The sequence below is a fragment of the Pleurodeles waltl genome, chromosome 4_2 (assembly GCF_031143425.1).
Source record: "Pleurodeles waltl isolate 20211129_DDA chromosome 4_2, aPleWal1.hap1.20221129, whole genome shotgun sequence".
In the NCBI taxonomy this organism is placed as follows: domain Eukaryota; kingdom Metazoa; phylum Chordata; class Amphibia; order Caudata; family Salamandridae; genus Pleurodeles; species Pleurodeles waltl.
This window is the reverse complement of record NC_090443.1, coordinates 27,276,372-27,564,729: the sequence shown is the minus strand read 5'-3', so window position 1 is coordinate 27,564,729 and position 288,358 is coordinate 27,276,372. Positions and strand designations below refer to the sequence as shown.

Here is a 288,358-nt window from a genome sequence, read left to right as displayed (position 1 = left end):
ACTTTTAAAAATTTGGAAAAAATAGTCAAATTCAAAAATCAGTTTTCTAAAAGAAATTTTGGAATTTAGTTGTGTGCTCAGATATTGGCTGAGTAGTCCAGCAAATGCAAAGTGAGATATAGGGTACACAGAGTCCAGGGGCTCCCCAGAGGCTTAAAAGAGGCTAAAGTAGATACTACTAATGCTCTCTTTTGTGGTAGTGGTCGAGCAGTTAGGCTTATCAGAGAGTAGTGCAAAGCATTTGTTGTACACACCCAGAAAATAGAAGAAGCACACACTCATTGACTTACCTCCAGGCCAATGGTTTTTATATTGTAAAAATATATTTTCTTAATTTATTTTTAGAACCACAAGATTCAAGTTGCAGGTAAGTACCTTAAAAGTTTTGTATTTCACATAGGTATCAACAGTATTTTGTTTGAAATAGGTAAGTAATACAGTTTTTGAATTGTTGGCAATAATCTCTTTTAAAAATGGACACTGCAATTTTCAGAAACAGTTTCTGGGGGAAGAAATTTTAGGTTGTTTTACAGGTAAGTACAATACTTATAGTTTCAGTCACTGAGTTTTAGTAAGTCCAACAGTTGGGGTTCAAGTTAACCCCAAACTCACACCACTAGCAGCAAGGGCTGGCCGGGTGCAGAAGTCAAAGTTGAGCAAATTTAACGTGAGCTCCTATGGAGACAGAGGGTACTTGGAATCAGGCCTGTCTGCAGGTAAGTACCCATGGCTCTGAGGGCAGACCAGGGGGATTAGAAGAGCACTGGAGGGGCCACAAGTAGGCACCAAACACACACCCTCAGCGGCACAGGAGCGGCCGGGTGTAGGGTGCAAATAGGATGTTGGGCTGGTCAATGTGGAGACCCCGGGGCCACTCAGAAGCTGCAGGCGAGGTCCAAGGGGGTGTCTCAGGCACACCACTGGTCAGGCAGGGAGGAGGACCGCCTGCTGAACGATGAGGCACCGGGGGTTGGTTTTTCCAAGGCCTGGAGGCTGTGGGTGCAGTGTGTTCTTGGGCGTCGGATATCTTCTTCCGGAGCTTCGGTGTCAGGGGGGTCCTCTTGATTCCCTCTGCAGGTGTCGTTGTGGGGGGTGGAGAGGTCAACCCATGGTGGACACTTGCTCGCAATCGCCTGGGGACTCTCTCTTGCTGGTTGGACCACTTGCACAAGGGTCGTGGGCGTCAGGTGCACAGGAGTCAAGACTCACGCACCTGGAGCGAGGTGGGAGTCCTTGGTTGTAGGTTTCTTTAGACAGAGCCGCTGTCCTCAGGAGTTCTTGCTCCTTTTGGGTGCAGTGCAGTCCTCTGGATTTGACAGAGGTCATTGGGCCTGCTGACTGCATCGCTGTCCTTTTTGCAGGTTCTTTGAAGCAGGAGACAGGCCGGTAGGGCTGGGGCCAAAGCAGTTGTCGTCTTCCTTCTTCTCTGCTGGGGGTTTCAGCTTAGCAGTCCTTCTTCTTTTTGTAGGTCACCACGAATCTGGTGAGCTGGGTTCAGGGAGGCCCTTAAATACAAGATTTAGGGGCATTTTAGGGGTCAGAGGGCAGTAGCCATTGGCTACTGTTCCTGAGGGTGGCTGCACCCTCCTTGTGCCCACTCCCTTTTGGGAGAGGGACACATTCCTATCCCTATTGGTCCCTGCCCTCCAAACCAAGATGGAGGATTCTGCTGGGAGGGGGTCACCTCCGCTCTGGACACCCTAGGGGTGGTTCTGGCTGAGATGGTCACTTCTCCCTGTTTTCCCTAATTTTCCCGCCGGTCTTGCCGCTAAAAGTGGGGCTTTGTCCGGGGGGGGGGGGGGACATCTCCACTAGCTGGAGTGCCCTGGGGCACTGTAACCCGAGGCTTGAGCCTTTGTGGCTCACCGCCAGGTGTTACAGTTCCTACGGGGGAGGTGTGAAGCACTTCCACTCAGGGCAGGTTTTGTTTCTGACCACAGAGTGCACAAAGCCACTCACCACATGTGGTCAGAAACCTGTCTGAAAGTGGCAGGCTGCCACAGACCGGTCAGTCTTACACTAACAGCTGGGCTAACATACAGATGCCCTCTGTGTGCATTTTCAATAAATCCCACACTAGCATCAGTGTGGGTTTATTGTGCTCAGAAGATTGATACCAAACTTCCCAGTATTCAATGAAGACATTGTGGAGCTGTAGAGCTCGTAATGACAAATTCCCAGACCATATACCCAATATGGCTACACTGCACTCACAAAGTCTAAGAATGGGCTCAGACAATGTAGGGACATATTGCTGATGCAGCTATGCCCTCGCCTGTGGTGTAGTGCCTTAGGGCTGTAGGCCTGCTAGAGGGGTGACTTGCCTATGCCACAGGCAGTTGTTTATGAGCATGGCACTCTGAGAGGGGTTCCATTTCAACTTTGTTTTTTTCTCCCTGCCAGCACTCACAAGCTGCAAGGCAGTGTACATGTGCTTGGTGAGGGGGTCCCCCGGTGGCATAATACATGCTGCAGCCCTTAGAGACCTTCCCTGGCCACAGGGCCCTTGGTACCATGGGTACCTTTTACAAGGGACTTAACAGTGTGTCAGGGCTGTGCCAGTTGTGGAAACAAAGGTACAGTTTTAGGGAAAGAACACTGGTGCTGGGGCCTGGTTAGCAGGGTCCCAGCACACTTTCAATCAAAGTTGGCATCAACAATAGGCAAAAAGTGTTTGTGGGGGGGGCTGGGAGGCAACCGTGCTAACAGTGGCACTTTCCTACACCCTCTATCCTTTCTTTCTATTTGAATGATACTCTCCATACGCTCCATCCTATTCCTGAATTAGTGCCCCTGAGTGTACCCTACTCTGTCACATGCCTGGCTTGCTTATTTTCTATTATACATCTGTAATCTAGCCATACCTAAACTTATAAATCACAAACTATACTTCTGAGTAACCATTACTATATTACCTAACCTTTTCTACCCTATCTAACCATCCCACTCGCATAAAACTCAAATTTTCCTTCTGTATAACCTCTCCTTCTAATCTCACAATACTTGACCTCTTCTACCCTGTTTACTTATCCCATTTTTCTCACTTGCATGAGCCCACTCCACTATTTACACCTAACTCCTATTATATTAATATACAATTAGAAACTAGAGGAATTTATTCAGTTTCACCAGAACACAGGACTAACTCAATAACCAACAAATTTACAAATATAGTTAATAACCACTGGCTTCACCACTAACTGTGGATTACAGAGTAGCCTGCTACCCACCATAAAGCAGTTCAATGCCACTTCATGGTACTACATGCTATATCAATACAATTGTAAAACAATATAATACAATATATAATTACCAACATAGAATAATAAATAGAACATGCACCATGATCTATTATGTGGCAATGTTTTGTTATGATCTCTTAGGTTCTGGTATACTACAATGTGCTGTTATAGTGTTACAGTGGGTTGTGATCAGTTATGTTGCTTTTAGGTTATCATTGGTTTTTGTTATGTTATGTGCATGTATATAGTTAAGTGCATGTTACAGAGATCTGTCTAAACGATGGATCACAATCTCTGCAAGACAGACTGCTGATTTTTTAACTGCATAATAATAATAAGCTCAATCAATTCATGCTTATGTACAGAGAGGGGGTTCATGTATGTGTGTGCATGTGTATACAATGTCATAATCTGATATGGGATCATTTAGGTTATGTTATTATACTACAGGTGGTAAGTGAAGCTTGTCAGCTCAGGGGAATTCAGCAAAGTTATATTTTATGCTCCTGCTGTTTACCGATAAGTCATATTGGTGACCTAAGCACTCGCAGCTAAGATCTGTGTGCCTCTTGCAAATCACATGTTCGAATCTTCTACCATGAATCAGGGACATAGGTGGTCATTCCAACCTCGGCGGTAAAAGGCGCTTACCGCCGTCCAGAAGACCGCCATAACACCGCCGCGGCCGCGGTAAACCGCCACAGTCATTCTGACCCACAACAGGCAAACCGCCAAAATACAGACATCCACAAAAGTCCGCCACACCAAAGGGCAGCGAGAAACTGGCGATGACCAAACCTCCACCGTCACGCCAACAGAAATACGCCCACACTATCACGACACACGAATCCACGCGGCGGTCTTTCAACCGCGGTATTCCATTGGCGGTACACACCGCCGCGCTCAAAATACACACACACTTACAAAATACAACCACATTGGACAATTCAAAATACACACACCTGAGACACATACACACACCACTCCCACACACCCAATTAAATATAAAATACACACCCACATCACCCACAAACCTCCACTCCTAGAGATTCGTGAACACGCACCGAGAAAAGACACCCGAGCACCCAGACGCCCAATTCACTGTCACCCAGCAATATTTGCACGCACTTCACACAACACAACAATACACATCACCACACTTAGCACCACACAATCCACCCTACACATCACCCACACCACCCCATGCCACCGCAAAGACACCCCAGGTTCGCTGATGATGAACTCAGGGTCATGGTGGAGGAAATTGTACGAGTAGAGGCACAGTTGTTCGGGGCACAGGTGCAGCACACCACCATTGCCAGGAAGATGGAGCTATGGAGCAGAATAGTGGACAGGGTCAACGCTGTGGGACAGCACCCAAGAAATCGGGACGACATCAGGAAGAGGTGGAACGACCTACGGGGGAAGGTGCGTTCCATGGTATCCAGGCACAACATCGCGGTGCAGAAGACTGGCGGCGGACCCCCACCTCCTCCCCCAGAATTTACAACATGGGAGGAGCAAGTCTTGAACATCCTGCATCCTGAGGGCCTCGCAGGAGTAGGCGGAGGAATGGACTCTGGTAAGGCAAATCTTAACTACTTCTTCCCCCCACCCCACCTGCATGCCAACTCATACCCCCACCCTCACCCTCACCCCCATCACATCCTACTCCTTGCAACTGTCTCACCATCACAACCCACCCATCCCAACACCTAGCCCTGCATGCGTCCACAAAGCATGGACACCCATCACCTAAGCATGCCCACTGCACATACACATACAACCCCCCCCAACCACCGTCACAACAGCCCCCACAATGGAATGCCAGCACTGGGGTACACGGGCACCCACCCATTGCACGCTATGACACACACAGAAGCAATAACCATACTTTTATACCCCTGCAGGACCCGAATGCCACGTCACCGCGCAGGAGGGTCCACAAATGTCCACTCCACCCCCAGAAGAGGCCCACAGTGAGGACAGCAGCTCTGTCTCCCTGGATCTAGATGACCAGCCCGGTCCATCGGGGACCTCGGGACAGTCGGTTCCCCTCACACAGCAACAGGCCACAGTAGACCTTCCCCCCTTTGGGAACACCAGCACAGCACCCACCCAGCGGGCCCATACCTCTGTCCCCAGGACACGTCAATCAGTGGTGTGTCCACCACTACAGGGAACCCAGGCTAACCCACCACCCCAACAACAACAGGGACCTGGGGGCAGTGGTAGTGGGCACACGGTCCAGGGGACAGAGGCCCAGGGAAACAGGGGAACTGGGAGGGCTGCTGTGCGACAGGGGGGGGACAGGCCCAGGGAACCCACTCTCCACGAGGCCCTCTCCTCCATCATGGGAGCAGACCACCGCTCCCAGGAGACGATGGCGACGGTCCTGGCCAGGTTTCAGGAGATCCAGCTTCTGCAGGAGCAACAGTATATGGGGTTCAGGGAGGAACTAAGAAACATCAGTTCCGCCATGGTACCATCGTAGTGGCCCTGAATGAGGTAGACACGACATTGCGGGACACTGTGGCACCTCAAAGGGCCCCTGACACTAGCATGCACCAAGAACTGCCTACCACCTCCGCCGGCGCTAGTGGACAGGAGGCCCCGACACAAGACCAACAGGCCACCAGAACCCCACCCCCTGCAGAAGGAGAACCACCCCGCAAGCGGGCCCTGAGATCCAGGAAGAAGACAGAGTAAGATGTCAAGACCCCCGCCAGCAAAGGATACCGCCCTGATTGTCATCCCACTGTCCCACATTGTCACCCTGTCCAACCTTAAACTGCCCCTGCTCCACTTCCCACAGGCATTTGGACAATGCACCTGTGAAACTGATAGTCTGGACTCTGCCATGGACAATCCTCCACCATCACCCCTCACCGATTTGCAACCACCCATCCAATTTAGAGCACTTGAATAAAAACACTTATTGCACAAAACAATCTGGAGTCTGGCTGTGATTAAGAACAAATGTATTAGACATGACCGTGCCAAAATATTCATTCACATTGTGATGCTAACAAACCGCTGTCACACAGCTGTAGTCCACGGGGAAACAAAGCAGATGTCACGCAGTGGGGCCCACATCTCTGAAAACGGAAGGGAAAGTCACAACACAGTTACCATACACTGGGGGAAAAAGTCAGACAGTAGAGAGGTAGGAGTCATTAAGTAAATGTAATATGCCGGTGTCTACTCTTACCTGTGTGTCACTGAAAAATACTGCTGTATTACTGTGTTCCTGTTCTCTATGTCGTCCTCTTCGGCTTCCTCCTCTTCACTCTCCACAGGCTCCACAGCTGCTACAACACCACTATCTGGACCATCCTCCTGCAGAAAAGGCACCTGGCGGCGCAAAGCCAGGTTGTGAAGCATACAGCAGGCCACGATGATCTGGCACACCTTCTTTGGTGAGTACATTAGGGATCCACCTGTCATATGGAGGCACCTGAACCTGGCCCTCAGGAGGCCAAAGGTTCGCTCGATCACCCTCCTAGTCCGCCCATGGGCCTCATTGTACCGTTCCTCTGCCCTTGTCCTGGGATTCCTCACTGGGGTCAGTAGCCAGGACAGGTTGGGGTAACCAGAGTCCCCTAATAGCCACACCCGGTGCCTCTGGAGTTGACCCATCACATACAGGATGCTGCTATTCCGCAGGATGTAGGCGTCATGCACTGACCCAGGGAACTTGGCATTAACATGGGAGATGTACTGGTCAGCCAAACACACCATCTGTACATTCATGGAATGATAACTCTTCCGGTTCCTGTACACCTGTTCACTCCTGCTGGGGGGGACCAAAGCAACATGTGTCCCATCAATGGCACCTATGATGTTGGGGATATGTCCAAGGGCATAGAAATCACCCTTCACTGTAGGCAAATCCCCCACCTCAGGGAAAACGATGTAGCTCCGCATGTGTTTCAGCAGGGCAGACAACACTCTGGACAACACCTTGGAAAACATAGGCTGGGACATCCCTGATGATATGGCCACTGTTGTTTGAAATGACCCACTTGCTAAGAAATGGAGTACTGACAGCACCTGCAGTAGAGGGGGGATCCCTGTGGGTTGGCGGATGGGTGACATCAGGTCTGGCTCCAGCTGGGCACACAGTTCCTGTATAGTGGCTCGGTCAAGCCTGTATGTCAGTATGACATGTCGTTCCTCCATTGTCGTCAGGTCCACCAGCGGTCTGTACATGGGAAGATTCCTCCATCTCCTCGCATGTCCCAGCGGACGGTGCCTATGAAGGACAACAGCGAGCACAGAGTCAAGCAACCCACAGGTACGTAACCACAGCTTGCACAGAACACGATTCCCAATGCATTGAATGGCTTGTATGAGTGTTGGTGCATGGCCTAAGTATGTGTGACGCAGTTGGTAATTAGGCCATGTGGGCCCTTGAAATGGCGGCTGCCTGACCTGTGAAGTGCGACAGTGGGATGTGAGGTCAATGCGCTGGCGTGGCACACCGCGGCGGTAGGCGGTCGAAGACCGCGGCGCTAAGCCGCATTGGTTAAACCCTATGGGTTTCAGGAGCCAATGACGATGTGCGCTGGCGTGACCGCCATTTTCTATCTGCTTAATCACTCGATACCTGATCTTCTACAGGAGAGGACCTACACTGCAAGTGCTGCTGTGACCTCGGTCTGGAAGAGACAATGGCTCATACGACTGGGGAAAGGGCCCCTGCCTTCACTGCGGAGGAGTTGGAGAAACTTGTGGATGGGGTCCTCCCCCAGTATGCGCTACTCTACGGTCCTCCAGACCAACAGGTAAGTACACTGGGACAATGCTTAGTGGGCAATGCCTGGGTTGAGTGGGGTGGATGAAAGATGGTGGGGAGGGGAGCGATTGAGGCATGCATCAAACGACAGATGAGAGCATGTGCCACATGGCAAGGGTGGGGATGGGGGGCCACTCACATCGAGCATGCAGAAGGTGATGACAATTTTTCTCTCCCTGTACATGTCACATAGGTCAGCGCCCACCAGAAAGTCGCGATTTGGCGTGCCATCGCCAAGGACGTCCGGACCCTGGGGGTCCACAACAGACGGGGCACCCACTGCCGGAAGAGGTGGGAGGACATCCGACACTGGAGCAGGAAGACGGCGGAGGCTCAGCTGGGGATGGCCTCCCAACGTAGGAGGGGTGCCAGTCGTCATTTGACCCCCCTGATGTCCCGGATCCTGGCGGTGGCCTACCCCGATTTGGATGGGCGCGTGAGGACATCACAGCAGACACAAGGGGGTGAGTACAAATACATTCTGCTGACTTTGCGCGCAGTGGAGGTGTCTGGGTGGGGGAGGAGGGCTGTGGGTATCCCTAGGCCAGGGCGATTTCTGTAGGCTAGGCCCCTCCGTAAGGCATGGCCCTGTGCCCCCGCCCCCCACCTCTGTAGGGTGCCAAGTACAGGTATCCATGGCCCTGTGTCATCTATGTGTGCAGTTGTCGTCCATAGGCTTGTAGGCCATGTCCCACGGATTGCGTAGTGGACCCCAAGTGCGCGGCGTAGTGCAGGGGGCTTCTGTGTCTGCCTTGTCCGCCAACGGTAGCGGTAATCCATGCACTCAACGTGTCTTTATTTCTCCTCCCCCCCTTTTTTGTGGTCTTCCTGTTCATGTGTGCATTAGCATCATCAGGCGGAGGAGAAGTGGCATCGGAGCACGAGGGAGCTGCATCTCACATGGCCATGGCGGGCCATGCAACTGACTCGGATTTCACCAGTGAGACGGAGGGCGAGGGGAGCTCCACAGCGGGGACTCGTGCTGATGTCAGTGACAGCGACTCGTCCTCTGAAGGGAGCTCCCTTGTGGTGGCGGCAACATCTGTGCCCCCCGCAACAACAGGTACAGCCGCCACCCAGCAAACCAGCACCGCCCTCCCAGCAGCCCCTCAGCGTTTGCCCCGTGCCCGCTCACCCAGGAAGGCGGGCATCTCCTTCGCCCCAGGCACCTCAGGTCCTGCCCCTGTCGTCCCTGCTGCCCTCAGTGAGGAGGTCATTGACCTCCTGAGGACCATCATTGTTGGGCAGTCTACCCTTTTGAATGCCATCCAGGGTGTACAAAGGGAGGTGCACCAGAGTAATGCATACCTGGAGGGCATTCATTCGGGTCAGGCTGCCCATCAGCGATCCTTCAACGCTCTGGCCTCAGCACTGACGGCAGCAATTGTCCCTGTCTCTAGCCTCCCCCCTCCAACTCCCTCCACCCAGACCCAATCCCCTGTACCTCTGCCTATCCCAGACACACCATCAGACCAGCCTGCACACACCTTAACACCCAAAGGAAGCTCATCCAGACATAAGCACCACACATCACACAAGCATTCACACAAGCAACATCCACATGCAGACATACCAACAGCCACTGCCTCCACTGTGTCCCCCTCCTCCTCGTCTCCCTCCTCCCTCCCTGTCACGTCTCCACTCACACTTGCATGCACAACATCTTCAGCCACTACGTCCATCACCAGCACACCCACCAGAACACTCCGCACACGTGCAGTCACCACCCCCACTGAACTGGGCCCTTCATCTCAAGCACCGCTGAACAGGGCACCGCCGTCTCAAGCACTGCTGAACTGGGCCCTTCATCTCAAGCACCGCTCCGCTGGGCACCGCCGTCTCAAGAACCGCTGAACTGGGCCCTTCATCTCAAGCACCGCTCCGCTGGGCACCGCCGTCTCAGGAACCGCTGAACTGGGCCCTTCATCTCAAGCACCGCTGAACAGGGCACCGCCGTCTCAGGAACCGCTGAACTGGGCCCTTCATCTCAAGCAGCGCTGAACAGGGCACCGCCGTCTCAAGCACCGCTGAACTGGGCCCTTCATCTCAAGCAGCGCTGAACAGGGCACTGCCGTCTCAAGCACCGCTGAACTTGGCCCTTCATCTCAAACACCGCTGAACAGGGCACCGCCGCCTCAAACACCGCTGAACAGGGCACCGCCGTCTCAAGCACCGCTGAACTGGGCCCTTCATCTCAAGCACCGCTGAACAGGGCACCGCCGTCTCAAGCACCGCTGAACTGGGCCCTTCATCTCAAGCACCGCTCCGCTGGGCACCGCCGTCTCAAGAACCGCTGAACTGGGCCCTTCATCTCAAGCACCGCTCCGCTGGGCACCGCCGTCTCAGGAACCGCTGAACTGGGCCCTTCATCTCAAGCCCCGCTGAACTGGGCACCGTCGTCTCAAGCACCGCTGAACAGGGCCCTTCATCTCAAGCACCGCTCCGCTGGGCCCTTCATCTCAAGCACCGCTCCGCTGGGCACCGCCGTCTCAGGAACCGCTGAACTGGGCCCTTCATCTCAAGCACCGCTGAACTGGGCACCGCCGTCTCAAGCACCGCTGAACAGGGCACCGCCGTCTCAAGCACCGCTGGCCCATTGGCGGAAGGGGCAGGCCTGCATCTGTGTCGGGCAGGGCTGCACGAAGCACTCTGGGCACTAGTCCCCCTCCAGTACCAGTGGAGACTGTTATCCACTTGAGAGACTGTGGCTTTGCACTCCCCAGGATGGCACAGTGGGCAACCCACCCACTGTAGAGACTTGAGATACTGTGGCTTTGCACTCCCCAGGATATGGCAGTGGGCAAGCCACCCACTGTAGAGACTTGTGAGACTGTGGCTTTGCACTCCCCAGGATGGTACAGTGGGCAAGCCACCCAATGTAGAGACTTGAGAGACTGTGGCTTTGCACTCCCCAGGAGGGCACAGTGGGCACCCCACCCACTGTAGAGACTTGAGAGACTGTGGCTTTGCACTCCCCAGGATGGCACAGTGGGCAACCCACCCACTGTAGAGACTTGTGAGACTGTGGCTTTGCACTCCCCAGGATGGCACAGTGGCCATGGAGGCCCCTCGTGGATCTGGCGTTGTGGACTCATCTGGATGAGGTGCCCCCTCTTCCCTTCCCCCTGAGGTGCCTGTAGTTTTCCTATCTGATGCCCCTGCAGTGTTCTCTCCGTTGGAGGCAGGTATCCTGTGTGGGCTTTGCCCATGTGTTTTGGCCCAGTGGCCCACGAACAATGGCTGATAGACATATCGGACTGGACAATTTATGTATATAAAGTTATAGATGTGTGATATATTTTATACTCAGTCTTACAATATAATTCTATATTTATAATCATTTCCTTTTGCCTTTGCATTCTTCCGGGGGGTTTGGGGGTGTAACTGTGATGTGTTGCTATGCATTGATGTGTGTGTTGTAGTGGTTGAGGGTGAGGGTGGGTGTGTCGCATATGTGTGTCCCCGTAATTTTTTGCCTCCCCCTCCCCTGTGTCGTAGGTGCAGTACTCACCGTTGTCTTCTGCGCCGGCTGTAAAGAGTTAATAAAGAGCCATGCGGGCTCTCCATGTGCGCCTGACGTGCTCTGCGTGTCCGGGAGGGGCACGCAGCACGAGGGTATAAATAAAGAGTGAACTGCGGGTGACGCAGTTCCATGCGTGTGCTATCATCAAACACTGTCTGTGAGTGTTTCTTTCACCGACAATGTAGGCACAGTACATTGGCGACGAGCGGGATCGAAATGCGGGACAGTAGAAGAAAGTCCAGTTAAATATCGAGGCCAGGCTGAGAAAACGTACCGGGAGGAGAGCGGAGCAGTGTCGGCTGCCGCGATCGTGGTGCCGGGCCGGTCGCCGAGAAAAAAAAGCCGGGTTCACGAAGGGAACCTCAGGCGCGCGACTGGCGGAGCAGACGACGAAGAAACTGACCGGTTTCCCGATCGGGGAAACCCAAAGACGGTGAGCCGCGCCCCGCGCCCTCCCCCGCACGGAGCACACCACGTGGGGCTCTGACACCCCGCCCAGGGCGTCCCTCGCTGCCCGAGAGCAGCACCACGCGAGGCTCCAAGGCCCCGCCCAAGGCGTCCCTCGCTACCCGGGAGCAGCCGAAGGAGACGCGTGCTTCCCTGGCCGGGCGCGCCGTGCGTCTCCTGCGAGGCCGGAGAGGGGGAAGCCCGAAATAAAAGAAAGACGCGTGGTGCACGCGCGTGTGTGTTTGCACACAAGAGAAAAGACCAGAGGAAAGGCAAGTCAGATGTGTGCCGCCCCGGGAGGGGCTAAAAAAAAAAAAAAAAAAAAAAAAAAAAAAAGAAAAAGAAAAGAAGAGAAAAGAAAAAAAACAGCGGTAAGCAAAAGGAGATGGTCACTGAAAAATAAAAGGAAAAAAAAAGGGAGGCAGAAGTAGAAAACAAAAGAAGTAAGGAAGGCGGAGTCAAAAAAAAACAAAAAAAAAAAACGAAAGGACAGCTTCACCGGGTGTACAGCGCTAGGGTGAGAAGGGGTAAAGATGAGTGCCCCACCACAGGATGATGCCAATCCTCCACCGCCACCAGGGAACCCCCAGCTCCCAGCACAGTTGACCAACAGGGTTCACTCCTCGATCGTTTCGCTACCACCGTTTAGCCAACTAATTGACCCGGCTACTGCTGCACCCAGATGGCGTTTGTGTATAAACAGGCTAGAAAACTACTTTCGTGCAACCAGGGAAACGGACGGGGAAGTGCGGAGGTCAGTAATGCTGTTGATGGGTGGAGATGAACTACAGGAGCTCTTTGACTCGCTTCCTGACACAGGGGACAAGGCTGATTTTGATACAGCAGTAACTGCTCTGAACAGGCACTTCGACCCGCAACTCAACTCGGATTACGAACGTTTTAAACTACGACAGGCCCAGCAGACCGAAATCGAGTCGATGGATATGTTTTATGCCAGGTTGAGAAAGCTAGCGAGCTCGTGCACAGGTCTCAACCAGCAAGAGGAGATCCGTGCGCAAATCATTCAAGGGTGCCGGTCGAATGCTTTGAGGAAGTTGATTTTGAGACAGCAGGGCATGTCCCTCGATGACATTCTAATTCTTGCAAGATCACATGAACTGTCGGCAGTACGAGCGGATGCGATGGCGGCAGTAAGAGGTCAGTCATTAGCGGCTGCGTCATCGTCTCGTGTAGTCCAGGTGAAGGAGGAACAAGTGGCTGCGATCCGAACACGCCCAGCAGCGGAAAACAAGCGCTGCCAGGCCTGGCGACAGGGCCTGTGGAAGCTGCGGGTATGACCACCGGCCGAACATGGGATGCCCGGCTAAAGGACAGTCCTGCAACTGTTGTGGCAAGCCAAATCATTTTGCCAAAGTGTGTAGGTCCAGGAGGAATAAGCCAGGAGAGCAGAAGGGAAGAGATACAAGTGTTGGAGCTGTATCCAAGGACACAGAGGAGGTGAGAGACCAGGCGATGGCGAGTGGCCCGGTCTTCGAGGAAGATGAAGAAGAGGACATATTTGTAATATCGTTCACGGGGGGCAAGGCACGGAAAAGGAGACCGCCGCCCATGAGTGACGTTCATGTCAACGGCATGCTTGTTTCCGTACTCATTGACACAGGGGCGTCGGTCAATGTCATGGATGAAACGCTTTTCCACCAACTAATACCTGCCCCGCCACTGACCCAGACAACTACTAAGATATACAATTATGGAGGGCGAGACCCTCTTCCCCTCAAGGGAACAGTGGAGGTGGCTGTAAGCAGTGGAGATAAATCAACAAAAACCAAATTCTATGTGGTGGCTGGGGATCGTGGCACTCTGCTAGGATGTCGCACGGCAGAAGAGTTGGGACTGGTGTTTTTTGCACGACAGGTGTATGAGACTCAAGTGGAACGCCTTCTCAACGAGTTCCCACAACTATTTGAGGGGTTGGGTCGGTTAAGAGGAAAACGCATCAAATTGCACATAGATCCCAACGTGGCTCCGGTGGCGCTAAGGCATCGTCGTGTACCCTTTCATCTGAGACCTGTCGTTGAGAGAGAGCTGCAGTTGCTGGAGGACCAAGGGGTCATAGAGAAGGTGGATGGGCCTACGCCGTGGGTGTCGCCGCTGGTGATTGCGCCAAAACCCAAGCAGCCAGGAGCGATTCGCCTCTGTGTTGATATGCGACTGCCAAACAAGGCTATTCGAAGGGAAAGACACATAACGCCCACCATGGACGACATCATTGCAGATCTGAATGGGGCACAGTGGTTCTCCAAGTTGGATCTCAATGCGGGGTATCATCAGCTAGAGCTAGACCCGGAAAGCAGGAACATTACCACTTTCTCGACGCATGTGGGGCTGAGAAGATACAAGAGACTGAGCTTTGGAGTGTCCTCCGCGGCGGAGGTGTTTCAAAATGCGATTAGGGAAACCCTGTCGGGGTTACCAGGAGTAATCAACCTGAGTGATGACATTCTAATATACTCCAAGACGAGAGAGGATCATCATTGTCATCTACGTGCGACGTTGAAACGGCTATCTGAAGCGGGACTAACGCTTCATAAAAAAAAGTGTGCCTTTTACCAAAACTCGGTAGAGTTCTTTGGATATGTATTTTCGAAAGAAGGCCTGCAAGTGGACCCACGGAAGGCTGAGGCTATCCGTCAGGCCGCGGTTCCGCAAAGTGCCACGGAGGTTCGTAGCTTCCTAGGGATGGCCACGTACTGCGGGAGGTTTATACCACATCTAGCTACCATGTCTGAACCTCTCCGGCAGCTAACAAAAGGGCAACATCGTTGGGACTGGACTCCAGAAGCACAACAGGCCTTCATGGATATTAAGGAGGCGTTGCTAGACAAGGCAACTATGGCCTATTTCAACCCCAGCAGAAAGACCGAAGTAGTGGTAGATGCGAGCCCCGTCGGGCTTGGAGCTGTCCTCTTGCAAGAACAGAGGTATCAGGAATGGGTCCCGGTCGCATATGCCAGCCGGGCGTTGTCGGCCGTTGAAACCAGGTATGCGCAGATTGAGCGTGAGGCTCTAGCCATCCGGTGGGCGTGCCGCCATTTTCACTTGTATTTGTACGGGCACGAATTTCAAGTGGTGACTGACCACAAACCTTTAGTTCCGTTGTTCGCTGGTTGCCCGCGTCTTGCACCTCCGCGGATTGAGCGATGGACCGTTCTCCTTCAACCTTATAGGTTCACTGTTGTTTACCGGCCAGGGGCAAACAATCCGGCAGATTATCTGTCTCGCCACCCTTGTTCGCAGGTGTCGGATGCGCAACAAGAACAAGATGAGGAGAGTACGGAAGTCTTTGTAAGCATGGTCGTGCAGTCGGCGTGTCCCAACGCCCTTCTTGTACCAGAGATTGTAAGTGCCACGCAGGAAGACGTCATATTGAGCCACGTCAAAGAGGCGTTGAGCCATAAAAGGTGGAAATATTTTCTAGAAAAAACACATGCGTCTCGCCCTGAACAAAGAGTGGCCATGCAAAGTATCTGGAAAGTGCGAGATGAACTGTCTACTGACAATGAAGGATTGGTTTTACGGGGGAGAAGGATTGTACTTCCACAAAGTCTCTGGTCTAGAGTGATTGAGCTGGCACATCAAGGACATCAAGGGGCTGCTAAAACCAAAGCTAGATTACGTGCCAAGGTATGGTTCCCAGGTATGGACAGCCAGGTTGACGAGATGGTAGGACGGTGTCACTCCTGTATCATCACGTCCGTGGAACCTCCGAGTTGTCCAGTGATAACGGAGCCGGCTACTCTGAAACCATGGGCTAAAGTAAGCATGGACTTCGGAAGTTTTCCAGATGGGAGATTAACTGCTGTTCTGATTGACTCTTATACTAAATTCCCGGTGGTTGAGGTGGTACCGTCGACGGCGTTTGAGAACGTGCGACCAGTTCTACAAAAGACATTTGCGTTGTTTGGTTTGCCTGATGAGATTCGAACGGATAATGGTCCCCCATTCCAAGGCCAAGAGTTTCGGTCATACCTTGAGGGTCTGGCAATTCATCATCGGAAGATAACGCCTTACTGGCCTCAGGCAAATGGGGACGTGGAAAGGTTCATGCGAACTTTGAACAGGGCTCTTCGAATTGGAGTAGAGAAAAGGGAAGACAGCGAACAGTGTCTACACCAATTCCTGAGTGCCTATCGTCAAACGCCTCATAGTACTACTGGTTGTGCTCCCTCCTCTTTGATGTTCAAAGTATCTCCACGTGACTGTATTCCATCAGGTCCTAAGTGGAAACCTCCTGTGCTAGATGTTAAAGCCACTCAAAAACGACGGCGAGCTACTAATCAGAGGGCGAGTACCCATCGACGAGCAAGGTACCGAGGGTTCCAAGAAGGAGACCAAGTGGTGGTGAAATGTCGGAGAGGGGGAGGAAAGTTTATAACTCCGTTTGAACCCGAGGTATGGGAGGTTATTGGCGTGAAGGGGTCCATGATCACTGCGGCCAGAGGAAGACAAAGAGTGACACGGAATGTGTCACATTTTAAGAAAGCTGGACGGAGGGAACCAATTGATGATGAAGGAGAGTTTGAGGACATTACCGGCGGGTCACCTGTAGTGACCAACGAGGTAGAGAGTGTCAGGAGGCCGGTGCTGACTGAACAAACCTTACCTGTTTATGCCCCTGGGAATGCAAGTTTGCGCACAAGAAGCCGAAGATATGATCTACGTCCCAATCCTGCACCGAGTAGTCAGTTGAAGGACTTTGTCTGTCATGTAGGCTGCTCATAGTTGGAGTTCCGTTGCCAGGTGGCTATATCAGGATGAAGATGGAAGGTCTGTTGGTTCGTAAGGACCGTGTTTTCATTGAGGTGGACTGTTTACGTGTGTTTTGTAGTACGAACTATTCCTAAGTGATTTTATACCGTTGTGTGTTAAGTTTGGTGTTGGATTTGTTAAGTCCAACCTCCATGTGGAGTAAAACATGGGGGGGATGTAAAGAGTTAATAAAGAGCCATGCGGGCTCTCCATGTGCGCCTGACGTGCTCTGCGTGTCCGGGAGGGGCACGCAGCACGAGGGTATAAATAAAGAGTGAACTGCGGGTGACGCAGTTCCATGCGTGTGCTATCATCAAACACTGTCTGTGAGTGTTTCTTTCACCGACAATGTAGGCACAGTACACCGGCGTTCGTGCTCCTGGTAGAGGAGCAGGAAGACAATGGCTGGTAGGATGTGTAGTTCGGGTTCCATGCTGTCCAGATTCCTCGTGGGGTGTATGGAGGTGAGCGTTTTCCGTTTGAAATGGCTGTTTCCGCCGTGTTTTTATCGGCGGGGCTACCGCCCCGGAAGAGGTGGCGGATTGGTGGGTTGTGATAGGGTGGGCGGTACATTGTCTCCCGCCTGTCTGTTGGAGGTGACCGCTGCGCTGTTTGTTTGTCCCGCCGTGGCGGGCGGTGTGTTAAAGTGGCGGTCTCTGTTGACGGTTTCCGCCAGGGTCGGAATTGCATTTTTTTTACCGCCAGCCTGTTGGCGGTTTGACCGCCGCTTTAACACCGACCGCCAGGGTTGGAATGACCCCCATAATGAACAAAGCCATGGGCTGAAAACTCAAAAATCTACTCCAGATGCCCCTACAGCGCTGTCTAACTGAGCGGCTAGGGAACTGGTTTGGTTCTTTTTCAAGTGTCTTTCTCAGACTCCCTCCTTAGTGTGAAGTGATGCTTCTAACATAGGTTGGCACAGGGGTTAGGGGCAAGCAGGGATACCCACATAATGGGCACAATGAAGTGTGAGATCTCTGTACCTTGCTGTCATTAACCGATCTGAAGCAGCAGTTAGGGACAGACAAAGGACAGGCCCGGTTTAGACATTCCTTCACCTTGAACAACAGAAGCAGTCATCTCAGTTCTTGCCCCTTCCATGTACCAAACAGCTGTCCTCAAGAATCAGTATTTACTTGCTAACAAGGCTCATGGAATTGATTAAAGTAGTCCGGTCTCCATCATCCTCACTTCATTGTACGGGTATCCACCCTCCAGCCACAGGAATGTAGGAATTACCCTTCCATAGTCTGAGGGTGCTCTACTCTCCCTATCTTGTGCCATGCCTCAACCAGGGACATCCAAAATGGATCCCCTTTCATTTTTGCAATTAATTTTCAGAGCACAAATTTAAGGGTGAACACCAGAAGACATCCACTCTAGCATTTGCAGAGTCTCCTATGCAGTGTTTTATTTACCCTGTATGCTCTATTATGTTGCTGTGATCATGGGATTACTGCTGCATTTAAGCCTAAAGCTCTTCCTATTTCCTTATACATAGGTCCAGACTTTCTTTTACGCTTGCAGCCCTTGTACTGGTCAGATATTCTTGCTGAAGTGGTGGCTTTGTTGTAGCATTTCAGGAGATAGACTTTGTCTGCTGCTAGCGCTTATCAGAAGTACCTAATATAGCAATATCTCATATGCAAATAACATTGTTTCTTTCTACATTTTTGCATCCTCCCATTGCACGCAATCTCAAAAAACCTCCTCTCTATTCCTATAAAAAATTGTTTGACATAAAACTTTAAATTGTTGCCTCTCCTTTTCGTTCAAATGAATCACTTATTACCTTCCATCTTCTTCATGCCTTGTCTCTCTGATCATAGCCTGCTCCAAACCACATGCATTTGCCATAATGCTTATTATCTTGTTTCTTTATAGTGACCCACACCTTATTTCAAACATCACAATCTATCTCATAAGTCATACGCCTGCAATCTAGCTATAACTAATGTCCAGTAGCTCATTTATTAATACCGCCAACTATTTGCATGAAGTTAAACCCCCTCTCCCATGGCAGATCACATCTAACTCCTTTCAATTAGTTTTTTTGTCAATGAAGCTGGAGTATATGAATGGAATGGTTTCCTTAAGAGAACAAGACTAATCACAAAAAACAACCACTGACAGAACCATTAGCCATGGATTTCAGAGCAGCGTGCTGCCCAGTGTAAAGCATTTCAACGCCTCATCAAGTGTGGAAACCAGTAGATAAATGCAGTCACAGTACCTTCATGGCCCACATTCCTACTGACACCATAACACTATGTGGTAAGTCAGTTGATTGTAGGTCATACAGGCTGCATAATAATTTCCATATACTGCTTGACGTTCTTATACTCACATACAACAAAACAACTATGGGTCACGTTCGTCACCCACTAATGTACCAGTCCAGAACAATAAACCAGCCACTACCAACTAAACAGGCATGGTATAACTGAAGAAATCTGCCCTGTGCTGCTGGCCAAATGAGGACTTTAAATTAGTCCACTACTGGCGGTCCCAACTAGGTACATACCATGACCGCTTCTCGACATCTCACAATAACAATGCTATATAGAATGATATTAACAAAGTCAATTCCTGTAGATATCATACCACCTTTCCCTCCTCCCTATGCCTGCTGAAGACCATGAACTTTAAACACAGTATCTCAGACAACCGAGTGAAGTAACATGCTAAATGGACTATGATCATAAGTAATAGCGTAAATGAATGTGCAGAGCTGCCCAAAGCTTCCAGCTTTCTGTAAACCATAAACTGTGCGCTTTTCTCTCACACTTTTTCATCACTCATACTGCTAAGTGCTTGTTCCCATCACACAGTAACTACACCTTATTTTTGTCACACACAACACAGAAGCACTTGCCACATAGGATCAAAAGAAACACAATTTTCTTTCAACCACACACCCTACGCTGTGTCGCATGCTACTCACATAGGCAAACACTTCTGCATCTCACCTAGGGTAGTAAGCACTATATAAATGTTGCAAGACAGTACAATAGATAAGGCTTGACTTCAGGGGTTGTTTTCTGTGCGAACCAATTCCAAGTCTCATCAGCAGGCTCCACCAAGTCCCTGCCTGTCTTACCAAGGGTCTGCTGGTCCCAGACTGACTGGATGTTTGACGCCTTGGGATGTTCTTGCTATTTTTCTGAGTGCAGGCAAATCCCGACACCTGAACTGTCACTTTGGGCACTAAACGACCCCCTTCCCAGACCTGCCAAGTTTCCCAGGATGTGCTGCTCCATTAAGGTTTTTTTTCCTTGGGTTCTGGTATGTGTAGTCTCATTTATTGCATTATAAAACAGGACTACACGTCCCACAATTCAAAGAAACTTGAACTGGAGCAGCACATCATGCATGGACATGGGAAACTTGGCAGCTATGCCCTCCCGCCATCTTGCCTATTTCACTGCTGGAGAAGGATCTCCCGTCTTTGTTTTCACAATTGCGAAGGTTTGTTTAAACCTGCCAGCAAGCCCACCGCCTCTCCTCCCTCTTCACCTTTGCCAACCGTTTTCTCTTCAAGGTATGCTGTACATGCACTTACCTTTTAATATTTTTTCCTTTGATATTATGTTCTCGATATTCTTGTACCATAATATTCTGGGGGGTTGAAATTCAGTAGTACCATCTAAAAGTTTATATTCTTGTACACTTTTGAATCTAAAAAATTTGTAGTGTTCCACCTTCATAGATAACCGCACAAATAGTTACATTATAATCGAGTTAGAGGTAGGAAACAAATGTATCTCAAGAGAATGATGTGTTCAGTGTTGTCATTTTGAAACCATTCCCCTGGTTATCCCTGAAAGTGAATATGTATTGGCTTTGATCCTCGTAAGATCATAACCTATCCTCTGTTATGGGTGAGTATAGTCATAAGTTAGTGCTATGTAGTTATCTTGATGCCAAGTACTTGTAATTTACGTTTTTGTTAGTCACTTTCATGGAGGAAAATATTATTATTAAATCATTGTATTCATTAACTTTTTCATGTTTTGGTAATCAATAGGTACAAGTAGTTGTGTTTTACTTTTGGTGGACCTTGCTTCTCTTTTTCTTGTTAGTAGAAGGCAGTAAGTTTGACTTTTTTCTCAATTGTTACTGCTGGTTACATGCATTTCATTGTAAGTCTGACGTTGTTCTCAGTTATTTTTGCTGGTTACAGGCCTGTCATTGTATGTTGTTTTGTAGCAATTGTACCACACTTTCCAACCCCTGAGCAAGGTGGTGCTTTTTGATGGTAGAGCAGCTACTCCACTTATTAGTGTTATTTTGTCAGAGTGGTGCATGCAGTATTTTTGTGTGTTGCATGAGGCTCTGAGGTGTGCTCCAAACCTGTTGAGGTGAACTTATACCTACGCTTATGAAGCAGAGAGATGTGTGAGAGAAAGAGTTGCATTTACACATTCCTAGCATAGTTACCTTGCCAAATGTATGTTCATCTGGCAGCTGGCTAATGTAGGAACAGGACTGCATCCATCCAGAATCAGTGATGGCAGCAGACAATGCTTGTATTTTAGGCTAAGGGTCTGATTATGAGTGGTCCAGTAAATTATCGGTCCCTGCCCAAAGACCAATAATGTAGCGTCGCCCCCACCCCCGCCAACAGCAACCGCTGCAAATCCTTTAACAATGAAAGGTTAATAAACTAAGTTTATTATCCTTCTGTTGTTAAAGGAGCAGGGCAGTGGGGTGATGGGGACAAGGGGAGTGCACTGTGCACTCCCCTCAGTGTGCATGTGTGTTTGGCTGGCTGTCTCGGTCCGGTCAAACACACATGCGCACTGTGCTCTCTCCAGCCCGGCACTGTTTTGCTGGGCTGGAGAGAGCAGGCACAGGCTCCCAGTCTGCCTGAGAGCACCCTGGCTTTCATGAAGCATTAGGATTGTCCGCAGGGCAGGCTGGGAGCCTGTACCTGCCTGCAGTGACCAGGAAAGATGACTGGCACAGCGCACAGTGAAGCAGGTAAGTTTTTTTTGGGGGGGGTAAAGTTAAATGTTGAGCCTATGCTGCCTGCTGAGGAGATGGGGATCAGTGGCGCGGTGCACAGGTAATTCTTTTTTTTTCTTTAAATTTTATTATTATTACTATAACTCCTCCTCTCTCCTCCCCCACGCGTGCCACCCCACCCCTGGTAACCCCTACGATCTGCTACTGCTATAAGGGTTGGAATTATTATTTTGTCACAGTTTACCGACCCCTGGAGTTAAGTTTTGGCAAGTCGAACGTGCTCACATCAGACAATGAATGCCCACCTATCTAATGTGGCATGTTTTATCAGTGGTTTTCATATCTTACAATGGGAAGCATCCAAGAATACTAGTGTCCACTGGTTGTTCAGTATCCTACTTATTGGTTCGTAGTTTGTGTGAGTTTATATCACTTATGTCGATAATTATGCACTCCCTTTGTTAAACTGTCAAACCTATATTAAAATTTCATCTGGTGAGCTATAAATGTTTATACTGGGGTCTGACAACCACATAGTTAAAATAGGAGGGCTGTGCAACGGGCCATACTTATCTTTGACTTCACCATGTTTTGGTACTTAAATATTGCCCCTTTGGGTTCTGCGTCTTCCCCAAGAATATAGTATCTCATATCAAATATTGTGAAACAATCCCTGCTTCATGGAGCATGACTTCACCAGCCTTAAGACAAGGGAGGGACGATGGGGCAAGCCTGGCAACCAGCTATGGCCAAGATTGTCAGTATGTAGCATGTTTCCCAGGCCAAGTCACTGTTATCACAGCCTGCACTATGAAACAGACCATGTCTATGCTGCCAAGCCACACTCTCAACTGGCTGTGTATGGGCAGCAGAGTGAATAGGTCTTGAGACCAAGCACTATACACCCAACACTAAAACATTTCATAACTTGTTGAAAGCACCTTTAGGGCAGTAGTAGGCAGTGACAGTTGGGTCTCATAATTCTCTGCAACCCCATCTGTGTTGCATCTTCTCTGGAAAAGTAGTCCTGTGGAGGCCTAAGGAAACAATTCTAGGCTCAGCATGGACCTTCTGTCTTTCTGAAAATGTTGGTGACTACCATTTTATTTGTAGTTGAGGTGCAAACATTTACATAAAAATTTATATTTTGGATTGTTTCACCTTAGCACCTTAGATTGTACCACTAGTCTGAGCGGCCTTTATTAAAATTAGTGAATCACACCTTTTTTGATGTGACACTTTTATTATTGACTCAAGAGAAAAGTCAGTTGTCTCGTTTCTTCCTACATAAGACTTTTATTTTTACAGATGGTGCAACATTATGGCTAATTAAACCATTCAGAAGTGAAGTTGTTGTACAGTGTGCATCCTGAACAAATTCAATGTGCTCCCAAATATGGTGATCATAGAAAAAAAAGAGGTACAGTGGGCTAAAGTAATTGCCTAGGATTACACTGTTTGGTCAAGCTTGGACGTTGGGGATGAAACCAAGTTTCCTGATTTGACAAAGTGCAATTTCGATCCTGGGTGGATATCACATTGTTTCCCCCTTCGGCCCTGATGAAATGTTATTAGTGGCCGAAGGAGTAAGTCAATTGTCATGCTTTCTACACAAGGCATTTACTGTTGTCACAAATGGGGCAACATTATGGTCTATTAAACCATACACAAGAGAGGCTTTTCTACAGTGCACATCCTGAAGTAAATTATTTCAAGTTGCTCTCAAATGTGATGAGCACTGAAAAGGAAACACAGGGAAGAAAAGTGCCCTGGCTCACACAGTTTGGTCAAGATGGGAAGCTGTGATTGCAGCCAGGGTCTCTAGTTCAGGGTCCACAACTAATTTTGCCCTGGATCCTATAAAGGCTTTAGACTGGCCTGGGAATGGGCTACAAGGGAATTCAAATTATCCTTTTTTGTATAACATGCGGCAAAAGCAGTGGAAACACCCCTCTTCGTCCAACAGTTACACCTTGGGCAGAAACACTGCAAGCATCCCTACTTCAGAGGACAGGTACAACTAAGGTAACATCAGCACACGTAGGTTCCAATTGGGAAACAGCAGTGAAGCTTTAGTTCCTCACAGAATAGGGCGGCATGGCATTGGCGAAGCAAGCTTCTCTGTCTCACAGAAGGTAGTAAGTGCAGTGTTTCATTTCCCACACAACAGATCCAGCAGGGTAGAATAATACAAGATTTCATCACCCAGGACATGAAGGGTTAAGGCATGAGTGACATGTAGGTTAAAGACAGATGTCTGGAACACGTGCTAAATTCAGTGAGAGGTATGTATAGGTGGATGAGTGGGTGGATATGCGATTTTGGGCACCATTCCCACTTAGATGATATGCCACATCAGCATCCTGAAAATCCTGCTGACGTCACTCTGAGAACTCCTATTTGTGATGTATTGAGCAATTGCAGTCACCTAGTAACCCAACATTGTTTGGAACAGACTTGCTGCAATCTAATTAACTATGCTATAGACATGCACACAAGTAGCAACTTCTTTGAAAAGGTTTCGAGGCGGTGGACAACAGGCTGTGTGAAATCTCATCCTTGGTGCTGCACCTGTGAAAGTGTTCAGTGCCGCTGGAAACAGACTTGCTGTGGCATTCGCCCATTTCTAGGAGTAATATGGGCGCTGCGGTGGAAGGGTGTTAACCTGCCTTGCTACAGAAGCACAGAGTCAGTCAGCGGGACTCAGATGTAGGGAGAGGCACTTAGCTGCAAAGTTTTATATTGCTTATGTATGACATTATCAGGATTTATGTGCGCTTATGGGTGACATTCCGTGGTTTGTGTGACACTATGTGTGAAACGTAATTGCAATTAAAACCACGTAGAAAAGTCCCTGCAAAGATATGTAGCAGAAATGACCCTACTTGGTGCCATCTGAAGAGCTACAAGTGCTTCTTTTTTCTTCAAATGCACTTGCACTGAGGGACTGCTGCTCACATTTAGCCATAACAGCTGCTAATCTTTCCTTCTTTTTTTTTAGTCTGTTTTATTAGTTTCAAAACATACCAACTGCAACAACTACAGAAACGGATATGTTATACACTACAGCAGTGGTTCCCAACCTGTGGTCCGGGGACTCCTGGGGGTCCGCGAAGCCTTCTCAGGGGGTCCACGAAAGCCGAGAAAATTAGAAAATATTAACAAATATTGACAAATTAGGTCCCCAGCTTCAAGTAATGACTCAGGCGGGGTCCCCGAATTCTAATGATGGTTCAGTGGGGGTCCCTGGGTTCCATTAATGTTAAAGTGGTTGTCCACAGAAATTAAAAGGTTGGGAACCACTGCACTACAGCACAATAGCATTGTCCAAAGATATTTGTATATGACATATGACATTATTACCATATACTGCGCTGCCATAGTAACGCCCACAATACTGTTAGCTATTGACACCGATATCATTTGCAGGATGACTCCCCAGAAATAACATTTATATAGGCATTAACATCTGTCATTACAAACTTTCGTTGCTCATAAGTGGACGGGTTGAACATCGCGCCTCCGGGGCTCCTTCCCGGCCCAGACTTGGCAAGCCAATCTGTCTAACTCACTTGTCCGGTTAGTGTCAATATAAAGCAATATTTCCAACAGTGAACACTTAAAGGTTTCACCGGGTCCTGTTACAGGAGTGTGATTAGTCTGATTGTGAACAGATCTGCCTGGAAAAGTAAGGGATAGATATATGTAGTTTGCTAGTCAAGCAGGCCATTGTACTCTTCAAGGTGGGCGGTTGTCAATTTTTGCTTCAAGTTTTGTCACTAGTTCGTCCCATGTGTCATAGCCTGTGCTCAGCTGGCCCCTGTCGCGGAGGGATCGAAGTGTGAGTAAATCTGTATGTGCCCATTCTAGTGTCAGGTGGCGCCAGCTAGAGACCTCTGGGGACATGAGTGCTTTCCATCTCATAGTAATCTTTTGTACATAATGAATGCCAGGTCAGCAAACCTGTGGATATGTTTGTGCTTTTTGGATCTAGGGCGAATTCCCAGAAGGAAGGACTCTGGGGTGGAGGTGAATATGTGGTCCGTAATGTCAGAAATATCTGCCGGTATTACCTGCCGATACTTCAGCAGTGAGGTGCATTCCCATACCATATGGTAAAATCCAGCTGCAGTGAACCCACCCCGAGAGCAGCCACAGTTCGAGGCATGGTAGATGCGTTGAATATGGTGTGGGGATAAATATGTCTGGTGGACAAAAATGAATTGTGTGTAATGAAATCTAGGGTTATGGGATACCCTCTTTACCTGTTGGAGAGCTTCCGCCCACATTTTGAGTGTCAAGGGCTGTGGGAGATTTCCATTCCATCTCTTAAGTGCCACCTCTGGCTGCATGACATCGCTTCCGAATATTGCTCTATACAGAGTAGTTATTACCTTTTTTGAACCAATGCCTGACAATCACTTATGAAGGGCAAGAGAGCGCAGAGGTCCCCTGTCCCCTTTCCACCATGATGCTCTGATTAAACGGAAAATAGCATGATAAGTTATGAAGTGTCCAGGACCCAGGGAGGTAAGCTCCATTATAGCTTCAAATTACATGAATGCGCCATCCTCGAAGTAGTCTCCTACCGTTTCCATGCCCGCCTCTATCCAGGAAGTAATGGAATGAGACTTGGGCAATTGTCTACCACTCGGCAATTGTCCAATTGGGATTAGGGGTGAGCATGGGAGGGAAGGCATTCTACCCTGTATGTATCGTCGCCAGCATATATGAGCTGCTTTCAGCAGAATGTTGTCCTCCGTTCACATTTGTGTACATTCCGATAGTCATGTGTGTAGGGGGGTATCTCCCAGGCATGTCCGCACCCATGTCTCTTCCACACTCGCAGGGGCACCCAACCAACGCAAAGGCCACTGTAATTGAGATGCACCATAGTAAAGTTCAAAATTTGGTGCACCTAAACCCCCATCCTGAAGTGGGCGCTGCAGGGTTGTAAGTGCCACTCGGTGTCTATCCTGGCTCCATGTGAGTCCTAGTAGTAAACTATTCAATTCCTGAAAGAACCTCTTAGGAACAATTGTGGGCAGTGCAGCAAAGAAGTATAGTAACCTTGGTAGGATCAACATGTTGGCCATCGCCACTCTGCCCAGGGGCGAAAGCAGTAACGAACTCCAAAAGTGGAGTGATCCTCTCATTGAGCGAAGCACGCAACCCAAGTTACTGTCTCTCAGGGCATCCATCTTGTGATAGGTATTTAAAGGAGTCCAAGCACCAAGCTAGTTGATAGGTAGGAAGTGCATCCCTAAGGGGAGCTGGCAACTTGATTAGGGGGAAAAGGCACGATTTGGACCAATTGACCGGGAGGCCTGATACTGTTCCAAAGGTATCCAGCAATTATATCACGTCAGGCAGTGTAACCCTGCCGTTCTCTAGGTAGATCAATGCATCATCCACATAAAGAAATATGATATGATGGATTCCCATCCTCCGGATCCCCCATCACGATGCTCGCAGGTGAAGATGAACAGCAAGAGGTTCCATCGCAAGCGCGAACACTAGGGGTGACAACGGGCAGCCCTGTCTGGTGCCCCTGCTGATTGGAAAGCTCTCGGATATCAGTCCCTCTGTCTTCACCCTGGCAAGTGGTTTGGAGTATAAGGTCCGACCCATCTCACAAATCCCTGTCCGAAACCCATATGTTTTAGCATAGCAAATAAGAATTCCCAGCTTAGGTTGTCAAATGCCTTTTTTATATCTAGCGATATGGCTACACTGTTGTATGCTTTGGTTGGGGTGTCATGGAGAATGCATAATAGTCTCCTTATATTAAGGAATGTGTTACGGCCCAGTAGGAAAACAGTTTGGTCTTTGTAAAACAAGTTATGGACTAAGGGGGCGAGTCTGTTTGCAAGGACCTTGCCTAATATCTTACAGTCAAGGTTAAGGAGAGATAATGGTCTGTAAGATCTCACATCTGTGGGGTCACGGGCAGGTTTGGGTAGCACTACTATCAGCAACTCTTGTTGCGAGCCTGGGAGTTCCCCTCGAGTCCGCGCCTCCTCAAGCACTGACAGCAAGGATTGGGTGATATGTGCAGAGTATGTGGTAGGCCGTCCATGCCAGGTGTTTTATTGCGGGCTACCAATTTAATTTCATCCAATTGCAGGGGCTCCTCAAGGGCCTCCCTATTAAGCAGAGAGAGCTTTGCGAGTGGTGCCACAGCTAAGAACAGCTCCAGTTGTTGGGGGTCCTGCTCCAAGTGTGCCTGCTATAGCGTAGCGTAATAACCTCTGAAGGCGTCATAAATGGCAGCCTGGGAGGAAACCATTCTGCCATTAGCAAACCTGATCGCTCCTATCGGGGTATGCTGTTGTTCTTAACGGACTAGCCATGGCAAACGTTTGCCAGAGCAGCCACATTCAGCATAAAGTCAAGTTAGGTAGTATTGATAACCATGGTGACGTAGACACAAGTCCGCTTCGTCGTATAATTTTCGTGTATTACAAAGGCGCTCAGGTGGCACTCTATGATGCACAATATCTATTTCCAAAGCCTGCATGTCCCTTTCCAGTGGGATGACTTTCCTGGGCAATGCACAGCGTACTCCTCATGTGGCCGAAAGGCAGTGGCCCCTTACTACTACTTTGTGAGCATCCCATTCCGTGTCCCGCAAGGCAGTGGAGCTATTATTTAGCCTCAAGTAGTGTGTAATACAGCTGGCCAGTTCCTCTCTAAATGGGACGTCTGGTAGTGCCTCATTTTGCAGTCACAACGTGGGTATAGTGGAGCGCAATTTACCCCACTGTATAGTGAGCAACAGCGGGGAGTGGTCAGAAATCGTTTGTGCGAGATATTCTAAGTGTACTATTGTGTGGCCCAGTGAGGTGGTTCTCCAAATTAAATCTAGCCTGGTGTGAAGGTCGTGTATTGGAGAGTAGAAGGAGTATTCCCTTTGTGTCAGGTGGCCAATACACCACATGTCATGTAGCCCGTTATCCTTAGCCCAGGATTCCAAGTAATTAGAGGTTCTCCTGCTTAGCGCACTGTCTGGGGGGGATGAGCGGTCTAATTCCACATTAGGTAGACAACTGAAGTCACTTCCTCAAAGGCAAGGAACCAACGGATCACCAAGGAGGGCAGTAGTGAGAGTCTTGAAGAATTAACTTTGACCATAGTTGGGAGCATAGACATTCACGATCGACAATGGTCTACCATCCAGTAGACCCTCCAGTACAATATATCTACCACCCATGTCCACCCTCTGAGCACGCTGAACATATAGCGCCCCTGGTGCTATCCATATAATAACCCCCCTGGCATATGCTGAAGAGGAGGTGCTGTGTATTTGTCCTCAACAGCACTTCCTCCGTTTCTGCAGTTCACTGTCCAATAAATGTGTTTCCTGTAATATAGCAAAGTGTACATTGTGACGTTTGAGGAATGAGTGAATTCGGGGTCTCTTGGCTGGTGTGGCCATGGTGCGCATGTTTCATGATAAAACATTATAGAGCTATGTGTTATTTGCCGTGTGGGTATGTAGGAAGTTGGCTCTGTATATACTATTACAAAGTAAGAGATAGGCCCTCATTCTGACCTTGGCGGTCGGCGGAGAGGCGGCGGTCGGACCGCGAACAGACCGGCGGTATTAAAAATGGCATTCTGACCGCGGCGGTCACCGCCGCGACCGACCGCCACTTCCCCACTCCGACAGCCACGGCGGTCATGACCGACGGGCTGGAGTCTGCGCACTCCGGTCCGGCGGTCGACCCAAGACCGCCAACGGTATCATGACCCTGCTTACCGCCGCGGTTTCTGGCGTTCGGGAACCGCCATGCGAACCATGGCGGTAGGCACTATCGGGGCCAGGGAATTCCTTCCCTGGCACTGATAGGGGTCTCCCCCACCCCCCACTGCCCCCCCGAGTCCTCCCCCCACACCCTCCACCCCCCTGCCACCCCCCAGAGGTGGTACGAACCCCCTCCCCACCCCCACCCCGACATGCACATACACGCACCCCGACATGCACACACCCCCAACATGCACATATACACACCCCCTACACACACACATACACAACGGGGACACATACCCGCACACATACATGCCGACATGCGCACCCGCCGAACTACACACATTGCCCATAGGCACAGCAGCACTCCCCGCCCGCATGCACGCACTCACACACCCCCTCTACACACTCACACGCACACCCCCATGCACGCACACATCACACAACACCCCCCCACCCCCTCCCCTCACGGACGATCAACTTACCTTGTACGTTGGTCCTCCGGGAGGCGACGGGAGCCATAGGGACGTGACCGCCAACAGAAGACCGCCAACAGAAGACCGCCACACAGAAATGTGGGTCGTAATTCTGGGGGCGGTGTTCTGCTGGCGTGGCGGTGGAGGTTGACCAGTCTCCACTTTCCCGCCGACCGCCAGTGTGGCTGCTGGCGGTATTCCGGCGGAACGCTCCCAGCGGTCGGAATACGCGCAGCGGCATACCGCCGCGGTCGGCGGTCTTTACCGCGGCGGTAACTCGGCGGTCTTGCGAAAAGACCGCCAAGGTCAGAATGAGGGCCATAGTGTGCACAGAGTCCAAGGGTTCCCCTTAGAGGTAAGATAGTGGCAAAATTAGATAATTCTAATACTGTATTTTGTGGTAGTGTGGTCGAAAAGTGGGCTTATCAGAGGGTAGTGTTAAGCATTTGTTGTACACACACAGGCAATAAATGAGGAACACACACTCAAAGACGTACTCCAGCCCAATAGGTTTTTATATTGAAAAAAATATATTTTCTTAGTTTATTTTAAGAACCACAGGTTCAAGATTTGCAGTAAACACATTAAATGCAAGGTACTTTAGGAACTTTGAATAAAAGCAATATCATATACAGTCTTTGTAAAAATGGCAATAAGCTATTTTCAAAGTGGACACTGCAAAAATCAACAGTTCCTGGGGGAGGTAAGTAAAGGTTAGATTAGGAGGTAAGTAAAACACTTACAAGTCTCAGTTCTGGGGCATACGCAGCCCACCATTGGGGGTTCAAGGAAACCCCAAAGTTACCACACCAGCAGCTCAGGGCCAGTCAGGTGCAGAGGTCAAAGAGGTGCCCAAAACACATAGGCGCCTATGGAGAACAGGGGTGCTCCGGTTCCAGTCTGCCAGCAGGTAAGTACCTGCGTCCTCTGGGGCAGACCAGGGGGGTTTTGTAGAGCACTGGGGGGGACACAAGTATGCACACAAAACACACCCTCAGCGGCACAGGGGCGGCCGGGTGCAGTGTGCAAAGCAGGTGTCGGGTTTCAGGTAGAAAACAATGGAGGGACCCTGGGGTCACTCTAGCGGTACAGGCAGGCACAGGGGGGGCTTCTCGGGACAGCCACCACCAGGGCTAGGCAGAGGGTCGCCTGGGGGTCACTCCTGCACTGAGGTTTGGTACCTTCTGGTCCTGGGGGCTACGGGTGCAGTGCTGGTTCCAGGCATCGGGTCCCTTGTTACAGTCAGTCGCGGTCAGGGGGAGCCTCTGGATTCTCTCTGCAGGCGTCGCTGTGGGGGCTCAGGGGGGTCGTCTCTGGCTACTCATGGGCTTGCAGTCACCGAGGAGTACTCCCTGTTGTGTTTGTTCTCTGGATCTCGAGCCGGGGGCGTCGGGTGCAGAGTGTGAAGTCTCACGCTTCCGGTGGGAAACGTGCAGTCTTTGAAAGTTGCTTCTTTGTTGTAAAGGAGTTGCTGGTTTTGAGCAGGGCTGCTGCTCACGGGAGTTTCTTGGCCCTTTAGTCCAGGGCAGTCCTCTGAGGCTTCAGAGGTCGCTGATCCCTGTCGGCTGCGTCACTGGTTGCAGGTTTTCGAAGTTGGAGACAGGCCGATAGGGCTGGGGCCAAAGCAGTTGTCGTCTTCCCCCTTCTCGGCAGGCTTGTAGGTCAGCAGTCCTTCTTGTTTCTTCAGGTTGCAGGAATCTAGTTTCCTAGGTTCTGGGGTGCCCCTAAATACTGAATTTAGGGGTGTGTTTAGGTCTGGGAGGGCAGTAGCCAATGGCTACTGTCCTTGAGGGTGGCTACACCCTCCTTGTGCCTCCTCCCTGTGGGGAGGGGGGCACATCCCTAATCATATTGGGGGAATCCTCCAAACTCAAGATGGAGGATTTCTCAAGGCAGGGGTCACCTCAGCTCAGAACAACTTAGGGGCTGTCCTGACTGGTGGGTGACTCCTCCTTGTTTTTCTCATTATCTCCTCCAGCCTTGCCGCCAAAACTGGGGGCAGTGGCCGGAGGGGTAGGCATCTCCACTAGCTGGGATGCCCTGGGGCGCAGTAACAAAAGGGGTGAGCCTTTGATGCTCACCACCAGGTGTTACAGTTCCTGCAGGGGGAGGTATGAAGCACCTCCACCCAGTACAGGCTTTGTTCCCGGCCACAGAGTGACAAAGGCACTCTCCCCATGTGGCCAGCAACATGTCTGGTGTGTGGCAGGCTGGCGGGTACTGGTCAGCCTACACTAGAAGTCGGATTGGTATTCAGGAGTCATCTCTAAGATGCCCTCTGAGTGCATGTTACAATAAATTGCACACTGGCATCAGTGTGCATTTATTGTGCTGAGAAGTTTGATACCAAACTTCCCAGTTTTCAGTGTGGCCATTATGGAACTGTGGAGTTCGTGTTTGACAAACTCCCAGACCATATACTCGTATGGCTACCCTGCACTTACAATGTCTAAGGTTTTGCTTAGAAACTGTAGGGGCATAGTGCTCATGCACATATGCCCTCACCTGTGGTATAGTGCACCCTGCCTAAGGGCTGTAAAGGCTGCTAGAGGGGTGACTTACCTGTGCCACAGGCAGTGTGAGGTTGGCATGGCACTCTGAGGGGAGTGCTGTGTCGACTTAGTAATTTTCTCCCCACCAGCACACACAAGCTGTGAAGCAGTGTGTATGTGCTGAGTGAGGGGTCCCCAGGGTGGCATAAGACATGCTGCAGCCCTTAAAGACCTTCCCTGGCATCAGGGCCCTTGGTACCAGGGGTACCAGTTACAAGGGACTTACCTAAGTTCCAGGGTTGTGCCAATTGTGGAGACAAAGGTACAGTTTAGGGAAAGAACACTGGTGCTGGGGCCTGGTTAGCAGGGTCCCAGCACACTTTCAATCAAAACTTAGCATCAGCAAAGGCAAAATGTTAGGGGGTAACCATGCCAAGGAGGCATTTCCTTACACCCCCCCCCCCCACACAAATGAAAGAGGATGAGACTAACCTTTCCCAAGAGAGTCTTCATTTTCTAAGTGGAAGAACCTGGAAAGGCCATCAGCATTGGCATGGGCAGTCCCAGGTCTGTGTTCCACTATAAAGCCCATTCCCTGTAGGGATATGGACCACCTCAACAGTTTAGGGTTTTCTCCTTTCATTTGCATTAGCCATCTCAGAGGTCTGTGGTCAGTTTGAACTATGAAGTGAGTACCAAAAAGGTATGGTCTCAACTTCTTCAGGGGCCATGCCACAGCAAAGGCCTCCCTCTCAATGGCACTCCAACGCTGCTCCCTAGGGAGTTACCTCTGCTAATAAAAGCAACAGGCTGGTCAAGGCCATCATCATTTGTCTGGGACAAGACTGCCCCTACCCCATGTTCAGAGGCATCTGTCTGCATAATGAACTGCTTAGAGTAATCTGGAGCTTTCAAAACTGGTGCTGTACACATTGCTTGCTTCAGGGTGTCAAAGGCCTTTTGACAGTTCACGGTCCAGTTAACTTTCTTGGGCATTTTCTTGGAGGTAAGTTCTGTGAGGGGTGTCACTACTGATCCATATCCCTTCACAAACTTCCTATAGTACCCAGTCAAGCCAAGAAATGCCCTGACTTGAGTCTGAGTTTTTGGAGCTACCCAGTCCAGAATAGTCTGGATCTTGGGTTGGAGTGGCTGAACTTGGCCTCCACCTACAAGGTGTCCCAAGTAAACCACAGTACCCTGCCCTATCTGACATTTAGATGCCTTGATAGAGAGGCCTGCTGCTTGCAGAGCCTGCAAAACCTTCTTCAGGTGGATCAGGTGATCCTGCCAGCTGGAGCTAAAGACAGCACTATCATCAAGATAAGCTACACTAAAGGACTCCAAGCCAGCAAGGACTTGGTTCACCAACCTTTGGAAGGTGGCAGGGGCATTCTTTAAGCCAAAGGGCATCAAAGTAAACTGGTAGTGCCCATCAGGTGTAGAGAATGCTGCTTTCTCTTTTGCTCCTGGTGCCATTCTTATTTGCCAGTACCCTGCTGTCAAGTCAAAGGTACTCAAGTATTTGGCACATCCAATTTGTCAGTCAGCTCATCTGCCCTTGGAATGGGGTGAGCATCTGTCTTGGTGACAGAATTAAGCCCTCTGTAGTCCACACACAACCTCATCACTCTCTTGCCATCTTTGGTGTGAGGTTTGGGGACCAAGACCACTGGGATAGCCCAGGGACTGTCACTCCCAACTCCAGCATCTTGTGGACTTCCACTTTGATGCTTTCCTTAACTTGATCAGACTGTTTGCATATTTTGTTTTTGACAGGCATGCTGTCTCCTGTGTCCACATCATGGGTACTACAGGTGTGTCTGACTATGGGTTAGGGAAAAGAGCTCAGCAAACTGCTGGAGGACTTGCCTGCAGTCAGCTTGCTGTTGGTCAGAGAGGGTGTCTGAATAGATCACTCCATCTACTGTGCCATCTTTAGGGTCAGTGGAGAGGAGATCAGGGAGAGGTTCACTCTCTGCTTCCTGGTCCTCATCTGTAACCATCAACATGTTTACATCTGCCCAATCATGGAAGAGTTTTAGGCGGTTAACATGGAAAACCCTCTTGGGGGTCCTGCTAGTGGCTAGGTCTAGCAGGTAGGTGACCTGACTCTTCTTTTCTAGCACTGGGTAAGGGCCACTCCATTTGTCCTGAAATGTCCTGGGAGCCACAGGCTCCAGAACCCAGACTTTCTGCCCTGGCTGAAACTCAACCATAGCAGCCTTTTGGTCATACCACATCTTCTGGAGTTGTTGGCTGGCCTCAAGGTTTTTACTTGCCTTTTCCATGTACTCTGCCATCCTTAAACGTAGGCCTAGTACATAGTCCACTATATCTTGTTTAGGCTCATGGAGAGGTCTCTCCCAGCCTTCTTTTACAAGAGCTAGTTGTCCCCTAACAGGAAGGCCAAACAGAAGTTCAAAGGGGGGAAAACCCTACTCCCTTCTGAGGCACCTCTCTGTAGGTGAAAAGCAGGCATGGCAAGAGGACATCCCATCTCCTTTTAAGTTTTTCAGGGATCCCCATGATCATGCCCTTCAATGTCTTGTTAAACTCTCAAAAAGACCATTGGTTTGTGGATGGTATGGTGTCGCGAATTTGTAAGTCACCCCACACTTATTCCACATATGTTTTAGGTAAGCTGACATGAAGTTGGTACCTCTGTCAGAAACCACCTCCTTAGGAAATCCCACTCTGGTAAAGATACCAATGAGTGTTTTGGCTACTGAAGGGGCAGTAGTGGACCTAAGGGGAATTGCCTCAGGGTACCTAGTAGCATGATCCACTACTAATAGGATATACTGATTCCCTGATGCTGTGGGAGGTTCAAGTGGACCCACTATATCCACTCCCACTCTTTCAAAGGGGACCCCCAACACTGGAAGTAGAATGAGGGGGGTTTTTGGATGGCCACCTGTCTTACCACTGGCTTGACAGGTGGCACAGGAGGCACAAAACACCTTTACCTTCTGGGACATATTGGGCCAATAGAAATGGTTGACTAACCTCTCCCATGTCTTGGTTTGTCCCAAATGCCCAGCAAGGGGAAAGTCATGGGCTAAGGTCAGAATGAACTCCCTAAACTCCTGAGGCACTACCACTCTCCTAGTGGCACCAGGCTTGGGATCTCTTGCCTCTATGTAAAGGAGTCTATCTTCCCAATAGACCCTTTGTGTTCCTCTAACAAATCCTTTTTCTTGTTTAGCTGCTTGCTGTCTTATGCCTTCAAGAGAGGGACATGTTTCTTGCCCCTTGCACAGCTGTTCCCTTGAGGGTCCCCATGGGCCCAAGAGCTCAATCTGATAAGGTTCTAACTCCATGGACTCAGTTCCCTCAGTGGATAGAACATCTTCCTGAGAAGAGAGGTTCTGTTTCTTTTTCTGTGCTGAAGCTGGTTCCCCAGTCTTCTTTCCTTTTCTCTTGGAAGGTTGGGCCATTATTCCAGACTCCAACAGTTCTTTTTCACCCTGAGCCCTGCACTGTGCCCTTGTCTTGACACACACCAGTTCAGGGATACCCGGCACGACTGCATGGTTTTTTAGTTCTACCTCAGCCTATGCTGAGGACTCCAGATCATTTCCAAGCAGACATTCTACCGGTATAGCAGAAGAGACTATCACCTGTTTCGGGCCAGTGACCTCTCCCCATTCTAAAGTTACCATAGCCATGGGATGTACTTTAGTCTGATTGTCAGCATTGGTGACTGGATAAGTTTGTTCAGTCAGGTATTGTCCTGGGGAAACCAGTTTGTCTGTCACCATAGTGACACTGGCACCTCCTGTATACCTCAGGGCTTCTACCCTAGTCCCATTAATTAAGAGCTGCTGCTTGTATTTTTGCATGTTATGCGGCCAGGAGCAAGTGTGGCTAGGTCCACCTCACCCTCTGAGACTAATGTAGCTTCAGTGTGAACCCTGACTTGCTCTGGTCACACTGTTGATCCCGCCCGGAGACTGGCTATTCCAGTGCTAACTGGAGTAGTAGTTGAAGTGGAACTTTTCTTGGGACAGGCCTTGTCTCCAGTTTGGTGTCCATGCTGACTACAGTTGCGACACCAGGCCTTTTTGGGATAAAAGTTTTTACTCTTGTACCCAAATGAGGATTGTGAAGAGGCTTTGGACCCGCCCTCCTGTGCAGGTTTTTGGAGCCCTTTAGAAGACTCTTTACTTTTTCCTTTGGATGTCTTAGCACTCTTCCCCTGGGGAGGCTTTGTGACCCCTTTCTGTTGGTCACCCCTGTGGAAGTCTTGACCACCCTTGTCTTGACCCAGTGGTCTGCCTTCTTTCCCAATTCTTGGGGAGAAATTGGACCTAGGTCTACCAAATGCTGATGCAGTTTATCATTGAAACAATTACTTAAAAGGTGCTCCTTCATAAACATGTTATACAGCCCTTCATAATCATTTACACCACTGCCATTAATCCAACCATCTAGCGTTTTGACTGAGAAGTCAACAAAATCAACCCAGGTCTGGCTCGAGGATTTTTGAGCCCCCATGAACCTAATCCTGTACTCCTCAGTTGAGAATCCAAAGCCCTCAATCAGGGTAGCCTTCATGAGGTCATAGGATTCTGCATCTTTACCAGAGAATGTGAGGAGTCTATCCCTACACTTTCCAGTGAACATTTCCCAAAGGAGAGCACCCCAGTGGGATCTGTTTACTTTTCTGGTTGCACAAGCCCTCTCAAAGGCTGTGACCCATTTGGTGATGTCATCACCATCTTCATATTTTGTGACAATCCCTTTGGGGATTTTTAGCATGTCAGTACTTTCTCTGACCCTATTTATGTTGCTGCCACCATTGATGATGATCTTGTGTTTCCCTCTCTATGGCTAGGAGCTGTCTCTCCAAAGCCAATCTTTTCGCCATCCTGGCTAACAGGAGGTCATCTTCATTGAGGTTGCCCTCAATGCTTCCAGAGTTACTGGTCTCCCCTGTGGAAGAACCATTATCTCTGACTATCACTTGTGGAGTCAGGGTTGGAGGGGCCCTGGCCTCCCTAACTAGGAGGGAATTATCCTCCTGGTCACTAGTTTCCTCCTCTGTAGGGTTATCTTCAGAGGGGTGGTCTTTTGCAAACTGTGCCAAAAGCTCCTGGAGCTTCACTTTGGTAAGGTTTGACCCAGTCTTTATATTTTTTAGTTTACAGAGAGTCCTTAACTCTGACATCCATAGATGCAGGTAAGGGGTGAGGTTGAGTTCCACCACCATCTCTTCTGTGCTAGACTTTATTTTTCTAAAAGTTTGGATACTTTTTTAAGAATCTAAAACTATTTCTAGAACTCAGTCCAAACTTTTACAAAACTTTTAAACTCAAAAAGAAATGCTAACAAGGACTTACACAAGGCCCTAGCAGGACTTTTTAAAATTTTGACAAATAGCTCAAATTGCAAAAATCAGTTTCTAATGAAATTTTTTGAATTTAGTCGTGTAATCAGGTATTGGCTGAGTAGTCCAGCAAATGCAAAGTCTTAGACCCCACTGCTGATCCACCTATGTAGGAAGTTGGCTCTGTATATACTATCTCAAAGTAAGAGATAGTGTGCACAGAGTCCAAGGTTTCCCCTTAGAGACCTTCCCTGGCATCAGGGCCCTTGGTACCAGGGGTACCAGTTACAAGGGACTTACCTCAGTGCCAGGGTTGTGCCAATTGTGGAGACAAAGGTACAGTTTAGGGAAAGAACACTGGTGCTGGGGCCTAGTTAGCAAGGTCCAGCACACTTTCAATAAAAACTTAGCATCAGCAAAGGCAAAAGGTTAGGGGGTAACCATGCCAAGGAGGCATTTCCTTACAGGGTACCCATGATTTAAAAGGGTTTTTGGCATTACGTAACTTGGTGTATTCCCACCAATGAACTATGGGCCTCATTCCTACTCCGGCGGACGACGGTCGCCGCCCGCCAGGCGGGAACCGCCATATGGCCGCTCCGCGGTCGAAAGACCGCTGGGGCCATTCCGACCTTCCCGCTGGGCCGGCGGACGCTAACATTGTTAGCGCCCGCCGGCCCAGCGGGAAGGCGGCCTGCAACACTGAAGCCGGCTCCGAATGGAGCCGGCGGTGTTGCAGGTGTGCGACGGGTGCAGTTGCACCCATTGCGCTTTTCACTGTCTGCTAAGCAGACAGTGAAAAGCATGCTGGGGCCCTGTTAGGGGGCCCCTGCACTGCCCATGCCAGTGGCATGGGCAGTGCAGGGGCCCCCAGGGGCCCCAGGACACCCGTTTCTGCCATCCTCTTCCTGGCGGTGAAAACCGCTGGGAACAGGCTGGCGGGAAGGGGGTCGGAATAAGCAGCGCCGCCATGGAGGATTAGCCCAGCCGGGGGAAATCCGGCGGGAAACCGCCGGACCCGGTTTTCCGACCGCGGCTTTACCGCCGCGGTCGGAATGGGCTTTGAAGCACCGCCAGCCTGTTGGCGGTGCTTCAGTCATCCGCGATGACCGCCAGGGTCAGAATGACCCCCTATGTGTCTTCATAACTGCTTGACGTACATGTATAATCGTTACAATTGTCTGTAGTGCAACCCGTTTAGGCATACTCTGTGTAACCCCCCCCACCCTCCCAACATTAACATTGAACCCCAGAACTGGTGGCATACGGGCACAACTTTAAGTACCCCCAATACTGACAGGAGAAAAAACATACAACAGTCACGGGTGAGAGGTGTTTGTGCGGAAACCATCCAGGGAGACGTGGCAACTTCTATAGTGGGCCTCAGCCTCTGCCCTGTAATAGAAGAGATGTTAGACAAGACAAAGCCAACCCCAGCCCCTTCTGTTCATTAGGACACTACAGTCCGGGCACAGATGTCCTTCTATTACCAGCATGAGTGCCTCATCCTGCTGCCAGTTCAGAGTGTGGGAGGCCGCTGCTGTTCCGATGCCGACCCCCATCGCCCAGCATCCACCCAGTTAAGAGCCCTGAACATGTGTCCCCACTGGTGGTGGGCTCACCTTCATGTATGAAATTTAATTTGGATAGTTTAGGTACCGTCCTTAGAGGATGTCCGCCGTTCGGGGGGTGATGTCTGGGCCTTTAATCATATCTAGTAGCGGTGATCTTGAGCTTCCCGTGTCTGAACCTGGATACATCTGTGGACTATCTTGCAGTGGCGTGAAAGTGCTTTCAGTGTGAAGAGCTGTTTCTCGCAACACCTTAGTGCGTTCCACTGCTGTTTGTGTTTTAGTAGGTTTAGCTTGAGATCTTTTCTGGGGTCATCGACGGGTGGTAGGTATCAGCCATTTCCCTTCTTCCTCTTCCCCCGTTGGGGATTGGGCAAAGCCTTTGGCGTGCATCCATGTCCAGGCATTCAAAGACGTGGGGAGGATGTGGGTTCCATCAAAATCAGTCACTCGAAGTTTGGCAGGGAACATCAGGCATTGTTTGATTTTTCCATAGGAACTTCAATGACATTGTACCTAAAATCTGGGTAGGCCGTGATCGGAGCCCCCTCATAACATTAATGGGCTCGGTTCCGGAAGCATTGCAGTATCATGTCTCTATCTCTATTGTTGAGAAAAAGTGCTATGAGCAGGCGAGGAGGCACCCATGGGGGCGGCGGTCTTCCGGGGATCCTATGGGCCCGTTCTATGAAGAAGAATTTTGGTACCGTCCCTTTGAGTACTGTGTTTGTGAGCCAATGTTCTAGGAAAAGTTCTGCACTCTGACCTTCCACCTTCTCCAGGAATCCTATGAAGCACACATTATTTTGGCGAGATAGTCCTTAAGTATCCTCTACTCTCTGGTGTGAGGTTTTCCTTTCTGAGTCTAGACGCTTCATGTGTTCCTGCAGTTCCTAAATAGTGGGGTCCATGGTGTTTATGGTCGACTCCACCTCTGTTACCCTATCTGATAATTAGCGGTGGTTGGCTCTGAGTAAATTAACATCTTGGGAGACAGAGTCTATTCTATTCTCTAGGGACAGTTTGGTGTCCAGTATGGCTTGCAGTATTTTTTCGAATTGTCCTGAGCGCGATTGTAGGGTGGCCTCCAGATGTTGTAGAGTCAGTGTGGCCATGGTCACGATGACATCATGGAGAGTCCCTCCTGACCACTCTGTGACGATGATCTGGTGGCCTTAGTCTTCCCAATCATGCCTTCATATCAACTCCCACTCCCGGTTTGGGCACAGCAAATCCCCGCCTATGGGACAGGATCTCCTCGGCGTCCCCAAGATAGCAGCGAGGAAACCCCTCCAGAGAGCCCCACAGGTTAGGACTCAGCAGCAGTGGCGCTCCTTACATACTGTCCTTTGCCACACAGATAGTTGTGTCAGACTATGTGGCCTCTGCAATCCCCGACTACAGAGTGTTCCTTGTCTGCCAGCGAATCACCTTCTGACATGGCAGAAAGACTGTGGCGTTGCAAGGAATATGCCTCTAATGTGGAGTGTGGCCCTTATAGGGTTATGACTTTCAGTAGCCACTTGCGGCGATCACCACACAGAAATTGGGGGAGGCCTCATGCACTGTCTCGAGTTAATGTGATGGGGAGGTGGTATCCCCTATGATAACTCAGCGTGTCCAGGCATAGAAGCCCTTGATTGGAACTCCTTCCTCGCAGTCAGCGTTAAACTCTGCTCCCCCTCTTAAATGTGAATAGGGGCCATTATTATGGATCCGATCTCCTTGCGCTCCCAGCCTCGCCACATGGCCTCCTTACCCCCCCAGTGACGGTCCTCATGTCAGACTTCCACGTGCAATCTCAGCACGTAATGGCCGCCAAGACGGCCTCGGGACAGTAACAGGATCTCCAATGAGGTCGCCGGCCTGATCCGTGGTCAGCTGCATAGCTCTGCCACAGGCAGTGTCACAGCACAGGCAGGAGCCGGGCCAGCACTGCCACAGCCCGATCAGTCTCTCGCTCTCGGCTGAGGCCCAGGTCGCATTTTTTGGTCCTCAGCGTGATGTCCGCACCCACTGTCAGCTCTAGTGACCCCTGTGCTGGGATTGGTGCCCATGGTTCCGGACCGCTTCTGCTTTCTTCTGCTACTGTGTGGATGTTTGTGGCTGGCGGATGGACAATGTCTGGCAGGATTTTTCTCTGGCCTGAGGCGGAGCTGTTCTTTAAGCGTCCATCTCGGCTTCCATCTTGGCCACTCCTCCCTGCTAATCTTTCCTTGACCCCTGAACATCTGCCCTGACTGCAGACATTAGTAGCAGCTAAATGCCGAGTTTGCGTCTTTCTCGGCAAGTGCCAAAAGAAGGACCGCTACTGGGCACAGGGCAACTCTACAAAGTGCCTAACAAAATAATCCAGTTTTGTAATGCTGGATAGACTTATGATTTCCGTTAGTGAGTCTGACCCATGGTGTTTGGCACTTAGCAGGGGTGGACGTGGCATGGAGAGATCAACACCAAGCACAAGCTACACATCCATAAAACCATTTTTAGGGCGGACGTGCATGGCAAACATATCACGAAGGATAATCCACTTTCAGTGAACAAGAAGTGTGCTGCCAGCACAGAAACACATTTTTTTTGATCAATGATAATTATATATAAGGAATATAATGTTGACAGGTGAAGTTTCAGATACTTGCTTTGGTAACAAAAAATCAACACAATGAGCTTTGTTAACTGGAAGTTTATTTATTTATTGGACGAATAATAAAAATTATTGCAATCAGCAAAAGAGGTTGAAAAGGACATTCGCATCTAAAATACAATAAAACATCTAAGAGACCAAATTCCACAATATGTAGTAAAAGCAAAAAATATGCAACACCAGTGATGCCGTAATGGCAACTCAGTGCAAGTTCTGCAATGTGTATGATCATGGGGCAGAGAGCAGAAAAGAAGTGACCCACTGGCTCTGTACAAACAATTAAGGTCCTGTGTCAAACAACGTATTGTTTTGTTGTACCTACTTGAGAGTCTAGACCAGTGGTTCCCAACCTTTTGACATCTGCGGACCCCCACTTTATCTATACTGGAACTCGGGGACCCCCACTGAATCATTAATGGAATTCAGGGCCCCCCACTGAGTCATTACTGAAAGCTTGGGGACCTAATTTTTTTTAATTGTTAAGTTTTCTAAGCAGTTGGGAACTCCCTGAGGAAGCTTTCTGGACCCCCAGGGGTCCCTGGACCACAGTCTAGACCTCAAGAATAAGTCAGTTACACAATAAACTCCTGTGTCTGTTGCTCATATTGAGAGGTACTTGAGCAGCAGTATAAGTGAAAACACAAAATGAGCGTAGTTAGACTGATGAGCTTGGTCGTCCTTCTTGGTTGTTTGTCGCATGCTTAACGAGGCAATCAACTTTTTAAATGAATTTAGCGAAGCATGCCAAATGTTGTGATGTCAACCCTTTAAGACAAAACAGAATTGCGTGATGGCATGAGCTAATGCCATTGGCATTAAAGATGTTTTTGAGGTATATTTCTTTCTAAGAAAGCAGCGCAGCACATATACAAAGAATATGTCTGAAGTCCTCCTGGGGGTATGCACAGAGCCCATATCTCACGCTGTTTGAAGGTTTAAGCCATTTTGCAGCTGCATCCAGCGAAGGAAGTAGGCCAAGTCTAGTATGGAGCACCTTTATTTTTAAGGACTTTTTTAATAATGCAGCCATAGATGGCTCTCAGCCGGTGCCTTATTAGTGCTAATAGTCATCCGTGATTGAGACCGTAAGCTAAACTTATCTTTATCCTTACTTCATGAAAGATGCTTAATTTGTTTATTCAGTAATCGCTTGAATAGTTTGTGCGATAAGATTGTTTGCCAAAGATTTTCTGCCTGCAAATGCTTTACTGCCATTGCAATTCTCTTGGACCATGATAATGAATTTTATGTAGCCTGTCTTAGTAGGGAAGCATATTTGAGGAGCTCCCCATCTTGTACCAGTGCTTGCTCTTGTAAACCAAATTCCAATCGGATTTGGGCTGGAGAGGGGCTGCATGGCAAAGAAAAAAGGAGGCGAAAGATTTTGCTCTGTATGGATTCCATGAAGCTGTCAAACTTGCCAAGGAAGACTTTCCAGACCATATGCCAGAGTGGCCAGAAACTTTGCCTTAATCACCATAGGTAGTGGAATCCAGGTTGGCCCTTGCTAGCTCATAGACGGATGCGAGTTGAGACGCCATCCTTGCTTTCAAGGTGTTTAAATGAAGGTGCTTCTACAGCCAAATGGCGAGGTATTTTCAACTACCGCTTCTGCTCATCGGTTGATCACCGCAGAGCCATTGCTTTTTCTTGATTACACTCTTGCCAAAGATGACTACCTTGGTTTTCTCCAGATTCACAGACAGCTCATTTGTCTTACAATACTAATAGAAAGTATTTAGCACCTCTTGGAGAGCAGTGCCTGAAAGATTCAATAGGACAATGCCATCTGCATATAATAATGAAGTTATTAATTGTTGACCAAATTTGGGAGAATGGGAACTGGAAGTATTCAATTGTGTGCACAGATCTGCCAGGCATAAGTTAAATAGCATTGAGGCTAGCACACTGTCTTGATTAAAACCTCTGTCTATCTGGATTTTAGCAGTGGCTCTGAGCTGTATTCCTTTTAGTAGCTGTGGCAGAATAAGTTCTCTAACTTTCTCCACAGCCTGTGCTGGTCGACTGAATCAAAAGCTTTGGATAAGTCCACAAAGCAGGTATACAAGGCCAGTTTCATTTTTGTGTACTTTTCAGCTAACATTGCTAGAGCTAGCAGATTGTCTGAGGTGCTCGACGAGGGGCAGAAGCCAGTTTGATTTAAGGGTATTACATTTAAATTAGTAGTCCAGTCTTTCAGTTCCTCTAACAGGAGACTGCAAAATATTTTTGTGTCCACATCAAGAGGCTCAATCATACAGTAACTGTCTGGGTTCCCATCTTATAAATTGGATGGAAAGTTGCCCCTTTCCAAAAATTTGGAGTCTTGTTTTCTGTGACACAGGCATTGAATATTTTGCAAAGCTGGCTACTCCAGAATTCAGGATCGAGTTTAAATACACCAGCAGAGAAGTCATTTGAACCAGGGGCCCCACTAGCTCTGCAGATTCAAAGTTGTTCCTCAATATTTTGTTCTTCAAAGGTTAGGGGGGCAGGCTCGCTGCATGAGTTTGAATGTAATTCTGCCACCTTCTGACTGTCCTTTAATTTAGAGATGTGGTTGATCCACTTCTTCTCTGGCACCATATTACTTTGGATTCTTGCGGACCCTCGCTGCAGTTGATTAACTATGGACCACAGGGGCCTGCTGTTCTTTTATTTACAAGCCTTCACAATTTTGATACATTCCAGGTCCATGTGGGCCTGCTTTGCATCCCATAACGCATTCTTATATTTCTTTCTTAGGTCTTGAAAGGAGCAGAGGTGGTCACTATCCGAGTGTGGCCTCTTTAGGAGTCTGGCTGCTTTATTAAGTTGCCTTTGTTGCTTTAGGGCCCGCATGAACCATTGTTTTTTTTTCCCAGAGCCAGCATGACCTTCGGCCATTGGTAGGGACCTAGCTGATTCCTTAGAGATGTAAGCATTGCCTCCCAGTTGGTTATTGTGTCTACCCGTGTCTCTTGAGCAGTTTGTACGCTAGCTTTCACCTCTAATATTTTTCCATGCACATATTAGACCATCTTATTCGATACAAATGGCTGCCAGAGTCTTCTTCTCCAACCTTTTCCAAATTTGTGGCATAGTGATTGTTGTTCGCTACTTTTCATTATTTGCGGATCATGGTCACTTTCACATCTCACCTTTATGCAAAAACCCTGGCAGTGCTTAAAGATAGCCTTTGAGGCAATGAGCCAAAAAGTTTGCTCGGAATTTTGACAGAACTGCCAGGAATAAAATGAAAAGGCTTAGAGTGAGAAAGCGGAAAGAAATCCTGGTGAAGTGAATCAGTAGCCCCAGTGCCACCACCTTACTCGATCCAGATGTGGGTTCCAAGTCAGGAAATACCCAGCAATCACCAATCAAGCCTCAGGTCCGTTCACCAGAACGCTCTTCCTGGAACTAATGCGTGCAGTTAAGATTGAGATCGAAAAGAAAAAAAGCATTCTAGGCATTGAAGGCAAGGCATGCAACGTATGCAGGATGCTCCAATGAGCAAGCCTATTTTGACAATTTAGCATAGTCGCAAGCAAAGTTCATGACGCATCGTTTTTGTATTGTTAGAAATTAATCACAACCTGAAATAACTGAAGCAGACATCCACTTTTACATTAACATCAACACTTAGGAGTGTTTCTCTAATTCTAATTCTGTGTCAGGACCGGAGGCGAGGATTATGCATATCTTTCTTCACTTTTATTAAATAGCAGAGTTCAAAGTTCAACAGATTAGAAAAAGTAAACTACAACACCCATAAGACAACGTCTCCATGGTAACCAATGTCCAATCACTGTTATCTCCGACGGTCTGTATATAAATCTTGTGGTGCCGTCGTCCATCCTCTTTCTTCACTGCTCATCGTCAGTTAAGTCTCTTGGCCTATACTGTCTCTGAGATTGTTGGGGGAGAGTGTTTTATACTGTTTGTGCCTAGCTTTGTGCCGGCATATTGTTTATAACTTGCTGTGTGTTTAATACTGTAAGCGCAGTAGGCTTTCTTTGCCCGAGCGCAGATTCGTTTTTTGATTCGTGTCGGGTCCACCAGAGGGCGCTCTTTCGCGCGCGCTGGCGTCCCGAAGCGCTTTCCTCAGTGATCCGAGATGCGGTGAGCGCTCGATCGCTTTAGAATAGCGCAGTAGGGTTTTTTCTTGAGCGTGAAGCTCAGATTAACCCTCCAACCCCCGCAGAACACCGCATCAGCGGTAAGGACGGCTCCCGTTCGAGGAGCGCAGCACAGCAATTGAAGAACACGCGCTGAGGCCGTTTGGGCTCACTTCATTGACAGGAGTGCGAGGGGGCTTCCCTCATTATTATTATTATAAGGGAGATTCTCCTGTATATCTCACCTACTGTGTCCCTCTATGCAGTCCACTCAGGACCATGATTTCTACCCCAGCCTGTCCCCAGGGGAGGGCACCTCGCAGCGTGCGCTACCTCCTGAGGTGGATGTCCTCCTTACCCAAGCCATAACCAGGGCCTTGGCTCCCCTTAAGTATAGTGTAGCTAAGCTATCAGACCAGGTTTTTAAGGGGACAGGCATTTTTGGGGGGATGGGTGCTGACCCTAAAATAACGGCGGCTCCCAAGAAACTACGCAAGCGTGACGCGGGGAACCTGGAAGGCTTCGATATCCTCACCGAGGTCTTCCATAAGAGTGCGCGCACGCTTAAGCGACCACCCTTCCGGGAGGGATCTTACCTCGGAGAGACTGGTGAAGAGGTTACCTGATGTAGGGTCACCCAAGCGGGTCGAGGGGGACACAGAGGGGGATTCTTCCTCTGATGAGGAGCAGAACTCCTTTCGTCCTTGGTGTCCGGCACCTGCCATATCAGACCCGCAGGAGGCTGAGGACTCCGATTCAGAAATGTTCGAACCAGAGGGCATACATCACCCTAGATCCTCGGAATGGGGACTGGAGAGGAGAGTAGCGGACTAATTCGGCAACATCTGGATAAGGAGGTTAGGGCCCGGCTGAGGTCCGAGTGTCCTCGCCCTACTCTGCCAGGCAAAGTAGCGGCAACCCCAGATATTGACCTGAAGAAGTGCACATTCTTCGCAAAATATATCAAAGACCCCAAAAAGGGCATAGACCGATCCTGGAGAGGATGCCAGGGCAAATTGTTGAATGTCCTAGGACCCCTAACACAGATAATACAACTTGCCGAGCACGCAAAGCACACTAATACTCCCCTGCCTATGGATATCATGGTGGGATAGGCCCAAAGAGCAGTCTGTCTCTTGGGTAATGCCAATTGCGCTCTCTCCGCGGAGAGGGGACGCTCTTTACTAATTACAATCGACCCCCAATTGGGAGAACTCTCCAACTCAGAGGCAGGGGCTATCGCCCAAGGGAACTTGTTTGGCGACCCTTTCGTGAAAGAACTGGGCAAGTTCGTAGCCACCTTCTCGGCGCTTGATAAAGCACAGTCCTCCATAAAAAAGATCTTTCCGGGGAATGTTTTTGGGGGGCCAGAAGAGGCAGGGGTCGCTCCTCCGGCCGCGTGTACCATCAAGGCCCCAATTCCTATCCCACCAGAAACAATGGATGGCGAGACGGCCGACAAGGCGCTTTTTTCCCCAATCGGGGTAGAGGAAAGAACAGAAGAGGCGCCCGTGGTGGAGCAAACGCTCCTGGAGGCACCAATGGTAAGACTTACCCTTTTTTCCCCTCAAATTCTCGGAGGGATGCTACGCTTTTTCACGCACAAGTGGGCACAGATAACATCAGATGCCTGGGTTTTACAGACTGTGACGGGCTTCCACATAGAGTTTTGGGGAACTTCGGTTCAAGAAGGTACGCCGCGACCTTTGGTCTTTACGGAGATGGACTCCGCTCTGATAGACTTGGAAGTCCAAGACCTCCTGCGCAAGGAGGCCATTCGCATATCAGTCCGTCACCCCAGGGGTTTCGTGAGCAACCTCTTCCTAGTAGAGAAAAAAGACAAAGGCTTCCGACCAGTAATCAACCTCAAAGCCTTCAACAAGTGGGTTGTGTACAGACACTTAAATGTGGAAGGCATTCACATGCTCAGGGATCTTCTTCTGCAAGGGGATTGGCTGGTTCGTCTGGACCTCAAGGATGCCTATCTGACGGTACCGATTTTTCCCCCCTTATCGCAGATTCCTGCAATTCCTTTGGAGGGATCGGGTGTTCGAATTCACGTCCCTGCCCTTCGGCCTATCGTCGGCACCGTGGTGCTTCATGAAACTGCTCAAGCCAGTGGTGGAGTACCTACAGTCCCGGGGGATCCGCCTGATCATTTATCTCGAGACATCCTCCTGATGGACCAATCCCATGCGCAACTGCTGTCCAATGCGACCACAACTATTCGACTCCTCCAGGATTTGGGGTTCGTGATAAATCCTCAGAAATCAGACCTCCTTCCCTTGCAGTCAATGACCTTCCTGGGGTTTCTCATCGACTCCAATGCAGCCTCCCTCAGTCTCCCGATCTCGAAGATATACAAGATCACGATGGAGCGGACGAAGGTCATGAGACGCGACAGAATCTCTCTCCGGCAATTGGCCAGAGTGGTGGGACTTCTCTCATCCTCGATTCAGGACATTTTTCCAGGCCCGCTGCACTACAGGGCTCTTCAACGCCTGAAGGCTCACCACCTTCAGCGGGACTAACCTATTCCGAGTTGATAACTGTTCCCCAGGAGGCACAGACGGAACTTCAGTGGTGGCTGGACCACATGGAAGCGTGGAACGGCAGAGCGATCTTTGGATCCTCGCCGGACCTCGTGATAGAATCGGATGCCAGCTGTTACGGCTGGGGAGCCTGATTTGGGGACGTCTCGTTCGGAGGACGTTGGACCCCACGGGAACTCAACCTACACATCAATTGCCTAGAGCTCCTGGCGGGATCCTTTGCGATCAGGTCCCTGACGCGGGACAAAGTCTCTTGCTGTATTCTCTAGAGAATGGACAATGTATCTGCGGTGCAGTACATAAATCGATTAGGGGGCACTCGCTCGAGAGCCCTAGGATAAATGGCAAAAGATTTATGCTACTTCTGCCTCCAACTGCAAATATCGGTGACGGCGGAGTACCTCCCGGGCTCCCAGAACACCCTCGTGGACTGGAACTCCAGATTTCTGGAAGATCCCAGCGACTGGCAACTGGACAGAGCTGTGTTCCCCGCACTCATGAAGTGCTGGGGTCCCTGTTCAGTGGATCTCTTTGCGTCCAGATGGAATGCCCACCTACCAAGCTACTTCAGCTGGCGTCCAGATCCCGGGGCAACGGCGGTGGATGCATTCCTACAGAATTGGGGGCGGGATCAGAGTTACACGTTCCCCCCTTTCCTTCTAATTCCGAGAGTGACAGCCCAAGTGCGTCGCCAAGAAACTACGGTGCTCCTGATAACCCCTCTTTGGAGGTCGCAAGTGTGGTTTCCATCCCTACTGGAACTCTCCTGCAACTTTCCGATTCAACTCCCGGATTTCCCAACAATTCTCTTGAACCCAGCGGGACATCAGCTCCCGCTGGTCTTTCAGGGCCACCTCTCTCTGGTGGCTTGGAAGATTTCCAGTCTTGCTGGAAAGACAGCCGACTTTCACAGAATGCTGAAAAATTCATCAGATAAGCCTGGGCTCCGAGCACATGTAAAAGGTACAGATCAGCCTGGAACCGCTGGGTCCGTTGGTGTGTGGAAAGGCACATCGATCCCATGGGGGCCCAGGTTACAGATGTCATAAATTTTCTAGTGGATCTAGCGGAGACCGGTCAGTCTTACTTCTCGATTCATTTGTTTTGGTCTGCGATAACGGCGGGACACCCCCCTATTAACAACTGCCCGGTGGGGGAGCACCCATGGGTGTGCAAGCTGCTGAAAGGCATCAGGATGACCAGACCTCCTGAACCCATGTACTCAGAGCTATGGGACGTTAACCAGGTTCTGCGTCTTTTAACCTCTTGGCAGGACAACCAATATCTTTCCCGGAAGGAATTGTTAGCAAAACTAGCTATTTTGCTATGCCTCATCTCGTGCAAACGAGCATCGGACGTGAGAGCTCTGGATATATCCGCTAGGGTTTTCTCTCCAGCGGGAGTGACCTTCACGATATCCAGACGAACAAAGTGTAATACCAGGTCAGTAACTTATCCAGCTTTTGAACATACGCCTAAATTGTGTGTGGTAAGGTGTCTGAAGACATATGAGGAAGTGACGGCTGAACACCGGCCACCTGGGGAAAGACAATTGTTGATTTCAATAAAGAAACCCTTTAAGGCAGTTTCCTCCCCCTCCATCGCTAGGTGGATCAAATGGGTTTTGATGGAAGCTGGCATTAATGTACAGGTTTTTGGTGCACACTCCACTCGGGGTGCCATGGCTCCCAAAGCCGTTCAGGTAGGTGGAAGACGGGAAGACATCACAAACGCTGCTGACTAGTCGTCAGAGTCTACGTTAAAAAAAAACTATTTTAAACCTATTCACGAAGCAGCCTCATTGGTAGTAAGTAAGCTTTAAACATGCATAATCCTCGCCTCCGGTCCTGACATAGAATGAGAAATTTCCTAGCTATCGAGAAGGAAAGTTTCAATTCTATTAATGACACGGAGGCGAGGATTATCCTGCCCGACATTAGAGAAATGTCGCCCACCCGGGAGCTGACACAACAACACTGGAGGTGGTATTCACTTTTTCAATTATCAATGATACAATCTAATATTGAAATTGTTCAAGCCTAATAATGGAATTTTCATGCATTATCGATGCTTATGATGAGGGGGGAAGGATTCTCCGAATTGTTTAACTATTTCAACTGTTTAGACCTTCGACAAACACACGTCCAAATCTCTCATTGTACTACATTGCTTCCTAGGAACGGAAACCACAACAACTTAAAGACACCTTAACTTCCTATCGCAGTGAAGTCGGGACGGACGACGGCACCACAGGATTTATATACAGACCGTCGGAGATAACAGTGATTGGACAGTGGTTACCATGGAGATGTTGTCTCATGGGTGTTGTAGTTCACTTTTTCTAATCTGTTGAACTTTGAACTCTGCTATTTAATAAAAGTGAAGAAAGATATGCATAATCTTCACCTCCGTGTCTTTAATAGAATTGAAACTTTCCTTCTGGATAGCTAGGAAATTTCTCATTCTGCATCAAACTCATGGAACCTGTTTACTGCAATTACACCATTTGATGGCTTCTCTCCTTAAATTATCTTTATATCAGCTGTGGTTCAAAGTCAGCCTCTTTGCTTTCATTCCATTATCTCATTGCGTCTTTGGGTGCCGATGTGTGGTCAGTCATGATTATCTCTGACTCGCAGAGTGCTGAATCCGCCAGCAAAATAGGCACTAATAATCCACTGCTTTGTAATCGTCTGCCATCTAGCTACGACTTGTGCCCGCTTGCCTTTGACGTCAACCACGCATTTACAGTTTATTGCTGCATAATGGAACCAAGATGGATTTTAGAGGCTGCTACAAAGCTAATACGCTCTAAAGCACGGGTCGTGTAAAACCTGCGGCTGTTGAAACTCTATGTCAAAGATAAGACGAATTCACTTGATGTGCCGTTGTCTACTAAATTGCAGAAATATGTTGGAGGGTGGGCATGTTTACGTGCTTACGAGGGATAAGACCTACGCCAGTGAATGAACTGTCCACTTTCAGACCCGGGGGCTGACCGCTAGATAACTGTGGTGAGAGACTGGAGCTCTTTAGGGCCACAGTTCCCGGGACCGACTCCACCAGGGCCCTGCTCACTGCAGCCACACAAGCTCCTCAGTCCTGTCCCGGACGGAGCCGCCCCAGGCCCTCTTTGAGCACTACTTTCGGCCGCTGCACTGCTGTAATGCAGTGAGAACGCCATGGTCACTACCTGCTTAGATCAGCAGGCTCGGCCCGCAGGTAGTCAAGGCGCTAAATAGGCATGATAATGCATTTGAATGTAGTGATGTGGACCGCCACGTTAAAATGCGTCAGTCTCACGCCTGATGCGTGGTACTTGGCAGGGCTGGAGACAGGTCTAGGCGCACACACGCTAGGGGCCCCGCCTCCGCATCTTCCAGTACATGCGCCACCCTGTAAACTACTCGCTGTGTAGGAGGGTGCCGGTGTATGAGAGAGAAGAATAACTTGTACTTGTGTGTAGCTAGAGGGAGTGGAACTCAAACAGTTCATTATCATGTTTGTGTGTTAGTAACACAATTCAGGGTGACGACAGCTGCAAAAGAGGATATACAATTGTGGATGCTTTTTTAGACCAGGTTTGCAACGTTGCTTTTTGCTTGTAGAACGGTACGTAAGATGTAACCAATGATTATTAGAAGTACTTCTGAGGTCACCAGGGTAAGGTGTGTGTTTGTTTCCTTGTGTGCGTTTGCCTGTGGGAGGTGTACATGTTATTACTCATTATTGAAAACCCAGCTGGGATCAGTGACTAGTGACCCCACCCGCCCTGATTACTGGTCCTATTTACATAGAACTCAAAATGTAGTGACACCTGTCATTTGCAGCGCTTAGAAGCATTGGAACTGAGCTATTAAGTGCCATCTAAACATATTTTTTATGTAAGAGCTTCTTGGCCTAGTCAGTACGCTTTGGAGACCCAGAGGGCACGAGGTCTCCGGTTTAACCCTGCTATTGCAGCTAGGGTGACCACCCGTCCGTAAATTTCACGGACTGTCCGTAATTTCGCCCTGCTGTCCGTTGTCCGTGATGAAAGCTTTAACGGACGGCATTTGTCCGTAATTTTAGCCTTTCACCTAAAGGACAACGGAGGCAGGGCGAAATTACGGCAGGGGAGTTTCCCCAGCTGGGCTGGAGGCAGGGGGTCTCCTGTGCTCTGACGGAGGGAGGGGCAGACAGATAAGAAAAGGCCTTCTTGCCAGGGGGTCTCCTTCCCTAAAGACATGCAAATGTGGGCAACTGGTAAATCTGCAAATACAAAGGGGCTTGAAAACCTGCATTGACTTTACTAAAAGGAGTCACTTGAAGTTTTCTGGTGGCAAAGATATTTCTTTCAGAGAGGTATTGTAATGGTGTTCCAAGGTGAGCTGTGGAGTGTGTGGTTTTAATGGAGTGTTATAATTTTTTTTATCCTAGGTATAAAATGTATATTATTCAAATCTGTATTTGAGAAGCACTTTTTTTTTATTTAACCGAAATGTATTTGTGCATTTTGTAGAAGCCTTTATTATGATGTAATTGTATTTTCACAGTTCTTTCAGGTACCTCGGTACCTCATAGTACTAACAAACATTGGCAAAGCCAATAGGTCTCATCTACGAAAGAGTTATTGGCTTTGCTAATGTGTTTTAGCCATTAGCCCTGTTATACACCAGAGTAGCTGCTGTTCAGCATGGCTTAAAGCTAGTGGCATAGTGGTGTGGAGTGGAGTAGAGTAGCATAGGAGCAGTGGCGTAGGGCCCAGTGGTGCAAAGTACAGTGCAGTGGGGTACAGTGCAGTTGTTTAGAGTGCGTTAGCGTAGAGTGAAGTGGTTTAGAGTGCAGTGGCATGGGACAGAGTAGAGTGGCATAGAGTGCAGTGAAGTAGAGTGGAATACAATAGAGTAGCAGAGAGAGCAGTAGTGTAGAGTGGTGCAGTGGCATAGATTGCAGAGTAGACTCACATTGCAGGGAGTGTAGTGTAGAGTGGTGCAGAGTGGGGCAAAGTGCTGTACAGTGGCATAGAGTGCAGTGACATAGAATGCAGTGTGCGCGTTGGCAGCCATTGCCCGCCATTCGCAGCAAACGATAGGACGCCGGCAGTGAGAGAGGGGGAGTTAGAGGTCGTCGTTGGAACAGCGTCAGATCGCTGCCTTTAGCTAGAGAACTACTTTGCCCCGTAATCGGTAAGCCTCTCAGCTGTGCTGCGTTTTTGTACCTAGAATGGAAGAAAGGCGGGCTGGGACCGTGACGTATAGCAGCAGGCCTGCTTATTTTAAAGTGGGCCTGGCTTCCGTGCAGTCTTATTTATAATACATGGTCATTGCGCAGCGGCCTGAACGAGACCTGCTTTTGCAGAGTGTGGGGCATCTGCTCGTGGGGGTTACAGGAGTTTTGTGGTATAGTCCTTTGGGGGTAGTAATGACATGAAGTCTAAGTAGATCGTTCTTTGGTAGATGAAGCCACCCATAGCCTACTGATGCTGTGGAGCGCCAATGGCGTTAACTGCCCACAATTTTTCTTCCTCTCCGTTTGGTCGCCCATGTTATGTCTGCATTTGACCATCAACAGATTTCCGCTTCCTTTTGGTTAGTTTCGCCTTATACTTTCATTAAACACGTGGGTACAAGCAGTGTACCAGCAGGCCTGTATTTGAACTCTTTATACTTAACTGTCTACTCCCAAGGCAGATGACGCCCCCAGGCATTTGAGTATTGAATAAACGGTACCGTGTACCCAGATACATTTCATGGGAAGCATACAGCTGCGAGATTGGGGGGGGGGGAGAGGGTGAAAGTGAACCTGTTAGAACTACCTCTCTTGATGTTTGGCCCACGGGATTCGGGGGGATTAGATTTGCTTTTATTATTGTAGGGGTGTAATAATTGCGCAGTGTCCCTATTGTTTGGGCCAGGCCTCATGCATCGTGATGTGGGATTCCTTCTGTGAGAAGGATCTCTTTGGCGCATGCTTATTAGGCACGCATGGCCCACTGCACAGGCCTTCAGAGCGCATCACAGTTGCATTCTATTATGTGTATTACAGTGGTTTCATGTATTGGAATAGTCGTCGGTAACACCCGCCTGTCTGCGTGCACATCTGTGCGTCGGGTTGTGTGCTCTCGCCCAAAAACATGTGGCAGACCTGTTGTAGTTTTAATTTAAATACTATTTTAGTGCAGTTTTACGTTTTGTTCCTGTGTATGTTTCCTCAATGTAATGTTTGCCTCTAAAGTTAAAATGTATTTCATATAATGCTTTAGCAAAACGTTCAATTTACCCTTGCGGGTATTACGATAAGCATAAGTGTACACTTTGATATATACACACACAGTACTTTACTTTCACTCACTTTAGTTGCTAGTGAACGTTAGGTGGCATAAAGCCCAGTCATGAAGGGTCCCATTCCAATAACATTTGTTCAACCTGCATGCCCCTCATTTAAACAAACTTTCAGTCGAAGTATTTCTTACTTGTATAGGTAAATAAGACTATTTCAGTTTTGAGGCTCTTTCGGTAAAACAAGTATTGTTGTGGGTCGTGTCTTTGGGTAGCGTGCCCTTCTTTAGAAAGCTGTTGGATGGTCAGGACTGTGGTCACTGGGCATACCGTCTTCAGGTAGTCATACTCTGTCTCAGGCCTTGTGTGTAATAAATGTATTCCTATATCCACAGGGAGCCTGTTGAGTATTTTATATTTTCATGCGTATATAGTTTATACACGCCCTTTCCCCTCTTTCGGAGCATTTGTAGTCATATTGACTTAAGTTTCGTTGGGTGGTCTGCTTAGTAAATGTTTCAATAATCACTCTGCCCTAACTAGGGCTTTTTGCTCTACTCGGTCATCTATTTTTAAATTTCGTGTAACAAACATTACTCGCAATCCCTGACAATTATGCCAGCATAACTTTAAATTTTGGCCAGGCATGTATGTAGATATGGTAAGATGTGTCCCTCTCTTGGCAGGCAGATTTCCAGATGTCATGGGTTATCCAACCGCTACTCAAGCCATACGTTTGTGCTTCATGTCCCATCCTCTCACTCTTGCGAGACTGGCAGCTAGGCAGACGCCATCCCTCCTTTACACATCGTAGCCCGTGTAGCACTCCCTTCCCTGTTTGTAAAGGATTTTGAACTAGAACAAAGTAGGGTGGTTTGAATCCGTGTTGAGCACAATTTTTAGCTGTGGATCCACTGTCAGACTGTGAAACTGGGTCAGGTGGATCTTTCTAGTGTTCCCAAGCTGTTGTCTATATACAACTATTGTGAGGAGTGATGCTTCTCATAGCAAGTAATGCTGTCTGCAGTATAGAGCACCCACAACAGAGGAACAACGTTTTTTGAGGTTTCTGCATTTGTCTGGCTGCCCAACTCAAGGAGTAATCATGGGCAGGTACAAGGGTCTGCATCCCTTGAAACGGCCTCATCTCTCTCTAAACAGCCTGCAAACCCACCCATCACCAAATGCCAGTGGTCCGAAGACTGAGCAGTTACTTTCTAACAACCTCAAGGCATTTCAGAAGGTATCCCTCTTACTCCTCACTTCGTCTCTCTCCACTCTCTAGCTGCTGGAATACAGGCAAAGCATGGATCCCTGTAGCCTCCAGTACTTGGGACACATTATATGTTCTGGTGTTACCCAAACAACAGATATGCACGCTAGGGATGTCATTGCACAGTACCGGGTCGATACTATAATATCAAGGCATTACTTGGGTGGACCATTAAATATTTTACGTTTTCAAAACTCAGCTGTCTCACATCATGCTTGTCACAGAGCTGAAGAAACCATATGTAGCTGGCAGCTGGCGGTATGAACCTCGATTTGTTTTCTCATGGAACTTTGAGATCCAAACGGAAATTGATCAAAGTTTGTGTTCATACTTTATTAGGAATAGCACGGTATCCTTGATAGGCGATATTGGATGTACCTCATAGCCCGTATTACATATAAGATGCACTGTCCTAGTTTGTGGTACGGTGCACCTTAAAGGAGGCGCACCAGGCGCAAACTGCGGCGATCTATTACAGTGGAGGGCAGTGTAGTCAGTGTGACAGCGTCAAAGCTGCTCAATGTTTCTATATGCCAGTAAGCAACCCGCCTTCCTTTTAAAGAGGAGTTAGTTACTCAATGCTCCCGTCTGCAGGTAACTATCAGCCTGCGGGGGATATCCAGGGTGGGGGGAGGCTGGGGGGCGTTCATAGGTTCCTATCAGCCACCTCTAGAAACTTCAGGGCTCTTTTTTAGGGCCATGCTTGCACACAAGGTGATTCCCTAATTTGCATGGAGCTGCATGCACACGAGGGAACGCCCTCTAATGATGTGATGCATGTTCACCATTGAGCTCAGTATTATAGACGTGGCTGAACTCGTCTGCGGCCCCTTCTCGAATAACAAAGCGCACTGGGCGTGCAGAAAGCGGATACACGCAGACCATGCGCCCCCTGGCTCTGTAATACGTCCCAGAGTGCTCTATGAGGGCTCCTAAGAGAACTTTGCAGACTGAGTGAATACATAATGTATGAGATAAAATTGAAATTTCAGTGATTCGGAAGCTCTCTCGTGATATTTAGGATTTGTGAACATCGGTAGACTGTTTTTAAGATGCAGTGTATGTTTATAATTGTGTACTAAATCGAAGAAGAAATGTATTGCAGCCATCTGTGATTATGGTTGAAGTAAACTATCCTGAATCAGTTGTTTTCGGTCATAAGATATAAATAAGGAGCAATATTTAAACAGGAAGATGTTCACGTGATCTATGCATAAGTTCAATTGTGTGCACAAACATTTTAACTGTAGCCACATGCTTGACTGTTCATATTAGATGTTCTAGGTAAGTGTGACGTTTCTGTGTACACTTTAAGCTTGTATGCCACCTTGTCATACCCCATATTCTGTTGCTTTTGTATATATCTTGCTTTATGAGTGGACAATTTTAGCCTAAATGAGTTTCCGTGTTAATTATTCAAAGAACGTTATTGAGTCTGTGGGTGCTTTTACTTACATATACAGTCTAACGAGTCTAAACGTGTGGGTTACAGCTGGGGCTTGCAACTGCAGGCTATATGGCTGCCTACTTGAAAAGGAAAGACTACCGTCGGCTGCAGAAAGTGGGCACCATTCAGGAGTTTTAGCACTTCAACTTGGTGTGTTTGTATCAATATCTTAAATTGTTCCAGCATTTTAGAATTTCGAGAACTGATAGTCAGTGGTAAAAGCCTTATTAATGTGGATAGAATAATACCAATAGAACATCAGTTGATAACTCAGGAATGGCATTGTCATCTCTTAATGGGAAGCCCTCTAGTATCGGGAAATTCGAGTGGAAAGGAGTGTCCTAACACTTGGAATTGTAGGACCAAATGGTGTGGGCATGCTGGCCAAGGAGTTAGGAGAGTTCGGGTTTGCCTCCTGTCGTGTAATTAAAAGCAAATAATGCAACACAGATAACTTTCTTGTCTTCAGAAAACTACTCAAGAGTTGGCTCTTTCTTTCATAACCACCTTTTTCAAACAACTATAAACTGTATATGCCTATGTGGATAAATATTTTTTTCAGATTATATGTATATTTCTATTTATTTATAGTTTCTTTGGAAAATATGTATTGCTACTATGTCATAACAATAAAACACACACACACTCTTTAAACCTGTCTAAGTATTTTTTACCCATTATTCTAATTATGTATTGTATGTGTATATGTGTGTGTATTCATGTGTGTGTGTGTGTGTATATATATATATATATATGTATGTATGTATGTGTATATGTTGTTTCTGTGCTTGGCATGTTCATGGATCATTGCATGGCTCCTGGTTGGGTTGTTATACTAGATATCTATGAATTCCTGCTCTCATCTTATCACACTTATCTACTCATCACTCTTATGTCATGTCTCTATCAAACTATCCTCCATTCTCACTCTGACTCATCCCAAATCCCTTCTACCACTTTCATCTCCTAAATATCTCTGCCTAAGCTCTTCCCTCCACCTCCACATCTAACTCACCAAACCTCACTCTACCCCTGTGACCTCCCACACAACCCTACTAAATTCTCCTGCATTCATCTCACCCTGCTACTATGCTCTCCCTAACCCTTCCACATACTCTTCCCCCTCCGCCCCCCTTTATTCATCCCAAGCCTTTGGGTTGAGTAAATGAAGGATATACTCCCAATTAACACTTCTGGATTTCTTTCCTCCTCCACCCCTCCATTACTCCAGTCAATCTAACTAACAAACTCTCATATCTGCGGCTCAAATTAACTCATAATAATACTAAAACTGTACTCATTATTTAACGATACTAATCCATCACTAATTCTTGTTGGGTTCCGGAGTAGCGTGCTACTCATCAAAAAGCGCTTCGACGCCTCGTCAGGGGTAGTAAGCGCTATATAAATACGATTACAATACAATACAATACAATAGTACATTGGTGTATAGTACGGTGGTGGAGAGTGCAACACTGCAGAGTAGAGTGTCAGTGCAGTGATGTAGAGTGGAGTAGAGTGGCACAGTGCAGTGGCGTACAGTACAGTGGTACAGAGTAGAGGGCAGTGGTTTAGAGTGCATTGGCGCAGAGTGGAGTGGCATAGAGTGGCATGGGATAGAGTTACATAGAGTGCAGTGGAGTAGAGTGGCATACAATAGAGTAGCAGGGAGTGCAGTAATGCAGAGTGGTGCAGTGTCCTAGAGTGCAGAGTAGACTCATGTGGCATAGAGTGTAGTGGTGTAGAGTGGTGCAGAGTGGAGTATTGTAGAGTGGTGTAGAGTAGAGTATAGTGCCTAGAGTGCAGTGGCATAGAGTAGAGTGGTGTAGAGAGCAGAGTTGCAGAGTAGAGTGTCAGTGCAGTGCTGTAGAGTGGTACAGAGAACAGTGGCATAGAGTACAGTGGTGCAGAGTAAAGGGCAGTGCAGTTGTTTAGAGTGCACTGGTGTAGAGTGCAGTTGCATAGAGTGGCATTGGGTAGAGTAGAGTGGCATAGAATGCAGTGGAATAGAGTATATTGGTGCAAAATGCAGTAGTACAGGGCAGAGTGGTGTAGAGTATAGTGGCGGCCAGAGCAGTGTTGCAGAGTGTCAGGTTGCAGTGGTGTAGAGTGCATTAAACTAGAGTGCAGTGGTCAGAGTGGTATAGAGTACAGTGGCGTAGAATAGATTGTTTCAGAGTAGAGTGCAGTTGCATAGAGTGGAGAGGTGCAGGGTAGAGTGCAGTGGCATAGAATGCAGTGGCACAGAGTGCAGTGGCATAAAGTAGATTATTTCACTGTAGAGTGAGGTGGCTTAGAGTGGAGAAGTGCAGGTTGGAGTGGAGTTTCATAAAGTGGCATAGAGTGTGATGGCATAGAATAAAGTAGTGTAGAGTGCCGTGGCATAGAGTGCAGAGGTGCAGAGTAGATTAGAATGATGTACAGTGTATTGATGTAGAGTGCAGGGGCATAGAGTTGAGTGTTACAGAGTAAAGTGCATTAGCATAGAGTGTATTAGCTTAGAGTGCAGTGGCGTACAGTGCAGGGTTGCAGAGTGGCAGAGAGTGGAGTTGTGTGGATTAGATTGGTGTTGCCTAGACTGGAGTGGTATGGCGTGCAGACGAGCAGAGCGCAGTGGTGTAGAGAGGCGCAAAGTGCGGTGGCTTAGAGTAGAGTAGTACAGAGTAGAGTAGAGAGGCATAGTGTGAAGTAGCATAGAGAGCAGTGCATAATGTGGAGTGGTTCCGAATGGAGAAGAGAACAGTGGCATGGAGTGGCGTAAAGTGGAGTGATACAGAGTAGGGTGCGATTCTGATATATTCTGAAGTCTATTTAAATGTTGTCATGTGATAGAAAAAACTCTTTCCTAACCCCAGTATCCAGCAAGGTTGTTGCATAAATCCTCTCACTTTGAAGTCAGAAAAAGGAAAGTAAACACTAAGTTCCCACCGAAGACAGAGCCTGACATTTGACTTTGTTCTTTGAATGCACAGCAAATATAATAAGATAAGAACAAGATTTACAGGCCTGTTTACAGAAAGGGAGCACTCGGCAGGATACTGTAAATAAGGTTTTGGCAAGGGAAGGGACGAATTCAAGCTGCATAGCCTAAAACAAATAAAGCCAGCAAATTGAAGAAACAAATTGTGAGTTACAAACCACAAGGCCAATGACAAGCAACAGGCAGAATGCATTCACAAGGAAGCACTATGAATTTACTTAAAGTGACAGCTGTGGGATACTTTTTGGGGAAAGTCCAGTATTTTAGTCCATATCTTGCAGAGGTTTGGCTATATCAATCACCCAGGTAGTATGACAAGAAGACCTGGAGTGGTTTCCATGTTGCAGGATAGGTCTGTACACCCATTCTATCAGTTTGCCACCATTTCGTATGGTACAGAGCTTCTGGCACACCTCTTGTAGGGTTATTGCTAGGTAGCAGACATGAAATAGGGCATTTAATGATTATTTAAGGTGGTTGTAAGTAAGGAGTTGACCGGGGTGAAGATGGTAGTCTGCCACAAGGGTTTAGTAGCTCACTGTTCAGAAACAAAGTCCCCAATTTTAAGACACCTGCAACATGCCACTGATGGAGTTGCTCTGAGCACAGCCATCCTGTGCGAGTGGGAAGGCTTAGCAAAGGTAGTGCAGGAGCATAGGGTTTCTTCATGTCAGTGAGTTTACAGGTTCTGGCAAGGCAAGAGAAAGCCATGCATGATAACCCCGGATGGTGATCCATAGAATGGCCAGTAGGAAACGATGAGCAGTGCATTAAGCCTTCCTTAAAAGTCTTTACTGGTAAACCCCATCTCATGCAGGGAGGTGGGCAGAAAGCCAGTGAGCCACCCATTGGACATCTGCAGCTGAATAAAAGCATTCTAAGTCCAGAAGATCTAATCCACTGCAGTCACAGTTAGCTTTAGAGTGGAAAGAGCTCCCGATGGCACCGCAGCGACCAAATCAGATGTGTGGCCTGTCTGAAGAAGGAATGAAGGACGAGCAGGGGAAGGTTTGCAAAATAATACTATCATTGGGGTAGCACACCATCTTCGCTAGTGCCACATGGCCTCTACAGAAAGCAGAAGAGAAGACCAAAAAGCAAACTGGGCTTGGAGGGACCATTCGCTCTGCCGAGATTTTCATCCTGGAAATCAGTGTAAGAATGGTGGATATTAATCACTAGGTATCAAAAGGTGATCTGAGATCTAATTGTGTATGAAGGCGAAAACAGTGCCATATGTTAAAGAAACACTAATTACATTTTAAAATTTGTAAATTTTGTTTGTGCAATTTACATCCCAAATATTTTGAAGATTCTATGTGTACTTGACACTTAGGGATAACCCAGATCTCTAGTTTGGCTTTTGCTCAATTTCAAAACCATATAAAGACATGGACTAAGCGGGCAATTGCCTTGCACAAACTTGCAAGGGGTCTGGCCCCTGCTCACCCTTCACAAGCACTAACAGCGAACCATTGCACCAGAAGAGTTTTCCAAGGTGGATGGGTGTTGATTGTTCAACCACTTGACAGTGCCCCTTCTGTTTCGCTCCTGTGTGCAGACAACTCCCCAGGTACCCAATACCTTCAAATAGTCTTGGTGGACCCATCTTGTCTGATTTTAGGAATTGTCCCACCTTGTTCTTCTCTTCTTTATTTATCCAGTTTGATCTCGATTTCATCCTACTCTTTTATTATCTTTGATTGGTAGTCCGGGCTCCCATTTCTGAGACACATGTAGTCCCAAACATACACTCTAGTGCAGTGAGACTACAGACAAGTTATGGGTACATCACATCCTGTCATTAGGTGTGAGACTGTCACCCACACCATCTGCCCTGCCTCTTAAAAAAAAAATAGGTTGAAAGTCCATGGGCGGTTGGGGTAAGCCAGATGTTTTTGTTCAATTTGTTTAAACTAGCATAAGGTTAATTACCTTAATGTTTCCCAAACTTTGCCAGGGGTTTTGAAATGTTCAGAAACATAATCAAAATGTTGCTGTTACTTTCTCTTCAGGAAAGATCGGGTAGATTTGGGTAGGGGTGATGGCCTTGTCGTGAAGGGCATTAATTTACTACTGAACAAGGACGTAATGTGACACCTGAATGTAGCATACCAGGAGGCAATCACAAAAGGTCCACAGTGAATAAATAGTGCAATGTTAAAAAAAAGAGTACATAAATGCACTGACAACATAGTGAGGCATGGCCTCTCTTGCATGTGTCTGTAAAACTGACATTTGTTCTTGAATTTTGACCCTTTGTCCTGAATTTATGTCCTGAATTTTGACCCTTTGTCCTGAATTTTTTATAGTCCTGTCCAGAATTTGCTTCAATGCCAGGTGGTCACCCTAATTGCAGCAATCCCACGAGGCTAGGCGAATGGCAGGGGGGGGGAAGGGACTCCGGTGGAAGGGAGGAGAATGGAGTGATTCTGTCTGTGGGGGTGGATTCCAGGAGTCTTGCATCGGTCACAGGTGGGATGTGTTTGTTTGCTGCACCGGCAGAACCAGATACTGCTCTGAGACCGAATACAACTGCGCCACAGGCACGAGGGAGGGCACTGACCTGCTCACGCTCACACGAGGTGCCTGCCCAATGGAAGTTGATGCCACGAAATACTGACTCCAAGATAGGCCAACATGACTAAAGTTTGTAGAGGCGCTACGCGTGCTGCCATGTTTCCAAGATAAAATATCGGCCATTTGTTTATATTATAAAATTAGCAAAGGCCGGGACGATACTTGAGAAACTACTCTTTGCCTATGTTTACTTTCACTTTCAGTTACGGGTCAATAGTCAGCTAAAGTGCTTTCCTCTTATCGTTGCTATTTTTAGTGTGGATTGGTTGAAGGAAAAAACTGTTTTGAGTGATTTTCTATTTTTGTAGTGGCTGCGACATCAAAATAGTGGTCATGCCCGACCTGAAGGCAACCCAATTTAGTGCTGAGCTCGATGGCCTTTAACATGGAGAGTAAGTTACCACTGTCTTTTCCGTCACCCGTGTCACACGGACGCCTCTGCAAAACTTTAGCATATGGGCCTTAGTGCCCCCGGTTGATATCTAGAACCAAACCCAGGGCACATACTTAGGCACTAAGCAGGATGCTGGGATCAGCATAGGTCCAGGAAGACAGGAGCCATGTCCGATTTTTAGGCTAGACTGGCCACTGTCTAAGTAAAGGAGTCATTTTAGATTAATTGTATGTCCGTTTATATCATGTGTAACTCTGACATGAATCTAGTCGTCTTGGACATATGTTGGATACAACTGGTTTCAACGAGAGATGTGGCCTAAAGATATGTGGTATTTACCACACCTGGTAATTACTGGGTCTGATAAACCCTGCAACCCAATAATTTTCACGAGGTCTATTTCAGCAGGTTCTACCTGTTGAGCTATAAGAGGGTGAAATGCCTGGAAAGTACCTGGACATGCAGGTTTTGAGTAGAAAGCAGCAATGCATAGATGTTATGCTGCATTTTTAGCACAAATTCACAAGAGGTGCATTATCTCACCCACAAAATTCCGAACCCAGGGGTATTTAATATTAACAGGCGCGATGCGTACAGTAAAGGCCTTATTATTAACACTCATAATTAGGGCCTTAGACAATAAGAGCGAGTACGGATGTAAATTCGGATCACTTCACAGGGATCAGAATTAGGAGAGGAGCGGCTGTCGGAGTTTTACACATCTGCATGTTATGTTTAATTCCCAAGGCAGAAACTGGTAAGAGGTGGTAATTATTTCCCTAAATACCGGGCCCTGTGGTAATAGTGAGGTACATACCTCAGAGTTGAGCCCAGTTCATAATCAGGCCTTAAAACTGATGTACAGTGCTTAATTTAAGCCGGCGTTTTCCAGTGGAGGGCACCGGCACTTATTTTTCTTCCTCAAGCATTTACTGCGAGCAAAAGACACGTGGGAAAGACTGAGGAAGAGAAAAACAAAAAAAAAGAGTCACAACGAGAAAAAGCAGAAAGCTGCAGGAGTAAACTGAAGGGGCAGGGAGTGGCTCAAAAATGATTAAATGGGCCCGAGATGGCTTTGGGAATACGCTGCTTCCGTATTCCTTGCGCGCACATTTAATTTGCAGCAGCAGTGTGTTTCAGAGGAGAGCTTTTGGGCACCGGCACGTTTTTATTTACAAATTAAACATTGCTGGCGTAGTGCTCTTCTGTGCGTTATTTCAGTATACCCGCTTCCACTCAACCTCCCCCTCTCCCTGTGAGGCATGTGCCACCATCTGGTAAAATCTACTACACTTTGCTTGGTGGTTAGAGCTGCGGTTGCACGATGTACGCAAAACAGATTGAGTAATTTGTGAACAGGGTCACGCTTGTCTCATCCTGTGACGCAGACCTGCCCTCCCTCCGTCTCCATTGGTGTGCACCTGTTCTGCACCAGGTGGGTCCGCCTTGGTTTTATGGTGCACTGTGCCAACTTTACCTTTTCGGCGCAAGCCTCGTGTTTTTTTTCGGTAAAAGCATTTGTACGCTTTTTTAACGTGCCTGCCTAGTTTACATTAGTGGGTCGCCGAGTGCTGTTCCCGCAGCGCTGAATCCCGCTCCTCGGCGTCCCGGGCCTGCCCTGGATCCCAGAATGCTGCTGCACTGCAGTCTGAGCTCAGTGCCCCGAGTATTCACCCCCTCTCCCCCGAGAGTACTTGGCCCTTTCCTGGAGCGCGCTCCTAGGAGACCTTGCACCTGGCCTCTTCCTGCTTGTTAACTGTTATTCACAGGTGAGTGCGCTCGGTCGCCATGGAGACAGAGACGCATCAGGTGGCAGGTTTGTCTGTCGTGGGTGTTTTACAAGTTGTGGCGGGCCAATACTCTTGAAGTTTCAAGGGTAAATCTAAACTTGCTTTGCTTCTGGAGTGAGATACAGAGGTAGGCGAGAGGCTCTGCTGGACTGGCTGATAATGTATTCCCTGGTCCGGCTTGCCTCGATGGAGATTGCGGATATCTGGTTTGATGGTCTCCCTAACATACCAGTTTTGGTGTTATTTTCTGTCTTTTCTGGACTGTCTACTTTGTAGGTGATTGCTGACCTCTGTTGCCCCCTAACTGGTTGGTGATTGCTGGGCTCTCTGATTTGTAGGTGGATGCTAGCCTTTCTAATTCTGATTGCCCAGTTATTGCTCATCTCTTTTGGACTTTGAACGGCAATGGCTGTCCTTTCTACTGACGTTTTTATTAGTTTTGGTTTCTGACCTCGTTGGTTCCGTCTGTTTGGGTGATGGTTGCTGACCTCGATCAATTTTGTTGGGTGAATAGTAAATTCTCCAATTCAGTTTCAATGTCAGTTGGTGATACTTGTGAGTCTGTTTCTTTGGTTTGTGATTGTTAAACTCTTGTACTCTAACTGTGATTTTACATCACTTTGCTCTGTCTTGTTAGATGTGTGGTAGAAGATTGCTGACTTCCAATGGTTTGTGTTGCTGATATTTGTTGATCTTTTTGGGTCTTTTGTTCTGATTCAGGATTGATGACCACTCTGCTCATATTTGCAGGGCAATTTCTGACCTCTCGCCTCCTTTTTAATTGATTTTTGATTTATTATAATTCTGGAATTATTAGCACGGCTAGTGTTTGTTTCTGCCTAGATTTTGATCACTAAATTCTCTGGGTTATTTTGGCTTGTGGTGTTTGAAATCTCTTACTATATTTCTGTGACTTCCTTGGTTCAGTTTGGCCGGTTATTAGGGGCCTCTCCACGTCTGTCTGAACTTTATAAATATGCTTGTTTGCTTACTGATAATTCACGACACTGGTGATTGCTGCCTTCTCCCTGCGTCTGTTTTTTGGCTTGTGATTGTTCATGTCCCTGGATCTATTTCTTTAGCTTACAATCAATGTCCCCTTTGAGTCTTTTTTTCATCTGTCCTTTACAAACCTTTGTAGGGAACTTTTTAGTTGCTGTGTCCATTTGTTTGGAGGTGCTAACCTCACTGCTTTTTCGGTTGGTTGTTGCACACTTCTGCTTGTGTGCTTGTCTGGTAATTGCTGACTGCCATAGTTCTTTCCTGTGATTAGCAATTGAGACCTCTTTGGGTCTATTTTGATGGTGTTTGCTGACTTTGTCGTGCCTCTTTGATGAATGTTTCCATCTCTTGATCTTTTTGGTTGGTTCTGCCTGACAGTCCCAGAATTGTTATATGCTCAACAAATGCTGACCTTGCTGTGTCTGTTTGGTTGGAGTGTTCTATTGATAAGTTATTACTGACTTTTGAGTCTTTTTGGCATGCAATTTCAGACCTTGCTGACCACTGTTGGTCTGTTTGGTTGGCGTTTGCTGATGTCTGTTTGGTAGTGATTACTAATATTTTAGGTATGCTTTATGATTGTTGACCTCTGTTTGGCTAGTGGTTGCTGATTTTGTTGTGTCTGTTGAAATTGACTGGTTGTTATAGACATTTCTTTATCTGTTTGTTTATCACATGATTGTTGGTCTCCCTAATTCTGTTTCGTTGGTGATTGCTGACCCATTTGGGCCTGTTTGCTTGGTGGTTGCTGACCCCTCTTATTTTTATGGTTAGAGATTGCTGACCTCTCTGGATCTGTTTGGCTGGTATTTGCTATCTCCTGATCTTTGTGGTCATTGTTTTGTCATGTTTCTGGGTTTGTTTGGTTTGTGATTTTTAAACAACGTATGTGTATTAAGAGTGGTGACCTTCCTGGGTCTAACTGTTGTGTATGTTCATTGTGATCTAATTCTATTTGGTTATCACAGTCCTTTCTGGGTTTGTTTGGGCCAAGGTTGCTGACCCATTGATCTGTTTGTTTGCTGCTGCTGACATCAGTAGATCTGTTTAGCTTGTGAGTACTGGCATTTTCGTGCCTGTTTGACTGGATATTGCTTATCTCCTCAACTATATTTAGATGAGGATTTCTGAACCTAGTGGGGCTGTTTCTTGAGATGGTAATTGTTATCATCTCCATTTGTTAGTTTTCTAATTACTGATATCGCTAATCTTTTTTATTGAGAATTACTGCCTTGTCGGTTGTGCTTGGTTGGTGATAGCTGACATCTCTGGTCTAATTTGTTGATGACTGTACCTTTCTCTGGGTCTGTTTGGCAACTATTGTTAACTTCTCTGGCTGTGACTGTGATTGCTGATCTTTCTGGTCTGTCTGTTCTGTTACTCTTTGCTGGCCTTGCTGGTTAGTGATTTACTGAGGTCTCTTACCAGTCTTTTGGGTTAGTGCCAGCAGGTCTATCTTTCCTGTTAGATTGGCCGTTCTTGGATCTCTCTAGTTCTGTTTGGTTTAAGAACATTGGTTTTTCTTCTCTGCTTTTGGTTGGTAGATGTTCTCTCTAGTATGTGTTTAGCTTATAGTTACTGGCCTATTTAATTTGTGTGATTGGAGTTTGCTGGTCTCTGCATCAATCCCTCTCAACAATTATTACCAATTTCTTGTGCCTGTTCACCTGGTGGTTTCTGATTCTGTCACTCAATATTATACATGTATTGGTCATGCTGTTGAGGCTACAAGAGTGATGGTATTTTTGGTCTTGCAGTAGGTAAAGGCCATGCCAGAGGTGGACATGGAGCGACCCAGGGCACCTCTGTGCAGTGACCCACATGGGGCCCGGTACATGAACTCTCGATGGAGATACCTGGCAGATCTTGGGCTGCAAGAACAAATGGAAAGCCTATGCCAGAGGCTTCTGAACACTCCACGGATACCCTGGAACCCATATCCTGGCTTTGTGCAGCAACTGCGTCAGCAAGCCCAAAGGTGACCCTCTCTGGATTTGGCCTACTCCAGGCAGTGTTCTTCTGAGATATCCCTGTGTCCCTGTTCACCTTCCTAAGGCACTGTCTTCCTGTTACCAATACTCAACTCTCCCTCCAACTTTCTCTTACTCCAATCTGCCTTCAAGTCTTCTCGTTTAACCTTCCTTGAACCCTTCCTCCTGCCCTTGCTTTCCTCTGCAGAATAAAGACCCCCACTGAAAGAAAGCCCTTGTTCTTAGACAAGGAAATTTTGATGGCAGGGACCCAAAGTATAGGGCCCTAGAGGCAAACAGTGTGGTGGTCAGTCTTTTCCAACCCTCTTTTTGCATCTGACTAGTCCCACCTCACCCCATCTCAGTTCTCACAGTAGCTTGGTTGATGTGTTACTGGTCTGATGCCAACCTTGACCAACCCTTTCCACCTCCTCTCTTTGATTCAGGTTGATTGATCTTTTTCTCTTTGCTTTGTCTAGGATTTGTCTTGAAGGGTCTTCTTCCATCTGGGGGCTGGACCGCCATGCTAACATCTCACTGCACCCACAGGTCAAGTGGGATATCGCTGGTGAGTCCAACTACCAATGTCTCTATGGGGTCTGAGGGTTTGGCAGGTGATACCAGTTGCCGCCATATTCAGGTGTCAGGGTAGCAGTGGTGAGTTAAGCTAGACTTTGTTGAGGGTTCAAATGGGATGGAGTAACCTACTGCCATGTGCAGATATTAAAGGTATATCATAGGTAAGTCCAGGCACCATACTCTGGTGTCCAGGGGTATTATGATTAAGTTCAGATTAGGCATCATCATCTTCAGAAGGTACCAGGCATCACACATGTGGAATATTCAACCTCAAAGTCAATTTTCCCTCTTATGTGTGGGTAGTCCTGATTGCCCTAAGCTCGTAGATCTTCAGAACAAAGATCTGATTTATAGTGAAGTAGCTCCTGGTGCACATTTATCAGCTTGCCCCTAGTGCTGGTTTCTTGGGAATTACTTTATACCTCTCTTAAGAAGCTCAGGTCCCCTGTGTGCCCAGTGTGCTGCTTGCAAAAACAACATTGTGATAGATGAAATGCCTGAAATAATCTCAGCCACTGGATATCACTCGGGGCCAAATCGCAGTTCATCTTTTTCTCCCACCACACCACCTCAGTTTGGACCCAGACATATGCAAATCAGTTTCACCTTGCTACAATAGGAACAGTCCATCCCAAACTGCAAGGCCAAATCTTCCCTGAACTGGAACACAAGCAACCCAAGATCGTTTTCATCATTATTAGGGCTCATCAGTAGGCTATAGCTTGGATCCAGTGGCACAGTGAGAATGGAACCCATGTCTGCGCATACCATCACACTTGAGGTGTCAACTGCAACCAGTTGATGGATGGAATGCTTCAATTAATTTCAGCCAGTGGCAATCATTCAGGGCTACACCCGAGTCCATCATTTTTCTCCCACCATGCCACCTCAGTTTGGACCCAGACTTATTCAAACTGTCTTGACCCTGCTTCAACAGGGAAAGGTCAGCCCGAACTGCAGTTTGGCTAGACTGTTCCCATTGGAGCAGGGTCAAGATTCGTTTGCATAAGGCTGGGCCCAATCTGAGGTGGTGTGGTGTGCAAAATAACAATGAACTTGAGTGTGACTTAAGTAATTACCAGTAGCTGAGATGAATGCAAGCATTCCATCCATCACTTTTTGGTATACCTCAGTATGACTCCCCAGGTGAGATGGGTATGCCCAGCCCTGGGTCCTGTGCACAGTATCCCACTGGAACCAAGCAATGCCCCACTTATGAACCATAATAAGGGTGACATCGACCTTGTGTTGCTAGTGTTCCAGTTCAGGGAGGACCTGACCTGACAATTCGGTTTGGACTGTTCCCATTGGAGAAGGGTTAACACTGATTTTCATATGCATGGGTCTAAACTGAGATGGTGTGGTGTGCAAAATAACGATGAACTGGGGTGCGGCCTTAGTAATTACCAGTGGCTGAGATTAATACAAGCATTCCATCCATCAGTTTTTTTGTATTCCTCAGTGTGACACCCTAAATTGGAAGGGTATGCCCAGGCGTGAGTCCTTTGCACACTGTGCCACTAGAACCAGGCTATACCCAACTGAGGAACCCTAATATGGGCAAAACCAGTCTTGGGTTGTTTGTGTTCAAGGAGGATCTGGTGTGGCAGTTCGGGTTGTACTGTTCCCATCGGAGCAAAAGCAAAGCTAATTTGCGTATGTCTGTGTCCGAACTGAGGTGGTGTGGTGCGCAAAATAACGATGGCCTGGGAGGCAGCCTCAAGTAATTACCAGCGGCTGAGATTAATTCAAGCATTCCATCCATCACTTTTTTCTATGGTTCATTGTGTTGCTTTGGCAATATCTGGGTTACTACCAAACATATTCAACTCTACAGGAAAAATTGAATTTTGTGTACATTAACACATTCCATACATTGATAAACAAGCATTGGCAAAGACATTAGGTCTTGCCTTGATGACTTTTTATCTTTACCAATTGTTTTTACTATGTTGTGCTTCATCAAGAAAAACAAAATGCTTTTACTCATTAGTCTGGGGTATTCTTTAATCTTGGGTTTCCCCTCTGTCCTGAGAGATTTTTAGTCTCCCCGGTGTCCCTGGAGGCTGTCACTCTTTTCAGGTTCTGTAGAATAATCAACTGTATGGTATATATGTGACACAGGGTTACGGAGAGGGCATAAATGGATGCTCGGTGACACGCTCCCACCTGTGAGTACCAGTACAAAGCTTCACAGACCCCCTTTTTTTTACCATTAAAAAATAAACTTTGATAGCTTTGCACTTATCAGATCTGGCCAAATTAATAAAAATGTACATTTGGCTTGGCAACTTACTATACTCCTAGTTCTCACAGCCATTTTCAGTGATGGGAAAAAGGAGGTGGCATGCAGATAATCTCCGGGGGGTGAATTCCAAGAGGAAGACTTTGATAGGCTAAAGCACCAGAATCCTGAGTGGAGCACAAGTATTTTCACATTATAGGGCTTCAGATTATAGTTGGGAGTGTAACTTGCTCATGGTTGTGAGTTATGATGTGGCAGCAATATGTGTTATTTAATAAAAACTAGATGTGTAGTTTTAAGAGAGCTCGAGTTTGGCGACAACAGGCACCCTGCATGGAAAATGAGTTGAAGAGGATGTTCAGAAATTATAGTCAGGGTGGCAGTTGTGGTGGTGAGAACGGAGTCCAACTGCAAGGTAGTCTTGAAGAACAACCCATGGCTGACAAGATATCAGGCTGTAATTGGATGGAAGCTTTACGGGGTCTCGAGTCTTCCTTTGCCTTGTGACTTTTGAGGTCTCTCCTCTGTCCTGTGATGTCAGGGACTGGGATCTCTCCTCTGTTTTGTGGAGGTTGGTTCTTGCCTCCTGTCCTTTGAGTCTGACATCTCTCTCTTTCTATTGGGAAGGCTGAGGGTTTTCTTAGGCTAAGATCCCCATTCAAGTGAGATCCCCTGTGATTCAACCCTTCACCTGTGGCTGTGAAGGACTCCTTGTCAGTCTGAGGTCTCACTTCTGTCCGGTGGGGTCTGGAGTCTGTCTTTTGTTCTGTGAGGTCTGAGGTCGCCCTCTGTCCTGTGAAGTTTGCCGCCTGCCTCCTGTCCTGTGAGGGCTAAAGTCTCTGTCCTGCCCTATGATCCTACACTTTATGTAGAGTATGGGACTGACACCATTCTCCTTTACAGGTGTTGGGGGCTCCTTGCAGGTCTGGGGGCTCCCGTCAATCTTGAGCTGCGTCCGCCCTGAGTCATTGGCACCGTATACGTGGCTGGTCCATGATGTGACGTCTCTGCTGCCATCTTTCCAGAAAGCCAGGCCTTACACAGTGAGTATGATCCTGAGCCTGTTCACTGTCCCGTTAGCCCTCCTGTGTCCCCATTGCCTCATCAGCTACAAGGCATTCCACGAATATCCTCCAACATTACCTGCTGGCCTCTACATCCCACTTTCCGACTCCATTGCATGCTAGGCCTTCATCCCACCTTCCCACTCCTCATCATCTTGTTGGCTTCTTTAGATACCTCTTCTTCATGCCTGGTTAGTTGTCTTCATTCCATCTTGTGCTCCATCATGTGTGTGATCTCTCTCTGCCCCTGCTCCTACTTTAGTTTTCATGGCTGTTTCTTGTTTTCACTTCCAAGCCCTTCCTTGCTCTCCACACACAACCCATCCCTAAACTCTGCTTCCAGCCCTCCCACAACCCAGCAAAGCTGCTTCTCGGAGGGTGGGGGGAGGGAATAGGTGAGGAAGGCAAGTTTAAATTGTATTTCTGTGTCCCGAAGGTCCAGGTTCTCCCAGCTCTCACCGGTCCCTGCATCTTCACGGGGACATTGTTCCTCACTCCTCCCTCAGTGGATATCCTGCAGGTATTTGTAATCATTGGTCCAGATGTGGAACGCGCCATCTCCCTGTACAGTCAGTGCGTCTGGGAAGATATCACTCGCATCATCAACCAGCGACGTCACCTCGTCTACAGGTGAGTCACCTGTCTCTGAGAGAACCAGTCTAGAATCTCATCTAGAAGGCCGCTATCGAGCAAGTTGTCTGTAGAAGCATCAATGATGGCTGCATCACCTGGACAACTTGGTGACAAAACCTACGCAGTGTAGCATGCTACCCATGTAGGTAAGTGCATCAGCATCCCACCTAAGAGTAGTAAGAGCTATATATAAATGTTGCAATACAATACAAAATATCACTTACTCTAAGGTGCCAAAAATCAATTTTATCTTTCTTGCTTCCTGAGTGAACATCTAAGCCAAGGGGCCCTTGAAACTCTGATAGGCGGCAGTGCAAGACAACCACAGGTCTGAGGCACTCCAGTGATACTCTGACATGTCAGATCCTTATTCCCCAAGGAAGAGTGTAGTGCTCTCCAACGGATATCTAACTGCCACAGCACATCCAAGAAGCAAGGGAGAAATGGGTTACTGGGCTCCAATAGTGGTTGTGGAGGTTGTTTGCCAAATGTGCTTTAGAACCCTTCCTGCTTTGGCTCTGCAAACTGGACAAAGTACACGCCTTGCACTGTTGACTGTCAGGGTCACAAGGATGAGCAGTCTAAAGCTTCTAATGGAGACAGTGGGTCGAGGAGAGCTCACAACACACACAATAACATATTGTCCAGCCCAGTGCTTATCTTTAGTTACAAATAAAGTATTTTAATCTTACAGCAAAACATTTTACTACCCACTCCAAAGACAGTTCAGTTACAGGATTATAGCCTCACCTACGAATTATCATGAAGTGCTTTTAGCATTTAGTGTCAGGTATATTCAACGGCTTCACGTCATCAACAGTTGTGTCTGCCAAATCAGTGCAGGTGTCACTCCTTTTCAGCAGTTGCAAAATCTTCAGGCTGGTGCAGAAGGTGCTCATCTTCAGTAGTGGTGGCATCTCAGCCAGTACAGACCGGTGCCCATCTTCTGCAGTTAGAGTCTCTAGGACAGTGCAGGCATATCTCTCCGGGGACCTCCTCAGGCATACAGTGGCAACCCCAGACCTTTGTGGTCTTATGTGCACATTCCAGGCAGCACAATGATGTTCTGGTGGAAAGCTTCTTCATAAAGTTCACTAGAAAAGCTGCACTGGCAGAATGGGGGACCCCTCACAATTTGAGTTGATGCTGGCTTTACTCCCTGAATGCAGTCTGCTACCTCTGGGTGTTCAACACACTGGGAACCCAGTGAGCTTCTCTTTTTGGACAGTCTCTCCTTCTGCTAGGCCAGTCAAATTCCTTCCCTCTCTGAGCAGGCAAACAGACAGGCATGCTTCTAGGCTCTAAGTAGAGTCTCAGGTTCTCCAACAATTTGCAGACTTTAAGTGATATCTGCAGGGAGGCTGGCTGCCAGGCAGAAAACAGACTGGGCCATACATTAGTCCATTGAGTGCTCTGTAGAGCACTTTCTTTCCTGATCGAGAAGAACCTGGAACTGGCAGTAAGTGGGTTGTTTTAGATTTCACTTTGTACTCATTTTTCAGACGGAATGTGGATCCACTGTCTAAAGCTTCAGAATTGGCTTGGGTTGGTTCTGTTTGATGTATCATTTTCTGGCTGTTCCTCTGACACAGTCTTTGTCCAAGGTGATGGCCCTCACAGCAGGTAGCAGTGATGCTGGCTGCAAACAGGAGTATTGAAAATAAGGGCGCAATTGAGTGTGAGATCTCTGCACCAACTGTCATAAGCCTTCCCATAGCAGTAATCAGTGATAGACAAAAGGGCAGGCACTGCCTAGAAACGTCCTCACCTTGAACAGCGGAAACTGCAGAAGCTCCCTTCACTCCTAACATCTACTAACTAGCAGTATTGAAGAATAATTAATCAGTATTTCTTTGCTAATAGCCTCATTGAATTACTATGGATAGCCCGACCTCTATCATCCCTTGTTTCAGTGTCTAGGTCTCCACCCTCTAGTTAAAGGAATTAAGGTGATACACTGCCACTGACTGGGGAAGCTGTATCAACCCATCAACTTGTCATCTTGCTAAATCAGGAACATCCAAAAATGGATCCTATTGATCCCAGTACTAAGACACTCATCACAAATAGAGTCCTACTACCACACATGCTAGACATCCACTTCACTTACACATGCATGACATTTCTATTTTATTTTGTTTAGAGTTTTATAAAGTGAAAGCATGACCCAAATGTATCAGAGTGTTGTACAGAGCACCCCCAAAATGTGTTACATAACATATGATCCCCTATAACCTTGAGCCATAATAATCACACGTGTGAGTATGTGGTCCAAGATAACCCTTCATGCATAATATCCCCTTCTAGGTGAGCACAATGACCCTGATGTAAGGGTCTTAGAGTTGACTTAGGTTAGAACCTAGATTAGAGCTTTTTGTTATATTAAGAATTTGTCTATTAAATTCCTCTTAAGCTCTCTCTTGAAACCGTTTGTCGATGGGTCCGATGGGACAGAGTTCAGTATTCTCGCGGCAGGTCCAGAGAAAGTGCAGGCATAGGTGTTATTTTTCTAAATCCCTGTGGTTCCAGCAAGTGAGAGTTCATACTGCGTAGGGATTGGATGCCCCTGAGTTCCTGACTATGTTTTTTAGGTACCTCGGTGTGTCTTGGTGCAGGGTTTTATGCATCATGCACATTATTTTCAGCTGGATCCTTGCATCAATTGATGGCCAGTTGCAAGACTTTAAAGTGGGTGTAATATGGTTGAGGCATCTAGTTCCTGCTCTTGGTCTCACTGGTTTTGGTGGCATTCCACTCTACACCTTTCACGCATTTGATAAAGTTAGAAAATGTGCCACTCATGCCAGCTACAACCTGTAGGAGGCTGGACTGGCTTGTAGTGAGTACCAAGGGGTACTTGCACCTTGCACCAGGCCCAGTTATCCCTTATTAGTGTATAGGTTGTCTAGCAGTTTAGGCTGATAGATAATGGTAGCTTAGCAGAGCAGCTAAGGCTGAACTAGGAGACGTGTGAAGCTACTACAGTACCACTTAGTGTCATATGCACAATATCATAAGAAAACACAATACACAGTTATACTAAAAATAAAGGTACTTTATTTTTATGACAATATGCCAAAGTATCTTAGAGTGTACCCTCAGTGAGAGGATAGGAAATATACACAAGATATATATACACAATAGCAAAAATATGCAGTATAGTCTTAGAAAACAGTGCAAACAATGTATAGTTACAATAGGATGCAATGGGGAAACATAGGGATAGGGGTACCACAAACCATATACTCCAAAAGTGGAATGCGAACCACGAATGGACCCCAAACCTATGTGACCTTGTAGAGGGTCGCTGGGACTATTAGAAAATAGTGAGAGTTAGAAAAATAACCCTCCCAAGACCCTGAAAAGTGAGTGCAAAGTGCACTAAAGTTCCCCTAAGGACAAAGAAGTCGTGTTAGAGGAATAATGCAGGAAAGACACAAACCAACAATGCAACAACTGTGGATTTCCAATCTAGGGTACCTGTGGAACAAGGGGACCAAGTCCAAAAGTCACAAGCAAGTCGGAGATGGGCATATGCCCAGGAAATGCCAGCTGTAGATGCAAAGAAGCTTCTACTGGACAGAAGAAGCTGAGGTTTCTGCAGGAACAAAAAGGGCTAGAGGCTTCCCCTTTGGTGGACGGATCCCTCTCGCCGTGGAGAGTCGTGCAGAAGTGTTTTCCCGCCGAAAGAACGCCAACAAGCCTTGCTAGCTGCAAATCGTGCGGTTAGTGTTTTTGGATGCTGCTGTGGCCCAGGAGGGACCAGGAGGTCGCAAATTGGACCAGGAGAGAGAGGGGACATCGAGCAAGACAAGGAGCCCTCTCAGCAGCAGGTAGCACCCGGAGAAGTGCCAGAAACAGGCACTACGAGGATGCGTGAAACGGTGCTCACCCGAAGTCGCACAAAGGAGTCCCACGTCGCCGGAGACCAACTTAGAAAGTCGTGCAATGCAGGTTAGAGTGCCGTGGACCCAGGCTTGGCTGTGCACAAAGGATTTCCGCTGGAAGTGCACAGGGGCCGGAGTAGCTGCAAAAGTCACGGTTCCCAGCAATGCAGCCCAGCGAGGTGAGGCAAGGACTTACCTCCACCAAACTTGGACTGAAGAGTCACTGGACTGTGGGGGTTACTTGGACAGAGTCGCTGGATTCAAGGGACCCAGCTCGTCGTGCTGAGAGGAGACCCAAGGGACCGGTAATGCAGCTTTTTGGTGCCTGCGGTTGCAGGGGGAAGATTCCGTCGACCCACGGGAGATTTCTTCGGAGCTTCTGGTGCAGAGAGGAGGCAGACTACCCCCACAGCATGCACAAGCAGGAAAACAGTCGAGAAGGCGGCAGGATCAGCATTACAGAGTTGCAGTAGTCGTCTTTGCTACTATGTTGCAGGTTTGCAGGCTTCCAGCGCGGTCAGCAGTCGATTCCTTGGCAGAAGGTGAAGAGAGAGATGCAGAGGAACTCGGATGAGCTCTTGCATTCGTTATCTAAAGTTTCCCCAGAGACAGAGACCCTAAATAGCCAGAAAAGAGGGTTTGGCTACCTAGGAGAGAGGATAGGCTACTAACACCTGAAGGAGCCTATCAGAAGGAGTCTCTGACGTCACCTGGTGGCACTGGCCACTCAGAGCAGTCCAGTGTGCCAGCAGCACCTCTGTTTCCAAGATGGCAGAGGTCTGGAGCACACTGGAGGAGCTCTGGACACCTCCCAGGGGAGGTGCAGGTCAGGGGAGTGGTCACTCCCCTTTCCTTTGTCCAGTTTCGCGCCAGAGCAGGGCTAAGGGGTCCCCTGAACCGGTGTAGACTGGCTTATGCAGAATTGGGCACACCTGTGCCCAACAAAGCATTTCCAGAGGCTGGGGGAGGCTACTCCTCCCCTGCCTTCACACCATTTTCCAAAGGGAGAGGGTGTAACACCCTCTCTCAGAGGAAGTTCTTTGTTCTGCCATCCTGGGCCAGGCCTGTCTGGACCCCAGGAGGGCAGATGCCTGTCTGAGGGGTTGGCAGCAGCAGCAGCTGCAGTGAAACCCCAGGAAGGGCAGTTTGGCAGTACCAGGGTCTGTGCTACAGACCACTGGGATCATGGGATTGTGCCAACTATGCCAGGATGGTATAGAGGGGGCAATTCCATGATCATAGACATGTTACATGGCCATATTCGGAGTTACCATTGTGAAGCTACATATAGGTAGTGACCTATATGTAGTGCACGCGTGTAATGGTGTCCCCGCACTCACAAAGTTCAGGGAATTGGCTCTGAACAATGTGGGGGCACCTTGGCTAGTGCCAGGGTGCCCTCACACTAAGTAACTTTGCACCTAACCTTTACCAGGTAAAGGTTAGACATATAGGTGACTTATAAGTTACTTAAGTGCAGTGTAAAATGGCTGTGAAATAACGTGGACGTTATTTCACTCAGGCTGCAGTGGCAGGCCTGTGTAAGAATTGTCAGAGCTCCCTATGGGTGGCAAAAGAAATGCTGCAGCCCATAGGGATCTCCTGGAACCCCAATACCCTGGGTACCTCAGTACCATATACTAGGGAATTATAAGGGTGTTCCAGAAAGCCAATGTAAATTGGTAAAATTGGTCACTAGCCTGTTAGTGACAATTTGAAAGAAATGAGAGAGCATAACCACTGAGGTTCTGATTAGCAGAGCCTCAGTGAGACAGTTAGTCACTACACAGGTAACACATTCAGGCACACTTATGAGCACTGGGGCCCTGGTGAACAGGGTCCCAGTGACACATACAACTAAAACAACATATATACAGTGAAAAATGGGGGTAACATGCCAGGCAAGATGGTACTTTCCTACACAACCCCCCCCAAACGAAGGACAATAAGACTAGCCATGACCTGATGAGTCTTCATTGTCTAAGTGGAAATATCTGGAGAGTCCATCTGCATTGGAGTGGCTACTCCCAGGTCTATGTTCCACTGTATAGTCCATTCCCTGTAGGGATATGGACCACCTCAACAATTTAGGATTTTCACCTTTCATTTGTTTTAGCCAAAGTAGAGGTTTGTGGTCTGTCTGAACAATGAAGTGAGTGCCAAACAGGTATGGCCTCAACTTCTTCAGTGCCCAGACCACAGCAAAGGCCTCCCTCTCAATGGCAGACCAACGCTTTTCTCTAGGGGTCAACCTCCTACTAATAAAAGCAACAGGTTGATCCTGGCCCTCAGAATTAAGTTGTGATAGGACTGCCCCTACTCCTAATTCAGATGCATCAGTCTGGACATAGAATTTTTTAGAGTAACAAGGGCTTTTCAGGACAGGTGCAGAGCACATGGCCTGCTTCAGCTCCTCAAAAGCTTTCTGACAGTTTGCTGTCCATAATACCTTTTTAGGCATTTTCTTGGATGTGAGGTCATTAAGAGGGGCTGCAATGGAGCCATAGTTCTTAATGAACCTCCTGTAATACCCAGTGAGGCCTAGGAAGGCTCTCACCTGAGTCTGAGTGGTAGGGGGAACCCAATCAATAATTGTTTGGATTTTCCCCTGAAGTGGTGCAATCTGTTCCCCACCAACAAGGTGTCCCAGATAAACCACCTTACCCTGCCCTATCTGGCACTTTGAAGCCTTGATAGTGAGGCCTGCCTTTTGCAGAGCCTCCAAAACTTTCCATAGGTGGACCAGGTGATCATCCCAGCTGGAGCTAAAGACAGCTATATCGTCCAAATATGCTGCACTGAAAGCTTCCAGCCCTTGCAGGACTGTGTTCACCAACCTCTGAAAAGTGGCAGGTGCATTTTTCAAACCAAAAGGCATTACAGTAAACTGGTAATGTCCTCCAATGGTTGAAAATGCAGTCTTAGGTTTAGCATCTTCTGACAATTTGATCTGCCAATACCCTGCAGTCAAGTCAAAAGTGCTTAGATACTTGGCAGATGCCAGTGTATCTATGAGCTCATCTGCCCTGGGTATAGGGTGAGCATCAGTTTTGGTTACCAAGTTGAGACCTCTATAGTCTACACAAAACCGCATTTCCTTCTTTCCATCTTTGGAATGGGGTTTTGGTACCAGTACCACAGGAGAAGCCCATGGACTGTCAGAGTGCTCAACCACTCCTAGTTCTAACATTTTCTGGACCTCTTGCTTTATGCAGTCCCTGACATGGTCAGGCTGCCTATAGATCTTACTTTTGACAGGCAAGCTGTCTCCAGTATCTATAGTGTGCTCACACTAAGAAGTGGTACCTGGCACAGTAGAGAAGAGTTCAGAGAATTGATCTAGGAGATTTATGCAATTGTCTTTCTGCTCAGCAGTAAGACAGTCAGCCAAAACTACACCTTCCACAAGAGCATCTTGTTCTGTGGAAGAGAAGAGATCAGGTAGAGGATCACTGTCTTCTTCCTGTCCCTCATCAGTTGCCATGAGCAGGGTGAGATCAGCCCTGTCATAGTAGGGTTTCAGGCGGTTGACATGGAGCACCCTAAGGGGACTCCTGGCAGTGCCTAAGTCAACTAAATAGGTGACTTCTCCCTTCTTTTCAACAATTGTGTGGGGTCCACTCCATTTATCTTGGAGTGCTCTTGGGGCCACAGGCTCCAAGACCCACACTTTCTGCCCTGGTTGGTACTGAACCAAAACAGCCTTCTGATCATGCCATTGCTTCTGGAGCTCTTGGCTGGCCTGAAGGTTTTTACTGGCCTTTTTCATGTACTCAGCCATCCTTGATCTGAGGCCAAGTACATAATCCACAATATCCTGCTTAGGAGCTTTTAAAGGTTATTCCCAACCCTCCTTTACAAGTGTGAGTGGACCCCTAACAGGGTGTCCAAAAAGAAGTTCAAAGGGGCTGAAGCCCACTCCTTTCTGGGGTACCTCCCTGTAGGCAAAAAGGAGGCATGGTAGAAGGATATCCCATCTCCTGCGGAGTTTTTCAGGGAGACCCATAATCATGCCTTTGAGAGTTTTATTAAATCTCTCCACCAGTCCATTTGTTTGTGGATGATAGGGTGTTGTGAACTTGTACGTTACACCACACTCCTTCCACATGGCCTTTAAGTATGCAGACATGAAATTGCTTCCCCTGTCTGATACTACTTCCTTTGGGAAGCCCACCCTGGAAAATATTCCCAGGAGGGCCTTTGCCACTGCAGGTGCTGTAGTGGTCCTTAAAGGAATAGCTTCAGGATATCTTGTGGCATGGTCCACTACCACTAAGATGAATCTATTGCCTGAAGCAGTAGGAGGGTCAAGGGGGCCAACTATGTCAACCCCTACCCTTTCAAAGGGAACCCCAACCACAGGCAGTGGAATAAGGGGTGCCTTTGGGGTGCCACCTGTCTTGCCACTGGCTTGACAGGTTTCACAGGACTTACAAAATTCCTTTGTGTCCTCAGACATTCTAGGCCAATGAAACAGGGGAACAAGCCTGTCCCAAGTTTTCATTTGTCCTAGATGCCCAGCTAGGGGAATGTCATGTGCCAGGGTTAGGAGGAACTTTCTGTACTCCTGAGGAATCACTAATCTCCTGGCAGCTCCAGGTTTAGGATCCCTATGCTCAGTGTACAAGAGGTTGTCCTCCCAGTAAACTCTGTGAGAGTCACTGACATCCCCATTAGCCTGTTTGACAGCTTGCTGTCTGAGACCCTCTAATGTGGGACAGGTTTGCTGTGCCACACTCAGCTCCTCTCTGGCAGGCCCCCCTTCACCCAAAAGCTCAGCAGTGTCTGCTTCCAGCTCCTCTGGTGTAGGTTCTGCACAGGGAGGGAATTCTTCTTCCTCAGAAGTAGAATCCACTGTAGAGGGAGGGATAGTAGGAAGTGGTTTGCTTCTACTAGCCCTAGCTTTAGGGAGCACTTGGTCCATTGTTCCAGAATCCAAGCTTCCCTGTCCTTTTTGCTTTTTGGCCTGAGCCCTTGTCAAAGCAAAAATATGCCCTGGGATGCCCAGCATTGCTGCATGGGCCTCCAACTCCACATCTGACCAAGCTGATGTCTCCAAATCATTCCCTAATAGACAGTCTACAGGTAAATCTGAAGCTACCACAACTTTCTTTGGACCAGTAAACCCCCCCCCCCCAGTTGAGATTTACAACAGCCATGGGGTGGCTAAGTGTGTTGTTGTGAGCATCGGTTACTTGGTACTGGTGACCAAGTAGGTGTTGTTCAGGGTGGACCAGTTTCTCTATGACCATAGTCACACTGGCACCAGTGTCCCTGTAGGCCTGAACCTCAACACCATTTATTAGGGGTAGCTGCTTGTACTTATCCATATTAAGGGGACAAGCAACTAAGGTGGCTAAATCAATAGCCCCCTCAGAGACTAACACAGCCTCTGTGGCCTCCCTAACAAGGCCAACCCCAACTAAGTTACCAATAGTGAGCCCAGCTACTCCCTTGGATTGGCTATTAGTAGGTTTGCTCCCACCACCACTGCTATTAGTAGGGACACTAGGTGTAGCAGTAGGGGTTGTAGTGGTAGGAGGCTTGGTGCCTTTCTTTGGACAACTGGGATCTGTTGTCCAATGGCCTTTTATTTTACATAAATAGCACCATGGTTTCTTTTCCTTGTTTTGATTAGAAGAGGATTTGGGCCCACCACCCCCACCAGAGTGTTTTTGTGGGCCTGATGAAGACTCATTTTTAGATTTGTCCCCACCCTTGTCAGAAGACTTAACATCCTTCTTCTTGTTGCCATCTTTGTCACCCCCTGTATGAACTTTTCTGTTCACCCTTGTTCTGACCCATTTGTCTGCCTTCTTTCCCAATTCTTGGGGAGAGTTCAGTTCAGAGTCCACCAAGTACTGGTGCAACAAATCAGACACACAATTATTAAGAATATGCTCTCTCAGGATCAAGTTATACAGGCTGTCATAATCAGTAACTTTACTGCCATGTAACCACCCCTCAAAGGCCTTCACTGAATGGTCAATGAAATCAACCCAGTCTTGTGAAGACTCCTTTTTGGTCTCTCTGAACTTTATCCTGTATTGTTCAGTGGTTAAGCCATAACCGTCCAGGAGTGCATTCTTAAGAACTTTGTAATCATTAGCTTCATTTTCTTTTACAGTAAGGAGCCTATCCCTACCTTTTCCACTAAATGATAGCCATAGGATAGCAGCCCACTGCCTTTGAGGGACATCCTGTACAGCACAGGCCCTCTCAAGTGCAGCAAACCACTTGTTAATGTCATCCCCCTCCTTATAAGGGGAAACTATCTTGTGCAGATTCCTGGAATCATGCTCTTTTGCAGGATGACTATGGGGAATACTGCTGCTGCCACCATGGGTTTCTAAACCCAGTTTCTGTCTCTCCTTCTCTACTTCTAAAGTTTGTCTATCCAAATCCAGCTGTTGCTTCTTGAGCTTCAGTCTGGTTTGTTCCACTCTCAATCTATTGAGCTCCCTTTCTAACAATCTGTCATCAGGGTGGGTGGGAGGGACATGCCTTGAAACAGAAGTATGGTGAGAATGGACAGAAGGAGACCTGTCCCTTACAGAGGCCACCCTAACAGCTTGGCTAACAGAAACATCACTACCAGTATGGTGAGAATAAATGCTTTTGCTATGATGTGAGACAACACTATTTGTATGGTGAGGCTCTCCATCATTACCAACTATGCTAGACTGTCTAGTAATGGGCAGGCTAGGAAGTTTCTTTCCTGAATCTTTTCCTGGGGGAGTCCCTGGATCAGATTGGGAACCATTAGCTACTTTTTCAACAGATGGGGCACTTCTTGCCTTATCTTGTTCTCTAAGCATGTTAAGTAACAATTCCAAGGAAGGATTCTTCCCTACACTCAAACCTCTCTCTATGCAGAGACTCCTTGCTCCTTTCCAGCTAAGGTGATCATATGCAAGTTTGGACAGATCAACATTTTGGCCTGTGCCAGACATTTTTAGAGAGAGTTAAAGTGATAGAAAAAGATAAAAAGTTTGTCAGAGCTTTTAGAAAGACAGAGAAAAACTAACTTTTTAAACTTTTTGAACTTTTTAGAAAGTTAGAAGTACTTTTCAGCACTTAGAAAAGAGTGAAAAGAGGAAATGCAAAACTTTTTGTCTATGTGTATATACACTGACCTTGTTTTGTATATTTTTCTCTTATGAAAAGTACAATGACAAGAGTGGTAAGTAGTCTCAAAGCACTTATCCCACCACTGCACAACCAATGTAGGAGGCTGGACTGGCTTGTAGTGAGTACCAAGGGGTACTTGCACCTTGCACCAGGCCCAGTTATCCCTTATTAGTGTATAGGGTGTCTAGCAGCTTAGGCTGATAGATAATGGTAGCTTAGCAGAGCAGCTTAGGCTGAACTAGGAGACGTGTGAAGCTACTACAGTACCACTTAGTGTCATATGCACAATATCATAAGAAAACACAATACACAGTTATACTAAAAATAAAGGTACTTTATTTTTATGACAATATGCCAAAGTATCTTAGAGTGTACCCTCAGTGAGAGGATAGGAAATATACACAAGATATATATACACAATAGCAAAAATATGCAGTATAGTCTTAGAAAACAGTGCAAACAATGTATAGTTACAATAGGATGCAATGGGGAAACATAGGGATAGGGGCAACACAAACCATATACTCCAAAAGTGGAATGCGAACCACGAATGGACCCCAAACCTATGTGACCTTGTAGAGGGTCGCTGGGACTATTAGAAAATAGTGAGAGTTAGAAAAATAACCCTCCCCAAGACCCTGAAAAGTGAGTGCAAAGTGCACTAAAGTTCCCCTAAGGACAAAGAAGTCGTGTTAGAGGAATAATGCAGGAAAGACACAAACCAACAATGCAACAACTGTGGATTTCCAATCTAGGGTACCTGTGGAACAAGGGGACCAAGTCCAAAAGTCACAAGGAAGTCGGAGATGGGCATATGCCCAGGAAATGCCAGCTGTGGATGCAAAGAAGCTTCTACTGAACAGAAGAAGCTGAGGTTTCTGCAGGAACAAAAAGGGCTAGAGACTTCCCCTTTGGTGGACGAATCCCTCTCGCCGTGGAGAGTCGTGCAGAAGTGTTTTCCCGCCGAAAGAATGCCAACAAGCCTTGCTAGCTGCAAATCGTGCAGTTAGTGTTTTTGGACGCTGCTGTAGCCCAGGAGGGACCAGGAGGTCGCAAATTGGACCAGGAGAGAGAGGGGACGTCGAGCAAGACAAGGAGCCCTCTCAGCAGCAGGTAGCACCCGGAGAAGTGCCAGAAACAGGCACTACGAGGATGCGTGAAACGGTGCTCACCCGAAGTCGCACAAAGGAGTCCCACGTCGCCGGAGACCAACTTAGAAAGTCGTGCAATGCAGGTTAGAGTGCCGTGGACCCAGGCTTGACTGTGCACAAAGGATTTCCGCCGGAAGTGCACAAGGGCCGGAGTAGCTGCAAAAGTCGCGGTTCCCAGCAATGCAGCCCAGCGAGGTGAGGCAAGGACTTACCTCCACCAAACTTGGACTGAAGAGTCACTGGACTGTGGGGGTCACTTGGACAGAGTCGCTGGATTCGAGGGACCCAGCTCGTCGTGCTGAGAGGAGACCCAAGGGACCGGTAATGCAGCTTTTTGGTGCCTGCGGTTGCAGGGGGAAGATTCCGTCGACCCACAGGAGATTTCTTCGGAGCTTCTGGTGCAGAGAGGAGGCAGACTACCCCCACAGCATGCACAAGCAGGAAAACAGTCGAGAAGGCGGCAGGATCAGCATTACAGAGTTGCAGTAGTCATCTTTGCTACTATGTTGCAGGTTTGCAGGCTTCCAGCGTGGTCAGCAGTCGATTCCTTGGCAGAAGGTGAAGAGAGAGATGCAGAGGAACTCGGATGAGCTCTTGCATTCGTTATCTAAAGTTTCCCCAGAGACAGAGACCCTAAATAGCCAGAAAAGAGGGTTTGGCTACCTAGGAGAGAGGATAGGCTACTAACACCTGAAGGAGCCTATCAGAAGGAGTCTCTGACGTCACCTGGTGGCACTGGCCACTCAGAGCAGTCCAGTGTGCCAGCAGCACCTCTGTCTCCAAGATGGCAGAGGTCTGGAGCACACTGGAGGAGCTCTGGACACCTCCCAGGGGAGGTGCAGGTCAGGGGAGTGGTCACTCCCCTTTCCTTTGTCCAGTTTCACGCCAGAGCAGGGCTAAGGGGTCCCCTGAACCGGTGTAGACTGGCTTATGCAGAATTGGGCACATCTGTGCCCAACAAAGCATTTCCAGAGGCTGGGGGAGGCTGCACCTCCCCTGCCTTCACACCATTTTCCAAAGGGAGAGGGTGTAACACCCTCTCTCAGAGGAAGTTCTTTGTTCTGCCATCCTGGGCCAGGCCTGGCTGGACCCCAGGAGGGCAGATGCCTGTCTGAGGGGTTGGCAGCAGCAGCAGCTGCAGTGAAACCCCAGGAAGGGCAGTTTGGCAGTACCAGGGTCTGTGCTACAGACCACTGGGATCATGGGATTGTGCCAACTATGCCAGGATGGTATAGAGGGGGCAATTCCATGATCATAGACATGTTACATGGCCATATTCGGAGTTACCATTGTGAAGCTACATATAGGTAGTGACCTATATGTAGTGCACGCGTGTAATGGTGTCCCCGCACTCACAATGTTCAGGGAATTGGCTCTGAACAATGTGGGGGCACCTTGGCTAGTGCCAGGGTGCCCTCACACTAAGTAACTTTGCACCTAACCTTTACCAGGTAAAGGTTAGACATATAGCTGACTTATAAGTTACTTAAGTGCAGTGTAAAATGGCTGTGAAATAACGTGGACGTTATTTCACTCAGGCTGCAGTGGCAGGCCTGTGTAAGAATTGTCAGAGCTCCCTATGGGTGGCAAAAGAAATGCTGCAGCCCATAGGGATCTCCTGGAACCCCAATACCCTGGGTACCTCAGTACCATATACTAGGGAATTATAAGGGTGTTCCAGAAAGCCAATGTAAATTGGTAAAATTGGTCACTAGCCTGTTAGTGACAATTTGAAAGAAATGAGAGAGCATAACCACTGAGGTTCTGATTAGCAGAGCCTCAGTGAGACAGTTAGTCACTACACAGGTAACACATTCAGGCACACTTATGAGCACTGGGGCCCTGGTGAACAGGGTCCCAGTGACACATACAACTAAAACAACATATATACAGTGAAAAATGGGGGTAACATGCCAGGCAAGATGGTACTTTCCTACACAACCTCTCTAGGCAAACTATGACATTCTCAAGCTGTCACCAGATTGGTTAGTTATCTGTCAAAGATGTGGACAAATGAATGTGTCTTTCTAAGATGGAGCCCTGATGTGTGCCCCATAGCTCATTCTGCTGTAGGATTCAAGCTGCATCTCGGTGATGAGTTCCAGGAATGCTGACACCGTTCTAAGCTTGCTTGTGTCCCTGTGCAGAGAGGACAAGGCCTGGCAGTTCAAGCTGGACTATACCTAATGGGGCATGACTAAGATGGATTTCCATATGGCTGCTCTCCATCTGAAGTGGCGCAGTGGACAAAAATACGAAGCAGAATGTATACTTTGAAATTGCCAGTGCCTGATCATTTTGCTGTTTTCCTAAAACCATGGTTCAATTCAGCCCTTTACATTCTTGTGCTAAAGATTGTCCTGGCACCTGGCAAACATACCCATCCAAAATCATGGCCCACTGCTCCCTGCTCAAAACCTGCACACTGCGAGTCAAAAACACCTGGCCACCCTAAGGAATCAGTTGTGCATCTAGGTTCATGTCCCTCAAGCAGGTGTGACCTTCTAAAAGACACACTCAAAGAGCTATCTCTTAGCTACTAAGGTTTAAGACTTTCATCAATGCACACATACCTTCAAGTAGAAAATGGCCACTGACTCCCTCTCTCTTTTTCCTGGCCTCACCATCTCCCAGGTTCCCTTCCACTGCCTCTAAATACTGAGTAATACATAATATGTAAGCAGTGCATCATGGCAATGTACATATAGTTTTGTTTTTGTGTAAGCTTATCATCCACTATATTTTCACCCACACAGCTAAATGTAATCCCCCAAGCAATCCATGACCTTATGCAGTTATTTGCAGGTAAAATGTTTCTGGTAGGAAAGCTATAATGGGCATAAAAAGTATGTGCATCTGCTCACTTTCTTTTACAAACTTTTTCTTGCAATCTTCATTTTAATAGGATGTTGTGAAGATTGAACAAGACCAGGGAGTTAAAGCAGAAAAGGACTGGGTTTTTAATTCTTGCCCACATACAGCTTTGGTCTGTTGTCTTTTGATCTCTTGAAGACTGTGTCAAACATTTGCAGTGGGCTTAGAGCCAAACCAGTGCTTACCTTTGGCTGGCTTCTTGTCACTGTAATTGTTTGCTTTTTATTTGATGGCTTTCCTTCCTCTTATTGTGTTTATCCCTCCTCTGAATGATAACTTCTATACAAACCTTTTAATTTGATGACTTGTATCATTCCTCTGCTCACATTCAGGGGATTACTTTTTTCTTGTTCTTTACGCTTTCTCCGAGACTGCATGTCTTTTCTTGTTCTTTCCCTCATGTGCATCTTCCCCCTCCTAATTGCCCCCCCCTTCCAGCTCATCCGTTGTTTTCCCGCATTAAAAACATGTCCTTCCCTATCCTCCCCCCTCAAGCTCCCCTGTTGCTCCTCTAGCGACTTCATGTTGTTCCCACCACCAGTGTTGACTTCTCCCCCACCTGTTTCCACCACTCCATTCTTTTCTTTTTTGCTGATGCTGCGCATCATTGCCAAAAAGCACTGATAAAGCCAATAGATTGTTGTTATCAATGCTTGTTCTTTCATTACATATACATTACACCTTGGCTCTAATGCGAGATATACAATGAAACGGAAATCAGGAAGAATACAGTGATAACCTGAAGAGCGTATATATTTGCAGCAGAGTAGCTTCTAGCAACAGCTGTAGCAGCTCTGTGCTTTGTGGCCTTGGTGTGTGTGAAGCGAGGCCTTTCTCTGTTGAATTCACTATAATGTATTTCCCCCTTAGAATCTGTGTTCCAGTCGACAAAGGAGGCAAGCTGGAGATTTTCACTGAGGTAATTTTTCCATACTCCTCATTGGTTTCATGAACTGACATTTTATTTGGGCTTTTCATTTGGTGTCTGTCTCATTCGTTCCTATCTGCTGCTCTCTCTTGCTGCATCTTTCTGACTCTTTATTTGTCTGATTTTATTGGTATACTCTATCCCTCTCCTACACTTCTCTCTCTTCTCCCCTTCTCTCTCCCTCTCCCCTTCTCTCTCCCTCTCCCTTCCTCCCTCACTCGCTTTCTCTCTCTCTCTTGCAACCTCCATATGCTTGGTGCAGTTAACCTCAGGGGCTGGAGGAACTGACAGAGGCAACACGGAGGGCCCCGGGCTTTCAGGACCTGGCTGCAAGGGCTCCAGCCCACTGGGGAAATGCCCGGTGGAACAAAAGGCCTGTCCAACCCTGCGTGCTGCCTGGTACAAAGCGCTTGTAAACGCTATATAGAGGCAACAAGTAGCACACTAGAACTCAGTTAGATGAGAAACAGGGATCTTAACCGCGAGCCGGGGCTTCTTCTAAACCTAAGGTTGTAAGTGATGGGGCAGTGACAAGGCACAAGCCAATAGCTATCAGTCTTGAGCTGAGAACACTCGTCTTCAGAGGGCACGAGGCGCTGAAGGGTCCCGTGGCTTGGTGAGTGAATAATGAGAATCTCACCAATCCCTGGAATTTAAGCGCGAGCACAGTTTGTGTGTAGAGGAAGGATGCTGAGCATCTCCACAGCCAAGAAGACCATAAACGCGTACAGTATGAGGAATTCCCGAACTAAATTCAGTCAGCCTGCTTCTTGCTGATGAAGATCACCAAGGTCACATCATGTTTAGGATTGCTCGTGTTCACAGTCCAAGGCGACGTGGCTTAACTGGTTGTGTCGGAGTAGATTGAATAGAATTGGTTCCTCTCCGTAGAGGCACTGTGAGCAAAAAAGATGAATTATCAGGGGCTCAGATGAATTAAATTATTCCTCCCTCCACTTTTACATTTCTCTCCATAAATAAGTAAACAACAGACAAACACAAGCCGGGCACTTTGGAGGAAATAGAAGGCAAACAGCCATTGGCAAAAAGGAAATGGGTCGTGCCTTCTGCCTTTACCAATGAAGACCTAGTGGATTTACCATTTTTTTTTGCTGATGCTATTCAGTATTGACAACAAAGATGGTTCTTGCCGATGGGATAAAATAGAGCAATGATGTGTACATGTGCATGCCTCACTACAAAGCAACACATTTTCATCACGATGCTACGGCAACCAAGCATGATGACATATATGAATTTGCCGTAGGCATGAGGTCTGATCAAGACTAGGCAGACTTTGTATTTGCATTCATATGTTTTCAGCATATGTGGCATGACTATCTCCTTAAAGAAGTTAGGTGTGCAGGCACCCTTGTCTCTGATTGCTGCACGCGCACGTGGTCATCAGTCTTTTGTGTTTGTGCCCTTCACGGTTTCGGAGTGTTGCTCAAATGTAGCAATTAACTGTGCTTTCTGTCTTTACCTTGATTCTAAGTGAAGTGTGAATTCCTGTTCAGCATTTTTCTAGCTTGTCCAAGTGGTGGGATTCGTGATGCCTCTAGCGTCTGCCAGAAGTGTGTATTTAAGTTGTTTCTTACAGTGGGCCTCCCTCGGATGTCTCAGGCTCAGCCCTGTCCTTCTCTTCTTGCAGATGGACACCAGGACTCGGGCAGTAGAGTTGCGCAGCTCTGTGCAGAGCGCCGCGCGCTGCCAGAGGCAGGTGAGAGTGGAGTGTCTGTGGAGGATGGACCTGGCTGGCACCGACTTTCTGCAAGGAAGCAAGTGCTATGACCTCACTGTAATACAGACCAGCCCCAGGCTGCGGGGCGAGAGGTGAGTGTGTTATACACCCAGGGTGTGAGGAGAGACGAGAGTGTTACACTGGTCTGTGAGAGAAGGTGTGTTTTGTACATCCGGAGTGTGGGAAGACAGGTGGCGCACTTATGACCCTCTACTAGAGGAGGTGTGTGTTATAGACCCAGTGTTAGGTGGAGATATGAGCAGCAGCGGCCCGTAATATATAAAAGTAGTGGGGTGAGCAAAGTGCCCCACCGCATCGCAAAACACAAACATAACACATGCATGCAAAAGAAAAACAGTTGCATGCATTATATTAATATTAAAAATGAAATAGATGTACTTACCCTGGCTGCGTCCCCTGTGTCCTTCACACTCTGTGGCTCCGACTGGCACGAGTGGAAGAGGAAACTTTCCTAAGCAATCCAGGCGCTGCTCTCATGCTGTTAAACAGCAGGAGAGCAGCACCAGGATTGAATGGAGCGGGCTGGCGAGACACTCTTACAGGCACTTTAGGCCTGTGCTTGGTCTCCACCCAGCTGTCCAAGGCAGACAGGTGGAGAGCTGTAAAGTGCACATGTCATTTTGGCAGGCGCAATTATGCTGGCCAAACTGACATGCGTACTTTACAGTGTCTTGCCAGCACTGCCCTAGGCCTCCATTCAGGAGGGGGCATGCCCCTCATTTCTCCCAGCTCCAGGGCAGGTTGATGGCTGTGGCGTGCCTTGTGAAAAATTAAATGGCAATTAAATCATTTCATTACTATTTTATTGTTCACATTTAGCATGGCTCACAGCGTGTGGGGGGGGCTACACTCCCCCACCCTCATGGAGAAACCACCACTGGATGTGAAGGTATTCTAATGGTTTGCGAGAGGAGATGTGTGATATGCACTTGGGGTTTGAGGAGAGTTAAGATGATTGTTACAGTGATCTGCGAAAGGAGATGTGTGATATACAACTGGTGCATGAGAGGAAAGGTGGTGGCATTACAGCAGTGTGGGAGATAAGCTCTGTGATACGCCTGGGGTTTGAGGAGAGGCAAGGGTGTTACAGCAGTCAGCGAGAGGAGATCTGTGTTACACCCTCAAGATATGAGAAGAGGTGAGGGTTTGTGAAGACAGTTGTTTTTGTTACACGTCTGCTAAATGAGGTGAGGGCCGAGAGGTGAGGGTATTTCAGGGATCTTCTAGAGGAGGTGGGTTTTATACATCCAAGATGTGAAGGAGAAAGGTGAACATGTGAAAGTATTACAGTGGTCTGAGAGAGGAGGTGTGTGATATATCCAAAGTGTGAGCAGGGAGGGGAGGTTGGTACATCAGTTTGCAAGAAGAGCTGTTGATATACTTGGTAGATTGGAGTGGAGTGGGGTAGATTGGAGTGGAGAGGAGTGGAGCTGTGGCTGTTAGGCTACATTTCTTGCACCTAAGTGCATATGAATTAAGGGTGCCTAAAAGCGCTTTCAGTGAAATACGTATGAGAATGAGAGCTTAGGGACGAGTTTTAAGGAGAAATGGAGTTGTTGCTGCGCTGCCTAAAACTGAAGCACTTTAAAAAGCCAACAAACACATGCAGTCCCATGTCCTGCTTTAAGAGTCTGTGGCATTTGTTTGTGACTGCAAAAGGAAGTTCTGAATTCCAAAAGAATTTAAGGCAAAAACAAACCAACCTCCACTTCGTACAAGGAATGGGACCTAAGTTAAAAGCAACCCAAAGGTATTGGTAAAGTGAAGCATCAAACTGTAATACAAAGTCATGAACTGCTTCAAGAGTCCATGGCATTGGTGCAGTAAAACGAATCACTGAATTCCCTAAAAATAAAAGAAATGGATGAAAAAAATGCAGGTCCAAAAAACAATGGAAAAAAGTACCCCAAACCACAACACGAGCAGCGAAAAGGACAGCAAAAGGACACAGATAAAACAAAATCAATTAGCCCTAGGTCCATGCTTCGGAGAAATAAAAGGAAGTGGCATGAGGCATATTGTGACCAATTAGGAGGCAGCTAATAAAGAATGACAATTAAGCCAGCACATGGTAAGTAATGGGCATGTACTCTGTTTTACAAGACCTAAAAAGTATGGGTTCTGTGATCCTGAGTGCAAAGAAGGTGGGTGAGTGTGAGGGGTGGGTCATGGACATGGCTGGACATAGGTAAAAAGAACAACATATTCTGTAACTATTATGTTGACCTTTCACCTTCAGGTAACTTAATATAAACCAATGCAAACACCTTGCATAATAAATAAACGCAAGTTAAATTAATCAGCAAGAAATGTAAGCTCTTGAGTTACATATTTTAAACCTTGGCGAAGCTCATTGGCATTTCATCTTGTGAGTTTGTTAAGATGCCAAATGAACACATTCCGTCTGATGTATGACATAGCGCTATATAAAAAGTCCAGGTGACTCCACTGCTGTGCCTTTTAAATTGAACAGAAAATGGTAAAGAAAACGTATATTTTACAGATGAGCTGATTCTGTACCGCGATTAGCTGTGGGAGTAGGGCAGGAGTGAGGCATCTGAATAATGATGGTTTAAGCTTTGAGTGTCATATTTTAGTAAATACTGGGAACTAGAAGAGGGTCCTGGACATAAGCCTTATTGCAGACTCTAGACCTGAAAGCACACGAAAGGCCTGTCTTCTAACTCTGCTGCTCATTTGAGCAAATCAAGTGTTTCAAGCACACGACGTCGTCTCCCTCTCCTTCACGGGCAAATCACTGCGAGGATTCACGCCCAGTAGTACACATTTAATAAACAAGCAGTGGCCAAGCCAGGCACTTGGGCATACCAAGCGACACAATTATAGGCCTCTGTGCCCTGCTGTATGGTTTGCAATTGGTAAAATTGCTTCCAAATGTCATTTTCACATTTTGTATTTGAAAATATCTGGGGCATATGAAACTGTGCTCGTGCCCAGTAGCACATATTCCTAAGTGTATCACAAATAAGTGCATTTGATGTGATGCACTATGTAAACTCCAAATACAAAGGCTAGCACAATTAGAGCACATACATTATTTAAGCAGTTTGCATTACTTACTTTTTTTTTGCATGGTAGTTATGCCCGAAATTCTATAACGGCATTTTTAGGAAAATGGGTTTACCTCGCTTTTTGACCTCCAGTAATGGGACCTCTGTACTGTGATGAGCTTCAGTAATGGAGTTCCACATACTGCTAGCTCTACATATCTTGGTTTATGGGCTTCAGTTTGTAGCTGTCATCTTTTAAGTAAGGCCAGCTGCCTTTGGACAGCTACGGTCTGCGTCGGCTGGCACCAGTGGAAGAGGAAATTCCCTAAGCAATCCAGGCGCTGCTCTCATGCTGCTAAACAGCATGAGAGCAGCACCAGGATTGGATGGAGTGGGCTAGCTAGATGCTCTTTCAGGCCATTTAGGCCTGTGCTTGGTCTCCACCGAGCTGTCCAAGGCAGCCAGGTGGAGAGTTTTAAAGTGCACATGTCATTTTGGCCAGCACAAGTCTGCCGGCCAAACTGACATGCATACTTTGCAGTGTCTGGCCAGCACTGCCCTACTCCTCCATTCAGCAGGGGACACGCCCCTCATTTCTCCCAGCTCCTGGGCAGGCTGACGATCATTACCATTTTATTGTTCACATTTAGCACGTCTCTCAGCTCCCTCATGCAGTAACCTCCACTGGATGTGAGGGTATTCCAATGGTTTGCGAAAGGAGATGTGTGGTGTACATTTGGGGGTTTGAGGAGAGGTAACAGTGTTACAGTGATCTGCGAGAGGAGGTGTGTGATATACAACTGGTGCATGAGAGGAAAGATGGTGGTGTTACATCAGTGTGGGACATAAGCTGTGTTATACCCCCAGAATATGAGGAGAGGTGAGGGTGTGTGAAGACAGTTGTTGTGTTACAAGTCTGCTAAATGAGGTGTGAGCTGAGAGGTGAGGGTAATTCAGGAATCTTCTAGAGGAAGGTAAGAAAGGAGGCAAGACGAGATTTTGTTATACTTGGTGGATTGGAGTGGAGTGGGGTAGATTGGAGTGGAGAGGAGTGGAGCTGTGGCTGTTAGGCTACATTTCTTGCACCTAAGTGCATATGAATATAGGGTGCCTAAAAGCGCTTTCAGTGAAATACGTATGAGAATGATGGTTTAGGCACGGGTTTTTAGGCGAAATGGAGTCGTTGCTGCGCTGCCTAAAACTGAAGCGCTTTAAACAGATACATACCTTGTATGTGCACAGAAGAGCTAGAATACATATGAAACTGAGGGCACAGGCTTTAAGGAGAAATGTGTTCACTGCAGTGCTAGCCAGAATTGAAGCTTTAATACTCAGCATTTTGGATTACTTTAAAACTATGGGTAGCTAGGCAAAGTGTATAGCTATTTGTCACACAAAAGGGTCCCTCAGGGTAACTGAAATATCATCTCCTCTGCTTCCTGCTATGAAAAGAGGGCTTTTATCTGCCCTCATAGAAACCTCCCGAAGAGCTTCCCGTTGGACCATACAACCTGCACATTTGCTAAGCAGAGCCTAACCCACACTGCTCACTCCAAACTGCAGAACCTTTCCTGACAAGTCCACCTGACTCACGTTCCTCCCCCGCAACTTCAGGCTGAGTCCCTCAAAAAATCAGCCAAAAACCCCCATCGCCTCGAAATGAATACACTTCCTCATACTTAATGTTATGATGATGGATAACCCGTACTCATTCCTCCCTACAAAAACGTCTCATATCCTGGTTACACTGCTTCCGCACCCTGTCAATTGCACCTGGCTTCTCGGCTCCTCTCCAACATCTCTGCAGCAAAAAGGCTGTTCACACAATTGTTGTTCCAGCCCACATGCACTTTATTTTAAGCAAATCATCCTTAACACATTTTGTGAGAGCCAAGCCCTTCAGCTTAACTAACTAGTTCTCCCCAAATGTAAAACATCGGGGAAATGAAAATTGTTCTGCATCTGTTTCAACTTTAGGCAAAAGCTCGACCCAGCGCATTCCACCCTTGCCAAACCATTTTAATTCCACTTTAAAGTCATCGAAGCCCAATTGCTTGCTGTGCTTCCTGGTTCAGCCTGATGTTCGGCCTACTTCACAAAGGAGTGGCCACAAATCCAGACCTTGATGTGTGCTCTCACCGGCCCTGCTGTGCACCCTGTGACAAACAAAAGAATCATTAATCACCATTCTACCATGGCAGACCCTATCTCATGTACCCATTTGTAGCACTCCGGCGACCATCTTTACACCTCTGAATGTCCTGCTCTTGCCAACCATGCATCTCTGCTTCCATTGCCATCCCAATCCTAAAGGAATGAGTGCCATATTCCTCCCCTGGCAACCCAGCAACCCCAGTGCCTTTCTCAACACACCCAAATGTAGAGACTGGGTCACTGTTTCCTGCCGCATGCTGAAAATCTAATCTACTGGAAGCTCCACCCCAACCAAGTCGTGCAAATCTGTTCATCCATATAAAGCCAGAGTGACACACACTTCCACCTACTCTTCTGATCTCTTTTAGATTGCAAAACCTGCACTCTATTCAATGTGACACTATCTTTCTTCTTGGAACCAATCATCTCTTCCATTCAAAATGCCCCAAAAAACAGCCACACCATTAACACTGAAAACAGTCTACTCTCCTGCTGCAAACCTGTGGAAGAACTTCCACCAAGCCTTTCAATGTCTGCAATGTCACATGTGTCTGTATATTCTCCTTTGATCCCCACTCTCTGGCCCAACCCTCCAAAATACTCTTCCTCAACTCACCTGCCGATGGTTCATACCCCAGTACAACATGACAAAAAAGCCAAACCCTAGCAACACAAAAGGATGATGGACGGAGTTCTGAACAATGCAAACACTCACCCCCAGTCACAGATCTGGGTTAATCCATTGTTCTTTTGCTCACCATGCCACCCAAGGTTGGACCCAGCCATATGCAAATCAGTCTTGACGCTGTTCCTCATGGGAACAGTCCAGCCCGAACTGCCAAGCCAGGTCCTCTCTGGACCGGAAACAAGCATCCTTGCTCACTGTGCCATTGGATTTAAGCTAGCCTGGCTGATGAAGGGTGATACCCTGAAACCGTTCGCAGAGTCCACTGATGCATAATGCACCCTACACATATGCTCCAGTATGAAGGCTTTGATCAAACTCCTTTTAGGCCATGAAAGATGCTGAATCAGCCTGCATTCCGCAGGTTCCTTTTTAGGCACAATTACAATTGAGGAGATTATCAAATCCGGCAATGGATATTCACACAACAGGTCCTGCCATCTGACCGTCACCCTCCTCTTTCATCTACTAATGCCACACCAACTCTCAATGCCCCTGGATGGAACGCAGATTCTTATAGCCCAACTTGAAACCATCACAGAAACCATCCAACAATAAAGCAGCAGTCCCTACAGAATCATTCTGGGACAACCAGTATCTGAGCCATCCCAACTTAATTGGTTTAAGAGCCTTTCCCCATAACCTGTCCGCCCCGGCCTCTGCACATGTCACTGTTGGGCTACCGCTGCCCCCATCTTGTCCCTCAAGATCCCCAGTATTCCCTTAGGGACCACATTGAACGACTAGATGCTTCCCAAGGCACTTGGAGCATTTGTGTCGGAAAAGCAATGTTCTCTATTGCACATACCTTTGCTGTAGACCCAGCATGCACCAGAATTAGATGTCTGTCTATGACCCCCTGCACCCACCCCCGATTAGGTGGACCAGCCCTGAAGTAGTTTGTAAATCACTGGCCACTGGCTGTATAGGTTGATGAGGCCGGTCGGGATAGCGTCATTGTCTGCAGGAACAGCTCATTATCCAACTTTCCTCAAACCCTGTCAGCGTCATCTGCTTCCAGAGTCTGAAATCCCTCGTCATACCGCACCCATGCCCAGCCCCAAACGTTATCTGGGTCTTCCTCACTACATCTAAGTATTTAAAGAGTGCCACTCATCTCTCAGGAAACTTCTTGCAATATATGCTAGCGTAAATCAAAAATGGCTACCATCAAATTCTCTATGTTAACCGTCATCTTTGGATGCCTGAACAGCTCATACTAGTCCTTGGACTAATCCTTAGCTCTCACCACCCTGTGTAACAGCTTGAACATATCCATGTACTCCCCATTCCATACACGTTCATTTGTGGCAGCTGTAAGATGTGCCACAAGCTCCTTGGTAATCCCCATGTAATGGAGTTTTTTTATGCCTGACATCCTTACTCTCCTTGACCTCTTCGTCATCTTTCACTAAGTCAATAATATCACCATTGGCCTTCTCAGATTTTTTCCCCATGTTTCCCGATAGCCTCAGCGCCTGTTCCCTGGTCCTGCACATACCTACAGTTCACAAGCTGCCACCAGTGTCTTCTTCTCCACCCTTGGTATCCACCCCCACAGACTGACAAATATTTTTCAGCACACCAGCCTTACCTGGCTTCAAGGTCACAGATTGTTCCAAAGCCTGTTGCCCCAACGCCACAGCTCTATCCGTCTGTACAGACACCTCTATTTTCACCTCTGACTTCTTTTTTGCCTGAAAAACACAAACTCCTTCTTGGCCGTTAGTCTGCTTGTGCCCATAATGAGAATCATGAGGTGCCTTCCACCACACCGATTCCTGAAACTCAGAGTCTCACAGTTATCCTTCCTCGAGGTCCTCTTCCTTCCTCATAGTCCAATTCAATGTCTTCCATGCCACACTCATAAGCACCACCCGCACTTGCACTTGTACCTGCAATCAGGCCATCACCAACATCCCCATCGCCAAACTGTGCATCATACAGATCCTCAAAACAATTCTTATGCACTGGTAGGGGCATGTTATGCCTTCCCCATCCCTTCAAGTCCTTAGCCGCCTCTGAATTGGTCACACCAGCTTGAGCCCTGTGTAGGAATACAACGCCACCTCTCTTGTCACCACCACCTGACTGTCCCATCTGGTCAGCAAACCTATGCGGTAACCTGTCATCCTCACAACCACCTACCCCCTCATCTGAAACCCAGATCGACTTCCAGCCCACACCCCTCCTTGTGAATCAATGGGGGTTTTCTCCCTGTAATGGGCACGTGCCACTATCTCCAGCCCACCAGCTGTCACCTGAGGTGCCCTCAACCCCCGCAGGATGCCATACCGACGTCTCCCCCAAAATTGTGGTGCCTCCATCCTTGAACATCCAAACATTGGCACCATGCTGCCAGGCATTTTCAGCCCCACCCCTCTGCTAGCAGCAACCCTTGTACCCCAAACACCCTCAGCCCCCACACAGGGGCCCTGGCCGAACTTGCAAAACCAGGGGAAAAGCAGGAGGACCCCAGGCAATTCCTGTCCTGCCACAGCTGCCCCAATCAAATTTCTTATCCTTGGCCTGCCTGCTCTTGCCAGCGAGACCAGAGAGATTAAGAGGCGGTCCCGCATCATGCTCAGCCCTGTCCCCCTGCTCAGTGTGCGCCCTCTCCTACCACACGGGCTCACTGTACTCAACTTCACGGTCTCATTTGCATCCCCAGTCCCCCGCGAAGAAAGGGATCTCCACCGACCCCAGTAAGTGTACTACCACAGGCTGCTCACCCAGGGACCACCGCTTTATTGCCTCATATTGGCTCTTGCCCAGATGTCGCTGCAGCCTTGTGCTTGATCTGAAGGAGCACCGCCCGACATGGCCTTTCAGCCCTGGAGGGCTGGGCCACTGGGGGTGCTTCATGGTCCCACACCGCCTCTCCCACAACTGGCCTGACATTTTTTGCCTTTTTCGTGGGTGGTGGGCGGGCAAGCACTGATCCCACCCCCCTCCTCCTCCTGTAAACGTACACTGCAGCCATACCCTCTGCAGGACCCATGTCTGGTCCAGAACTCCAGGCAGCAGCAGACCCGACCTGCCATCAGCCTCGAGCATGAGCATCTTCCTTCTGCCTGCTCTGTTTGGTTGCCATCCCAGTCCCAAAAAGAGAACTACTAACAAAACTTCAAGCCACTTCTGAACTTCTTAGCTCCTGCTGACCGACATGTAGTGAGACCTTTTCCAACACTAATGGTCCCCTCAAACATATGAGCCCTAATTGCTTCAACCCCCCCACCCAGTTAACCTAACCAATCACTGCTGTTCCTTATTCTCGGACCATCCCACCAGTCCGAAATGCCTGGGGGTGTAGGGCTAAATGCTGACCCCCATAAATCCCCATTCTCCCTTTTCACTTCTGTGTACGCTTAGAGGCCGATCTTCTTGTTAACCCAACAGTGTTTTCCCAAACAATGATCTGTAATGTTTCTCCCTCCAGTCAGATGTTGGTTTGTTTGTTTTCCCTCTTGCCCCTGTAGTTTTATTTTTTTCTCCCGTTAAGCTAACCTAGCCAATCACTGTTCTTCCTTATTCACGGACCGTGCCACCTGTCTAAAATGCCTGGGGGTGCACGGCCGCTCAGAGGGTGCACGCAGCGCACGCACCAAAGGCAAGCCTATCCATGACTGGACCGCACCAAGCGCCACGGACCCTGGTTCCCACACCATCGATCAGTACGACACAAGCACCCTGCACACCCTCAACTCCGGAGACTCAACCCCCTGCCATTGCACCTCGCCCAAGGACATTCTCTGCCCGTTCTCCTGCCGCAACTGCACCTTCACCTGTCCACGCACACTAAACCTCCCCTCTGCTTGACTACTTGGATACCTCAGATGTATACTATTCAACACCCACTCCCTCATCAAGCACATTATTGATATTTGGGACCTCCTCGACTCCACTGCCCCCATGATGTCGCTTTCTTCACTGAGACCTGGATCACCATCTCCTCAGCACCGGACATCGCCACTGCCATCCCCGATGGCTACAAAATCACTCCACCTCACAACCAGTGTTGATGTCCAGACACCTGCACTTCCAGATCCAGACAATTCCAAATACCACCCTCCACGGCACCCTTGTACACAGAACCCCCCGGCCCTCGCCCACCCTTCAGCAAAGCCCTGGCAGATTTCATTGTTCCCCGTGCCCTCACCTCAATGGACTACATACTCCTCGGAGACCTCAACTTCCACCTCGACAACCAAAGCTACCCAAACACCTCAGGCCTCTTGGACAACCTTGCCATCCTCTGACTCAATTGTCCAACCTCCCTGCACACTCAGCAGGACACACCCTCAACCCTGTCTTCTCCACTGGAAACCACATCACCTTCTCACACACCTCTTGACTCCACTGAACCGATCAATACTGCGTCCTCTTCGCCTTCACGGAGACAGTGAAACAGCAGCATGCACACCGACCCCCGTGCAGGAACTGGACCAAAGTCACCAAAGCCCAGTTTACCATCGCTCTCAGCCACCAGTGCTTAATTTGTGCTTGTTGTTTCGGGTGCTGAGCACCGGCACTTATTTGTGAGGGCCGGGGCTTATTCTTCTGCCTCAAGCATTTGCTGCGAGCAAAAGAAACATATGTGAAAGACGGGAGAAGGAAAAACTAAAAAGGGTCATAAAGGGAGAAAGTAGAAAGTTGCAGGATGAGCTGAAGGGGCAGGGGTGGCTGTAAATGGATTGAAAAGGCACAATCTGGCTTCAGGATTATGCTGCCTCAGTATTCACTGCTGGCAGATTTAATTACAGCAGCCTCATGTTTAAGAGAAGGGCTTTGAGCACCGGCACCTCTTAATTTACAAATTAAGCACTGTCAGCCACCCTCACCTCCTGACACCACAGACACCAACGCCTTGGCCCACAACCTCTAATAATGGATCACCGAGTGCGGCAACACCCTAACCCCCCTAAGGAAACCTGCCTGCAATCAACACCACAAGAGACCCAACTGGTTCTCCCCTGACCTCCAAGAATCCAAGAGTGCATGCAGGTGACTAGAAAGAAAGTGGAGAAGCAGTAAAAGCCCAACTGACCACTAAACCTTCAAGGACACCGTCACATCTCACCACCGGCTCATCATAGCAGCTAGAAAATCGGCCATGCAGGAGAGAATCAACACTAATGCACACAACAGCACGGAGCTCTTTACTATAGTCAAGGAATTCACAAAACCTGACACAGACACCACCAACATCCCGTCCTCCCAGGACTTCTGCAATAATATCGCTACCTTCTTCACTGTAAAATATAGGATCTCTAAAAGGGATTTGAAAGCAAAAGCCTGCAACCCCACCCACCAGCACCACCCCGGACTCCAGCCACCAACCAATCGTGAACCACTGGACCATCCTCACCCCAGAAGAAACCATGAAGCTCATGAACACCTTCCACTCTGGGGCACCCTCGGACCCATGCCCCCACCACATTTTTAACCGAGTCGGCACCACCATCGCACTAGAACTATGCCACACCATCAGCTGCTCCATTGAGACTGCCACCTTCCCAGACACCTGGAAACACACGGCGATAACCCCCATTCTGAAGAAGTTCTCTGCAGACCCAATGGAACTGAAAAACTACAGGCCGTTCTCACTGCTCCCTTTTCCAGCCAAGGTAATTGAAAAAGCGATCAACACTCAGCTCACCAACTTCATCAAGACAAACCACATCCTCAACCCTTCCCAATCCAGATTCAGGAGCAACCACAGCACCGAAACCGCATTCCTGGCAGCCATGGATTTCATCCGCTGGTTGCTGGACCATGGCGAGACAGCAGCCCTCATCCTCCTCAACCTCTCCGCCACCTTCAACACGGTCTCCCACACCACCTTGTACACCACACTACATGATGCTGGCATCAATGCAAAGCCCTGGAGTGGATCCGCATCTTCCTCACCGGCCAAACCCAGAGAGTCAGACTCCCATCCTTCACCTCGTTTGTGACAAAAGCCAGATGCGAAGTGCCCCAGGGATCCTCCCTGAGCCCCACACTCTTCAGCCTCTCCATGACCCTACTCACCAAGATTGTCAGACATCACAGGCTCAAAATTGTTTCACATGCCTACAACACAGCTCATTCTTTCCCTCACCAACGAACCATCAACAGCCAAAGAGAACTTTCACAACAGAATGAAGGCAGTTGTCGACTGAATGAAAGGCAGCTGCCTCAAGCTCAACTCGGACAAGATGGAGATCCTCATCCTCAGCCCCACCACTACTGCATGGGACTACTCCTGGTGGCCTAGCGCCCTTGTAACTGCCCCCTCTCCTACCAACCATGCACGCAGCCTCTGCATCATCTGCGACGTGTCACTTTCCATGACCCACTATGTCAACACCGTCTCAGCCGAATGCTTCCACACTCTCTGCTTACTCTGGAAGATCTTCAAGTGGATACCCATTGATGCAAGAAGAACAGTCACTCACGCACTTGTCATCAGTAAACTCGACTACGGCAACACACTCTAGGATGGAATCAACAAGAAACTCCAAACTAGACTTCAGAGAATACATAACGCCATGGCCAGACTGATTCTGGACATACCTCGCTCCAGCCACATCTCTGCCCACTTGAGAGACCTACACTGGCTCCCTGTCAACAACTGCATCACTTTCAAGCTCCTGACACAAGCATACAAAGCGCTTCACAACATCGGACCTGCCTACCTCAACCACCGCCCCTCCTTCTACACACCCTCCAGGCAACTCCGCTGTGCTCAACTGGTCATCGCCACCAAGCCCAGGATCAGGAAGAACACGGCTGGAGGAAGGCCTGGAACACAATGACGCTCCACCTCAGGCAGTCCCCATCGCTTTGCTAAGTTCAGGAAGGACCTCAAGACCTGGCTCTTTGACTGACCTTCATCCCCTAGCTAGTGCCTTGAGACACCCCCCCCCCCGGATTGTAAGCCACACTTTATAAATGCTGATTCCCCCCCCCCCCCATATGCCCTCATTCCCCCATTTCACTTCTGTGTATGCTGAGAGGCCGATCTCCTTGTTAATCCTACAGTGTTTTCCCTGACAATGATTTCTAATGTTTCTCTTTCCAGTAGGATGTTTGGTTTGTTTGTTTTCCCTCTTGTCCCTGTGTTTTTTTTTATTTCTCCTGATACACCCTCCTATCGATGAAGAGTTGCTGAATCCTTCCTGTTCCGTCAGGGTGACTGATTGCTGTATTCAGAAGGGACTAGAAGTACCAACCTCCAGGGTTAGGAAGGAGTATTGTTACTCTTGTCCTCTTGACTCTACAGGGTGGTTGATTTGTGTCTTATCCTTGCATATCTCTCTAGAGAGATTGATATCTGTAATATCCCCTCGTTTCCCTGCATGCTTACTGATTCCTGAGTTGCCCCTCCTATCTCTTCACAGTGTTGATTCACTGATTCCTTTATTACCTCCTCCTCTGCCTGCAGGGTACTTAATTCATGTGTTAACCTTTTGTCCCTGCAGAGTGATCGATTTTTTTGTTTTGTTATCTTTCCTGTCCCTAATTGATAATTGATTTCTCTAGGTACCTACACCTTTAATCTGCAGGGTGATTGATTCCTCTGTTACCTTTACATGTCTCTTCTGGGTGATTCCTCTAATGGTTTCACTGGATTTACCCTCCTGTCCCTGCAGGGTGATTGATTTCAGTGTTGCTCTTTCTTTCTTTACAGAGTGATTGATTTCTCTGGATGTCAACTCCAGCATCTCTACTCCAGCCTGTTCCTACAGCGCTCCCATGCCGAGGCATACGTTGGACTGTTCCTGCCACGTGAACTGGTTGAGAACCCTGAGCTACTGCCACCACAAACACCCCAGCCTGGTAATAAGAGTGCAGACCTGAGGAGGGCACGGGATTGAGTAACACTGTGGCTTACTTAGAGTCCCTCTGGCCCCTCTAGTTCTAGGGAGAAAAAGTATTAGGGGTAGTCCTAACTAAGTTTGAAGGTGAGGTAAAGGAAAGAAAGTAAACTAAATGTTTGAGACATGAAACAGACTATGCATCAGGACAAGTTTAGACTTATGCTGACAGGTTTGATGAGACACAGAGAAAGCAATCTAAAATCATTAAACTACTGTCAGAAGATAGTATTTCTATCTCTGACCCTTCAAGTGTAAGTTCTTTGTCCCAAATATAGAAGGCGCAAGCAGTGGGGTTAGAATTTCTTATTTTTAAGGAGCTAAAAATAAAAAGAATAGTTAAAATAGTCTAGAACCGAAAGCACAGGATACAGCACATCAAACCAAACAGGGAAGAAATAGAGGAAAACAAAAACAAATGAGAAGGTCAGAAAAATACAGGAGTCAAACGCTGTCCCCATTAATAGCAGAAAAGTAAATATAGATTTGACTACAAATATATCTATTAGACAACTGACCACAATTGAGAAACAGTTACTCAACACAGACCTTTTGTTTGCTTCTACAAGTTACTTAACATGTTCAAATTAAAAGAACACCACTATAAAAATCTTAAATTGAAAAATAACTTCTCTAACATTGCTAAGAAACATGAGATTATATTTCTAATCTCCATATATCAGATATAATAAATAAAGAATTTAAGGACATTCAACTCTTGATGGGTTTGGAAAATTATGAGGTCCTGGACATAGAAGATCTAAGTAGCACAATGGATATTGACGGTGTGATACTTTCAAACATGTCTGACCAATCAATCTTGTTTTGTGCAACCAGTGGAGAAAGATGTTGTTGGTGTTTCTTTATAACCTGTTTTTCAAAATGTGGACAAAGTGAAGAGAAACTATCATAGAAATAACTTGATGAAAAAGTAAGAGATGCACTTCATAATCTGAGGAATGACAAGGCTATTATAATTCATCACGTGGGTAAGGGGGAAAAGTAGTAATTATGATCTTTGATTTCTGTAATCAAGGAGCTCTCAGGGAATCATAATTTGAGAAAGACTATGAAAAAGTACCACTTACAGCCATATGCAAACTAACAAATGTTATCTGTGTTATTGAACAAATGGTTTGAGTGTGGTATTTTGAATCACGAAGAATCATGTTATATAGATGGGAAGAATCAAGTAGCGCCTGTCATATATTTTCTGACTAAAATACCTAAGAGGGAACGAATCCCCCAAAAAGGCCAATTATTTCAGGCATTTGATCTTGCCCACAAACAATATCAGAATATATTGATCAGTGCCTATCCCCAATGGTGGTAAATTTGCCATTTTACATCAAATTCTTTAAGTATTTGTTGAACAAACTCTATGATATTCATGAAAAAATTTATTGGTTGGTCGGTATGGATGTGAAGAGTCTTTATACAATCATAAAGCATGTGCATGGTATACAGGCCTCATAATACATTTTCTCATACAAATCAGTAATTAATAGACAACATGTTAACATGAGTCTTTAAATGACTACAGTTGATCCTGCAACATAACTTTTTTTATCTGCCAGGATGTTTTGTTTAATCATAAATGTGATATGACAATGGCGGCTAGCTTTATTCCCTCTTATGCCAACTTTCTCAATGGGTTGGTTTGAGGTGGAGCATGCCTCTCAAACCAAATAAGAATTTGCACTAATGCTAACCTCATGTAAATGTTTGGACAAGATATATAGATGATATCTCTATTATTTGGGATGGCACTGAAGACTCTTTGTAAGAATATCACTTGCTTCTGAAAAGTAATAAAACAATGTAGAACTATCATTAGAATATGACAAATTGAGCATTTATTTATTGGATTCAGAACTTTGTTATTAAATAAAACAACCTATGTAGTAAACCATTTAGGAAATCAAAAGCAGCAAACAATATATTACTCTACATTTCTGGACATCTGTGCAACCAGGAAAGTAACATTGCATATTGGGATCTACTGTGACACAAGAGGGATTGCAGTACTAATAAGGATTACTTAGAGGAGGAGAAAAAGTGGTCATTGGGTTTCAGGAGAGAGTTTATCCGACTAACATACTTAAGAAGAGAACTCTTAGATCATGGCAGATGTTCATCACTACATTTTGAGCTAAAAATGAAAAAATATCTAACATTATTTGAAAACATTTGAACGTGTTAAATGAAAATACACATTTAATTACCTTTCTGGCTGATAGCCCTAAAATCACAATGGAGGGAGCTGCAACTCTAAAAACATACTAAGCCAGAGTGGCTCCCAAAGTTATATGATAATTTCAAAAGTGGATACCAGATCAACCTTTAGGTAGTTTCAGATGCAATAGCTGTAACTGTTGCAAACATGTGATTGACAAATCTAAGACAGTTCTCATTTTGACTAGTTCAGAACATTTGAAATATGAAGATTGGTTAACTGTAATACCTCGTTCTGTTTTAACATGGATATGTGCGTATGCCAGAAGCAATATCTAGGGTGGGCCAAACTCCCTCTTAAAAAACAATGGAGGGAACACCTTAATGCAATAAAAAAATGAGATGTTAAATAAATCACCTAAGGCAATGCATTTTGCTGTTATACATGGACAGCTAGTTATAGCAAAAGGCAACTTGCTGGGTATTCAGTAGATTACAATTGGAAATATAGGCATGGATGAAGAGCACAAACTTAAGGCCAGTGAAACCTGAAACATAGAGATCCTCAGAACAGTAGATCATGGATTGAAATTCATCATGAACTGCATACCATGCTTGTGTAATTAGTCACTTGCATGATAACTAAAGGAGTGACATATTTTTCATTACTGTATGTGACAAAGGCTTGGGTTATTGTTGAGTCTGAGCCTTTCAGTGGTTACAAAGGATTAGTTTCACCAAATACTAGTTCTGAGTATCAGAGTATGTGGTATATGCATTTTCTCAGACATTAAGAAATCTGAGAAAAACATAGCTCATACTGTTAAACCACATGGACGAACAGTAGAATAGGGTTTAAGTTGCATGTGTGATTAGTTAATTCTGTTGTTGTGAGTTTGTCATTTTGGTTATTTTATCGATTTGAAAGGTGAATTATAAGTTTACTCTGTGTATAACACTCCCATGGAGCCTGTCTCCTCTTTCTGCCCTTCGATTTCCTGTAATTTTGAGTCCACCTAAGATGAACAGCAATCTTAAACTTTGAGAGAAAAGGAGATTCATATGATAAGTGCTTCTAGCTTGGGCTTCCTTTGGACCACAGTACATCTAAAACAGTTTATTTAAGTAGTAGGCTCTGGTGTCTTTTGATGTGTGACACTCTGTGAGGTGTACTATATTGGAACTACTACTCAGTAATTGTATGCTTCTGCCTGAAAGCAGATCCAGTGCCCTTATGTTTGTTTATATTTGAAGTTTTTAACCATCAAGAAGAATTACATTAGCGCATATCGTTAACCGCAAATCTAGTAATAACAGATAGCGGGAGGGTTAGTTTTATTATTAATGTGACAATGGCTCTATCCAATATCTGTTCCTATGCATTCATGTTAAGGAGATTTCTGAACTGTTTTTTATTCACAAGAGCAAGATAGAGGTCACACAAATTGATAAGCTCAAATGAGTAAAGTCCACGGGTGTAGGGCTCCTAACATATGATTTTATAATAAAAAATGGGCATGTCTGCATATATCTTCTTGAAAGAGATACAATTGATTATGTATTATTGGACTATTTATGTATCCTGAACTTCAAATCAAAGAACTTTATTTATATGGAACCTGATACACCCTACAGTAATAAAACACAGAAGGGTTGATGCATAATGGACTTCCACAATCTATTTTAAATTTGAGAAAATAAGTTATTGTCATCACTGTATAAATTATTTGATAATTTAAAAAAACAGTAACACTATATGATTTAATTATACTTTGCATATATTCCACTGGTGTCTCCCCAAACAAACGTGGTATTTCAGAATCAATGAAATAATTAATGCCAAATGGCTCAAGCAATACTCCTAGGTATAAAAAAAAGCAGCTGGTGTGCAAAATCACAGACACCCCAAACTGTACAATGTTGTGACTCTTGTAGCACCATACAACAAACTGCGAGTAAAATAAGTGAACTGCCAACAAATTTGGTATGCATAAAGATTCTGACAGGACAGAAAAAAAACACTGAGGAAGGTGAACAGAAACATAACGAAGTGAACAAATCATAGAGTTACCAAGACCGTATATTAGAACTGAAACAAAAGAAACAGTGGAGTACTAAGGTCATTAGTTCACAGAGAAACATTTGAAGCCAAAATTGTGAAAGAAACAACAGTGCCAGGATAGACATTGCAGCTAAACAAGGGAAACCAAATACCGCAAGTGAAGACAAAACACTACAACAAACTAAACATGAGCCTGACCATAGAGGAAAACCTTAATGGAATTGTGAGGAAACAGCCTTGGTAGGCTCCTGTGTTGTCTTGCACTCGATCTGTATGCACTCTGTTAATTGGGGCTTTGGATCATGGTTCTTTATGTCAGTGTTACAGGAGTCATGTGTAGCAGTCTTATAGAAGCGACCTTGTGGTTTCCTAGAAGCCTTGTCTTGGTCTTGCATGAGTGTTTCCGGACCCTTAACGACTGGTACAAGGGAACGTAAAACAAGTTCTAAGGAGGTGATCTTCTTACTGTTAGTGATATGTGTGTACAATATAATTAGTTGGAAAGGCATTGGAAAGCCCTAGTACCTATGGTTGTTACCTAAAATTTAGAAAGACGTGAGAGATTAGCAATTAACTCTTTTTGGCGCTACTCGATTGCCATGTTGGAATGGTGTTTCTTCATGTGGTAACTGGGGTACCGGAAGTCTACATATATTCTTATTAAGTTATTTCTATGAATAGTTAATGTGTTCCTAAGGATTTGGAGACAGTTTGGGAGAAGAGGTGGATTTAGTGTTGCACACTTCGCCTTAGCTACATGTACAGCATTAAGGTCACCATCTTAAGATGGTGTTTTGGCTATTTGTTAAAGTTATGTTTTCTGTGTTCTTTCTAGTTAAATTGTCACTTTGATTGGTGTCATGCAACCCTGTAGCGAGTTTGATGTGTTGTTGTGAAAATGCTGCCTTGACTTTAGAGCATATCCTTATGATTCTATGCATTTGTGTTGTCACATAAACACTTTATCTTAAAGTTTGTAATTTAAATATAGGTGTTAGGTGACATTTTAGTTATATTGGTATCATAATACTGATAACCAGATGGTTAGGTGATTGTATATACAAGGTTGGTGTGTACGCATATTGTTTGCACATTTATATACAGATTGCTATGCTTAAATTTATTTCATAAACCACGACCCGATGGGTGATTTAATATACTGAGCCGGTGTGCACTCATATTATTTACAGATTTACATACAGTTTGCCATGGTACATTATCACTGCTACAGAAATAGTTATGAAGCACTGTAGTATGAGATTTTCTATTGTACCTTGTTGTAACCACGAGTAATGACATATTCGACAAGTTCATACATATTGTTACTGATTTTTAATTAAGTAAGTTACATACATCTTCGTATATAATTTATCTTTCCAGGTTACCCTGAGTTTTCAGAGAGTTCCTATGTATGTTTAGGTCCTTGGTCTGTTGTTAGTAGTCGTTAAGAACACGAAAGTTCAAATGATAATTTTCCTAAGTTGCTCGATTTAATTATGTTTATGCCTACGACTACAACCTCATAAACTTGTTTTTGTGGTGTTGTTGTTTTAAGCCTCCAGTATATATAACAGCTCTTGGAATGTATGGTTTATGATTTACAGATATCGAGTTCTCAGTTAGCCGAGTTCTATATTGTATGAAAAAGCCAGTAGCTTATGTTTTAGTCAAGGTTGGTTAGTATAACGAGTAGTGCATCTTTACATCTTTGCTCCAGCCATTCTTCACTCTAACTAGATGTACTATCCATTCACTCTACCATTTCCTGGAGGTTAGCTCATAATTGCCTCCTCTGGTGTTTTTGTAAACCAAGTCCAATGCCAACAATGTGATAGTTTTCTGATGTTTGTGAAATGTGTATGTAGGAAATTATCATGTTTTGCATGGTTTCCCCCATTTTTTTCCTATCTGTTTTGCTGGATTTAGAACTCTCAGCACTTTATCCCTGCGACACAGGAGTAAAGTGTCTGTGATCCCCTTTAAACATGTTGCAATTGGCTTATTTAATTTTCGCATAAGGCCATTGAATATGGTGCAGAAATACACCCATGGCATAGAAGATTATCCATCACTTGTGGACTGCAGCACTGATTGTATCATCCACAGAGTGGCCCTGAAAAATATGGCTTCAGTCCTCCTGCTGTCAAACCTGTGAAAATAGGCCTTTTTAAGAGGAGTAAACCCCATTTTTGAATCTTAATAAGTCACTCCTAAGTACCCCTTGTTGCCCAGAAGGTAGGATGCCTGGTATTCAACAGTGGGACATATTTGAAATTAAAAATGGCACGTTCCTGCATTGACTAGACCAAAAAACTATTTTCACTGGGTTGGCTGTAGCTGCACCCCCATGGGTTGGGTTGTCCCAGGTAACTTTTTCCCCTTTGGTTAGGGAGGGCCAATAGTTCCTCTCACCCCCCACTAGTTGCTGCCAATCATACATGTGGCACCCCTCAGAAATCTTTCTGGACCTGCAGAAGATCAGGAGAGGAGTGGACCCTGCTTGCTGTAACCTGGGAGGAGCCATGATAGACTGAACCTTATTCCTCTGGTATCCAAGACAAAGATGTGGACTCCAAGGGTCAGTGGTTTTACCTCCTGTGTGGCTTCAGTGACACAACAAGGGACACGACAAGCTGCAAAAGGCCTTTTTTCCTGAAGTGACTAGTTGACTACTGCTGACAGGACCGGGGCTGAACCTTGCTGGTGGCATCTGCTGAAGTGAGTCCTGGCCCCTAATTGCTGTCTCTACAGCCTGGGAGCCCAAAAGAGACCCAGACAAACTGCTTCATAAACCCTGAAAAGTTGGGTCTTGGAAAATATTTGGACTTCCAAGACCTCCCGAACCACTGGAGGAACTTAATGCAAAGGTGTCCAATTTCGCTACACCTTCTTCGGATACTGCTTTAGGCTTGCCCAGTCGATGATTTTGAATTCCATAAAAAAATCTAAGGCAGAAGGTAAAATATTTGGGGCGAAGCAGCTTGGTGTATCCAGCCTGTACACAATCTCAGACGGCCTGAAATCACACCTTGGTCCCAGCCTACCACTTCTGTAGACTGTCATTGGCGCATAGTGTTTTTTGTTACTTGAAATTTTAAAGATATTTTCATATCTTTGATTTCCCTTGTTGGATGTTTATCATTTTGATGTTATTTTGTTTATTAAATGTTACTCTATTTTTCTAATTTGGTTTGGAATTTTAATTGTTTGGTGTTTTGACTGTATTACTGGTTTGGTACTGCATAGTTTACACATTGTTCTAAGCTAAGGCTCTCTGCTCTGTGCCATAGCTACTAGGGGGTTGAGCTCAAGTTAATCCTGCAAAGTTAGTGCTATTATTCCTTGAGAAGAGCAAATGTCAACCCTGAAAATAATCCACTTTCTTACAATGTGAAAATGTTCCTGGAAAAGAAGTCTGGCATCTCCTTTATGGATGTTTCAATAGTGCTTTTGAATTGTGGATTGTGAATTGAGAGAGCAAATTATATTTTCCACACAGTTTTGCTGACAAGAGCCAACTACTATGCAGATTACAAAAATGTTGTTGCCGTTTTAAAAAGTTGTTAAAGTGGAATTCTTGTCTATTCTTGTATCTGAAACTATTTTTCTAGTTATCTCCTAGTTTACACACTGAGCAGTTGTGGTTGGCATAGAAACCTTTTGGCTTTGTGAACAGTTCTTTGCAAGTGGATCATTAATTCTGATTTGCAGAGACGGTGGTTTAGGTTTCTGGACTGTCTCTAGCTCGTTCCTGGAGAATCTACGTTTGAATTCTGTATGAATGGGCAACTTTTGATGAGATGTCAGTGTTTCTAATGCTTTTTTGAATGTAGTAATGACATCAGAACACAACCGCACGCCTCGTCCTTGGCCTCCCCCGCCACGAATGAATCTCACCACACCTCAAATCCCTTCACTGGCTCCCCATAGACAATAGAATCACATTCAAGATCCTCATCCATGCACACAAATCCCTCCACAACACTGGCCCTACCTACCTCAACGACAGAGTGAACTTCCACACTCCCACCCGCAACCTCCGATCAGCTGACCTCGCCCTAACCACAGTCCCCCGCATCCAACGCACCACCACAGGAGGCAGGTCCTTCTCCTACCTCGCCCCCAAAACCTGGAACTCCCTCCCCACCAACCTCCGCAAAACTAAAGACCTCCTGCTCTTCAGAAAGAACCTCAAGACATGGTTGTTCGAACAGTGACCCTTCTTGCCCACCCTAGACCTCCCCCCCAAGCGCCTTGAGACCCTCACGGATGAGTAGCGCGCTCTATAAAAAATTTTGATTGATTGATTGATTCAGAAATGTTTTATTGAATCTCAAGGTCATATTTTTCTTTTTTTTTTCTTATGTGAACAGGGAATGTCCTGTTAGTTGTCCTTTGATTTCTCTGGCAGTCTTATAAAAGCTGTTTCTGTCATATGCTAAGTCCTTCAAGTGTCCTTAAGTTCTTCAGCTTATAACTTCACCTTCACTGGAGTTCCTACGTGTCCTTAGCTGTTCTCCTGTTGGAATATTTTTGACAATTGATTTAAAGTGGCAGCTACTGACTTTGCGCTGTGGGTTTCCAGTGTTGTGTGGTGTACACTGTGGAGGGTTGGAATTTAATTAAGGTGTTGTGCTATAGCAGGTGTCCTTCAGCCTGTCCCATGAAGAGACAGGGATACATGAAGCGAATTTGGCTTCCATAGTACTTTTACATCATTGTACGTAAATGTTTATACTGAATGTAAATATATTGTACTGGGGTCAAAATTCTAGTATCTCCAGTATTATTTGGTCAGTACTCCAGTACAGTACTGATCTGGTTTGCCATTGTTTTAGAGCCTCCAATCCATCTTGGTTATTATCAGGGTGTAAAGACTGGTTTCGTCAATAGTTGCCTTGAAGAAATCTTCCTGCCATGTGATGTTCTGTGAGGTTGACAGAATGATGCTTGTGTCTTTTGTATAGGATGAAAAGTCCTTCATGAAAGGTTGTGGTTGACCTAGTCATAGGTAAATTGAGCCTAGTTCTGAGGTTACCCATCATCCAGATGTTGGAACCACCCCCCAACTTTGTGTATTCTGCTTAGCTTAAAAAATTGTGTCATTCCCGCATGTTCAATAAACTTGTACATGCTTTCCTCCAAGCTTAGATTTCCTCCAGTGCATTGCCATTTTTCAGGTGATAGTTATGAGTTAGCTTGGATTTCTTGAATAAGACTGTGCTTGCTTTTTAGATAACATGGTCCACGTGGTACCTAAAAATCAATCACAATCCGAGTACAGAAATAGACTCTGTCCACTCCATTTCTAAATGGGTCTATGCAGCTCCTCTTTCTCTTCTTCTTCCTCCTCTCCTCTTCCAGCAGGTGTCTGTCCCATCCATACCCAGCACAGGCACATCCTGTAGAGAATACACACCCACTTCCCTCCTCCTTTATCTTCACTAGGGGACTCACCCTTTGGGCAGGCATCAATACCAGCAGAAGTCAGCAACTCTATGTCTCAACTTCCCGTTTTTGGGTACAGGGGCTTGAGGTGGAATTGTGGGCCAGAAGAAAGAAGTAACCTGCACATTATGCTTTGCTCTACAGAGGTATCGCCAAGTTTCAGCATAGCACTCAAATAGGGTTTGCCTTAAATGTACTTTTTTGGTAGGAGCTTTGTAAAACAGTATGGGCCACATTTAAAATCCTTTAGCACTGGGTTTGCGTCACTTAACCTGTGCAAAAAAATGTGTGTTGAATTTACTTTCCACCACAAAATTTATGTGCTGGAAAGTTTACCGAAAGTCACACAAACAGTGCAAATCATTGTTTGCATTACTCTGCATCGAGTGGGAGTTTCATTGGTGGCACATGGGAGTTCCCCTGCAACCACCCATGGTTGTTGGTTGAAAATCCCTCCTACTAACAATTGTAAACAGGGTTTTGCACCAAATGTCAATGCCACTTTGAAGCAGGCATTAAAAATGAGAAAAGCTTTTATTTCTCCACACCTTTCCCTGTGTGCTGTATTGTAAAGCACACATCGGTAGTAGGGATGTTTTAAAGTTAGTCTAAGCATAGTATTTTGTACAGGAAGGGTACCCTTCCAGTGCAAAACATATCCGAGACTCAAGCAGGTGTGCGTGGCACTTGGCAGCCTGATGGTGCACTGGGCACAGGGAGAGAGTCTTGCTATGGGTCTTTTTTTGGGAGGACAGTCTATACAGTGTTTCAGTAGCTTAGTCCAACCGTGATTAGAGCCTGCAGTATCTCAATCCAATTATCAGTTTGGAGGAGAAGATGGATTTTCAAAACATGAAAGAAGTAGTTGGAAATGTTTTCTATTGACTTGTGTTCTAATATAAAGAGTGAAGTTGATGTCTGAATCCAAAATGGCCCCGAAGTGTCTGATATACTGGCTTAGCAGGTAGAGGGATCCCGGTAGGGAGACCAGTTGAATGGTAGAAACTTCTACGCCACGGACCCTACAATAAGCATTTCTGTTCTTTGACCCATTCAGAGACAACTTTGCTTCAGAAGTGGATATGGCCTAGAGACTCGCCAACAATCATATGCTTCCCTGCCCTGCTCTAAACAAACATGTATCTGGCAGATGTATATGTTATTTTATCTGATGTTGGACAAGGACTTGGCCAAGGGAAAAATGTATATGTTGAAGAGGAGCTGGGAGAGAGAGAAAACTCCGAATTACACTTTGTGGGAAGGTAAGCCTATTCGTTAGCATGAGCCATCTCATTGTTTAACCAAAGATTAGAACCTCTTTGATCCCAGTGAAGCTACCAAACCTGCTTTAAAACCGGAAGTAACAATAACATCCACATACCACAGTCTCGGCAGTGCCTCTGAAAAACAGTGAGGCGTTGGCATGTCTAACTACTATTTCCCTGCCCTGCTCTGGGAGACGCGTTACCCTTCCAGGCGTGCTGTGTTCCACCCACCGCTGGGGCTAATCTAGCTACTGTAAATTAGTTATTGCTCTAAGAGTGTATCATGAGAAGAACCCTGCTCTCCAGCTTCCCCTGCTTAGTTATTACTCCACCAGCTCAGAAAGACCACAGCGCGGAGGAGGGCACAACAGCTGTCCCTTCTCACAAATACAGCTGCCTAAAACTGCTTCCATCCCTGGCGCGCGCGCACACATAACAAATAGTGCGTCATACCGACAGGCACCACACACCCACACATCGGGGGTTATACAAACACTCAGACATACATACACTGGATTCCTCTATATATGTCTTCTCGCTCTCCCTTTCTTCTACCATTGCCTGTGGAGGAATTATTTACAGATCTCACTTTCTCCCATCTCACCCCTTCGTTTCAGTCCATACGAACCCAGCGACGCTTTAAGGCATTGGCAAAGTGGGCTCTGGCCCAGGGCGTCAGCCTTTCAGGAGGCCACCTGATGGATCCGACTCTGTTCTCCACACAGTCCTGCCCTTCTTAACTTGAATGATTTGTAAACAGAGATTATGTTAAATACTATTTTCCTTGAACTTATTATCAATACACATAATATGCGAGAATCTATTACATTTTGCTGAGAAATGTTGTGTTTGTTTTTCAACACCATGCAGCATCTATTGAAAAGTTCCTTTTAGAGTCAAAGAGGACCTCGGTATGAGAGACAGTGGGTCGCAGAGAAGATGTGAAATAATATTAGTGAGCTGCTGCTGCTATATTGAAATACACATCGCTATCCCTAAATATTAGATGGAAACACATTTAGAATTGGACCAGTCTGCCTGTGCAGTGACCTGAAGAGGGCATGAAAAAGCTGAAATTGGATCATAAATTCAGAACTGTTCTGAACTAGGGCCTGTAAAATAGGTTTGGCCCAGGGCCTGCAAAATCCTTAAGATGTCCCTATACGAACCTCCAGTACATAAGAACTGAGATCCTTCCAGTCACTTTTTACGGCCTACAGCACAGCCTATACGATCTTGCAGCTTAATCACTTAGCCTTTCCAGGTCGGGCCTTCAAGCTCAGCCCCTCCAATTCAGTCTTCAGCTGCTCCAGTTCAATTTTGTTTAATTCGGTGTTGCCTCTTCTTCCATTCTACAGCTCCTCTAATTTAACCCCTCCAGTTCAGCCCTTCCATCTCAGCCCTCTCCCACTCAGCTCTCTCGTTCAGACCGTTGCCCTGGTGTTCCACACACAGGTACTCGAGAGGAGCTGGGCTCTGCATGTGTCCTGAAGGAAAGTACAGACTGGAAGTTATGAACACTGCAGCTGCCAGTAATACAAAGAGGACATCTTTTATTATTCAAAAGGCATTGATGCAAGAATTAAAATCATATAGGTTTGGGTGAGGCAGGCATGTGAGTGCCTAGATCTGTTTATTAGGAACAGCCTGAAAATAGGTAGAGCCTGTGGGTGGGTAGTGGTTGTAAGTGGGCAGAGCCCAAAAGTGAGTTAGACTCACGGCTGACTAGTGCCTGCAGTGACCTAGCCAAGAAAAATCAAGAAAGCCTGCAGATGAACAGTGAAAACGCCCTGCGTGCAAGGGCCGTTGTTTTATTGATTCTTAAGTGGTTTCTTTCTAAAAAATGAAAAAAGGCCAATTATGTCTCACACAACATAGTGGCCCGCTTATCATTAAGTTTTTTTTTTTTCCACAAATAATACCGCAGTACATGGTTATCTAACCTTGGAAGGCCTTGCTCTGCTCACAGTGCCATCAACGGAGTTCTGGTTTCTATTTCCATTGTTGTTTGAAACTTCAGCGACTTTTGTCACTAAAATTAGTTGGTACAGTCATTTTGGATTGGGCTCCTTCCATCTAGTCTACTTGAATAGACATTCTTTCTAAAACTGGATTCGTTTACCTACACAGCATGCTGGCTACATATCCATCACTGATGCTTCTCATCGACTGTGTTTGTCTCCAGTTAAAGACTTCCACGTGTCACTTCCCAAAAACCCTTCGATGTTTTGGAAATGCTGTTGGGGAAGAGAATATCTGCGGTCCAGGCCGCATCCTAAGGAGCAAGGAGACGTCCTTCCTGAAAATACAGCGGCTGATAATTAAGCTCAAAACGGAAGATTGGTCTCACACCATGGACCGGCCTTCTAAAATTCCATACCAAGTAGTATCGAGCAAAAAAAACACTTTCCTCATTAAAGAGTACTCAAATGTAATTGTTCTTCATACCTTTAAGGCCCACAGCAAGAGACCCTTAGTGTGCTTGTTAGAAGCCTAATCAATCATTCAATCAATAAGTGAGCAAAGATGTGTGTGAGTGGTGCTTGTGGGTGATCAGTGTCTTCGAGGGAGTAGAGTAAGTAAAGCCTCCTGGTTAGTAGAGCCCACTAGTGGGCAGTAAAAGCACATGAGTAGAACAATTGTGCAGTTAGGGCCTTCAAGTAACTGAGTGGTGGGTCCAGACTGCTGGTGGATAGTGCCTGTGGCGAGTACACTCGGTGAGTGAGTGAAGCTAGAAGGTTAGCAGCAACTGTGGCATGTACAGTATGCCGGTGAGTAAAGTCTGCTAGTGGACAGTGCCCACAGTTGAGTAGTCCCATGAGTGAGCAGAGCTCTTAGGTGGCTAAAACCTTCAAGGAACTGAGTCTGCCGGTGAATCCAGCCCATAGGTAGGCTGAACCAGTTAGTAGGTAGAGTTCTTCAGTGGGTTAGTAGATACTGAGGGTGACTTAACTACAGGACAAAAGTGGATATAGTGCATCAGTGAGTATAGCAATGCGAAGTAAATTGGAGAGAAGTCCATGAGTCATTAGTGCCTTCAGGTAAGTACAGCTACGGGTGGGTATAAGCTATAGGTGTGTCAGCCACGTATGATTAGTGCCCAGGAACAGATGGGCATTGTGGCTCCTCCACGTGTATTACAGTGGCTGTAGGTGGTTAGAGCCCACCAGTAGCTGTTTCACAGATAATTGTGTCACTGCATAAATCCCTTGAGTGGGCAAGATGGCGTTTTTCCAGGTAGGGTATCCCTCTTCAGCTGGCGGCCTGCTGGTTCTCATGCAGTTCTGCAGCTGCGCTGAATTTGTGGCATTGTGGCTCTAGTTCTGGTTTGAAGACACCCCATTATTGGGCCAGTAGTGTAGCAGGAATGTCAGGGGCACCGATGCAAGCAAGAGAAATAGCCCATTTGACTGCTGTTCGGGTAGAAAAATACATTCGTTTTCGATGGGACCCTAAGGGCTGTGGACCCCGGTACCACTGCACCTGCTGCACCAACAGTAGCTACGATCCTGAATTGGGCTCAAGTCTGTTTCGCTGGTACCTCTGCGGCCGTGTAGTTCCGTATAGCTGCGTGGAGCCCACATATATGGGCGCCGTGGCTGTCCTGCTGGTAGTACTTTGCAGGCTTCGTTCGGTTCATTTTTGACCTTGGAAGTCGCCCTGTACTTCTCGGCGCGCGCCTGGCAGTTACGACAGGTAAACAAGGCCCAGCACACCTGCGGCCCACCTGAGCCCGCCTGGAGATGCAGGTGCGCGCCCCGCGGCCCGGCTCTGTGTCCCAAGGGCGTTCCAGCACCCACGGAGCGACTGCTCGGTCGGCACCGCCTCACCCGGCAGATAAGGCCTCCCCACCAGTCACCCGATAAAGCCCTCTGTCCGATAAGGCTTTATCACTTCTGCGCTGTGAGAGGCTGGGTTAACTACCTGTGGGGCCTCGAAACATGTAGAACTCTCAACGCCCCAAGAAACCAACTCTGACATCTGCCTCTGCCCCAGCCACGGTTTGGCTTGAGTGACAATTAATGAAAATCAGTTGTATAATTATTAGGATTATTTCATTGTATCAAAAAGGACTTGGGCAAACGTTATGCATTTCAATGATTTAGAATGGATTTAGGCAAAAGTTACTCGTTTTAGTCTATTAAAAAGGACTAAGGACAATATTACCAGAGGATAAAGAAGATTTTCCCATTATCGCCCCAAAGATGTTTGACAAAGATATATTCCTCGATCTATCCATAGTCTTTGACACATTCTACCATCACGCCTAGGTCCTCCTTACCAGTGGGATTTAATTCTGATGAGGCCACAGGGCTCGTAATGGGATGAAAAAAAGTGTGGTATCTAAAGGAGCCATGGCTTGTGTAATTAATGGCGTGACGTTCCTGTGGTTCCAGCTGGTATTTTAGGGCCATATGTACCAACACATTTTCCCATAGACACAGAATGGGTAAAACCCTTTGATACACCTGACCCTTAGATCTTCTCCGAGCCTTCTGTTAATGCAGTCAGATATAACACACCAACTTATATATACCTAGAACCAGGCTGGACTAGAGGCTTTGTCAATGGTTTAGCAGTTTAACAAAAATACCAACACTAATTTTATTCTAAAAAATGAATATTGAAAATGTTTAATTCTGGATTGTGAGACTGTGAATTAAAAACTACAGAGGCCTGTGCAAGGGGTAGCAGGCTTCGGGGTGTCTCCAACACCATTATGTTCACTCTATGTCGAACAAGATATTTTCTCTCCACATCTAGTCCATGTATTTCCTCTTTAGCACCTCCTCATGAGTGCACTTCCTCGCATCTCCTTTACTTCACCACCCCCCAAACACACCCCTCACATGTAAGCACTACATTTTCTATTACTTCTGCCTGGTCAATATTTTGACCAGTGTGTACCTCCTTCACTCACACTTGCACAGAGTCATAATTACATGCTCAGAATTACATTTATAACTGATATGTGCCCATTGGTCTGTGCCCTCAGCAGAGAGGCCAAGGAATGGAAATGGATGACTATGTATTCTGACCACTTTTTTTGACCCACTAACAGGCTGCCCACTCTCGAACGCCTCTGTCTGTACCTGGGCACTCACACTCGTGTTCTCTCCTGTCCTCTCTGTCCTCTAAATGAGACTCTTCCCACTGCGTAGAGAAAAGAAACAGTTCTCTTTACCCAGTCCTGCATGTCTAAAAATCACAAATTGCAAGTATTTTAGAATGTTGTTTTGTTTGATGATCCCAGCAGGGATTTAGGGATTTATTGTGACATCGGTCACTCGATAACCCACTTAAGGAACGGGACATGTTCTCTCGTGGCTCAATCTCCCTGCCCTGTTGCAAATGCAGCCTGAATGACCCCCCTCCGCAAAATCACTCTGAACTTCTGTACTTGTGTATATAGAAATGTCTTCTCCGTAGACACAAAATGAAATGGCATTTATAAAGCGCTCTGCCACCCAATCCTGAATGTACTGGCAATGAAAGAGGTCTCTAGAACAAAAAACAGAGGTAAGGATAGATTATGAGCTGACGGGATGGGTTTTGAGCAGTTTCCTAAAAGCTGTTTGAGATTTAGCACAGTGGAGCGTGGGGGGCAGGACATTCCATAATTTAACTGTGCAATATTGGAAAGTGCAGGCATTTCTAGAATGGGTGACTTGGTGAATAACAAGGACATTTGTGGTAGATGGGCACAAAGTTCTTGCTGGAGTGTATATGTAGTAAAGTTTCTGTAAACAGATTTGGCAACTACAACGAATAGCTGTATGACAGACAAAGGGCCTTTCAAGTGGCATCGCTTGGCAACAGGAAGTCAATATAAAGAAGCTAGATGTGGATGATATATCAGAATTTTTTTAAATTGAGAATAACACAGGCTATTGTATTCTGAGCCAGTTGTAGTTGATTAAGAAGAGATTTGGGAAGAGCACAGTAGTCCAGTATCAATAAAATTAAAGGTGAATCACATGTTTTTCTACAATATGCAGGTAAAGGAAGTTCTTTTGCAAAGAGTGAAGACCTAGGAAACAGAATGGCAGCCGATTAAAAAAGTGGTGCTGAATAGTGAGGTTGGACTCAGTGACTGGAGTTAGATTTTTAGCGGAGTTGGAGAAAATCATATGGCCCAATTCAAAAGGCCGCCAGTTGTTTTGTTCCATGTGGAAGACAAGCCAAAGATATGCATCTCTGTTGTTAAGTCAAGCCTACCAGACAAGCTGTGTGGATGTAAAAGACCAATTGTGAGCTTACTAAGATCTTAGAGTAGACCTAAAGCCCAACCATAGCTAACCGTTGGTTGCCTTTAATGTCATGCTCATTTGTTTTCTTCTTACTAAATAACTTACCTTGTCAATCTCATGTGTGACTCTTTCCAGGTACATTAACTCTTTACTTGTGCCCTTCCCAGTGCTTAACTTGTGCTTGTTGTTTCTGGTGCGGAGGACCAGCACTTATTTTTGAGGGACAGCACTTATTATCTGCCTCAAGCATCTACTGCCAGCAAAAGACATACATGAGAAAGACAGAGGAAGAGAAAAAAGAAAAAGCGTCACAAAGGGAAAAGCAGAAAGCTGGGAGTGTCTTTAAATGGATTGAAAAGGCTTGAGGTAGCTTCAGGATTACGCTACCTCAGTGTTCGATGTTCGCACATTTAATTGCAGCAGCCGCATGTTTAAGAGGAGGGCTTTGGGCACCGGCATGTTTTTATTTACAAATTAAGCACTGGTCCTTCCACTGCTCGTTTTTAGTTAACTACTTTTTTCCTTTTGCTTAGCACTCCACAAGAGTGCATATGTTTCCCAGCTGTCTCTCTCATGTACTTTTGTCACTCTTGCTCCATGTTGCTTTTTCTTGTCTGTCTGCTCTTATCGCACCAAGCCTCTCTATCTTGTTACTTTTTACTTAAGCATTCCACAGATGCATGTGTTATCAAGCTGTCTCCTGGTATGCTTCTGTCTCCCCTCTTGTTACTCTCCCTCATCTGTGTTCTCTCTCATCCGTGTGCTTCTCTCCCCCACTCCATGCTCTGTATGGCTCTCCCTTGCATGTGTGCTTATGTGATGTTATCTTGTGCTTCTTGCCCCCTGCCTTCCATGTGCTGCTTTTCCCTTTCCTCCTCTGCTCTAAAAACCTGATATTCTTTTGTGTTTTTAACTGGGCATCCACTGCTAAAAAGTTTAGATATTTGTAATTACCAATCCAAGTGCTGCCTGCCATGTTGGATTGGTAAATACAAAATTAAAGCAGATGGCATCTGCATCATTCTGCTGGTGTGTGTATGCGCACTGATGAATGTACACGTCGGTGGAATGACTCTATCGCCATCATGACTGTATTTTTTTATTTTGACAACGCTGTACAGCACCAACAAAAAAGCAATTTGCAAATCCAGTAGATCACAAAGTCGAAAACTATTTGCTTTGCCAGTGCTTGTCATAGGGCAGGCTGTAAGTTGGTTGGAATTCATCCAATTTGCGATGCTCAAAAGATAATAATTTTTTAAGGAGATCCTGTAGAAGTTACAGGTTGCTGTCCGAACTCAAAAATAGTTAATTATTATAAAGGAGTTGTTTGGTGGCCAGTTCTCATGGTATGAATGCATGATCGTGACAAATACATGGAACATGAATGCTGTCGGATGCACCAGTCAGTAGCAGTATTACCAGAACTGGCCCTCAAGCATGGGCGCTAGGCAGGCACTGCCTTTTCTGATGTTATACAGTACACGTTTTAGTGGTAGCATTTTTCTCAACTAGTTGATTAAAACCTTATAGCAATCTGGTAAAGATAATACTATTTGTTTTCAGTAGGCTCTTTCACAATTATATTTAAAAAACAGGTTACATAAGACTTGAGCAATATTGTTCATAAGTTATAATAAGTATACTTATAATGAAGTTCTTGTTGCACTTTTAATGAATGTTTGTTCTACTGAGTTGTGTTGACACATTTTGCAAATTTCGGGGCCGTTTTTTTGATGAACAGTAAAAGCCTTTGGTATTGAAGCTCTTTATGTTTTGTACACATATGTTTTATGTCCTGTATATGTCACTAATTGTTACGAGGAGTTTTAATTGATCTGTATTTTAAGAATCTACTTCTGTACATTTTATTAACGAAACTGGATTTAAAACGTCATTAAAATAAAAAAGTGAAATATAACCAAAGATCTCGAAACACATTTTATTCTCGTCAATCATAACTTAAATCTGGTTAGGTTGAACGCTTGCCTTCTTTTACTATATCTCCAGATTCTTGGAAGGCGCTGGGGAAGGGCCCCCAGTCTGTCTCTGACCTCAGAGTTCCTGAGGATCCTGGTGGGCCGTACTCTGATGAAGACCTGGAGCAGATACGAGATGACTTACTCCACCGCATCGCCACCACCACACCACTTCCAGAGGGGGCACTGGGAAGGGCTCACTTAACAACCCTGCTGCTTCTCTTAGACTATGGCAAGGGCTTAAGCCAGACAGGGTCTGCTGGGGAGCAGGAACTAAGAAAGGTAAGGCATGGGGTTATGTTAACTGATCAAAACAACCCCTAGGTGGCACAAACCAGCGTCAGTGTGCACAAAAGCCCTCAGTTTGATGAAGAGTGGAAAGACCCGGAGCCCAATCATTGCAATAACACAAGACCAGCTGACATGCTGCATATTGAGACACACAATGAAAGCACCACGAGGCCCTAAACCTAGCGAACAGTGTGCTATATCGAAAAGCTTCACTTAACCTAACAATTACCATGATGTTTTCGCACCATGAACTCCTGTGTTGTAGCCTAATATTCTACGCTGATCTCACATTTGCAATGTGTTTACATGTTCACTGGCTCGAGCACTCACCCTTGTTAGCCATTGGCTTAACTCACTTGCACCTGTGAAAGTTGAAAGCTAGGACTGGTTTACACAGGACGTCTGTTATTGCCCCCACCCCCACCCCCCAGTTTGCTGATATTCACATCATCCTTCAAAACTCCCCTGCAGTGTGCCAGAAACCAAGTCCAATATGCTGTGGTATTTAGGCGGTTAACAGCATGGCTGCACAGTCGAACTTTAAAAGTGGTCCTAGGTTTAACTGAGCCTGTAAGGTCAGGGGGTAGAAGTCTTCATTTTCGAGCACATGCCCCCACATCCTTTTGAACAACGCTGCTTTGATCTTTGTATTGACGTGTTGTGTCGGAGGTACGCCTCCTACTTTTTTGGTAAGAACTATTTTTCTATCTCAGGGCACGATTTCTAGTGACTAGTATTGAATTCTGAAATAAAGTGTTTGTCTTGGTTGATTTGGAGGTTGCGTGTTCTGTGACCTCAGGGGAGGATGTGCAGCGAAGTTGTATGCCTGCCTCAAGGCACCTCTAGACTGGCCCATTCCATCCGTACCGTGTCACACGCCCCCCACTGGTCTGACCGAATCTGCGTCAGCAGGTAATACTTCCTTGCATAGATAGGATAAATACCACAAAAGCCCTCCGGTTAAGGTCACAGCACCCACAAAGCAACCAGAACCTTCCAGTGCAGCACAAGTTGCAGCCTGTGGTTCCCTTCCTGTGCGCATGCTACCTTCCCCGGTTAGTGACGTCACAGAAGCAATAGCATGCACGCGCTCCCTACCTCTGCTTATGACATCATGTGCGTACATTCTTAGCCCTCGCAGAGGCCACGCGGCAACAGGCGGCTCTGGCAGACATTTTATGCGGATCTTTCATCTTGCAGGGCATTGACAGGCTCGGTCGCTTCTTGGGTGGATCTGCTGCAAAACTCGGTGCTGTAGACTCCTTGATGAAGACACTGGAAGCAACCGTGGCCTACAAAGGCGAGCAGGTAATGACATCCGTTTTGGGCTCGCAGAGGAAAGTTCAGAGGCTGGGGTCAGACCAGAGCGATGAAGTTCATGGTTAAAGGGAGACGGGGAGAACCTTCAAGAGAAAACACCAGGAGCGCAGAGGAAAGTTTAGACTGCGGGATCAGATGAGAATGGTTGAAGCCTAAAAGGGGACATATGAGAACGGTAAGAGCATATATCCAGAGGGGAATGGTGAGAGCGTAGTGTCAGAGGCAAATGTCCACACCCTATGGGAATGCTACGATCTAGGGGCAGAAAGGAAAATTTAAAGGTTGGGGTCAAAGAGAAATGCTGAGCGCCTAGTATCAGAGGGGAAAGTGGGTACAGCCTGGGGTCAGAGGAGAATGGTGAGAGCTTAGGATCAGAGGGGAAAATTCACAGGCTGGAGTCAGAGTAGAGTAGTGCGCGCTTAGTGTCAGAGGGGGGGCGTTTTCAGCCTGGGGTCAGATGGAAATGGTGGGAGGTGGAGTCAGAGATGAAAGTTTACAGGCTTGATGAATGGTGAATAGTGAGATCCTAAGGTCACAGGAAATAGTATAGGACCTAGGATTGGAGGAGAATGGTGAGAGTCTAGAGTGGGGGGTGGGGGGCGACCTTACAGGCTATCATCAGAGGTCAATGGTGGGAGCCAGTATTAGAGTGGGAAGTTTAGAAGCTACAAGCTAATTACAGCATAATTACGAGGCAGCTCACCACACACATTTATCACCTGCTAATAACCTGAGGGTAAAGGGGGAACCTGGGGTCTGAAGGAATGTGAAAGGGGATGGGGATTCATGGTCTAGGAGTAATGGGGAGCTGAAGGTTAGAATCTTGGGTTAGAGCCGAGGAGAGCCTCACAGCCTGCCTGCCCTCTTGCCTTCTAGATTCTGAGGCAGGAGGCCCTGTCTGTGCTGCTGCGGAAGGCGGTACACTGGACTGAAGAGGTGGAGGCCACCGATGCAACTTGCCCATGTGGCTTTCCCACTCTATGGAAGACACTCCTGGAGCACGTGTTGACAGCAGTCGAGAAGCTGTCACAGGGGTCGACGGAGGGAAGGGAGGACCTGCAGGCAGTGAGTATCACTACTGGCAGTTTAGTGCCAAGCATTAGAATAATGTAATGACCCCCAGTGGGATGTAGAATAATGTTGTCCACCTATTTGGCATTCCTTCAGGAAAAGAGGCCGGTCCTTATCACCTTGTTAGAGCAATCTCCGCCACTTGAGATGTCATCACTTACCACTCTAAAGGTTCTTCCCTCGTCCCCAAGGTGGCTGAAGTAAGAAGACGGCTCCTCTTATATTTAAGTAGTTTATTTCCAGTTGGTTGTATGAGACAGAGATACATGTACATGGGTGGGGTTGCTGACGAGCGGTCTAGCGCTCCGGCTGAGTGGAGGGACGCCTATTTAAGGCGACCTGCCCTGGGGGCTGCCCTGAGAAGGTACTCGCGCTTTGCATCGCGTTATGCGCCTCTATACTGCGATATTATTTTAAAAGCTACCTTTATAACTATTTGTGTTCTTTTTTAGTTGTTTATTGCCCTGATTTTATAGGACTTATTGTAACCCCCTTACCTGCACTCTAATCGGTTCTCCTACCGCTGTTTGGCGGGTCCGGTCTCTGGGGTATTGATTTTGGGTGCCATCTTGGAGTGGTGGTCACTTTGGGCGCCATCTTGGAGTGGTGGTCACTTTGGGCGCCATCTTGGAGTGGTGGTCACTTTGGGCGCCATCTTGGAGTGGTGATCACTCTGGGTGGGGTTGCTGACGAGCGGTCTAGCGCTCCGGCTGAGTGGAGGGACGCCTATTTAAAGCTCCCCCCAACGCGCAGCGGATACGCGCAGCAGGCGTGCCTTCGCTGTGCCAGAGTCGTGCCAGAGTCGTGCCCGTCTGCGCCCGTCTGCGCCCGTCCGCGCCCGTCCGCGCTAAGGAAGCGCGGCTCGTGGCAGAACTCTGGACCTGGTAATCATGACTGTTCGTTTGAGAACCTATAGTAGGTCCGATTTACTGGCCCTTCGGGGTCAATGTACACGTTGCGAGTGTTCGCCTGTAGGCCCGTTGTGTGGCCCATATCACTGTAGGTGCGGTGTATGGTCATTGGAACCCCCCTCCCTTATACGCTCCTTAGGGCCTGCTGTAAAGAGGATAGGACAACGGGACTTGAGTATCTGGAGCTTAAACGTCAGATCTGTGGTAAAGCACTATCAGGAGATTTACGACCTTCTTGCTGATGGTTCGCCGGATGTGCTTTTTCTGACGGAAACGTGGCTCCAGGACTCTGACTCCTCGATAACTAACTTAGCTTTTCCCCCAGAATATGCTATTTTTACTTTAAATCGTACGACTAGAGGTGGAGGTATTGCGATGGTCACCAAACGGTGTTATCCCTGTCAGTGGAAAGCCGCTGAACTTTTGGGGTGTGAGGGTGCCCTATTTAAAATAGCGTTTAGTCATCAGTTTACCTTCTCTGGGTTATTAATTTACCGGCCTCCGGGCTGTGATTCTGTTTTTAGGGCTACTCTTCCTGAGTATATTAGCATAGAGGCACTAGGATGCGCAAATTTTAATGTTGTGGGAGATCTTAATCTCCATTTGGACTGTCCTTCCTTACCTACTATTAGGAGCTTTTTGGTGGATCTTGAGGCTTTACAGCTCTCGCAGATGATTACCTTCCCCACACATAAAGGTGGTCATATTCTTGACCCGTTCTTCACAAATTTAGAAGGTCTCAGAGTTCTTGGTTCCTCTCAGTTGCTGTGGACAGACCACATGCTGGTGAAAATGGCATGCTCTCTGTCTCACTCTCCTTTTGTATCTCAGGATAGATTTGTTCTTAAACGACACTGGAACAAATTAAGTCTGGAGGATTTTTATCATCAGCTCGAGAAGGCTCCTTTAGGTCCGCTCACTGAGGTCGATTGTGGATACGACTCCTTCTGTGAGTGGATTTCTGGTGCCCTCGATTCTCTGATTCCTATGTGTTGGTCTAAGTGTCACCGGAAGGGGCCGAGCCCTTGGTATGACACTTCCTTGGCATCTCTTAAGAGGGTCTGTAGACAGGCCGAAAGATTATGGAGGAAGTCATATGACTCTGATCTGAAAATATGTTATCTTGCTAAAATCAAGATTTATCACAGGGCAGTGTGTCAAACTCGTGCCTCCTTTTATGCTCAACAGTTTCAGAATTCTACCAATCCATCGAAACTTATTTTTAAAGTATTAAAGGACCTGATGGCGAAGAGAGTAATTGCAGGGGAAATATGCTCGGATTCACATTGTGAGGGTTTGGCCTCTTTCTTTCATGAAAAAGTGCAAGCCATCTATCGCACTTTCCCAATGGGTTCCCTGATGCTAGAGCAGGTTGGTCGCACCTTAGGTGAGGGGGAATGTCTTTCCATCTTACCCCCCTTATCTCTGGAGATGTTTGACTATCTCAGCGCCAAAATTAAGTCTGGCTCTCCGGCTGACCCGTTGAAACCCGCCCAACTTAAGACTCTGGCACCGGTTTGCCGCTCCCCGGTACTGTCCTTGATCAACCTGTCTCTTTCTTCTGGAGTGGTTCCCGTTAGATGGAAGCAGGCAGTAGTTACACCAATTCTGAAGAAGGCGACCCTTGACCCCCTTAAACCTGAAAGCTACCGCCCTATCTCCCTTCTTCCTTGGGCCACGAAAATAGCAGAGGCCCATGTGAATGCCACTCTTACAGACCACCTTGGTAGGTTTAACATTCTTGATCCTACCCAGAACGGGTTCCGCGCGGGTCATAGTACGGAGACGGCCCTCCTCTCGATGGTCGAGCATCTGCGCTCCGTGATGGATTCCGGTCGGACGGCGGCACTGTTGTTATTAGATCTTAGTGCCGCCTTCGACACGGTCTCGCACGGAATTCTGATTCGGCGTCTTGAGGAGGTGGGCGTTTCTGGCTCCGCCTTGCACTGGTTTCGTTCCTTCCTTATGGATAGGTCATTCCAGGTGGCGATCCCGCCCGGTAAGTCATCACTCTACCCGTTAGACCAGGGAGTCCCACAGGGGTCTTCACTGAGTCCCACCCTTTTCAATCTGTATGTGAGACCGTTGGCTGCGGTCGTCAAGCGGTGGGGCCTAACCATGGTATCCTACGCAGATGATACGCAGCTGGCGGTCACACTGAGTGGGGACTCAGACCTGGAGGCTCCCAGGTTTTGTGATGGTCTGCGGGAAGTGGCTAACTGGATGAAATCCAACTGTCTCCAGTTAAACACCAAAAAGACGGAGATTATGGTGGTTGGTAAACAGGTGGTTTTGTGGGATGATAAATGGTGGCCTTCGGAGTTGGGTGTGACTCCCCTCCCAGCGGCAGAGATAAAAAACTTGGGGGTATGGTTTGATTCTTCTCTGAGTTTCATCTGTCATACCAAGAAGGTGGCGGCTTCTTGCTATGGCATCATCAGAGGACTTCGACCTATCCTCAAATTCTTTGATGCACCTACAAGACAGCTGGTGGTTCAAGCATCAGTGCTGTCTAGGTTGGACTATGCCAACTCCCTACTGGCGGGGATAAACCAGTCAAAATTTCGGCGGCTCCAGCGGGTTCAAAACGCTGCGGCCCGACTGGTGACTGGTCTCCCCAGGCGATGTTCGGTGTCCAATACTCTGCGCTCTCTCCACTGGCTCCCTGTGCAGCAGAGGATTAGATTTAAGGTTCTCTGTTTTGCATTTAAAATCTTAAAGGGTACTTCCCCGCAAATCATGGAGAAATTGCTGATTCCTTATGTTCCCTCTCGCACTCTTAGATCGTTAGGCCAGAACTTAGCAGTGGTTCCGCGCTTTAAGCTGAGCAGAATTGGGGGCCGCTCTTTTCGAGTCCTGGCAGCGAGTTGGTGGAATTCTCTTCCTCCACAAATCCGGGCCATTGATGAGCTCCTTCAGTTTAGGCGGGCTATTAAGACCTTTTTATTTGTCTAAGCTTATCTGTTGTGTTTTGTCTTCTTTTGCCCGCTTTTAGTGCTGTGTTGTGTTTACCTTCTCAAAGCGCCGGGACGCCCCTTTGCTGGGGCAGCTGTGCGCGGTACAAATAAAAATAACATAACATAACATAACATAACATAACATGTACTTGCTCAACCGACACAACTCCGACCTCTCACAAGCCCAACATTCCAATCTTCTAACTCCCCAGTCACAGCCTACCCATACATTCCACTTCCCTTGATGTCATACCATTCTACCCAATACATCACTACACACCCCCTTCTTTTTTTAACAAAAAAAACACAGGAGAAAAAGGTTTTCTCACAACCCTGCCAAAACAACTCTTCTTCACATCACCACAAACAACATTTTTATTCTGTTCACACTCATTCTGTTCACCCTCATTCACCCTCATTCACCCTCATTCACATCACATCCACAATTCCCCATATTTGTAAGAGTCTGAGTACTTTCCTGACAGCCAAACGCATCAAAATCCTCAACAACTCTAGAATCTTTGTTACCATCATTATCACACTTTAACCACCAATATTTGCTATTATCACCTTCCAGTAAATCATCCTGCACAACATTTTGTTTGCAAGACTTGGCAATAGCAATGCGACTCATGTGACACATTGCCATCATCCAATAAAACAGTATTTCTCATTACTTTCTTAATTCTTATAGGTTCACTAAACTTGCTTTCACCTTTCGCTACTTTCCTTACGGATTTCACTCTTACCCAATCTCCTGCATTCAAACGCACTTCCTTAGTGCCATATTTATTATCAAAATACCACTTATTCCTTTCTTGTGAACTCTTTATACACTTTCTTACATGTTCTTTGCTCCAAAATACTTGTCTGCTTCTTTGCATCCAACCAGGATTAATCTTTGAAAATTGAATTCTACCTCGCATTATATCAAATGGACTTTGACCTATTGTCTCATGAGGTGTTACTCTATAAGCCCATAACATTTTCTTTAACTCGGAATCTACATTGCCTTTATTTCCATGCTTTACAATTTGAATGATGCCCTTGAAAATTCAATTTATTCTTTCCACTACAGCATTACCCCTGGGATGATACAAAGCTGTAAATCTTTGTTCTATACCAGTCATTTAGCAAAAGTTTTCATTTCCCCAAATTTAAATTTAACACCATTGCCCGTCAACAAAATCCTAGGAAATACTTCCTTCAAAAATATTTCTTCCAAAAATGTAATTACTGCCTTAGTATCAATTTTTTGTAAAACAGAAAACTCAATCCACCTTGAAAACAAATCCACTAAAACCACAATAAACTTTGAAGTACCATCATGCCAATTAATAGGACCCATAATGTCTAGAGCAGCCGCTTCCCATGGTAAATTAGGAGAACTTGAAGAAGAGATCACTGGATTCAGTGTCTTTTGAGCTTTGTTACTATTCTCACACTCCACACAGTCACGTACAAATCTTTCAATTTCAATATCAATTTTCGGCCACCGATAAAGTACTTTAATTCCCTTTTTTGTGCGAGAAATTCCTGAATGACCTTCATGTCCTATAGCAATACGTTTATTTCTAATACCACAGGGAGGAATAATCTTCCCACCTCTACACACAAACTCGCCTTCAATACTCAATTCATCTCTCACCTCCCAAAATGCCCTTAAAATATCACTGCTTTTCACCTTTTTGTCTTTATCCTATCCAAACATCACTTTGTTTTTCACCTCTTTCAACACTTCATCCTTCTCATACTCCCTGATCCATTCTTCTTCTTGCAATGAACTTAAAGTATTCTCATCAAACACACCAGCTACACAGCAATCATTCCACGGATCCTGATCCAGTTCTTTTAAAGGTAAGGACATTCTACTTAGAAAGTCTTCAGTAAAATTTTTTACCCCAGGAACATTCTGCACTTCATATAAGAAATCTTGTAATCTCATAGATAGTCTAGCTATTCTTGCAGATTCTCTACATAAACCCTCTGTAGTTAACAATTTCGTAAGAGGCTTATGGTCAGTCTGTATGATGCACTTTTGCCCCCAAATAAATTTCCGAAAATGTTCTAATGCCCACACACATGCCAAAGTTTCTCTTTCTCTATCACAGAGTATTTTTCCTCTGTGGGAGATAAAGAACGGGATGCAAATGAACAACATATTCTTTACCCATATTGTCAACCTGTGTTAATACACTTCCAAGACCCTTGCCACTTGCATCTGTGGTGATAATAGAACAGGCTTTCGGATCGTACCCATGTAACATTGGAGCATTTACAATTACATTCTTAATTTCTTGAAAAGCCTTCTGACAGCTTATTTGAATTTCACTTTGTTTTTTAGTAACATTCTCATTTGGTAGGTTTTACCTGAAAAGGTTTCTACAAATTTTGAATAAAACTCGGCTAATCCTAAAAAGGATCTCAAATCATCCTTAGACGTCAGAGATGGGGCATTCTTAATAGCTTCTACCAACATTTTCTTAGGTCTGATGCCATCCTGATCTATCTCATGTCCTAGATACTTCACATTTCTTTGTGCAAATCAACATTTGCTGCTCTCTGCAGTCAAAACTGTTTTTACATTCCTTAATTCCTTATCATGATGTTTCTTACTGCTTCCCATAACTAAAATATCGTCCTGAAAGAATGTGACATTGGGCAAATGCCCAAACAACTGCACCATCAACCTCTGAAAAATGGCAGCCGCCGACGCCAACCCAAAAGGCATACGTTTGAAATGGAAACAACCCCATGGTGTGCAGAACACAGTAAGATGTCTACTATGATTACCCAATTTAACCTGGTGGTAAGCGGACGACAAGTCCAAAGTGGAAAATTATTTAGCATCTCTCGTGGCAGACAACATCTCATCAATGCGAGGCAAAGGAAACTGGTCCACAATGATATTTTCATTTAACCCTTTCAAATCTACACACAAACGCACTTTGCCGTTGGCTTTACGTGCGACAACCAAAGGTGATACCCACTCAGAAGCTTCAACTGGTTCTATAATCTGCAAAGTCTGTAATCTGTCCAACTCTTTTTTTATCTCATCTCTGACAATGAACAGAATATTCCGTACCTTATGAATTTTCTGTTTGGCACCTTCTTTGAGTCTAATACGATGTGTAAAGCCTTTCAGTTGACCTACATGCTTATTGAAAACTCCAGGAAACTCTTTTCTAGTATCCTCTTCATCACACATTACTAAAACTTGCTCAACACTGTTAGGATCTAGTACAATATGTAGTTTCTTCTGATCTTTCCAGCCTAAGACCGATGGACCATCCTTAGCCACATATAATTTGCATACTGCTTGCCTTTGCTTAAATTTGAAAACCAGAGATCTAAAACCAATTATATTTATACCTTCCCCAGTGTAACTTTCCGGGGAAATATCTGGAGTTTCTAAATGCCCCCCAATACTCTGTACAAAATGCTTTTGCCAAATGCTTTCTGAAACAATAGTGTATTCGGAACCAGAATCTGCTGCCACTTGCAACATAACTCCTCCAAATGATACCCAACACAAAGGTTTGTTTACATTTTGTCCTGAAATGTTCAAAACAACAGTTTTATGACTTCCCAACTTATAATTCACTTCTTCCTCACAATCATCAGAACAATCATCCTCCACCTCCTTAATACAAGCCACTTTACTGTTCCCTTTTTTCTTTTGTTTCTTTCTGCAAACCCCAGCAAAATGGCCTACAATACCACATTCCAAACATTTAGCATTTTTAGCCGGACACCCATCAAATTTTGCAGAATGCTAGGCATTTCCGCTTCGGAAACATTAATTTCTGGAACAATCAGGCATGTTAGACTTTTGACCCTTTGCAACGGTGTAATATTTCTCTTTTGTAAAGTCATTATCCTGCTTATCCATGGATACTTTCTTGTGCTTCCGATCATTAACTTTGGCAACTATCTCTTCAGACTCCTTATCCTGTGCCAAAGTAATTTTTGCATATCTTTCAGATAACTAATTTGCCCTCAATCCACAACCTCTCTTGAATAGATTTGTTTTAAGTATACATTACAATTTGGTCCCACACCAGTTCATCGTGTAAACCAGCAAATCTACATGAGCAGCTAAATGTTTTAAAGCAGGAAAGTAGGTCTCTATGTCCTCATGTTTATCTTGCTTCCTCTGAAAAAATGCATGACGAGTAACCGCAATACAAACAGCAGGAGAAAAATGATTGTTCAAATCCAAAATAGCAATGTGAAATACATCTTCATCGCCTCTGTCGTTTTTTTAAAGTTGATTGTAAATATGAAGTCCTTCTGGACCTAAACAGTGCATTAAAATCCTTTTTTTTTCTTTCAGCAGAAAGTAAACTGTTGCAATCTTCTAAATTTGCGATGTAATTCAAAAAATATTCCTTCCCCTCCTTCCACTGTACAAGTGGTTCACCAGGGGACGCCAAAAATTCCTTGGGAGTGTTCAACTGCAAAGAAAGTGACACCCCTGTACTAGAAGAATCTCCACTTGAAGACATAGGCCCTCATTCTGACCTTGGCGGGCGGCGGAGGCCGCCCGCCAAAGTCCCGCCGTCAGCTTACCGTTCCGCGGTCGAAAGACCGCGGCGGTAATTCTGACTTTCCCGCTGGGCTGGCGGGCGGTCGCCTTCAGGCCGCCCGCCAGCCCAGCGGGAAAGAGGCTTCCACGATGAAGCCGGCTCGGAATCGAGCCGGCGGAGTGGAAGCTGTGCGACGGGTGCAGTTGCACCCGTCGCGTATTTCACTGTCTGCGCAGCAGACAGTGAAATACATTTAGGGGCCCTCTTACGGGGGCCCCTGCAATGCCCATGCCAGTGGCATGGGCACTGCAGGGGCCCCCAGGGGCCCCGCGACCCCCCCCTACCGCCATCCGGATCCCGGCGGTCGGACCGCCGGGATCTGGATGGCGGTAGGGGGGGGTCGGAATCCCCTCGGCGGCGCAGCAAGCTGCGCCGCCTTGGAGGATTCAATGGGGCGGCGGTACACTGGCGGGAGCCCGCCAGTGTTGCCGGTCCGACCGCGGCTTTACCGCCGCGGTCGGAATCCCCATTGGAGCACCGCCGGCCTGTCGGCGGTGCTCCCGCGGTCCTCCGCTCTGGCGGTCTTTGACCGCCAGGGTCAGAATGACCGCCATAGTGTACTGGAAATTATAGCTGTAACTAGCTGTAACTTTAGGTCATTAACTTACTTCTCAGCAAGCCATGTATCTCTGTGAAGCAAAAATATTCTTAGTGTGCTGGTCAAAAATAGAATACGTTTTTTAATTTTTTTTATAATGTAGCTAGAACTTAAAATAATGCCGTGTAATAATTTCACCCAGAAGCTTGAAACGCGCTGTCCTAAACAAAAATGAATTCAAGCCTCAGTAAGAGGAGAAGTGCATGGCCCAGCACATGAATGTTCCAATCAAAAATATCCAGCGCAAGAAGCAGCGCATTCACAGTGTATAAATGTTGTCCTGGCAACCCGTGACGCTCGTGAGCTAGCGCGTGAGTGTTCCATAAAAAAAAATCAAGCGCGAGAAGGAGCACGTTCACAAGGCCTAGTCGTTGTCCAGGCGACCTGTGACGAGGGGTAAGCGCAAGAACAAACGCATGAAAAGAAAAATGAAGCATTTGACAGCACTAGCACGCCCTCAAACAAAATACACAAACGGCAACTGTAAATGTGCGAAAAGCTAAATTACAGAAAATTACCTTGATAAAGTAGGAGACAAAATATCAGCAATCCGACAACAACTGCCTTCCAATCCAAACTCGAAGCTTGTTGCCTTACGAATGTCGCCTTAAAATGTCTTCCTCTTTCAAATTGTCAGTACGATTGATGCCGCTTAAAGTTCCCGCTCATCGCTATATGAAGTAAGAACACGGCTCTTCTTAAATTTAAGTAGTTTATTTCCAGTTGGTTGTATGAGACACAGATACATGTACTCGCCCAACTGACACAACTCCGACCTCTCACAAGCCCAACATTCCAATCTTCGAACTCCCCCGTCACAGCCTACCCATACATTCCACTTCCCTTGATGTCATACCATTCTACCCATTCTACCTAATACATCACTACAGTGGCCTTTATTATTCTGGTGTCATAGCTTATTGGGCTAATGCATCCACTGCAGGGATATGTTTGAGTCCATTGTTAGTGGTTTGAATGACAGTGCCCCCTCAACCTTTCATTGGTAAAATGAGTACCATTGAGTTAAGTAACCAGTTAGATCATAAGGATTTTAGGGGCCCCTGGACAAACATATTTTGGGGGCCCCTGTTAGGAACAACTTTGAAATTATGATCCAATTTGAGCTCCTGCATGCCCTTTTGGCCAGGTCACTGACAGTGCAGAGGCACATTGTTCCAAATTCTAAATGTGTTTCCAGCTAATATTCAGAAATTGTGATGTGTTTTCAGTATTGTAACACAGCAACAGTCCACTAATATTTTTGCAAGTAATATCTGTGACCCCTCCCATTCCTCCCACCTGAGATTCTATTGTGAACTAAAAGAAACGTTTTATGAATGTGGGATGAAACGTCAACACAGCACTTCTCTACAAAATGCCTGTAATAGATTTCCATAGATCACCCACATTGAAAATGAAGTAAAGGAAAATGATATTTAAAACAATTTGTTGAGGAGTTAGTCAAGGTAATTAAGGCAAGACTGTACAGAACAGAGCTGGTTCTGTCAGTGGCCCCCTTGAAGGCTGAGGCCCTGGGCCAGAGCCCACTCTGGCCATGCCGACAAACACCTCCGTAAATAACCACAAATCTGGAACATAGCACGGCCAGCTACCTCCTCCTGCAAGAATGGAGTCACAGGTGTGCATTTTTCTAAGTAACAAGGTCAAACATGAGGTACATCCCTCTAAACCACACACTAGTACCATCATTCTAAACCACAGGGTGTTTGTGTGCATGGGATCACTTTTGTGGGGGGGGGGGGGGGTCTGGGTCATTTCTGGCCTATCTGTCACTTTCAGGCACCCGTCAAGCATACAGAGTCCGTAAAAGCACATAACTGACATCTACGATTGGGACCCTTATATTGTCTACGTTGGTTAACATGCTATATTTAGCGGATCTAGCACTGTACGACAGAGATGTCCAGAGTTTCTCTGCGCTACTTTCAAAGAATCAATCTGACGTACTAGGAGAGGGACTGTGGTGAAGAAGCTCCCCTGGATAATATCAATCTTCAGACTACCCAAAAAGAGTTAAAGTGTAAGCCCCCCAGGCATCCTGCTTCAACATTTTCATTGGAAGAATAAAATAGGACATAACATATGACCATTATTATATAATAAGCAAAAAGTAATATCAGTTATGAAAAGTACTTTATAATATTTATAAGAATTTGATGTAAACAAACAAGTAAATGACAAAAACATTAATTCTGTAAAAATATTCCTTGACAAGTACAATTAAGGCACAGTGAATAAACATATGTTACCATTATATGAAGGGGAAAAAGAGAAAGGAAAGGAAAACGTATGGAAGCAAAGAGCCTTCTCAGACATCCTGAATCTGCAATACATGATCAGCTCCATGGATAAGGGGAAATACTGATTTGTTGCTTCCCCCGACATAACCTGTGCTTTTGCAGATCAGTACACAGAAACACTCAATATGATGGACGGCAAAGACAAAGAACAGAAGTCAGTGCATAGGAGGACCGAACCTGAGCCACCGATCCTTTTCAAGGGAGGAAGATGATTATGTTTTTGTAACCGTGTATGCAGCTAATTCTCATGTTTCTGATTTTTGAGCAGGGATTGAAGGGACTATGAGAGACATAATCAACCTTGATACTGGGAAATTATTTTATTGTACCTTTTAATAGAATTCTAGATAGGCAATATGAATTACGTTTTAGTGGCTTCAGGTGTCATAAAATTAAGATAACATTGTGCAATCAATAGTATCTTTGTAATAGCTGGAAAATGTGCTTCCTGATGATAGAGGATATACTTTCTTTTCGTGCCGATACAAAGTATACCCAAGAATAGATTAAGGAAGATTTCCGTGGTCCTGGAAGGACATGCATTAAAAGATATTGATTTTTTAAAATAAATTCTTAACATTATAAGTTGCTCTCTTAAAATTTTACGAAACATTGGATCCAGACTTGCCAAACACTCTGTATAAACTGCATCCACAAAGACTTGTGGTATCTATAATATATTCCTTCATAAGGGCCAAATATGAAAGGATAAATATATATTGAGATAGAAGTGGGTTCAGGCAAGAGGGGTGAGGCGTAATCATCAACTGTCTGAAAATAAGTGGTTGGAAAACCTGGAAAGAACCATTTCAATGTAAAATATTTCGCACACTGAATATTGGCACTTAATTGATCCTACTGGACTCTGGAGAAGTTGTATATGTTTGGATTATCCTGAGTGATCAGTGTTTGAAGTGTCATGAATGCAAAGGTGATAGGACACATGATTTTTAAATGTGAACACATGTGTGTTTTATGACAGGAAGTCTAGACCTATATTAAAAAAGTAACTCAAATTGATTCAAACTTGAGCTGTGGTGGGGTGTCTTTGGGTCAGGGAACCATGAGTTACCTGACAGACCTCAATTCTGATGATGTAACTCTTACTGATCTTTTCTCTTGATGGTTTGAAAGTTAGCTTAAACATTTGAAAATCTTCACATAAAAAAATTCACCCATGTGGGGGCGCGCCCATGCTTTGCTAGAATCTCAGATAATATTGTCTTTGAACAAGGTAACATTGTGTCAAGCAAAAGAGCCTTATGGAACAAGTTGGGCTCCTATTTACAAAACATTGAACCTTGTTAAATGTATTTGTGCCAGATTTTTTCTTTGCCTCCATATGGAACAGACCTTCAAGTCTATCCTTGGATAGGATCTCACACCCCCCTGTAAGGCTGTTAGAAATTATTTCTCTTCCATTGTGGAGAAGTTTCATGGTGTCTAATTTGCAGGAGCTTGAGCACTTAGCTCTTGTCAATGTTCTTTCTGATTTAGTGTTTTCGATTTGTTTATATAATGTATTTATGTGTTGTTATCATCTCAGTTGCTCACTTTTCACTATATTTACTTTATTCTGCGTTTGTTATTTTGTATTTTATATCTGTTCAAGCTTTTGGGACTTCCTGTTAGTCATTTAACGTTATTGTTTTTATTATAGCATTGGATAGGTCTTTGTCTGTTATGTTGATGTTGTACAATTTAAGTACTCAAATATAATCAGCATATCACAAGCTATATATAATCCTTTATGTTCAAGTGTCTTCTATATCATGTGACACAGGATATTGCATTTTATGACATGAACATTGCATTTTAAAACTAAAATCCAATAAAACATTTTAAAATGCAAATACAGATAAAACTATGCTAAGGTAGGTTTCGTAATATTCTGGTCACCTTTCCCAGTAGACTTGATTGTTGAGCAACTTTGCATCCCCATCTTCCTCGTCGTCTTGATGTGGCAGCTCTTCCATCGAGGCTTGCTGTATTGGGCAGACCCAGATTCCACTGTACTGCACCCAGATTCCACTGTACTGTCTGCGGCACCGGCACAGAGTACCTTTGAGTGGTGTAACAATAAACATCTGTTAACTATCAGTTGTGCTAAGAGACCTCCTCAGGAGTGAATGAGCGCTCATCATATATGCCTTTTATGTTTTGGTGTTTTAGCATTTCTTTTAATATAGGGCTAACTTTGACTTTTTTATTTAGGCTCAGGTTGATTAAAGGCCTGATTTAGAGGTTGGCTGATGGGTTTACTCTGTCAAGTGCCTGAGGATATAATGCACTTGTAACAAGCCAGAAAGGATATCTTTCACGTTGTGACAGAGTAACCTATCCGCCAAAACTTAATTCAGGCCCTTACTAATTGGCCTAGAATCACAAGATATTGAGTATAACGTGTTACGTTGTGTTATTGTTATGTTACAGCATTTTATGGCATGTTATGTTCTGTTATGGCATGTTAAGTTATAGCATGTCATGCTATGGTATGACACAATCTCCCTATCTTGCAGGCCGCTAGCATTGGGCAGGTCCTCCTTGCTCAGTTGCTTGAAGATGCCTTACCCTGGATCCCTGCTCTTCTGGAGGCGGAGCGACGAGCCTCTGACTTGGAAATGGTGCAGCGAAAAGCAGTGGTTGCCGGCATCAGCAAAGAGGTGACATGAGATTGAAAAAAATAATGGCTGAGAGAGGATGTTGAGCAGGGAGTGGATTAGAAGAGAGGGCACCCAGAGCTGGGCTTGGAGACATCCACATAGGTCACACACCAGTTATTATTGTATTGTATTATTAGACAGGTTATACACTTGTTATGGAAAGGATATAGGCAGGTCCTTTATAGGTGACAGGCGGCCAGGGACAGGTCTTAGGCGGTTCACAGGAAGTTAACAGAAAGGTCTCAGATGGACTGTAAGGGTCACTGATGGGTCATACCCAGGTGACATAAGCAGCATTTGGTGCCAAAGACGACTGATGCATCCTCTCCAAGGATCTGTGTTTGACCCCATAGTTGAACCCTAGCAGGATCCACTCAGCCTTCTTTCATCCTTCTGAGGTTGACAAAATAAGTAATATTATTGAGGTGGATGACAATAAGCAACCATTATTTGTCAGTAGCACCAACCAGAGTGAACCCGCACTTCGCAGTTAGGTTGTCTTAGTGGACAGGAACAGGTCACAGGCTGGTCATGACAAGTTGCAGATGAGTTATGTACAGGCTGTATACAACGAGCAGAGCTAATAACAGTGTAACAGGTGCAGTGGAGTCGGGGCCTAGGGGTCGTAAGGACCCACTCCACTTAAATATTTGCTGTTTTTACTACCAACCGTGGAGCCCATTATCTTTATCTGCACAAGGGCCCACTGCATCCATTTGTACATTTTACAAAAATATTAACAGCAGATTTAAAAAAATTGACGAGTGCTTTGGGTGTAGGTACTAGTCCCTGGTAGGTCAAATAGTCTATACAGGGAGTGCAGAATTATTAGGCAAGTTGTATTTTTGAGGATTAATTTTATTATTGAACAACAACCATGTTCTCAATGAACCCAAAAAACTCATTAATATCAAAGCTGAATATTTTTGGAAGTAGTTTTTAGTTTGTTTTTAGTTTTAGCTATGTTAGGGGGATATCTGCGTGTGCAGGTGACTATTACTGTGCATAATTATTAGGCAACTTAACAAAAAAAAATATATACCCATTTCAATTATTTATTATTACCAGTGAAACCAATATAACATCTCAACATTCACAAATATACATTTCTGACATTCAAAAACAAATCAGTGACCAATATAGCCACCTTTCTTTGCAAGGACACTCAAAAGCCTGCCATCCATGGATTCTGTCAGTGTTTTGATCTGTTCACCATCAACATTGCGTGCAGCAGCAACCACAGCCTCCCAGACACTGTTCAGAGAGGTATACTGTTTTCCCTCCTTGTAAATCTCACATTTAATGATGGACCACAGGTTCTCAATGGGGTTCAGATCAGGTGAACAAGGAGGCCATGTCATTAGATTTCCTTCTTTTATACCCTTTCTTGCCAGCCACGCTGTGGAGTACTTGGACGTGTGTGATGGAGCATTGTCCTGCATGAAAATCATGTTTTTCTTGAAGGATGCAGACTTCTTCCTGTACCACTGCTTGAAGAAGGTGTCTTCCAGGAACTGGCAGTAGGACTGGGAGTTGAGCTTGACTCCATCCTCAACCCGAAAAGGCCCCACAAGCTCATCTTTGATGATACCAGCCCAAACCAGTACTCCACCTCCACCTTGCTGGCGTCTGAGTCGGACTGGAGCTCTCTGCCCTTTACCAATCCAGCCACGGGCCCATCCATCTGGCCCATCAAGACTCACTCTCATTTCATCAGTCCATAAAACCTTAGAAAAATCAGTCTTGAGATATTTATTGGCCCAGTCTTGACGTTTCAGCTTGTGTGTCTTGTTCAGTGGTGGTCGTCTTTCAGCCTTTCTTACCTTGGCCATGTCTCTAAGTATTGCACACCTTGTGCTTTTGGGCACTCCAGTGATGTTGCAGCTCTGAAATATGGCCAAACTGGTGGCAAGTGGCATCGTGGCAGCTGCACGCTTGACTTTTCTCAGTTCATGGGCAGTTATTTTGCGCCTTGGTTTTTCCACACGCTTCTTGCGACCCTGTTGACTATTTTGAATGAAACGCTTGATTGTTCGATGATCACGCTTCAGAAGCTTTGCAATTTTAAGAGTGCTGCATCCCTCTGCAAGATATCTCACTATTTTTGACTTTTCGGAGCCTGTCAAGTCCTTCTTTTGACCCATTTTGCCAAAGGAAAGGAAGTTGCCTAATAATTATGCACACCTGATATAGGGTGTTGATGTCATTAGACCACACCCCTTCTCATTACAGAGATGCATATCACCTAATATGCTTAATTGGTAGTGGGCTTTCGAGCCTATACAGCTTGGAGTAAGACAACATGCATAAAGAGGATGATGTGGTCAAAATACTCATTTGCCTAATAATTCTGCACTCCCTGTATATGGGAAGTTAATTAGCATGTAATCTGACAAAGTGTTCTGAAAAAGGCTGTAATAACAAGCTGTTAATACCTGTAGATTTTCTAGGTGAGGGGAAATATAGGCTGGAAGCAAAGCCAAGAGGCTGACGTTTTGTCGGTTGTGTTCCTAGATAGAACGTTAAATTTAACATGGTCATTTCTGTGCCGGTCTCTTTAGGCCTCGCCTGAGAAAGCACAAGTCCTGTTGCTTGGAGACATTTTGTTAAATAAAACCAGCTCGAAACTCGACCATTGCTTACCATTTGATCACCTCATTGTTACTCTTATATGCTGGATCCTGATTGGTTAATGCATGGAGGTTCCACTTTCTCTTCTTTCATTTCTCTCTTCCGTAGAGCATGGACTAAGTTCTGATTGCTTCTGTTTGATTAGGGTCCTTCTGCTGCTTGTGCTAGGATTGAAGTACTTTTCTTTTCCTTTCTTCTTCTCTTTCATCCTTGTTGTTTCTTGTTCCCTGTCCTCTCTCCCTCATCACTAAGTATACCATGACCCTAACACCACCAATTTACCCTCTCCTACAACCACCCTACCAGTATTCTATTCCTACCGCTCTACTACTTCCACACCACACTACCACCATGCCGCCACCACCCTTCCACAACCACCACCATCTTACCACCACCATTCTACCACCACGACCCTACCACCACCCTAACCACCACCACTAACCCCACCCTACTACCACCCCAACAACCTGTACCATCACCACTACCACCATACCACCACTACCCTCACCACATCACCACTACCCACACCACCATCACCCTAACTACCAACACCCTACCCATCACCACCCTACCACAACCATCCTACTAATCACCACCACCATCCTAATTCAAACCATCACCACCCCAACCACTACCAACATCACCACCCAACTCTTACCATCACCACCCTACCTGCAACCACCCTAACCACCACCCTATCCACCACCACCCTAACCACTACCCTCACCATCACCATCACCATCACCACCACTCCAAGCAACAGCATACCACTACCCTGCCCACCACCCCAACCATCACCACCCTAACCACAACCATCACCATAACTGCCACTTCCACCGCCTACCCTAAACACAGCCAACCTACCATGATCTCCACTATCACCCTACCCTAAACACCACTACTCTAACCACCACCAGCGTACTCTAACCAACACAAGCACTGTAAGCAGCATTCCCACCCCAACCGTCACTACCTTCACCACCATCACCACCACCATACAGCAACTGCCACTACCCTACAACTGCCATCCTACCAGTACCACCCAAACCACCCTAACTACTACCGCCACCCTCACCACCATCATCATAGTTTAAGCCTAAAAGATGAATTATCTTTGCAGATACTGGCATGGGGATTACTCAAATTCCCTAGCTGCAAAGAATGCAGGACTGCTTTTACAAAGGATCAAAACATTGGACATTGAGGCACCCGGCCACACAGTGAAGTGCTTTTAGTCACATACTTTATTTCTTCGATATAGAATAAAAATAAAATATGTTCACACATATTACAAAAACAATAGCAGAGGATACAAAAGTTCTGAGTGCCATGGTTGTAGGTACTAGTCCTTGGTAGTTCAAATAATCCATTTGTGGGTAGTTAATCAGAAGTAAATCTGACAAAGTGTTCTGAATTGTGAATCTTATAAAAGGCTGTAATAAGCAGGTGATGCCTGTTGATTTGGGGAGAATTATAGACTGCAAACAAATCCAAGAGGTGGCCTTCTGTCGGTTGTGTCCCTAAATTGATATTTAAATTCCATATAGTTCTTTCTGTGCAAGTCTATTTTAGTCTCACCTGAGAGAGTTCATGCACTGTATCTTACAAGACTTTTTGTGAGTTAAAACTGCTTGGAAACTGCCCATTGCTTGCTATTCATGGCTTTATTGTCACTCTTGTTTGGTGGATCCTAATTAGTCAGCACATGCAGGAATCACTTTCTCTTCATTCGGTTCTTCCTTTTATGGAGCATGGACTGTGAGAAAGTAGCCTCTTTCTAGCCTTGTTACCCCCACTTTTGGCCTGTTTGTGAGTGTATGTCAGGATGTTTGTCACTGTTTTCACTGTCTCACTGGGATCCTGATGGCTAGGCCCCAGTGCTCATAGTGAAAACACTATGTTTTCAGTATGTTTGTTATGTGTCACTGGGACCCTGCTAGTCAGGACCCCAGTGCTCATAAGGTTGTGGCCTATATGTATGTGTCACTGGGACCCTGTCACACAGGGCCCCAGTGCTCATAGGTGTGCATGTATGTGTTCCCTGTGTGGTGCCTAACTGTCTCACTGAGGCTCTGCTAACCAGAACCTCAGTGGTTATGCTCTCTCATTACTTTTAAATTGTCACTAACAGGCTAGTGACCAATTTTACCAATTCACATTGGCTTACTGGAACACCCTTATAATTCCCTAGTATATGGTACTGAGGTACCCAGGGTATTGGGGTTCCAGGAGATCCCTATGGGCTGCAGCATTTCTTTTGCCACCCATAGGGAGCTCTGACAATTCTTACACAGGCCTGCCACTGCAGCCTGAGTGAAATTATGTTCACGTTATTTCACAGCCATTTTACACTGCACTTAAGTAACTTATAAGTCACCTATATGTCTAACCTTTACCTGGTAAAGGTTAGGTGCAAAGTTACTTAGTGTGAGGGCACCCTGGCACTAGCCAAGGTGCCCCCACATTGTTCAGAGCCAATTCCCTGAACTTTGTGAGTGCGGGGACACCATTACACGCGTGCACTACATATAGGTCACTACCTATATGTAGCTTCACAATGGTAACTCCGAATATGGCCATGTAACATGTCTATGATCATGGAATTGCCCCCTCTATGCCATCCTGGCATAGTTGGCACAATCCCATGATCCCAGTGGTCTGTAGCACAGACCCTGGTACTGCCAAACTGCCCTTCCTGGGGTTTCACTGCAGCTGCTGCTGCTGCCAACCCCTCAGACAGGCAGCTGCCCTCCTGGGGTCCAGCCAGGCCTGGCCCAGGATGGCAGAACAAAGAACTTCCTCTGAGAGAGGGTGTGACACCCTCTCCCTTTGGAAAATGGTGTGAAGGCAGGGGAGGAGTAGCCTCCCCCAGCCTCTGGAAATGCTTTGTTGGGCACAGAGGTGCCCAATTCTGCATAAGCCAGTCTACACCGGTTCAGGGACCCCTTAGCCCCTGCTCTGGCGCGAAACTGGACAAAGGAAAGGGGAGTGACCACTCCCCTGACCTGCACCTCCCCTGGGAGGTGTCCAGAGCTCCTCCAGTGTGCTCCAGACCTCTGCCATTTTGGAAACAGAGGTGCTGCTGGCACACTGGACTGCTCTGAGTGGCCAGTGCCACCAGGTGACGTCAGAGACTCCTGCTGATAGGCTCCTTCAGGTGTTAGTAGCCTATCCTCTCTCCTAGGTAGCCAAACCCTCTTTTCTGGCTATTTAGGGTCTCTGTCTCTGGGGAAACTTCAGATAACGAATGCAAGAGCTCATCCGAGTTCCTCTGCATCTCCCTCTTCACCTTCTGATAAGGAAACGACCGCTGACCGCGCTGGAAGCCTGCAAACCTGCAACATAGTAGCAAAGACGACTACTGCAACTCTGTAACGCTGATCCTGCCGCCTTCTCGACTGTTTTCCTGCTTGTGCATGCTGTGGGGGTAGCCTGCCTCCTCTCTGCACCAGAAGCTCCGAAGAAATCTCCCGTGGGTCGACGGAATCTTCCCCCTGCAACCGCAGGCACCAAAAAGCTGCATTACCGGTCCCTTGGGTCTCCTCTCAGCACGACGAGCGAGGTCCCTCGAATCCAGCAACTCTGTCCAAGTGACCCCCACAGTCCAGTGACTCTTCAGCCCAAGTTTGGTGGAGGTAAGTCCTTGCCTCACCTCGCTGGGCTGCATTGCTGGGAACCGCGACTTTGCAGCTACTCCGGCCCCTGTGCACTTCCGGCGGAAATCCTTTGGGCACAGCCAAGCCTGGGTCCACGGCACTCTAACCTGCATTGCACGACTTTCTAAGTTGGTCTCCGGCAACGTGGGACTCCTTTGTGCAACTTCGGCGAGCACCGTTTCACGCATCCTCGTAGTGCCTGTTTCTGGCATTTCTCCGGGTGCTACCTGCTTCAGTGAGGGCTCTTTATCTTGCTCGACGTCCCCTCTCTCTTCAGGTCCAATTTGCGACCTCCTGGTCCCTCCTGGGCCCCAGCAGCGTCCAAAAACGCCAAACGCACGATTTGCGACTAGCAAGGCTTGTTGGCGTCCTTCCGGCGGGAAAACACTTCTGCATGACTCTCCAAGGCGAGAGGGATCCGTCCACCAAAGAGGAAGTTTCTAGCCCTTTTCGTTCCTGCAGAAACCTCAGCTTCTTCTGTCCAGTAGAAGCTTCTTTGCACCCGCAGCTGGCATTTCCTGGGCATCTGCCCATCTCCGACTTGCTTGTGACTTTTGGACTTGGTCCCCTTGTTCCACAGGTACCCTAGATTGGAAATCCACAGTTGTTGCATTGCTGGTTTGTGTCTTTCCTGCATTATTCCTCTAACACGACTACTTTGTCCTTAGGGGAACTTTAGTGCACTTTGCACTCACTTTTCAGGGTCTTGGGGAGGGTTATTTTTCTAACTCTCACTATTTTCTAATAGTCCCAGCGACCCTCTACAAGGTCACATAGGTTTGGGGTCCATTCGTGGTTCGCATTCCACTTTTGGAGTATATGGTTTGTGTTGCCCCTATCCCTATGTTTCCCCATTGCATCCTATTGTAACTATACATTGTTTGCACTGTTTTCTAAGACTATACTGCATATTTTTGCTATTGTGTATATATATCTTGTGTATATTTCCTATCCTCTCACTGAGGGTACACTCTAAGATACTTTGGCATATTGTCATAAAAATAAAGTACCTTTATTTTTAGTATAACTGTGTATTGTGTTTTCTTATGATATTGTGCATATGACACTAAGTGGTACTGTAGTAGCTTCACACGTCTCCTAGTTCAGCCTAAGCTGCTCTGCTAAGCTACCATTATCTATCAGCCTAAGCTGCTAGACACCCTATACACTAATAAGGGATAACTGGGTCTGGTGCAAGGTGCAAGTACCCCTTGGTACTCACTACAAGCCAGTCCAGCCTCCTACATTGGTTGTGCAGTGGTGGGATAAGTGCTTGAGACTACTTACCACTCTTGTCATTGTACTTTTCATAAGAGAAAAATATACAAAACAAGGTCAGTGTATATACACATAGCCAAAAAGTTTTGCATTTCCTCTTTTCACTCTTTTCTAAGTGCTGAAAAGTACTTCTAAACTTTCAAAAAGTTCTTAAAAGTTTAAAAAGTTTTTTTTTCTGTCTTTCCAAAAAGTTCTGAAAACTTTTTTCTCTTTTTCTATCACTTTAACTCTCTCTAAAAATGTCTGGCACAGGCCAAAATGTTGATCTGTCCAAACTTGCATATGACAACCTTAGCTGGAAAAGAGCAAGGAGTCTCTGTATAGAGAGAGGTTTGAGTGTAGGGAAGAATCCTTCCTTGGAACTGTTACTTAACATGCTTAGAGAACAGGATAAGGCCATAGGTGCCTCATCTGTTGAAAAAGTACCTAATAGTTCTCAATCTGATTCAGGGACTCCCCCAGGAAAAGATTCAGGAAAGGAACTTCCTAGCCTGCCCATTACTAGACAATCTAGCATAGATGGTAATGATGATGAGCCACACCATATAAATAGTGTTGTCTCACATCATAGCAAAAGCATTTATTCTCACCATACTGGTAGTAATGTTTCTGTAAACCAAGCTGTTAGGGTGGCTTCTGTAAGGGACAGGTCTCCTTCTGTTCATTCCCATCATAGCTCTGTTTCTAGAAATGTCCCTCCCACCAACCCTGATGACAGAATGTTAGAGAGGGAACTCAATAAGTTGAGGGTGGAACAAACCAGACTGAAGCTTAAAAAGCAACAGCTGGATTTGGATAGACAGTCTTTTGAATTAGAGAAGGAAAGACAGAAGTTGGGTTTAGATACCCATGGTGGCAGCAGCAGTATTCCCCATAGTCATCCTGCTAAAGAGCATGATTCCAGGAATCTGCACAAGATAGTTCCCCCTTATAAGGAGGGGGATGACATTAACAAGTGGTTTGCTGCACTTGAGAGGGCCTGTGTTGTACAGGATGTCCCTCAAAGGCAGTGGGCTGCTATCCTATGGCTATCATTTAGTGGAAAAGGTAGGGATAGGCTCCTTACTGTGAAAGAAAATGATGCTAATAATTTTACAGTTCTTAAGAATGCACTCCTGGATGGTTATGGCTTAACCACTGAACAATACAGGATAAAGTTCAGAGAGACCAAAAAGGAGTCTTCACAAGACTGGGTTGATTTCATTGACCATTCAGTGAAGGCCTTGGAGGGGTGGTTACATGGCAGTAAAGTTACTGATTATGAAAGCCTGTATAACACAATCCTGAGAGAGCATATACTTAATAATTGTGTGTCTGATTTGTTGCACCAGTACCTGGTAGACTCTGATCTGACCTCTCCCCAAGAATTGGGAAAGAAGGCAGACAAATGGGTCAGAACAAGGGTGAACAGAAAAGTTCATACAGGGGGTGACAAAGATGGCAATAAGAAGAAAGATGGTGAAAAATCTCAAGATAAGCATGGGGATAAGGGTAAAAACCAAAGATCCCACTTCAAATCTTAAACACTCTTCAGAGGGTGGGGATAAAACAAATTCTTCCTCTTCTTCCCAACCTGCACACATTAAAAAGCCTTGGTGCTTTGTGTGTAAAAACAGAGGCCATAGGCCAGGGGATAAGTCCTGTCCAGGTAAACCCCCTGAGCCTACCACCACTAATACATCAAGCTCTAGTGCCCCTAGCAGTAGTGGTACTAGTGGTGGGACTGCTGGCAACAGTCAAGCAAAGGGTGTAGTTGGGTTCACTTTTGGGTCCATAGTAGAAACTGGGGTAGTCAGTCCCAAGACAGTTTCTGTCACACCTAGTGGCATTGGCCTTGCCACACTGGCTGCTTGTCCCCTTACAATGGATAAGTACAAGCAGACAGTTTCAATAAATGGTGTTGAGGCCTTGGCCTACAGGGACACAGGTGCCAGTTTCACTTTGGTGACTGAAAACCTAGTGCACCCTGATCAACACATCATTGGACAACAGTATAAGATTATTGATGTCCATAACTCCACTAAGTTTCTTCCCTTAGCTATAATTCAGTTTAGTTGGGGTGGAGTTACTGGCCCTAAGCAGGTGGTGGTATCACCTAGCTTACCTGTAGACTGTCTCTTAGGTAATGACCTAGAGGCCTCAGGTTGGGCTGATGTAGAGTTTTATGCCCATGCAGCCATGCTGGGCATCCCTGAGGAATTGTTCCCTCTCATTTCTACTGAAATGAAAAAGCAAAGGAGAGAAGGCCTGAAAACTCAGGAACCCTCTCCATCAACAGGTAAAAAGGGTATCACAGTATCCCCTAACCACCCTACCATTCAGGATACCATTCCTGTGGTGGGAGAAACCTCTCCTGGGGTGGCACCTGTTCCAAGGGAATCATCAGTTGGCAAAACTGTACTCCCTGAGGTGGAAGTACCTCTCTGTGGGATAACTAACATTGGTGAGAAAAAGAGCACCATTTTAGTTAACATGGAGCATCCCTCCAACCCTCCCAGAGAAACTTTAGCGCAGAAACTCTGCACTGCCTCACAACACTTAGGACAGCATCCCTGCCCTAGTGTGGAGCTGATAGGACAGCATCCCTGCCCTGCTCCAACCCAAGAGAAACAGCATCCCTGTTCTCTCTTCCAGCCATATGGACAAAGTTTTTGCCCAGCTATGGCTTTTCTGAGACAGCATCCCTGTCTGGCATTTCCATCACTACAAATAGGTTCAGTGGACAATTCCCACTGCTCTAAACTAAAACTTACTGATAGAAACTCTGAAAATACATCTTCACATTGTTGCTTAGCTAAAAAACTTCAAACAGGGTGGTTTACATCCCCACAGGGAAGTAACCATATAGTGGATGATAAAGGGAGTAACCAGTCTATTGCAGAGCTACTCTCTACTTATCACCACTTAGACAATAAAGTCTCAACTGGCCAAGGTTAGCCTTATTGTCCTTCGTTTGGGGGGGGGTTGTGTGAGAAAGTAGCCTCTTTCTAGCCTTGTTACCCCCACTTTTGGCCTGTTTGTGAGTGTATGTCAGGATGTTTGTCACTGTTTTCACTGTCTCACTGGGATCCTGATGGCTAGGCCCCAGTGCTCATAGTGAAAACACTATGTTTTCAGTATGTTTGTTATGTGTCACTGGGACCCTGCTAGTCAGGACCCCAGTGCTCATAAGGTTGTGGCCTATATGTATGTGTCACTGGGACCCTGTCACACAGGGCCCCAGTGCTCATAGGTGTGCATGTATGTGTTCCCTGTGTGGTGCCTAACTGTCTCACTGAGGCTCTGCTAACCAGAACCTCAGTGGTTATGCTCTCTCATTACTTTTAAATTGTCACTAACAGGCTAGTGACCAATTTTACCAATTCACATTGGCTTACTGGAACACCCTTATAATTCCCTAGTATATGGTACTGAGGTACCCAGGGTATTGGGGTTCCAGGAGATCCCTATGGGCTGCAGCATTTCTTTTGCCACCCATAGGGAGCTCTGACAATTCTTACACAGGCCTGCCACTGCAGCCTGAGTGAAATAACGTCCACGTTATTTCACAGCCATTTTACACTGCACTTAAGTAACTTATAAGTCACCTATATGTCTAACCTTTACCTGGTAAAGGTTAGGTGCAAAGTTACTTAGTGTGAGGGCACCCTGGCACTAGCCAAGGTGCCCCCACATTGTTCAGAGCCAATTCCCTGAACTTTGTGAGTGCGGGGACACCATTACACGCGTGCACTACATATAGGTCACTACCTATATGTAGCTTCACAATGGTAACTCCGAATATGGCCATGTAACATGTCTATGGTCATGGAATTGCCCCCTCTATGCCATCCTGGCATAGTTGGCACAATCCCATGATCCCAGTGGTCTGTAGCACAGACCCTGGTACTGCCAAACTGCCCTTCCTGGGGTTTCACTGCAGCTGCTGCTGCTGCCAACCCCTCAGACAGGCAGCTGCCCTCCTGGGGTCCAGCCAGGCCTGGCCCAGGATGGCAGAACAAAGAACTTCCTCTGAGAGAGGGTGTGACACCCTCTCCCTTTGGAAAATGGTGTGAAGGCAGGGGAGGAGTAGCCTCCCCCAGCCTCTGGAAATGCTTTGTTGGGCACAGAGGTGCCCAATTCTGCATAAGCTAGTCTACACCGGTTCAGGGACCCCTTAGCCCCTGCTCTGGCGCGAAACTGGACAAAGGAAAGGGGAGTGACCACTCCCCTGACCTGCACCTCCCCTGGGAGGTGTCCAGAGCTCCTCCAGTGTGCTCCAGACCTCTGCCATTTTGGAAACAGAGGTGCTGCTGGCACACTGGACTGCTCTGAGTGGCCAGTGCCACCAGGTGACGTCAGAGACTCCTGCTGATAGGCTCCTTCAGGTGTTAGTAGCCTATCCTCTCTCCTAGGTAGCCAAACCCTCTTTTCTGGCTATTTAGGGTCTCTGTCTCTGGGGAAACTTCAGATAACGAATGCAAGAGCTCATCCGAGTTCCTCTGCATCTCCCTCTTCACCTTCTGATAAGGAAACGACCGCTGACCGCGCTGGAAGCCTGCAAACCTGCAACATAGTAGCAAAGACGACTACTGCAACTCTGTAACGCTGATCCTGCCGCCTTCTCGACTGTTTTCCTGCTTGTGCATGCTGTGGGGGTAGCCTGCCTCCTCTCTGCACCAGAAGCTCCGAAGAAATCTCCCGTGGGTCGACGGAATCTTCCCCCTGCAACCGCAGGCACCAAAAAGCTGCATTACCGGTCCCTTGGGTCTCCTCTCAGCACGACGAGCGAGGTCCCTCGAATCCAGCGACTCTGTCCAAGTGACCCCCACAGTCCAGTGACTCTTCAGCCCAAGTTTGGTGGAGGTAAGTCCTTGCCTCACCTCGCTGGGCTGCATTGCTGGGAACCGCGACTTTGCAGCTACTCCGGCCCCTGTGCACTTCCGGCGGAAATCCTTTGTGCACAGCCAAGCCTGGGTCCACGGCACTCTAACCTGCATTGCACGACTTTCTAAGTTGGTCTCCGGCGACGTGGGACTCCTTTGTGCAACTTCGGCGAGCACCGTTTCATGCATCCTCGTAGTGCCTGTTTCTGGCACTTCTCCGGGTGCTACCTGCTTCTTTGAGGGCTCTTTGTCTTGCTCGACGTCCCCTCTCTCTTCAGGTCCAATTTGCGACCTCCTGGTCCCTCCTGGGCCCCAGCAGCGTCCAAAAACGCCAAATGCAGGATTTGCAACTAGCAAGGCTTGTTGGCGTTCTTCCGGCGGGAAAACACTTCTGCACGACTCTCCAAGGCGAGAGGGATCCGTCCATCAAAGGGGAAGTCTCTAGCCCTTTTCGTTCCTGCAGAAACCTCAGCTTCTTCTGTCCAGTAGAAGCTTCTTTGCACCCGCAGCTGGCATTTCCTGGGCATCTGCCCATCTCCGACTTGCTTGTGACTTTTGGACTTGGTCCCCTTGTTCCACAGGTACCCTAGATTGGAAATCCACAGTTGTTGCATTGCTGGTTTGTGTCTTTCCTGCATTATTCCTCTAACACGACTACTTTGTCCTTAGGGGAACTTTAGTGCACTTTGCACTCACTTTTCAGGGTCTTGGGGAGGGTTATTTTTCTAACTCTCACTATTTTCTAATAGTCCCAGCGACCCTCTACAAGGTCACATAGGTTTGGGGTCCATTCGTGGTTCGCATTCCACTTTTGGAGTATATGGTTTGTGTTGCCCCTATCCCTATGTTTCCCCATTGCATCCTATTGTAACTATACATTGTTTGCACTGTTTTCTAAGACTATACTGCATATTTTTGCTATTGTGTATATATATCTTGTGTATATTTCCTATCCTCTCACTGAGGGTACACTCTAAGATACTTTGGCATATTGTCATAAAAATAAAGTACCTTTATTTTTAGTATAACTGTGTATTGTGTTTTCTTATGATATTGTGCATATGACACTAAGTGGTACTGTAGTAGCTTCACACGTCTCCTAGTTCAGCCTAAGCTGCTCTGCTAAGCTACCATTATCTATCAGCCTAAGCTGCTAGACACCCTATACACTAATAAGGGATAACTGGGCCTGGTGCAAGGTGCAAGTACCCCTTGGTACTCACTACAAGCCAGTCCAGCCTCCTACATGGACCAAGAACTAATTGCTTCTTTTTGGTAAGTGTCCTTTCCCTGCTTGCGCTGGGATTGAGGTACTTTTTTCCCTTTGTTCTTCCCCGTCGTCTTTGTTATTGCTTGTTACCACGTCCTCTCTCCCACATAACTATGTGTACCATCATCCCACTACCCTACCACCACCCTATCATCACACCCTCCCACCATCACCCTATTGCCAACACCCTACCACCACCACCACCACTTCACCACCCTAAGCATCACCACCACCCTAAACACTACCATCTTAAACACCACCACCCCAACCACCATCACCCTAAACTCCGCCACTCTGACCACAATCACCCTGCCCTAACCACCACCACCCTAATAACCACCACAACCAAATCCTAGCCACCACCACTCTAACAACGATCAGCACTTTCACAGCCTTCATGCTAACTACCACCACTCCAACCACCCAAACCACCATGCTAACTGCCATCACCCAAACCACCACCTAAAGCAACCACCACTATAACCACCAACACACTTCCCTCACCACTGCTAGCACTTCATCACCCTACCGCCACCCTAATTACCACCCTAACTACCATCACTCTAATCACCACCACCCTATCCAGCCTACCACCATCACCCTACCTACCACCACCTCCTTGCTACCACCCTAACTCTTCCATCCTTACCCCACCCTAGTCATCCCATGCTAACTACCACCACTCCGTAAACACCACCATGAACCTAACCTCCACCCACACCACAACTGCCCTACCACCACTGTCACCCTACTACTACCACCTTAACCACCACCACCTTAACCACCACCACCTTACCCACCACCACCCTCAATATCACCACCACCCTTACCACCCTTATCCTCACCACCCTCACACCACCATTCTAACCTCCACCACCCTATCACCACCACACTCACTGCCCTACTACCATCCGCTCCACTAACACTCTCACCCCTCTACCTCCATCAAAACCACCCTCATCCTCACTACCACCATCCCCCTAACTACCACCATCACCACCCTCACTGCCAAAATCCTCACCAACTTTACTATCACCACCTCATAACCACCTCCCTTACAACCAACACCACCACCCCAAATCTGCCCTCCCTACCCTAATCACCTCCACCCTTTCACTAAGCATGGCTCTCAGTTCCTGTAGGAATTGTTAATTAAAAAAACACATTTCAACTCATTACTTCATTGTTGTTTTCATGGAAAGTTGTGACCTAAGTTTGTGTTTGTTTATTCTCAAGTAACTTGTTCTCACCTGAAACTGTCCATTGAGGTACCCAGTAGTTCTAAGTCAGATCAAAGATTAAGGAACATTTATATAATGTCTTTAGCTATATATCTACCTGTCAGCCTTATCTATGGAAATCAGTACGTGAACCTTAAGAAGGAACTCTATTGTAAGATGTTCCCGTGAACTCTAGGGCACATGCATACTGGGCAGATTCACATTTGCACAAACTTCATATGTAATTGCCTTGTACATTTTAATTGTTGTGCTGTGGGAATAAGAAAAAACACAGTGTTCATTGTATTACGTGGCACGCTTTTAATAAAACAACCTACAACTGAAGTCAATCGTGCTTCGAAGACTGCTTGTATGGGTTTTCCTTCCTCTTCTTGTGTTTGTCCCTCCCCTGGAGCATGGCCTCATTACTTATGTCTTTCCACTACCTACTATTCAGCACTCCATTTTTCTTTTTGGTTAGGCACTCTATTAGTGTGCCTGTGTTTGCCACCTATTTCCCTCGTGGAGCCATCCACTGTGCCCCATGTTGATCTCACCTGTGTGTTTCTACCCCATGTCCCTCCTTGTTGTGCTTGTCTTTGTGTGCGTCTCCCCTTGCATAGCTTTCTCACCCATGTGCTTCTACCCAGTTCCACATTGTGTTCTGTGGCCCTTGTGCTTCTGTTCCCCCATGCTCCATGTTTCTCTCTCTCGTCTGTGTTGCGTACTTCTTCCACCAGCCTCGGTGATGCTTCTGAGCCAATCCTCTGTGATTGTCCCCCTTCCCCGACTTGCACCCACAGTATTGCTTCCATCCGCGCTCTCCTTGTTGTTTCCCTTCAGCCACTTTAAAAAAATGCTTTGCCACTATCTTTTTTATATATACCAATCCAACTTGAAACAGTGAATAAAAAGAAAAAAGTCCCTGCACATTTTGAAAGTGAGTGCATACGTGGTGCACACGCCTACAGAATGACATGGCTGCATCATAACACCTTTTTTTGTTTCCTCTTTAGTCGTGCTGTGCAGCGTCGCTAAACACCATTGCCAAGCCTCTTTTTTCCAAAGGGAATACATATTGGCTTTGCCAATGTTTGTTATATCTGTGTACTTGGGTTACTTAGTGATAGATGGAGATGTCTGGTAGCTAGAAAGCGGTTGTGTTCTGGAGGGAACACATCTCACTAACTCAAAAATGCGCAAAAACTAAAAACACTAAACTACTCTGCTTAGTTTTACTTATTGCAAGGTTATCTGGCACAACTGTCCAGGCATCAGTGCAATACACGCTTAAGGGGCTTTGTTTATGCTGACCTAAAAATAAACAAGCCAATAGTTTTGACGCTCACAATAGAACACTGACAAAAGCAATAAAAAATGCCTGTGGGAGACACAACAATAAACTGTGTTTAAAGTGCATGGGTGGGATGAACAATTAAATGTGTGATGGTAAAGTTTATTTCGACGATGTGAGATAGTCACTTTTTTCATTGGAGTCATAAGAATACACTCAAAGAGCAAGTGGAAAGAGGAAGCAACTACATTACACGTTTAACCTAAACACTATATTTTTCGGTAGAAACAGTCGCAACTGATTCATAAGCATAGTAAGCTAGTTCGCAGTTAATTCCTTATGAGCTAAATGCAAGTCACAGAGGGCTCACAGATGTCATTGATATGTTAGGAAGCATCACTGGTTGTCTTAAAATTGTAGTTAAAAGTTCAGAGCTGACGGGCGAGTGTCTGCGTACCTGGCCAGAGATGCTTCTAGGATGCATCAGAGAGATGTCGGGGTCATAAAAGGCAGTGAGCAGTACAGATGGAGAGAGGACAGAAGTTCCTGACTTGGAACTGCGACATTCAAATAGTTGTAATGATTTATACCTTGTTCAGGAAACGCTTGTTATTTTATGGGTTAGGATGGATGGAGCCCGTTCCACGGGACAAAAGGGTTTGTCAGTTCCTTGACCAACTTTATCTGCCTTCCCTAGAACCACGTACATGCTAGAAGAAGAGGCCTGACCTGGGAAGTGGATCCTGGACTCCTGTACAGCACAGAGCTGTCTGTAGAAATCCCTTCAAGCGTCTCTGTCCAGAAACTGGAGGTGGCACACTGCCAGGTATGTCAGCAGAGGCGGCAAGACATGCGAGGTAGCTCATCCGCCAGGCATCGCCCCTACCAAGAGCCTCATATACTTGTCAGAATGCTGTCCGGGTCACCAATCCCAAAGTTACAAATTATGCCAGTTACATCAGTTGGCAGGCACAAATGCTGCCAGGTACATCGGTTACAGATGCTGCCGAGTACATCAATTACAATCACTGCCAGATATCTCACCTGAGACGGATACAACCTGAAAGTCACTTCAGCTGTGAGGCATAGACTGTCAGAAACCTCCAATGAGAAGCGTACATCCTCCCAGGCATTTCACACTATACCACACCATATCATACAGTGACAGGCCATACCAGGCCATACCGTACTATACTATTCAATGACAGGCCAAACCATACCATTCCATACATGAAACGACAGCCAATACAATACCATATCATACCGTACAAAGCCAGGTCAGGCCATGCCATACAATGCCATATATATTTTTTAAACTTTGTTAATTGGTATTTTCATAAAGGTACAACATTTAGCCGAGAGTGGTGTCTCCTGGTGCATGACATATATGCAAATGTTTACAGTACGGCTGGTTCTCAAACAGTAACATAGTTAAGTCGTGACTCTTCTGGGTACAATGCTCGCAGCCAGCATATACAGCGCCTAGATTTGCAGCCTATAGCCTTGCAAACCCCCTCCTGCTTAGATCCGAGGTCCTTTGTTATCATCATTGCTGTTACAATTTAAACTATTAACGCTTTCAACTAAAACTTGTAATAATGCGCTGGTGAGACATTTCCGTGCTGTGGTGTGGCTGGGGCATTCAAGGGTATCTGAACTGTCTAATTTGGGAGGTCAGTATCCCTACCGTGGGCTCTCCTCTGTGCCAGAAAAGGAGCTGGGGCCCCCTGGGGCAGTCCCAATCACCATCCCCGCTGAATCAGTGGATACAGTACATGTGTATTGGTGTCAGAGCAGTGGCCCCTGCCCCCTACCTCTTGTGATTGGAATATCGAGACCTCTCTGTTGCAAGGCATGTGTTTCATCATATCTTCGCTCCCCATCGAGTGGGTCTATAGCCCAGCACTAGCAGGGCATGTCCTCTCCAGTATCCAGGACCCCCCACCTCTCGTCTCTGCCTCAGTCCACAATGGAGCAATAGGATGTGCGCGCATCTCCCGGGCCTCCTCCCTACGTAATGCGTGTATTTCGTACAGGGCCCAGGTTGATACATCCAGTTTCCAGTCTGCAAGGGCTGGGTCCATAGGGGACTTCCAGGTCATAGCAATCCGACGCCTGAGCAACACCAAGGCCATTTCCAAGAACCTGCTTCCAACTCTCTTGGAGGCATGTCTAGCATGTAATCCCAACAGACAGAAGGAAGGGTCCAGGTCAAACTGCGTATCAAGGGCACCGCCCAAAGCCTCCAGCGCTCCCGCCAGCACCTCTGTATCTCAGGGCACTCCCATACCATGTGGTCTGGGTTTGAATCCACAGCATTGCAACCTGGGGCATTCCCTGGGTTTGCCACCATAGATCACCCTGAGTCTGTGAGGGGTAAGGTATGTTCTGTGTACATAATTGTATTAGATATAACGGAGACGTGTGTTACGCGATACCCTATGAGGGTATGCTAGCACTTTCTGCCACTCTGTGTCCGTCAACTCCTTGCCTATTGTTCCCTCCCATTTGGCTCTTAGTGTTTGCAGGGACTCCAGGGTAATCACATTATGGGCCCTGTAGAGCCTAGCAATCAAGTGGGTGTCCTCCCCTATTGTCAATAAAAGTTGGAGTATTCTATGCGTCTCTAGCTCTGTGTTCACCGTAGGCCATATTCCCTGTATATCATGTGTCAATGTCTGGTATAGAAGAACTTGCCCCCCCGGGACTCCGCTCTCTCCTCCACCAGTGCCGTGAATTGGCGCAAGACCCCTTCCCGGAAGCAGTCTCCTAAGGTCGTCACTCCTGCCTGGGTTCAGGTCCTCATCTGGTTCCTTGATAGGGTGCGGTTCGGTGTCCCCAAGGGTATCCCCGTCAGTTGTATTCCAGGGGAGTAGGCCACAGGTACGCCCGTGCGTCTCAGACACCTTCTCCAGCAGAAGAAGGCTACTCTAAGCATGACATTCCGTGCTGGGAGGTTGATCCAAGAGCTGAGCATCCGCGCTAACAATAGGTCACCTCCCACGGCACCCCGGGATGTAAACAGATCTAGCCAGTTCTCACCCGCAAGCCACCTGGCAACCCACTGAAGCTGGCAGGACAAGTAGTATAATTCAAAATCTGGTACTCCTAATCCATCTCCGTCAGTGGGGTGGCGAAGAGTGGAGAGAGCTGTTCGCTGTCGGGCCCTATCCCAGAGAAGTCCCCTGAGGAGCGCATTCAGCTCCCTAAACCAGCTCACCGGAATATTCACTGGAAGGTCAATGAAGTCGTATAAGAGGCGGGGGAACATAATCATTTTAGTTAATGACACTCGGGCCATCATAGAGAGCCTAGGAGAGCGCCAAAATGCCACGCACGATCTTAAAGACTGAAGTGTTTTACCTAGGTTGCCATCCCGTAGGTCTCGTAGATCGTGGAACACTTGTATTGCCAGATACTTGAATATGCGGGGGGCACCATGTAATATCACCAGGACAGGAAGAGGGGTGTTCCATATCCATGGTCAGTGGAAAGACATATGTCTTTTTCCTATTTACTCTGAGTCCGGATGGACCACCAAATTCCTCAAGTAAATTGAGTGCCCAAGGGATCCCTGATGTACCATCCCGCAGATAAATTAGTAGGCCATCCGCATAGAGCGATATGACATGGTCTGTAGAGCCCCACTGTATCCCCCTACCGCTTCCCTCCATTTGGAACTGAGCCGCGAGGGGCTCGCTGGCCAGAGCGAACAGCAAGGGAGAGAGAGGGCATCCTTGCTTGGTGCCTCGGAATATGGGATAGCTGTCCGATACTGCCCTGCCACTTCGGACCCTCGCCATTGGGAGGCAATACAGTAGCTCTACCCAGTGTACCCATTTCTCCCTCAAGACCATTCGAATCATTACTGCCCTCAGGTAGTCCCAGCTTAATGAGTCGAACGCCTTCTCAAGGTCCACCGAGAGCAGTACAGCTCCAGGGTGTCGTTCGTTGTGTGGCATGTGTAAAAGTGAGAATAGTAATCTAAGATTTAGGGAGGTTTACTCGCAGGTATAAAACCATTCTGATCCCCGTGTACGAGGTGGGGAACATACTGGAGCAGCCGATTAGCCACAGCCTTGCTCAGGGTCTTGAAATCGCAATTCAATATGGATAAGGGTCTGAAATCGGTCACTGAGGCATCGCGTGATGTGGTCTTGGGTAAAGGGACCACCAGTGCCTCCCTCAATGTCGCAGGGAGTATGCCCCTTTCGAATGCTTATGTGTAAAGCTCGACTAATGTGGGGGCGAGAATATCTGCATATGTCTTATAGAACTGCATAGGGAGTCCATCCGTGCCTTGTGTTTTGCCAGCTGCGAGTTGTGAAATAGCGGTTTTGACCTTATCCAAAGTCAACGGTTCCCCCAGGGGGTCCCTGTCTGCAAGCGCTATAGTTCTCAGTGGGAGCAACTGTAAGCACCGTCCCAGCAAATGTGGTAAGCCTTCCTCAGGTTGCCTGTCGAGGAACGTATAGTATGTTTTAAATGCTTCATTTATGTTGGACGGAACGTAGACATGACCCGCATATGTCCCACAGACACTTGTGATCGGGACACCCTCCCAACCGGGGCCGCACCAGCCATGCCAACTTTCCGCCGGATCTACCCTCCTCTGCATGCAAGGATGTTAGGTGTTTCTGGTAATTGTGACAGCACAGGTGGGTGTGATTGTAGGTCTTTTTTGTACTAAGGAGTCGTTGCCATGGCCTCTGGTCCTCGCCCTGTTCATTGTCCCTGTCGTGTATCTCCTTTTCCAGGCGGTTTAATTCAAGCTCAGGGGTTCATCTAATCCCCACCGATTGTCCCATACAGTAGCCTTGTGTCATTATTTCTAGAGTTTCCCATTCTATGTGTTGTGATGTAGTGGACTACATATTAATATTAAGGTGCTCCAGGAGGTGGGACCTGAGAGCTTCTCTGTACACCGGGTCTACTAGTGCCATCGACTGAAGTCTCCACATCGGGATGGAGGCCCTAACTCTGGCACAGCACCAGGTAATAAGTAACAGGCTGTGGTCTGATAGGGCTCGGCCTAGGTATTCGGATTGGGCAATCTCGGAAGTTAGAGTTCCCGTGCACAGCACCAATTCTATTCTAGTATGAAGTTGATGGAGGCCTGAGTAGTATGAATAGTCCCTGTCCCAAGGGTGCTGAACCCGCCAGACATCCTTCAGTGTGTTACCCACTTGTTCAGGCCCTTTGTTGTCTTGTGTGCCGTCGCACCAGGCAAGGGAGGGAGGGAGCGATCCATTACCATATCTAGAACACAGTTAAAGTCCCCCCGGATCAGTAACTGTCCGCCCGAGGGTCTAGCCAAATGCCCAGAAAGGGTCTGTAAGAAAGGGATTTGCTCCTGGTTAGGTGTGTACACACAGCTCAGCACTACATGTCGTCCGTGCAATCTGCCCTCCACTATTACGTATAGGCCTTCCTGGTCTATATCTATGGACATGGCCTCAAGTGGGACCCCAGCCCTCACCCATATCAGTGTGCCAGTGCAAATGCTGAGTATGTAGTGGCACATATCTGCCCTCTCCACCTGCGTCACAGCCTGTCCACCCCTCGAGAAGTAATATGTGTTTCTTGGAATAGTACTATATGTACACCTCTTCTTTTTAAATATGCCAGGATCTTGTGGCGCTTGATAATAGTCCCCATCCCTAGGATGTTCCAGGTTACTAGTTTGTACTCCGCCATTGGATGGAGTCAGAATATGGGGGGGGGACCCACCCACCCCTCCCAATGGTAGTCATCCTTCCTCTCGGTCCCCAGTCACTAATGTCAGCCTCGGTTCAGCAATATCTAACGTCCTGGGTGAAACAAAAACATGTAACTTCAATCCCCAACCCGCAATCCCCAGGGCAACACTGCAACTGTTGGTTGCCTAGCATATGTAGAACAAACATAATAATAATGTTAGCTCATATAAGGGGTCATTCTGACTTCCGCCGGGCGCGGTCACCGCGCGCCCGGCGGGAGCCGCCAAAATACCGTACCGCGGTCGGAAGACCGCGGTGGGTATTTTGGGGTTTCCCCTGGGCTGGCGGGCGGCCTCCAAAAGGCCGCCCGCCAGCCCAGGGGAAACCGTCCTTCCCACGATGAAGCCGGCTCGTAATCGAGCCGGCGGAGTAGGAAGGTGCGACGGGTGCTACTGCACCTGTCGCATATTTCACTGTCTGCTAAGCAGACAGTGAAATACAAGCGGGCCCTCTTACAGGGGCCCCTGCAGTGCCCATGCCATTGGCATGGGCACTGCAGGGGCCCCCAGGGGCCCCGCGACACCCCCTACCGCCATCCTGTTCCTGGCGGCCGAACCGCCAGGAACAGGATGGCGGTAGGGGGTGTCAGAATCCCCTCGGCGGCGCAGCAAGCTGCGCCGCCTTGGAGGATTCCAACGGGCAGTGGTAAACCGGCGGGAGACCGCCGGTTTACCCTTTCTGACCGCGGCTGAACCGCCGCGGTCAGAATGCCCTCGGGAGCACCGCCAGCCTGTTGGCGGTGCTCCCGTGGTCGGTGGCCCTGGCGGCCATCGGCCGCCAGGGTCAGAATGACCCCCATAGTGTTCTTGCCATTCGGATAGTAGCAGTCGAGAAACTGGAGGGGGGGTCCATGGCCGTCATGGCCCCAAAGTCAAACAAAAACCCTCATCTGGTGGTCGGTGACACCAGGGCAAAATCTTCCCAGATCAGCTGTTTGGGAGGTCACTTTTGGAGCCTCATCAGAATGGTGCGAGTCTGAGTCTGTAGAGTGGGTATGGTGGTCCGAGTCCCCTCCGCTGGGGTCTCCGTTCAGGTCAGAATTCCACAGCGACGCCACTGCCTCTAGGGCTGCTCTTCTGTCCAACGCCTTTTGTAATGGGGTCAGTCCAGTGCTCGGTAGGGCCCTTTATCGTTGTCTCCTCACTCTCCTGTGTCCACGCTGTGTCGCCAGTCCCTTTTTGGTTTGGGGTCTTCTCCCGCTTTATGTGATTCCAGCCACTCCCATGCATCCTCAGGGGTTTGGGAGAAGACAGTGTGTCCCTCCATGATAACTCTCAGCCTGGCTGGGAACAGGAGCGAGTACTGAATGCCCTCGTCTCAGAGTGCTCGCGTCACTGCCGCATAGGACGCCCGCCTGGCCTGTACCTCTGCCGTAAAGTCTGGGAAGAGGGTCACTGTTCCGTTTTCAACGCAGAAGGGCCCGGCTTCTCTGGCTCACTGCAGCAACAGTACGTCTCTGTCCCTGTAATGCAACAGCCTATCCACCACCGCTTGTGGGGGTGGGCCCAGAGGAAGAGGCCTCGCCGGCACCCGATGTGCCCTTTCCAACGCAAAGAAGGGGGAAGTTGCTCTGGGCGACCTCTGACCTCATCCATTTCTCCAGGAAGGTCACCATGACAGACTGTACTATGCTGTACTATACTATACAATGCCAGTCAATGCCACACCATACTGTACAATACAGCGGCAGTCCCTAATTTGCTGCACTGTACTATACAATGACAGGCCATACCATACAATACTATACTATACAATGAAAGGTTATACCATACCATATGGTACCATGCCATACCATACTTGCTATTCCATAAAGTAATGATAGGTCATTCCATACGGAGTGCGCAAGTCACATGCATTTTCTGACTTTTGTTGTTTAAATTGTATTGCAGGCATGATATTTCTTTGTGTTGCCCTCTCTCCCTCCATCTGTGTGACTTTGCACCCCTCCCTCTGATCCTCTGACCATGTGGCTTTTGACCACTTTCTCTCGGGTATCATACCATTTAAGTCCATGCCATAGCATACCACACACACCATAACAAACCACACTATACATTGATAGGCCATACCATACAATACCGTACAATGACAGGTCATACAATACAGACTTTTTTTGTTTTAGTTGTATTGCAGTGGAGCGGCCACCACCTCTTGATCTCGAACCTTAGGGATGCACAGCAGATTTTGGTTTACCGATCAAATGGTTCTGATGGGTTGGTACTTTTTGATCTTATCTGGAATGTAAGCAGGGCCCGTCTGTTGTACCATCCTGTAAGTGAGCATAAGGGCTTTACATTTTATTCGTTGGCTTGTGGGTAGCCAATAGTAGGCTTTCAGTCCCTTCTGAATCGAGTTTCATTTTGGAATATTCATAACCAATCAGGCCGTTGCATTCTGAAACCACTGTAATCTGTTGATCAGCTCTTGAGGAGACCTTGATGTAATTAAGGTATGGGCACTGGCCTTCCAAGTCTTCTCTGGCGGACATGTAAGAGTCTTTCTCAGTGATTTCAGTAAAGAGCAACAGACTCCGACAGTAGACCTGACTTGGAGGCTTGTATGAAAGGGCTGTGTCTATTTTTGCACCCAGACCTTTTGCCACAGCTGTGGGGACTGTAGGTTTTCCAATCTCAGTTGGCCAGATTCTAGTTATGTCAATTATGGAAGTTGTACCAAAGAACAACATCTCAGATTTGCCTAAATTAAGGCAAATGTAGCTCTTGTGCATCCACTCAGCTACTGACAAAAGGCAACCCTGGAAGTTCGCTTTAACAGAGACCTCTTGGTGATTGAAGGCATACATCAGCTGAGTGTCATCTGCACAGTACACGACATTGAGGCCCCATGCTTGTACAATGGAAGTAAAAAGAGCTATATAGATGTTAACTAGAGTCGGGCTGAGGGCCGATCCCTGCAGCATGCCACAATTAACCTCCCTGAATCCCGTATAGGGATAGTAAGTATACTGCTTGCTTTCTTCTGCAAAGAAAGACTTTTATACAGTTCCAAACGGTGCTGACTATGCCAGCTTTTTCCAACCACTGTAATACGATGTTATGAGACACCATAATGAAAGCAGCAGATAAGTCAAGCAGTGTTACTATAGATTTCTTTCCTAGGTCAAGCTGGGTTTTGATTAAATCTTTTACATCTAAGAGGGCTGATTTCTGTGATGAAGCCTACACAGAAGACAGACTGTAAGGGACGTAGAAAGTTAGTCTTGTCAATGAATTTGGTAATCTGGTGATTGACCTAAGACTCGTTCATTTTCCCTAGGACATGGAGTAGAGAGATGGGTCTGTAGTTACCTGGATTAAGCTGATCAAGATTGGCTTTTTTAATGAGTAGAAGCTCTACAACCTTTTGCAACTCGTTGGCACAAAGCCAGAGTCTAGGGAAAGATTAAATAAGGAATTCATCTGTGGGTTTAAGGGAGCTGGCCGCGTGCTTCAGGATATACAGAGGACATACATCCAGTGGGGAGCCAGATCTAGCTTTTTGAGTTATCATTTCAGAGTTTGTCAGATGTATCTTCTCAAAAGTAGAGATAACTTTGCCCTGAGAAGTTGCCCTGTGATTCTGGTCGAGTCATGGGAGAACAGTGGTACTTGAATTTAGAATAGATATTACAACTCTTGTAATAAATTAATGGCGACAAATTGTCAACAAACTGCTGTAATGATGAGATGGATTGTTTTCCCACTTTGGGATTCAGGAAAGCAGTTTACAATTTTAAAAACAGTTCTAGGTACGGTTTCTCCATCTGCAATTTTTTGTTTAAAACAGGCAGTCTTTTGGCTTTTGCTCTTTTTATATTTTTTCCTATTTGTTTAAAAGCTGCTTAATAAATGAGTTTGTCCTCCTCTGCAAAGTCACATTGCCATGTCCTCGCTAACTTTTTTACATTTACGTTTTTCAGCCTTGAGCATGGCAGGAAGCCAAGGAGCTGAGGTGGAAGTCCTTTTACTTCATTTCTTTTTCAAGGGAGCTATTTTGTCAAAGTTCGCCTTGAGGTCTAGGTCAAACGATGTGACAGCAGTGACTGATTCATTATTACTTGAGTGCATAACATGTTCAAGGCTGGGTCAAAGATGGAATGTCAGGGCCGATCGATTCATGGCTGCCTGCTTATTTTTGGATACCTGTGGAGGGGAAAACGTTAAGTGAAGAGGTACTAGGTGATCCTCAGATCAGGCTAAGGGAACCAGATTCCCACTTCCGAAGAAGGGATATTGGGAAAAATAACATCTAAAGTGTGGCCACCATTGTGCGCGGGGCCAACTACTTTTGGGACTAATTTAAAGTCAGACATAGCTTCAGTCAGCTGTTCAGCAGTTTTACAGTGGGTGTCATACTCTTGTAGATTGCATTCACCTAGCACAGTGAAGTTAGAGTATTGTAGAAAAAGAGGCATGATAGCATTAGTTAAAGATTCACTGAGTTGGGAGTCACACTTAGGAGGGCGATATAGGAGGGCTCCAGAGAGGGAGACCATGAGAGGCCACACCATATGATAACATACCATACTATATCATATTCCACCAGGCCACACCATGCCTTACCATACCATACCGTACATACAGTGACAGGCCATAACATGCAATACTGTTTGATACAATGATAGGCTAAACCATCAATACTATACAATGAAAGACCATACGATACTATATGATGACAGACCATACCATGCCCTACCCTACCATACCATACCATACTGTACTATTCAGTGAAAGGCCATAACATACAATACTGTACTACACAATGACAGTACATAACGTACCATACCATATTGTACTATACCATGACAGGCCATAACATACAATACTGTACTACACAATGACAGGACATAACGTACCATACCATATTGTACTATACCATGACAGGCCATAACCTACAATACTGTACTACACAATGACAGGACATAACGTACCATACCATATTGTACTATACCATGACAGGCCATAACATACAATACTATACTACACAATGAAAGGCCATACAATACCAAACCTACTTTATGATAACAGACCATACCATATTATATAATGACAGACTATACCATACCATACTGTACACTGACAGGTCATACCATACCAAACCATACCATACGATGACAGGCCATACCATACCATACTGTAATATGCAATGACAGCCCATACCATGCCATTCAGTACCATAAAATGATGGCCAATGCAATACCATACCACATCATATCATACAATGCGGGGCTATACCATACCAAACCATACCATAACATAACATAACGTAACATAGCATAAATCATAACAAACCATACTATACAATAGAATGACAACCCATACCATACAATGACAGGTCATGCAATATGGACCTTTGTTGTTTTAGTTTTATTGCTGACATAATATTATTGTTTGTTGCCCTCTCTCCCTCCGTCCATGTGCCTTTGCACCCCTTCCTACCACCCCCTGTCCTTGTAGTTTTTGACCAATCTCTCCCTTACCATACCATAAAATACCATACTATACGTTAGTCCATACCATACCATACTATAATAAACTATATTAAACAACGACAGACACTAACATACCATACTGTACGGTACAATTACAGACCTTAACATATGATACTATACTGAACAATGAAAGTCCATACAATACCATATCATACAATTACAGCATATACCATAATATGCTATACCATACCATACTACACCATGACATACTGTTTTATACTGTGATATGCTTTAGAATGCCAGGCCATACCATTCCATACAATCAAATTACGGAGAATTCCATATCATACTACACCATACAATATTAGGCCATACCATATCTAACCATACCATACCGCATACCTTAACAAACCATACTATACAATGAGAAGCCATGCCATTTAATGCCATTCTATACCATACCATTCCACACCGTATCCTGCAGTGCAATCACAGGCTATTCCATATTGACTATTGTTGTTTAAGTTGTATTGCAGACATGATCTTCCTTCGTGTTGCTCTCTCTCCATGTGCCTTTGATTCATCCCTTCCACTCTCTGCCCCTGCAGTTTTTGACCTATTTTTCAATTAACTCGCCATACCACACAGTGTCTAGCCATACTATTGCATACCATACCATACAATGACAGGCCTTACAATATAATACTATATCATACTACAAAGTTACAGGCCAAGCCACACCATACTGTACAAAGACAGTACATACCATATCATACGATACAATGACAGGCCATACCATGCCACTCCATATCATAGCATCCCATACCTTCACTGATCATACCATAGCACACAATATTATACTGCAAAATACCATATCATACCACACCATATCAGAGTATACCATACAATGACAGACCATACCATACGATAACATACAACCATGCCATAGCATTCAATAACAGTACATACTATGACATACCATATAATGACAGGCCATATTATAGCATACCATTCCATACTATACCAGGCAATGACAGTCCATACCATACCATATCATACCATACCATACCATACAATAATAGGTCATGCCATACCATATCATACAATAACAGGCCATACCATACCATACCATGACAGGCCTTACACTACAGTTTTCTTTTGAGTTATATTGCAGACTTGCTATTCCTTCATGTCGCCCCTTTCCCCTATGTTCATTTGCATACTCCCTCCCACCCTATCCCCTTGTGGGGTTTGATCCCTCTCTGTTACTGGTCAAACCATACCATACCATACTAGACTATACAATGACAGGTCAAACCATACCATACTAGACTATAAAATGATAGGCCATTCCATACCATCCCGTACTATACAATGACAAGCCAAAACGTCAAGCCATACCATACCATATTATACTATACAGTGTCAGGCCATACAGTACTATTTCATACCACACCAAACCAAGCCATGCTATACAATCACTGGCCATACTATGCCAAACCATACTATATAATGACAATGATACAATGAAAGGCAGTACATACCATAATATATGAAAACAAGCTGTACCATCTCATGCCATATAATACCATACTATAAAATACTATACTTTACAATGGCAAGCCATAACATACTATACAATGACAGACCTTACCACACTATACAAAGTCAGGCCATACCATACCACTTCATATCATAACATACAATAACAGGCAGTGCCGTACTGTTCCATACCATGAAGTAACAGTTAAATACTATACTACATCATACCATACTATATTGTCAGGCTATACTATACCGTGCAGTACCATAAAAAAATATACTATACAATGACAAGCTGTGTCTCACCATACCATATCATACTATACCATTCCACACCATACTATGTCACACCATACCATGACAGGCATACAATACAGACTTTTTTTTCTTTTAGTTGTATCGCAGACATGATATTCCTCTGTGTTACTCTCTCTCCCTCCATTTGCCTTAGCACCATACTTCCCACCCTCTGCCCTTGTGGCGTTTGACCTCTCTCTCAGTTGCTATGCCATGCAATACCATACCATAGCATACCATACAATGACAGGCCAAACCTTACCATACCATCTAAACTATACAATGATAGGCTATACCATACCATAAAAAAGCAGACAATATCACACCACACCGTATCATACAATATCATAAAATAACAGGCTATACTGTACCATACCATAAACCTTAACAAACCATACTATACAGTGAGAAGCCATATCACTCGATACCATACCATTTCATACTGTACAATACCACTCAATGACAGGCCGTATCATAAGAACTTTTGTTGTGTTAGTTGAATTGCAGACATGATGCTCTTTGTGTTTCCCTCGCTCCCTCTTTCCCTGTGCCTTTAAATCCCCTCCCTCCCACCTTCTGCTTCTGACCCTGCTCCTTTTGACCTCCCTCTCTTACCATACCATACCATCCCATACTAAACCATACCACCACACTATTCCACACAATGTTAGGCAATACCATACCATACAGTGACAAGACCTACCATATCATACTATGACAGGCCGTACCATACCATGCTATGCAATTACAGTCCATACCATACATCAATGACAGGACATACCATACCATAGCATACCATACGGATACAGGACATACCATACCATACTACAGTGTGACCGACCATACCATAGCATGCCATGCCAAACTGTACAATGGCAGGCCATACCGTACCACACCATACTATACCTAATCACACCATAGAGTACTATGTCATATAGTACCACACTACTCAATGTCAGGCCATACCATACCACACCACATCATCTCATACCACACCATGTAATACCATACCAAGTCTTATCATATTATCCCATGACAGGCCATACCATACCACACCACACTGTACTATGACTGGCCATCCCATACAGTACTACACCATACCATTCCATATGAAACCATACCATACCATGGCAGACCACCATACCATAAGGTACTGCAAGCGCGCCTGGTCCTTAATAAGTAAACTTACAAGAGGACACGTATAGGTCGATGAAGCTTTTGAATTGCATGGAGTATCCTAGTCATGCAGTGACCATTGACGACAACAATAATCAGCATAAACTACCATTAATAAAGCATCTTTCTTATGAATACCCACAACTTGGTAACGAGTTAAACAATTTATATTTCCCTATTAATTAGTTCTAAAATCATCCTTAGCTCAACCTTTATTCAATCCACTCAATTATTATTTCGTTAATGGAAAACTTCATAACATAATTTGAAGAAAACCATATGCGTAAATGCACCTACATATGCCAAGAATACCACAATTAATAGCAGAGTTCAGCAAATAGCTCGTCAGTCAATTGTCACTGTCAACGTCACCCTTAACAGCCTACCTAACCAAGATTAGCATCAGCATGTGGGCCTCCATGCAAAAACAATTTAGAGAAAAACATTAATTTGGAAAAGATCTATTTAAGTGAGAATTCCATAATCAGCGCAGTTGGTACCTAGAAGAAAAGGCACAAATTTGTCAGTCACATTTTCATAGCTACCTATCCAGGATGGATCAGCAACAAGTCAGTCTTCGTCTTCAGGTCATCAATTAGTCAGCCACGCATCAGGCTCACAGAGTATGAGCCCAATTACAGAACCTGGGGCAGCGTCTCCTGACGTCATCAATTCTTCCCTCGCATCTCCTAAATTCTCCCGCATCTCTCTCTTTAGCCCTTTGTTATGACTTTTTATTAGGGCCTTCCAGTCCATCCCCCTAATTCCTAATTGGTCAGTCAATCAGCAGACATGACTTTAACCTATAGTATTTGTTTACCAAATCTACCAATTTCAATATCAGTCCGTTCACAAGATGCTGATTGGTCCGCTATACATGGCCTCATCATCTGGCTCTTCAGTATCAAAATTGTTGCATGTTCTTCTTCAGTCAGTGCCTTCATTGTTCAAGTCCTGGGAAAGTACATTCAGCCTACTCTACACATAATTGTATCAAATTGTCTTCATCATCTCCTGTTCGCCAGTACATTGCAGAACATTCTAGTTAAACAACTTTAACATCGGGTGAGTCAAGGACGGGTCGTACCTTCTACATACGTGTAGGAAGTTGGCTCTGTATATACTATTTCAAAGTAAGAAATAGTGTGCACAGAGTCCAAGGGTTCCCCTTAGAGGTAAGATAATGGCAAAAAGAGATAATTCTAATGCTATTTTGTGGTAGTGTGGTCGAGCAGTAGGCTTATCAGAGGGTAGTGTTAAGCATTTGTTGTACACACACAGGCAATAAATGAGGAACACACACTCAAAGACTTACTCCAGGCCAATAGGTTTTTATATTGAAAAATATATTTTCTTAGTTTATTTTAAGAACCACAGGTTCAAGGTTTACAAGTAATACTTTAAATGAAAGGTATTTCACTTAGCTACTCTAGAAACTTTGAATAATCACAATAGCATGTACAGTCTTGGTAAAAATGGCAATGAGCTATTTTAAAATTGGACACAGTGCAAAAATCAACAGTTCCTGGGGGAGGTAAGTAAAGGTTAAGTTCACAAGTAAGTAAAACACTTACAAGTCTCAAACTTGGGTCCAAGGTACCCCACCGTTGGGGGTTCAAGGCAACCCCAAAGTTACCACACCATCAGCTCAGGGCCGGTCAGGTGCAGAGGTCAAAGAGGTGCCCAAAAAACATAGGCTTCAATGGAGAACAGGGGTGCCCCGGTTCCAGTCTGTCAGCAGGTAAGTACCCGCATCCTCGGGGGGTAGACCAGGAATGTTTTGTAGGGCATTGGGGGGGACACAAGCAGGCACAGAAAGTACACCCTCAGTGGCACAGGGGCGGCCGGGTGCAGTGTGCAAACAGGCGTCGGGTTTTAGATAGAAAGTAATGGGGGGACCCAGGGGTCTCTTCAACGATGGAGGCAGGCACGGAGGGGCTCCTCGGGGTAGCCACCCCTGGGCTAGGCAGAGGGTCACCTGGGGTCCGCTCCTGCACTGGAGTTCGGTTCCTTCAGGTCCTGGGGGCTGCGGGTGCAGTGTTGGTTCCAGGCATTGGGTCCCTTGTTACAGGCAGTCGCGGTCAGGGGGAGCCTCTGGATTCTCTCTGCAGGCGTCGCTGTGGGGGCTCAGGGGGGTCGTCTCTGGTTACTCACGGGCTCGCAGTCGCCGGGGAGTCCTCCCTGAGGTGTTTGTTTTCTGCTGGGGGCGTCGGGTGCAGAGTGGAAAGTCTCACGCTTTTGGCGGGAAACGTGAAGTCTTCAAAGTTGCTTCTTGTTGCAAGAAAGTTGCAGATTGTTGAACAGGGCCGCTGTTCACTGGAGTTTCTTGGTCCTTGGTTGCAGGGCAGTCCTCTGAGGCTTCAGAGGTCGCTGGTCCCTGTTGGATGCGTCGCTGTTGCTGTTTTCTTCGAAGTTGGGAGACAGGCCGGCAGGGCTGGGGCCAAAGCAGTTGTCATCTCCGTCTTTACTGCAGGGCTTCAGGTCAGCAGTCCTTCTTCTGGTTAAGGTTGCAGGAATCTGATTTCCTGGGATCTGGGGAACCCTAAATACTGAATTTTGGGGGGTGTTTTGGTCAGGAGGGTAGTAGCCAATGGCTACTGTCCTTGAGGGTGGCTACACCCTCCTTGTGCCTCCGCCCTGTGGGGAGGGGGGCACATCCCTAATCCTATTGGGGGAATCCTCCAAACTCAAGATGGAGGATTTCTAAAGGCAGGGGTCACCTCAGCTCAGGGCACCTTGGGGCTGTCCTGACTGGTGGGTGACTCCTCCTTGTTTTTCTCATTATCTCCCCTGGACTTGCCACCATAAGTGGGGGCTTTATCCAGGGGGCGGGCATCTCCACTAGCTGGAGTGCCCTGGGGCATTGTAACACGAAGCCTGAGCCTTTGAGGCTCACTGCTAGGTGTTACAGTTCCTGCAGGGGGGAGGTGTTAAGCACCTCCACCCAGAGCAGGCTTTTGTTTCTGTCCTCAGAGAGCACAAAGGCTCTCACCCCAGGGGGTCTGAAACTCGTCTCTCAGCAGCAGGCTGGCACAGACCAGTCAGTCCTGCACTGAAGGATTGGGTAAAATACAGGGGACATCTCTAAGATGCCCTCTGTGTGCATTTTTTAAATAAATCCAACACTGGCATCAGTGTGCGTTTATTATTCTGAGAAGTTTGATACCAAACTTCCCAGTATTCAGTGTAGCCATTATGGAGCTGTGGAGTTCGTTTTTGACAAACTCCCAGACCATATACTTAATATGGGCACAACTGTACTTACAATGTCTAAGAATAGACTTAGACACTGTAGGGGCATGGTGCTCATGCAGCTATGGCCTCACCTGTGGTATAGGGCACCCTGCCTTAGGGCTGTAAGGCCTGCTAGAGGGGTGACTTACCTATGCCACAGGCAGCATTTTGTGTGCATGGCATCCTGAGGGGGATGCCATGTCGACTTTGCCTTTTTCTCCCCAATCTACAATGGCAGTGTGCATGTGTGAGGTGAGGGGTCCCTTAGGGTGGCACCACATATGCTGCAGCCCTTGGGGACCTTCCCTGGTCACAGGGCCCTTGGTACCACTGGTATCTTTTACAAGGGACTTATCTGTGTGCCAGGGGTGTGCCTATTGTGGAAACAATGGTACATTTTAGGTGAAAGAACACTGGTGCTGGGGCCTGGTTAGCAGGGTCCCAGCACACTTCTCAGTCAAGTCAGCATCAGTATCAGGCAAAAAGTGGGGGGTAACTGCAACAGGGAGCCATTTCCTTACAATACACCGTTATCATTTTCGCTCTCAGTGTGCGAGGCCTAGGAAGACTAGGCCTTAAATTCAGCAAAGTTAACACTACAAATTAAAGTAAAACATAGGTTATACATTTCAATATGACATATTACTACATTTTTCACATATTTTAATTATTTCATACAGTTCCAGTTATATTAGTACAATCTCGTACACATGGCTGACATGCCTTGAAGGCACATTTACAAACGTGCACATTATTTTCTATACAATAAATTTTTCTACACACTCTTCATTATTAAGCACATAAACATCATTAATAATTTCTCTAATTAGCATATTTGCTTCAACAGTCCCTCCCCTGATGACTAAATATGTCATTACACCTTTCTTTTCCAACACTTCACAATTCCGTCTCTGCTGTAATTTTGTCTTCTTCTTAAATTTTCCCTATAGATTCTTCCTCTAGGTTGTTATTCCCTCCTCTGATTATTTTTAGATCGCCTTAATTTTATTCTTTGCCATAATTTGCATATTCCCCATAATCCTAATATACAAGCAATATTTCCTGTACAATTTTTAATAATACCCCATTAAAAATTTGACTAAACCAATTACCCACTGAAGCAAATCCTTTTCCAACCTTTTCCCAAATCCCTGTTTTCTTCAATTCTTTCAAATCCTTACTCAAATTAGTTAAATTAGTAAGTAAGTCTCTTATCTCCTTATCATTATTGGGAATATATGAACAGCAATGCCTATCATTAATAATCCTACAGACTCCCCCGTCTTTCGCAAAATATATGTCTAAAGCAAGCCTATTTTGAAGCGTCATAGCTCCATCCACAGCTAATTCAGTATCTAACAGGAGTATTGCCCCTGTAAAATTCGTCAGCATGTTATCCACAATAGTAGACAACTTTCGTATCTTGATTGCATTCAAAATAACTCCTACAGAAGGAATTACTGCACCATAAATATCTCCCACAATTGCAGAAGAGGTTTCCCTCCTCTGTCGCTGATGATGTAATTCAGTCACTTTCGGAAACTTCTTTAAGTCTTCTATCTGATCAATTTTAGGGAAACCTATCCCCAAATAGCATGTCCCATACCATCCTCTAGGAAAATGGTAATAAGCATTAAGTCCACAAATATAGTAGATCCCAGGAATCGCAGGGTCCTGACCATTCAACATAAAAGTCCCTTTACTCTGGAACAGAAACACATGCCTACATTCACTCATACCCACAAATAAAGTGTCAGTGCGTGATTTTGGCCTATATATACAAAGCTTCCCTACATGTAATGCGTTTAAAGCTAATTTCCCTTGCGTTTTAATAGCAGTGTAAGCATAATCATTCTTATAAGTTCTCTTTTCTAATCCTTTCTCTAGCTTCTCCTTTTATGCCTTTCTTCTGTCATTAGTATGCCCCATAAAGCTCTTTTCTAATGGTGTAAGTAAACATGTCAAGTTATTCTTGTGCGCGTATGCGGTGCCAAACGTTAATGTTGGTTCAAAGAAGCCTCTAACTAATACTACATCATGCTCTTTAGCTATTTTACTTAGATATCTAATAACAGGAACAAAAGAAAACACCAAATCATAATTAGAGTAAAAGTATTGTATATATTCTTGGTTATAGAATCTTGTTAGTAGCAAACTACAGCTTATGACATACCTTAATGGCAGACTATGATACGTAACCCCTTCTTCCACTGAGGAAGGAATCTGCGTTCACACAAGACAATTCCTTGCATCCATCGTCTCAACATACACACTCAACAAGCAATAGAATACATTAGAAGAGAGCTCTCCTTGTGCATCAGTATAATCATGCAAGTATTTCTCATCTCATTTAAACCTTTCTAAAGCTGTTAATGTAATAGTTTCAGGAACAGAAACAATAGTAGCCTTTTTCATATCATGAATAGACATTCCCACAATCATTATTATAAACATTATTCCACACATAATTGCTACTCAACCTCTCAAATACCTACAATACCTAACATCCCTTACTTGGTTATTTAAGTCAGCCATGATCTGTAAAGAATCAAAAAGCAGAAGTAACTCTTTGATAAAGTGCAACAGAAGTATCAAAATGAAGAAAATATCTCTCTTCTCACAGTTCAGTTTCATACCCAGGAACCCTCTTTCCTTTGTCAAAATCGATTAGCAGCTTGTCACATCCTGGTTTCAATTGTCATAACAGGTTATCAATGTCTTTTCCGGTTTTATTTCAACAGTCTCTCTTTTCAGTTTCTCTTTAGATCAGCTCAACAACTCAGTCTTTTGATCGCTTTCAGGTTACATCAAAGTACTGACTCTGAACTTCTCTATCAAAACAAAACGACATAAACTCGTGTTGCCATTCATTGGTAGCTGCATATGCCCACTCAGGACCTGCGTATCTTCGACTTGCTATTCTCTTCCTTTTCAACCTTCATTCACCACCTAATTCTCCTTCACTCAGTTCTTCCTTTCTCGTAGTATCCACTTCTTCTTCTATTGTATCATTTATAACCAATTCCTTCTTTTTCCCAATTTGTGATTCAGGCCAATTATCTCCTTTTCTTGTTCCTTCTGTCAGTATTCTCCTCAAGATTGGACTTTTTTCCTTTTCTTTCTCTATGGTGTTTTCTCTTGATGGACTTGCAACGGGTTCAAGAGGAGTTGAATCACTTTGGCTTTGATCCGTCTCAGCTCTTTCACCCTCTTGATCTGGCAGTCGCTCTGTTTGCTTTTCAGCACCGTCTGCTTCTGGGAGAACCTCTGCTGTGCTTGGTTCTCCTGCTGTCTCTGTTGAGATAGGCTCTTGCACACTGTCCTGTTATTCTTCACTCTCGCCTCTGACAGGGGTGATAGACCCATCTTCCACAAGCTCAGGTTCAACCTCAGGTTCAGCTTGCTCTTGTTCTGGTTCATGTGTAGCCACTTGTTTCACTGTTGTTGGTTCTCTCAACAACACTTCTTCATGCTCTTGCGGGCTCACCACTCTCTTTGTATGACTTGCATGTATCCAGTTCGGCAGTCCTGCACACTTTACAGCTGTCGTAGTTGTTAGCACCACCTGGTAGGGACCTTTCAAACGCGGTTCCAAACAGCACTTGCGAACATGTTTCTTAACGACGACCCAATCTCCAGCTCTCAGATTGTGGCCTGGGTCAGGGATGGGTGGCAGGGTAGTGGCATGCACCTGCTGAGAGAAAGAGCAAACCACATCGGCCAGGCCTTTGCAGTAGTCCAACACCATATCATCTGTAATATTGACAAGTGCATTGGCTGGAATTGCTGGCAATCTCATTGCTCTGCCCATGAGGATCTCATGGGGCGACAGCCCTGTCTTTCTGTCAGGTATGTTTCGCATTGACATCAACACCAAAGGTAATGCGTCTGGCCATTTCAGATTTGTAGCGGCACACATCTTGGGAATTCTTGATTTCAGTGTACCATTCATTTGTTCCACTAGTCCTGATGCTTCAGGGCGAGAGCTACAATGCAACTTCTGTTCAATGTTTAGTGCTGCACATAAGAGTTTATTCACCTCATTATTGAAGGGAGTTCCCCTATCCGATTCTAAAGAGATCGGAAATCTGAACGTGGTATTAACTCTCTAAGGAACAGATTTGCTACGGTGAGTCTGTCATTCCTTTGTGCGGGATATGCTTCAATCCAATGACTAAAGACACACACAATCACCAACACATACTTCAGACCACCACATGCAGGCATCTCAGTGAAATCCAATTGCATTCTGCTGAATGGACCTTCTGCTCTTCCGATATAGCTCAAATTCACCACTGTCCCTTTTCCCACGTTTAGTTGCTGACAAATTACACATCGATGACATACTGCCTCTGCTGCTTGCCTGAATTTAGGATTGAACCAATCAACCTTGAACAACCTTGGCATCTCTTTCAGTATGTGCCTGCCCATGATAACAGCGTACCATCTGAGACAATAAACTATTGGGCAACATCATCTGACCCTCCCCAGAAATCCAAATTTCATTAGGTTTTTGAATGCACTTCAATTTTACCCAAAGTCATTCAAAGTCTCCCAAAGTCTCCTCCTCAGCTGCATTTTCATGCAATGTTTTCAACTCCTCCATAGTATCAATCACCTTTAAGGCAAACCTTGTGCAATTATTTTCTTCCTCAGGCATCAATTCCCACTTGTCTTTTAACGATATACAGTTCAATGCGCAAAACCTTGCGACTTGATCTGCATATCCATTTCCCAATGAAATGTAATCCTGCGTCTTTTGGTGTGCACTGCATTTTACCACTGCAATTTCTTCAGGTAACTGGATTGCGTACAACAACTCTTTTATTTTGTCACCATTTCTTACTATTGTTCCAGTAGAAGTCAAGAAACCTCTTTGCGACCACAACTGACCAAAATCATGAACAATTCCAAATCCATATTGACTGTCTGTATAGATTGTGACTCTTAGTCTCGCAGAAACATGGCAGGCTCTAGTAAGAGCTACCAACTCTGCCACTTGTGCAGAATATACACCTTGAGGCCAGGAAGCTTCTAATGTGCCTGTGATTGTACATACTGCATAACCTTCTCTCACTGTCCCTGTTCCATCTCTGAGACACGAACCATCAACAAAGACAATTTGGTCATTTTCTTCCAAACGTGTGTCTCTGATATCTGGTCTTGGTTTTGTACACAGCTTAGTTACTTCAAGACAATCATGCTAAATTTCTTCTTCTTTTTCAATTTCAACAGTATCACTTGGAAGCAATGTCGCTGGACTCAGCACTGTACATCTTTTCAATGTTACATTCGGGGCACCCAATATGCTCGTCTCATACCTTGTCAGTCTTGCACCAGTCAAGTATTGCGTTTTCGTCCTTGTCAATAAAATTTCAGCAGAGTGTGGTACCCTTACTGTCAAAGGGTATCCCATGACTACCCCCTCACATTGAGAAAGACTTTGACCAACTGCGGCTACTGCGCGCAGGCAACCTGGTAAAGCTGCTGCTACCAAGTCCAAGGTAGCTGAAATATAGGCTACTGGGCGATAAGCACCTCCATGGACTTGTGTCAAAACAGACAAAGAACAAGCATCACGCTCATGACAAAACAATGTGAATGGCTTTGTGTAATCAGGCATTCCCAACGCTGGAGCTCTGCACAAACTCTCTCTCAGTTCAGTGAACGCTTTCATCTGAGCTTCATCTAGGGTAATAGGATCTGTAACTTCCTTATGTGTTAACTGCTGTAGGGGTTTCGCAATCTCAGCAAAGTTTGGAATCCACTGTCTACAATACCCCACCATTCCCAGATACATTCTGACATCTCTCTGCGAAGTCGGAGGACTTCTCTGCAATATCATGGTAATTCTTTCCCTGGAGATTCTCCTCAACCCTTTTTCAATCTGATGTCCCAGGTATTTCACTGATTGCTGACAATACTGCAGTTTTACAGGTGACACCTTATGTCCAAAATTTCCCAAATGATTCGACAGGGCAATCGAGTCGTACTTACACTTGTCCCTTGTTTTGGATGCAATCAGCAAATCATCAATATATTGCACTAGAGTTGATTGGTATGGTAATTCCAATGAATTCAGATTCTTTTTCAATATCTGATTAAACAGTGATGGTGACTCCGTATACCCCTGTGGAAGCCTGCACCAGCTGTAGACTCTGTCTAGGAATTTGAAACTAAAAAGAAACTGACTATCCTCATGAAGAGGCACGGAAAGGAAAGCTTGTGACAAGTCAACCTCTGTGAATCACTCTGCATTGCAAGGAATCTGAAACAGTATCACTGCTGGATTTGGCACCACTGGACAACACTTGACCACCAGATTGTTCACTTTTCGCAAGTCCTGCACATTGCGCACTTTCCCACACAGCTTCTTTAAGCCCATTATTTGTGAATTACATGGACTGCTCAACACTTCCTTCAAAATCTCTTGTTTTAGAAAATCTCCTATAATTTGCACTACCTTCATCAGAACATCTTGTGGCGTGTTATACTGTGGAAGTTGCGGGAATACTGCATTCGGCTTCAAAGTGATCTTAATCGGTTCCACTCCTTTAATCAAACCCACTTTCTTTACCTGTCAGATCCCAGACATCTCCTTTACTGTTCCCTGTAAATCCGCATGCAATTCTCTCACAGTAAACATTGGGAAAAACTCAATCAATGGGTATTCCTCACTAGCATTGCTAATCACTGTTTCAGTTACCTGTTCTTCTTCATCATCATCACTATTAGTTTGTACTTCTATTCCAGTGTCTGAACAATTAATGGAGCATTTTGTCTTACACAGTAAATCTCTTCCCAGTAGGGATACTGGACTTGAATCACACACTACAAACCTATATAGTCCCTGGTAAATACCAATCTCAACCTGCACTGGATCTGTGATTGGATTTGTCAACTGTCTGTTCTCCACTCCCACAACTTGAACTGTTCTGCCTGAAATAGGTAAATTTGGGACTTCCACACTTCTTCCTGTAGAATGTGTAGCTCCTGTGTCCACCAAAAATGAAACCTTGTAACCCATCACCTTTCCCTTCACAAATGGTCCTCTCTGATCTACTTTGAAGGATGCTGCAAGCATACATGGTCCTTCATCCGAACTGTCACTAATCCATTCTTCGTTTATTTCATCCTCACTGTAAAATGGAAATTGGTGTACTGTGTCATTACTTCTGTATTGTCTCTGACCTGTGACCTGCTGAGTAAGCATTACCTGTTGCTGCTCCATCGGGGCTTGAGGTATCGGTTGCAACTGTGTTAGTTGTGCACGGGGCACTTGCTCTTGCTGCATGGGTTGGAAATTCTGCACTCGGTTCTGAACATTAAGAATAAGGCGGTCATTCTGACCCTGGCGGTCTTTGACCGCCAGGGCGGAGGACCGCGGGAGCACTGCCGACAGGCCGGCGGTGCTCCAATGGGGATTCCGACCGCGGCGGTAAAGCCGCGGTCGGACCGGCACCACTGGCGGGCTCCCGCCAGTGTACCGCCGCCCCATTGAATCCTCCACGGCGGCGCAGCTTGCTGCACCGCCGCGGGGATTCCGACCCCCCCTACCGCCATCCAGATCCCGGCGGTCCGACCGCCGGGATCCGGATGGCGGTAGGGGGGGTCGCGGGGCCCCTGGGGGCCCCTGCAGTGCCCATGCCACTGGCATGGGCATTGCAGGGGCCCCCGTAAGAGGGCCCCTACATGTATTTCACTGTCTGCTGCGCACAGTGAAATACGCGACGGGTGCAACTGCACCCGTCGCACAGCTTCCACTCCGCCGGCTCGATTCCGAGCCGGCTTCATCGTGGAAGCCTCTTTCCCGCTGGGCTGGCGGGCGGTCTGAAGGCGACCGCCCGCCAGCCCAGCGGGAAAGTCAGAATTACCGCCGCGGTCTTTCGACCGCGGAACGGTAATCTGACGGCGGGACTTTGGCGGGCGGCCTCCGCCGCCCGCCAAGGTCAGAATGAGGGCCTAAGTCTTTTCATTCTTGGGACTTTTACAGTTTGAAATGTACTGACATCACCACCTTGCTGAACGACACCATTCTGCGCCATCAACGGACACTCCCACTTCCAATGTCCCACGTTTCCGCACAAATGACACAGTAACATCTTTTTCATCCCCTGCATGTCATTCTGAACCACTACAGTACCCAAATCTGGACCTCGCATCATGTCCATTCCACGACCATAACAGTTCTCTGCTGTGGCGGCATCGGTGGTACTAAAGCTCCTTGCACTCCTGTCTGAGCTGCCTTTATTTGCATCACCATTGCTTTCTCCTGCAGCTTTTCTTCTTCAATTCAATCTCATCACTGCAGTATTTTGCATACTGCAGCGCCTCATCAATCGGTTTTGCCTGCCAACAAATCAGATGGCTCTTAATCATCTGTCCTACTTCTGGTCTCAAACCTTCGACAAACCTGAACACAAAATGCAACATGTCCTTCGGTTTGATTGCTTCCTTACTATTGTACTCTTTAAACGCCTTTAACAATCTTTCATAATAGGTATGTATTGACTCTTTAGACTCTTGAACTGTTCTGTCAATTCTCTGCCAATCAATATTTTGGGGAGAAATTCTTGTCTTCAGGAACTCAATCACCATATAATAATGTTTCATCACCTCAGGTGAAGGTGTACCCGTTACTCTATCCGTTTCCGGTTCACTTGTTGACTTGTTGGCTAATCCATGCTCCCTTACACTCGACCCGCAAATCAGCTGGAACCACTATCTCCAACAATGTGTTAAAGTATTCCCACAAACATTAAGAAAGTTTCACAAACCTATCTGTCTGCTGATACCACTCAACCGGTTTCTCTCTCAGGTTTGGGTAATCATTTGTGAATGACAATATATCACTCCTGTGCCATGGGACATGAACAAATTGCCCTCCTAGAATTTCTCTCATCGGAAGCATCTTTACTGATTCCTTTTCTTTCTGAACATCTTCAGACCCGTCTTGTGAATCTCGCTTATCCTTCTTCTTCGCCCATCTACCTTCCTACTTTTCCAATGCTCCCCAGGTCTGAGCACTCTGCAACAATTCTTTCAAGTGAGCCTTCATACCTGCTGATCTCATATGCTCAGAATCCTTCGCCTCAAAATCTAACCTTTAACTGCATTTCAAATGTTTTGTTTTCTCAATCTCGATGTCATGTTTTTCTGCCAGCTCTGCAAATTTCTGATGTATTTTACTCACTTCCTTTGTAATTCTGGGGCACAAATACCTCAGCTCTTCTTCTGTGTAGGATTCTAACCTGTTCACTCCCATCGTTCCCTCAACTTGTTCTGTTACTTCTATAGCTAACCTTACACAATGTATCTGCTCTTCACCCTTGGATGTATTTTGAGGTGTGTTTAGACTGTCTAACCATTCACTCAATTGATGTGCTGACAATCCCTGTAATGAGATGTTACTTGCATTCGGCATTGGTACCTGTTGCATTGCTGCCCCTGGAATTTGCAGCGTCCAAAGTTTCAAACTTTGACTCGCATTTGGGCCATTTATTGCATCTGGAAGTGTTACAAATGGACTAAGATCCATTAAAGGTCTAGATCCAATAAAAGTCTGACCCACAGACAACATCATCTGCACAGGATCACTCACTCCACTTCTCAAAAGACTTTGTGACATTTCATTCTGATTTCCTTCACTCGCTTTCTTTTGCACGAATAAAGGTACAGCTGGACTGACAATAATCGGTAGCGATATTGCATCTGGAGCTGCCCTGACACTCGCACCTTGTGGAAAAGTTACCCCCGTTGCCTGGTTCATGACTGGTGTACCGTCTGACTGTGTTCCTGTTATCGGTGTAAACTTCAGCAAACCCTGTGGCTGTGTCGGAGGCAATAACATTGGAGTCGGCTATGTCTGAACTACCATTGGCCTCGGGAGCACTTGCTCCGATGGCACCACTAAGTTCGAAATCGTATCAAGTACTGGCACATCTGGATAAATTCTCTGGATTGATGGTGGATGCATCTGCGCTTGGACCACAGTAGTAGTCCCTGCATTAGGTGTACTCTGTACTACCCCTGGTAACTACCCACTATACATCTGCACTGGTCCCTCTCTTCCCGATGCTTGTGCTGGAGCAGTTGTAACAGCACTAGTACTTGGACCCCCTAAATAAGTCCCATAGGGTGGAGGTCGATCCCTCAACAACTGTGTAATAAGGTCCTCAACATCTGAGTCCTCATCATCTACATAAGGCTTTTTCTTTTTCTTTGTCCCTGCACTCTCACTCTCTTTAGCAGTGTCTTCTTTCTGACTCATCTCCCTCTGTGATTGCAGGAAACAATTTAACTCCCTGTAGCATCTCTGTTCTCCACCTTTTCTGTTCCCAATCCCACCTAGCTTCAGCTAAGGATTTTTCCACTCTCTTTATTCTCCTCTTGAATTTCATCTCTTGTTGCTGTCTGGCCACCAGCTCCCAAACCGCTAAAGCCTCAAACTGTGCTGGTCTCGGTAATGGCTTCATCTCATTTAATGCCATTCGCAATTCGTCCAAAATTCTCAAATTAAATGTTCCATGCTCTGGAAACGCTAAAGATCCTAACTTCTTTGTTAGCTTAGACCATTGCTTTAACCAAAGACACGGTGCAACACCTCCCTCCTCCATCACAATATAAGCAGGGGAATTTTCCGGTGGGGTTGGCTCCCCCACTGACGCCTTAATGTAAGAATCACCCTGCATAGCACTTCTGTACTCCTTGAAAAACTTCATTTTTGACTACTGTAATTATTTCGATTCAATAAGGAAATAACTTTTACTCCCAAGATTCCCTTCACCCGCTTACTCAACCAATTGACTCTTACGGATGGCTGCCAATCCGCTTGCAACTCCACTTACCAACCAACCTATCCCAGTGCGGCACACTCTGCCGTCACACGTCACACACTGCGGCTGACAAAAGTCTTGCGGCTTGTCCTCCTAATCTTCAACTCACACAAAACTAATGCAGAATATTGCGAGCACGTCAACCAAAAAAAACAATAACTAAAATAAACCTGCTGGTTTACTACAGGAAGGGACACAATCGCTTCAGAGACCTTACGGATTTTCACTAATGGCCCTTTCGCTTATATAGCTATTCCTCTTTCTCAGTCTCCTACATTCGCAAGCAAAATTCGACCAGCGAATATCACTCTCAACTGATCAGTGGGTCTGTCCTGGTGCACATAGAACTCGCCAAATGTCTTTTACTCATCTATCTCGCACACCGACTTGTTGACCACGCCCGATCAACCTACTAAACCAGACAGATTACAACATATAACCAAGTGTCTCCTACACTTGTCAATATACTCCGGAGCCTTAGACCACGCAGGGTCCGTACATCACCAACAACCACATGGATAATTTTTTTGCACAAAATGCCACACGCATGTGAAGTTCGACGACTTCCCTACTCTCATACTGCGGAGTATGCACACTCCTACTAAACCTTTAACTGGAGTATGCAGGCTCCCTACTTTACCTCACATACATCACAATTCACCTGCGATTTGCTCAAGCCTATGCAAGCGCAACCTGCCACTTTCATACTATCACAAGAACATCGAGAACATACCCATCTTTACTAGCGGTATCCAGGATCTGGGAAAGTCATTTCTCGGCTTAAGGGGACATCATCTTTGCTATAATTGCCATTTCAGAAAAACAAAATTAAAACCTCATAAAATACGAACAACTAACCCTAACTTAAACTACCACCATAACCAGTAATCACTACATAACTAGTTCTCCAAGGAAACTAACCATCAAGCTGCTACCAAAAACTGCAAGTGTGCCTGCTCCTTAGTAAGTAAACTTACAAGGGGACGCGTGTAGGTCGATGAACCTTTTGAATCGCATGGAGTATCCTAGTCATGCAGTGACCATTGGTGACAACAATTATCAGCATAAACTACCATTATTAAAACATCTTTCTTATGAATAACCACAACTCGGTAAAGAGTTAAACAATGTTTATTTCCCTATTGATTACAGTTCTAAAATCATCCTTAGCTCAACCTTTATTCAATCCACTCAATTATTATTTCGTTAATGGAAAACATCATAACATAATTTGAAGAAAACCATATGCATAAATGCACCTACATATGCCAAGAATACCAAAATTAATAGCAGAGTTCAGCAAATAGCTCGTCAGTCAATTGTCACTGTCAACGTTACCCTTAACAGCCTACCTAACCAAGTTTAGCATCAGCATGTGGGCCTCCATGCAAAAACAATTTAGAGAAAAACATTATTTTGGAAAAGATCTATCTAAGTGAGAATTCTATAATCAGCGCAGTTGGTACCTGGAAGAAAAGGCACAAATTTGTCAGTCACCTTTTCATAGCTACCTATCCAGGATGGATCAGCAACAAGTCAGTCTTCATCTTCTGGTCATCAATTAGTCAGCCACACATCAGGCTCACAGAGTATGAGCCCAACGACAGAACCTCGGACAGCATCTCCTGACGTCATCAATTCTTCCCTCGCATCTCCTAAATTCTCCCGCATCTCTCTCTTTAGCCCCTTGTCATGACTTTTTATTAGGGTCTCGCAGTCCATCCCCCTAATTCCTAATTGGTCAGTCAATCAGCAGACATGACTTTAACCTATAGTATTTGTTTACCAAATCTACCAATTTCAATATCAGTCTGTTCACAAGATGCAGATTGGTCCGCTGTACGATGTCCACATCATCCGGCTCTTCAGGTATCAAAATTGTTGCATGTTCTTCTTCAGTCAGTGCCTTCATTGTTCAAATCCAGGGAAAGTACATTTAGCCTACTCTACACATAATTGTATCAAATTGTCTTCATCATCTCCTGTTCGCCGGCACATTGCAGAAAATTCTAGTTAAACAACTTTACCATCAGGTGAGTCAAGGACGGGTTGTAGCTTCTGCAAACGCGGTTATTATTTCTGCTCTCCGTGTGTGAGGCCTAGGAAGACTAGGCCTTAAATTCAGCTAAGTTAACACTACAAATTAGAGTAAAACATAGGTTATACATTTCAGTATGAGATATTACTACATTTTTCACATATTTTCATTATTTCATACAGTTCCAGTTATATTAGTACAATCTCGTACACATGGCAGACATGCCTCGAAGGCACATTTTCAAACGTGCACATTATTTTCTCTACGATTAATTTCTCTACACACTCTTCATTATTAAGCAGATAAACATCATTCATAATTTCTCGAATTAGCATATCTGCTTCAACAGTACTATACAATGGCAAGCCAAAACATACTATACAAAAGCAAGCCATACCATACCATGCTGTACTATAAAATGTCAGGCCATATGATACCATACCATACCATGACAGGCCATACAATACCATACTATACAATGACAGGCCTTACTATACTATACCATGCCATACAGTGGCATGCCATACCATAACATAAGCACTGTATAAATACAATTACAATTAAAATGAATATGACATACTGTACAATGACAGCCCATATCATATCATACAAAGCTATACTATACAATGGCAGGCCACACCATAGCATACGCCACCATACCATACAATGCCATCCCATCCTATAGCATACCATACCACCATACCACACCACGCCATACCATACCTTATAATAACAGGTCATACATACCATACCAGGCTATACAATAACAGGCCTTACCATACCATACAGTGACAGGCCATACCATACCATGTCAAAACATGAGAGGCCATATCATATCATACTATAGCCTATACCATACCATGCCATACTGAACCACATCAAGCTGTAATATACAATGACATGCCACACCATACAATACTCTATTATACAATGAAAGACAATACCATATCATACTATATGATGGCAGGCCATACCATACCGTATCATACCATGACAGACCATACAATACCACACAATATCAAGTCATACCATTTCATACTATCTTTACAATAAGTGTTGCACGAAGCCCTTCCTCCGGACTATCAAACCATCACACAAAACCATATAGGTAAGAGAGGAGGTGGACTAGCTATTATATTCAAACAGGCAATAAAACTCAGTAAAACAGACAACATTTCCATACAAGGTTGTGAAGCCCTCCTCACCAGATGCCACCCTACTCCAACTTCCTCCTGTAACTTTCTCCTCCTTTACAGACCTCCATCTAACAACTCCACATTCCCAGATACTTTTCTAGATACAGTCTCAAACCTTACTACACTATACTCCAACCTATGCATTCTTGGGGATCTAAACATTTGGTTTGACAAACCCAATATGCCCCATCCAAAAGCTATCACCACTGGCCTAGTCGCATTGAACCTACATCAGATTGTACACAATCCCACACACATCGCTGGACACATCCTAAATGTCATTTTTGCTAAGCCTGAACTAGTTACCGTTCATAGCATCACGCCAATCACATGGTCAGACCATCATTTGATAACTTTCCGACATAAAACTCCACAAATCAACACACCCCACAACTTCTTACATACATGCACCTATCGACCATGGAGGAAACTCAATTTTGATGACTTAGAAACACAACTAACAGCCAACACAGATCTAGATACAATTAATTCTGTTGAAAAACTTTGAGTAGCTACAGGAAGCTTTTGATATCCTAATACCACTCAGAAAAACTAAACACAACAAAAGAAAACCAGCACCTTGGAGAAACACAGAACTTAAAAAGATAAAGCAACAAATCAGAAAGTTGCAGTGGACCTGGCTCAAAACAAACAACAATCAAGGCAAACTGCGGCTACACAAACTTAACAGAATATACAAATCATCAATCAAAAAAAGCAAAAAAAAGGTACTACTCAGACAGAATTCAAAATGCTACATCTACAACCAAGGAATTTTATAAATTCTCAATGAATTTTGAAAACCTACATGCATGGAAGGAAGTCATCCCACTACTCAAGATTTCACAAACAAACTGGCAACTCATTGCACAAACAAGGCAGACACATTGGACTCCTATTTAAAACAGAAGAAAACCATCAGCACCAACCCCTTTCCTAAAATACCCTCTAAGAATAAACCAACCCAACCTCTTCAGTCCTTCCAACAAATATCCCAAGGTGAATTTATGGATTTGGTCAAAGCAAGCAGGCCTTCCGGTTGCCCTTCTGACCCTTGTCCACCACAAATCTTCAAGGACATTCTCTTATCTACTTCTGCTGCCACACCTGAAAGAAGAATCATCAACAACTCTTTAACTACAGGAACTTTTCCTGTATACCTGAAAAAGGCATACATACGACCGTTATTAAAGAAAACAAACCTAGACCCGCAGGACCCCATCAGCTACAGACCAATCACAAATGGACCTTTCCTGGGCAAACTGATAGAAAGAGCAGCATTCGCCCAGATGTCACAATTCATTGAAGACAATTCTATACTCTCTGACTTCCAAACTGGATTCCGCCGAGGAAGAGGCACTGAATCGGCACTCCTAGCAATCTCGGATGATCTTAAAAACACAGTCGACCGCAATGGAGTTGCTGCACTACTTCTCTTGGACCTCTCGGCTGCCTTTGATACAGTTGACCATGACACCCTAATTCAAAGACTCCATAAAGCCGGCATGCAAGGGACTGCTCTCGACTGAATTACTTCCTATCTGTCAGAGTCACCAGATCCTTGGGGTCTGTGCACGTTCCCAACACGTCCACCACTGAACAGCTCCAAGACTCTGATAGATAAATCACAGAGACTGAGAGAGTTCAAAAGGGGAAGAGTAGATTAGGAAGGGAACAGCTGGGAAGGAGACCTGTAGTAAGAAAAAGGTTAGAACACACGATATGAAAGTTATATCTCCTTAAATCAATACTAGACTATGATTCTAAGCCTAGTCACTCTGAAAACATGAACAATCTAAGAGTTAAGTTTAAAATGACTAAGTTTCAAGATGGCCGGATACCTGTAAGGGAATCAAGATGAATTAAATGAAAACTTTCTTATTCAAGTACTTTCCTTTACATGAGAATCAGAAAAAACATTCTGACTAAATTTTAAACCAGTCATATAAATCCTGTTTTGAGAATGTATACTAGGACCATACAATATTGCATCTAGAAACTCTGGCCTTCTGTGTACTCTTAAAATGTTTCAACGAAAATTGCGCATATTGCAGATATATATATATATATATATATATATATATATATATATATATATATATATCGTAAACACCATAAAAGGATTGTGCACCATGAATAACACAATATGGATTCAGGAAACAAATCACATAACTTGTCAACTTGAATATTACATAATAAATATCTTAGAATAGTGGCATACAGTAAACAACATGAAATAAACTCGAGGAGAGAATTGTGCGTCTTGCCGATTCGAGTGTCACCATGTAAAATACCAAGAAATGGTAGCACGCAATGAATATCAAAGTAAAATCATCATTAATCCAATCTCGCGTCTTGCTGATTCGTAAAACACGATGTAAATGTCAAGAAATAACAGCTCACAATAAATAACAAGATCAAAGTACAATGAAACGAATCGCGCTTCTTTTGCCGATTCTTAAGCCACCATGTAAATGTCAAGAAATGGTAGCGCGCAATGAACAACAAAGTTAAATCCTCATGAAACGAGTTGCGCGTCTTGCCAATTCATAAAACATCATGTAAATGTCAAGAAATAGTAGCGCGCAATGGACAACAATGTTTAAACACCATAAAACGAATTGCGCGTCTTGCCGATTCTTAAGCCACCATGCCAATGTCAAGAAATGGTAGCACGCAATAAATAACAAAGTTAAACCTTTATGAAACAAATCGCGCGTCTTGCCTATTTGTAAACTACCATATAAATGTCAAGAAATGTTAGCGCACAAGTAATCTGTTACTCATTTAAGAATTAAACCAAGAATATGAAAATTCTCAATAACGGTGTCGGAACAGTCCAACCACCGTCTTACCGCCTGGAACAATGATCACCAATGAAGGATGAAGACTGGAAGATCCATATAGGACGCCGGGACAGGAGCTCAGGAAGAAGCTGCTGCTCTGCACCGGGACCTCTGAATAGTGAGCAATGGGAGTTGGGCTGGCTCTCTTATATAGAGTCTTGGCCCAGCATAGAACCACGCTCAGGCATGTTGCAGGGAAAGTCTCTGGAAGGCCCTGGAAAGGAGCCACACCCTAACACACTCTGAAAACCTGCAGCAATACATTGCAAAGAAACAGTATTTGTAAGCATATAAAAAATACGTTTTCAGGATTGAACTCTGCAATGCAAAAGGTTAAACCACAACATATCAGCACAATGCATAAATTACGTTGTTTTGAAAGTGCCGGGTTTTTGCTTTTTTGTCGCCAATAGAGCGCGTACTGCTCTGGTGTTGACACTATCTTAACAAAAGATCTAATATCATCTATTCGCCCCCCTTCTCGTCCGAACCCTACCTCACAAAAGCAGGAGTCCCCCAAGGATCAATCATCTCACCTTTGCTTTTCAACATCTACATGATATCATTACCAGAACTGATCAATGATTTCCATCTCACATGCTACAACTATGCAGATGACACACAAATACTACTTAAATTAGAATGCCCCCAAAACATTGAAAACTCACTAAGCTTCAGTTGCCTCAGAGCTGTTGATCAGTGGATGACTTGGAGCCATCTCAAACTAAATACCTCCAAAACAGAAATACTCATATGTGGTGACTGCCATACCATGACTGGCCATACCATATGATACCATACAATACCATACCACCCAACCAACCATTCCATATCATACCAGGCCAAATCATACCATACAATCTCAGGTCATACCATTTCATATCATACTATACCATACCATACTTTACAATGTTAAGCCATGCCATACTATACTATACTATACTATACTATACTATACTATACTATACTATACTATACTATACAACGTCACGCCTCACCATACTATACCATGCCATAAAATGGCATGCCATGAGACACCATACCATACTATACAATGGCAGGCCACACCATAGCATACCCTACCATGCCATACAATGTCATGCCATACCATTCCTTCCCATTTGATATTATATCATACCTTACCACATCATACCGAACCATACTGTACAATGACAGGCTTTACTATACTTTACCATACCTTACCATGACAAGGCATACCATAACATACTATACAATGTCAGGCCATACCGTATCATACCATAACATTCCATACAGTAGCATACTTTACAGACCATTCATACCATATCATACCATACTATACTATACAATGACTGACCATAATATGCAGTACCACATCACCATATCATGCCATCCCACACCATACCCACCATACTATACAATGACAGGCTATACTATACCATATCACACTTTACTATATAATGACAGGCCATACATCCCATAATAGACAATGATAGGCCATATGCAGTTTTTTAAGGTTTCCCTTAAAGTGTGCAGTAATAAAAAGCTTAAAAAAGGGCTTGGAGACCATCCATTACTTACCAATACTTACAATTAATTGGCTTTCACGTCACTCTTCTTTCCTTGTTTCCTATTGGTCATGCCTCCTGCTTCCTGCTAGCTGCTCACCTCCTCCTGCGTTCTTCCATTGCTTTTGTCCCTGCCGTGGTACATTAACTTAACATAGCTTCCTATTTTCGGCCAGTGTCCTTCCTGTGACCAGATGCTGCTCCAGCTACTTTTTATTTACTTTTGGCCATCCATTTTATAAGAGTGCATGGCATTGTATGCCCTACCAACCCTCTAGCCTCCCTCTCCCTGTTTTACCCCTATCTTCTCCACCCTTATTGTTTCCCAACCTTGTGATCCTTGTTTACGTTCCCATTGCTGTTGCAGTATTGCTGTTTCGAGGCGCTATAAACATTAAGCGTTACATTTGAGGAGCTTTAAATAATAGGCATTACCTTCACCCACTATGATGGAATTCCAGTTAGGAGTTCGGGATGCTGAATGGATCATACCTACCTTGAATTGTGACCTTAATGTCACTCACAGCAGATGTCAGCAATTAATGATTAAATCACTTCTTTATCTAAATAATAGTATCATTGAAATAGTACACACTAAAGGGCGAGTGTCCCTTAGCAACTAAACAGAAAATGCTCAGATTATCACGAGGAGATACCTTTTTGTTTTCTCGATGGTTCTGGCGCTGATATGACCTTGATGGCAGTCCAATTTCTGAATCCTCATTCCAAACTGCATCGAGGTCAGTTTCCAGTTTGCGCCTGAGGCAGGGTTTGTTAAATTGCACTTTTTTCAAGCTTTTTAAAGGCAATACATGTAGTAAACTCTGTTGGTAAAAGAGTCCAGTTGGGTGATCCCATAAGCAAAGTCCTAAATATTTTGTTAAACGTTATTCCAGATTACATGCCGCAAAATCAAGAATTGTGAGCAAAAACCGAAACAATACCACATGCATACTGCACAGGACAGGTGTTCAGCCAGACACTATTGTGGCACTTGAAATAAGGCAGTAGCATTTCCTGAGGAGGTACTTTGGGGACCCAACTGCTTTAAGTTACATGACTGTGAACAAGGGGCCAGTGGCCCAGTGAGGCAAAACATTAGTGAATGTTGGTGTATTCTAGTTGCATTGGCAAAGCACCTCCTGCTCTTGACAAGACGATAAGGCACTTTAGCAAGCGGGTAACTTGCTACTTTGTATGGAGAGTGCTACTCTCGCTGTCAGTCTGTTATTTCCTACCCCTGGCTGCTGCCCCTTATTTGTCACCCGAATCCTCCATTGTTTTGCTTGCCCCTCCCCCTGCACTGTTTTAAAGAGCAAAACACACTATGGTGTTGTCAACACTGGCCGCGTCATAGCGTATATTGTTTTTACTCTAAGCCATGTTGCACAGCAGCTTGTGCTGCTGTGCAACATGGCTGAAAAGCCATTGACAAAGCCAGAAGATTGCAAACAGGTGAAACCTATTAGCTTTGCCAATGCTTGTTTTAAATAGTATTATCTAAGCAGATTGGACTTATTCCATGCTGGGGATAAATCTCAGGCCCATATTTATACTTTTTTTGCACCACATTTGTGCCATTTTTTACACAAAAGTGGTGCAAACTTACAAAATATAATTGGGGCATATTTATACTTTTTGATGCAAAGCTGCACTAACGCATTGCACCCTGTGCCATAAAGGGGGCCCCAAGTTGCCCCCCCGATCACACTTTAATTTTTAAAAATGTAATACTTACCTATACTTTCCCTACTTACCTGGGATGGGGTACCCCATCCTCCGGTGACCCTCTGGTCTGGGTGGGGGTTAACCGTGGAAATGAGTCCACAGGTCCCCTAACGCCTGGTTTGACCCAGGCATTAAATAATGGTGCAAAGCAAGCTTTGTGCCATTATTTAGCCCCTCCTCACACCTGTGCGTCATTTTAGCATGGGGGATAAATATGGGGCTATGGGGTTAGCACCATTTTTTAGATGGGAACGCCTACCTTGATTCTCATTGATGCAAGGTAGGTTCACGCATCTAAAAAATGGTGCAAACTCCAATATTTTTACGTAAGACGTGTCTAGCATAAAAATATAAATATGGAGTTAGTTTTGGGCCAAATTTACGTTAAAAAAATGATGCAAATGGAGTATAAATATGCCCCTATTGTATTTTGTAAGTTTGCGCCGCTTTTGCATTAGCAAATGCCGCAAGTGCGGTGCAAAAAAAGTATAAATACGGGCTGCAGTACTCTAATTTGGCTGCAGGCAGTCTGAAACAGGACCAAGTGGCAAACGTATTGACCTCATGCACAACACATGGTTTAGCCAAGTGCCCCAAGTCGTGTGTGCAGTCCTCGCTTTTCAGCCTATAGCACTTAACTTTATTTGCTGGGTTTATATTGCAGTCATGTGACCCATGTGTGTAACACTTTGAAAGGAAACTGGTTATTCGGCCACTCTGCTGGGTCATTTAAGACCCAGAGGACTCAAGGAAATTCATTAATTTCAACACATTCCCGGGATTCTGGCGTAAATTCTCACAAGCTACACAACTGGTTCCCGCCCACTTCCTGCCCAGGCAGTCTCACAGGGAGGGACACTGTACTCTGAAGCACTTGCCCTTTCGCCAGGATTCCAAGCCACCTCGTCAGTGACTTCGCGTGACGGACTTCAACTTAAAAGCAGAAGTCAGACAATGCGTTTCAGGGCTGGGCTTGGGCTGAGCAGATTGTTTAAACTGCTGGTGAAACTCACAGCCCGAATAATTTTTCAATCCGAAACTGAAAGCGTGCTCACGTCACGACGAAACCTGCCATTCACGAAACCCGGGCGAAAACCGCTCACGCTGCTCTCAGTATACAATCCCTCGATTTAATGTTCTCCTTGACAGTTCAGAAAGGTGCGGCATTGGTGAGCAACATATACCAGGGGAGTGTCCCAGATAAAGACAACATTGAGGTGCAGCCAACATTTAGAAGCAGGAAAGATAAATTCATACTTTGAAAAATAAATCTAGTGAATTTATTTTTCCCCTTGAGCAGAATTGAAATAGGGCAATTTAAGACAAGAGAAAGCTAAAATAAAATGATTTATGGCCTAAAAAATAGGAATCTGTCTCCTGAATCGGTTCTGGTGGCATGTACGTTTATAGGTGAAAAATATACAAAACAGCTTACTTTGGCTGGAGAACTCAATGCATCGTTGTGTAAGAAACCAAGAACTCCCTAAGGGAAGAGTTCCCAAGGTGTTTTATGTCAGATGTCAGTAGCTTATTCAGTCCAGAGATCCTTTCTGCCCCGTGTCAAGTGTGAGTAGCTTATTCAGTCCTGAGATTCCAAGTTGCCTCGTGTCGACTGAGAGCTGCTTTTCCAATCTGGAGATCTCACACTGTCTCGTGTCAGGTCTGAGGGGCTTGTCTAGGGCAGAGATCTCAAGCTTACCTGTGTCACAAGTGAGCCAATCATCCAGTTAATTTATCTAGCATTGTCCTAGGGCACTCTGGGGTATCTGCACGCTTTTAAAAATTCATAAACAAAGAAACTTCAGTTTGCTCAGAGTGAGCTATCTAGCTATCTATGCCTTCCTTGGATGGGAAAGGCTACTCTGTCAGATGTGAGTAGCCCTCCTGATCAGACGATCTCAAGCTGGTTGTTGTTAGGTGTGAGTGACTCATCCAGTTCAGTCTCATGTCAACTCACTCAATCTGGAGATCTCAGGTGTGAGCTTCCACCAAGTTCTTAGACTACAGGATGTCCTGTGGCTAAGTTTGATGGCTGATTCTTGGTCAACTTTCCACAGTGACCAATATGATGGCCATTTGGGACACTGTAGTTGTTTTTTTATTGCAAAGCAGTTGTCTTTGGACAATAAGTACTGCAAAAGATCAGAGGCATCTAAAACTAGGCCACATGGTCCATGCCCTATTTTCAGGATACCCAATAATTGTGTAAGAAACCCATTTAGATGCTTTGCATGTAAATGTATCCACTGTGGATGTCCAGATAATCTGCCTTGGATCCGGCTGAAACAGACAAATGTTGTAAAACCTTTGACCAGGAGTCACGTCTTGGTAGCATCCTTCTTGCATTCCACGATACCAGACAGTCATAGACAGCCTGAGGGGAGACCTTCTAATACCTGGTTCCACCACAAGAACCAATGTAAAAGAAACACAGCACTTATTTGAGTTCATTCAATGATGCTTTAATGACATGTCATATAAGTAAGTGCTGACAAAGCTTTTCAAAGTTCCTAGATAATGGTAGATAGATTTTCCTGCAAGAGAGAACCTGAGACTCATTGGGGATCATGGCACATGAAACTTCATTTAGGAGTTGGTGCCACAGGAGTAGCTGATGCTACCTCCCACTGTAATGACATTAGGGTAATTATCAATACCTGTTGCATTTTTGTAGTTGCTATTTCTGAAGCACTTATGTACAGTATTGCATTGTTGGGTGACTGTACTTACTCTTGTTAAAGACTGAACACTGACTGGACATTCCAATTTTCACTTGTGTTGGCTGCTTTATTGAGGTGTGAGTCTTTGAAATCCCCAATACTTCTCTGGATAAGGCTTGGACTGTGCGACTTCACTACTAAAGGGATGTATTTGTTGCTCAATGTTTGTACTATGGTATGGTTCCGTCCCAGGACACCAATGATACATGACTCTGATTGACACAGTCTTCGCCCAGTAACCTCAGTCTGAACTGGGGCACCTGAAAATATTCCATCTGCTCCTCTGCGAATTTCCGTCACACAGAGCTTGAGCATCATTACAGCTTCCTCTAAGCACAGGAAGGTCTGCAGCAGAGTAACCTTTGTCTTCAAACGGCAAAACAGCAGTAGTGCTTTCTTTCTCCAAACATTGCTTGAACAGCAGTAAAAGAAGATTCTTCTGCAACCTTTCTCTGCACAGAGCATGAGTAGTATTGGACCAAGCGCCCCCAAAGCCAGTCAAGTTTCCCAAACAGAGAGCATAGGTAGCAATAGAACATGCTTCCTCTATTAGGGTTAGCTCAGCAGTAAAGTAGGAATCCAGGCAAACAGCATAAGCAGCAGTCCCGCCAACTTCCTCCACAAACAGCAGTCAACAGTAGTGGAATATTCCCCAAAAAGCAGCACGGGAAGCAGTGGTGCAACTTCCTACGCACACAGCTTCAATGGCATTGTGGGAAAAGCCGTCTGCAATCGTCCTTCACTCATAGCTGAAGCAGCGGTGTGGAACGTTTCTGGCACACAGTTGGGTCAGCAGCAGGGCAAGCATCCTCCACAAACAGCCTGGTCAGGAGTAGTGCAAGCTTCCTGAACACACAGCTCGGACAGCTGTAGAGAAGGAGTCCTCTGCAAACTTTCTCCTCACAGATCAGGAGCAGCATGACAGCAGCTTCCTATGCACAGAGCAGAAGTCACAGTAAGCGAGCTTCCTTCCCAGTGCATGTAGAGCGCACCACAGGAGTGGCAGTAGAGATAGCTTCTTTAGCACCACTAAGGGGAACATCCTTCTAGTGCGCGAGTACCAATACGTTATGTTTCTTCCGCGTAGCGCAGGATCAGCATCTGGGTAATCCACCTCCTGATGTGTGAGTAAAATGACTGTGTCTACTACAATGCATTGCAGAAAAACTGGTGCAACGTGTTACAAAATCGGGACCTTATAATAGTATGGGATATGTTGAGGTCTGATTTTGTGCTTTTGGAAGGCCTTTACTTAAAATGTTGGTCCCCAAACCTTTAGAAAGCAAGTTGCAAATCATATTGCAATTTACTGAACCATAGCGTTGGTGCTACACTGATTTAACATGTTGCTGCGGGAGGTTCTATCGATGAGCTTCATTTCCTCTGGTACAGTGCCACAGTACTGAGTTTTAAATATTGAGATATTAAAATATAGCCAGTGTCGAAAATGTTTTCCTCACTTGCCAAGTTCACAGAGTGTGAGAGGGTTTATGAAGAAAACAAAAATGAACAGGGTATGAATCACAGACTGCACCGATCAGGTGATCCCCTGCAGAGTTCAGTGGAGCCAAGCTCAATTAGAGAAGACAAGGCCCAAATGTATACAATAAGGTACAAACGTTTCTTCTCTAGGTGTAATTACATACATCCATTCTTACAGAAATGAAGGGAGGTGCCTAGCTGAGCTCATGAGAGGGGACTTGTCACTTCTGACAAAAGTGAGTAAGCAATTCCATGACTCACACCTGGAGGCCTCCTCTGGGCAGTGTTAGCCTGGCCACGAAAACATAGGTGAAGAGGTGCAGTTACAGTAATACAGGCAAGCGCTTGTAAAGTTTCCACACCAAAATATCGACTACCAAAATATTCTGTAGGTAAGTATGCATAAGTAAGTGTAGATTTTTTTCCTAAGCACCATAGACATGTCCCTCAACATTATATGACTTAAGGACGCACAGATGTGAAGTTCAGCATAGCAAATCTATAATATCCTGTATATATTTACCTTAACTATATGTTAGTCTATATTTCTGTGGCACGATGGTTTTGTGCTCGAAATTCTGACTTACAACGGTTCCTCCGCCTGTCAAAGGCCATGACTGCAGATGCCAATAGACAGCCTGTTTCTTCTGTTCCACATTTAACTGTTGGTTTAGGTTGGTGTCTTCCATCTGGTGAACAGTGGCCTAAAAACAGCCAAGATGTGGCAGCCAAAACTCGGATGGCCAGTTCTCTTTTGGATTTAGCACTTCCTCCATAAAATAGATCGTTTTATGTTAGCATCCAACGCCAAATCGCACTTTTGGTATTTATTTCTCTTTGTAAATCTGATCATCAATAAAGGACACCATTGGTACATAAGGAAGACATATATGCTTGAAATATGTATTTGTATTTGAATGCTTCATATATGCCGCGTGGTGCCGTTTTCGTCCTTGTGCAGGCCCGAGCCCTACTGACCTGTGTTTTCGCTCTTCCAGTACCTCGTGGACTGCAGACTGGAGCAGCACTGGCACGGCGCCCTGGAAGGAATCCTCTCTCAGACCCCGCTGCCGGCGAACCCCTACCCGAGCCTAGTGACAGCTTTCAGGAAGGCCTCCCTGAGGTGAGAGCGCCAGCCACGGTGGAGGTGTAGGGCGAGCGTGGAGACCAAAGGGAAGGGGACTGCTCTCCGTGAAGACTGAGGGGTGGGGACTGCTCTCTGCGGAGTCTGAGAGGAGAGCTCTCTGTGGAAACTTAGGGGAGAGTACAGCTCTCAGCAGAGACTGAGGAGAGAGGACAGTTTTCTGCAGAGACTGATGGGAGAGGACAGCTCTCTGTAGAGACTGAGGAGAAAGTGCAGCTGGCAGCTGGTTCTGAGGGGACAGTGCAGCTCTCTGCGGAGACTGAGGGACGGGGACAGCTCTCTGCGGAGTCTGAGGGACTGGGACTTTTCTGCATGGAGATTTAGGAAAGAGTACAGCTCTCTGCAGGGACTGAGGGATGGGTACTGCTCTCTGTGGAGTCTGAGAGGAGAGGAGAGCTCTCAGTGGAGGCTGAGGGAGGTTATTGCCAAAAAAGTGGAGACTCAGGAGAGCATACTATAGCGGAAACCCTCTCTGACTTTAGCTCAGAATGTCTCCAAACTTAAAACTCTCTCTCATAGAATAACTTTGGCTGTCGCCTACCTGTTCAGCATATGTATTCGGTTTCAAATGGACTTGTTACTTTAGTAGCAAATTGCCAGCTTTGTAGATTCCCTGTCTTGAGCGCTGGGGAAATAAAGCACATGTACGAAAGTGTTAAGGACTGTATTTACAAGAAACTGGCGTATCAGCATCACTTTTGCGGGCCTCCTAATTCTGAAACGCCCCCCTTGTGCAGGCATAATGTGGTGCAAGGGGTCGCAAAGTGGAACAATACATGCATTGTGATGAAAACAACATTTTTAATAGGATCACAACAAAGCAAGATACTTAAGTGATTCATAAATGATAAATATTCATGGAGATCTAATTTCCACACATTTATTTACCTTCTTGTCTGTGTAGTTTTATCAGTAAAACTGCAATTTCCCCCTGATCTAATTTCTCAGGCCCTTCTTCCCTTGGGGGCCTATTTACAAACTGCATTTTCGAGTGCATATAGCAGTACTACAATGCTACTACTCGTACTACCAAATGCTATTGACAATCCTACGCGGGGAGGCCTATGTCTCAGCCCCTCCTAGATTTTCTGTGCAGAGATCTCTTCCATGACTGCAGAGATTGTGCACACATATGCCTATGTTTTAGTAGTAAATGTGGCTGGGATGGGACAGTGAATGGAAAACAGAGAATACCTATGACTAAATGAGAGAAGTGTATGAAGGTATCAGGAGGGGTTAAGAGAAGAGTTGGGATGGGTGTAGGGAGTGACATGCGTGTACCCACAAATAAGCCAACTCATATTCACAAATTGCACTTCTAAATTTACCACAGCCAACAAGATTCTAGAACAGTTGTAAATGTAATCCAGCTCAGACCTTGAGTAAGTCCACCAACACCCATGGCCACTCATAGGTACTGCTCTACCCTTCCATCGAACATTTGGAGGCAGGGACCTAAAATTCACCCCAAAGAAAATTAATTATATTGAAATTCATTTAAATATAAGTTTGGTTTAAAATTGTTTCATTTAACTTAATTCTACAATAACTTTTTGTATTTTATTACATATTATCTACATATAAGCATTTTAATTTAGGCGAAATGTTTTAAATAAATTTACCAAAAATCATTTTAATTTCAGTTTAATGTAGTCCATTTGAATTAATCAAACAATGAATTCAACATTAAGCAAATAGTGCTGTAGCATTTTTTACTTTGTTCTACATTCAAAATAATTTTTTTATTACATTTGTGTTTTAAAGTTTATTTTTGTTTCTACTTTTTCCAATACGTTATCATAAGACAATCTCCACCTCTACTGCGGATGTCGCCACCTATATGTGAAAGATCACTACTCGTGACTTTACACTCTTAAGTTGGTCCACCTCTGAATTCAGGGGGGTGGAGACATGCAAATTTACAATTGTAAATGGTGAGCCAAAAGTAATACATTTGGCACAAAATGTAATGGTACGTTTACGTGTGTAGAATTAGTCACATGTACATTTACCTAAGTGCCTAGGCACCTTAGTCTCCTGTGCTCTTCTGGTCTCTTCTCGCTCTCTCTGGTCCCGCTTCTTCCTGATACCCCCACTCTCCTCTCTTGCATGGTCTCTTCCCTTGCTGTCTTCTGACTTCTCTTCCCGCTTCCCTGTCTTCCGGATCCCCTCCTTCCTCCCTGACCTCTGCTGGTGTCCACCACTTCTCTCTCTGTGGTCCCCCATTCTTACCTTGGACTCCTCCCTCACATTTCCTTTCAGAGGCGATCACTTCTAACATCTCGTCTCCCCACCATGTCTCTAGAATGGATCTCTGGGGACAGTCGGATGAAGACATTCTGAAACGTGTGTTACAGATCCCATTGCGATCCCTGGAAGGACAGAAGAATCTATTCGTGCTGCAGGGTGCTTTGGGGTTTGGGCTTCGCAGTGCTGTATGTGCCCCAAATACCAAACTCCTGGGAACTGCTCTTCGCAGCTGGGGCCTGCTGAGAAACACTAGCTGGGAGCCGAGGCTGGGGGCCTTCAAGGTGGGTAGTGGGTCACGGAGGGGGGTGAAATATGGAGGCAGGCATGGGCTAGGGTGGAAAAGGTCAGACACGGGACAAATGGAAAGGCACAAATGTGTGCACTGGGTGCACGGGGCACGGATGAGGTTAAGGTTGTAAGGGGCAGGCTTAGGGGACAAGGAGGTGTAGGACAGGCATGGTGTATGTGTGGCTCCGGTGTGGGGGACTGAGTGGAGTTAAGCAAACATGGTAATGAGCAGAGCGGAAAGGGGCAGGTATAAAGTGGGAAATGAGATCACTGGGCAGAATCAGAAGGGGTGGAAGTGACCATCGAGAAATGGGGCATTGGGGCCTGAGAGGGGAGGTGCCTCTATGGTGAAAGTGTGAAAAGGGTCCGATTACGGGGCTGTGATAATGAGTGGTAAGGGACAGAGTGGCAAGAGGCAGGTGTGAAATAGTTTAAAGGGGCATGTGTATAATATACATATAAGGGACTCTCATCCTGCCTTCTTCATCCGTTGGACCTTGCAGTGCATGCATACCAATGATTGTGAAATATTTCATTTTCAGGTGACAGTGACTTCTGCCCTGCACAGACCAGGGGCCCTAGATCATTTTCTGAACTCTGTGGAAATGACAGAATTCTGTTCCCTGCAGGGACCCCCGGGATGCCAGCTGGAAGCCCTGCAGATCTATTCCAGACTTGGTAAATTTGAGATGTACTGCAAGATGAATAATTTCTGAAGAAAATTTGTATAGATCACAGGGTCCCAGGGTGTAATCCCTGGAGGCAGGGGTGTAATGCGGTTTCATGCAGCCCCCTCGGTCCTTTCAGGGGGCCTCCTTCCAGACCAAGGCCTATGAATATCTGTGAGATAAGGGAGCCTTGGGAACCCTCACCACATTGTACAGGGGGGTCGCATCATTTTGATGGATGTGTGACTGAAGATTCCGTGATGTGATCAGAGGGCCCCCAAATATATGTGTTTATGCATGTGGTATTTGTATACAAGGAGCCTAACCCAAAAGCCCCGGAGCGCTGCACAGGGTCGAAGGAAAAGATGGAGTCAACAACTCTTTGGAGAGGTAGCTTGTTTGTGGGAGCAGAACCAGAATGTTACTTCATCGTGATGCAGCATTCTTTAACGACGTGTATATTCGGTTCTCTCCTAAATTAGAGAAAGATTGCATCAAGGCTGACTCCAGATGTTAGGTACAAGATGTTGTTCCAGATCCTGGGTGGCTAAATGGTGCATGTGAATTGTCTTGTTTTCTTTTCTCTTTTGCACTTCTTTGCCTCCAGTCTGATGTTCTTATGGCTGCAGGTGTGTCAAGAGCGCACCCCACCTCCCGAGTTGGTGAGCTTGTCAACCAGCTATGTTGGGTTGCTGGCCGTGATGGCTTTGTAAATAATGCAGCTGGTTTTGAAGATGGTGCGGGCCGGCACAGGGAGCTAGTGGAGTTATATTAAGGTGGGAGTGATGTGATCATATTTCTTCAAACCCTGAATGATATATGCTGTGAGGTGGCCTAACGCAAATCAATGAGTTCCCAGTGCACAACTCTATCGCACATTTATTCAAAGGCCTTAGGCTGAATGGTAGTCACCTGAAGGGCATGTGTACTTTAAGGGACCCAAGGTGTGTTTCAATGGTCCAGAAATGTATGCTCTGAGGGCACTGAGCTTCCAGGAAATGAGCCCTGAGGGTTCAGGGATGTGTGCACAAATGGTCCGAGTGTGTGTGCATGGAAAGTCCACCGGCGTGCGCTTCTAGGGCCTCAGAGTGTGTGTTGTGGAGTCTCTCAGGCTTTGTGCTTCGGTGGACCAAGAATGTATACTTTGATAGCTCCAGGGTTCGCGCTCTAAAGTTTCTAAAGATGTGTGCTTGAGTGGTGTCTGGAAGTACGCCTAGAGAGTCCCAGGGTGTGTGTTCTTGAGTTACTAATCTGGGTACTTGGGTGGCGGCATGATGTGCTCTTAAAGGGTTCCTAAGGGCGTGCGCTTGGCTGTAAATCCGCACCATTAACTCTATCTTGCCTCCCACCAGCTCATGGGTAGGAGGCAATAGTGTGGATGCCTCTGAGTTCACTCTTTTCTCTCCTCTGCAGTCTTCACGCACCTCTCAGACCTACAGCATAGAGCGGGGGTGGTGGGGCCCACCGTGCGGATAGGGGCATCTGATACCTGGAGCTCCAGCAGGGCCCAGAAGTACCCCAAGGCCTTCATGGAGGCCCTCACCGAGTCCCTGCAGAGAGGGATCCCGCTGTGTCTAGAGGTAAGGGCCCACCGAGAAGGCTGAGTCCCTCCATCACACACTTTGCATTGTAGCACTACAGCACCCTCACTTCCCCTAGCATGCACCCTGCAGATGACACCTGACTTCACACCGTCTGCTCGCTTACAGTTCTCTCACTGCACCTGCACCCTACAGATGGCCCTTGACGTCACACCGTCTGAGCACTGACAGTACTCTCACCGCACCTGCACCCTGGAGAGGAACCCTGAAGGCGCACCGTCTGCTCGCTGACAGTACTCTCACCTCTCAAGAAGTGCAGATGGTCCCTGACGTCACATTGTCTGCTCGCTGATAGTACTTTTACCGCACCTGCACCCTGCAGATTACCCCTGACGTCACACTGTCTGAGCATTAACAGTACTCTCACCTACATCCTGCAGATGACCCCTGATGTCACAGCATCTGCACGCTGACAGTACCCTCACCTCACAAGGATGTTGCAGATGGCCCCTGACATCACAGCGTTTGCTCACTGACAGTACTCTTACCGCACCTGCACCCTGCAGATGACTCCACACGTCACCACACCATGACAGTGCTCTCACTTCGCTGTGCCCGCACTGCCTGACCGTCACTCTCTCTAACTGCTCCCCGCCCTCCACCCCCAACTATTCACTTCATAATAGTGACAAACATGACACAGCGTGCCATGTGTTAGAGCAAAACGTGCTTTTATTCCAAAAGGCCAACCTGGACCAAATTTCCTGTCTCTTCAGGCCTGGCAGAGCCCCGAGAGTGGCGAGTGGAGGTTTGTGCCCCTGGTGAAGCACCTCACCCTCCACCACATTGAGAGCGGGCGTGTACGGGGTGTTTGGTACCCGGAAAAAGAGCCACTCGCCTTGTACTGGGCCATCTTCAGCAGCTGGGAGGAGGCGGCCATGGAGCTCCCGAGGGCAGGTGAGTCCAGGGCAGAGGGGCACTCAGCTATGTGTGTCCAGAATAGCTCGGAGAGTGTGTCATAAGTGGAGAAGCATTGCGCGGTGTGTCCAGGAGAGCAAAACCCGCAGTGTATGCCCAGGGTAGGAGGGCCCAAAGTGCAGAGTATCTCCAGAACCGCAGGGCCCGTAGTAAAACTGTGCCCAAGATAATAGGACATGCCAGGCTGAATGCCCAGGGTGGCAAGTCCCGCAGTCAGCGTGTCCAGGAAATTACGGCCATGTCCAGTGTTATATTTCTTTTCATATTTATTTATAAGGTGACACGTGTAGAGTAACCATCAATTAGCCTTAGAGGTCAACACAAATCTTTGGACTCAGATAGGAGTGAGATACCACCCTAGCAGTCAACATCAATAAGATCAAATCAATAAACATCACTTTCAATATTGGAGTCAGTAATTTATACGCACCATGACCTATGTGGTCATGTATCACCACACCAGTTTAGTAAAGTTCAAACGTTTATTGCCCTTTAAATTAACAATGCTAAGATCATATAAATCAAACACAAGACTAAATTATATACTTACAGGAACAATACAGGTTGCCCAAATCTTCGAAAGAATCTTAACCCAGACAGAATATTTATCATTAAACATTCAAGGACCACAATGCAGAATAACAACAATAACAGATGAGTGATAGACGCAGAATACATTTATTCATCGCAGATGAACTGTTAACAATCAATCAATTTATATGAAACAGTCGGATTTAGATTTTGGCATCCTTAACTATTACTCCAATTCGATAAGTATGTTTGGGCTTCATGCAAAAGAAAAGAAGACAAAAATGAATTTTGAAAAAAATCTGACTATGGCACCAACCAAAAGTAGCGGTTCAGTTTTCTAAAGAGAGAAAACATAAAAATCTGCAAGAAAGACAAATACACATTTGGTTATACCTCCCCTAAATTCATCAGTGGAGCATCTTCTGGCCTTCATTGGGCAATGACATAATAGGAAACAATTCAGTAATGTTTGGCCTTAGTGCATCTGAACTCAAAGAATCATAGGCAAAGAGCTAAGAAACAGGAACACATCATTTCACTAGCAGAGTAAAGGAAAATCTGAACTTACATTCCCTCAGTTTTGCTATATTAAATCCATAGAAAGCAACTAGCTACGTTTCTATTGGCCAGTCTATGGGGTGGTTTAGGTCAGAACCAATTAGCTTTTCTCCACGTTCCAGAAGTATGTTTTCTTCAATTTCTACATTTACTATAGGCTCATCTTCTCTCACTGCAGTCACCAGTTTCCGCAGCAGAATACAATTGTTGCAGGTTATGCGTGAGCACTGAAGACTATTGTTCCTGGGTAGACATTATCTCATCCCATGAAGACAGAAAAACGTTACAACATAAGCACATAACTTTTCCACAGTGAGCAAGTTACACATGATGCATAAAGAAACATTATTTGCAGCGTTAACACTTTTAAAACATTGCCTCTGGAAAATTACTAAAACGTGAGGTATTTTGAAAACCAATGCTAAAACATGAAGAATAAAACATTTGATAATATTTAAACTATTAATACTTTTAGTACATATTAAAATTAATTTTTCAGTACATTTAATTATGAATAAACAAAATACATTTTCATTAGACAGTTATTTTTATATTTATGCATGTTGTTTATGGTGTCCACCATATCAGCTACACGTTTTTATTTATTAGTACACAATTTTCAAACAACCTTTTATTGTATATTTCGCACTATATTTTAATGTCACACTTTGTATTAATAATGTTTACACTCCAACAATAGCAGCAAATGCAGGGCAGAGTGTGCTCAGGATAGAACATGAATTGCAGAATTTGTCCAGAATAGAATGAACATGACGTCTGTATTAAAACTCCCTTGTATCCGGACAGGATTCTCAGTGGACCTCATCAGCAGCGCTGCCCTGCAGAGACCCCTCTCACAGCTAACCACCTGGATCAGTCAGGACTTCGAGTCTGGAGACCTCCTCAGCGTGTGCAGGTAGGAGTCCGGTCATAGTGTGACATGCTCACTCCCCTCCCCCGACACTTTCACTTTTGCACCTTCTTCTACCTCCTGTCACCTTCCTGCCAACTACATCTCTGTCACATCGCCTCCTTCTAGCCCTGGCACTGCCATCTTCCCCTTGACCCCTCACACCCTCCCTCTTGATGCTTATCATACCTCCCTCCATCTCCTCACATGTCCCCGACTCTTATTCTGGGATCTCCTGTCTGGGGCTCCTTAGCTCTTACTCTGGGTCTTCTGTCAAGGAATGATCTCTCTGGGGCCCCTAGTATTCTCATTTCTACATCCTGTCTATCCTACCTGGATACGGAACACTCAGTTTCACCTTTCTTATTAAGCGCTGCATCCCATCACGTGATAACAGCACCTCACCTTGGTGATCATCACGCTAAATATGGAAATACTTCCCACATAGGTTCAAAATACAAAGACAACACTCTACTGCGCACTGTACATGGCCTAGCTTGCTTCCCATGTAGGTGAGCGCTTCAGTGCCCCACATGGGTGTATTAAGTGCGACATAATTGTTACAATATATGAACACTGTGGATCTTCATCTGCGTTCACTATGGCTCTGATTATCGGGTCCACAGGGCTCCTGGAGTCACTGAGCCTCCTGTCCTGGCAGTCTAGGCTCCGCTCTCAAGGGGTCTTGTGCTCCAATTCAGCACCCTCCCACAGGCCACATACTACGGAATCTCTGTGTGTTCCTACTCCAGAGCAATTGGACTCCTTTTCTAGAGCTCTTCTAGGCTTTTGTTTTGAAGTCCCTAGGGCTCTTATCCTGGGTCCCTTTTACTCCTATTCTGGGGTCTTTGGGTCTCCTGTTCTATGGTGCCCTCAGTACTTCCATTCTGGGGTTCTATATGCTCCTATTTCAGGGTGTCTTTGCACTCCTGTTCTACGGTCTGAGTGCTCTCATTCTGGGTCCCTTCTCTGCTTCATGTCTTCGGTCGCTGTACACTCCTATTCTGAGGCCTCCAGTTCACCTGTTCTGGTGTCGTGTCTGCTCCTCTTTTCGGGTCCTTGTCAGTTTTTATTTCGGGACCTCCTGTGCTCCTCCATATGGGTTTCCTGTCCACTCTGTTTTGTGGTCCCTGTGTGCTCCTGTTTTGGGGTCCAGTGATCTCTTGTTGTTCTGGTCTTATTCTGTGGTACCTGTCTGTCACTGGTCCCAGGCTCTGTCTCTGTTCCTGCTACGAGGCTCTGTCTCTTCCTATTCTGAGACACTGTCTGATTCTGCTGTAGAGTTCTTGGTTCTGTGCACTCTTTCCCTGTCCTAGTTCTTTAGCTTTGGCGCCACTCTGTGGGTTTCCACCAGATGCTCAACTTGCTCTTACGTCCTGTCTTAGGCACATGACCTCCAGGGCCCTGCTGATTGGTGACCATGAGGCCCTGCCTGCTTGCTGGAGGGTATTACACAGCATGGCGGCTCAGCTCGAGCACCTGAATTCAATTAACGCCACGGTCCAGGTACATTCCCTGGCCCTGTATTGCTCCTACCCGTCTACTTCCTGCATGTTCACTTTTTCTCTTGCAAGAATAGTCACTGTGTCCATATATCTTCTACATCTGCATATGTTTGTTGCTTGTCTATGTGTCTGATAGTGGGTGGGCTGTTTGCAGTTATTCTGTACCCATTAACACACTCGTACCCCTCTACAAGGCTGGTCTACGCCAGGTCAACTATATTGGAGCTCCACCCTCTTGCCCCGTCCGCCTCCATAAGTCTCAAGTTCAGTGGGCCAACACGAGGGTCTATTCTAGCAGATGTAGCTTAGATTAAGCTGGGTTAGGGGATTCGAAGAACCTTTCACAGCCCTGGAACATTCAAGAACAATTGGCACCCATGTGTCAAGCTAGGACTAGTAAATAACTCGCTATTTTAGTCATTATGGCTATATAATGTTTACAAAACTACAATCAAATCTCAGCATAGAATTTGTGAGCGATGGAGAAGGGGTGAGAGAAAGGGTTCAGTGGGACGGCTAAGAACACCTAATGAGGTAACTCTTTATATATATAAATGTGTTCATTTATGGTTTCAGGAAATCCCACATGCACACAGTGAGCCTCCGTGCTTTTTTTGCTTTAATGATGCTCGGTTTTATTATCTCTGCCGTAGTCTGTGACTCGCCAAACCAGTCTTTGACCGTGTATGTTCTCTAAACTGGCATTTCCGTATCTTCCAAAGCAGCAGTGTTAACATCAGACTGGTCTTGTCGGTAGAAGGGTAACTAGGCTTAGACAGCAAGGTGTCATGCAGTAATACACAGTACTGTACACAGGACCACCCAAGCCTGGTGATATGTGTGCTTTTGTTATGAAGCGTGGATGATGAGACATGCTTCTTCACTAGTGACTACTGTTTTCTGGTGGTTTTGTGCAACAGAAGCAGCTAGGAGGCTTTCACCCCCACCTGATCCTCTTTCTAAGTTAGATGCACAGAAATCAATGTTTCTGGCCTGATTACAGCCATTCGAATACATTACTGAAGTTTTAAAGATTTGGATCCAAGACTCCTGCAAATGAAATAAAGTTATATTAAGTTACATAACATGTTATACTACTATTCAGCAAATGAGTAAAAATAAAGATTATTTATCAAATTGTTCTCGCAGTTATTGGAGAGTATTGATGACTTCTGCGGGAAACATTTCCCTTTCCTGTATGCCATCAAAATGCCATTACTTTCTTGTCCGTATTCCTTTTCCACTCCTTACTCTGAGTTGTCTTCTGTTAAGTATCTAGACCCACAAATCTTCGCCTGCAGAGGATTTATAGGGATACCTGTCCCGACCTATGCCCAAATCTCTGCCTACCTGAGGACAGGACTCCAGTCCGACGGAGGATAGCATCCTGCCTGGTTGCAGGCATCGTAGAGCTCTTTGGATATTTCAGCGTTTGCCGCTGGCCTGGGGATGTTGACAAATTCAGCACATGCCCCGGATTTTAGAGAGGATCAACGGAAAACAAAGAGAGGCAGTTTTTTATGCGCTCCAAAGCAGGACCAGTTATCAACTCTTACCAGAATACAGTTGAATTAACATCCGTGAGGCTGGGTTTAAAAGTTGGCCTTACTTTAGTTCTTTAGTGCCTCGGCGCCTGTGTTTCTATGCTGATGCCCGATCTTATCTCCGTCATTCTGTGCCCCTCGGGTGATGTAAAAGTGAAGTCCTTTTTGTGTTTGTTGAATGTCACAGTTTTTGGTTTTCAAAATCTGGTCACCCTAAAATAAGCCCACTACCTACTGGAAAGGAATCCTGTTTCCTGTCTTTGTGGAACACTGTTTGGACTTTAAAACTAGTTGAGCTGCTCGAGTAGCCACCTTGGAGCAGTCCCCAACGGACCTCCGTCCGGAAGAATGACTCTAGTTCAGTACGGACATGTGCCCATGCCAGAGCAAAAAATAATTTATGTAGATTTCCACGAATTAGCCGCTCATTGTTAATGACAGAAACATTTATTACATGGTCATCAAGATCTTCAAGTCTGTAGAGCAATATAAACCGGCCACTAACGTTTTAAAAATAAGATTATTAAAAAAAAAACAATAAAGCATTTGTTATGGATGTTTAAATGTTGGCACGATATCCCAAAAAGAAACTTTAGCCAAAGAATCAAAATGAAGTGGAATTGCTGACATCGTAAATACCACATATGTGCTTAGTTTACAAAACGGAGGTGGTCATTCCAACCTTGGCAGTCCGAAGACCGCCAGGGCCGTGGTGGTGGTCTCACCGTCGATGGGCTAGCATTGAAGACCGCCACATTACGAGTGTGGCGGTTTGGCCTGTGCCAAACCGTGACATTCCCATGCTTACCGCCAGGGCGTTCGGACCCGCGGGCAGGAGATAAGCATCTCCGACCCGGTGGTCCACCCAATACAGCCGGTGGTATCACGAGTTCCCTTTTCTGCCAGGGATTTCGTGGCGGTAGCACCACCACAAAATCCCTGGCGGAAAGGCTACCGCCCCCACTCCCAGTAGTTACCACCACCTCCCCACATACACTTACTTACTCCCCACCCCGATCTTCGTACTTACCCCATCCCCCGCATACAAGCACGCACCCACAGGCATGCACACCCTGACACTCACTCACACTCACAACACCCTTATACTCACGTGCACACACACATGCAACACCCCCCCAAATCCATACATGCCCAACACCCCCACTCACACATGCACTCACTACATTCACCCCATTGACACACATACACACTCCATCCCCCACCCCCTCCATTCCTCAACATACACACACACACAACCTCCACCCCTGTCTACATGCATGCACACATGCACCCCGACCCAGCATTCACATTCACCCACACATGCATCGCCATCACCACATTTACACACAGACACACACGCATGCACAAATACTCCCCCTCCCTCCATTCATGACACGCATACACACACTCACACACATCCATTCACACACCCCATTCCCCTCCCCTTCTGGAGGACACTTACCTTGTCTGACAAGGTGCTCCTCCCTGAGGGGACGGGACCCGGCACTCCCACTGCCAGCAGCGCCCCGCCATCAGGACACCGGCAGGCCGATTTACAGGTCGTAATATGGCTGGCGGAGTCCTTTTGGCAGGGCGAGGCCGGCGGTGGAACCGTCTCTGCACCTCTGACCGCCAGGACGACTACTGGAGGATTCCCGCCCAAATTGTGGCGGAAATCCTTCAGTACACGTAATATGGCAGACGGAAGACCACCAACACTTGTGGTCTTCTGGCGCCCACAGCTTCGGCGGTCTTAGGAAAAGACCGCCGAAGTCAGAAGGACCACCTGAATCTGTTATAGGTACTGCATACAAACCGCAGTGTTAATTTGAGATTTCCAGGTCCATCTTCATGCTCTAATTAGTGTTGCTATGGCTTGAATTTTTATTTAAAAAGATATTGCATTCTGGAAGTTGGAGTATTAATTTCATTTGGATTCGTATGCTTAACAACTATGATTTGTAAAAGGAAAGCCCGAGTTTGTATGTATGTCGTTCAGTGCACATGGAGTAGCCTGGTGCCCCTACAGTTGACACATAATACTCCTACGGAGAAAGAGGTAATACATTCCAGTGCCACGTCTGAAGGTTTATAGCAAATAAGCCAAGGATGGAACGGGCATGTGAAATGAACAGCATTGGTACCAATAGGTGACTATCCCAAAGAGGCACGTGATGGATGGCAGGCCTAAGTCCTCTTTCACCTGATAGACTTGATTTCTCTAAAGGTTTAATGGTCTCTGGCCCTCTGCTACTTTCACCAACAGTGGATTGATTTTCTTCACAGAGTGGCTAAATCCTACATTAACCTGGAGCATGAAACTCCCCAGCAACCAATATGCATCTAACTGTTCATTCATCTGTTTAATCCTTCCTCTCTCTGTCTTGTCATGTGCTTATATGTTTGTGTCTTCCTCCCCCCTTCTCTTTCTCCCCTCCCTCTTTCTCTCTTACTCTGAATTTGCATTGGCCTATGTTCATGGGTATTTTGATGTCTGGTGGTCTCTGTGTGTGGATGCCTGCACGTTTCTTAACATATGTGCCTGTTGACTCCACGTCTAATGATTTGTATGCATGGTCTGTTGCATGAGTAACTGTATTTCTATTGTCTCAATGCATGGGTGACTGCATGTCTGGTGGTCAGTGTGCAATTGTGTCTACGTATATGCATGCTGATCAATTTCCGTGGATGACTGCATGTGTGGTGGCCCGTGTGCCTGGGTCTAGCAGTCTGTGGGCAGGGATACCTGTGCGTCTATTGGCTTGTGTGCAAATGTAACTACGCCTGATGGCATGTGTGCTTGGTTGTTAATATGCTTGTGAGTCTGTATCCATGCTCAACTGCGTTGTATGTGGTGTATGCATGGCTGACTGCATATTCGGTGGTCTGTGTGCGTGGGTACATGCATGTCTCATGGTCTCTGTACAGGGTAGGCTGCATGTCTGGTGCCTTGTGTGCCTGAAAATATTGCACAGCTTTCTGCCTGCCTGGTGGTCTATATAGGTGCGTGTTCATATACCATGTTGGTCTGTGTGCATGGTTGGCAGGATGTTCTATGTGTGCGTGGTCTTTGTGCATGGGTTCCTGTACTTCTGTTGGTCTGTGTTCATTGGTGACTGCATGTCTGTTGGTCTGAGTGCATACAGGTCTAGGGGTCTGTATGACTGCATGTCTGGTGGCCTGTGTGGATGGGTGGCCATGCCCCCGCTCATCTGCCTGAATTGTGGCTACATGTCAAGTGTTCTTCTGTGTGCATTGTTGCATGCAGGTTTGTGGTCCCTGTGGGTGGGAGGCTGTATGCCTAATGGTTTGTGTGCTGAGTCTGTTGGTCGGTGTGCGCAGCTGCCTGTAGGACTAGTGGTCTGCGTACATGGTAGACTGCATGTCTGGGTGGGCGTGGGCGCACGCTGGTAGGGTTGATTTTGTGTGGATGTCTGTAAATAAACCAGTTTATGTGTGTGTGCACGTCTTTAAGTTTATTGCTCCGTCTATGGACATGTTATTGTGTGATGAAACGAAAGCCAACTATATTGTCTTTGTCAAAATGTTTTTACTAAAGGCGTTGTTACTGATGGACGAACCGGAATCATACGAAGAAGGCGGAATCCACAGAGCGCCGACAAGCTATAGAACCGAGAACCTGGCGCTAGGTGAGAATCCAGCATCGACGATGCGTGCGGTGGGGGCCGCTTTTAATGAAAGTGCAGTGCATGAAGGATGCCAGTTTACTCAGTATCCTGTGCACACCAGTTAACAGAGGGCACCGGTATATGAGGTAGAGAGACAAAAGGTGCCAAGACAGAAGCGGCAGTGTGTGGAAGGGGTTGTACGAGGGGTAGCCCTGTGCAGAAGGGGTGAATACCAAGGGGCGCAGGTGTTCTACATGAGATGCCTCTGTATGAAGGGGCAGCGCGCGAAGGGCGCCATTTCAAACTTGGTGCCAGTGAATGAGAGTAACCCGTGTACAAAGGTGCCAGTGTGTTAGGCCCTAAGTGTGGGAGGTACCGGTGCCCGAGGATGGTCCGGAGTAAAAGAGGCGCATGTGTACGAAAGGCACGCAGCACGGCACAGCCCCGAGGTGTTACGGAATGTGTCTGCTGAAAGGCGGGCTATTCCCCTCAGCAGGTCTTGATCTCACTGTTTTCAGTTGGTCGCTGTTGCTAGGAGGGGTCAAGATCTCAGGGTAGCAGAGGGCGAGGCTGGGTGACTCACGGCCTCTAGTGGGTGTTGGACCTTATCCCGACAGGGTGGCACCGGGCGGAGGGTATCTGCGCGTGAGAAATGACTTCTTAATGTGATGTTTACACCTGAACTTCGGTGTACCCTGTGTAGTACGAGAGAACCGACCCACGGCAGGGCAGGGAGAGTTTAGGCAGATGCCTTTAGGTACCAGTGAGATCCGTGCAGGGGGCAGTACAACAGCGTCTGTGGCGCCCCTTCCGGGGGGGCAGTGCTCTACCCTTTTGTACTTGCTCGTGCTAACGCACCCCACCTTCGTTGAGGCTGCCGAGCGAAAAAAAATGATAAGAATTGGTAACATTCATCCTTAAAATAGTAATTAATATGGCACCCATTAAATGGTTGCAGCTTTCTACCCCCAGGCATGTGAGTGGCCTTTAATGTGGCAAGCAATATATTAATAAGTCGTCTTGAGGGCCCCGCATTGCTTCACTCTCCCTGACCCATCTCAGTGTGTCTGCTGAGGGGGTCTCATGTGCTGTGCCAGGTTAGTGGTGGGACCCCAACCTGGTCACCAACCCTCATCCCAATAATTGAGGCCACACTTGTTAGTTTGGAAGAGTAAAGGCCGTAGTTTATTGGTCATTCCATAAAAGGTATTCCTGTCCCTGAGTGGGGTCCAGGCCTGGGGCATATAAACTCAGATGAAAGACAGCACACCGACCCCAAAAATGGGCTTGCCGAGGGCGTCTTGTTCAGAGCCCGGGTACCAAGGGAGTGTCTATCCTGAGGAGACCGTGATTCTGAGCCAGTATACCCCGCCAAGGGCCGTAACCATCAATTGTGCAGCAGTTACAGTGGCATCGTGGCCTAAAGTCCTCGGGGCCTACTGAACTCAGAGTATTGCTTTATTTTACTAGCCAACCAGTGGTCTACGTCGCTGGCCCTTTGTGTGCTGAGGAAGTCTCCGCTCACAGAGACAGGATACTTTCCCCGGTACTGTGCCTGTTGGGCAGTGCTTAATTTGAGCCGCAGGTTTGCAGTACTCGGCACCCGCACTTAATTCTCAACACCGGCAGTTAAAACAGTCTATCACATGGTGGTGCTGTTTGTCTATTTCAGGGATGAGCACAACAACAGTTTAATTATTCAATATACATTTAAAATAAACAATACCTGCCACCCAAGCCATTCTTATAGCTTTGGGGTGCCGGGAATAGTCCAAATTGTCACATCTGTCGGAGTGTGGTGGTTAGTAATTGTGTTGGTACTGTCGCTGGCAGGGGCAGTGGGTGGTGCAAGCTGCAATGCCTCCTAAGAAGGGCCCTGGCTTACTTGTTTACAAGTTAACCACTGCTGCTGGGACGGTCTCACCTTAGAGACGGGCACCCCCGTATTCATAGATATACAGTTATGGCATTCCCAAGTGTGGAACTCTAGACATGTACAAATCCGAATCCAGATTGTCTGAGCCTGGTGATGGTTGAAAGACTGAAATAACTGGTCATTTGGAGCAGGCTGTGGATTACATTGTGAGTTCTGATGCCCGGGTCTTGAACTGTGTCCCTTAATATGGAGCTAGTGATTATAGAACCCACAATATTTGCACTGCCTGGGACTTGCCTTCTGTAAACTAGAAGCCACTTTTGTTAAGCCACAAGCACATATAATGCATGTTTTGTGATACACCAGTGTACCGAGACCTCACCCCCACCTATGTATGCAACTTGTGCCAGCAGGGCAAGGTGTTGATGCCTGTCATTCTTCTGCTTGCAGGAAAGCTCATTTCAGGACTACGGCTCTGTCTGCAGAGGGCCCTGAGCCACAGCAGCGCCCTGGCACCATGCAGCCTGTGGGAGGTCGTGGAGAGGAGAATGCAGGCCGTCTCTGCTGGAGAGAGAGTCGAGGATAGCGTGATTGCGCTGAAGGCCGTGCAGGTGATGTGCCGGGCAGTGATGGAGACCACATACCAGGATCTGCTGTCCCTGTGCCCTGAGATCCAGGCCACTGTGCACCGGCTGCAAACTGGGGGCCGCCCCGGGGAGCAACTGGTAATCCAAAGACCTTCACCTGCTGAGACTCAACCTGGGGGTCAGGGGAGAAGCAGGGATGCACCCCCATCGTTGTGTGGAGCCCTGGATGGCTGGTGAGAAGAAGCGGCATTGCTCACAACATGGACATCATGGTAGCCTGCTCTCCTGCTGTGGGGTTATGTCGAGTCATACCTTGAGGAGACCACAGAGCATTTCCTGGAATGAGCAGTCTGGGGGGCATGTCTCAAGAACGGCCAAGCGTTAACCGTGGCTGGACGCTACATGGGGCATGTCTTACGGACAGGCTGAGCAGCCTCTAGGGTGGGTCACTACAGAAGCATGTCTGGAGGGAGAGGGCAGCGCACACTCTGGTGAGCATGTCTGTAGGAAGATGCTAAGTACACAGAGGGTGCGTTAGTGTGTCAAGAAGTGAGACTTTAAACACGGCTCCTGAAACAGTTTGGTTTTATTCTGAGTTTTCTTTTTAAACAAGATGTTGTACAGTTCCGACTATACTCAGTACAGAACAACAGTACTCACCTAAAGTCGCCCCAGCTTCAATACCCACCCAAATATGCAGGTTTGGAGGCACTATTCTGCCCCTTCCTTCTCCAAGAACTAGCAGTGATGCGGCCTTTCTAGCGTTTTTCATCATGGGCTGTGATGAATTTCACTATGATGTCCTGTTCCCATTGGCAGCGAGACCCCTCTGTTTTATCTCATGAGCCAAGAAGCCTTTTGAAGATTCCACAGCTCACATCTGATTCCTGCAAATAGTTAATTACGTTTGGGTTGTAGTTTTTGTGCTTGAGTGTTACAATGGGCAGTACAGTGGCGACGAGGCGTTCGTTCTCCACTAGTGCTGGTGCTGTTCACTTACCACTCCCGGCCTACAGTTCATATCTATGTTTTCTTCAGATGGTCCTTCTGTTAAGCTGCGCCCAAGCTGAAGAGAATGACATGGGACATCGTCTACTATCGGTATTGCAGCAGCAAGGACCATATTTATACTTTTTGATGCAAAACTGCACTTTTGACGCAAAACTGCACAAACACAGTTTTGCGTCAAAAAGTATAGCGCTGGCTTGCGTCACTCCAGAGCGCCAGCCAGGCCCCAAATTTATGGAATCCCGCAAGCCGGCGCAAAGGGTGGGCTAGCGTCTGTGAAAATGACGTTAGTCAGGTGGGGGTGGCAGTACAGGGAAAGGGGTTTTGCCTAAAAAAATGACACTAGGATGGCTAGAGGCAAAGAAATGCCTTTAACCTGCCTAGCGTCATTTCCTGATGCAAAAGCATCCATACCACATGACTCCTGTCTTATAAAAGACAGGAGTCATGCCCACCACCCCATTGGCCAGCATAGGGGACAAGGGTCCCCTGGGCATGGCCATTGCACCCAGTGCCATATAGCGGGGCCCTTTTCAGGATCCCGAATAGCATTTTATTTTTTTATTTTTAAGATACTTACCTGGGATGGGGTGCCCCCATCCTCTGGTGTACCTCTGGTGTGGGTGTTCGTGGGGCTTGGGGTGGGCACCTGTGGGCTCTTTCCATGGTGTTTGACCATGGAAATGGGTCCACAGGTCCCCTAATGCTTGTCCTAACCCAGGCGTTAAATAATGGCGCTAAGCAGCCTTAGCACCATTATTTAGCCCCCCCCGTGAACCATTTTTGCATGAGAGGATAAATAAGGCGCTGGGGGCTTAAAGTAATTGTTTGGACGGGAACGCCTACCTTGCATCTTATTAGTGGAAGGAGGTTTCACGCATCCAAAAAATTACGTTAAGTCCAATATTTTCATGCTAGACGGGTCTAGCGTCAAAATATAAATATGGAGTTAAGTTTGCACTGAATTTGCGTTAAAAAAATGACGCAAATTCAGCCCAGACAGATCATAAATATGCCCCTTCCCAAAAGTGTTCCCAAAGACACACTGGCTTCAGATGTGGCCTTCCACATTTGGAATGCAATTTTTGGACCAGTTGGATCAAGGAGTTTCATATTTTCATAGCTCTTATTGGTATCAGAGATGAGGAGTGCATGAAAGGCATTGGGCACTGTCAATAATTTTGGGGGCTGTGTCTTATTTTCCATAATCAAACTTTGACTCAGAAGAAGAGAGAAAAGCAGAAAGATGGAGAAAGAGAAATGAAGGCAGGAATGAAAAGTTCAAGTGTGAGATAAATAGATGGGCAGTGAAGGGTGGTAGCAGAAAGAGGCACGAGGAGAAGTGAAGACTAGGCAGCCTTGGTAATTGGCAGCCTCAGCATTGGGCAGTGCAGACAGCTGGCTTCTAAGAAAAACTTTGAGCCACTGCACTTATTTTTATATAAATTAATCACTGCATGAAAGGTCTTGTATTTCCTTTGTCAGCCTTTACACAAGGACATTATTTTTAAACTGCCAGATGACCAATGTGACTCCAACACAGTGGTACGTTTCACTTCACATGCAGAGCCATGTGAGGCCTTTGACTCATTTGTCACTCACCTTAAAGCAAAACAAGATGCCTGTGGGTTTTCGTTGTTGGGAGCAAATCGTCACCTTTTTTAACAAACCTTTTGCAAAAACCTGGGAATCTAGAAGACATCCTGGTGATGACACATCAGTTCACACTATGGACATTCAGTAAGAAGCGTTCGATCACCACACTCGTGATGAGGCCATACTTGTTGATGTATGTTGTTTGCAAGAGGATTGTATGTTGAACATGAATGAAAGAAAGGCGTGATCGCCTTGTGCTCCAAAGTGACAGATTATCTGCAGTTAGAACTGTTTGATGGCAGTCTGAAAATCCTGATCTCAAACTATCAGAACCCTGAGCATCAGTGATGTGTGTGTGTGTGTATATATATATATATAAAACAAGCTCCTAGTTTATTTTTGAAATACAAAAGTTTGCAGAGTCAGCAAAACAAATATGGCGCCCTCCAAAAACTCTTCAAGCATCAGAACGACCGTCACACCTTGTTTGCTCTGAAGGCTTAGAGATCCCTACCGGGCAGGCAGAAAACTCTAAATTGGGCTGGCAGCTCTCTGTCAGATGAAGGAAGCTCATGCCCTCTTCTGAATTTATGGCCCAGTTGGCCATCGATGAGGGTCCCTTAGTTTCCATGAGCTGTCAGCGGCAGAGTTATTTCAAGAAGAAATATACAAGATGTTTCAAGGTGTCCAGACCATTCCGATTATAGTGATGCCATGCAGGTGTTTAGCAAGTTTCAACAAAAGCACTGCAGTATCTTGGCTGATGCAAATCTAACTTTTAACATGGACTAATTCACTTTTTGTCAGCCAGATTTGAAGCTCTGTGAACATGATTTCACCGCACGATATGCAGCCAAACCCCGAAAAGATCGGCGCCCCCAAATTAGCACCAGCTGCTTTCCATAGATATACAGATATAGCTTCAGTGTGCAATTACTTAAAATCGTTACACATTTCATACAGGAATATCAGATGTATTTACAAAACTTAAAAAAGCTATGAGTAAAACGATAGAGTGCAAAGTGCTTTACATGCGTGAAATGAAGCAGCCTAGACTCTTTAGTAACAGGTGATCCATTCATTGTGTAGGATTTCTAAGTTCGTGACCTTGAAATTCATCTGAGTCACTGCTGCTTGTTTCACACATTTACTGGGTTCCCTATGATTCTCCTCTCAAACGGTGAAATATTTTTCATTGCACAACTAATGCATTTTAGAAGTCTACCTATCGATTGACTGTATTCCCCTTTCTGGCAGCTTTCTTCCGCCTCTGTAGTTTTATATGTTTACAATTTGAAATACCGTGACCAATCAGTATTTTTTAGTATCATCAATTGCTTGAAGATACATGTGATGTGAATAAATGGCTATAGTGCTTTGCGGCTGACCTGTACAGTCTCTAAAGTTGGTCATGATTGTCGCTTGATCTCCCATAGCAGTATGCCTTTAGAGGTACACGTCCACATCTCAGTTGTACCAGTTCTCTTTTTGAATCTAGAGAATGTATTTGTTTTAGATATACTGACCAACGTCGAGGATCATAGTGATTTTTGGATAATTTCATATGTGCCTTTTGGCTTAGTTTCAATAGATCCAGGCATGTTGATATAATTTTGCTTGTTATATAAATACCTTTGCCAGCTGTTTTATGGGGATGTAGCTCTCTCATAGTCCCTCTGCTTCCAGGTATCGGATCAACTCCTTAACATTTTTGTTCCACTGGGACTTCTCCTTTTTATGTTCAACTTCAGCTGCCTTTAGCTTTGTACAGTATGCTAACAATCTCGCATTAAGTGTCGAATTGGGCCTTGATGAGTTGAATTAAAGGTGGATTTGGGCGAGTACAGTAGAGTTTGGGAGATGGAAGAGACCTCAATAGCATCTGCATTGGGCTTTATAAGGCCAGTTACTACGATTATTTCTAAATACAAGCATTCTGTATGCTTCTATCAGCATTAATATGCTTCCAACCACCTTGCATATGGTGTCAGTTTTTTTAAGTCTTTGAAATTTGAAGGCCGTGTTCATTAGTGTGTTCCAATAGGCTTCATGCAGTCCCCTTTCATTTTTCCAGCCACTCAGATATTTGTATGACGTTACCGTTGCCATTCTTTCATTTTTCATATGCCATAGCACCTTCTTGATTAATTTGCAGCCAAATATTATTATATTTGTTTTTTGACGTGTTAATTTTAATGTTGTTTGTGTTGAAATAAGCAACAAGCACATTCAAAGTTCTTTGGAGCTCTATCGGTGTCTGATCAATAATGCAGTATTGTCTGCATATTGTAATACGTGGCTTATATTGGCTATAGGTTTTGGGGGGGAAGCTCTTACTTTTGTGAGTGCATTATTTATGTCAGCTAACTATAGGTTGAAATGAAGTGAGGCTACAAATGCACCCTTGTATCAAGCCTCTCTTTGTATCTTTTGGGTTGTGGCCCATTTACAGAATACTTCAATTTTGACCCAAGTGCTTGTGTAGAGACAATTTAGCGCTTTTAGAATAGAATATGTTTGACCCAATTTAGCTCATTTAGACCCTAGTCTGCCTCTGTCTGCATTGTCAACATTGGCAAAAGCAATGTCAATAAAGGCTGAACAGGGGTGTGGTTCTTTCCTCCATATCACATGATCCACCACGATCCACCAGTGAGGCAAGGCAAAGTAGATTGTCCTCAATGCTGCTTCCTTTCCGAAAGGCAGTTTCAGTTGCCGGGACCAGCTGATTCTCCGTTGCTCACTGTTCTAATTCTTAAATTATTATTTTGCAAAGCATTTGGCACAAACATCCATAAATGCAATAAGACAGAAGTCTTGCAGGAGGTTGTTAAGGTCACAGTGCACAGTGTGAAATGGAATTCTGTCACAGTAGTCTTTTTTGCTAGGAACTTGCCCAATCACCCCATATACTTGGACAAAAGAAAGGTAGCTGACCTGGTCTATGAAGTTCATAGTTTTATTGTTGCCACTAAAGGATTGCTACAACAGATTTTGTACCCCCCTTTTCTTGATCAGATAGCTGAGAAGATGCTTTGCTCATGCCATATATGTCAGATGCGCCATTCCCAGAGCCCCCTCAAATAATTCTGCCGCCTGAACAATATGACATTCACCTTTTCTGGTCCCTTTTCTTCTGGTCTGCTCAGAGACAAACACTCCCGAGTCCCTGTGGAGATGACCACTACCAGCAGTGCAACAGAAGTTGCCATTGCAGCATTTTTAAGGATTTCATCAACTTGTGGCATACTATGTGATGTAAAATTATACAAGAGGTCTGTGTTTATTGATAAACAACATTAAAGAATATGTGGACAAGCCTATTCCGAGGAGACCTAGCACAGGTAAAGTCAAAATCTTCTCACAAAAATGATTTGACTTGGACCATAAACAATATGTGAACTCTGATGTGAGGAGGTACATACTTAAGGCATTAAAGAAAGGTCACAGTGTGTAAAGAAACTCATATTTCTACAGGCTCTACTGAAATGTGTGTGTTCTATCAACCAAAGACTAGATCATCAACCCAGAGGATTCTGACATATTGCATCTGGGTAAGTTCCCTTTCCCTGACGCAATATCTCATTCTAGTTTGACCAACCCTGCCTTTGTCCACCCCTAAAATATACCCCTCCCTTTTCCCACTCACGACCATATTCAGCCCCCGAGAAACTCATCACAGTCATAGACTGACAATGGTGTGGTAGCTAAGCAAGTGAGCTCTGTAGTGTCAACTGATGGAGCGTCTTGAACACGTAAGTGCTGATACTGCTACGATTATGTGCACTTCGCAAAGCAGTGATCCTGAAGAATCGGGATGGGTCCCAGCTGAACTGAAAAGAACTGCTGAAGGAAGCAGAAACTGTCCACACAGCTTGACTCAATGAAGATGATGTTATGACGATACAAGATAACTCATGTGCTTATTGCAAATAGCTGAAGTTTAATTTAAAGTCTGTTATGTGTGTATGCTAGTGTTACAGTAGACAGTACAAATAGATGCAAAAGGACACACCCAGGCCACTGTTGAAGATGCTTTTCAAAACTCAATAACAACTTAAGAAAGCATGCTGTACAAAAATGAAATGTGAGAAGCGTCTCCTAGACAAAAAACAAGGCTGCTAGCTGTAACCGATATGTAGAGGTGTGGATCTGCCCCCTCACAACCCGAGAAAGAAAGCACTTGGTGCCAAGGTGCCAAAGTGTCTGACAGACTGAGCCCAGAGGAGTTGCAAAACACTCTCTTGTGAATTACATTTCTGGAGAACGATGATGTGGACAAGACCACAACAGCCCTGTCAAAACAGATTTTTCTACAACAAAAGACACGCTCTCATGTATCTCTCATTCCAATGGTGCCAGTTGCCTTGATCCCTGCAATCATAGCCCATATATAGGATGTGGCCAGTGAATACATAACCAAGAGAGAACCCGGAGTCCCTGCTGACCTCTGGGGTATGCACAAGTTGGGCCAAAAACTTTGAATCTCGTCACTGGTCTGCTTTGATTACCTAATCCTGGTACTGAACCACCTACGTAACCTACCTTCTTTGGTAGACACCTTCACCAGGGAGTGTAGTAGATAGCCAAGCCCCTGTGACTTTCATCACAAAGATGTGCTGATCCTAGAGCCCACACTTATCGTCCTGTTCGCAAGTGACCTTCTGGAATCACGACGTTGCCATTTCTGACTGGACTGCGAAGCTCCCGCTACATACAAGTGCAGAGAAGCAAAAATGTGTATTATATTCATTCACTATGCATGTATCGCCCTGGCACAAAACAACGTCCTGGGAAGTGAGTTAGTGTTGGTGTAAGTACAAGGTTGAATTCACCCAATATGTGATTCCAGCAGCAGAAAGAATCACATTGGCGTGGACCCAGAAGGGTCTGTACCCCTTGATGCTAGCTTGAGTCCTCCTCTAAACATTCGTCCCCACCATGTCCTCCTCCCGATTATGATCCAAAGTATTTCTGCTCGTGCTATTTCCAAAGTGCCCTGGTTGCTTCGAGATTTCAGCACATAGGACCAATCGCTTGATTAACACTGAGAAACTTTTCTTTCACCAGTTGGCCCAGTGGAAGAGCCTACAATGCTTAAGGCCAGTCCCTAGCAGTGAGATTCGTTGTATTCTCTGATTGATTTAAAGGGAAGCCTTCAGTGCTTTGCACCAAACTCTTGATTAGCTCTAAAAGCCGGCAACAGGAATTTTGCCTATCAATAGCGGATGTACCACTCACCTTTGCACCCCCCTGCATCCTTTAGGGTGCAATAAAAGGCGTTTGTTTTGGTGGCACAGCAACATCAAGCTCTTCAGTTACACTGTTGGTTGGCCTGACATGACAGGAATTTAATACGAGTGGAGTCCCATTTAAGTTGGTCCCTTCTGTTCAGGTCTGCCATTATTGCCACAGTGGCACCAGACAGACAATGCCCCCGAAGTCTCACTTGCAGTGGACAAAAACTCCCAGTACTTTATCGACTTTGGTTATGTGGTTCATGCAGACGAGAACCCGTTTTGGGGCCCTCAGTCAGGAATCACCTTTTCGCCACGTAAACATGGCATGGGGAGCTGCCACTAAAGATTCTTTCGCCCCAAAGTGGGTACCAGCCTATAAGTAGGACCTGTTTGGGTGGGAAACATATGGAACAACTGCGTTCTACTGTAGGTTTGACAGCTTGTCCGCCGCATGCCGGCTGCCTCCACCTGTCATTCTATTTACCTTTGAAAACTGGGTTACAGTTTCACATTGTATGCTGCACTCAACTGCAATGCTGCACCATCTTCTTCACCTATGTGTTGTTGCAAGTTTGCCGAGGCTCCTAAAAAAGATCACAGATGTACAAGATCACAGTAGGAACGTGTTGTTTGTTTCTTGTGCTAATATGTGCTTCCACAACATCCTGCCTCTTCACAAAACACTTGTGCAAGAAATCAGGCCTGAAGTTGGAATCAACATCTGGCTAGATTTGATATTCCAACCCAAACAGAGGCCAGTAAATTCCGCTTTTGCCTGATTGGCTGCTGCCATCGGTTTTGAAACCTGCTCAATTCTTGATTGGATCGGACACTGTCCATTGCCCGCCTAAACTGGATATGCATGTAGTCAAGTGCATCAGAGTATGAAGCCATGTTAGGGAGGAGTCGGTCTTGATTTGAGCTGCAGCTGTGCTCTCATAAATTCAAACTAAACAGTCTACTTGCTAATGAGTAAACAGGTTTCTACAATGAGCTTACGTTTAGTAGTTTGCCACAAGCAACAAGTCTTACCCCTGAGACAATTTATGTAGTTTATGAACAATAAGATCAAAACAACACTGCAGTTATGAAAAATATACATTTCTAAAAACCAATTTAATTAAAAAAATGTTTACGATTAAAATGACACAAAAATAATGTAAATTAGAAACCTTAGTATTTAAAAAAGATAAAAAAAGAATTGGTGTGTGTTTTTAAACAAAAGCAGACTTTGAAAGTAAAAATGAAATGCACCAAAGAGCTGGCAGAAGTTTTAAAAAGAGGTCACTGTATAGGCAGTAGTAAGTTTTCAGTAGGTTTGTTTTTGGCACTGATGGCATGGCTATAACGGAATGGTTCAATCGAGAATGGTTGTTCGCAGAATGTAGCCCGTTAAAACACATTTCGATTCAAATGTAGGTGTTTGATTAGATTCTAAACTAGCTGCTAGAAAAAACAAGCACTGGCAAAGCCAATAGGCCTCGCCCATGCAATAGGTATTGGCCTTGCAATGTGTATTAGACATGTTGTTCGCCAGCGTGGCTGCTGTTCAGCATGGCTAAAAGTTAGTGGCGTTGAGGAAAGTGTAGTCGAGTGTCATAGAGCGGAATGGGGAAGAATGGAGCAAAGTGTTGTAGAGTGGAGTGGCAGAGAGTGTTGTGTACTGGAGTGTCATAGTGTGCAATCGCGTAGAGTGGCATACCCCGAGTGGCAGAGAGTAGAATGTACTGGTGTTGAGTGCATTGGCGAAGAGTGTTACGGGGTATAGCAGCGTAGAGTGCAGTGGCATTTAATTCAGCAGTGTACAATGCAGCATCATAGAATACAGTGGTATAGAGTGGTGCACAGTAGAGTGCAGTGTGGCACAGAGTGGAGTGGCATGGAGTGGTGCAGAGTAGGGTGCGTAGAGTGACATGGATGGCAGTGGCATAGAGTGCAGTGGTGTAGAATGGCATAGACTGGTGCCGAGTGGAGTGGCATAGAGTTGAGTGCTGCAGAGGGCAGTGGTGCCGAGCAGAGTTGAGTGACAGTGTGCAGTGGTGTAAAGTGCAGAGTAGAGTTGAGTGGCACAGAGTGCAGTGGCATAGAGGGGTGCAGAGTAGAGTATAGTGTCATAGAGTGCAGTGGTGTAGAGTGGAGTAGTGCAGAGTAGAGCGGCATAGACTTCAGTGGTGGAGAGTGCAATGTTGAATAGTAAAGTGTCAAAGTTAAGTGGAGTAAAGTGGCTTGGAGAGCAGTGTTATAGAGTACAGTGATGCAGACTAGCGTGCAGGGGAGTAGAGTGCAGTGGTTAAGAGCTGAGTGACATAGAGTGCAGTGATGTAGAGTGGAGTGGCGTACAGTGCAGTGGCATAGAGTAGATTGTTTCAGAGTAGAGTGAAGTGCCATGGAGTGAAGTAGAGTGCAGTTTCATAGAGTGGATAAACTGTACTGGTCAGGGACGGCTCCTCCATTTGAGCAGAGGAGCTTCGTCCTGCCAAATAAAAGGCCCCCAGGAGTCCCAGAGATGAAAACTAAAATGGTAACAAAGTTTATTTATTAGCATTTTATTTTTCATCCATCTGTCCTGAACCGAGTGTCAGGATGAGGCGGGCCTCCTGAGTGGCAGCAGCAGGTAGGAGGGTGGGCTGCCAGGGCATTTAATTTCAAAGTGTGCATGTCCCTTTGGCTGTCTGTCTTGCGGCGGCCAGCTAGACGTGCACTTTGAAAACTCTTTCACCCAGCTGGGTTAGAGCAAGCATTGTCCCCCATCGCCATCAGCGACACCAAGAGAGGCTGCTTCTTCCAATCCTGGCGCTGCTCTCATTCTGGTTAACAGTATGAGAGCTGCAACAGGATTGGTTAAGGGGGTTGGCTGGAGCCCGTGCTCAACACCATACTGCAGAGGAAGAGGATGTACAGCAAGGAGGAGGACGTGTCATGGATGTAAGGTAAGTGTCTTTTTATATTATATTGCTTTTGGCATGCGGTGTGATAGTGCATGCCACTACTCATCACCAATTTGCTTGCCACACCACTCTGTTTAGATGCCAGCCCCCACTAGTAATGGCATAGAGTAAAGTGATGTAGAGTGCAGTGGTGCAGTGTAGATTATAGATAACATACAGTGGATTGGCTTAGAGTGCAGGGGTGTAGAGTTGAGCGTTACATAGAAAAGTGGGTTGACGTAGAGTGAATTGGCATAGAGTACAGTGGTGTTGAGTGGAGCTGTGCAGAGTAGATGGTGTGACCTACACTGGAGCAGTGTAGAGTGCAGTGGTGAAGAGTGCAGGGGTGCAGAGTACAGTGGCAAAGAGTGCATTGGCATTAAGTAGAGTTGTACAGTGTAGAGTAGAGAGGTGTAGCGTGAAATGGAGTTGTGTGCAGTGGCCTACAGTGGAGTGGTGCAGAGTGCAGTGGCATTGAGTGGTGGAGAGTAGGGTGCAGTTGTGTGGAGTGGTTCAGAGTAGAGTGGAGTATTCATGTTGTGGCAGCACACTGTCCATACAGACAACACATTTTCCATTGAAATGACCATTACATTTGCACAGACATACAGTTTTACTGATAAAACTATACAGCGCACAGACGCAAATGTGTGGAAATTGCATCACCTAGTTTAATTATTCATTTTGATCACATAAATTATTTGTTTGCGACACACTTCGGAAATAACATAAAATGTGCTTTATTTGTGCTTTCATAATTCCAATATATTCTGAAATACTTACACAATTCATTTAAACGTTGTTGTGTGCTAGAAAAAACTCCTTCCTATCCCCTATTCTCTAGCAAGATTGTCACATAAATTCACCCTTGGAAGATAACATCTGACATTTCACAGCTGTCTTTAAAAGCACAGCAAATGTGACGAGATAAGATCAACATTTAAAGGCCTGTAAACAGAAAGCAAGTTTGTGAAAGGATACAGAAAATACAGCGTAGGCAATGTGAGGGACGAACTGAACCTGGAGAGTCTAAAGCAAATAAAGCCAGCAAATGGAAAGCCTTAAAGTGTGAGTTACAAATCGCAAAGCCAATGAACAAGCGGAATGCATTCCTGTGTCAGCTTTCTGAAAGTCCCCAAGAAGTCTTAAGCAAACCAGGCAGCTGAGCTGTCTCGTAGGCTGTGACTTAAAAAAAAAAATCAGGGCTTATTATCCATGCACATTCCACTTGTAGAGACTCCACAGAAACTTATTTCCTTCTGTTCCTAAAGTCCTAGAGTCAGTTTAAGTGGGACAGAGTCTTATCCACCATGACAGTTAGATCTCCAGAAAAAAGTCATCAGCACTAGGGGGCATAGGTGCAAAACTGCACCAATGCAGTTTTGCACCAAAACGTTTAGAACCAGCTTGCGCCATTCCTGAGCACCAGCTGGGCTCCATATTTATGGAATGGCACAAGCCGGTGCAAAGGGTGGGTTAGCGTAAAAAAAAATGATGTTAGCCGTTTGGGGCTCGCGGTATGGGTGAAGGGGGTTTTGCACAAAAAAATGACGTTAGGCTGGTTAGAGTAAAAAAAGATGACTCTAACCAGCCTAGCTTCATTTTCTGATGCAAACCCATCCATAACACATGACTCCTCTCTTAGAAAAGACAGGAATCATGCCCAGCGCCCCAATGGCCAGCACAGGGGACCAGTGTCCCGTGGGCATGGCCGTTGCACCCTGTGCCATGCAAGGGGCCCCAAGTTGGGCCCCCGATGGCACCTTAATTTAAAAGAAATTACTTACCTATACTTACCCTACTTACCTGGGATGGTGTCCCCCATCCTCCGGTGTTTCTCTGGTGTGGGTGGGGGTGTTCCTGGGGCTTGAAGAGGGCACCTGTGGACCCATTCCATGGTGTTTAACCATGGAAATGGGTCCACAGGTCCCTTAACGCCTGGTCTGACCCAGGCGTTAAATAATGGTGCAAATCAAGCACCATTATTTACCCCCTCCTCCCACCAGTGCGTCATTTTATTGTGGGGGCATAAATATCGGGCTATGGGGTTAGCACAATTTTTTAGATGGGAACGCCTACCTTGCATCTCATTGGCACAAGGTAGGTTCACGCATCTAAAAATAGTGCAAACTCCAATATTTTGACGTTAGATGTGTCTAACATCAAAATATAAATATGGAGTTAATTTTGCGCCAAATTTGCATAAAAAAACACAAATTTGGCGCAAATGGGATATAAATATGCCCCTAGGTTTTTATGTTTTTTCTCGCAGCTGCCTCTACTCCCCAGATCTGCCACACATTCACAGCCTTGCAAGAGAAGCGTCAGCAGCAGAAAGGCATCCATTAGTCAGACCTGGACAATCTGCTGTATTAGGGTCAGCAAGAGCTGCTCTGTTGCTCTCATATAAAGTTTGATGTGATTGATTGGGATACTGTCTCTGGCCACTGTACAAACAACGTTTCCTGAAACATAACCAAGTTCATTGTGGGCATGCACAGTGACTCACCAAAATGCCAGGTAACAGAAATGACATCTGGCACTCTTTGGCCCTTGATGACATCACAGGGTTCCTGACTTTTGCCAGCCTCAGTCCCTCTAGAGCCTTCTCTTTGCTGATATGGAGCTATTGGGAAGGCATGGAGTAGAAACACCAGTAGGCAATGATGGCCCTTGCAAAACTATTCACTTTCAGTTTCCACTTCCTTCATGACACAATGCTGTCAAGACCAGGGTTAACAAGGGTAGTGGCTGGGGTACTAAACAGCAAGCCAGGGAGAGGAAGAGTAATGCCAAAGATACCAAGCTGCCAATCACAACAAGAATCAGGGGGGACTGCTAACCAGGCCTCAGTTCCAGTGCTCTGACCCTTAAAAACGTATGTTAAATTGGGTTACACTCAATTGGCATAAGGTAACTTACTTATAAGTCCCTATTATATGGTATTAGGGGTACCCAGGACCTGTAAATTAAAGTGTCCCTCATATGCTGCAGCACCTATTGTGTCCCCATGAGTGTGATAAAGTAAAACGTGACTCCCAGCCTGCCACTGCAGACTCGTAGAGCAGTTTTAAACAGCTAGCTCGAATTCACCATTTAAACTAATGACAAAATCCAGACTTTCCTTTTGAAATATATGTAAGTCACCTCCAAGGTGCACCTGTCAAGCACTAAGGCAGGGTGCGTATATTAGAAGGTGGGACATGTATTTTTATGTGACTTATCAGTAAAGACCCCAAATTTGTCATTTTTAGGTAGAAGGCCTAGTAGCCCCAATGGGGCAGTACAGGATTACACACTGACAACTCAGCTCTGCTAACATCTGAATGGGACTACTAAAGTTGGTGCTTCAACCTGTAGAAGGAAAAAACAACATTTTGCTCAGGTAATACCAGTATACACATTTATTTGGACACATCGAGGAAACGTGTTGACTGATGGAGAATATCAGCCACCAGACTCCTCTCAAGACTGAATACAAAGGCAGTATATACATAAATCTCCATGATCAGTGGCCATCTGCTTTCTTGTAAGAGGAGGCCTGTTCATACAAAGGGCCAGAGTTATGGAAAAGTGGTGAAGCACGGTGCTGCGCCACAATTGGTAGCACCGCTCTGCGTCACTTTAGAAACGCAGGGATGTGTTGTATTTAAGTTAGTATGGTGCACCCCTGTGTTGTCCCCTGCGCTGGCAATAAATTCAACTGCCAATGCAGGCATCCTTGAACCATCATGCAAGGATGTCTACATTGAGGGGTGTGATTGTTTATGTGCGGGAAGGCACACCTTCCCGCACATAAACAATCACTTCTGGTATTTTGCTCTTTTTATGCATGCTGCAGAATGTAGCACACATAGAAAAAGCAAAAAATGAGGAATAAAAGTATTCCTCCTCGTTGTGCCCTGCTAGCGCCACCCCTGGGGGTGGCCTTAGATTTTGGGGCTGCCTCAGGTTTATGAAATTTCATAAATCTGAGGCAGTGTCAAAATGCAAGGGGTGTTGCTAAGGCACGCCCATAGCAACACCCATTGCTCGCCCATTCCACGCACAGTGCTGCATGGGAAGTGGCCGTATTTACAAGGTGATTTTAAACCACAAAAAGTAACTTAACGCCACCTTGTACATATGGCGCAGTGATTAGCGCCACAGGAGTGTCACAAAAAGTGACACTCCTGTGGCGCTAAGGGCCTATAAACACACCCCAAAATGTTTTACGGCTTAACAGGTGTGTAACATAATTTAAGTTTTAAGCAAGGCTGCCAGCAATTAAAAACTTCCAGCTTCCCAAAACACTAAGGCTCAGATTTAAGAAGGACTAGCGCCTCCTTGTACCACATTACCATCCTGTTTATTGTGCTAATGTGGCCCAAGGAGGCCAAATTCACCGAGCCATATTAACATGTATTGCAATGCATGTATTGCACCACCATTTATTAACCCCTTGTGCCACATTATGCCTACGTCAGTCATAATGAATTGAAGGGGGCATTCCCTTGTTAAGGGGATCGCAAAAATGGTGCAGTGGAATCTGAGAACTATGCCATTTTTTGTGGCAATTTTTAACTCCTGCACAGAGCAGGCCTTAAAAGGGGGCATACCATTTTTTCAGTGGCCCACTATATACTCTGCAGGATGTGCACCAACATTTTGGCAAAAATCCTGCACAGTACATCAATAGCGTCAAAAGTTTGACACTATTGCCCCTAACTTGCACCATGGTGCGCCGTATATTAAATACGATGCACACATGGTGGTGGTAGGGGGCCGCTAAGGGGTGCAAGAAAGGTGGTGCTGTATTGGGTGCAGGGCCACTTTTCTTGAATGAGTCCCTAAGTAAGTAAAATGTTTAGCAGTTTAGCCTTGTACAGTGGTATATAGTAAGTAATGTGCAGGGACAGCAAGTAGAAACTGCTATTTTGTATTCATCCAGGGTCAACAGGGATGAAGAGTGCCCTGCACAGATATTCTTGGTGTTGAAGAGAGGAGAACTGATCAGGTGGTCATCTGCGCACACACACATTTTATTTTTGTTTTCTCATCATGGGCACTGTTGTGTTTTTCATTTATCGTCCATAAAGGTATCAAAAGAATGGTTACATTAAACCCGGATTGATTCCCAAGTCGTGTTTGATGTAACTTTTGAGTAAAAGACAAATTTAGATAGTTGACACTCTGTTGCTCAAATTTTCCAGTGGTCATTTGCAGATGCTGACCACAAGACAGCCTTTTGCTGTCTTGACCAGATGTGTGAATGATCCCAAGAAATGTTAAAATAGAGGCCTGGTGTTGGAAGAGGTGTTCCTTCTCCAAGGCAGAAATCCATACATGTTATGAGCCTGAAAGGAACACTTCAAAGAAGAAGACACCTTTGAAGGGCAAATGGTGGACATGCATGAGAGAGGCTGCTCTTTTGTTCTGGTAGACAGGTTGGCATCAGGGACAGAGAGGGGTAAATAGTTGCCAAACTGTTTTTGTCCATAGGCATGTAGCCCTCAAGAACCCACACCTCATGGGTGGGCTACCTAGCTCCATATACCGAGAGAAGGGTTCTGCAGTCCTTCGAGGAGGCGCACTGTTGCACTCTGAGATGCTGGATGCCACACATTGCAGGAAGTGGCCATCAGGTGGGAGGCACATTGGCTAGTAGTCACCAAGTTGTGGGCATAAAATTGGCATCCCTGGCACCCAGAACTCAGATGACTTCTGTACTGGAGAGAGAACTGAAGAATGACTCCCCTTCTGTTCCCTAGACTTGACAAGGAGAGACTGCACCAAAAACGGGGCTGCATCTGCTGCTCCTGGGCTAGCAAAGATGCCTGTCATGCCCTGCTTGAGGAGAAGTTGTTCCCTGAGCTCAGACAGAAGAGTTGAACTCCAAGAGTCAGTTGGCTGACTTCCTATTATAGCTTCAGGGTCATAAAAGCTGAAGAAGTCGCCTTTGCAAACTTGGCAGCCACAATTGCTTGTTCACCGCTGACTGCCAAAGCGCAGCCTGGGAGACTGAACTCACTTAAAGGTTGCACCCAAGTTAGCTGGACCCAGGAGAGTCAGCAAAGTGCACTTTGGTTGCCCAATACCGACACTAGCTACGTTTAAATGGAAGCGCTGGTTTGTTGTGACCACAGACCAATACACCAGTGACAACCCAGTTTTGGCTGGACTTCACCTGGACTTCGAGAGATATCGATGTCTGTGGCCAGAGTCACCTCACCATGTTCCTAGACCAAGGGGTGGCCCCAGGAAGACCATCGTAGAACGGATCAGCATCTTCAGTATCTTAAGCATCCTAGACCCCTTGCATCAGGACCACCCCATTGCAGTCCTTTGGAGTTTTCCCAGAGCCTTGAACTGGACTGGAGACTGCTTTGATTGCAAGTTAACTGTCCTGCTAATCATTATGTAACCCCTCTGACTTACTCCCTACTGGAGTTAGTAACTCAAAGTGGGCTAGAGAACCCAAACGCAACTTTAAAAAAAGTTTTTTAAAGTAACTCCTAAACACGGTAGTTGCCAATATTTGCTTTCATTTGGAGTGAAAAGCATTGATTTACGATTTGCTTAATAATTTACATTTCCGGAACCCTTTGGTGGATTTTGTTCATTTTGGTGCCTTAAAGTGCATGAAAAGAACTAGTTTTATAAATTGGTGTCAGATTTTATTTGTGTCATATTTCTTTCTTATCCAAATGTTTTGTTACCTTTTAATGCTTTGTACTTGTTCCTTTGATAAAGCCTGACTGCTCAAAGCCACAACTACCCAGGGTTGAGCTAAGGTTTGACAACAAGCCTGACTGGACCCAGGACAGGTTTGTGAGTGTAATACATGGTGAAGTCACACAACCACACCATATTTAGATCACATTTCCTCACACTATTGTATTTTTGTGTTATATGAAAGAATATTTCCTTTCAGTGAAATGTGTCTGGCTCTTCATTTACCCTTATTAATAGTAGTTAAAATTGTGTTCTATATTATTTGAGCCCAAACCCCTAACAACCTCCTAGAGTAACCCTTGACATCTTGACCACCGCTACCACTGGAGAGTCAAGGAAGGTGAGTGAGCCTTGGCCATCATTTGTACACAGCAGCATCTATGAACTAAAGGCAGTGCCTGTGTCAACCATTGTTAAGGTGTGGAGCAGCCGTAGACTACATCTGTTTTTAGAGTGACACATGGCTTAATAGTCACAATTGTTTAGCATTCCAAGGAGGGAGAGGTTGGGGACAAGCTAGGGTGTGCAACTTTAGGGATGCCTGGATGGGACTGACTTGCCACACACAGGGGTTGCTCACTGGATGCAGCATGTCTGCAGTACTAGCCCGGCACAAATTGGGGTGGGACATTGAATGGAGCATGTCTGAATGGACTGAGTGGGCACACACTGGGATGTCACTGAATGTAACATGTCTGAAAAGACTTACAAGGCATGCATTCCTAGCAGTCTCTTAATGGAGAATGTCTGAAGGTCGAGGGTATGCTGGGCACTCCCTGCAGTGGGTCACTATATGAAGATTCTCTCCGAGAAACCGGCTGCGGTCTGTGACATAGGCTCTTCCCCACGAAGGACCCTGGAATGGATTACTCTTGGGATAATGTTTTAAATGTTTGTGCTTGTTGGTTCCCCTGTTCTTTACTTGTGCCCCTTTACACTTGCTTGGGCCCCTTGCTCCCTGTACTCTTGATGGTCCCTGGAACAATTTTTGGGTCAGTTTAACTCTTCTTGTACCACTAGACTCTTGCTTGAGCCCCTGCACTGTTATTGTGGGATTATTACTCTTGCTGTGGCCTCTTGTGGTGTTATAGATTCCCTTGTACCCTTTCAGGTGGCCTTTACAGTTGCTGGTTTCCAGGGCCTAATTTGTACATGAATAAGTGGCAGGCTACTTGCCAACCTCACCAATTACTAACAGATATAAGTCTTTCCCTACCAAGCAAAAGTTCTTGAAAATGCCATCAACAAGTGCCTCTCCGACTGCCCCGCCAAAACACCAGCTTCTCAACACCACGCAATCAGGATTCAGATCCAACCACAGCACAGAAACTGCCCTTATACCAACAACTGATGATATCCGGATAATCCTTGACAGGGGGAAAGCCACAGCCCCTATCCTTCTAAACCTATTGGCGGCCTTCAGCACCGTCTCCCACCCCATCCTAGTTTGATGACTCTACGAAGCAAGCATCCAAGAACTCACCCTTCAATGGATTTGCTCCTTCTTCACCAGAAGAACCCAAAAAGTCAACATGCCCCCCTACGTCTCTGAAGCATGAGATCTTATTTGCAGAGTCCAGAAGGGCTTCTCACCCATTCCAACACTTTTCAAAATCTACATAACCCTACTGGCCAATGTCATACAACCTCACAACATAAGCATCCTGACACTGATGACTCGCAGCTGATACCCAACATCTGGAACAAGTTCACCACATGCGTGGAAGAAGTAGCCACCTGGATGAAACCCAGTTGCCTCAAAATGAACTCAGACAAAACCGAGGTGGTAGTCTTTGCATAGAATACTGTAGGAAAGGATCCTCTTTTTGGCATGGTTTCCCCCACTTTTTGCCTGCTGTCAGTGTGCTTTGACTGTTTTCACCGGTAACCAGAAACCCAGTGATCGTGCTCTCTCCCTCTAAATTTGGTTGCCTAGGACTTTGCACACCCCACAATTGGCATACTGGTGCCCCCGTATAAGTCCCTGGTATATGGTACTTAGGTACCCAGGGCATTGGGGCACCAGGGGTTCCCCATGGGCTGCAGCATGTATTGTGCCACCCATGGGAGCCCATGCAAAATGTGTCTGCAGGCCTGCCATTGCAGCCTGCATGAAAAGGTCCATGCACCCTTTCACTACAAGTCACTGTAAGTCACCCCTATGGTGGGCCCTCCTAGCCCAGAGGGCAGGGTGCAAGTACCTGTGTGTGAGAGCACCCCTGCATGAGCAGAGGTGCCCCTACGAACTCCAGCTCCATTACACTGGACTTCGTAAATGCAGGGAAGCCATTTTACCAGTGTAATGGATACAGGTCACTACCTGTGTCCAGCTACATAATGGTAACTCCAAACCTGGGCATGTTTGGTATAAAACACGTTGGAATCATACCCCAATACTGTTATCAGTATTGGTGTTACATGGCTTGTGAGGGCTAGTCTCCCCAAGTCACTCGTATGCTCTGAAGGGCACATTTGGAGCCCTCCCTGCATAAACTGGTTTGCACCAGTCCAGGGACCGACGGTCCCTGCTCTGGCACAAAACTGGACTAAGGAAAGGGGAGTGACCACCCCCTGTCTATCACCACCATAGGAGTGGTGCCCAGAGCTCCCCCAGGTGGTCACTTGATTCTGCCAACTTGAATCCAAGATGGGCAGAAGCCCCTGGGAGCATCTGAGTGGCCAGGAGAGGTAGGTGACATCACAGCCGCCCCATGATAGGTGGCCACCCTGCTAGGTGACCAACCCCCCTTCCTGGGCTATTTAGCGTCTCCCTCTAGGGTGGGCCCTCAGATTCAATGTGCAAGATTTCAGCAGGACTCCTCTGCATCATTTACTTCATCTTCTGGCTGCTGGGACTGCAAATGGACCCCCCAGGAACTGACAATCTGCAACTACAGTGACTACTCCGCTCTGCAACATTGTTTCCATGGCTCCTTCCAGGCTGCAACATTTTCTCGGCTGTGCATCCTCTGAGGGCGACGAGTCATCAGCCTGCACAGGAAGTAAGAAGGAATCACCCTTGGAGTGAAGGAATCACTCCTCTGCATCTGCAGGCACCATCTGCAACGACGACCGGCTGTATGGATCTTCTCTCCTCTGGAGATGCTTAGATCCTGCATCACAGGTGGTGCTCTGGAGTGGTGCCCTTGGTCCTCTTTACTAGATGTCCACCTTGGGAGACAGTAAGCCCTTGCCTTGCTTGCAGGACTGTACCCCTGTGCACCATGACTCTTGCAGCTACCAAGGCTTGTTTGTTCCTGCTCGAAGGGATCTCTAGGTTCTATGTAGCCTTGGCTCCCAGCACTCTTTCCTGCAAAGCACAGACTCCTGCCTGCTTCTCCAGCGACGTGGGACTCCTCTTCAGGTGTGCTGAGTGGGCCTCACTGAGACTCCTATGCCTGCTGCCAGTGGGTTGCCTGTGGGGACTGCCTCCTCTTCTTATGACTCTTACAACTGCTGAGGGTCATTCTAGACTCCTGTCCTTGGGTCAAATCCCCTGGACCTTGCTGGTCCACTTCAGCCTTGCAAACCTTCTTCTCTGCCTCTTGCATTTGCCAAGGCTTTTTGGTGTTTTTTCTAGCACCACTAACTGACTGTATCTTGACCAAGGACTTGGGACATCACTTGCATCACTCCTGGGACTTCTCTTCATTTCCTGTGCTGCACTGCTGACCTTCTTCGTCCACTGTCAACCTGGTCCTGCATCCGCAGAAGGGTGGGTAGTTGCTCCTGCCACCACCAGACACTACAACACAACTGGACTTGGTCCCCTTCTTTTGCAGGTCCTCTTCTGTCAGGATCCACCTTTGGGTTCTTTCAGTCTTGGTTAGGTCTTGCATAATCCTTTTCCAAAGTCCTCTTGTTGGTTTTGGGGAAAACCAGGTACTTACCCCTGCTTTCCTGGTTGCTGGGCGTCACTCTGAGATTCACCTCTTGGGGTTCCTAGTTCCCCCAGCTCCCTTCTACTGATTCAACTTCCTTGGGTGGGGGACTGCCTTTCACATTCCACTTTTTTAGTAAATGGTTTGGCTCTCCCCTAGGGCCCTCACTATTTGCCATTGCTTTTACCAATGCTTATTGCTTTTTATGCTATTTACTGATTGCTAATGTGTCTATAGTAGTATGCTTACTTACCTCCAGTTGGAGAAGTGCCTTTTCAATATTCTAGTATTTGCGTTACCCTAATAAAGTACCTTTATTTTTGTAACACTGTGGTTCTTTCATGTGTGTAAGTGCTGTGTGAATTTAGTGGTAGTGCATAAGCTTTGCATGTTATCTAGATAAGTCTTGGCTGCTCATCCACAGCTACCTCTAGAGAGCTCTGGCTTCCTAGACAGTGCCTACACCTCAGTAATAGGGGATACATGGACCTGGTATAAGGTGATAACACCAGAGGTGATCACCACACATCAGGACAGTTTCCTACATATGCCTCACCATGGGACTCCACCTAGTGGTTCACAGACTTTGGACCCATGCCCTGCTCTGCTTGCAAGGGGGAAACCTTGGAATCATCATTAACAACAAACTGGACAAGACTGCCCAAAGCAACGCAGTGGTCTCGTCCTGCTTCAACACTTTAAGGAAGCTGAAGAAAATCTTCAAGTGGCTACCAGACAACACCAGGAAACAGTCACCCAAGCCCTCACTACCAGCAGACTAGACAGTATAAACACCTTGTACACAGGGATTACCAACCCACTCACAAGAAGGCTGCAGACTATCCAAAATACAGCAGCCAGACTATTGCTCAACCTCCCTTGCCGAGCCTATGTCACACCACAAATTAGGAAGCTCTATTGGCTTCCGAAACACAAACATGCACACTTCGAACTCCTGACCCACATCTGCAAAGCTCTCCACAACACTGGCCCTGCCTAAATAAACAGCTGCATTCACTTCCACCACCCTTCCAGACACCTCTGCTCTGCCGCTCTCTCACTAGCATCTCCAGCATACACAAAAGCAGAGAAGAGGGCGCGCTGTCTCATACCTGGCCTCTAAATCTTGGAATGCTTTCATACAAAACATCTGGCTTATCGAGTAAGCCCCCAGGGCTTGCCTCACACACCTGGATAACATCATGGGTGAGTACTGAAAACACTGATTACATAACAGGGTCCTACGTTTTGCTCAGAGGCCCACAGCCAGCGCTATTGAATGCTATGGATGCCAAATACTAGGGCTCCCTACTCAATTCTACCTCATGCCGCTTTCATCCAGCACTAGAAACACCCTGCCCCTTTATCTCATTCTTTTGGGTTCTTTTTCCTCCATGCTTTTTTCATTTGCCACTGATTTCCTTCTTTCTTTTCCTCCTTTCCCCCCTGCTGGGACCCCTGCACTCTTACTGTGGGGCTTGCACTTTTGTTGGTGACCTCTACCTACTGTGTCCCGGATGTCTGCTTGAGACCTGAACTCATGCAGATTTCTTTGAGCTCGTCCTGGGGCTCCTGCACTCTTGCTCGAAATCTCTACTATCCAGGGGCGGCTACTCCATTAGGGCGGAGGAGCCTGCCCCCACCCCGCTACCCACCAGCAGAGGTAGCTGCAAATCTTTTACCAAAAAAAGATAATAAACTGTATTTATTATCATTTTTTTTTGGTAAAGGGGGCGGGCCCTAGGCTGTCACGAGCACTGAGGGGGAGTGCACAGCACTCCCCCTCAGTGCGCATATATGTTTGGCCGGCCGTCTCGAGCCAGCCAAACACACATGTGCAGTAGGCTCTCACCAGCACCAGCAGCCCAGTTGCCAGGCTGGAGAGAGCAAGCAGAGGCTCCTAGTCTGCCTGGATGTGCCGAGGCTGGGCGTTCCCAGCCAATTCTGATGCTGCTCTGAGCAGCATCGGGATTGACCGCCGGGCAGGCAGATGGAGCGGTGCAGCGGCAGCGACAATGGAGGTAAGTGTTTTTTTTAATATTCATTTTTATTCCCCGGCACGGCACACCGCCCCTTCTGTGCGACTCCTACTATCATGAGAACCCCTCCAAGCTTGGGGAAGACTTGCACTGTGGTTGTGACTATTACACTCTAGCGGGAGTCCTGTACTCTTCCTGGAGTCCATTCATTCTTACTGAGCACAAGCTCTCTCACAGAGGCCCCGGCTCTTTTCTTTGAGACGTTCACTACTGTGACCCATGCACTCTTCCTAGAGACCTGCACTATTGTTGTGTCCCCTGCAGTTTTCTCGGAGACCTCCACTATTATTGTGAACCCTGCACTCTTAATAGGCCCCTGCACTCTGAGTTGAGACCCGCTCTCTTGTGAATTCCATATTCTTGTGGGAGTCCTTTACTCTGACTGGAGCACTTTCATCTAATGGGGTCCCCTGTTATTTGCCTGGCTCTTTCAACATGTACAGTAACATCATTTCTACTTCCTCTTGTCCATGTCCTAGTTATTACATTTAATGTGGTGGAATCCACTTTGAGACAAGAAAATCCAGGAAATGCTGCAAAATGCAAGCCCTTACCAGCTCATCTGTGCCATATCGAAGGCTTGACGTTCCTATTATTTTCTTTGGGTTTGGGATGTGCTGTGGTGCCTGCTGGGCTGTAGCCTCCCTTGTGTGTTTCCTGTTGCATGTCTCTCATGTGCTTGGGACAAGGGGTAATCATTAAGCATTGGAATGGGATTACAGGAAGTGGGGCCAATGATGCCTGATACCTTAGGAGATGATTGTGAAAGCTTTGTGGATAATGATGATCGGTCACGACATTTCTAGTAGCGAGTGTACCACTCGTTCTTTGGTTATTTGCACCAGTGCTATTTGGTTGTTGTCAAAGACCTATTGTCAACAACAAAATACACTTACAAAGGGCTTTGGTCTGCCCATTGCTTCTCATTGGTTGGCTTTCTTGTCAAATTAATTTGCTTGCTTCTTATTTGATTGCTTTTCATGACTTTCTTGTGCCTCCCTTGGAACATAGTCTCTTTACCATTATATTTGTTGAATGACTTGTAGCCTTCACAGCTCATATGAGAGAACTACTACACTCTTTAGAAATGCATTTGTTTTGTTGCACTCTTTCCCTGTTCTTTGTATGCTGCTTCCCCTGTCACATCCCAACTTCCTCCTGCAGTCTCAATGTTGCCTCCCACCCCTCCTCATCTGCTCTGCTTTTCTTTTTTTTTTAATTAACCCCTTGCTGCTTCACCGTCCCTCTTTTCTCACTACTGGTGCTCATCCGCATCATTTACTTGCTCCAACTCATCCATTGCTCCCCTGCCCCACCCATCCCCATCCTGTTCTATTTTAATTTAATTTTATAAAATATTTTATGAGTGTCTGGCTGCTGCTAACTTTATTCGGGCCACTCCTTTTTCCAAATGCTTTGTGCACCTTTTTTAAATTTACTGCAAGACTTGTCGACTTTGCCAGTGTTTGTTTAGAACACGTGGTATAAAGTGTCCATTTGTATCTCACGCTATTCAGAGTTTAGTGGAGGTTGTTTGTGCGTGCATACATAGGCCCAGATTTATGGTGCCCTAGCGCCATTTCAACGCCACATTGACGTTATTTTTTTTACGCTAATGTGGCGTTGGAAGGGCAAAAACACAGCACCATATTTACAAAGTGATGCAATGCTTGCATTTCACCACGTTGTAACCCCTTGCACCACACTATGCCTGTGTCAGGCATAATGTATGCAAGGGGGAGTTCCAGCGCTAGGGGGGCCGTAAAAGTGGCACAAAGGAATCTCTGAGACTCCTTAGTGCCATCTTTATCAGCATTTTTTAACGACTGCTAAGTGCAGGCGTTAAAAAGAGGCTCCCATTGTGTTTAATGGGCCTCTGGGTGCTTCCAGGACTTTTGACGCTAGTCCTGCAAAGCGCTGGACAAGTGTTAAAAATTATGATACTAGTCCCCCTGACTACCGCCATGGTGCGCTATATTTTAAATACAGCACACATATGGTGGTATTAGGGGGGCACTAAGGGGTGCAAGAAAAGTGTCTCTGCACTAGGTGCAGCACCACTTTTCATAAATCTGGGCCATAGTCTCTGGAGCTGGTAAGTCTGGATCTGGTAAGTCTATGTGTGCGTGCATTCTTTCAGTTTCCTCGGATGGCAGAAGTGTTGTATTTAAGCTGGGAAGCTGATTGGAAAGTGCTGTGTTGGCTATGCCGCCAGATTCAAGTAAGCCTAGCTGAGGAGGGGTGATACCCCAAAACCAGTCCCAGGATGCTCGTTTCTGGTCCAGGGAGGAACTGGCAGTCGGGTTGGACTGTTCCCATGGGGAACAGGGCCAAGCTTGATTTGCATACGGCTGGATCTAAATTGGAATGGCATGGAAAGCAAAAAAAAATGATGGATTAAATTCAGATCTGTGACTGGGGGTGAATGTTTGATTTGTTCCAAGTTCCTTTCATCATCTGTACTTTTTGCATTTGTCACCCTAAGTGGGAAGGGTATGCCCAGATGTGGGTCCCGTGCTTGCTGTGCCACTAGATTCAAGCTAGCCTGGCTGGGGAAGAGATGATACCCTCAAACTGGACCTACGATGCTTGTTTCTGGTCTAGGGAGGATCTGGCCTGGCATTTTGGGTTGTACTCTTCACATGGGTAACAAGTTAATGACTGATTTGCATACAGCTGGGTCCAAATTGGAAAGGCACGGCAAGTAAAAAAAAACTGATGGATTAATTCCTGATCTCTAACTGGGGGTGAATGTTTCATCTGTTCTTTTTGCATTTGTCTACCTAAGTGGGAAGGATATGCCCAGACGTGGGTCCTGTGCCTGCAATGCCACCACATTCAAGCAAGCCTGGCTGAGGAGGGGTAATATCCTGAAACCGGTCCCAGGATCCCTGTTTCTGGTCCAGGGAGGACCTGGCCTGGAAGTTCGGGCTGGACTGTTCCCATGGGGAACAGCGTCAAAGCTGATTTGTATATGGCTGGATCAAACTTGGAATGGCATGGCAAGCAAAACAACTGATGGATTAAACCCAGATCTGTGACTGGGGATGAATGTTTGATACGTTCCACATACCATCCATCATCTATTCTTTTTGATCTTTCAAGAAGACAGCAGCATTCTTCTCAGCTTTGCCAGCAACATACAAAGGGACTTTCTGGTAAAGCTTCTTGGAAATAAAAATTCATCAGCAAAACAATCTGGATCATGGCTTTATCAGAAATTGCCCAGGCAGTCTATAAGAGGTCAGGTCCAACATTTCCTAGTGGCCTAGGTAAGTGTACTTCGGACTTGTGAGTTCTCCAAATAGTCAGGGAAGGTTATCACTTAGATTTGTTACCCACTCCACCAAATTCAGGCATCAGGTCTCGTTGGCCAAGAAGTCTTTGTGAAGTGAGCAAATTTTTTTGGCAGTCCCTCACTCAGGACCTCCAACTCAAGTAATGCAGTGAAACATGTGCTGATAAAAGAGCAAGAAATTGAAGTGAATTCAATGATTTTTATAGTATCCAAACTAATAAAAGTGTACAGGATGATGGCAGACTTAAAATATCTTGAATCTGTGGATGAAATCAGTTTAATTAAAAATGGAAACTTTCCAAATGATCTTACTTTCAGTGTCGAAAGGGAGTTCTATGATCAAGCTGGATCAAATGGACCCTTACTTTCATGTTCCAATAGCCCTTTCACACTAGGGCCCTGATTTATACCTTTTGATGCAAACCTGCGTTAGCACAGGTTTGCGTCAAAAAGTATAGCGCCGGCTATGTCAGGAATCCCCAAGGTGCCTCCTGTGTTATCTGTCAGCATCCCCAGGGATTATGGTTAAATCATATCTCTGTTTTTGGTTAAACCTTCATGTTTCTAAGTAAACATAATGTGCTGTGTTACACAATTGGTTTTATCAATGCTTGTTTGCTAATGTGAGCAGTTGTAGGCATGTGTGTCTAATTGGGTGTGGTATAGACATGTGTGGTGACTCATCCACATGTGGAAACTCAACTGCTTTCCTGGTTGGCTATAAATAGCAGAGTGAAGCATGCCTCCCTGCTTGGCTTTGTTTTGCTTCCTGATGTCAGCATCTGATTTGGCAGTCCAGCCGCTGCTGTCATCCTCTTATTCAGGACTTTTGAGGCAATTATTTTCTTTGTTCCTGTGCCAGCTGACACCAGGCATTCCTCCGGCACTCCGGAAAGGACTGCAGCTAAGTGACTAGTATTTTCCAGGGAGTTTGTTCTTTGAGCGCCGTGCTTTCCTAGAACAGCTAGTGCATTTCAGACCTCGTATTTTGGCAGAGTGCTTCTCTTGAAAAGACAAATGCATTTCTGAACATTCTATATTATTATTGTAGTTACTTGCCTAAATGTGCTTCAGGAAATCTGCTTGAGATCAAGTACTACAAAAAGTGACAGTGCAATTTTAAATGAGCATTTACGTGACTTTTCTTTCCTAATAGCACAACTGATTTAAATTGTGTCATTCATGCCTGTGTTTCAGGTTTGAGGAATTTGCTTTTGAAGGGTTTTCACACACACAGTGAAACCAAATCAAACTGTGCCACCCTAACTGTTTAAACCCAGAGTGGACATTTGTATTTCTTGGATTGTTTTTGTTCCTTTTAGTTTAACCCTATGCATGCAGGAAAGTTATATGTGATATAATTAATGCCCTTGTTTGTCTTTCTTGTGCATGATAAGTGCAACCACAGTTCTAATTGTAGTGTGCGACAGTGAATCTCTGTGAAGCCAGCCCTAGTGTAGCAGTACTTATTGTTATGGTACTAAGTTTGGGCTTTTGGTAATGCAGTGTTAGTAACTGTGCCAACCAGTTATTATCCAAGAAAAGTGGTGGTGCATCCCGTTGTTCTTCTACCGTTCCCGTGCCCATATCAGAAAGAGAGATTCAGTTTCAAGGAAGTTGAGTGCACTAACTCTACTATCACTCTGTCAACAAAGACCTGCCCCCAGAAGATACAAGGTGCCTGGCTGGAGCGGCAAGACATGGCAGTGTTTTTTCTCTTTCTCTTCCACTTCCCCTTTCCTTTTGGGACACTTGCTGGAGTTTCTGTGTCCACGACGAAGTGCTGAGAGGTGTTTCAGGAGGTCGGGGACATACCATCGCCCCTGCAGACATTCTGCTTTTCAGGTGAGTGGCCCTGTCTCGACATAAAGCCAAGCCACAACATACAGGGCTGCCTGGGCGATGAATTCCTCAATGGGTACTTTCAAAGGTTTAGCACAGGCTTTACCAGCCGATCAGGTTGCTCCATCTTTATTAGATTTAATTAGGGCCATAGCGGGATTACAGAAGGAAGTTCTTTCCTTAAAGCAAGAGAACCTGGAGTTCCACACTGAACTACAGCGGTATAAACTAGAAGACACCCCCTGGGGAGGAGTCAAACTAAAACAAAGATCTCCAGTACTACAGGCCCCTCGGTTTGACCAATCTAATCATATTCCTAGACCCGATTCAGGCCCAACGACTTCCACCACACAACCCATGCAGGTAATGGTCACAACACCAACCCCTGTGCCCTTAGCTCCTCCAGAAAGGTTTTTTGGAGATAGTGCCAAGTTCAACATTTTTCTTAACCAGTGCCAGCTACAGTTTTTGTATTGGGCAGCTGCATTCCCCAACGATGCTGCAAAGGTAGCTTTTATTATCTCTATTTGGGAGTCAATGCAGCTAATTGGTCTATTCCGCTGGTGGAGCGCAATGACCCTAAATTGTATGATTTCAACCAGTTCAAGGAAGCCTTGAGGAAAGTGTTCGCTAAACACCTCTTCGTGCAAGCCAGTGACAATGAGTTGCTGAATTTGCGACAGGGAAACAAGGATCTACTGTCATATATCACCTCTTTCAATCGGTTGGTGTCAGAGACTGAGTGGCCTGAGGAGAAGAGGACCTCCCTCTTCTATTGTGGCCTTCGGGACGATCTCAAGGATGTTCTAGCCCAAATTGTGGAACCTCCTACGGGGTGTTCCCAGTTCATTGACCTGGTGGTACGATTGGATCACCGCTTGAGTGAACGTAAGGGAGAAAAATTCCAGGGTGACACACGCTTAGTGGTGCTCAAAACTGAGAAAAAGGAGTCCACCATTCCCACTCATGATATACCCGAGCCTATGCAAATTGGCAGTGTGTGGGCCCACTATCTAAGGAAGAAAAAAATGTAGGAAAAAATTGAAACTGTGTTTATACTGCGGTAAGGCAGGGCATTTTGCTCGGGAATGTCCTAACAAGCCTACTGCTCCAAAGAAAGCCATCGGAGCGGTAACAGGGCCTGAATTCTCTCTTCATGACCAGCCAGAAAACTAACTGGCTCGATAACTTCTGAGACCATTTTATTGAGCGCTTCTTTCAATATGGTCTCACACCTTCTGGCTAATACCACCAGTCCAGTACCTCAACATCTAACTCTTATTGTGACGTTAGTCTTGTACCCCTCAGGTTCGTAAGGTCATTCCAATATTGCTTGACTCTGGGGCTACCGGAAACTTTTTAGACTTGGGTTTGGCTAAAACCCTAAATATTACGACTGTCAGAAAAGACGTCCCTGAACCAGTCAGAGCCGTGGATGGCTCAGAATTGTCCTCCGGGCTTATCGTTTATCAAACAACACCCTTGTCCATGCTTTGTGCAAACAACTATACAGAACAAATTCAGTTTGACCTCATAGATACCCCAGTATTTGGAGCCATTATGAGAATACCCTGGCTTCAGTTACACAATCCCAAAATTGACTGGGCAGCAAGGACGGTGACATTAGACTCTAAACATTGCTGGCACTCCTGTTACCAAGACAAACCACTACTAGTGACACCCTTGCATTGTGGATTCACACACAGTACGGCTATCAAGCCGGACGACACACTGGCCATTCCTGCACCATATAAAGACTTCCATGATGTCTTTAGTGAACAGAAGGCCACCCAGCTGCCGCCACATAGGTCATACGATTGTCGTATAGACTTGATTCCAGGGGCAACACTACCATGTAGTAGGGTGTATGCTCTTTCTGAGCCTGAGAATCGATACCTGCGAGACTACCTGGATGATCTATTGGCTAAGGGTTTCGTCATTCAACGTCACCAGTATTGTCATCTTTGTTCTTCGTGCCCACGAAGAACTGTGAGCTGCGCGCCTGTATAGCTTATTGCGCAGTGAACAAAGTGACCATAAAAAATCGGTATCTACTTCCGTTGATCCCAGTACTTTTAGATCAGGTATGTCAGTCGACCATTTATACTAAACTCGACCTCCGGGGCACCTACCACTTGATCCGAGTGATGAAGGGGGATGAGTGGAAGACGGCGTTCCGAACTAATGGCCAGATGTACCAAAGGGTTTTTCCCATTCTGTGTCAATGGGAAAATGTGTTCGTACATATGGCCCTAAATTCGGACGCTTTGAGGGCCGTATTTATACTCCGTTTGCGCCGAATTTGCGTCGTTTTTTTCGACGCAAATTCGACGCTAAACTAACGCCAACTAACGCCATATTTATACTATGGCGTTAGAGGCGAATAGCGCCAAAGTTCCCGGAATGTGCGTCATTTTTTAGCGTGAACCCCTTCCTTGCGTTAATGATATGCAAGGGAGGCGTTCCCGTCTAAAAAATGACTCCCAGGCCTTTACGTGGTATTTATACTCCCGGGCAAAAGAGACGCCCGGGAGTGGGCGTGGCTAAAAACGGCGCATTTGCGCCGCTTTTTAACGCCTGGGTCAGGCATGGCGTTAAGGGACAAGTGGGCTCAAAATGAGCCCAGAGTGCCCTCCCCTGCCCCCAGGGACCCCCCCTGCCACCCTTGCCCACCCCAGGAGGACACCCAAGGCTGGAGGGACCCACCCCAGGGACATTCAGGTAAGTATTTTTTTATTTTTTTTAAATAATTTTTTTTGGCATAGGGGGGCCTGATTTGTGCCCCCCTACATGCCACTATGCCCAATGACCATGCCCAGGGGACAGAAGTCCCCTGGGCATGGCCATTGGGCAAGGGGGCATGACTCCTATCTTTACAATGATAGGAGTCATGTTGATGGGGGATGGGCGTCGAAAATAAATGGCGCAAGTCGGGTTACGACGATTTTTTCGACGTAACCTGACTTGCCCCATTTTAAGACGCCCATGCGCCATTTTCCCCCTACGCCGGCGCTGCCTGGTGTACGTGGTTTTTCTCGCGCACACCAGGCAGCGCCGGTCTGCTTGCGCCGGCTAACGCCATTCAATAAATACGGCGCCCGCATGGCGCTTCAGAATGGCGTTAGCCGGCGCAAAACTTTTTGACGCTAAACTGCGTTAGCGCAGTTTAGCGTCAAAAAGTATAAATATGGGCCTGAGTACACAGTGATGCCCTTCGGATTGTGTAACGGTCCTGCAGCATTTCAATTTTTCATCAATGAAGTGCTGCAGGAGTTTCTGGATATTTGTGTAGTGGTATACATAGACAACATTTTGATCTATTTGTCTTCCACTGAGGAACATATAGGGCATGTAAGAGCGGTTTTACACCGGCTTCATGAGCATCATCTCTTCGCCAAGCTAGAAATATGTGTTTTTCACGCTACAACTGTAGAATTCCTGGGATATGTGATCACTCCTGATGGAATTTCCATGGATAGGTCCAAGGTACAGGCCATCCTGGATTGGGTAGCCCCAAGATCCATCAAGGAAGTGCAACAGTTTTTGGGCCTCGCAAATGTTTATCGTAGATTTATACCCGCTTTTCTACTGTGGTATCTCCCATAACTCGCCTCCTACGAAAGGGGGTTAAGTTCCTCTGGGATGCAGAAGCTGAGAAAGCCTTCCAACATCTTAAAAACACATTCACTGAAGCACCCATTCTCAATCACCCCGACCCAGCTCAGCCATTTTTCGTGGAAGCAAACGCTTCCCAAATGGCATTGGGTGGTGTCTTGTCCCAACAAAATCCTGAGTCTGGGCATTTTCATCCAGTAGCTTACTTCTCAAAGAAATTGCTACCCACAGAGCAAAATTACATGGTGGCAGAGCGGGAACTTCTGGCCCTCAAGCTTGCCTTCCAGGAATGCGTCACCACCTACTAGGAGCTAGACACACTGTAACTATTTACATAGATCACCGTAATTTACATTTTTTTCAAGCGACCAAGGCTCTGACACCTCGTCAATTACGCTGGCTTCTATTCTTTAACCAGTTTGACTCGTAATCATCTATAGGCCCGGTACTACACAACAAAAGGCAGACACGTTGTCTAGGATGGGTTTCTCCTCTGATATTGCGCTAGAACAGGTCAGAAACATTATACCCCCAGAAAAAATCGTGGCTGGGTGCACTGCCCAAGAGTTCCTTGAGAAAATACAGGTAGCCCAACACAAGGTTCCCTGTTCAACTGAAGTGTATGAAAAAGAGGGTTTACTATACCATACTGATCAGTTGTAGATCCATACCAAATAACTACGGGATACAGTGTTACATTGGGGACATGATTCTGTCCTCGCAGGTCACCGGGTGAGAAAAAGATGTTAGATCTCTGTCAAAGATGGTTTTGGTGGCTCACACTTGTGCAGGATGTAAGAAGTTACGTCCAGACTTCTTCCGCCTGTGTTCAGGCTAAAACCCCACATACTCCAGCCACAGGATTGTTACTTTCCATGCCAATTCCGGTGGCCCCATGGCATACCATAAGTATGGATTTTATTTCTGATCTCCCAGCATCCAATGGACACGCTGTCATATGGGTGGTTGTAGATTACCCAACTAAAATGGCTCATTTTGTTCCATTAAAATGCCTCCCTATGGCTTCAAAGCTCTCTGATTTGTTTGTCCAACACATTGTAAGGCTTCATGGGTTGCCCACCACAATTGTTTCCGATCGTGGCCCCTAATTTATATCACAGTTTTGGGGTAGCTTCTTTTCCTCTGTCGGTATGGACGTCCGCTTGTCCTCTGTATATCATCCACAAACAGATGGGCATACAGAATGTGCCAACCAATCGCTGGAGCAAATCCTGAGCTGTTACATTGACACATGGTCTACTGAGTGGGATAAGGCTTTACCTCTTCTTGAATTTGTATATAACAACAGTGTCCACACGGCTACAGGAGTATTCCCATTTTACTGTTTGTTTGGTCTGTACCCAAGAATGCTACCTATAACTGGGTCCCAAACATCCACAAGAATCCCATCAGTACAGAAACACCATAAAGAGTTACAGGAGATTAAAAAACAAGTACAACACCATTTAAAATTCCACCAAGCTCAAGTAAAAAAACAAGCAGACAAAGGAAGGGGACCTGCTCCCTCTTATAAGATAGGAGATCAGGTGTGGCTCTCATCAAAAAAATCTCCATCTCGCAGGATCCTGAAAATTAAACCCCTGGATTTCTAGGCCCCTTTCCTATTGCCAAAATCATCAATCCTGGGGTAGTAGAACTGACATTGCCAGATGATTTCAAGGTACACCCCATGTTTCATGTGTCGTTACTCCGTCCCTATTCCCCTGATACCCGCGATGCCCCACCACCTCCCCCGGTAAAAGTACGCAGGCAATGGGAATTTGAAGTGGCCAAAATTCTTGACTCCAGGTGTGTCCGTGGTGTTCTACACTATTTATTGGCTTGGAAAGGCTATGGACCTGAGGACAATTCCTGGGAACCCGCGTCCACAGTTCATGCTCCACGTCTTACTAAAAAATTCCATCTCCTGAACCATTCCAAGCCCGCCCTTTGGGAGGGTCCTTGGTGGGGAGGACTGTCAGGAATCCCCAAGGTGCCTCCTGCGTTATCTGTCAGCATCCCTAGGGATTAGGGTTAGCGGCAAAGTATTAATATGGAGTTCGTTTAGCACTGAATTTGCGTCAAAAAAACAACGCTAATTCAGCCCAAAACAAGTATAAATATGCCCCTAGATATGCCTCAAGTTTTGTGCACAGAATCTTACTTTTCAATGCTGGGTTCATCCACTTCGGCCTGTGGTTAGCGCCTAGTATTTTCTTTAAAGTGGTGGCACCGGTAGTGGCTCTTCTCAGTCTTCAGAGTTGAAACATTTATCCTTACCTCAGTGATTGTCTGCCACGTGCCCACTCAAAGTCACAAGCATTAGAGAGGCTGAATCGAATTCAGAACTCTCTAAGTCAACATGGCTTCCCTCTCTATTGAAACAAAAACTGCCAACTCCCTCCTTCTCAGGACTTGGGACCTCGTGTAGAGTTTGGTGAATGGGATGCCTCATCCAAAAAGTGAAGGATATCCGGTTTGCCAAGATTGCAGTAACTACACTCTATCTAAAGTTAGCAGATGTGCCTATTACCATGTGGTTGGGCGTATGCTGGCTCCGGTGGAGGAAAGCTTTGACTGACAGCCTATTGGATAATGGGATGTCAGACAGAGTACCTCGAACCACGCATGCACCTTTCTTTTTTGTGTTTCAGACCACCAGAGAAAGCCTGGCAAATCTGACAGTAGCACAAGGAAATAAACTCTGAATTCATGCCAGAGACATTTTTTCAGCCTCTAACTCTCAAATTGGGAATTTGATTTTGGAAAAACGAAAATTTGCCAAGTGGAGAAATCAATCCACTAAGTAATGTGTCAGTTGCTTCAATGGAGTCACTCTGCCAGTGACAGCTCTACTGAAGGTACAGAGAGCTCCGCCTTCCTGGCAGTGATCTCTAAGCATTGCAGGGTGCACTCCTCTGGCCAACTGAGTGCATCGGTATGCTGACCTAGTGAACCAGAGTGCAGCCTGCCACACTCTAAATACGGGCATTCATATTTATTGGGGCAGGTTCAGACCACTCCTGGATATGGCTTTTGTTTTAGAGGGCAGAGCAGTGAAAATGTGCAGGTAAATATCACCTCTTCTGCAACTTCCTCAGACCCCAGCATGAGAATGGTTGGGGATTCAGGGTCACGTTGCATCATGTGTTCACAGTGCTATGGGCTCGTCTACATGCTCGTCCACACCTCTTCCACCTTAACATTCACTGAATTCAAGTCTCTCAGAATTTCAGTGCTCCGATTCCAGTGCTGTTCCATATAAAAGAGCCTTTTCAATGGTGGTTAATTCTAGCGTCTTCCTCATCGGAGTCTTCCTTTTCAGCCACCTCCACTCAGAAGGATAGCCGGGCCTCTTCCAGCAAAGCTGTCACTGTCGGTCTGGAAACTGAGAGGAGGGGGTTGCAAAATAAAGACGTCTAGCTGCGGTGGTTCTAAAGTCTCTAAAATGCTCAACGTCAAAAACGTATGCTAGCCATTGGACTCCCAAAAGTTTTTCTGTCTCTAGCCTGTTTGTTGGCCCTCCACTCGGGTCCTCTTTTAATACATTAACACTTTACATATTTCAAGGCATTGAGACAGATGAAAGGAACTTTGGTACTGGGATAATGAGCTTCATTCTATGATAAAGGTCTTCTGTGCTGTCATTAGTTATAAGGGATTACTTAGTGCTCAATAATGAAATCAGTTACTCTCTGTTGGTCATTTAATATTCATTATTTGCCAATGACCGGTCTTGCTTGGGTATGCCTCAAAAGTAATGATTGGAACAAGGGCGAAAGGATGTAAAGTCCAAATTGTTTACAAGTAATCTTCATTGTTCTTAATCATGATGTCATCACCCAGTCACTATGCACCGCCCAGTCAACTAACTCCTCCCCTCCAATTATCTGCTCTGAATCAAGGCTCAGGTATGGCCATGAAATGTTCGGAATGTCAATCCTATGATAGCACCCAGCTGGTGCGGATAGGGCTTGAACTTTCAGAATTTCCTGGATTTCCTTGTCTTAAGGTGAAATCCACCGCCTCTAAAGTAGTAATTGGCATGAGGGCATCTGGACTAAGAGTAATGACTATCAGTAGGTTGTCAGGACATTTCCCAGTTCTGTTACGACTCGGTCGTCCCATTTCCAGGGGGCGCTGTAAGGGGACTGTCAGAAGCCTGGGAATCACCTTGAACACCTATCTAGAGTCCCTTGCTGACTCCTGTGTGTTTCTCTTTTCTCCATGGTACACTTGTGTAGGACTACATTTGCTTCTTGGGACTGCAAATCCCATAATGCACAGCTTGGTAGTCAGGAAAACCCGGATTCTGTTTCCAATTGTTTTCAATGGGAGAAGTCCAGTTGCTCCTTTTCACTGGATCCTCTCCTCCAGGACTTGCAAGTGTCCGAAACCACACACACCTGAAACCTCTCCTGTGCAGCCCAGCTTGGAACTGCTTATAAGCAGCCATTTCCTCAAGCTCCCCGTCGTGCATCGGACTTCAATTCCTTTGTGTTACAGACCCCTTGTCGGATGGTGTTCCAGTTTTGTTCCTGTTCTGTTCCAGCCTGATCCTATTTTCTGTTTCTCTGCCCTGCTCCTGATTGTTCCAGCCAGAGTCTGCTCCCTACTTCTTAGCCTTGTACCTGTTTGTTTCTTCCAGAGCCTGCTCCCTGTTTCTCTGCCCTGCTCCTGCCTTGTTTCAGCCTGAACCTGCTCTCTGTTTCCCAGTCCTGTTTACTGCTCTTTTCCTACTCTCTGTATTCCAGTCCTGTCCTTGCCTGTTCCAGCCAGAGCCTGTTCTCAGTTTCCCAGTCCTGTCTCTGTTTGTCCCAGCCAGAAGTTTGAGCCCTGTTTTCAAGTCCTAGTCCCGCCTCTGCTTCAGCCTGAGCCTGTTCCTAGTTCTTGCCCCTGCCTCTTTGTTTGTTCCCTTCTGTTTCTGTTTCTTCTTGGTTCTTTGTGTCTGGTAAGTGTTCTATCAGTCTTCACCAGTGTATACGTGTCCTCCTGTGTACTGGGGTTGGCTCCTGGTTTCCAGGAGGCAATTCCAGCCCCCATCCTTGTCCAGTGTTATACGTTGTATTTCGTGCCTAACAGTGACAGTGTGCTATTGCTGTTTTCTCAGGAATCGCCACTGTGTTTCCAGCTGGACCCACAAGAGTGTGTCCTGTGTATGTAAGTACTATCCTTGTTTGTGCTCTAGGGTCCAGAGACAGAATCACTTCTGCTGCCTCCTTTCTATGAGGCTGGCAGGGTGACTATCTGTAAGAGCAAACTGCACAGAGGCATTGAGATTCCCTGTCACTGTGGGAGGTTCTGCGCCTTACTCTGTGTACAACCCCAGCGTGTTTGTCCACTGGTAATCCGTTTCCTGTTTGTTCACACAAGGGTTGCTCTGCTTTTACTTTCCTGTTTCCTGTGCCTGTCCATAGCTGTCCTTTCCGTGTATGCCTTTAGCTGCTCTTCTGCCCTAGCACACTACCTCTCTAGGATATTCGGTGACCTCAAGGGGTGTCCCAGCCAGTCCTGACCAGACCCGCCCGAAACCGTGACAAGTTCATGCTGTGCTGGTCTGGTGATGATCAGGACAGAAAGAATGACAAACAAAAGGTGTTTTTTGGCTTTGACAATTTATTTAAAAATCACAATTTCTCCTTCATTTTACTCTGTGCATTTGTTTTTCTCTGGCTAATTTTCTTTAAGCAATTTCATTAAACACCGGTGGAAAATCTGAGAAGTGTGTCGCACTTCTTCGGAGGACACAGGGAAACAGGACACGGAAGTGGAGAATCGGGTACGGGCTAGGTGAGTAAAGGAGAGAGCAAGGAAGGTTATGAAAAGGGGGTAAAGTGTATGGCATAAGGGGAGAAAGGGAATCAGGAGGTGTAGAAGTAGGTGTAGTACAGGAGAGAGCAAAGGAGCGAACATACGGGTGTGATGAGGCACATGGGTGGAGAGGACACAGAGGAAAAGTTTGTTGATCATCGGTGACAAGCTGGGGGACGGGGAAGGGGGTTCCCCCTCCCTAGTGCATTAATCATGTTTGCAGCATTAAATATGATTAAATAGGAATTGAGGTATGTGCCATACTGCATCACGAAAAGGCGAGCAAATATATCTATTATGATGCTCTGGCATAAGTAGTTTTTATTCCTTGTCCCAAGATGCTTTGCGGTTAAAGAAAATGCCAACTTGTACAATTGGAAGCACTGTGTAACGGTAATAATTTGACTATTCCAGAACGCGCTGGAAGAGTTAAAGGCTTTGCATGGTCCAAAATGCATTTGGGTTAGCGAAGGGCCAGAATGTATTAGGATACCATAGGTTAAGAAAAATCCGAATTCCCTGAGACAATCTGATTAGGTGCATACCCATCAATCAGCGGAGACTCTGGGAAGCAGCACAGCAGCACAATGGTTAGAGAAAGGGCCTGCAGATTCTAGGGTATCAGGTGGTTAGGATAATGTCTCATATGCCAACACTCAATGGAAGCACCGAAAAAGTCTGCATTTTCCAGATGTTATAAATTCACGGAAATGGATGTCGAATAACTGAATTCTTAGGGATTAGGGGAAAGGTATGTGCATCTCAGAAAGCCATTAAGTGAGGGGGCATGTTTCTGCATCCCAAAAGGCCGCTGAGCTACGGAAATGACCTGCTTTATCCCAGAAAGCACTGTGCTCACGGACATTGTTCCCCAGAATGCTTAAAGCAATCTAATTGTCCAAAGATATAATTGGATATACATAAAGACATGCAAACACGTTCATCAGAAAAAGGGGCTCTTTATCCCTTATGTTAGGGAAAAGCCCTGCATAGCCCATAAAGCCATGGGGATTGGGGAAGGGGCTTGAGTATCCCAGAATTCCCAGAATGCACTGGACCATTGCAGAGGATACAGGCTTCTCATGAAAAATGCTTTGTAAGCAGCAATAGCAGATTTAAGGAGGATATTCTTGGCTTTAAGGAGAGGCCATATTGCATAGACCAGTTATCTGGTGATGTTAAAGCCAGTCGAGGTGCCTTGTGATTGGGCTGTGACAGCTGGGTGATATTAAAGACAGATATCGATTCAATGTTAAGCTCTCTCTAGAAACCCTGCATTCAGGCCATGGAAGGAGGGCAAGGTTGGCCTCCAGGTGTTTTCTGATGTTGTGGAAAGATGAGGAATCTTGTTTGTGCACTTTGAGGGCATGGCAGTTTTCTACCCCCGTACTGAGGAGGATCCTTGCAAGTAAGCCGTGCTACGGGGCAAACATCAGGCCAGCAGTTCTCATGCAATGTAATGCACCTCTCGATTAGTCTGTCACTGCAGAGATGTTTTCAGCATGGTCCCTACAGATGATGGTATGGTGTTCACTGGGCACCAGAGGAGCAAAGTATTTGTAATCATAGAGCAGATAAACACTGGCTGATCTTCTGTGGTCCTCAATCGTCTGCACATAACGCAGAGGCAACATGCCAAGACTCCAACGAGCAAAGGTGTAGCATGCGGCCTGAGAGAAGAGATCGAGTTGTGGGCTGCTGATTGGTGATCTCCCTCCTCCTGTTTACAGGTCCCAAGAGAGCAGGGAGTAATTGTCCTGGGTGGGGCATGAACCCCTACTCCTCCTCGTCTTGCGACTGCTGACTGGAAACCATTCCTGTTTCCCAACGCTGCACCAAGGGACTCTTCTGACGCATCATGCTAGAAGTCCTGCCCTCCTGCAAGAAGGAAGAAGTGACAATGAGAGGGGCTTGTGAAAAGAACAACTAGAACATTGTCAAGAAACCAGATCAAATACCCAAGAACAAGAGAACTGAAATGAGAGGTGTCAAGAGAGCACAGCAACAAACATGCCACTCAGATGAAACTAGACCAAATATCTAAGAACAGGAGATGTGCTGGTGAGGTAGCCTCATAAAGAAAAACAATAAATAGAACATTGAAAGGAAACCACATCTAATATCTAAGGACATGATATGTGAAAGTAGAGGGGCATAGAGGGGAATGCGAGAAATATAGAACACCGATAATAACCAGACCTAACATCCAAATACATGAGAGGTGACAGTGATAGGGCCCATGGAAAAAAGCAACAAACAGAATAGTGAGAAGAAACGAGACAAACAATCCAATAATACGAGAGATGTGCAACAAGAAGGGCAAAGGGAGAGAAGCAACAAACAGAATACTGACAGGAAACCAGTTCAAATATCTGAGAAAAGGTGATGTGAGGAGAGAGGGGTTCGGGAGAGATGCTATAAACATAAAACGCCTACAAAAAATTAGATCAAATATCCAAGAATCTAATGTGACAGTTCGATGGGGCTTATAGGGAGAATCAACAAGTAGAAAATTGAGAAGAAACTACATGAAATATCTAAGAACCGGAGAGAGAAATGATAGGGATGCAGCAAGAGGTGCACCTAAAAGACCATTGAGAAGAAGCCACACCAAAAGGCCAAGAACTGTAGAGATGTGACATGTGAGGGGTGAAGAGACAGACACAACAAACATAGAAGATTGAGAGGAAGCTTTACCAACTGTCCAAAAACATAAGATATGATTTTGAGAGGGTGTTTTGAGAGAAACAGCAAATCGAACATTGAGAAGAACCTGGGCCAAATATTCAAGAACAGGAGATGTGAAAGGAGAGGGACTAAGTAAGAGACGTAACAAACAGAATATTGTAATTAAAGCAGATCAAATATCAAAGAAAAGGAGATGCAACAGTAAAAGAGAGAAACAACAAACATTACGTTGAGAAGGAACTAGGCCAAGTGTCCAAGATCAGGAGATGTGAAGTGAAGGGAGCCCACAGAGTGAAGCAACAAACTTACAACACTGACAAGAAAGCAGAACAAATACCCAAGACCAGGAGATGAGACGAAAAAGGGGCTGTTAGAGAGAGAATAAATAGAACCCTACAAAAAACAACATAACAAATACCCAACACCCGGAGATGTTAAATGAGACGGGTCCAGGAAGAGATGCAACAATCATAGAGGGCTGCTCGAAAACCACACCAGCTATTCAAGAACAGGAATTATGAAAAGAAAGGAACTCCAAGAAAGAAGCAACAAACAGAACGCAGGCAAAGAGGACCAGATATTACAAAGCAAGAGAAAAGGAAATCAGGCAGAATATTTCAAGAGATGATGCAATGGCGAAACGAGCCAGGGGGAGAAGCAGTAAATCTAGAAAATTGCGAAAAACCCCAGACTAACTATGCAAAAACAAAAGACAAGGGTATAGAGAATCCGGCAGAGACAAGCCACATACCGAACATTGAAGAGAAATCAGGCAAAATATCCAAAAACAGCAGATTTCCAGGGAGAGCAAATGGAGGGAAAAACATCAGAAATCATTTTCAGAAGTAAGCCCAAATATCACATAATAGCAGCAGATGGGACGTGACGTGACCTGTGGTCCATCGAACGTGCAGCTGTGGGTGCTGTTCATGTCCTAACAGTCAGCACAAGCACAGTCTGGTACATTAGTTAGTCTTTCTGCACATTTCTATTCAGGTCCTGGGACTATTCTCCCAGATCCTTGTCTCCAAACGTACCTGCAATTAAACCTAATGGGGCATCCTTTGATGTTGTCTTAACTTCAAGGCAAAGGGTTAAAGACAAAGACAGTTGGGCTGGCGCGGCTCCTTCGTTAAGGCGGAGGAGTGTCGCCTCCCACTTTTACAAGAAAACAATCGTAAACTATGGGCCTGATTTATGAAAAGTTTGCGCTGCCTTAGCGTCATTTTTTGATGAAAAAGCTTGGCAAATTTACAAAATGTAATTGTATTTTGTAAGTTTGCGTCGATTTTGAGTAAAAAAAAAATGACACAAATGCGGCACAAACTTTTCTTAAATCAGGCCCTATGTTTATTATTGTTTTCTTGTAAAAGAGGCGGGGACACGGGCAATGACAGGGACTGAGGGGGAGTGCACTGCACTCCCCCTCACTGCGCATGTATTTTTGGCCAGCTGTCTCGGGCCGGCCAAACACACATGCGCACTAGGCTCTCTCCAACTCAGCAATGTGTTGCCGGGTTGGAGAGAGCAGGTAGATGCTCCAAGTCTGCCTTGGAGCGCCCTGGCTTGGCGCTCTGACCAATCCAGCCGCTGCATGACAGCAGCATTCAGATTCACCGCAGGGAAGGCTGAGAGCCTGGGGCTGCAGTGAAGGTAAGAGGAGCGGCGTGGTGATGGCGGATAGGTAGTGGTTTTCATTTTATAAAATTATTTTTTTCTCCTCCCCCACTGCCAGGAGCTACCCTGACCCCTAAATGCGCCGCGAGCCGCTCATGCAGTTGAGGTTTGTCACCAGGCCACCTGTGTAAAACTGCTATCGGTAAACTCTGTTGAAAACAACAGCCCTTTTAGCCAAACATAGGGGCATATTTATACTCTGTTTGCACCGAAGTAGTGTCATTTATTTTATTCTAATTCGGTGCAAAACTAACTCCATATTTATACTTTGGCGCTAGACCCGTCTAGCGCCAAATTTATGGAGTTAAAGTCATTTTTTAGATGTGGATACCCACCTTGCCTTAAAGAGATGCGAAAAAAGATTCTATGGCCTTAACGCCATATTTATACTCCTGTGCAAAAATGGTGCATGGAAGGGAGGAGGGGTCAAAAAATGGTGCAAAGCTTGCTTTGCCCCACTTTTCAATGCCTGGGTCAGGGCAGTCGTTAGGGGACCTGTGGGTCTATTTTCATGGTGGAACACCATGGAATAAGCCCACAGGTGCACTCCCCAGGCCCCAGGGACACCCCCGCCCACAACAGAGGGACAGCGGAGGATGGAGGACCCCATCCCAGGTAAGAATGTTATTTTATGTTTTAAGTGCCATGGGGGCCCTGAAATGGGCCCCCATATATGGCACAGGGTGCAACGGCCATGCCAAGGGGACCCTGGTCCCCTGTGCTGGCCATTGGGCCGGTGGGCATGACTTCTGTCTTTTCTAAGACAGGAGTCATGTGGTATGGATGCTTTTGATCAGAAAATTACTCTAGGCAGGTTAGAGTCATTTCTTTTTACTCTAACCTGCCTAACATCATTTTTTGGTGCAAAACCCCCTCCTTCCATACCGCCAGCCCCACCCGACTAACGTCATTTTTTTTTTTACACTAACCTACCCTTTGCACCGGCTTGCACCATTCCATAAATATGGTGCCCAGCTGGTGCACAGAAATGGTGAAAGCCGGTGTTAAACTTTATGGTGCAAAACTACGTTAGTGCAGTTTTGCACCAAAAAGTATACATCAGGGCCATAGTGCTCCAGAGCACCTTTTGCTTGCTTGGTCCATGTTTGCTACAGCGAGCACCTTAGCAGCTTGGAGAATGTGCAGTCAGAGAATGGCAGGAGGATAGGTCCAAGGGCAGAAGTGAGGGATGTTCTCAGAGGCAGGTGTAAGAAACATGAGAGGTCCTTAGTGGCAGGAGCGAGGCACATGCTTAGATTTCTATAGTCAAATGTGAGTGGCATCTCCAGGGGAATCAGTGAGGGAGATCACTGCGGTCACAGGCATAAAAGGTGATGATACATTGAAAATGAAGTGTTGAACATGCCCAGGTCTTCACAGGCAGGAGAGAGTTTACGGGACTAGGCTAACAGGGAAGAGGATGATCCCTGGGGGCAGGAACAAGTGATAGTCCATCTTCACCCAAAGCATAAAAAAAGGGGCTTGCTCTGGGGAATGAGGGAAATCATTAAAAGCATGCCGAGTCTGAGGGACAAGAGTGAGAAAAATCCCTAGGGTAAAACGACATCTCGAGGTGGCAGGAATTGTTGCTGCCTTCATTACAATTTCTATAAATAAGGTGATCCAGCCTAGGACCAAGAAGGCCACATCCATTTAGAATCACTGCTAACTATGTAAATGAGCTCCGTTTAGACCAGTTGTATGCAAATATATCCTATGTGGATTTCTTCCAAATTTGGCATGGATCTTGCCCTGTACCTACGTAGGAGATCCCTGCTGCAGATGTTTTTGTTCTAATGAGGAGGTCAAAGTTCTACAAGAGAAAGAAGAAATGCAGCATGGAAGGGGCCATTGTTGGACTGCCCTCTCTCTTCCCTCCCAACCTTTCCACAGGTGACGTACATACCTGTTCAACCTCAGTTCCAGAACTTCTTGGTGGCCACGTCACTTCCAGCTTCCCAGAATATGGCCGTTCTGCAGAGAGAGAAAAGGTGGTCAGTGGTACTTCATTTTAATATCATCTCGTCCCCCAACACACATACTCCACTCGTTTCACTGGTTTTTAAAGTGATTACAAAGAACATTTTTCTAATTTAGAACAGAGTCAACAATTTAGAAATTACAGGCCTGTGAAAAAAGGGAATGGCCATCATTGGAAATTTCAAAACCTGGGTAAAATGTTTTTAGACTTGTGGAGCCTTGTGAAATTCTGGGTGTTTGTCTCGGGATATGCAATGGAGCAGGGCTAGGGGGTCTTTGAACCATGCACCATGATTAGGAGCATACCGCCAAGCAAGATGTGGCAGTTAAACCAAGCGGCCTTAACATCGCAAAATTACTATTTCAGAAGAGGCAGCTCAGAGCCAGAAATACGTTCTTTGAATGTTCGGTTAAGTATCAACTAAGCCATGTATCCTATGTGCGGTGGTCCTACAGCTCTAGCAAATGTTTGTCATTGTCCAGTGGTTAGTTTGAGCCGAGGATTGCATGTGGGGCCCACCGGCACTCATTGTTGGGGACCAGCACTTATTTTTCTTCAACAGACTTTGATCCAGAGCAAGAGAGAGAAGAACACAACAGGGGGAAAGCGAAGGAGGAAGAAAAGGACAGAAAGAGTCACAGGAGACAGCATGGGTGATAAAGAACCTACAGGAGTGAGATATAAAGAGTTAGGTAGTTTCTGGTGGTGGATTAAAGAAGCATGAAGTGGAATCAAACTATGTAGCGTTCGTATTCCTCACCTGATGTTCAACAGCGCAGGCTACTGATTCTGAGCAGAGTTTTGGGCCCTGGCATCTATTCTTTTGCAAATTAAGAACTGACATTGCATACTTAAAGATGGACACCTAGGGGCCGATTTATGGAAAGTGGTGCTGCACTGAGTGCAGCGCCACTTTCCCTAAACCCCCTAGCACCTCCCCTACTGCCACCATGTGTACGCCATATTTAAAATACGGCGCACCATGGTGCAGAGTAGGGGGCAATAGTGTCATTATTCATGACGCTATTGATGTACTCGGCAGGAGTACCACCAAAATATTGGCACTACTCCTGCAGAGTACATAAGGCCCCATTCTAAAGAATGGAAGGCCCCTTTTGACGCCTGCTCTTGAGCAGGCATTAAAAATGGCGTAAGGAAATCCTATAGATTTCCTTACGCCATTTTTCCGGCTCCCCTAACGGAAGAACACCCCCTTTGCATGCAGTATATGAAAAACAATGGAGGCTGGTGTCCTAATGATATCCAAGACACTGCTGTCAATCATAGCATTAAAATCACAGTGTTTGTTTATATTATTGCCATTTATATCCTAACCTTGGGGTGGCCAATGCATCAATAATTGAAAGAGAGGAGATATTCTGTGAGGGGCTTACAGAGGCTCAGTTCCAACAAGTTTAAAATATAAGTGATTCAGGCAGGCGGTTTACAATGAGACTCGGCCTTTGTAACTTGGGGGGGGCTCTCTTCGGGTTAAAATAAAGGAATTAGTTGATCACATTGTTATACGTAGTTATGAATCGCTGTCGTACAATGTTGGGCCTGTTGTGGAAACTGGACAAAATTCTCTCTTACTGGGAGAAGCACTGTTGTAAAAATGACTGTTCTTTTCGAGTTATTGACATTATTTAAGACTATTGCCTTGTATAGACTATCTGGGTTTTTGCAGTGCTTCGAGACAGCTTTTTATAATTTTATATAGAGGTATGAAAACTCCAGGTATGCACCACTCTGTTTGATACACCTAGTGGTACGCTGAGATGGGAACTCGCTGGGTTAAATTTGCTTTATTATGCAGCCATGGGTGTCAATTTACCGGATTGGTGAATTTTAATGTTCTTGGTAGTTCTCTCTTTGCCTTGTACAGGGGACTGCACAATACAGTTTTCTGCTTATACACGAGCTTAAGGAATATATTTAGGAGGATAAGTCAAAAACACAATGAAAAATACACAGAACTTGCCAATACTTGTAGCAATTGTGGACAACCCTACGATTGCTGTGCTACCTTCTCTCTGGGAGAATCGGTTTGTTTCTAAAATCCTCAGAGATACAGGGTCTGGACACTGGAAGTTTCTGTCTATTATGAACTTTAGATAATTGGGTCCACAAAGGGCCTACCAAACGTTTGCTTATTTGTAAAGCTTTTTCTTGGAATACCGCAGCAGTGAGTGGCTATTGCTTATCATCCATAGCTGGCACAGCCATTTATCATAGATGTCCCACTGCCTTGGATACTAATGCATTCTAGTCAGTTACCACTATATTGGAACAACACAGGCAAATGCTAGTGCCCACTCTAAATACTACTCAGTAATGTCTGACTGCTGTAGGGCCTGGTGAAGGGGCCTTGCGTTTGTGGTAGTGATGGGATGCTAATCAATCCACTTGAAGAGACTGAAATAAGCAGTAACCGCTCGCCCTGGCTACCCTTGGAAAGCCAAGTGTAAAAAACAGAGACACTAGATTATGCAGTTAGGGTATAATATTACCATAGGAAATTGGACATAAGTGGTAAGGGGCAGTACCTAGTACATCACAGGCATTTCCCAGTAACCACTGACTGCTGCAGGATCTGGAGAAAAAGCCTCAACTTATACTGTGGATTCAGTTACGGACGTTTGAAGGTACATAATGACACCCAATAAACATAGTCTTTGTACTATGGAAGGCCATTAAAGAGATGCCTGGCACCAGGCACGTTGGGCATCAGTATCAGCAATAGCGGGATCCCTGTCAGCATTTGACCTTAAGATGCTCTGTGAAGCCAAGAAAAGTCCTAAGGCAAATTTGCTAAAGAATGGCAGGTCAGCAAATGATGCTAGAACCAGTGACAGGATCCACAAGTAATGGTCTATTAAATTGGACTCTACCCCACACCCATTCCGGTACTATTCATACTAGCACATGCCCAGGTTCTCTGTTTGCCTTAGTCACCCAACCCATACAATGTCTGAGTGCTCAACAACTGGATCCCAAAAGATGGAGTTTGAGACACAGGAAGTTCACAGACACTCTGAGGTGTGGCATAAGCAGAGAGAGAAGAAAAAATTATTGAAGAAGGAGTTACAGTAAGTAATGGACTCAAAAGGCTGTTAAAGGAGGAGAAACTAGTTAGTGCCCTGAAGCTGCAGGAGCTAGAGCTAGGCAAGGCTCACACCGCAAGACCTGCATCAGGGAATGGAAGCCCTCTCACTCCATTATCACCGAGGAACTAGAAGAGAACAACTCTGCAGGAGCGGGTATGGTTGCGTGCCATTCAATAGAAGTCAAGAGATGCCAACAGCGTTTGGTGATCAAAATGCAGCAGCTTTACGGAGTTAACTTTTTACTCAGATGGACCTAAGCCAAGTTTAAAGTAAAAAGAGTGACCAAGTGAAGCTGCACTGCATGATGGATATGTTTATCAGTAGGTTTGGACTTACCCCAAACTTGTAGTTTAAGAACTTTTCGAAAGTGAGCCAAAGATAAGGAGTCCCTATGGAGATCTGCAGATATTGGGTCAAACTGAATTTTGATGCATTGGCAGCTGGGAGAAAGATTATGATTTAGGATTAATTATGCAACCTTTTGTAGATGGAGCATGTCTTAGATGATTGTTCTGTGAAGCAGAGAACACTCCTCTGGATCATATTTAGCAGACACCATGCTGTGGTTACAGTGCAGATAATTGTCGAGCAAACTGGCTATAAAACAGTCATGATCAGACTATGCCGGCTGGGGAGAAAATTGCCTGCAACATGGTCAGTAGCCTTTGTAGTATGGCCAGGGTAGTTTTCAGGGCTCCCTGCAGGGACAATTGTCCATGCGCAACGAGTTCTCTTATTGGGCTCAGAAAAGCAACAGACACAAAACTGTCCATCCAAACTCTGGTTTGGTTGCTGTACCTGGAGTGAACAAAAGCCACATTACGTGAGGCTCCCAAGGTGGTTTTGCAATATTCTTGTTTGGGTGGAAGAGGGAATCGCCAACATCTCTGCGGAGGCAAGTCACTGTGCCCCAGTTACATTTATGGAAGACAGACTATGCAATTCTTCTCTAGGTGCCATCAAACGCTCTGCGGTACCCCATGTGGTCTTTCTGGAAATAAATCAAGACTGCCAAGGACAGGCCTCAACTCAAAAACGAAAGGTTTGCAACCTGCTTTTCCTCATAAGAGAAGAGCTTACCAGTGACCCAATCGAGGCTGTATTGGTGCGTATTGTTGCCTCTGAGACAGATCACAAGGTTTTCTTGTGTTTGCGCCAGTGAGTACTTCCACCTATTTGTGTGGATGGTAAAACCTCTGCTCATGCAGATACCTGAGCTGGTGGGTGGGCAGATGCATCCTCCCAATGCAACCTCAGGTCAGACATCCGATTGAGAAGGTCAAGGTGGGTCTGAGGCTGAACCTCGGTACACCCTGCTGTGGAATAATCTTGTGTTGGAGGATGTCAATGTGATTCTGCTTGTTCTCAGGCCACCCAACTTGGAGCATCTCAGGTGGAGGAGACCTCTCAGGTGGAACTCTTACAAACAGCAGTGACTCAAACATAGTCAAACATTTTGAGCTCAGGCAGGGTCTCCTCTTCTGAAGGTACAGTGAAGAATGGCAAAAGGGATGTCCAAAGGAGAAGTTTCTCCCATACCCCTTCAAGTTGGCATGGGAAGACAGACTGGTTTACATAGAGCCATTTGATTCTAAACCTTGGTACCAACCAAACCCATGGGAACTTTCTCTTGCAGTTGGCACATGAAGTAGTCTTGTAAGAGAACCTTGGTGTGTAATAAAAAACAAAGGTGTGGCTGTATGTCCCCTTCTAAAGACTGGCCATAGGAGTAGAAGGAAGAGGTTCCCACTCCTTCACTACTTGCCATCTAAGTGATAAGTCAGGGGGCAGGCAGGGACTCCACTTTTACTATTTCATCAAATTCATTCTGTTGGACCATTCCTGGGACTTCAAGGCAGAAAGTACATGCTTGGCGTGAGTTGCACCTCGAGATAGAGTGAGGCTGTCATTTGTATGCATTACTGCCACGTTTTTGCAGAGAGATGCACTGAGAACTTCTCTTGTGTCTCGTGATGGCTATCTTTGACAGATATTGACCTACATGAAGACTATGTAGGATAAGTATGTAGTAAAATATCATTACTCCACCTCATATCACTTCCAAACTAATTGACTGGCAGAATGTCTCAAGAAAATGCTGAAAAGCATGATAAGTGCCTTGGAGAAACCGTTGAGGAGGAGGTGGGGCATCATCCTGTCATGCATGTTGGTAGTCTACCAAGAGAAAGAAGTGGGGTGCAACACATTTGAACTTCAGTTTGGTCACCCTGCTTTTGGCACTATAGTGAAATGTGATTGGAAATGGAACTCAAGGCCCCACACTCTGAAAATGGTCACGTAAGTGCTGATTCTCCGGAAGGAGGCTGGCCCAGAATATAATCTGGAAGAGAAGGATACAATTCATCCCAGTCAAGAGCTGCTGAAGGGCTATAATTACCTCAAGTCAAGCCTCACTGAGGGTTAGGAAGCTCTGATCCTCGATCTGATAAGTGCTGGAACACTAGAAAGCAAATGAAACTGGTCTCACCAGCCGAGGAAGAACAGCAGCAACATAAACAATTAGGTCGCCGTTGTTGCCACTAGGGAACACACCAGAGCGTTAAATGGTAAGCAACCAAGCAACATATCTAGAAGGAATACACAGCAGCATCTTTAGTGGCCACTGGCCAGTCTGAGAAACAGAGAGGGCTTCTCCATGAGGACATGTTACATGGATCCGAAAAGACATGGCGGTGTGTAAAACGGTGTGTTTTTTCGTCAAGTTTCACGGAGTTTAACGACAATGTCTCCCACTTAAAGAAAATTGCTTTTCCTGAGTCTCGGGGACCACCTGAGAGAGGCCTGGCACAGCCTACCAGGCAACCACAGACAATGCAGTGCCTAGGGTGGGCTCTCGCCTGCCCGTCTCTGTACTTCGGGGTCTGTGCCAACTGGCACTGCGTGCCCTTCCCGGGTTTCATTCCGCCCCATCCCTGAAAACTGGGCAGAAACCCACCACTTGCTTTTTCCTCATGGATAACCTCCATGCTGCCAGGGGGAACTCTGGAGCCCGCTCCCGCTTCCTGTCTCCTCGGGGCCACGCCTTACTTTCTCCAGGGAACCACCTCGTATCACTCTTTACTGAGAAGCCAAGCTCTGAAGCCAACCTTACAGCGCCTCAAAGAACACGAGTTTGCATAGAGACGCTAGATGACACTGCTGCCGGGTCACAATACTTCCAGATCTCGGCATGAAGGCCAAACACCATGGCCCTCGTTTACTAAAGTATGCGTTGGCGGGTATTTAACACAACGCAATCAAGCATGTGGTCCATTAAAGGGTAAATTGACGATAACTTGTGGGTCGCCTTTCGGCATGCGAGCACCCTTGCAATTAGGAAAAGAGGCACCACGTATTCTTTCTCGGGCTTGCATGTTTACACGTCATTGTTAGCAGGCGCAGCAATACAACTGATTTAGTCGAAGCATAAGAATACTACAATTCCCAGAATGCAATCATTTGTTAAAATTAACAGCCAAGACTGGAAACACAGTGTCCCTCTCTATAGGGAGGTGAGGATCCACAGAATGTCTGAGATACATTTTTTAAAAACGTTCAATAAACCCGTTCTCCAGAAAGCCAATAATGTAAAAACATAGTGTTCCCTGGTTATATGATAATGGCTAAAATATTTAAAATATTTTAATAACCTGTGCAAGTAAAGTTAATTAGAATTGTACGTAAAAAGACTGAGAGAGGGATCGAGAAGATAGCATGGCCTTTCTATTCATGGAGACTGCATCTAACATTCCAGACTGTTTAAGCCACTAGTTTGTTGCATTCTGGGATTTGTAGTTTTATAATTAACATAAAACTGGGCCCAAAAAATCTTCTAAAAGTTCTGTTGGAGGAAATGTCAGGACAAGCTGAAGGTGTCAAACATGAAATATAGCCATGTGACAGCTAACCCTTCAGATTTCAGCAGGCTGGTGAATAAATGAGCCATCTCAAGACAGCTACTAGTGATGCATGTTCATGGTTTCGCCTTCAGCCAGATCTTGCTTCTCAGCGACAGCATGTTGCAGCAGGCACTTTTAGGCCCAGATTTAAGAAGGCCTAGTGCCTCCTTGCGCCACATTAGCATCATTTTATTTATGGTAAAGTGGCCCAACGAGGCCAAAATCGTTGCTCCTTATTTACAAAGTGGCGCAATGTATGCATTGCGCCACTCTGTAACCCTTGCGCCACATTATGCCAGCGCCTGGCATAATGTATGCAAAGGAGGTGTTCCCATGTTCGGGGGAACACAAAAATGGTGCAGTGGAATCTAAGAGATTCCACTGCATCATTTTTTGCAGCTACTTGCAAAGTCTGCACAGAGCAGGTGTTAAAAGGGGGTAAACCATCGTTTTCAATGGGCCCCTATGTACTGTGCAGGATCAGTGCTGACATTTTGGCATTTCCTATTATAACTACAGGCTTTAAGCCATGCTCCCCCTCGTGCGCACACTCAGACCCAGACAATGCATCTAAGCCCCTGAAAAGTGCATGTATGTCGTGCTGGCATACCCTGCAGAGAGCAACACATACACCCATTCTGGGAGGTGTGCATAGTTGGCCAATGGTACCGTGAGATGTGTGGCACATTCAGTTAGTCCTGGCTTTTTTGTCAGCAGGTCTCTCCATGATGAAGTTTTCAACCTGTACTTATAAAGATAAAAATGAAACTACATGTCCCATAATGCAACGAGCTGCTGGCTGAATGCCAGGACTGGACGAAAGTGCCACATACAGCATGGAACCAACAACAGGTATAACATTTATGAGCAATAAAACGGAGATAAAATGCAGAACCGTCGGAAGCAGAGGCCGATCTGAAAAACAGGAAGGACAGAGGGAGTTTGGGGCAGCTGTTGAGAGGGCAAGGAGAGGGGAATGTCAGCTGGTAATAGTAAACCTCCCGCCACATTAGCCGCACGTTGCATCATTCCCTCTCACCTGCTCCTCATTGCAGGACCAAACATGCAAATTACAGAATCGCCCTTGCTCAGTCCTCGATTTACTTAGTTCCTCGTTCACAGAATCACTGATTAAGGTACAAACACATACACTTGTCCATCCATTCAGATAACCTAAAGCTCATACATACCCTCACTCATTCAGTCACTCGTTTGTTTACGCACACATTCATTCACTCGTTCAGGCACGCATGCCTACCTTCAAACACTTGTTCACTAACTCGGTGACTGAACCGCAACCACGTATGCCCTCTCATTCACCCACTAATGCACATATTCTCTCTCATATATGCACTCAGTCATGTACTGAATACCCCCTCCTGCTTACGAGTTCCCTAAGGCTCTCAATCGCTTTCCTGCTTAATAACCCACTCAATCACGCACTCACTCACAGGCACTCGCTCACCCAGTCTCTTGCTAATCACTCATTCATGGAATCACTCGTTCAATCATCTCTTGCTTTTTTCACTCATACGCTCACCTTTTCACTCACTGAAGCTTGGAAGTACTCCTTCACCCAGTCATTGACTGACTCACACACTCATTCACCCAGGCACCTACTCACTCAAGCTCTCAATCCTGCACTCACTCGCCAAGCTCAAGACTGTGGTGAGACTCGTTCTCACCTCACACATACCCACCTGCCTGTCCCGAGTCTGACTCCGGTTCAGTGAAGGGCTCATGGGCCGGACTGGAGGTGTCCTCCGTCACCTGGCCCCCATACAGGCTTCGCCGCATCCTGCGAAGTTCACTCTCTCGCTCCTGCACCTCACGGATTTCCTGCTCCAGCAATGACTGAGGGCTCTTGGACCTCAGTCGGAAGAAGGGGTTCTCCTGGATAGTTTGATCCGCCCTGGGTGAGGGAGGATTCAGTGAGCTCCCGGAGGTGAGGTTGGATGGGCCCAAATTGGATGCATTTTGGCTAGCATTGACTGAAAAGTTGGCAATTCCTGGCTGAGTGCTGTTGGACGAGTTTTGAGGAACATTGATGGTTCGCAAATGAGGGCCACTGGTGGAAACTATGGTGGTCCCCGGCAGGCCATTGGTCATGCTGTGGGAGTCATTGGACTGAGAAGGCCCCATGCTGCTCCCTTGCTTATGGGCTGGCTGCTCCCTTCCAGAAGGTGCTTGGTGCAGGAGCACATTGTAGTCCAAGATGATCACATTGCTGCCGTTGGCCTCGGCATAGGAAGGGCCTTTCTTCTCCCAGTTGCCCCGGTGCTGAGCCATGGCCACTGGAGATGTACCCTGGCGAGGAATGGGCTCAGCCCCTCTGCCCGAAGCTTGGTTGGGTGGTTCAGCCTCCCCATATGATGGACGGTTGAGCTTCTTGAGCGAAGCTAGGTCCACAGCAGACGTTTCTGCCTTCTGCTCAAAGACCATCTTCTTCTGGTGAAGTTCCTGTGCTAAGCCACGGTCATAGGCACCCATCACCTTGCCAAGCTGTACCAGGTCCTCTTCCCTTTGACTCTCTATGCGGATCTCGCGCTGCATCTGGGCACCAGCACGCTGGCGCTCCTTCTCCTTGGGCAATAGTGTGTCGGCTGGTGCACGGCTTAGTATGGGCTTCATCTTCACCTCTACATACTGTTGGTGGTCAGCAGCTGAGGGTATACCACGCTCCTTGCGTAGCATCTCCTCGCGCTCAGCATGCCGTCGAATCTCCCGCTCAATGGGTGTCTCATTGGTTGGTTCAACGTCCATCTCCAAGGTGCTTCCAGGTGAGAAGTCTGCTGACACCCCGCTGTCGCTCATGTAGTCGTCCTGTTCCACCTCCATTGGACCTTTCGTTTTGTGACTGCCGACAGATGGAGCAGCAAGGTCCTTCGGGTTGGTGGGAGCGGTGGAGCCCTCAGCAGTGGCACAAGCAGTTATGGCCTCAGCTGTAGAGCAAGAGGTTGTATCTTTAACAGAAGGGTCAGTGTTAAAAATGTCAACAGTGGACGGATCTGAAGTACCTGACGATGCTGAGGGACCAGAGGTGCCCTGCAGGGTGGTTTCAGGTGTGATTTCCTTCCTTGTGTATATTGTTCCCAAGCTCTGGCCTGTACTGGCAGAGTCAATGCCTGCCTTTGTCAACTCAGCTCCTGTCTCTTGACTTGCGGTCGTTTGAGCCCCGATTTCTTGGCCTTTTGCTTGCTGTTCCTCTTGGTTTGTTGTTGTAACACTGATCTCTTGGCCTGCTATCGTCGGCGCTCCGGTCTCCTGGCTTTCTGTTGGAGTTCCGCTCTCTTGACTTGCTGCTGTGGCTTCCTTCTTTTGGGTTGTCGCCGGAGGCCCGGCTTCTTGGCTGGTTGCTGGTGCTCCGTGTTCTGCCCTCTCTGGCTGCCAGCTCTGATTTGCAGGCTCTGCCGGCAGTGCTCGCCCTGGCACCTGGGGTTCCTGTGGGCTGTCTGGTGGCGCAGCCGCGCCCTGCTCCCTGTTATCTCGCCTCGCTCCACCTGCTGAACTAACATCCAGCCCTTGTGCCACCGCACCGCCCCACGCCCCGTCACCGCTGCCAGGCTGTGTGCTGCAGGTTGTTGCTCCGGGAGACGGGGCCTGTGCACTCGCGGGAAAGGCCGCGCCCTCCCCCTGCTGGAGACTCGGGGCTCCGGCTGGACTCGCCTCTCCGCTGTCGGTGTGCGAGGAGGCTTCACCCTTGGCACTCCCGGCCACGTCGTCGTCAGTGACCCCAGGGCACATGTGGCTGGTATCTGAAGACACCTCACTCTGTGTGTCGTCATAGCAGCTGGGGAGTGAGTCTCTCAGCTGGGTGACGCCACACAAATCGATACTTGCATCTGAGTGTCCCCCCTCGGTGTTGTCATGAGGAGGGATGCTTGGGGCCACAGGTCCTTCTCGCTGTGTGTCGTCATGGGACCCAGTGCTTTCTATTTGTTGTGAGGCGTCGTAGCAGCCAGTGCTTGCATCTGGGCGTACTTCTGTTTGTGTGTCGCCAAGGGATGCTGTGCTTGAATCTTGAGGGGTCTCTTGTGTTTTGTCGTAGCAGCCAAAGCTTGCATCTTGGTGCCCCTCTTGGTGGGTGCCATCCTGATGTTCGTGGTTGGCATTTGCATATCCCTCCCGTTGGATATCATCTTGGAACGTGCGGTTGGGGTCTTGGTTACCCTCCCCAGCATCACAGGAGTTGTCAGGGCCTTCAACATGCTCTTTAAGGCATGGCACCCCCTCAGATCCTTCCTTGCAGTGTCTACAGATGGTCCCAGCTAGAGTCTCCCCCTGGCATCCAGAGCATAGAGTTTTGGACACGGTACAGCTAGGCTCTCTTTCTGCCTCTGTTTGTTCAGTGGCCACACTCCCAGCAACGTCACCTTTCTTGGGGCAGTGGCTGGCATGACCTGCTGAAGGCATCTCGCCAGAACATCTTTCTTGTGTTAAGTGTGCGTCCATGCCAGCTGGGTCAGATTGAGACATCTGGGCAGTCAACGAGGCCACTTGCGAATCAGAGGGGGTGACAGGTGGCTCAGACAGACAGACTCTAGGGACCACAGGCACTCTGCAGGTGACAGTTGTCTCAGGCAGGTGACGGGGGGGTGGGTTCCCTGGTGGAAAATGTGAGTGGCAGGCGGGCAACAAGTACCTTAGGCAGGCGACAGGTGACAGAGGCAGTTGACAAGTGACTCCGATAGATAATCGTTAAGCTGGTCAGGTTTAAGGTGAATCCAGCAGACAAGTGGAAGAAGGCCTGAAATGAGAATAACAAGACAATAAGAGAGTGAAAACCGAGAGACAGAGAGCACAGGGTATTGTATGGTTCAGTGCAAATACTTTAGGACCCAACTCATATTAGGACATAGAGAATCTTCTGAAGACAAGACATTGGCATGAAGAGTCATCCAAACTTCTAGACAAAGGAAAGTAACATAATTCAAGAATCAAGACGGGGTAGAAGTCCCCCGCCGCCCCCCAAGCTACAACAGGGGACTTCTGGATCCCTCAGAATCACTGCAGAAGGCAGCGTGCGTTTTTCCAGAAATGTCTACCAACAAATGCAACACAAGCAACTATTTTTTTCGCAGAAAATCAAGATCAGGCTTCACATCAATAGTAGGAATCAGGCTACGATCCTGCCCCCATCACAATACACAAGTAGACCACCTTCAAACCACTTCGAAGCCCTGGGGTTGGTGCATGCATCAGGCAACTTTAGCAACACACCTAGTGTCATCCGCAGGTAAGACCCTCCTGGAGAAACACACCCACCCTATCACAATGTCAACTCTTCCCTCAAAAAGGACGCTGTCCCTAACACTCAAGACTGGACAAGATCCGACTGCTCCACAAGAAACCAACTTTGGACCTTGGTGACCTCACCAACTACAGATCTGTTATGCACCTGCCATTCATCGGAAAGGTAATCGATAAAACTGTGTCCATCCCGCTGCAGAATGCAATGACCTCTAGGCGCTTCCTGCTCGTGGTGACAACCACAAGCTCATTACAAGCTCTCTCTATTCCTGATCAATTCACCTTCAAATCATTACTTTCAGTCTATCTTAACTGAAGCAAAACAAGACTGCAACACCCAGAATGCATTTGAGTATCACTCGAAATCCCAAGACTGAAAACTGCAGTAATAACCTGGGATGAGGTGGTCACACTACTTCTGTGCTACACAGTCCTCGATGTCTCGGACAGAAATGGACCTAAATCACCTATCTGAAACTAAACCCACCAAAGCCAAATACCTTTTCTTAGCAAATGATACATTTTCTGGACACCCACTTCAGAACAATATACATAGAATGATTCCAAACGCAACTCATGTACATAGTGCTTATCTTGAAATTCTGCCTTGGACCTGGCCCTCTAGTCGTGGCCCTCTGAAGCCTAATCTGGCCATCACAAGCTAGACAGATTCATACCTCAGCTCACCGCGGAAGGCTAATAACTTGAATTTACCTTCTACCTCGGAAAATAAAGGTAATGTGGTACAAGCTGGCGCTAATGAAAAATAAAACCAAACGCTACCACCCTAAATTCAACTTCAGAGCTACTCGCCTAGTGAGCAAACTCACTGTGAGTCTGCTCACAGAGAATGGCAACCACTGGAGCGGAGGAGCTTAACCCCATTTAAATGCCCCTCAAAGCCCCAGAGATGAAAAATAAAAGGGTCAATTATTACCCTTTTATTTTTCCTCATCCTGTCCTGAACCGAGTGTCAGGACGGGGCGGGGCCTGCTGAGTGGCAGCAGGGAGGAGTGGTGGGCAGAGGGCTCCTTGTGCACTGTTTAAAGTGCGCATGTCTCCTTGGCTGGCCGTATTGCGATGGCCAGCCTGACATGCGCTCATTAAACCTCTCAACCCAGCTGTCATAAGACAACTGGGTTGAGAGCAAGTGCAGGCCTCCAGTGCACTGGGGAGAGCTGAAAGAGGCCTCTCCTTCCAATTAGGGTGCTGCTCACATGCTAGTTTACAGCATGTAAGCAGCTCTAGGATTGGTTGAGGGAGTTTGCTTTGGCCTGCGCACTGCACTTCCATCTCAGTAGAAGACGTCTGCGGGAGGAAGACATGATTCGGCAAGTGTTTTTTTTTTTTTTTTAACATTTTATTTACGCATGTGTGCCCACATTCACCCATTTGCCCATCCCCCCTCCTCCGTAGATGTCAGCCACCACTGGTGAATGGGTGTAACAACCCGAATGACTTTCTCTCTGGCCTCTTACAGAGCATCCTACAGACCACTTCATGTCTTGTGAAAGGACTGAAAATATAGGCCCACCTACTCCTACCAGGCAGAATGTGCACAAGCTAAACCTGAAAATGACATCATCTTCAAAACCTTCTACATCACCTACAAATCAGAAAGCATTAGCACCTCAGGATGCCTGGCTAAAAAATGGAGCACCACAGGCCACCAACAATAATAAGCTGCTGCTATTTGTCATGCCACAGATCAGTGTTTATGTGAGACTGTAACCAAAGTATGAACATGTCTGAACGTGAACGTAATGAAACTCGTGACAGGGCACAGGAGAAGGCATAAGGAGATGATCATTCCAAAGGAATCTTAAAACACATACCTTAAAAAGAAGTGTGTGATTCCTCATATATATGCTGTGCATATGTTTTTTAAAAGTATATCCCTCGTTAAAAATGTAAATGAGGCATGCTACGTCTGAGGGTAGAAGCATGATGGGAAGAAAGTTTTTTTTTAATGGTCCCCATAACCAAGGCACTTATGTGTTCTGTGGGTGCTGTACACGAGTTTAAAGTCACTACTACAGATCACTGAATCAGTGTTTTGTATCATATAATTTGAGACATCATAGCAGCTCCAGTGCATTATGTGTGATGTAAAATACAGTGCACTGTTTTGTGATACTGTACTAGGCTTCAGCAGTGTTGGTGATGTTTTCCCTCTACTCGAGGTCCGTGCAGCATTTGCATTAACCCACTATGCTGCACTCGATATCCGTACAACTTAAAGTAATAATGGTCACTCACTGCTATTACAACATACATAATAAGGGTGCTCTGCTGTGTATCAGGTTTGGTGATCAAAGTGTCTCTCAAACTCAGCACACTTTTAGGTGCTACACACAATAAAACCCTTGGCAGCCTCCAACCTAGCATTAGCCAAAGTTCAGAACTACATTTTTAAAATCATCCACTTGGATTGGAAGTTTAGTCACACAAGTGTTCAGTGGCTACACGTTACTAATTGTATTAAAAATTAATAATTGGTAGCACCCGTCTATCAGCATACATGTATCACACTTACCTACGAATAAAGCGCTGTAAATTAATTAGTCTTCAACAACTATTATACACAGAGCAGCTCATAAATGTAAATTCGGGCAAGGCCAACTGAGCTTTCCATCTTTCTGAGGTCAGTTCACTGAATACTATTAAATGTTATCTATACTGCATTTGAACAAGAGAATCACACTTTTAGAACGTATATAAAAAATATGGTTATAAACCCCTTAGCGTTGTACTTGAAAGCTGACCTGAGGAGATAAAAGGGATGCCTGTTTTGGTAACAGAAAGGTGAAATTCAGCTTTTTTTCACAGAAAACAAGACCTGAGAGTGGCCTCTGTATTCTCCCTCACATAGCCAAGTGCCAAGCCTGATTAACGCGCAGTGAGGCAAGTGTGTGAGGTCTCTGTTTGACTCAAACTTTGTGGATGAGAAAGTAATTCCAGGTTGAGGCTGGTCCCTGTCTGAAATGCAGCACAAAACTAAAAGCGTGATGAACTGGAATACCGCCTTACAATTACCAGTGGATGAGGGTAATTCAAGTTTTCCATCCATCACGTTTTTAGCTTTCACAATATTTTGAAAGTTTAGCACATAATTAACACAGAGCATTGAGTTATTTTCCCCTTCACATCCTATACGTTTGTTATTATATCTGCCGTTGCTCGATGTTTCATTTCAACACATTTTCTACTGTTACCAAAAAATATACATCTCTCTACCTGCACCCTTGGCACTATAGGTAATGGGGAATTATCAGATCCATTCATCATGAGGTCATGATTTGGGTATCGTCCAGAATGAAGGTGTAAATTAGCCTCCATAATATCAAGAACAGAAGCACGGATGAATGAATACATGTATAAATGTGTTATCATTCCCAGGTTCCTCTCTGAGTTTTGGATATTATTGGAAGTGAATTTACAGTGTGAGGGCCGTATTTATACTCCGTTTGCGCCGAATTTGCGTCGTTTTTTTCGACGCAAATTCGACGCTAAACTAACGCCAACTAACGCCATATTTATACTATGGCGTTAGAGGCGTATAGCGCCAAAGTTCCCGGAATGTGCGTCATTTTTTAGCGTGAACCCCTTCCTTGCGTTAATGATATGCAAGGGAGGCGTTCCCGTCTAAAAAATGACTCCCAGGCCTTTACGTGGTATTTATACTCCCGGGCAAAAGAGACGCCCGGGAGTGGGCGTGGCTAAAAACGGCGCATTTGCGCCGCTTTTTAACGCCTGGGTCAGGCATGGCGTTAAGGGACAAGTGGGCTCAAAATGAGCCCAGAGTGCCCTCCCCTGCCCCCAGGGACCCCCCCTGCCACCCTTGCCCACCCCAGGAGGACACCCAAGGATGGAGGGACCCACCCCAGGGACATTCAGGTAAGTTCAGGTAAGTATTTTTTTATTTTTTTTTAATTATTTTTTTTGGCATAGGGGGGCCTGATTTGTGCCCCCCTACATGCCACTATGCCCAATGACCATGCCCAGGGGACAGAAGTCCCCTGGGCATGGCCATTGGGCAAGGGGGCATGACTCCTATCTTTACAATGATAGGAGTCATGTTGATGGGGGATGGGCGTCGAAAAAAAATGGCGCAAGTCGGGTTACGACGATTTTTTCGACGTAACCTGACTTGCCCCATTTTAAGACGCCCATGCGCCATTTTCCCCCTACGCCGGCGCTGCCTGGTGTACGTGGTTTTTCTCGCGCACACCAGGCAGCGCCGGTCTGCTTGCGCCGGCTAACGCCATTCAATAAATACGGCGCCCGCATGGCACTTCAGAATGGCGTTAGCCGGCGCAAAACTTTTTGACGTTAAACTGCGTTAGCGCAGTTTAGCGTCAAAAAGTATAAATATGGGCCTGAGTGTCAACTCACAAGATCCTAACTTTCACGCGGTCTTGTGAGTATCATGAACAGAGGGTTTAGATAGCCGAGAAACACAGTTCCGAGCGACTTCTGGTGCACAGGATAATGACTGGGAATGGAGAGATTCTGAATGAATCTGCTTTGCACATCCAAAGTTTCAGAAAAGCACACAAATGTCTGATGGGCTACTTTTACTCGTTTCTATAAAAAAAAAAAACACAGGAAGAGTAAAGTGCAGTAATTGAAAAAAAGATTATTCTTAGGTCATGAAGACAACTGGCTTTCTGTCAGTTCTTGCCGAATTATAGCATCGAGAGCCATTTAGATAGTCAAAGTGCTTTCGGTAAAGATGAATAGTGTACCTTGTTGAAGTCATATTTTGGAGAAAATGCTATTTAAGATTTAAAAGCCCTGCTTATCCCTATTTTTAATTTTAAAAAAATACCAAAGGAGCCATGGAAAGGGTCACCACTCTTATCCAAATGGGCTTTAACAACTTTCTACACGTGCTCACGCAATAGCACCTAAATTGTTCCCAATTGCTGTACGTTCACGAAGGTGATACCAATGGCCACCTTCACTCCGGAAGTTGTGTCAGGACTGCAGCCACCATACCTGCTTCTGGGAAGGAACTAAAGGCCCCCTCGTCATGGAACGCCCTCGAAAAGCACCTTGTTCGAGGCATGAACGTCAATTCACCAAAATGCCGGGGTAGCGGAAGTGACATCACATGCCCTTCGGAATCACTTTCACTCACACACAAGCTTACACATACGCTCACATTTACGCATACACACACTCTCTCTCACACTAATATCTGCAAGCACGCACACAGCATGCATTTAAAAGCATTTTCTTCCTTACCTCAGCTGCCAGGGAAAGTCATGTTCCAGCTAATTGTACTCCGTTTTTATTATACTAATACTGAATAATGTAATATTAGTCACTATTAGTGTAATAATAAAAATGTCAGAAAACAAAGAGAGTGGAACCCTAACGATGTCCAAGTTAGGGGTCGCAGTTGCGACCCCTACATGACGTCCATGGTTCGAGGTCCTCTGGCACCTGACAACAGCTAACCCCTGTCTCTTATGATCCATAACCTGGAACAGTCCTCCACGCTGGACCCCCCCCCCCCGTCCCTCTGTGTTTAACATCTCTATGTGATATCGCCGCGAGCTTTGTAGTGTAGTTATAATATTACATGCAGACACCAGCATAGGGGAAACCATAGGGGAGCTTTGGAGGCCGGAAAAGAGGCAGGAGCTTTCTTTGGAAACCACGACAGCAGGGCCCTGTGGAATCCTGAACAGGGTGAAATGGGCCAGCAGGGATCAGGATAGAGGTTAGTTAGCAAGGCCTTTCGTGAACACGAGAGTGGGTAGAGGGACCTCAGAAGTCGAGAGAGATGCAAGTGACTTCCTCGGGGATCAGAAGAGAGGGCTGTGTGACATCTCAAATGGCCTCTCGAAACTGAGGACATAGCAGAGCAGGATCATCCAGGCAGAAAGTAGTAGGGTCATCAGAGATCCAGGCAAAGAACAGTAGGGCATATCAGTGATCTAGGGAGGGAGTAGTAGTGCACATCAGTGATCCAGGCAGAGTAGCAGGGCACATCAGAGGTCTAGGCAGAGGGTAGAAGGGCACATCAGTGATCCAGGCAGGGAGTAGCAGGGCACATCAGTGATCCAGGCAGGGAGTAGTAGGGCACGTCAGTGATCTAGGCAGGGAGTAGTAGGGCATATCAGAGATCGAGGTAAAGAGTAGTAGGGCACATCAGTGATCCAGGCAGAGTAGTAGGACACATCAGTGATCCAGGCAGGGAGTAGTACAGCACATCAGTGATCCAGGTGGAGAGTGACAAGTTGCTTCAGTGATCTAGGCGGAGAGTAGCAGGGCACATCAGAGGTCCAAGCAGAGAGTGGTAGGGCACATCAGAGATCCAGGAGTAGCAGGGCACATCAGCGATCCAACTAGAGAGTGGTAGGGCGCATGAGAGATCCAGGAGCAGTAGGGGGCATCAGAGGTCCATGCAGAGAGTAGTGGGGCATATCAGTGATCTAGGCAGAGAGTAGACCAGTGCATCAGAGAACCAGGAGTAGTAGGACACATTAGAGGTCCAGGCAGAGAGTAGTAGGGCAAATCAGTGATCTAGGCAGACAGTAGACAGGTGCATCAGAGAGCCAGGTGTTGTAGGGCACATCAGAGGTCCAGGCAGAGAGTAGTAGGACTCATCAGTGGTGAAAGCAGGTAATAGGGTATATCAACGTTCTAGGCAGTGAGTAGTAGAGCGCATCAGAGGTCAAGGAGCAGTAGGGTGCATCAGAAGTCCAGGCAGTGAGAGGTAGGGGGCATCAGAGGTCCAAGCATAGGGCAGTAGGGAGCATCAGCGGTGAAAGCAGAGAGTAGTAGGGCGCATCAGAGTTGAAGGCAGAGAGTAGTAGGGTGCATCAGATGTCCAGGCAGAGAGTAGTAGGGTGCATCAGAGCTCCAGGCAGAGAGTAATAGGACGCATCAGAGGTCCAAGCAGAGAGTAGTAGGGTGCATCAGAGGTCCAGGCAGAGAGTAGTAGGGTGCATCAGAGGTCCAGGCAGAGAGTAGTAGGGTGCATCAGAGCTCCAGGCAGAGAGTAATAGGGCGCATCAGAGGTCCAAGCAGAGAGTAGTAGTGTGCATCAGAGCTCCAGGCAGAGAGTAATAGGGCGCATCAGAGGTCCAAGCAGAGAGTAGTAGTGTGCATCAGAGGTCCAGGCAGACAGTAGCAGGGCACATCAGAGATCCAGGTAGAGAGTAGTAGGGCGTATCAGAGGTCCAGGAGCAGTAGGGTTCATCTGAGGTCCAGGCAGAGAGTAGTAGGGCGCATCAGAGATCCAGATAGAGAGTAGTAGGGCGTATCAGAGGTCCAGGAGCAGTAGGGTTCATCTGAGGTCCAGGCAGAGAGTAGTAGGGCGCATCAGAGATCCAGATAGAGAGTAGTAGGGCGTATCAGAGGTCCAGGAGCAGTAGGGTTCATCGGAGGTCCAGGCAGAGAGTAGTAGGGTGCATCAGAGGTGAAAGCAGAAAGTAGTAGGGCACATCAGAGGTGAAGGCAGAGAGTAGTAGAGCTCATCAGAGGTCCAGGCACAGCGTAGTAGGCTACATCAGATGTCCAGGCAGAAAGTAGTAGGGTGCCTCAGAGCTCCAGGCAGAGAGTAGAAGGGTGCATCAGAGATCCGGGCAGAGAGTAATAGGGCACGTCAGAGGTCCAAGCAGAGAGTAATAGGGTGCATCTGAGGTCCAGGCAGAGAGATCCAGGTAGAGCGTAGTTGCGTGCCTCAGAGATCTAGGCAGATAGAAGTAGGGCGCATCAGAGGTCCAGGAGCGTTAGGCCACATCAGAAATCCAGGAGTAGTAGGGCGCATGAGAGGTCCAGGCAGAGAGCAGTAGGACGCATCAGAGGTCCAGAAGTAGCAGGGCACATCAGAGGTCCAGGCAGCGAGTGGCAAAGATCATCAATCAAGACAAAGGGCAGTGGATTGATCAGAGATCAGGACAGATAGCAACAGCGCATCTGGGGATCTAGGGGTCAAGTTTAAATCATAACAAAGAGCAGCAGGGCCCTCAGAGTTTAAGACAAAGCCTAGTAGGGTCTCTAGGGAAGTAGGACAGAAAGCAGCAGTGTCTCAGAAATAAGGATACATGCCAGCAGATTCCCTCAGAAGCCAGGATGTAGGGCTTGTTTTCCTCTCAGTGGTGCCACCGGAGGGTTGCATGGACCCTAGAAATCAGATACAGGGTAACAAGGAACCTCATAGATGAAACCAGATCAAAGCAAATTTCTTCAGAAATTAGGATGAAGGGTCGGAGGGTCTTTGAAAATCACGGCAGAGGAAACTGGGTAGGAGTACACATTCGAAAGCATGACCTAGGCCTGCAGGGCATACCGGACATCGTAGCAGAGGGAAGAGGGCCCCCTTGGAGTCCAAGACAACTGCAGGGTGCATAAGAAAACAAAGCAAAGACCCCTCTAAGCCCATCAGAACTCATGACAGGAAGCAGCAATGTTCCCTAGCAACGAGGACGGAAAATAACAGGATCCCTCAGACATCAGGACAGGGGCAGAATGCTTTCAGAGAGAAATCATTGTAAAGTGCAGCAGGGACCATTAGGGATCGGGCGAGAGGTCAGCATGTCCCCTCAGAGATCATCAATCGCAATCGATCCAGTCTGGATCGGTGTCACCCAATTCTTAAACAAATGTTTTGCTTTTTGAAAGAACGTTCATATCACTTGTTTTCACAGTTGATTCAAAATTACCGTTATTTCATTTCAAGTCCATCGTCAAAACCAATGATTTCAAACAAGCTAGATTACATATCCCAGCTCCAAACAAATGAAAGATAATCCACTAGCTTGCCTTTTGGCTTGTTTAATACCTCTGTCTATCAGTTGATCAGTTGTTAGACATGATCTCAGCTACTAGCATGGCTTACCCCAGCCGTTTAGGGCCCCGATGTTGGGTGAACCCTGAAATGCATTGCAGCATGGAATTGAGAAGTTTAAATGCTGTGAACGCAGTCAATGGTGCTGGAACACTTTTCAGAGTGGGGCTGCTGCCATCAATGTTGTCAAAAAAGTCATTGGCAGGGCCACTGGAATTATGTGATTGGGCAGATGCTGCAATTTTGCGACAATTATAGATTTGCCACATAATCCATCATCTGTTGCATAATCTGAAGATTTTAATAAAAAAAATGTTTCTAGCGCACACGGTTTAAAAGTTACTAAAAATGTAGCAACAATTGTTGCTGCACAGTGGAAGGCCCTTTGCAAAGCAGGACTGGTCACCTTTATGTTGCTTAAAGCAGGACTGGTTACCTTTATGTTGCTTAATGCTAAATTTCAGTGTTAAACTGGTAATAATGATGTGCAACCAATGCCTAGACCAGAGGTCTTCAAACTGGGGGATGGGGCCCCCCCAGAGGGGCCTCAAGAGATCTCAGGGGGGGCGCCAGGCTCTGGCCACAGAAAGCATTAGGCAGATGGCAGTGTTTTGTTTTAGTGAGGGCAGTAATGGGTCATCAATAACCTCTTTTGTCTTTTATATTCTGGCTAGGAGAAGGTGTCAAAATGGAAGGGATTTTAAATATTCTTCAAACCCCTCACTCCCCAATTCTAATAATCACACTGTGGCTTAAGTATAGAGCTATTTAAAAACTGTCAGTTTCATAAAATAATTGTGAAAAATGTTGAGGGGCCCCAATGATTTTTTTTCCCCACAGGGGGGCAATAGGCATTAAATAGTTTGAAGACCACTGGCCTAGACAGTGTTACCAAGTTTACAAAAGACGAAATAATGATGTAATACTATTACAAGCTGCACCACCTGATGCCGCATAATTTGGCCTTTCTTGCAACATACTCAGCCCGCTGCATAATCTGGTCTTCTCCTGCCTCATAATTCTAGTGGCTCTGCTCACAGGATAGTGAAAAATCCATGCATTGCTCCAAGAACTTGAGCAGCAAATGAGCAAAGCCGTTTCGGCAGAAGAGCGGTAGAGGGGTTATATGTGTCCAGTGGTGCGATGTACAGCACTTGGTCCCTAATACATGACGAAAGCATGGGTGCTGCCAAAGAGCACATTTCCCATTGAAATGGCCATTGAAATTGGCATCAGACATGCAGTTTTACTGTTCAACATATGTGGAACACATACAATTACGTGTGAAAAACAGGTAACAGTGGATATTGCTCATGTGTGTAAAGTCTTGGTTTGTTTTCATCCTACTGAAATCTTTGTTTCAATTACACATCAGAATTTAAAAAAAAAATGCCTAATTGGTACTGTCCTTGTTGCTAATACATTTTAAAATGTTTCTCTAGTTCACTCACAGCTATTTGATAGATGTGTGATTTAAATATTTGTAATCCTACAGCGTTTCCCTACACGCTCTCCTTGACCCAAGCATGATTAGATTACCACTTGCTTCACGTTACAAATGACCCTGATCATGCGGATATAGAAAAGAAAAATAAACACCAGTCACGATGTTGAAAGAATAAACGACATTTTGTCAGAAGACATTGTCCTACATTTGACCTCTGTCTTGGACTAAACAGAAAATGCAACAAGATAAAATCCGAATTAAAGGCCTAATTCTCCTACTGACCTGCAAGGTGTTTTGAGGGCGCTGCAGCACCTCCTGTACCCCTAGTTTTGGCGCCCCTGAACGGTGTGCGGTGAGTGACTGACAGGATGGACTGCAGCTGAGAGTTCATTACAGGTCATGGGCTGAAGGGAGGCACACTCGCCTGCACTACAACTTTCCAAGGACTGACTGTATACTAGCGAAGTACTAACTAACTATAGGGGGGCAATCGCTCAAGGGTCATTTAGTTTGAAGTGTCCCTCAGACATCATGATAGAAGACACCGGGGCTGGTGACAGGCCAGGACACACAGCGGCGCGTTCCTAAGTGATTCAAGACAGTGCAACTTTGCTCAGCAAACACGACGACAGCAGTGGCTAACTAGGGCGGCGAGTGTCTTGGTGGAAGGAACAAAACTGCCCCCCTCCCAGCTGCTGTTTGAATTGCAAAATAAATCAATAATCAGAGTTCATTGGGTCCCCTTAGTTCTCTGTGTCCCGGTGCCACTGCACTTTCTGCACCAATGGAAGGTACACCCCTCTGCGACAGGGGGCACCAGGGTCCCCGGGAGACCACTGTAGAAGGCAAGGGAGTATTGCAGTGGTTTATGGAGCCGGTGTTCCTTAAAACACCATATTAATTAACTAATGTAGCAAGGTCATCTGCAAATCGGGGCAGAGTGCAGGGGACAGGACGGAGTATATCATCTAAGAGACCAGGGAGTAAGTTCCCTCAGAACTCGAAAAAGAGAGTCGAATGGTTCGCGTGCTCTTGAAAACAAAAGCGTGCCTGCACTACCCTCCTGTGGCAGACATTGAGAAAGCAGCGGTGACTGCTCCGCCTGCGCTGGATGACCGGACGCAAGGACATGCCCACGTCCGTATGTGCCCCGGCTGCTCTCGAGCTCATCCTTGCTGCCCCCAGACCTGGTTGTTCATAGTGGACTCCCCATAATACCATAACCCCAAAGCTCGCACTGAAGGGAACTCGGTCTCATGGTATCCTTACAGCAGGATAATAGTTACGCGACTGAACCCCAGAGAAGTCGATTCCCGAAACTCGGACTAGATAAACAATCCTGCCGAGTTGCCCAGGTCCACCTGAGATTAGCTGCATCAGTCCACTTTTTTCTGCCTTCTAGAAGTTGTTATCTTGTTTATGCCATTATCAAATCGGGACAACAGGTCCCAAGATGCAAAAAAAACGAAGCCTGGCCTGCAGCAACCAGAAGCATAGACCTGGGAAACGTGGCAGCTATAGCATTAATACTAAAGGGCGTGAACTTCAGATCAGGACACGCCAGATGTTCCAACAGATGTCCTCTGTGGCGAGTTGATCTAAGGCGTGCAGCCGGCGATCGTTATGCCAGGGGCCAACTGCTCTGACCCCAGTCCAGCTGCTTTTAACATTGAGCCCAGTCCTCCGTGACCTCTGGAGTCAACCCTGCTATCTGTGAACTCTGACCCCAGTCCAGCTATGTCTAACCATGACCCAGCCCTGCTGTCCGTGACCTCTGGAGTCAACCCTGCAAGCTCTGACCTCTGACCCCAGTTCTCCTGTCTGAGACTTCTGGCCCCAGACCTGCTGCCTGTGACCTCTGACCGCAGTCCGGGTGTCTTACGTTGACCCCCAGCCCTGCTGTCCGTGGTCCCTGACCTCAATCCTGTGATCCATGACCTCTGGTCTCACTCCTGCGATCTGTGACCTTTGGCCCCAGTCCAGGAGTCTAACATTAAACTCAGCCTTGCTGTTCATGGCCTCTGTAGCCAACCATGCTATCGGTGACCTCTTCCCCCAGTCCTGCCGTGTCTGATCTCTGGTGACCCTAGACTCGTTGGCCTTGCTGTCAGTGATGCGTCTCATCCAGTTCTTTTGTCTCTGAACTACCCCACGTCTGCTGTTTGTGACCTCTATCTTCGCGCTGTAAGTTATTCAGTCACGGCTGCTGTCCCACATCCAGTGCTCCAGTGACAGAAGACGAGGGAGGCAGTGTGAAAGGAAAAGGGGAAATCGGGGTTCGATACTCACGGGGCTAGTGACGCTTCGCTGAAGATCCTGCCAGGGAGGAGCTCGGAGGCCCCCACTATTCCACTAGTGATTCTAGTGAAGAAGCGGGTACGCCTCCGCTTCTCAAGCTTTTACCTCCATGTCCCTGGCTATTCCTGTACTTCAGCTGATTCCAGTGATTTCAGTACTTCAGCTGATCCCAGTGGTGACTTTCAGTATCTAGCTGATTCCTTTCCAGTGATTTCAGTACTTCAGCTGATCCCAGTGGTGACTTTCAGTATCTAGCTGATTCCTTTCCAGTGGTGACTTTCAGGTCCATATTTATACTTTCTTTGCGACAAAATACAATTGTATTTTGTAAGTTTGCGCCGATTTTACGTCAAAAAACGAGCAAATGCGGCGCTAAAAAGTATAAATATGGGCCTCAGTATCTAGCTGATTCCAGTGGTGATTTTCAGTATTTGAGCTGATTCCAGTGATGACTTTCAGTACCTTGGTGATTCCGGTGGTGACTGTCGGTACTTCAGTTGATTCCAGTGGTGAAGGCTGGCGACTCCAGCTGATTCTAGTGCTGGCAGTTCAGTAACCCCACTCGCCCCAGTGGTGAATTTACAGTACTCCTGCATATGCCAGTGGTGAATATTCAGTACTCCAGCTGATTCCAGTGGTGAATATTCAGCACTTCTGCTGATTCAAGTGATGATTGTGTAGTGCCTCTAACGATTCAGGTGCTGATAGATCAGCACCCCGCTGACTGCAGTGGTATATCTCTGATTCCAGTGGTGAATATTCAGTGTCCCTGCTGGCCCCAGTGGTGAGCGTTGGAGTCCGCTGTTGAGTCCAGTAGTAATAACTGTGCTCCCTGCTGATTCCAGTACTGACAGCTCCTTACCCAGGTGTAACGGCCGGGACACCCTTCGCTCTGATGAATTCAGCGCTCACAGTCGGCACACCACTGACGTATGAGCTGATTCCAGTAGTGAAGGCCCGGTAGTGCTCCAGGCTCTGCTGATGGCTGTGGTGATAGCCAGGTGCCCCTTGGCTCCACTGACGTCTGTGGTGATAGCCAGGTGCCCCTTGGCTCCACTGACGTCTGTGGTGATAGCCCTCTGGGTTCCGTCCGTACAGCTGGTGGTAGTCGGCCACCCCCACCCCAGGCTTCAGTAAAGGAAGTGGTGATGTCGGTGCTGGGTCTGGTGGTGATAGCCCCACGAGCTCTCGTTCTGCCTGTGGCGATAGCTGTGGTGACGCAGATGATAACGTCTGCCTCCCCCTTAGGCTGTGGTGATGCAGGCGCTGAAGTCGGTAGTGAACTCGGTGTCGTGTGGTGACTCACCTAGGATCACGTGATGCTGGCGGTGATACCTCCAACCTTCCAAGGCTCCGGTGATGTCTGGTGGTAGCCACTGCCTGTAGGTGCTAGATATGCAGGTGGTGACTCTAGGCTGTAGCGATGAGGGTAGCCCGGTAGGTTCTAGTGACGTCTGCGCAATGTTTTAAATAGTAATATAGTAGTGCAGGTACTCACCACTTAAGAGTACCACTTTGCTCCAGAAAATTGCCGGTACTCTCCCACTAAATGTATTACAGCAGTGCTGAGAAGTGCAGGTACTGTCCCCTTCAAACTACAGAAGTACCGGACAGTAACTGCCAATTTAAAGCACTGAGTTTGTGGCGGTAGCCACTGCCTCTAGGCGCTAGTGATGCAGGCAGTGATAGCCGCTACCCCAGGGTCTTGTGATACAAGCGGTGATACCTGGACTCCCGTGGGCTCTGGTGACAGCTGGTACTCCTAGAGTCTTGTGATGGAAGCAGTGATAGCTGATGCACCCTTGTCTCTGGTGACAGGTGGTGGTGATCTCGGTGCCGTGTGGGTCAGGTATTGCCGGCGGTGCCCCCGCTGACTCCGAGGTGGTAACCTGGCGAACCTCGGTCATGTGGGTCCCTGAACACCGCAAACTCCTCTCTGCGGCTGATCTCCCGCTCCAAATGACCTCTAAGGATTAAAAGAGCTGAGAGCCCGGAGTCTGAGTGCAGCACGGAAGAGGCCAGCCAATCAGCGACCGGCAGTGCCCGGGCCCCAGCAACCCCGTGCGAAGGCACACCGCCAGATGCACACCGCTGCACGCGGAACACACAGCGCCACCGCCAGACACACACCGCTGCACGCTCACACACAGCCACACCGTCAGACACACACCGCTGGACACACACAAACAGCCACACCGCCAAACACCGCTGAATGCACACACACAGGCACCCCACCAGACACACACCGCTGCACGCTCACACACAGCCACACCGTCAGACACACACCGCTGGACACACACAAACAGCCACACCGCCAAACACCGCTGAATGCACACACACAGGCACCCCACCAGACACACAGCGCTGCACGCACACAGGCACACCACCAGACACACACCGCTGCATGTACGCACACAGGCACACCGCCAGACACATACCACTGCATGCACACACACCGCCAGACACACACCGCTGCATGCACACACCGCCAGACACATACCACTGCATGCACACACACCGCTGCATGCACACACCGCCAGACACACACTGCTGCACGCACACACACCGACCCACCGCCAGACACACCACTGCATGCACACGCACAGCCACATCGCCAGACACACACCGCTGCACGCACACACAGCCACACCGCCAGACACACACTGCTGGACGCACACACACAGCCACACCGCCAAACACCGCTGTATGCGCACACACACAGGCACCCCACCAGGCACACACCGCTGCACGCACACAGGCACACTGCCAGACGCACACTGCTGTATACACACACACCTACCGCCAGACACACACCGCTGCATGCACACACACAGCCACACCGCTACACACACTGCTGCCTACACACACACAGGCACCCCGCCAGACACACACTGCTGCACGCACACACACAGCCACACCGCCAGACACACACCGCTGCATGCAACACACAGC

General features: G+C 46.3%; 2 protein-coding genes across 3 annotated transcripts; one reads left to right on the top strand and one right to left on the bottom strand.

The window, feature by feature from the left end:
- Positions 1 to 68,153: 68,153 nt before the first annotated feature.
- Positions 68,154 to 216,844, top strand: LOC138292090 (uncharacterized). Its single transcript, XM_069230466.1, has 21 exons — positions 68,154 to 68,369; positions 68,841 to 68,929; positions 72,089 to 72,228; positions 72,686 to 72,879; positions 88,796 to 88,844; positions 90,505 to 90,686; positions 104,141 to 104,289; positions 123,539 to 123,789; positions 124,999 to 125,106; positions 125,995 to 126,183; positions 140,085 to 140,228; positions 157,140 to 157,268; positions 199,272 to 199,396; positions 201,723 to 201,948; positions 202,498 to 202,633; positions 204,037 to 204,203; positions 204,941 to 205,121; positions 207,039 to 207,147; positions 208,527 to 208,647; positions 213,750 to 213,840; positions 216,146 to 216,844. The coding sequence occupies exons 1-21, from the start codon at positions 68,161 to 68,163 to the stop codon at positions 216,517 to 216,519; spliced, it is 3,363 nt and encodes a 1,120-aa protein (XP_069086567.1). The 5' UTR covers positions 68,154 to 68,160; the 3' UTR covers positions 216,520 to 216,844.
- Positions 216,845 to 254,040: 37,196 nt separating this feature from the next.
- Positions 254,041 to 287,361, bottom strand: MISP3 (MISP family member 3). 2 transcript variants are annotated; one of them, XM_069230464.1, is made up of 4 exons: positions 287,133 to 287,361; positions 269,306 to 272,352; positions 260,525 to 260,592; positions 254,041 to 256,131 (listed from the first exon to the last, which is right to left on the bottom strand). In XM_069230464.1, the coding sequence occupies exons 2-4, from the start codon at positions 272,079 to 272,081 to the stop codon at positions 256,030 to 256,032; spliced, it is 2,946 nt and encodes a 981-aa protein (XP_069086565.1). In that variant the 5' UTR covers positions 272,082 to 272,352; positions 287,133 to 287,361; the 3' UTR covers positions 254,041 to 256,029. The 2 variants fall into 2 exon arrangements, with proteins under 2 accessions (XP_069086565.1, XP_069086566.1); XM_069230465.1 differs by lacking the exon at positions 287,133 to 287,361 and adding an exon at positions 285,869 to 287,095.
- Between the last annotated feature and the right edge of the window lie 997 nt (positions 287,362 to 288,358).

Coding starts and splice junctions, on each gene's coding strand:
- MISP3 (XM_069230464.1), bottom strand. CDS start 272,081: ATGTCTCAATCTGACCCAGCTGGCATGGACGCACACTTAACACAAGAA. Junction 260,593..269,305: donor GTCAGACTCGGGACAGGCAG/GTGGGTATGTGT, acceptor CTCTCTCTGCAG/AACGGCCATATTCTGGGAAG. Junction 256,132..260,524: donor CTGGAACTGAGGTTGAACAG/GTATGTACGTCA, acceptor TCCTTCTTGCAG/GAGGGCAGGACTTCTAGCAT.
- LOC138292090 (XM_069230466.1), top strand. CDS start 68,161: ATGCCAGAGGTGGACATGGAGCGACCCAGGGCACCTCTGTGCAGTGAC. Junction 201,949..202,497: donor CGAGGCTGGGGGCCTTCAAG/GTGGGTAGTGGG, acceptor TTTCATTTTCAG/GTGACAGTGACTTCTGCCCT. Junction 207,148..208,526: donor GACCTCCTCAGCGTGTGCAG/GTAGGAGTCCGG, acceptor GTCCTGTCTTAG/GCACATGACCTCCAGGGCCC.